General features: G+C 41.0%; 8 protein-coding genes across 8 annotated transcripts; 6 read left to right on the top strand and 2 right to left on the bottom strand.

Moving 5' to 3' along the window:
• The first annotated feature begins 4,137 nt into the window (after positions 1-4,137).
• On the top strand, positions 4,138-10,617 carry LOC135485260 (exonuclease 1-like). Its single transcript, XM_064767108.1, has 14 exons — positions 4,138-4,255; positions 4,610-4,781; positions 5,071-5,190; positions 5,480-5,603; positions 5,808-5,945; positions 6,147-6,356; positions 6,551-6,738; positions 6,966-7,062; positions 7,183-7,384; positions 7,553-7,910; positions 8,087-9,080; positions 9,227-9,290; positions 9,527-9,668; positions 10,033-10,617. The coding sequence occupies exons 2-14, from the start codon at positions 4,621-4,623 to the stop codon at positions 10,160-10,162; spliced, it is 2,928 nt and encodes a 975-aa protein (XP_064623178.1). The 5' UTR covers positions 4,138-4,255; positions 4,610-4,620; the 3' UTR covers positions 10,163-10,617.
• Positions 10,618-11,297: 680 nt separating this feature from the next.
• LOC135484504 (kelch-like protein 7) lies at positions 11,298-15,178 on the bottom strand. Its single transcript, XM_064766034.1, has 2 exons — positions 15,022-15,178; positions 11,298-14,753 (listed from the first exon to the last, which is right to left on the bottom strand). Exon 2 carries the CDS (start codon positions 14,742-14,744, stop codon positions 12,861-12,863), a length of 1,884 nt encoding a protein of 627 aa, XP_064622104.1. The 5' UTR covers positions 14,745-14,753; positions 15,022-15,178; the 3' UTR covers positions 11,298-12,860.
• Positions 15,179-15,244: 66 nt separating this feature from the next.
• Positions 15,245-22,312, top strand: LOC135484503 (protein MEMO1-like). The gene is made up of 9 exons (XM_064766033.1): positions 15,245-15,367; positions 16,258-16,345; positions 17,056-17,124; positions 17,326-17,438; positions 17,582-17,693; positions 17,843-17,991; positions 18,208-18,284; positions 18,453-18,557; positions 18,849-22,312. The coding sequence occupies exons 1-9, from the start codon at positions 15,316-15,318 to the stop codon at positions 18,996-18,998; spliced, it is 915 nt and encodes a 304-aa protein (XP_064622103.1). The 5' UTR covers positions 15,245-15,315; the 3' UTR covers positions 18,999-22,312.
• Positions 22,313-23,792: 1,480 nt separating this feature from the next.
• Positions 23,793-34,913, bottom strand: LOC135484502 (uncharacterized). Its single transcript, XM_064766032.1, has 7 exons — positions 33,937-34,913; positions 30,540-33,518; positions 30,151-30,288; positions 29,229-29,322; positions 28,653-28,774; positions 26,274-28,446; positions 23,793-25,813 (listed from the first exon to the last, which is right to left on the bottom strand). Exons 1-7 carry the CDS (start codon positions 34,831-34,833, stop codon positions 25,743-25,745), a joined length of 6,474 nt encoding a protein of 2,157 aa, XP_064622102.1. The 5' UTR covers positions 34,834-34,913; the 3' UTR covers positions 23,793-25,742.
• Positions 34,914-35,814: 901 nt separating this feature from the next.
• On the top strand, positions 35,815-40,218 carry LOC135485259 (alkylated DNA repair protein alkB homolog 8-like). The gene is made up of 7 exons (XM_064767107.1): positions 35,815-35,956; positions 36,569-36,815; positions 37,082-37,435; positions 37,690-37,992; positions 38,410-38,675; positions 38,819-38,968; positions 39,276-40,218. Exons 1-7 carry the CDS (start codon positions 35,831-35,833, stop codon positions 40,089-40,091), a joined length of 2,262 nt encoding a protein of 753 aa, XP_064623177.1. The 5' UTR covers positions 35,815-35,830; the 3' UTR covers positions 40,092-40,218.
• A 3,487-nt stretch (positions 40,219-43,705) lies between these two features.
• Positions 43,706-200,341, top strand: LOC135484511 (unconventional myosin heavy chain 6-like). Its single transcript, XM_064766069.1, has 40 exons — positions 43,706-43,791; positions 48,176-48,282; positions 73,456-73,521; positions 79,662-79,805; positions 80,227-80,335; positions 83,788-84,362; positions 86,944-87,093; positions 91,481-91,573; positions 94,571-94,645; positions 94,896-94,946; positions 95,632-95,871; positions 96,103-96,242; positions 96,900-97,017; positions 132,714-132,869; positions 137,814-137,925; positions 146,882-146,988; positions 147,474-147,631; positions 147,989-148,193; positions 149,073-149,453; positions 151,266-151,379; positions 151,738-151,962; positions 152,825-152,956; positions 153,079-153,237; positions 153,606-153,676; positions 154,618-154,810; positions 169,955-170,052; positions 183,368-183,455; positions 188,594-188,995; positions 191,532-191,668; positions 192,017-192,207; positions 192,439-192,561; positions 193,093-193,259; positions 193,399-193,475; positions 195,305-195,468; positions 195,627-195,730; positions 196,001-196,203; positions 196,392-196,560; positions 196,808-196,891; positions 197,081-197,200; positions 197,411-200,341. Exons 1-40 carry the CDS (start codon positions 43,752-43,754, stop codon positions 197,693-197,695), a joined length of 6,333 nt encoding a protein of 2,110 aa, XP_064622139.1. The 5' UTR covers positions 43,706-43,751; the 3' UTR covers positions 197,696-200,341.
• Positions 200,342-204,873: 4,532 nt separating this feature from the next.
• LOC135484883 (hyaluronan-mediated motility receptor-like) lies at positions 204,874-206,875 on the top strand. Its single transcript, XM_064766579.1, has 5 exons — positions 204,874-205,035; positions 205,270-205,461; positions 205,821-205,971; positions 206,218-206,558; positions 206,747-206,875. The coding sequence occupies exons 1-5, from the start codon at positions 204,874-204,876 to the stop codon at positions 206,864-206,866; spliced, it is 966 nt and encodes a 321-aa protein (XP_064622649.1). The 3' UTR covers positions 206,867-206,875.
• Positions 206,876-207,389: 514 nt separating this feature from the next.
• On the top strand, positions 207,390-211,273 carry LOC135484500 (uncharacterized). The gene is made up of 4 exons (XM_064766030.1): positions 207,390-207,521; positions 207,838-208,027; positions 208,426-209,435; positions 209,708-211,273. Exons 1-4 carry the CDS (start codon positions 207,450-207,452, stop codon positions 210,035-210,037), a joined length of 1,602 nt encoding a protein of 533 aa, XP_064622100.1. The 5' UTR covers positions 207,390-207,449; the 3' UTR covers positions 210,038-211,273.
• The last annotated feature ends 4,915 nt before the right edge of the window (positions 211,274-216,188 follow it).

The raw sequence follows: 216,188 nt of genomic DNA, 5'->3' as shown, positions 1-216,188 counted from the left end.
TTCCGATCGGGAATTCTAAAGTCGTTCCCAATATAATTCTATTGTGCAAGGGAAAACTTTTCTGCGCCACCCTATCGAGTTTCGTGAGTTTCGTCCCCAATGATTTTGACAGGACCCCAGCTAGCGCCATCTGAGCTAAAAAAGAGGAACTACGCGGTTACTTAAAATTAAAAATTACCCCATCCTTGATCTTGAGGTGGAAAATTTCCCCCTTTTGTGGGGAAACGGGCGACGGGTTCCATGAACCCCTAACATGGTGCTGACGACCGTTGCCGATGACAGCTTATCTTTATTCCAACCTACTTACATACCCTTCTCACGGCATTATTCCTGTGTGGACGTTTCATGTGCATACTATGTAGTATGAATGGCCAACGACAGGGGAGCCAGGAACGGGCTGAGAAACAAGTCGTCACAATTCCGATGGCGTCATATGCAATTTGAATTGCAGCAGACGTCGCGGTTTAACATAAGTTGTGTACCGGTGCTACCGAATACGCTGCATGACACAAGGGCCTTAACATCACAGTAGAAAAGAATCATACTGAATTTGGCTAGATCACAGGGCTCAGCCAGGCCTCTGAATCTGATATCATGATGGGGGGCGGGCGAGGGGGTTGGTCCAGCAGCGGACATTTGTCTTGACTCTTGCTTAGCGCTGCTACAGCTTAAAGTGCTGTGGTACAGTCTAGAAGCAGTGTCATCATTGGCGAAATGGACCAAAGTTTGTGAGGGGCTGAGTTTCGTCCAAAAATAGATCTGTTTACACACTACGGCAATGGCGTATTGCAGGTACAAGTCAACGGGTCATTGATTGTCGGACGTCAGTTCGCCAAGAAAACCAAAGGAATCGAAGGATTCATTGAACTCATCAACACATCATTAGTTTTCAGTGAAGTGCAACTGTATTCCTCGGTAAATCACTTTGGTATATAGAGAGTAAGATTACAATTAACTCACGTTAAAGTTTGAGTTTTGGGGAAGTAGCGTTGTCAGTACGTTGGTTTAGGGGCGCAATAACCTAGCTTATAGCGAGCAATTAGTACACTAAGATTTCAGTGATTAACATAATAGTTGCAAGTATTTGGCATTTTAGACTCATATTTCGTGCTATAATAACTACGTTGTAAACATAATGCTCAAAATTGATTCATGAAAAAGTTGTTAGGGCAATATCAAGCAAGCAGTAATGGGAAAAAGTGTAATTCCATTAACTGAATATTGTTTTTAGACACTATAACATTTTAGGCCTACTTTTCCGTAAACCACGAGAACAATGTATGTGAAAAAAACAACACATATAAGTGAGGCGCCGAGTATACAGTAATTGTAAGGTAAAGAAAAGCTCGGTCTCTAAAGTCTGGAGGTCCGGAGTCCGTAACTGTGACGGTCACGAGAGTGGCTTGTTCTTACGGATAGATCGAGAGGGCGGTTTGGGGTTCCGCCGACGGTGCTCGCATGCATTGGTCGTATCCCCGAAACCTTTACAACGCGAACAAATCTGGTGGCATCCCTGACGGTATAGGAATTGACGGTTAAGTTACAAAAAATCTCGTGGCATCCAATGACGGTATAGGAATTGACGGTTAAGTTACAAAAAATCTCGTGGCATCCAATGACGGTATAGGAATTGACGGTGAAGGATCTCGTGGCATATCGGATGCGCATCCGAAGACGGTAAGGGAATTGACGGTGAAGGATCTCGTGGCATATCGGATGCGCATCCGATGACGGTAAAGAAATTGACGGTAAAGGATCTCGTGGCATATCGGATGCCCATCCGAAGACGGTAAGGGAATTGACGGTGAAGGATCTCGTGGCATATCGGATCCGAAGACGGTAAGGGAGTTGACGGTGAAGGATCTCGTGGCATATCGGATGCGCATCCGAAGACGGTAAGGGAATTGACGGTGAAGGATCTCGTGGCATATAAGATGCGCATCCGATGACGGTAAGGGAATTGACGGTGAAGGATCTCGTGGTATATCGGATGCGCATCCGAAGACGGTAAGGGAATTGACGGTGAAGGATCTCGTGGCATAGATGCGCATCCGATGACGGTAAAGAAATTGACGGTAAAGGATCCCGTGGCATATCGGATGCGCATCCGAAGACGGTGAAGGATCTCGTGGCATATCGGATCCGAAGACGGTAAGGGAATTGACGGTGAAGGATCTCGTGGCATATCGGATGCGCATCCGAAGACGGTAAGGGAATTGACGGTAAAGGATCTCGTGGCATATCGGATGCGCATCCGATGACGGTTTTATATACATATATATATATATATATATCATATAAATTTTAGTTTTACACTATTATGTAAGTGCAAGCTCTAGTGAGCTCACACAACTGTTTGACAGTCCTGGCTCCTCCATCGTGCTGACAACATGATGAGAGAGATGAGACAGTCACAGCCAGGCAAAAAAAGTCTTGGCTGCTCTGCCAAGTTGTCAACATGGTGAGAGAGTTGAGGAAGTCACAGCCAGGCCGAATCAGTCCTGGCTGCTCCTCCGTGTTGACAACATGATGAGAGAGATGAGGTAGTCACAACCAGGCCGAATCAGTCCTGGCTGCTCCACCGTGTTGACAACATGATGCGAGTGATGAGACAGTCACAGCCAGGCCGCATCAATCTTCGCCGCACTGCCAGTTGTTAATAAGGCGAGAGAGATGAGACAGTCAGAGCCAGGCCGAATCAGTTCTGGCTGCTCCACCGTGTTGACAATAATTATGGTGAGAGAGATGAGACAGTCACAGCCAGGCCAAATCAGTCTTGGCTGCTCTGCCAAGTTGTCAACATGGTGAGAGAGATGAGGCAGTCACAGCCAGGCCGAATCAGTCCTGGCTGCTCCACCGTGTTGACAACATGATGAGAGAGATGAGGAAGTCACAGCCAGGCCGAATCAATCCTGGCTGCTCCACCGTGCTGACAACATGATGAGAGAGGTGAGGAAGTCACAGCCAGGGTGAATCAATCCTGGCTGCTCCACCGTACTGACAACATGATGCGAGTGATGAGACAGTCACAGCCAGGCCACATCAATCTTCGCCGCACTGTCTATAGTTGTTAATATGGCGAGAGAGATGAGACAGTCACAGCCAGGCCGAATCAGTTCTGGCTGCTCCACCGTGTTGACAATAATTATGGTGAGAGAGATGAGACAGTCACAGCCAGGCCAAATCAGTCTTGGCTGCTCTGCCAAGTTGTCAACATGGTGAGAGAGATGAGGAAGTCACAGCCAGGCCGAATCAGTCCTGGCTGCTCCACCGTGTTGACAACATGATGAGAGAGATGAGGAAGTCACATAATGCCAGGAGTTTCATCAAACTTTGCAGAAGTGTAGTCCTATATCTTTTCAGTGTCAAAAGTGAATTTGAAAAAGTACATATGATTCTAAATTATTTTATTAGCGTTTTCATGAGACATGTCAGAATTATTTGACACAACATATAATATATCTAGAAAATATCGCGTTCCTATTTCAAAATCGACCGAAATTCTGTTAGTTGATATATATTAGTTTTTATTGTCATCTTGTTATTATTCGGCAATTTTGTGTACCTGGCTCAGAAATTAATTAGGTAATCCCTGTCTAGCAATTAACAAAAAGACCTTACAAAAAAGATCTCAGAGTCTCTATGCTCACCATGGTGAATTCACCGTTCACCATGGTCAGAGTTCCATCACCATGGTAAATATTTTCCTCACCGTCCCAATTCACCATGGTGAAGCGCTGTCAGTTTACCATGGTGAATTGTGGATACCATGGCGAAATTGAGACACATTTTTCGTAAGGGCACCTCGGAAGGGTGTACCTTCCCTCTGGACACTGTACCCCGGAGGTGTCTGGTCTCCATCTCGCGTGAAGGTGGGCTCGCATCTTTGTTAGGGAAATTATTGTACATGTGGAGTTTATCTATGAATTTCAACAAATCTTAATTCATTGTACCGGGGTACTTTCTCAAACCCCAACAACAAAGTCCCAGCATGGAGGTATGGTGCCAAGGAGCGAAACGCCTTCAATTTGGAGCGAAACGACTGGGGGCGAAAAGCTAGGGAGCGAAACCACCGGATACCCAATTAACTGGAAGCGAGGTTATTGCGGGAAATAAGAAACTTTTGTGGAGGAGATTGTCTGAATAAAAATCATGAAATGTGTCACAATCTGATAGTGAAAAATGTATTTAGTGGCGTAAACCAATTTATAATCTTTCTTTCTCACTATTTTTCGAGAAGCTTATTCGACCATTGGTAAGTTATTTCTGTAAAACTGTATTTTTTGGTAGGAAGGTCCACTATTTAGTATTACATGCTAATTGCTAGCCTTATTTATAGACATCACCAAAACTTACACTCCCAAGTTAAGGCCATAGGAATGTAGGCCGAAGGAATGTAGGGGCCTACCCTTGTTGATAAACAAGATGTTCAGAAATCACCATCTGGGCCGGGAGCATGAACAGTTAATGATCAAAGCATGTCACAGAGTGAGCGGCACGCATCATCTGCTGGGCCAGGGAAGCCAGCATCTCTAACGAAACAACATAGGCCTACTAGTACTACATGCATAGTGAACATTTGCAAAACAATTTGCTTCTCTTATTTCAGAAAGTTGAAAGATGGGTATCACAGGTTTGCTGCCCTTCCTGAAGAAGGCTTCTCGCCCCATCAATATGAGGGAATACAAGGGTTGTACTGTGGCGGTCGACACTTACTGTTGGTTGCACAAAGGAGCATTTAGCTGCGCTGGGAAGTTAGCAATGGGGGAGAAGACTGACAGGTAAGAGATGGGCTGGCTTCGACATCTGGAAATAGATGACAAAGTGAAGTGATTATCAAATAATGAATACATGGGCCGGCCAAATCTTAGGCTAAACTTTAGAATCCCCGATCGGAAATGACGTAGTTTGATCGCATTCAACTATAAATCCATTGAACAGTGGTGCTTGGTTAGTCAACCGATGACCTTTTTTTGGGGTGTGATCGGGGATTGTAAACTCGTTCCAAATCTTATAATTTGCCCATCATTAAGTCTGCTTGTTAGAACAAGTTTTATATTTTCCTTCCAGTTATGTATACTACTGTATGAAGTTTGTCAACATGCTGCTGGCTAATGATATCAAACCTGTGATGGTGTTTGATGGGTGTAATTTGCCATCCAAGGCTGGTGTGGAAAAAGACAGAAGAGAGTAAGTTTTGGAAAATTTCAAAAAAAGTTTCGCCAGACCAGGGCTTATCTGGTGTTAGGCAAGGAAAACCTTTGGATTGTCGCAAGAGTCAAAGATGACTCCGTGATGGTTCGTCTAGATGAATGGGTTAGAGAACTGAACATGAATATTAGAAATTTGCAGAATATTTGTTTCAAGTCAAACACTGAAAGTAAAAGAGACATTCAAATTTCATAAAGCTTTTGTGATTATATACTCGCATTGACTGTGCACTACACATTCTTACCATCTGAATCTATCCCTTATCCAGGAGAAGACAACAGTTCAGAAAGAAGGCTGCTCAGTTCTTACGAGAGGGGAAGAAAAAGGAAGCATTTGAATGTTTTCAGAGATGTGTTGACATCACGTCAGAAATGGCATTGGAACTCATGAAGGTAGTGGACTTGGAATACTAACCCTGGCCATCAATACTCAACCTAAGAGTATCTGCCAGCCCTTACCCGATAAATGTTCCACACAACTTTGCCAGTAAAATGAAAATTTCTTGTCTGAAGTTTACTCCTAGCTGTGTATAACTTCATAAAGAGACAAATGTGTCTTTACAGTATGAAATAAAGATCTGATGTTTCCCTTTTCAGGCCTGCCGAGCCAAAGGAGTTGACTGTATTGTAGCCCCCTACGAGGCTGACGCCCAGCTTGCTTACCTCAACAAGATCGGCATAGCAGATATCATCATAACAGAAGATTCTGATCTGCTACTCTTTGGCTGTGAGAGGGTGAGTCATCTACACTGCTTGAGTTGGTCGTAATTTCTGCCCAGTACTCGCTAGTTTTGTTAAAAAGGACAGAGTGAATGCTCTTGCAAATTTCTAGCCATATATCACGATACCAGATTTCTTAACTTTCCGTTTTTGCTGTTTGCTTGTAACCCTTCGGTCGAATGGGTGTTTTAGTTGTTTTACCCGTTCCATCTTCAGGTGGTCTACAAGTTGGACAACATGGGTAACGGCATCATGATTGAGAAAAATAAACTGAGCGTGTCCACCAACATGCGTAACTACAGCTTTGACCGGTTCAGGCACATGTGTATCCTGTCCGGTTGTGACTATCTGCCAAGTTTGCCGGGTATTGGTCTTGGCAAGGCCAGCAAACTCATGAAAGTATCATCAAACCCGGATGTCACTCAGGTAAGTCATGTCAAGTTGACTGGGCTAATTGTGTGTGAAAGGAATTGGCTCAGGTTCTTCGAAATCTTATTTGTTATGTCACTTCAAAAACCACTTGTCTCAAGAATTTGTACTTTTTAAGCTACTCAGTAATTACTACACAAAGGACTGCAATTCAAGCTTTTATTTGACTTCTGTGTGGTATTCTGTTTCAGACCTTGCGCAAAATCCCAACCCTACTAAAGATGAATGTACGAGTGACGGATGACTACGTCGATGGCTTTGTCAAAGCAAATAACACCTTTCTCTACCAGCTTGTGTTTGACCCCCTCAAGAAGAAGGTCATCCCTCTTAATCCTTACCCTGATGGTTTGAGGAAAGAAGAACTCAGTTATGCGGGAACGTATCCTTACTTATGTCTACAAAGAGGGTACTGATACCACCCTTATTGAGGGTACCGATACCACCCTTATTGAGGGTACTGATACCACCCTTATTGAAGCAACGGTGTAATGTTGGTGCATGGCTCTAATTGCTGTGGATATCAGACTATCAATACAATCTTTAGAAGTACTTTCATATCGATTAGTGTTCATCCATCTATTTCACTTCTTCTTTAACCTTGCACAGTTATCTGCCCAATGATCAGGCTTATCAAATGGCCCTGGGTAACCTCGATGTAAAGCACAAGAAAATCCTGGATTACTTCAACCCAGACACATACAAGGTAAGGACAGGCAGAGCAGTAGGCAAGGAACTTGACCTTTATAACCATTACACGTCTTGGCAGATACTCAGGACTTATTGGCTCAAATGATTTATGACCAAATTGTTCCTTTACTTTCAGCCTCCTCCAAAGAAAGCAAAGAATTGGAGTTCCACCACTTCAGATAAGCCCTTGCCACCCCACCGCCTTAGTATCTGGACAAAATCGTACAAACCCCACCAGCACAATATGGCTGTTGACCCTACAGAAGTAGAAAGGTCATCAACAATAGGTCAAGAGGTCAGCATCAAGATGAAGAGTCCTTTGAAGAGAGCTAGAGAAGGTAAGTTGTGAGACCTGGCAATGTTCCTTAAAGAAAACTTGTGATTACGAGGACATTGATGAGAATGTTGGAAAATCTTCCGTTGCGTAAAGTCCTTTCCTGCTGATGGATAGGGACAGTTTCCGATGCCTTGGTTGAATCCATTGATATCCCATATTTCTCCTCCAGCTGTTGTATGCCAAGATGACAAGGAGGACTCCGAGCTTGCCTCCATGTATGAAGGTGCCCCATCTCCAAAGAGGTTAAAGCTGGACAAGGAAGCATGTAACAACAACGACCGACAGGACGACCCTGACCCCTATGCCGGCTTACTCCGCGCGATAGATCAGGAGGATACAGACTACGAGAATCTGATGGAGGTGAATGATGAAGAGGAACAGGAAAATCTTGCACCGGGTTTGATGGTAGAGAAATCACCGGAGAAGTCGAGGAAACTACCGAGGAATATCTTTGCGGTTAAAAAGGATACAAGTAAAGGAAGGTTTATTCTGGATCGGCCGAAGGAAAACGTTGAAGTGAGAAGCAGGTGAGGGCGTTGTTCATTCTTTATCCAACGCTTTTCAATTTACATGTAAATGGCCATATTGGGCATTGTTCAGTCCTAGAGCTTGAACCTGGTGATATACATGTAGTCTAGTAGTTTGATATCATTCCGCGGAAACTTATTGGTAATGCTCATTTATTTCTGGTCTTCTGTTTCAGGTTTTTCTCAGACAAACCTTTGACCAACAGGAAGCCAAAGACATCGTTCCTTGATTGTATGGACTGTCATGAAGTGATTAGTGCAGAGGAAGACTCGAATAAATCTGACAAACATCGTTTGGACGTAACACTGAAAAAATTTGTTTCACCAAAACATGAAAAAGACGTGAAACCTATCTCCCCTGTTCATTGTGATGACACCAAATCTGAGGAAATGCCTGAGATTCCTGTGGGACTTCCCGATTTAGGATCAAGTCCGCAACTGAAGAAGACTGTGACACATGCATTTTCTTGGGAAAAATTCAAAAGTAAATTCTCAAAAGGTTCCAGCATCAGCAAGCAGACGACGGAGAAATCTGGTGTCAACACCGAGTTCAAACCGGTCACTCCCAAAGTGACCACACTGCTTACTAATTTCAAACATCAAACTGATAAGAATTCCAAGGATGAATGTGATAAGAAGTCCAAGGATGAATGTGATCCGTGTTCAGAAAAGGTCTCGGATGTAATCAGTGGTGCTATGCTCAAAAGCCCGGAGCTTTCCCTTCCAAAGACGTCTAAAAAAGGTTCTAAAAGTGACTTGAGGACAATGTTTCAGTCTGTAGCAAAGCCTGTTGACAATTCTGTGGACAGTGACAGTGATTGTTGTGAAATTGACTCTAAGGAGAGCGACTGCAAGGAATATGATTATAAGGAGTATTTGCAGCTGTCGGGAGCAGAGCCGTCACCATTGCCATCACAAACATCATTGCCATCACAAACATCATTGCCATCACAAACATCATTGCCATCACAAACATCATTGCCATCTCAAACATCAGTGGATATCGATCCATCACAGTGCTCTGTCAGTATGTACAGCATTGACGCAGACAGTGTCAATTTCACCCAAAGCTCCATCCTTGAGGAAGAGGAGGATTCGTCAGGCAAAGTTGGGGCTGTAATAGACCTGGATGAAGACAGCAATGATTTAAAGATTGTTTCAGTAACACAGGTACAGTCCTTGTTTGTTGTTTTTTTTGGAAAATCCATGGCCAAGTAAGCTTAGCTCAAATGTCAGTTGATATTTCTGGCCCCAGCTTTCAATCAAGTGAAAGATCAATGTGGAAAGTGTGTACAGCTGTCTCTTTTTGATTCCAGGCTACAAAAGCACCAGCGTCAAAGTTCATGGCCAAGAGACAGACAACTCCTGCTAACTCCCAAGGTAACTATCACTTTCTTAGATAAAATTTGCAGCAAAAGACCAACATTGTAAGGTTCAGCATTTGTCTTGTATGTAAGACGAGTTGTCCTTTCTATGTGGATGGCACAAACTTCCCAAGACTTGGAAAAACATCTTCGCTTTGCAAAAAATGAGTCGAAGGCCCCTACATTGATGATAACACGGGAGGAAAACTTGATCCTACTTTCTCCACTAACTGAGTCTTTAAATCTTTCTAGGGAAATCTAAGCTGATGAAGGGATGTCGGCGTTCGGGTCTATCGAAGTCTAAAGGACGCAGCCAGACGATCAAGAAGAATATTGAGAACGATCATGCACAGAAAAACATCACTAACTTTTTCTCTCAGTTCAAACACAACAAGTAAGTTGTAAATGATATTATTCAAGGAGAGGACCTTGGTTGGCATCATTTACATCTTTTTCTTTGTTATTACCACTGTCTTTATAAACCATCACGTCACTTTATCAAAAGCTCTTGTCTTAGTGTCGAAAGGTATAAGATGACATCTCGTACCCTGACTAAGATGGACACCTGGTTGTGACGAGAGACAATGTCACAATCAAATGGTGAAAGTTGAATTCTGATCCTGGCTGTAATGGGAGAGTAATGTTCAAATCTGGTCACTGATGTGAGAAATCAGCATCCCGCTGACACAAGAGACAAGGCGATGTCGCAATCTGGCTGCAATGAACAGAAATTTATTTCCAAAATGTTTCATCTTCAGGAGTGTTGAGAAGCTTCCAACAGAGAAGATGGTGCTGTCACCGAGCAAGATTAACATTCCTACCTCCATGACACCAGAGATGGAGAAGAGCTGTGATATAGTCAAGGTGCAGAGACGTCTGCTTGTGTGATACATGGATCTGGCAGGCGTTACATTGACTGTGTGTGATTCTGTGACAGTTGGACAGCAATGGACTTATATGATTTTTTCATGCTTGACAGTTTATTGGGGAAGAAGTCTTTGAGTTTTGCATGCCATCAGGCCAATATGAATTCTCTTCGCTGTACATGTAGTGTGCTGTTTCTGCCAAGTGGGCCTATAACTTGACACTTTAGACTGGCAGCTGGGGCAGATCGTACAATTTGTACTTTCCTCTGCAGTACACATTGGACTGTAGTACATTTGAATGAATTTAAGTTGTCATTTTAGTTCAGGCTACAGCCTTCAGCCTTCTCTATTTGTTAGAGATGGAATGAAATGAGTGAATCAAAGTCTTCATGTGTTGTTGATGCTGGATGATTAATATTCTTTTGACTAAAAATGTTTTATCACTTTATCTGACAAGCATTTGCTGTGCATTGCATTTATAAGATATCAATAAAATATATTGTACTTATTCATGTATCAGGTCTGTCATTTCATCTCCTGGACTACAACTACATTGGATCAGAATGTTTGATATATTTTTACATCATTTATAGGCTTGTTGAGGGCTTTGGTCACCATCTGGTGTGCAACTTTGCCACAAGCGAGGTACCTTCAGGCCTTCAAGCCCAGGCAAGCAACTTTGCTATAGCCAATGTTTTGTCCTCTGAGCAATGTTGAAAGAGATCATCCTCCTATGTTACCCTGAACTAGTCGGTGCATTCTGCCTCTGGGGATGGCACCCACATTGTTCAATCATCATCAGACTTGTGATGTACTGATAAATCAAATGGACAAGATGACATAATGTCTTGTCAGATTGTGACTTTGTCCATGGAACAGTGAAACCCGACATCTGGACGATGGGACTATCATTATCAGGAGAACACCTATTCCATCACCAAAACACCCAGTGTGGTGAGACTGTGATGAATTCACGATTGCAGAGAAAAGGCTTAGAATCCATTGACCAGTACAAATAGACACTCGATCAAATCGCTGTCTTCCTCCTGACGATGTTTTGCTTGTCCTCTCTCTTTGGCTTGATACTTCTGAACCTCTTCACAGCCAGACTGACAGGTGAGTTCAAACAGTGAAGAAAAGTAGCCTTTTTTGTCCAATTAAGGTTAGGTGGTACCATTATAGCCTCAGTGTGCATTATTGGGCACAACCAGCTGTCTTCTTCCCTGCTCTAATTGTACTGGGGATATAACTGTACCACCTTGCCTAACATTTTATTCCATCAAACATGAATTTGGGTAGAAAAGTTGCCTACATTGGAAACGGTCACAGGTATGCATCAAATACCAGAAAATGGCTCTTAAAGGTCACCACATTCATAAAAAGTTTCAACATTAATTCACATCAAAAATTAAAACTATGCAAAATCAAAGCTAGGCTGTCCAAAAAGATCATGATATAAAACGCAGCTTTAGTATGAACCGGTGCAAACACAATCTAATTATATTCAAGATTCTTGTGAAGGAAGGAAGCTATATCAAGTTTCAAAAACATGTTGTCTTAAAATGAGTACTGACGCTGATTTTCTGAAACCTAAACAAAAACTTGCACAACAAGTATTATGTTTCTTTTCAAGACGCTATTGCTTAATTACCTGAATTAATATCAGATTAGTTCCACCTGAGATGAGTCTGACCATTTAGAAAAAATGCCAGCATTATTGAAACCGATGTCACAAAACAAAACCACAAAACTATCAATCAGCAATAACTAGACACAAAACGCATCGTCAAATTGTTTCAACAGCACTGCAGGTAGTTTCATAATCTTCAAGGGCATCTAATATATGTGACCCGTCATAGCAAAACCAGGCGCATGTCACTCTGAGCTTGGCAGGTTGAGACGGACTGTCTGTTCATTTCTCTATTGTCTGCCTTTTGTGAAATATGAGCACATCAATTTCTTCCATTATCTCCTGGTGTCACTTTGGCTCATCTTCCGTGCGACATGCGCCTGGTTTTGCTGTGACGGGTCACATATATACGTATGGGTAATTGCTAAAGCACATTTAACATTAGAACCATAAACAGCTTACTAATGACAATCACTAACAAAAATCATCATCAACAGGCAACAGATATGACTTGTAGGCCTAATTGTCAGGCTTTAAAATAGTACACATTGCTTGAATACGAGTACGAAATAAATAAATAAATAATACTGTATATGAACATAATAAATTACCAATTCCAGATCAAATCATTCTTTAATAATTTCAAAAGCACGCATGCCAGAGCTCAACAAGTTTCACTTGCTGACTTATATCACATCTACGGTAAAACATAAAGCAGTGTCAAAACAGTGCCCCCTCTGGCTCCTGTAGGTAATCTGCCGAGAAAGCTAACTTAGTGATTAGGTGGGAACAGAGCAAAAATTGCACAGATATCAGAAAAACTTTTCCTGCACATGCAAAAACATGCATAAGTATTGCAAAGAAGTCTTATGTTTGGATGACTTTGAAACAATGCTCATCAAGGTGGTTTTCTCCATTCTGCAGTTACTCACATGACAGCAAGTACATGGATATTTCTTCACAAAATGACATCATTTTCTGAACTGGAGTGGTGTTTCATGGATGATTGTCACTAATAGTCATCTTCTGTTTTTGTTCGGCAGACTCAGGACTAGAGTACGTTGCACCATTTAGACACTGACAGTCGTTGCTAGGTGTCCACATCGGGCCGGAAAACTTGCGATAGTTTTCTTGTGTGAAGTTTGGCCGCTACACATGCAAAGTCTCTAATGTCACATATATCTCCCTCTAATTTTTTCCATACAGATGATGCTAAGTCTAACTGATACACTACGTTATAACGGAAGATTCTGTAGGCGGAGCGCTGGTGTTCAGTCGTACCGCATGCATAGATAGAACCATTTGAGAAGCACAAACCAACATTGTACATATTGACTGGCAGCTCTGGCCCTTGGCGCCACTGGTTTTGCTCAATGTTGTAGATTTCAACAGAGCTGAGGGCCTCCCGGTTAATTGTGTGGCTTGAATGGGAGTAGATTTGACCCCCTGCAATGAAGATTTCATTATCAACAACACAAGCCCCAAAGTTGAACCTTGGAGTTGGCATACCTGCTAGTGGAGACCATTCAACATTGCTTGGGTCAAACTTGATAACAACATTGTGCGCCCCAACACCAGTCCTACCACCCATGATGTAAATGACCCCATTTAGTGTCACAGTAGTGAGATCGACTAACTTCGTCGGCATCATGCAAACATAGTTCCACCTGTTCATTGCAATATCGTAACTCTCCACTATCTCTGTAGGATGCTGATGAACAGTGAGTCCACCAAAGCAATACAGTTTACCGTTACTGTACGCCAATGAGAAGTTTGATTTTGGAAACAACATTGGTGCCCTTGGGATCCAAGTGTCATGATCATTATCGTACTGGTAGACGTCTCGTCTGACAGTCTCTTCTCCAGTGTCGTACTCGTCTAATGAATCTTCATCTGACAATCCCTCCAAGTAGTTCTCTCGATAAACATAGTTCCCACCAGCCACGAACATGAGATTCTCTGGTGTCACAACACTCGCAGGATCCTCGACATCGTAATGTGCAATATGACTATCTGCATCCTGAAAGTCTGCTATGTAATAAGTCTCTCTCGTCAAAGGATTATAACAGTTTATTGCTGGGCGACTCTGCTCCACACCGCCGATAAGCAACAGACAGAGATCAGGCTTAATCATTCCAGATCTTAACACAACACTGAAAGTTTGGTCTATCAAGCATTTCTCAGGATTTGTCTCAAAGATTTTTGCATTTTCTAAAATTTGTCTGCACTTTGGCGAATTTTGCACCATCTCGTTTTTAGCGATGTGCCCTTGTACAAACTTTGGACTGAGAAGCCCAAACCTAACAAGGGGCAGTAGCTTCTCCATGAACTGCTGCCTGTTTTCTTTGTCATTGTCAACCCATTTGACAAGTGCTTCATACACAGTATCTTCACACTCGACATTGAGTTCATTAGATGAGAGAAACTCCTCCATCTTTTCTGGTGAGAGCGACACGAACTCTTCCCCTTGCATAACTTCTGTAAAATTCTTCTCGATGTATTCTTTAGATTTCAACCTGAGGTCACCACAGTCATGGATCTGAGCAAAGCAGTGTATCCCAATACAATTTGAAATGTCGAATTGAGATTCCATGAACTTTGCACATGCTTCCTGAATTGTGGATATCTGAAATAAGGATGCTGCCCCTAGAAGATTCTGAGCATTGTTTCGTGTAATGTCAACACGTCCAGTGTAAGCATAATTGATGATCAAAGCTAGGGCGTCTGCTTCAACTTCAAAAAGGCAGATCTTCTGCTGGCGACTTTCACTCAAATCTGTCGTAAACATTGCTGTGAAATATGGACTGATCGCTGCCAGAATGTTCTTGTGGGTTGGAAACTCCCGGTCATTGACGCATAATGTGATATCCACCAGAAGGCGCTGGTCGTACATGTCCTTCAATGTTTGTAGCACTGTCGTCTGATGGTCATCACTCTCAAACATCATCGTCTCACATTCATTTCTCTCAGACATCTTGAATACCTGAAAATAGATTGAAAATTTCTTTCATTTTACGTTCCCCTGCAGAAAAAAATCTACAAATAATGATTAATGCATGTCCCTCATGCAACGAAGAACAACATATTGTCTTGTCTCTGGTTGTGATCAGACATTCATTTTCAATTTGAATACCAGTAGCTTTGATGATGTACAGTGAAGTGTGTACATAGTGACAGCTGACATTCTGATTCTGACAGTGACAAGTCAAAACTTGAGAGTTGCACCTTAGTTGAGCTCAAATATCACTTACGCAACAGATTATATGCAAAATCTCTATTGTTGAATGGGATTAGCTCGAAGTACTGCACTGATGTGTATACTAGGAAATTGTCCAAAACTTTAGGGTATTGTAAACTAGGAAATTTTTATTTGTTTTGATATGATATCTGTCAACATGGTCAACTTGGAAGCCATGCTTAGATTTTCCCACAATCCAGTTTCTCCTAGGAGGCATGCGCACTGGGAGCATTACAACTTCCTGTCAAAACATTCTCAAGTTTTGCAACTTCGTTTTGCTTCTAAAGGTCTCAAAATTGGGACGAGTATGTCCAAATATCGCAAGGCATCCCATGCTGGGAGCTGGTACCTGTCCAGCAGTAAGTATTGATCCGATTTATTCGAATTTTCGTTCAGATTTACGGTCATTTTCCAGCTTCAACCAGAGTGTCCGAAATCCCCACTTTTCGAACAAAGCACCTGTTCTACTCATGTGTATGTTTTGTGTACATGCGTGTATTATAATGTACTATGTACATAAAGTCATAGTGGTTTGCATAAAGTCATAGTGGTTTGTTGTTATTCTGAAAGATGATATACTGTGTAGACGCATTTGGCTGGTTTTGGTGCGTCTGTTTCACATAGGCCTATTACATGTGCCAAGTATATAAACATGACATAGCCACTTTTGAACAGCTGATGCACATATTACTATTATTAGGCGTGTCAAAGAGTGTTAAATTAAATAGACCCTTGGAGATTTACTAGGCTTAATCAAAGACCTAATCATTGAAATACATGTACATAGAATGCTTGCAACATGCTGTTGAATTTTCGTTGTTCAAAAGCTGCCCTCAGTGAAGATGTACAGTTGAAAACTTATATGAAAGTGTGACCTTTTGCCCTTACTCAGGCCTTAGGTGGCGAGCTGGTCATCATAGTCACAGTTAATTTTTTTGTGACATTCGGACACTTGATCTTGAAAAGATTATTGAATTCAATCTTTTTCAATCCAGTTGTCTGTGTATTAGAATAATGATTAACAGCTGCATGCAGTTGGTCTGAAGTTTTCGCTGGCATATTTTGGTGGAATCAGTTGCTAAGATATGTGACTAATTAGTACTGTGTTGGGTAGAAACAAAATAACATTTGTCTTTTAAAGAGGTCTTACCACGATACAGACAAAGATTTAACATTAACAATACTAAAGAATGTTTGATGCCTGCTGGGTCATGATTGATGGTGTGATTTGGACCCTTTGTCATTTCAGAATCTGATCTGAAGAAGCAGCTGAATACCTGGCTGGCAAATGCCAGCGTCGATGCTGAGACTTATCCTGCCCGGGCCATCATTGCACCGTAAGTACACACTAAGTACTGTAAGAAATCATTACGCTGCCATGTGAATTTGTGCAACATTTCTTATGCCTCAGTTTCCATTGATTTATTGCTTTGGAACCGAATCATTAGAAATCCAGATCCAGTTACTTACATGTACCCTATTATGCCTTTACCATTCTCCTAGTACTGTAAGTGTCACAATCAAGTCGTGTCAATTCCTAAAATGGCAAAATTAAACATTGCACGAGTGGTGTGAGACTCCATCAGCTAATGAGATTGCCAACTACTCTTGAGATGTGCCTTCTCCAGCATTCATTCGGATGACTAATTAGCTCATTTCCCGTGAATGAGTATGAGTAATGGTAATACGAAGTCATTTGGTCCCTTTATTTATTGGAAATAGTATTGATTGCATCTCCAGGAAACCTGGTTGAGACGTGTAGGGAGGCAGGGAGGACTCAATAGCATGAGAGAAAGTGGTTAATCTGCTCCAGTTATTCTAACACTAGTTGTATTGATGGTGGTTGTATAATCAGATTACGTACATGTAGGTCTCATTTGTGGACACGAGTAATGCTGTGTACATATACAATTTTTTACTCGTTTTGGGGATAAAATGCCCTTGTTTGGTTCAAGATTGGTGCATAGAGTAATGAATCTGTCAATGTTTTCAAACAAATTATCATATACATGTACAACATGTAAAGAATGAGTTTATATCTTTTCAGGCATGCTGGCTATGCATATTGTGGCGAATGTGGAGGTTATGCCTACAGGCAGGTGGATCCTTCAAGAGTGTAAGTTGATGTCATCAATATTTTGGCTTATATCATAATCTAAAAGTGGATCAAAATTGACAGTTTTTACTTTGTCAGTGAACGCATGATGCTAGCCTGGTAACTTGCTACCTGATTTAGTATGATGGGTCACATCTGTCATTAGTATTGTATGTAAGTCTTAACATAATAACGTTGGTGTCTGCATTTTTGTTATTGCAGGAAACGTGTATTTATCCTCGGGCCATCTCATTTTGTCCGGATGGATTACTGCGCACTTTCTTCTGCCGAGGTCTACCAAAACCCCATCATGGATCTGGAAATCGATCAAAAAAGTAAGATATTGTACTGATTCTTAAAAAAGATTATTTCAAAACAAGGCTCTGTGGATATGATTCACATAATGATTGTAGCATCAGATGAATAAAGTGACCCAAGTATGCTGTGGTATATTTTGAATGATTTGTTTCTCTTCCAGTTTATGATGAATTGAAAGCGACTGGCAGGTTTGAGACTATGAAGCTGCATGTTGATGAGGAAGAACACAGTATAGAAATGCATCTTCCGTACATAGCTAAAATTATGGAGAGGTGAGTGAGATTCTTCTTTTGGTTCACTCATAATAAAAACCCAGCTTATTTGCATAGTGATCCGTCCTTGCCAGTGCAGAGGTGTCTGTCACAAGCTCCATGTACCAGGTACATTATACTATTGACTTATTTTCTTTCCCCATTTTCAGGCCCCCAGATCAAAAACAGGTGACCATTGTGCCAGTTCTAGTAGGTGCACTTCCACCAGAGAAGGAGGTCGAATATGGTCAGATATTTGCCAAATATCTAGCTGATCCAGAGAACCTCTTCGTAATCTCATCCGATTTCTGCCACTGGGGTAAGATTCTGAAAAAAGGAGCTTTCGGGTCGTCTGTCCAACTCAGGTTTTCATGTTTTATTATCAAGATATCAGTTTCGAAATTGAGATTCATTCAGCCAGGTAGTCAATTACCTGTTATACAGTCATTCTACGGGTATTGTGCTTCCATCTCGTGTAAATTCAAAAGGATTATATCAACTTATTCTTTTACTATTCAAATTTTCCTATTTTCAGGTAAAAGATTTAGGTACATCCATTATGACAAATCTCATGGTCCTATTCATAAATTCATCCACAAATTGGACAAACAAGTAAGTGATACTTGTGAATATACATTCTCGTTGCTTCATGTGGGATGTTTGCTCAAAAGTTCTTTGGTATTGTCATAACTGCAGTCTCCACAGGGGCCCTTTGGTTTGATTCCAGGTTGGGAGTCATAATGATGATGAGACCAGTCATAATTTATCATTATCTTTTAGGGTATGGACACGATATCAAAATTGGAGCCGCATGCATTTTCTGAATACCTGAAGACTACTCAAAATACTATATGTGGGAGGTATCCGATATGTGTATTACTCAATGTAAGTATAACAATTTTCATGACCACACGACTGGGTGCTTCTCTAAATAATGAGCCATTTGGTACTGCATTATTTTTCAAACAGATCACCCTTTGAGGAAATGCAAGAGTGTCCCTGGCAATTGCATCCCAAGTGGCGATTTCCTCTTTGAGAGCAAGGTAGCATAGAGTCAAGAGACTGTAAAGAAACTGAAACCTTCCAAAAATGCTTGAAAAATCTCCATATTGAGAACATTTTCGATTGTAACTTGACTTACCTGACGATCCTCACGACCTCAACTTCTCTTTCCAGGCAATCAAGTCCTTTCGTTCAAGTATTAATGGAAACGGGTGCAGAATGCAAATGAGATTTATAAAATACGTGCAGTCAGGCCAGTGTACAGACGTTGAAGAACATTCTTCAGTAAGCTATGCAGCTGGGGCCTTTGTTGTCCGGCAGTGATGAAAGGACCAGCTTCATGGAGTTCCTGCATTTGCCAGTTCAACCAGGTAGTGTGGGTTATAGGCGGGTCAGTATTTATGACAACCTTTTTATTTAGGTCACAGTTCAGACATGATGTTGACTAATCAAGGGCTCCCCTTACAAAGCATTCAGGTCTGTGCATTACATGTATGAGGGAGTGAGATCAACAGGGGAATGCGGCCAGACAACTTGATAATGAGAGGATTTTATGTAGTCATGTTTTTGAATAATTTATAGTCCATGTTGTACACAACAAGCTTAAACAATCTGCTGATATCAATGATATTACTAGAAGTGCTAGCCTCCATGGCCTGTCATGGCATCTCATATAGACTTCGTTTGAACTGACAAATGCTTGGAATGAACTACCACGAGTTCATCATTGCCCGTTCCATTGCTTAGTTGGACTTTCCCATCGTCTACATCATTGCTGTGATCTGAAGATCATGTGATCATTCTACTGCGGATCGGAAGAATGGACCTCAAATCGTTAGAGACCATCTTAAAATATACTAATGCCAAGAAAACAGGTTTAGTTTAGAAGGGGAGGAGATGTTGTCCAAAAGGTTTCAATTCATGTTTATGGCATCAATTGATATCAGCTGAAGCTAAAGAATCGTTGTTTTTCGGAAACAAAACTGGTTACAGTATTTTTGGCATCGGGATATTTTGAAGTGGTCCCTTGTGAAGGTTAGGACAGGGCACTTATTGAACAATATCACAAATTTTCTCCACATTATCATGTATGAAAACCTGTTAAGAATATTGAATTAAGCGGCACAGAAAATACTGCTTTTAATGCCTGTTGTATCTACTTGGCAAATTCATATGTTGGCTGGCCTGGTTTGCCAGCTACATGTATAAATAGTTCAGGTACAAACCTCATGGATGATGTCCGGTTTCATTTTGATTTCCTATTCTATAAATCCAAAACATTTCCATGAAGAGTTACAAAAAAGAGATTGCTGAGAAAACATACAGGTCACAAAGGGGGATTTTATTACGAAGCTGGAAACTGCTGTATTTTGGGTTATGACGAAACTATTGTAAGTGTGTTTGCAGAAGTATTTTGGAGAATCGAAATTTGTAGAGGAGATTGCAAAAAAATTGAAAAAGATAGTTTAGTTTGAAAAGGTCAATAAAAAGTAAAAAATGAAGAGATTCAAGGAACTTTTTATGGTGTTTATTCTTCACTAGATCATGGAATAGAAGAGACAGTAAGGTATAAGGGGAAACTATTAGTACTGCACTGGGGATTCAGGTGCCACGGACATTTTGGGGATATGGGATTAACACTTTGATTCCTTGGCATGGTGTTTTTAATTCGGGCAACCAAAACAAAAGAATGTGTTGTGGGTTTATTAAGAATGGTCATGTAGATCTGGTTAGCATTTTCAGCGTTTTCTGATCCAAGTTAGTTATTTATAAACAATTATTAAAACAGTTCAGTATGTTGTTTAAAACGATATAAATTATTGTCAATATGCCTTTGTCCTATAGTTATAAATGATGCATGCATTGTCTCAATTAAAATTTGCCAGCATGTGTACATGTAATCATACAGCAATTGTCATCATGTGGTCAGATTGGTAGTTTCTGTGTTGCAAACTTGATGGAATGCCTCGACAATTTTGGAAGTGTGATACTACTGGAAGTGCGTGGCTCCATACCTAGTACAACCATCAGAACATTACATTTTCCAGGCTCCTATGAACGACACTTACATTGTAATGACAACAAGGTTCTAGCTTCATAATAGCAATAAAGCAAACTTGTAACACAGAAATAAGCCAGTCGTTGAACTCCACCATTAACATGTTTTGAAAACTGTAAGGCATTTTCATATAATGTATTCATATATTTTACATTTCAAATGTAGCAGAATGAGTTTTAATGTCAGTCAATTTGTTAGAATAATATTTGTGTGTTCTCTAATATGTTTTTGTTCTTGAACGATTTATGTTTATTATTATGACTATATGTCGAACAGGAGTTGACCTGAAGATAGAATACTGAGTACAGCAGTCAATGCCCCTTGCAGCCTGGAGGGTCTATTTATAGTACTGAAGCTGACCATTTGAACAATACATTTTTTTAGCAGGGAAGTCATAATGATCAGTTTCCGTTCTGTATCCTATTCCTGGTGTCCAATCATCATGTGACTTCTCTCTTTGTACAACGATCTTTAGAAAGTTGCCGTTAGAACCTTATTCTTTTAAAATTTTAGCCAGGTCAGATGAATTGACACTATGCTAAAAGAGCTTATCTTCAAGTTTCTTTGAACCTTTAACCAACTGTTGTCTGTCCTGTGTTAGTGTTGTTGGAACTTCTGCTGATCAAGGTATTCTCAGATAATGTCGGCAAAGTTTAAAATAGCCGAGTGTTAGAAGCCCAGTTGGATATCCTGATGGTTGTTGCAATGTCCAGGTGGCCCAAGCTCAAGTGGTGATGTTAGCATCCCTCAGAAGTCACCAGTTAGACAGTCGGACAATAGGTGGACTGTCTAACAACACCACTGATAAGCACTAGTGGACAGTGGGTGGGAATCGTCTCAAACCACTTAAGTTGCCAGCCGAGGAAAACAAACTGCCTTACGGGCTAACAACTCGTGCATTTCAGGAACTAGATATTAAATCATACTTTCTCATCATTTGCATTGTCAAGTTGCTCAGATCAAGTTCGTGGAATTGCGTTGGTCCTGAAAATCTGGGCTTGTTAATCTGTCATACGTGTGTTATCAAGCAATGTAACCTGTATTACATATATGATTATTTTGTAATGATTTTACACGTAGTTGTGCTATTTGTACAGACTCTAAGTCTTCAGGCCTGCGATTCCCCGCATGTTTGTAGATGTTGCCAGTTCTGTCCCAGAAATTCTCCGAGTTACACCGAGTGACATGTAGCATCCACAGTTTAAGGAACTGAAGCATCTCATTCTGCGGTGTAAACGCAAGTGCTACGAAACTGCACAGCGGTTCCTAGGTGGGTTGACAGTAGGGCAACAATATTGAGGGAATCACAATGCTGAAAGCAGGGCCCACTAGTTCAAATCAAGCTTGTAACTTACTTAGTTTTAACTTTAACTTGGTGTGAGGTTAACTGAGGAAGATAATGCCAAGTTTCATGTACATGTAGTGTCTTGTTTTTGAACCACTGGGCCCAGGACTTCAGTTATTCCAAATGATCCCCATAAAACTGTTAGCATTCTCAGTCTTCAATTGGTCATGTTCCCTGCTTCTTTCCTTTTCTGTATCATCTTTTGGTATTGAAATAATAAAGAAATGAATTTTATATGCATCTTATACCCCTCTTTGTGGCAGACTCAATCGACAACAGTTGTTAGTCTCTGGGACTCTCCTGACAAGTGGAAGAGGCCGCATAATGCAAGTCACTTGTGTCACAACCATCTGAAAGACAATGTGAAGTGTGACAGACAGGCTGTTCTATTCGATGGAAATCTTGCCCTAGCCTTGTACTACCACTGAAAGTACCTCAAGACTTGTATACCCCCTCCCAATAAACAATCGGTCCAATCCTAAGCTTTGCCTGTAATCATCATTTAACACCATTCCCGAGGGCCATTTTACCACACTCCCCTACATGTACTCGCTGGAGAACATTCATGGCATTCAGCATACTGACAGAAATGAATAAAGGTTGTATCCTAAGTATAAACTTGTCCCAGCTGAAAGCCTAGTTGATTGCGATTGTGACTGTAGATGACTGCTGTGGGAGAGACAAGGCTGTGAATGTCTTCCAGGAAATTGTGAGATGCTAGCTTAGACCAAGTCAGATTATAATGCATGTACTGGAATGACGTCCATGCATGCATGTCAGAGAGAAGTTAGCTCAATCAAAGGAAAAGGGTCAGGGCCTTTGGCAAAAGTCATTTTAAGCTAATTGTGTCAACAAGATGGTCAAAATCAGTGTCTTGATCCTGTCTGAAGTACACAGTCACAAATACTGTCCTGAATCTCTGAAGTAAGTGGTCACAATCAATGTCTTGATTCTGTCTCAAGCTGATTAAAGACACCCGGGGAGTCAGCAGGCTCAGTAAACAAGACAATCACAATCAGCCAGGCCTCAAATATGTCCGCTTTCAGGATCATCCGAGTAACAACACTGTCCCAATTCTGTAGCCAGAACTTATTCATTGTGGACACCGACCCAGTCACAATCAATGTCATGAACTGATGGCTGTAATGTGGTTTCACCCATTTAGTGTCAAGGTCTCCAGTACGTCAGCAAGAACACCCATGAACCCCTTCAGCACTGTGGAATCTTAGTAATATCAACTGTGGATATGTTGATCTAGTCTGCTTTATTTGAGGAAACAGGCCTGGTTGGAGGCGCATTACACACCAGGCCCTCCTTTGCAGTGCACAACTCACACAATCACAGCCGAAGGCACAACCAGCCTTCTCCATTTGTACACAAATGTACTGTACTCCAATGGTACAACCAGTCTTCTCTTATATGTTTGAAGTATCAAAACCAAGAGATACAATGGTGTTGGGGTTCTATTGGGGAGGTAGCATTATTCCTGAAAGTTGGGTAGTCTTAACTAGTGATATTTCTTTCCCACTGGAACTTCTTTCCTTTTGGAAAGTTATCCATAGGGTCAGAATTACTTTCTCATCATGCGGCTCATTTTGAAGGGGACTGAGTTCAAATTAGTTTCTTCTTGTTTTTTGTCTTCGCGTTTTATCTTGTTTACCCTCAGTGGGGGAACAAGTGAGAGAGAACATGAAAGACAACAACCGACATGCATTTTGAAGGCACAACTAAATTTATTCTACGGACAACTACAAGCAGTTTGTTCTAATGTACGGTACATTATAGTGAGCGATTAGAATATATACATGAAATAAAACATTATCTCTCCAAGTGAAGCCTTGTCTCTGTCTTAGGAATCTCCGCTTTTTCTCTCAGGTAGCCGAGCTTGGGTCATTTACCAGGCACTTTCCACAGTCTTTACCTAGGACCAATAAAGTATAAAAATTAATGGAAAGAAATGTCATTTTTCATAGAAAAGACAATCCAAATGCTGTAGCTGGCTCTACTTAAGATCCTGTACAGGAAAAAAGTACTTTAAAACCACCACATTTTCAAATGCATACAATTTGACTTGAAAATTTGTCTACTTGTCCACAATACATGTATAATGCACAGCACAGCACCAATTGCTTTACCATGTACACAAGACGTAAGCCAGCAGATACAATGACAAAGCATTGAAAGCCATAATTAGGTAGTTCTTGATCCACGATTATTCAATATAGAGTCAAAACAACAATGCACTATAACAACAATAGGCATCATAGAACATGGAATTACATGTATACACAAAGGTATTGAAAACACAAAAGTGAATTCCTCAGCTATTGTAGCATTATGCAACCTGGTGACGAAATTAGACATCATTGATAATGGTCAACATTAACAGTGTTGTTTTTAAGCCGATTCATTCAAAGATTAGCAGCCATTATGCTGCATAGATCATTGAAGAATACAGGGTGTCCCAGGGCAAAATGTACATTGATTTGCTGAATGTGGTCATTTGCTGAATGTGATTTGCTGAATTGCAGAACCAAGGACACTTGACTTGCAACACTTATATTTGGGGCACCCTGCATGCTGTAAAACGAATTATGTCTGAATGTGGTCGATTCACATACCTGATATAGCGAACTTGTATCATGGAATATCACTTCCTGAACCAATTTGTGGCCAATTCCTTCAACATCCAGGAAATGTAATGCAATTCCACAACTAGATCATGGAGACAGTTAGCTATACTGGAAACTCACCCAGGAGCCAGTTACCGTCTAAATAAAACATTCCATTTGGACATGCTGGAGGCAGGTGCCCGACTAAACTTATGATGGCTCCTGGCTGAATTTACAGTGAAGTTATATTCATGTCTCAAGGAAATTTCTCTCCAAAGCAAGGGCTAACAATGCCCTTCCACCATCTTGGAGTTAAAAATGTTGCAATACCATTTGTTTGCCACAACTGCTCAAGCATGATCCGACAACCTAGTTGGTTACACATTCATGACGTTCTCTGTATACCGAGTACAAATGAGAAAGCGTTAATCATATTTTACAAAAGTTAGTATGTTCCAGAATTTTCCATTTACATAATCATTCTGTCACAGGCACCAGGTCTTTGGTGCAACCTTATATACACAACACAGAACACAAAGTCGTCCATCATCAAAGCCTTTTGAAGAAACACTGGTTGCACATCAATACCTTGTAAAATCAACGATGCTGACCAAAAGATTTCACTTCAACATATTTTCTTCAAAATGCTTGGTCTTTCATCATATGTGAAAGGCACTAAGACATATAAAAATGCATTTTACACAAAATTCTGTACAACAACTGCCAATCCTATGAGTACCGCCTCAAGTTCAGTCTAGATAAAAACTGGTCTTTAACTCGTGTCCTTTTTGCAATATCATTATTCTCTCCTCCACAGCTTTGACCAGGCAACAGCCTGTACACACACACAAGCATGGTTGAACCGTTCCATGTTATCTAGCATTCATTTCCCCATTGCTCTAGAAGTTCTTATCTCATGTTGCAAGATATCCAAGACAATATCCATAAGAGCATTCTACAATAGATGTCACTACTGTTGTACTATAATCTGCGAAGTCCGGTTTATATTGCAAGTATAGCTAGCTCTGCGTAATTCCTTTGCATCTCCGCATTCAAGTCTCCTCCATATCGTCGTCCTCGCTGCCGATTTCCATGCTGATACCACTCCCTTCGCTTCCCTCATCTGCAAGAAAATCAAACAGAAATACGTTTTAAATATTTTCATAAACTGAGGTGAAAAAAACTCGACAATTGTATTCAAAGCTGAGCACTGTTCCATTTATTCAGCAGTTCATGTCAGTTTCATTGACATGTACTTCACAGAGATTAGGGTCAATTGCAGAATACACAGGTTTGTCAATAAACAGTTGGCTCACCTTCTGAAAACTGCAACTTCCCTAAAATGAATGCGCAGTTAGACAAGGATGTAGTGCACCATAAGTATCCCACAATGATCCTTGGAGAAAAGCTGTGCAACCCACCAATAGCATGTACTATTCTAGGCCATTCATTGGAGTCACAAGATGTTGGGGAGCAAAATAGACAAATTCTTAATGACGAGAGAAGTGGCTCCACATTGTACAAATGAAAAGTTTGTCTGAAAGGCAAGCTGAACTCATCTTCTGATTTCATAGAAAACTTACCATCTCCATTTTCTGGTAGATCACATTTCTCCATACCAGGTGGTCCAAGCTCTGTCCCAGGTGGTCCAGGCTCTGTTCTTGGTGGTCCAGGCTCTGTCCCAGGTGGTCCAGGCTCTGTCCCAGGTGGTCCAGGCTCTGTCCCAGGTGGTCCAGGCTCTGTCCGAGGTGGTCCAGGCTCTGTCCCAGGTGGTCCAGGCTCTGTCCCAGGTGGTCCAGGCTCTGTCCCAGGTGGTCCAGGCTCTATCCCAGGTGGTCCAGGCTCTGTTCTTGGTGATTCCTTACTGGCAGGGCTAGGTTCCTGTGTTCCTGCAGTCACCACTGGTTTTGCTCTTCTTGGAGAGACACGCCTGACAGGCTGGGGTGGCAGACTGATAGTTTCAGTACCAGGAGCCTTTGGTTCAGGTTTAGCCTCCTCCTGAACTGGTAAAGGTATCGTTGTACGCATCATTGCTCGTCGTGTTGCAGCAGCAGGTACACTGGTCTGTTTCAGCTGCACAGTTTGTGGCTGCTGCGCTTCACTCTGTCCTGAATCAGCCACCTTGGATTGAGGAGGAGGTGGAGGGACAGGAATGGCACCCAAATAGAACGCTGGTTGCGAATCCGAGCTGGGGCAATCAGGATCATAGGATGTGGAACCTGTTCCACTTGATGGTGGCAATGAAGGTCCATATGTTGCCCTGTTTTGTTCTTCCTCTTTATTGAACAAGTTGTACACAGTTGTAGCACTTGATGATGCCGTACTCGCAGACGAATGCACATTTGGTTGTGGCATAATCAGAGGTGGCTTACCAAACATTGGCGCAGGAATATCCCCAACATCAAGACCTAACATTTTCATATCGTTCAAAGTGTCTGGATCTGGCCGCTGCTTCGGGCCAATCATATCATCCGGACACGAGTCCTCCATGTTTGACGATTCATCCATGTTGGATACCTGAGACGACTGCGTGGAATCCTCGTCCATAGGTGTAGCATCGTAATTGTCAGCAGAGTGTTTCATTTCCTCTTCCCTCCTGGCCATAACTGCCGACATGACGGCACTGGGAACACTATCTGACTTAGGTACCTTCACCTCACTTTTGGTCTCAGCTTCAACTGACGTCTGCATGACATCCACAGCAGACTCCTCCTCTTTTTTGCCTTCAGAAGCACCAGTCCCAGAAATTTTGGAAACAATTGGTGCCAGCTGTCGCTGAAGCATTTCCATAATTTCCTTCTCCTTCTCTTTTGATTCATCTTTTTTCTCTTCCTCTGCCTCCTTTCCACTAAATGCCTCAGATATCAGTTTTGACGAAAGTTGCGGCTTGCGCTTTTTCCCGATGAAGAACAAATCCTTTGTCACTTTTGTCCCATCAACCTTCTTCAATGAGGCCAACGGTTTCGAAGGCTTAGAAGACGTACTACCCTTACCAGACAACTTGATGGAAATCTTTTTCGGTGGTGCTGGCAGTATGATGTCATCCAATTCATCCGAGTCAGTTGTCATCCTGACATCTTTAACGACACCAGAAAGATCAATATTTGCTGGCTGAACACTTTGAACAATAACTTCCTTATTAATACGCATGGAGTTCTCCTTATTTTGCTTGCTTTCATCCTCAGGCAAAGATTTCGGGCCAGAACGGATAATCACCCGTTTTTCCTTTTCCTCTGTTGAGTCGTTACTTTTATCACGATCCTCCCCTTTGTTTAAAGAACGATATTCCTCCCTTCGACTATGATAAGTTGACTCCCACTCATCACGACTACTCCTGTAAGAACGATCCCGGCGATCATCTCGACGATCGTCACGGCGATCGTCACGGCGGTCATCCCGTCGGTCGTCACGACGGTCATCGCGACGATCTCTGCTATTCTCGCGAGTGTCTCTACTACCGTCACGACGCGAGCTGTCACGCTCATATTTGTAATCCTTGCGTGAGTACTCGCGAGACCTATCGCAATCGTCCAATTCCGTCACCCATCGATCCCGATATTTCTCCCTCTCGATTAGCTCCCTGTTCTTTTCCTCGGCAAGCCGTGACTTCTCATCCCGATCTTTTTGCATCGACTGACTCCTCTTAGCCTCTTCTGCCCTCATTTCTTGTACTTTTTTCATGTTACACTTTTTAAAGCCGGCTTCCTTGTCCAGATTGTAGCACCGCTCATAGAAGGGATGTGCCAGAGTATATTGCTGAAATATACGAAGAATGGTTCAAATGCCTTCTGATACTTATCATCAGAGTTCAGACAAGTTTCTAAAAGTTACTCGGATAATACGGAAGACATTAGCATCTTAATTGCTAACTTTTATTTCAGTGTACGTTAGCACAACATGAAATTAATTCATAAAATTTGGGGGGTATAATTCAAAGTATACTGCACTCAAGGTTTACTCACTACATAGGCTTGGTTATGTTTCTTGGACTTTAGATGAGCCTCCATACACAGTACATCCCCTTCAAAGATCTTGCACAGCGAACAAAAGAATGCAGTCACACAGGGACGCATGAATTCAACACCTGAAAATATTTTGACGAGTGTCATTTGAGGGGCATGAATATGGATTGAAAAATATTTTGACGAGTGTCATTTGAGGGGCATAAAGATGGATTAAATAGGGCACTGTTCAAGTCTGGAACACAATGTACCACTAGATAGGAGATATCGAGCTGCATATAGAGCACCGACACTTTCCATGGGGCTCTGGCGAAACAAGCATAAGATTCACAGGAGAGAAGAAGAAAATAACCATGCAATTCAAATTTTCTAACTCAAATTCATTTTCCTTATCCTAGAATGCTACTGTGTCTTATTGATTAAGCGCAAGCAAACTTTGAATATGGAGGCTTACATGGCGAAGTACCAGCTAGACTAGGTCTTGACCAGGTGATAGGACGTTTTTCTCAAAAACCACTTTAGTGGCTCAAACCATTATGTGCCTTTCTCATCCCTGATCAGTCAATATTTCATTACCTGACATAGGTCTCTGCTCCTTTACTTTGCTTTTGGTTTTTTTAGGCTTCAGAAGTTTTGCTGGAACCCATGGCGCCTCCAATACACCGACTTTCTGCAAATGAACAGAGACCAACACATTTAATAAAGAAAATATTGTAAAGTTTGAAATACGGTTGTAATTTTACGAGCATATTTTATCAAATTTATCAATTTTTAATAAATAATAACCAGCTCCTCTTTACACTTAAATGATTCTGTGTTGAAAAATTGGGCATGGGAAGAGTTTGTTTCAAGTATCAGGGCGTCTTACACATAAATTTGGATACAGCATGCCTAGGCCTTAATGGGAGACACTATTTCATATATAATCTAACCTACTTGACTGCAATGTCTCCCCAATAATGAGGTATTCTAAAAGTAGGCCTATTCTTCTACTACCAGGGGCAAAAGAAGCATTTCTTCAGTTGATGCCCAATAACATCTCTTGCAAACCCATATTCTGTTGCATCCTCAGTGAGACATCGTCTCGTCAACATAATTTCCTAGAATATCTAAGCTACAGGACAGAAAAATCACCCAGTTCAGCCAATATCAAATGTTTGTCTGAAAGTAGCGGACAGTTATCTGGATATGTTCATGGGGATACTGGGACTGGGAGCACACCGTAAGGTGTCCGACTGATGGCATACACTATCAAACATGTTTAGATGACTGTCCGTTTGAAGATGCCTCTTCAGTCCTTCAGAGAGATACTTGATTTGGTGAAGCATGGGAGACAAATACATGTACACAGGGCTTTTTTCTGTCAACTAAATTTAGAAATAAAAAACCTCCCCTTACCAAAGGAGATGTCTGTTTGCAAGTTAATATGGGAAGGTCACAGGGTCACATGACCTTCCCATTCACCGTCCTTGAAAAACAGATCATGACCTTGACTCACCTTCAGGTGACGATCAGTCTGCATATGATGAAAAAGATCTTGTAATTTATTGCCACAGAAGTTGCACATGGAGCACCAATGGAGTCCCTTGTCAAAGTAATCAAACTCTTCCTCGTTGTCAGAGTCACTAGAATCTTCCTGAAAAGATAAAGGAGGCACCATATTAGCCGAGTAAGGAGTTACAAATCAGACATCCTCAGATTGATAATCAACACCTCAGCTGAACACACAGATTCTGAGAGAGTAGCAGGAAATCTCGATTTCAAACAACTGCCATATATGTATTTTAAAACTACACCAACCCTGTGCAGTTATTTTCAGCTAGAATCAGGAGTGAGCTCTATGTCACCATGAGTGCTCACAGAGTGCCTGTAACAATGGTAACTCACCTTGACCTTCAGCTCAACTTTTGATTTTTTATCCAACTTGAACTTGAATTTTTCCCGCTCCTTTTCCTTTTCTTTCACATCTTTTTTAACGATGTCGGGAGGATCGGGATTGGCTCCTGGCACAGTTGGAACAGAGGGACCCTTATAACCACTAGCTTTTAGTGATTTTGTGTTATCTTCAATGATCTTTTTCAGGGCCTTCACCTGGGCGGTGATCTCATCTTGTAGTTGAGTATTCTGAAGCAAAAGGGGGTCCTTATTGCCTCCTCTTTGGCGTGAAACCTTCCTCATCATCTCATTTTGTTGTTTTTGTAACTTTCCTAGCTCCATCTCCAAAGCAGATAGTCGTTTCTGACGTTCCTCTCGCTCGCCGGCTAACTTATCCACATCAGCTTTTGACAACTTGGGTTTGTGTTCCTTCTTCTGTTCCTTCTTCTTTTCCTCTGCTTTGGGTTTCAATGGTGGGAACTCTTCCATCCCAGGAGGCACTGGTTCATCCTCCGTTTGAATCACCCGAAGATTGGAAAATGAATGCTCTTTCTTTTCTTTCTTTGCTTTACCGGTCTCATCTTCTTTATCTGGTACAAAGTCTCCGGGGACATGTGGGAACTCTTCAGCTTCTGGAGCAGGGTAGGAACTATCGTAGCTATAGCCTTGGTAAGCATAGTTCGGATCTTGATAGGGAGCCTGGCTGTATTCATAACCTGGTGCTGGTGGCGGAAATCCAGGAAATGCATGCATCGGAAACCCTGGTGGTGGTGGCCCAGGAGGAGGCGCTGGCGGACCACCGGGGTAAGTGGTCATTGGCGGTGGATAACTGTAGTCGTAGGTGCTGGTTGGTGGCCCACTCAGCGGTGGCATGCCCAGTTGCGGAGGCCCAGACACCGGTGGATAGCCTTGTGGGTAGCCACTTGCAGGATGAGGTGAGCCATAGCTATCTGCGCGTTCACGAGGTGGTGATCTTGACCTTGATCTTCTCGGAGACCGTGACTGAGAATACCGTGAACGATCTGGTGATTGAGAGCGTCTTGTCCGGCGAAGAGGCGATGGTGATCTACGTCTTGCTGGTCGTATGGGCGAAAGTGATCTGCGACTTGGCCTCAAAGGAGATGGAGATCTTCTGTGATTACGATCAGGTGACTGTCTCGATGATCTGTACGGAGATCGCTCATGCCTTGATGGAGACCGTGATCGCTCATGTCTTTGGGGTGACCTTTGTGATGACCTTGTTGACGAGTGCTCCCTTCCATACTCTTTTCGTGACTCAATAACATTTGTTTTGGCATCTCTGATCAGGCTATCAATATCCAATTCATTCTTCACAGGTGCTGGTGTGGTGGTTGACTTTGCAAAAGCTGATCCAATGTCTATAGCGGACAAGCCGCCACTCAAGAATGATGCAGTCTGATTGATGCCAAACTGGCTAGACTGTGGCTTCTGTTTTGATGTTTTGGTCACTTTTTCTCTCTCTTTCTTCTTCATATCTTGAATCTTCTTGGAAAGGTCAAAGTTGAATCCAATTGATTTCAATATGTTTTCAATGGTAGGATCATAGGCTTTCTCTTCTTTTGCTGGCTGTTGTACAACAGGCTCTTGTACCACAGGCTCAGTAACTGGTTCACCTAAATGCAACTTGGTAGAAGTCATTGACTCGGGCATCAGGTTTGACGAGTGGAGTTCTTCTGGCTGATAAGGATCCTGTTGAACGGGTGGTTTATACATATCTGTAGCATTAGTCGTACTAACCATGGATAATGGTGCAGAACTGGTGTTAATACTCCCATGGCCATAGTCGAAACTTTGGTACTGGGAGGAAGGTGCATTGCTTGTCTGCCGTACAGGTAGGTCAGGTTTTCTTGAGACTGGCTCATAGGATTTCTTTCCTACATGTACATCAGCCGACCCATAAAGGAACGCTTCCTCATCTTCTATATCTTCATCATAAACTCCAATGCCTGGTATAAGTGGACCTGCTGGCTGAGCTGGGGGTTTACCAATCGGGAAGAGGGGCTGTGCCTTTTCCATTGGCCTTGCATCCAAGTTTGGAAATGGTGCAGGGGAACTAGTATTCACAGGCAATCCAGACGGAAAGGCGTCGTACACAGCTTCCCTCGTTTCAGGCTTTGGCTCAGACTTCTTCAGGATAGATTTCTTGGGACCTTTAAGAATGGACTTTTTAGGGCCCGATTCAGTTGTAGGTGGTACATGTCCTCCATACAGATCATCATCTAAATCTGGACCACTTTGTCCCTGCACAGGTGGAGGGGTATCACGCTCTGGAGATTTCTGACGTAATTTCTTTGCAGCCTCATTTTGTTCAAGGATGGCATGTATCCTCAAGCGCTCTCTCTCAGCCTTGCTGTATGGATCATTTCCAAAATCAGCTGACATACTCTCATATTTTCGCTTACTGTCTTTCTCCATACTTCCTGAATGACTACGTTGCTCACGGTCATGGTCTCTTTCCTGGCTACGGCGTTTGTACCCTAGGTCACTTGAGTATTTGTCATCTTTATTACTAGGGTATTTATCATTCCGTTCGGCAATGTTTTGTCCGTGACGATCAGATTCTCCTCGCCAATCTGATTCACTCCGCCCATAAGTACTTCGGTCCTCTCTGTAATATCGATCATCCTTCCCACCAGAATACCTCTTATCATAGTCTGTCGATTCCCTCCTCCCCCTATCTGATGCCCTGTAGTCTCTTGTATCAGATTCACGACTCCCTCCTCGAGCAGAGTCCCTGTAGCTTCTTTCAGAGTCTCTCCCTCTATCCTGAGAATGGCGGTCTCGTTCACTGCCTCTGTAGTTACTCTTATCATTTCCATATTCAATTTCGACTGCTGGTGGTGCTGCAGGAGTTGGACCAAGCCGAATTTCCATTGGTTTAAGAGGCGCAGGTTCAAAGCTGTTCTTGAATTTGTCGTTTCCCACGGTTATCCTCAGCGATTCAGCCGACTGGTAAGGAAGGACCTTTTCCTGCAAGAAGAAAATTTAAGTAGAAGAATGCGAGTATGCACAAAAAAAGTTCTGCCGAATACAGGTGTTATTAAAATCTAGTACAGAGACTTTTTTTGACAGATATAACAAACCGTACATATAGCTGTCAGATGACACGATTCTGTCAGATTTGATTAAGAAAATTAATGCTTTTTTCAATGCACAGTATTATGAAATACGAGTGTAATTTAAATTCTTCTGCCTTGTAAATTGCCAATGTTGCATTTATAAAAAAATGTAGTGCATTGAGGAAAGAGGTTTTTGACACCTCACAGAGACTATGTCGCAAAATAAATATTGTGCTAAGCTGTCACACAGAAGCTAACCAAAGAATAAGTTACATTAATTATGGAGAATCTAATGCCAATGAATATCTCTCAATAGAACAACTTTGTACCTCTACTGCTACTGGTGGGGCACTTGGCTTTTCTCCTAAGACTTGACCAAGCCTCTCATGGACTGGTTTCCTGATAACTATGGGGGATTTTGAGCGTGACCGAGAGGACATAGCAGGGGCAGCTAGCTTGGCGTGACTCTCATAACCATGCGATCTTTGTCGATCTGGGTCATCAGGTCGTGCTCTTCCCCATGACTTATCAAGATCATATCCATCACGACTTCTCTCCCGACTTGAACTACTAGCGCTATGGTTGCCATCACGATGATAACCATCACTTGAACTAGTACGGAGGTCTCTTGAACCGAGTCGGGGATCCCTTGAAGACGATGATGCACTTAAGCGAGGATCTCTTGAACTAATGCGGGGGTCTCTACTATTTCCATCTGTAGCATGTGCAGGCACAATAGGAGACCCGCCAAGAGGTGGCAGATCAGGGCGAGCTTCTGCTTCTGCATGTTTATTCTTCACAGTTATTCGAAGGCCCTCGCGACGACTTGCAGCGATTTCATCAATGCTCAGTTTTTTGTCAGACTCATCAGCAAAGATGTCGAGCGCTGGATTTGGTTCTGGCTCTTTTGGCTTATCTCCTTGCAGTGCAGAACTTGCTCCATATTTGTCAATGTAATCTTGAGATGAGGGTCTAGATCTGTCAGAGTAATGTCTGCTGCCCTCATTGTCCCCATGGCCATGGCCATGACCTAAGTTTTCATTGCCGGCAGCACGCTCATGTCTATCACCACCATCCCTTACCCCGTGGCCGTTGTCAAAACCATCCCATGCCCCTGGACCACGGCCTCGAGATCCACCCCTTGGAACAAAGCCCCTGCCGCGCCCCCTTGCTCGACCACGGCCTCTATATGGTGCAGGCCCTCTACTCTGTCCCCTGGAAGACATAAATTATATTTTGAGGGCAATCTTGGTATTGAAAATAAGTGTTTATGCAAGAAAAACTCATCGACTTTTCATTTTCTTGCGAACCCGCAATGGCCTTTAATGCGCATGCGTTTCTATTCTTATTAGGTCTCGTTAGGGAGTTTTCCCCAAATGTACGCGATGATGACGTGCCCCATTAACAGGACGTAACATCTACTTTAAAATGCGTTTCAAAAGTGAATGCACGAGGACAACCCATTTGTGTCGTATATCACTGGAAACGCCCGATTCCCATTATTCTGCAGGGTGTTAAATCGGGCATTTTATTTCTTTAAAAGCGTCGCCGCATTTGCTCCTAGCTCTGTTCAATATTGCCAATTGGGCCGGACAATCACGAAAACCCCCAAATATTATACATTTCTTCCCGAATAATTCGTACAGTGACCATTCTCCCATGAAAGACAGTTGGTAACGCTACACAAAAATCCCCAAAATAACGAGGGTCAACCATTGAACTTTTGAGATATGTTGAATTTTGCACAAATCAGCGAAAAACGCACCAACTGGCACTGGACGGCATTTCAACACGGGGCCGACGCACATCCCAAGTTCAGTGTACACACGTCGGCAACAACAGTAAATGCGTAGTTTCTTGTTAACTGCCTATTGAGTCAGGAGTAGCGCTCTAGGTTTCAGAAACTCCAAAAAAACATGTATTTGCCAAAACAACTGCTGAATCAACACTGAGGACCGCGAAATCAATGGTTTTAGGAACTGGGGGCGAAAAGTTCATGGAGCGAAACGACTGGCTACCGATAGTACAATACTCGGATGAAGATTTTCGGATGCGATAAACTTCAATTTTTAGCTCTCACGTAAATTTTATCAGCAAATAGTACCTGAAATATGGTCGGTATATTTTATTAGTACAAACTTAGCAATAAACAGCTATTTAAAGTACATAACAAGTCGTAAAAGACGTTTTAATAGACGTACATTTAGAGACTAAATATCAAATATGGCTGCGCCCACTGAGTCTGGAAAACTTTCGAAAAGTGATAGAAAAGTGCGAAAAAAACAGTCGAGATCAATACACACCCTTAGAAAACACGAAGGAATAGAAACGGTTAATGTTGCAACAAATGTATGTCAAGTTTCTTAGCAGTGCACCCTGGGCGAATGGAGATATTTACCTTTTGATATGGTCAGGTCTTCTTTGTGTACTATTTACATTACACACGTAGTGACGTACAGTCGAGTCAGTGAGTCGAGCCAGATCCATACATCAGGGACTAAAATAGCTACATCCTATCCTCAATAACACATTGTCACATCCATCCACTCAGGATCAGATTTTGTCACATGGTGGGGCCAAATGAGGCATTTTCACATTCAGTTCGAGACACTCGGACAGTCTCTCAATTATAATTATTTTTATAAGACATTGTCACATCCGTCCTGCTCTTGCTCAGGACATTGTCACATGGTAGAACTAAATAAGACATTTGCACATCTAGTTTGAGACAGTCATCCGGTCCTCAATGAGATGTTGTCACATCCATCCCGCTGTCGCTTGGATATTGTGACATGCTGGGGCTAAAATGAGACATTTTCACTTCAAGGAGGAGACAGTCCTCCTGTCCCAGATGAAACATTTTTCATTTTTATTAATCTTCGGTCTCAATTGCATATGGTCACATCCAGGTTGAACCAACATACTTGTCACCCTCATTCAATTTCATCATTTTCTTTCCAGAACTTGTTTGTTGCTAATGCTGGATTAGGAAATGGTATAACCAGGATTGAAGTCATCAACATATTCAGACCATTTGGAATCTTGGATAATGTTGTGATGATAGCTGATAAGCCATATGCATTTGTCTGTTATAACGAGACAGAATCGGCTGAAAGAGCACATGAAGTAATAAATGGAAGACCCCTTAAATGTCCAGACGAAGTTTCAAGCACTGGATTGAAATTCTATACTGCATATGTTGAGAATAGTATGATCTTTATCTATTTCACATTTTGTTCTTTCTGCAAAGCAGTGAATGCGCTTAGATCAGTTGTATAGGCATACAGAAGACACAGAAGACACCACATATATTGAGTGTCCCGACTCCTGTTGCTGAAAATGATTTGGAATTAAAAAACCCACTGGTGGCTTAAATCTGTATTGATATTTTGGAGATCTCCAAGCTGGGAGGTGAACTCTATTTTCTCACATGATTACTATACCCTTGATTTGATATGGATTCCCATATTTCAGTACCGGTACCTGGCGTGAAACCTGTTACTCGCTGCAATCTTCCACCCGGTCTCGTCCTGATACCAGACTTCATCACCCATGAATATGAGAAACGACTCGTAGAATGTGTGAAATGGGATGAATCTGATCCTGAAAGAGAAGTAGGAGAGCGTGACCAGCGAAGTTTGAAACATCGACGAGTCAAACATTATGGCTATGAATTCATCTACGGCATCAATAATGTTGACCAAGAGAAGCCCCTTCCTGAAGGAATACCATGTGACTGTAATGAGGTTTTGGATAAGATTCTCCAGTTAGGCTGTGTCAGGAAGAGGCCAGACCAGTTGACTGTTAATCAGTATGAACCTGGCCAAGGTAAGATCATCATTTCATGTGCGTTAAATTGGTCTGTTCTCAGACCTGGACCAGTTTACGTGTCTGAATCCTCTTTCACGTTGTGTTTTATTAAGAACTATCGAGCAGGAATGGAAGATGCCAAATGGGTGATTATCTTGTTGCATGCTTTGCAAAGATTCCAAGTCTGGCTACAAGATGTCAATTGATGCGTTATATTCAACAACTTGATTGATCCTGTTTATCATGATCTTCATGATGTTCTCTACTTGCAGGAATCCCACCACATATTGACACCCATTCAGCATTCGACAATGCAATCATTTCTCTCAGCACTGGAGCCCAGGTTGTGATGGATTTCCGCCATCCGGATGGCACCCACCTCCCTGTTGTCCTTCCTCCAAGAAGTCTTCTTGTGATGACGGGAGAATCCCGCTATGTCTGGACTCACGGCATCACCCCCAGGAAGTCAGATGTCGTGGAAACAGAGAATCTGGGGAATGGGTTGACGTTATCTCATCGAGGGATCAGGACATCGTTCACCTTCAGGATCCTGAGGAGGAGACCATGTGACTGTGGTAAGCTTGGATACATGTTAGCTGGCAGTCTGAATGTGTGCAGTGCAAGCTTTCCAAAGTTTTGAGAAATCAGAGCTTTTACAGTGTATACTATCCATCAATGCAATAACAGTATGCAACAGAAATGCACATGTACATGTACATCACAAATTTTATCCTATTGTGAGGGCTATCTGTATGTAGTTAGTATGTTCGGTTGTCAGAAGCCTCCACATGGAAGTGTGGACCGGTACATTATATGCAGTTAGCTTTGCTCTGGGAATTCGAAATGTTGGTGTACTGTAGCTTCATAGATGGGGGAGACTGCCTGCAGATTCAAATGACAATTTGTTTGAATCGTTATAACTGGAGGTGAGAATGAACTTTCTCACTTTTGCCAAAATTGGTTTTACGAGTTTTATATCTTGCGTTTTCAAGATTACCCGAGGCAATGTGACAGTCAAACCAACACAACTGAAGAAGAAAGAAACGTCCTTCCAAAATCCTCCTCTGAGGCAGCAGCCCTAGAAAGCAGACATGTTCATGAGGTGTATGAAGAGATCGCCAGTCATTTTAGTGACACACGACACAGCCCGTGGCCCAAGGTGGCACAGTTCTTAAAGGAGCTACCGAAAGGTTCCATGGTGGTAGACGTTGGCTGCGGAAATGGAAAATATCTTGGAGTCAATTCAGATCTGTTTATAGTGAGTGGTTTCTCTTCTAACTGCCAATTTTCAAAACATTCCTGACTTGCTGACATAGATATCGGCTGGTAATTCCCGCCCCAAAAAAAACGTAACCTTCAACAACGACTGCCATATTGAATGTTATCCTGTCACCATTTCAGATTGGTAATGACCGGAGCGAGAATCTATTGACTGTCTGCCGCGAGAGAGGATTCAATGTGTTCATCTGCGACTGCCTCAGCATCCCATTGCGACCGGGAACATTTGATGCCTGTATCTGCATAGCTGTTATACACCACTTAACAACCAAGGTAAGTCTTGATACCAGATTGATGCACTCACACTCTCATGCGTTTGCATCACCACTATCAAGCTCCACAATGGGCGAGTGATTTAGCGGTCTCAAAACATTGCGGGTCAAGATGAGTTTCAGGATGTTCCATGTGTGGGTTGAGATGTTAAAATACCAATTCAACAAGATAGACATCTCACCCACACAAGTCCAAAAAGCCTATCTTACAGATAGGACTTCTAAGAGGTGGTTGCAGTCTTTGGACCTTGTGTGTCAAGATGGTAGCTTGGCTTCCGTAGATACTGTACATCATACTTTTCTTTCAGGAAAGAAGACTTGCTGCTGTCAGGCAGATCATCGACATCCTCCAAGTTGGTGGGAGGGCCTTGATATATGTCTGGGCTCTCGAACAAGAACTCCATAAAGTCAAGTCGAATTATCTTAAGAAGTCAAAGATGAGAAAGAGTCACGACGTTGGAACATCTGCTTCGGGGATAGATTGCTCCATGAAGGGCTGGGATGGATTTACACAGGGAAGGGATGGAAAGACGCCTGCTTGTATTTCTCCTGTTGGAGATTGTGATATGAACATGAGAGAGTTGTCTTTGACAGACAATGAGGACAAATCGAGGAGTGCTAACTCTTGTACCACAGGAGCTTCTGCTTCAGAGAGTGGCATTTTAGAAAGTGATAGCTCGACTGCTTCAGGTTTTTGTCAAACATTGAAGAATGATGACATCAGTGGTAGAATAAGTGTCATGGAGAAGAGAGCTTGTGATAATACTGTGGACAATGGAGGATGTACCTTCTTCTCTGAAAAATATGTTGAAAATGTCACAATTTCAGAATCTTGTGTGAAACCTATAGAAACTGCTGTTTCAGACTCAAGTGAAATTTCTTCATGCCTTCCAGTTCATGTAAACAGGACACAGTTCAAACATCAGGATATGCTGGTGCCCTGGCATAAGAAACCAAAAGCTGCTGCAGAAAGGGATCAGACTGAGAAGGTCTACCATAGATTCTATCATGTCTTCAGGGAGGGAGAGCTAGAGGAGTTGTGTAGAGAGGTGCCGGGGGTGAGGATTATACATGGTTATTATGATAAAGGCAACTGGTGTGTGATTGTTGAGAAAACGAGCTGATGGTTAGTCCAATTGGTTTGCCTTTGGTGCTGGTTGATATGCTCATTGAAGGCCTCTTTACTTCCTACTCATTGTTGCTCATGTTCACCTATGCTGTGAGTGAATCCTCTGATTCAATAAAGGCAGTGAGGAAATTCTCTGTGTTGTTCCTTCCTTCTAGTGTTTTTCTGTAATGCCTCCATGAAGATGTCGACTGCATGGGCGTGTCTCCTCCATGAGAATATTACTCCATAAGTGTGTCTACTCCACGAGAATGAGATGAGACAATCACAGACAGGCCAAATCAGTATTGACTGCTCTGCCAAGTTGTCTACATGGTGAGAGAGATGAGGCAGTCATAGCCAGGCCGAATCAGTTCTGGCTGCTCCACCGTGTTGACGACATGTTGAATGAGATGAGACAGTCACAGCCAGGCCAAATTAGTCCTGGCTGCTCCATCGTGTTGACAACATGATGAGTGAGATGAGACAGTCACAGCCATGCCAAATCAGTATTGGCTGCTCTACCAAGTTGTCAACATGGTGAGAGAGATGGGACAGTCACAGCCAGGCCGAATCAGTTCTGGCTGCTCCACCGTGTTGACAACATGATGAGAGAGATGAGACAGTCACAACCAGGCCACATCAGTCTCCGCCGCACTGCCTAGTTATTAATATGGTGAGGAGATGAGACAGTCACAGCCAGGCCGAATCAGTCCTGGCTGCCCCACTGTGTTGACAACATGATGAGAGAGATGAAACGGTCATAGCCAGCCCACATCAGTCTTTGCTGCTCTGCCAAGTTGTCTACATGCCGAGAGATATGAGGCAGTCAAAGCCAGGCTGAATCAGTTCTGGCTGCTCCACCATGGTCACTATAATTATGGTGAGAGAGATGAGACAGTCACAGCCAGGCCAAATCAGTCTTGGCTGCTCTGCCAAGTTGTCCACATGGTGAGCGAGATGAGGCAGTTACAGCCAGGCCGAATCAGTTTTGGCTGCTCCACCGTGTTGACATGTTGAGTGAGATGAGACAGTCGCAGCCAGGCCAAATCAGTATTGGCTGCTCCATCGTGTTGACAACATGTTGAGTGAGATAAGACAGCGACAGCCATGCCAAATCAGTATTGGCTGCTCTGCCAAGTTGTCAACATGGTGAGAGAGATGAGGCAGTCACAGCCAGGCCGAATCAGTCCTGGCTGCTCCACCGTGTTGACAACATGATGAGAGAGATGAGGAAGTCACAACCAGGCCGAATCAGTCCTGGCTGCTCCACCGTGCTGACAACATGATGAGAGAGGTGAGGCAGTCACAGCCAGGCCGAATCAGTCCTGGCTGCTCCACCGTGTTGACAACATGATGAGAGAGAAGAGGAAGTCACAACCAGGCCGAATCAGTCCTGGCTGCTCCACCGTGTTGACAACATGATGAGAGTGATGAGACAGTCACAGCCAGGCCGCATCAATCTTCGCCGCACTGCCTAGTTGTTAATATGGCGAGAGAGATGAGACAATCACAGCCAGGCCAAATCAGTCTCGGCTGCTCTGCCAAGTTGTCTACATGGTGAGAGAGATGAGAGACAGTCACAGCCAGGCCAAATCAGTCTTGGCTGCTCTGCCAAGTTGTCTATATGGTGAGAGGGATGAGACAGTCACAGCCAGGCGGCATCAGTCTTCGCCGCACTGCCTAGTTGTTAATATGGTGAGAGAGATGAGACAGTCACAGCCAGGCCAAATTAGTCTTGGCTGCTCTGCCAAGTTGTCAACATGGTGAGAGAGATGAGGAAGTCACAGCCAGGCCGAATCAGTCCTGGCTGCTCCACCGTGTTGACAACATGATGAGAGAGATGAGATAGTCACAGCCACAGTACTTCGATCGTTTCTCCTCCGCACGTGCTAGGACGTGTCTGTCGGAGCTGACAGCTATCTCGATGATTAGGACCTCCTTTTCCTTCTCATAGAAGACGAGCATGTCGGGGTGCCGGTGTTTTATAGCCGGGCCCGTGGGGACTAGCGAGTCCCAGAGCAATCTCAGCTTCTTTCCAGAGTACGAGTGGTCATTGGAACCGGCTTCTCAAGACCACATACCGATGGTATCCATATGTGTCTCCTTGACTGATGTAAACAGTACCGGTACCATTATATAGAGGATGTAGGGGCATGCAATGGCTGTATGGAGGATAGGTCATGCCCCAGACATCAACAATCGGTGATCCTCAATATTGGTCACCATGGCATGCATGCATGCATATCTTAGAATAAATTAACTATGTTGCATATACATGGCTGTATAGCAAAATAGTCAAAATTAGCAAAGATATGCACATGTCACTGTGCTACGAGTATTTGGTCAGCAGGCGTTCGTCTATTACGCGATCACGACTACTTCAAATACGTTGAGCAGAGAAACGAAAGTTTGATACCTAACTAATTTCTGAAAGATCAATATTTTGGTTTTGCTTATGTGCCTTCACTAATATGTTCTTTCGTTTTCATCTAAAAAAATATCAACCTGATAGTGATCTTGATTTTATCGATAGATACCTCTTACACTAATTGATATTCTAATGTAAGAGTTTTTTAAATATATTTGTCATAACAATTTTACATTACCCAAAATATGGGTCATACCAGCAGACCACAGGCCTAGACTACATATAGGCCCCTACTATAAATCAGATACTTGGTCCTGGTCAATTCGACAGTCTACCACTCGGAAGAGATTGTCCCCATGTTTATTAGAAATGCCTTTAGGACCGACTGACTGATGAGACTGTCCATATGATTATTGGAGATGTCTCTTGGACAAATTTCTCTTCGAGTAATTTCTAAATGAGGAGCCAGCAGAATTAGCAGCCAGGACTGATCGGCCTGGCTGTGACCGTCTCATCTCTTTCACCTTGTTGGCAACACGGTGGAGCAGCCAGGACTGATTCGGACTGGCTGTGACTGTCTCATCTCTCCCACCATGCGGCTGTGACCGTCTCATCTCTCTCACCATGTTGGCAACACGGTGGAGCAACAAGGGCTGATTCAGCCTGGCTGTGACTGTCTCATCTCTTCCACCATGCAGCTGTGACCGTCTCATCTCTCTCCCCATGTTGGCAACACGATCGAGCAGCCAGGACTGATTCGGCCTGGCTGTGACTGTCTCATCTCTCTCACCATGTTGGCAATACGGTGGAGCAGCAAGGGCTGATTCAGCCTGGCTTTGACTGTCTCATCTCTCTCACCATGTTGGCAACACGGTGGAGCAGCCAGGACTGATTCGGGCTGGCTGTGACCGTCTCATCTCTCTCACCATGTTGGCAACACGGTGGAGCAGCCAAGACTGATTCGGGCTGGCTGTGACCGTCTCATCTCTCTCACCATGTTGGCAACACGGACTGATCCGGCCTGGCGTGGCCGGCGGGACCTGGTTAGAGTCTGCATTGACCATCAATGCCACTGCATCGAGAGTTTTGGCAAATATCATAATATGATAATGAAACCATCACTGGATGGGAGGTTGAATAGTGTATTTGAGATATCGTCAGAGGGCGTGTGGCGCAATGGGTCAAAGGCCACATTTCACTTTGTGGAATATCGTATAAATGCTTCCTCGCTCATTCAATGGATAGTGGTTTGTCAACATGATCAGATGTAGTGCCCATATTTAGGATTACACTCAAAGTTTGTTCGCTATGGCGAGTGTTTTAGACCGGCCTGTGTTGGTCGTTGAAGGTAGGGAACTTTTGTAATGGTCTTTCTCCCGTCCGGTTACCGGTCAGGTGCACTGTGCTGTACCACACGTGTAGTGAGATCGCGGCGCGCGTGTAACAATGTGGGGCGTTCTAAACCAGTCTCAGCTGGGGTCTACTTGACCGCTCCCAGAATTGTGATTAGGGTCTAGTTATTTCAATATCGGGGCTGTCAAGTGGGGAAAAGCCATAAAGTGAAAAGCTATAGGCCAGCTCCGGTCTATTTTGCTACATTTCGCCCTTTTATATTCATCCATAATCATAATCAATCTTATTCATCTGGTCATTTCCCACAGGTGTGCGAAATCTGATTTATAGGCCACATAATTTGCTACCTTGTTTCCCAATTCCCTTCACCCTCCATGTTCATATATCCCTTGAAGTTTCAAATGTAGGCCTAGGCCCTTGAAATGACAGGGATGGACCCAGGCCTCTGCAGCGACCAACCATGGACCTAATCAGTACTAATAGTGTGGATTGTACATGCCATCTGAATAGAGACATCCGTGTGTCTCTAATGCAACTTGGGGCAGTCTCATCCAGAAGCATGCCATTTATTCCCACTTTCCCTTGGAAGTGTTACTTGGGGTTGCTATACAGCAGTCCAGGTCATATGTCATCCATCCCCACCATCCCTTGTAAGTTAGTGGGCTTAGCTAGTACAGTCCAGGTCATATGTCATCCATCCCCACCACCCCTTGTAAGTTAGAGGGCTTAGCTACTATACAGTCCAGGTCACATGTCATCCATCCCCACCATCCCTTGTAAGTTAGTGGGCTTAGCTACTATACAGTGTAAGTCATATGTCATCCATCCCCACCATCCCTTGTAAGTTAGTGGGCTTAGCTACTATACAGTCCAGGTCACATGTCATCCATCCCCACCATCCCTTGTAAGTTAGTGGGCTTAGCTACTATACAGTCAGGTCACATGTCGTCCATCCCCAACATCCCTTGTAAGTTAGTGGGCTTAGCTAGTACAGTCCAGGTCATATGTCATCCATCCCCACCAGGGCTTTGCTACTATACAGCCCAGGTCACATGTCATCCATCCCCACCATCCCTTGTAAGTAAGTGGGCTTAGCTACTATACAGCCCAGGTCACATGTCGTCCATCCCCACCATCCCTTGTAAGTTACTGGGCTCAGCTAGTACAGTCCAGGTGATATGTCATCCATCCCCACCATCCCTTGTAAGTTAGTGGGCTTAGCTACTATACAGCCCAGGTCACATGTCATCCATCCCCACCATCCCTTGTAAGTTAGTGGGCTTAGCTAGTACAGTCCAGGTCATATGTCATCCATCCCCACCATCCCTTGTAAGTTAGTGGACTTAGCTAGTACAGTCCAGGTCATATGTCATTAATACCCACCATCCCTTGTAAGTTAGTGGGCTTAGCTAGTACACTCCAGGTCATATGTCATCCATCCCCAACATCCCTTGTAAGTTAGTGGGCTTAGCTAGTACAGTCCAGGTCATATGTCATCCATCCCCACCATCCCTTGTAAGTTAGAGGGCTTTGCTACTATACAGTCCAGGTCACATGTCATCCATCCCCACCATCCCTTGTAAGTAAGTGGGCTTAGCTACTATACAGCCCAGGTCACATGTCGTCCATCCCCACCATCCCTTGTAAGTTACTGGGCTTAGCTAGTACAGTCCAGGTCATATGTCATCCATCCCCACCATCCCTTGTGAGTTAGTGGGCTTAGCTACTATACAGTCAGGTCACATGTCATCCATCCCCACCATCCCTTGTAAGTTAGTGGGCTTAGCTACTATACAGCCCAGGTCACATGTCATCCATCCCCACCATCCCTTGTAAGTTAGTGGGCTTAGCTAGTACAGTCCAGGTCATATGTCATCCATCCCCACCATCCCTTGTAAGTTAGTGGGCTTAGCTAGTACAGTCCAGGTCACATGTCATCCATCCCCAACATCCCTTGTAAGTTACTGGGCCTAGCTAGTACAGTCCAGGTCATATGTCATCCATCCCCACCATCCCTTGTAAGTTAGAGGGCTTTGCTACTATACAGTCCAGGTCACATGTCATCCATCCCCACCATCCCTTGTAAGTAAGTGGGCTTAGCTACTATACAGCCCAGGTCACATGTCGTCCATCCCCACCATCCCTTGTAAGTTACTGGGCTTAGCTAGTACAGTCCAGGTCATATGTCATCCATCCCCACCATCCCTTGTGAGTTAGTGGGCTTAGCTACTATACAGTCAGGTCACATGTCATCCATCCCCACCATCCCTTGTAAGTTAGTGGGCTTAGCTACTATACAGCCCAGGTCACATGTCATCCATCCCCACCATCCCTTGTAAGTTAGTGGGCTTAGCTAGTACAGTCTAGGTCATATGTCATCCATCCCCACTATCCCTTGTAAGTTAGTGGGCTTAGCTAGTACAGTCCAGGTCACATGTCATCCATCCCCAACATCCCTTGTAAGTTACTGGGCCTAGCTAGTACAGTCCAGGTCACATGTCATCCATCCCCACCATCCCTTGTAAGTTAGTGGGCTTAGCTAGTGTAACAGTCCATGCCAGGTCATATGTCATCCATCCCACTGTCCCTTGTAAGTTTCTGGGCTTAGCTAGTATAGTCCAGGTCATATGTCATCCATCCCCACCATCCCTTGTAAGTTAGTGGGCGTAGCTAGTGCAACAGTCCATGCCAGGTCATATGTCATCCATCCCACTGTCTCTTGTAAGTTACTGGGCCTAGCTAGTATAGTCCAGGTCATATGTCATCAATACCCACCATTCCTTGTAAGTTAGTGGGCTTAGCTAGTGCAACAGTCCATGCCAGGTCATATGTCATCCATCCCACTGTCTCTTGTAAGTTTCTGGGCCTAGCTAGTACAGTCCAGGTCATATGTCATCCATCCCCACCGTCCCTTGTAAGTTAGTGGGCTTAGCTAGTACAGTCCAGGTCATATGTCATCCATCCCACTGTCCCTTGTAAGTTTCTGGGCCTAGCTAGTACAGTCCAGGTCATATGTCATCCATCCCCCCCATCCCTTGTAAGTTAGTGGGGGCTTAGCTAGTACAGTCCAGGTCATATGTCATCCATCCCACTGCCCCTTGTAAGTTAGTCGGCGTAGCTAGTGCAACAGTCCATGCCAGGTCATATGTCATCCATCCCACTGTCTCTTGTAAGTTTCTGGGCCTAGCTAGTACAGTCCAGGTCATATGTCATCCATCCCCACCATCCCTTGTAAGTTAGTGGGCTTAGCTAGTACAGTCCAGGTCATATGTCATCCATCCCACTGTCCCTTGTAAGTTAGTGGGCTTAGCTAGTGCAACAGTCCATGCCAGGTCATATGTCATCCATCCCACTGTCCCTTGTAAGTTACTGGGCCTAGCTAGTACACTCCAGGTCATATGTCATCCATCCCCACCATCCCTTGTAAGTTAGTGGGCTTAGCTAGTACAGTCCAGGTCATATGTCATCCATCCCCACCATCCCTTGTAAGTTAGTGGGCTTAGCTAGTACAGTCCAGGTCATATGTCATCCATCCCCACCATCCCTTGTAAGTTAGTGGGCTTAGCTAGTACAGTCCAGGTCATATGTCATCCATCCCCACCATCCCTTGTAAGTTAGTGGGCTTAGCTAGTACAGTCCAGGTCATATGTCATCCATCCCCACCATCCCTTGTAAGTTAGTGGGCTTAGCTAGTACAGTCCAGGTCATATGTCATCCATCCCCACCATCCCTTGTAAGTTAGTGGGCTTAGCTAGTACAGTCCAGGTCATATGTCATCCATCCCCACCATCCCTTGTAAGTTAGTGGGCTTAGCTAGTACAGTCCAGGTCATATGTCATCCATCCCCACCATCCCTTGTAAGTTAGTGGGCTTAGCTAGTACAGTCCAGGTCATATGTCATCCATCCCCACCATCCCTTGTAAGTTAGTGGGCTTAGCTAGTACAGTCCAGGTCATATGTCATCCATCCCCACCATCCCTTGTAAGTTAGTGGGCTTAGCTAGTACAGTCCAGGTCATATGTCATCCATCCCCACCATCCCTTGTAAGTTAGTGGGCTTAGCTAGTACAGTCCAGGTCATATGTCATCCATCCCCACCATCCCTTGTAAGTTAGTGGGCTTAGCTAGTACAGTCCAGGTCACATGTCATCCATCCCCACCATCCCTTGTAAGTTGCTGGGCGTGGGCTATGTGCCACAGTCTCCTCATGAAGTCTTATATATATGTGATCGGCAGTGATCCACTATACTCCTTCTCCTGTGAGCTACAGGGGGTATATATTAGCAACCAAATTGGTGTTATTCACCTGATGCTCAGGGTGTTGTTTTGTATTATACAATGTATATATATGCGATATTTATGCGTTATTTATATTTTCAGGTCACGAAGCTGAGGATGGTATACCTGATATGACCGTTATTAGCGACCTCACTGAGGAAGGAATATGCACCAATCTCAAAGTCCGCTATCTGCATGACCAAATTTATGTATCCTTTGAGTCATTTCCAAAAAGTTGTTAAGAACTGCTGCATTGAAAACTTTTAGACATGGTGTTCTGACATAGCTACCAAAGCTGGTGTAGTATAGCTTGCTTGGGAATGTGTCTTTCTTTGAAATAGTCTTATGTAACCTTGGCTCTAGCTGGTATCTGCCCATTCCGCCTTAACCTTATTCGCCTCATCCAATTTTGCCTTCTCCCATTTAGCCTTCTCCTAACTTGCCTTTTCTCAATTCGCCTTCTACGATTTCGCCATCGTCTTATCTCGCCTTTGTTCCAATTGGCCTTCTTCCTAACTCGCCTTACTCTCATTTTGCCTCATCCTAGTTTGCCTTTTCTTATTTCGCCTTTGTCCTATTCTGCCTTGGTTTCATCCTGCCTTATCTCATCTTGCCTTTTCTTGATTGACCTTTGTGTCAATTCGCCTTCTACCCATTTTGCCTTCTCCCGTTTCGCCATATCTCACCTCGCCTTTTATCAATCCGCCTTTGCTTATCTTGCCTTTGTTCTATTTTGCCTTGTTGTCTTGAGAGCTAACTCGTTCTGTGAGAAGGCCTCATAATTCCCCAATGATCAAAGGAATACATCTTCCAGATTGCTGGATTTGAGTAGGCCTATTGACCATAGTCCATAATAAAGAACTTCAGAAGCACTCACACTTTGAATGATCAATAAAATACTTAGCACCCCCATCCCTCCTATATAGTACCAGGTCACAAGTCTTACTTATCAAAGAATGCCAAAACACTATGCCAAAATATTTCCATGAAAGACTTGGAAAACTCTAAGATTTGACAAACATGGGTAAAGATACTAAGTTGGTTTTGGAGATACATGTAAGCTTACATGTAGATGGTTCAGAAGTTATGAAGATTTGAAAATATTGGTAATTAAACAACAGCCTTGGGTAGGGTACCAAAACATAATTCGTGGAAACACTCTTATATGGAAGATTGGCCCCACAAACATGGGTAAAAGAGACAAAAGTCTTTTGTAATATGGTATGTAATGTAATATGACTATAATGGCTGAGAAGTTATCTACACTTGTAATTTTGGCAATGTCCACCGGGTTTTGGTTGGGGGTACCCCCGAATGGACCCTAGAAGCCCTTCAACACTGTTGAAGACACTTTCATATGAAAGATTGACTCAACAAACCTTGGTAAAGACACCAAGTTTGTTGCAAAGTAGGAAGAAGGCGAAATGGGAAGAAGGCGAAATAATACAAAGGCGGGGCGGGTAAAGGCGAGATAGGATGAAGGCGAATAAGGACAAAGGTAAATTAGGACAAGGTGAAATAGGAGAAGGCAGATTAAGACAATGGCAAACTGAGACGAAGGCAAGAATGGATAAGGCAACTTGTGATAAGGCAAGATAAAACAGAGGCAAAATAGCATAAGGCGAAAAATGAAAAGGCGAAAAAAGACAAAGGCGAGATAGAATAAGGCGGATTGGGAAGAGGCAAAATAGGAAAAGGCGAAAATGGAGAAGGCGAAATGTATATTTTTTTAAGGCAAAATGGGAAAAGGCGAAAAAAGACAAGGCGAAATGGGCATGAACCCTCTAGCTAGGCCTATTGATATCTGAGATTGATTGGACTTTGAAATATCAGTGGATTAAATGACAGTATGAGGAATGTATGCTAATGCATTCTGTAGGTAACATTCATTGATGGCTTGATTTACTCAAAAACATCTGTGAAGTCCATCCTAATGGAACAAAATAAAAATTCTTCAACAACATCAACAACATTGGAAAATATCCATTTTTAAGACCTTGTGGTGCATTCTTTGGCGTCTCGCTGCACCGTCTAAGTATTGATCTGCCTTCATAAATCTCCAAGTAATTCCAATGAGGAAAAAATCAATAGAATCATGTGGCGAAGAATTTCACAAAAAGGCACACCGTCATTTCTCAAGAGTCTGGCTGATATTTAAAACTGAAACACCCAGCTAAAAGATATGCTGTTATTTCTCAAGAGTCTGTACCAGTTTTGGTAAAGTTCTACCATAGTGCAATCTAGAGTTTTGTTGAAGTATTTTGAGTTAGGTGAGAAAGAATTTGGCCTTGATCATGTTGATTCGGTTTTGGGGGGTACTGCTACCAACATGACCAAATCAGGCCTGATCCTAGCTTTTGGGTCGGGAGGGGAAAGGGGGTACAACACCTCCTTTGACCTTAGAATTGGCTTTCAACAGACATTAATCGTTTTTTCAGGACAATAGTCTCCTCCTCCAGCAGTGGTGCCATGTGAAGCTTTTGTTACTGAGAAAGGTAGTTTATGACTGAAAAGGCCTAAGAATAATGTCAGGCATCGACTCGTACCTGCCCCAGATAACTTAGATAACTTACTTATCTTTCTGTTTGCTTGGAAATACTAACCTTGGAGAAAGACAAGAGAAAACACATGTACAAAGAATGGTAAACATCTTTATTATATTCTTGGTAAACATTGTAAATCAATTTTAATGATTTTCATTTTGTATTGAATGGTTTTGGGTGCCAAGTCGGTCAAGGAGAATTTTGTGAAAGTCTGAACATATAGACACTGTAGATCAATTGGATCAAGAGCTTTTTAAAGATACTTAAAGAATGTTTGGGGCTTGAAAGTTATGTTTGTTCTGCATTCTGGAGCCAAACTAGATCGATGAATGATCCAACTTCGGCCAGAAACCAGTAGCACCCCACGCTATCAAGTGTACATTTCATTAGGTTTCAATGCGTTTTTCATGAACTCCGCTCAGCAATCAATCACAAGTGATTCAATTTCCTGCTTGGATGTGGATCACTCATTCAGTCGATTACGCCTCGATCGGCTCATGTCCTAAGATCAGGTCATGAATAATTCCTATTATTTTCTTAACGACTTTACGCGCGGTGTTAATTGGTGACAGCCTTTCAGTCATCTCAGCCATATTGCGAAATTCAAAGCTGGTTCAGTAAAACCTGAAGGAGTGGTTTCACTGGAAAAGCAACAGTTGGTATTATAGAAATATGATGATAGTTACACATTCCCTCTTCAAAAGCGAAATAAGAGCTCTTATAATTCTCAGCATTCGCCTAATTTTAGTTTGCATAATGGCTGCATATTACTGCAAAATAGTTAAACAAAATTTTTATAATGACAGTTTTATCAGTTATTTCATAATAGAACACCATGCACATCATGCATACATTTTGAACAGATTGGGATTGGACTAAGCTTGTGATAGTGCAAATATATCCAGTATACATCATTCTAATTTTAAAGATGTGTAGGTGACTGTTGGCCTATTCCAGTATATACATGAGATAATCCCAAATATTGATATCAATTTGAAAAATACAGTAATGATATCACAATTTGATAAAATCTTTTGGTTATGCAATGATATCCAACCCTTTGACAGCAGGTTTTAATGTACCTTGAAAAGTTTGCTAAAAGTTTTGACAGATAGTCAATACCATGTAGCCATTAGTGCATGAAATAGTAACAACACAATGCTGCTTTTAGTATGAACAAGTTTTTCAGGTATCGATTCGTAGATCAAGTATGCCAGTTAGCCAACAGATAAAGGTTGTTACCAGTTTTTTGTTCAAGATAATTTGAAATATTGGCATCCCTTGACCCCTCCTACCACTACCTATGATATCATATTTCAATCAAGATCTACAGAGCCTGCTGAATCATTTGTTTTCTCTTAATGAACTCAATAACCAAAGTAACCCCACTCAGAGATATCAATTTGAATTGGAAAAATATTGACACGTTGATCCCGCGGATCGTGAATTGATGGTGATCTCCTGGCTTCATTCCCCATCTTCTTCAGTAGCAGCATCCATGCTAGGACACTGTACATAACCATATTGTAATTGCTGTCCCATGGGGCTAGTCCTGGCTGTGAGTCAGATCAGTATCTTTGGCAAGGAATAATTGCTTGAACATATTGAAAATGAAGCTGTAACCTCAGTTACTCCCATGTTTGAGGGGAGATCAGTTCCAATTCTGAGAGTGATGGATGTCCATGCTCAGTGCTTGTGGAGACATTATTTGAATGGGATGGAGGTCAGAAATGCAAAATCCTCATTGAAGTTGTCTGCTATGAAGTAGGCCCCAGTCTTCCATCGAAGACTGCTTGTCAAAGGTTTATTTTGATATAAAGCATTGCAACTTTGGTCTTGAGATTTGAAAGTAATGAGTTCACATTTGATTCTTTCCTGTCATCTTTTAGAACTTGGGCTTTCTTCTAATGGTACGAAAATCATTTCCACCAAAGTGAAAGAATATGTTTGTTGTATGTTTGATGTCATCTATTTCTTGCTGGAGCTAAAAACTGAATGGCAGTATAGAGCATTGTCTTGTATTCTTCATGATACAAAAGAACAAGCTGTCGTTGGAAGGGAAATGTGATAAATCGGTAGGTTAATTTCCCAGTTGAAATGACTGTAACAGAGACACAAGAGACAATGACAAAAAAACCGACAAAGAAGCTTGTCATCAGCAACGTAAAAGCCCCAGCAATGCATTCTTGTATTGGCAGGAAACAGACAATTAACAGCGAGTGTCAGTGGAGAAGTAATCTTCTTTGCTCCCGGAGAGAAATGATGAGCAGATTTTATTTGGTATTCATCTTCATTATCTGCAACTGCTGGGAGAATAAGATCATTGGTTTCATCCCTTGGTGTTGCAGAAGAGGTTTACATGAATTGCTAGAAAAACCTTTGAAATTGACTTCAGTTTTTGGAGACATCTTTTAGCCTTTTGTGGCATCCTTAATTTGATACAGTTGATGTGGATTAACGTTGGTAGAGCAAGTTAGTAATTTGGTAATAAAATTTGCGAGAAATCTCCAGGTAATGCTTTTAGTGTAGTGACTCGGCAAGGGAAGCATTAACGCCAAGAGTGTTCATCAGAAAAACGTATCACTGGCCTATTATTGAGTTTGCTATATAGCTAGCGAGTCCCACTAACGATGGCTGTATCAAGCAATTGCTGATTAATCCAAGAGCTGTTATTAATTATAAATCACCTGTGTCCCAGTGGTAGCTAATTACCATTATGCTGGCGTAGACAACATTGATTTTTAATCCTGCCACGGCTTATAAAATTGTCAAGTTTTATTGGCCTTCCCGATTGCAGGTTGTTCTCTGCCGTATTCTGGTTAATTTTGAAGGCTAAAACATATGTGTTAGTCTCAACTAAGGATGAGGCAATTGAAGTAAAGTGGTGTGCAGAAGGTCACAATCACTCTGTCAACACCAAATTTCAAACCCACCTATTTAGACCAGCAACCCCTCTATAATTTCCCCGTATGCTTCTAACACAGACTCCGAGAGCGTCTTTGATTATGGACCTGCTGTATGAGCCACAGTGACTAACACTGGCCAGAGAAAATAATGCTTGTGTTCCAGAAAGAAAATCAATGTTGTCAGAATAATCCTTCCTCGCCGTCCGTAATGGCTCTGATCAGCTTATTTGGTGGCTTTAAAACACAGCCACAGCTGTTGGCTTCCAGTCCTCTGTTGCGTTGCCTTCTTGCAAGAAACTGGCTCGCCATGAGAAGAAGGAACGTCACAGCTCATTGTTGTGAAGTTGGAAATTCATCTGTGCCATTGATTACCTATATCTTTTTCTATAGATCAATGGTTTTGGCAGCCTCAAGATCTTTTCTCTGCTCTGCTTTGGTGATGTGTAACCACACTTTCCACCTCTTTCCCAGCTATCCAAAGACCAAAGACTCCTTACGTATTCTAAGGGACGTTATGTTGTTGTTTTCTCTAGCACAGTTCTTAGCCGCCCCATTCCCCAATGTCCATGTCACCGCCTCTGAACTCCTATACAAAGTCTGCTCCTCTAATATGTATGAGCTTCTCGCCTTGCCTGCAGATACACATAATTACTGTTTGTTACTGATCTGGTTTTGAGAGATTAGTCTCGGACATTGTGGTTCCTTAAGACCATTGGAGAGAAGAGGGTGGTAACCAAAAGATGCTAAGCCTTAGATGACCAGTTGCTTTTTTCTCTCAGTCCATTGAGAACTAGGTCCTTTCTACCATTCTTCAACTTCTGAAGTCCTCCAAAACTAGGTGAAGCACACTGTGAGAGTTCTACCACTTCTACCATGTGCTCGAACTTTCTGTATTCTCTCAAGAAGTATTTGTACTTATCTGCCCTGAATATAACATTGTGTAGATGAGCCTTTCTGTCAATATTTAGCTAGGGTTATAATCTGGACCAAGACAACCGGAGACTTAGTTTAATGTTCTTATTGGCAATCAATATAACAGCTAATGTGTGCCGACATATATTTCCTAATGTTCTACTTTGTCTTGGTCATAATTTTCATCCATGAAAGTCGAGAGAAATGTATCAGGTTTGCAGTAGCATATATAGCCATTGGTTACAAAAAACTTCTCTCATGTGGAGACTAAGTCCTTTCCTAGCTGAACTGGAATGCTACGGAAGTCACTAATCTCTAGGGTTATTGAAGTTGCTCGCAATAAGAACATCTTGTCACAGGGATGTGAAACAAAAGAATTGCTAATCTGCAGGCAAAAGTTCTTGTTTTGTGTAAAGCAATGATTGCATGTCATCATCGACTTGATAGATGGGTACATTGACTACAGAAATGCCTGATGTCAACCTTGAAGTAAAAGGAATGACACTGTTCTGTTTTATGAAAACAGGCCATGATACATTCTTTCATTTGTCTTCCTTTTTTGTATCCATCCCATCGAAACAAATGACTAATTCAATACCATTTGACATCAGCTTGATGATCTGATGACCATGTGGCGAATGCAATTCCGATTTAATCTATTTACTCTAAAAGCGTTCAGGTCTACTAAACCACAGCATATTTCATGAAATTTATCTCTGGTTTAAAATGAACTTCAGTCACGTCGTTAAATCATATTTCATTGATGTTGGCAAATCATAATTTAAAAAAATGATCAGTTCGTTGCTATGCCAACAATCATTACCCTTGGATTTTATCTTGACTTGGCATCAAACGTTTATCTTGAGTCAGAATGATATGTTGGGGGTCGTTTGGGAATAATCATACCATCTTCTGTGATGTCTCAGAACCAGAAAGAAAGGATTGAAAAACAGGTTCTTGTTACCAAGAATCAAATCTAAAATTGATGAGATGGTAATGCCGTTCATCTCCTCTGCTCCTACTATATTTGCTATGATTGCTGAAGTATATCAGGGAGCTATGGACCTCCTGACCCCTGTGATATTGGATAAAGTCATGATCATGATCATGATGATCATGATCATCATGGTGCCGATGACACCAAGTTGTGCGCGTATAATTCGTGGTTACTGTATGTAAAGTAGCCTGGGATCTGCAAATCACTTACGATGTCCCAACATCTTTTTGTCTCTGGCCTGGTCTCTCTAACATCAGGTTTTAGTTCAGTACACTGACAGTATGTTTAATTTGGTCACAGAAATATCATCAGTTGAATCATTGAGGAGCACTGCACCTTCTGATATTCTGGGAAAACCATTATGAAAAGTCGTTCACAAAAACGTCACTGCAGATCATTCATGTAGTCATATCCTCAAGTCAAACCATGGATTGTAACACCTTCATGAATATTTCAGTCACCTTACGAGCGTGAGTAATTCTGGCATACAATCCATCCTTTGGTTTCCTAGGACTTCCTCATGTGGCTGTATTGTGATAGTGGTTTGTCAATATTGTTTACAGTGGAACCTCGGTAAGCGACCACCCCGGTAACGCAACCATCCTGCTATAACGACCAAGAATCGCCGGTCCTGAATGGTTTCCTCAAAACGAAGCGATATCATCAGTCCCAAAAATGTTTGGACCTTGAAAATTTTTCAGAATTTTGAACTTATGAAAAATTTCAACAATTTTGGTGGGAAAACTTAATCATGCATTTTGTCCCTGGATTTTCAACTTCACTAACGCGACCACCCCGGTCATGTGACCATTCAACCTCGTCCCATGAGTGGTCGTGTTACATTTGATTGTTCTTTCATTCACTCATGCCACAGGGTGTTAATTAAAACATCGGCCAATTAGAAATTGTCAGTGGCTAAAATATCAGTGATATCATTTATTAGTCCCATCCTCAAGTTAAAACGTTGATCATAACTTCTTCAGCTTTTGAAGTTGGTAGATGAATTGAACAGACACTCAGTCTCTTGTCAGTAATGAAGTTCGCTGTCTGAGTGCCAAATTTTAAAACCTTCATGAATATTTCACTCACTTGCTTGATCTGAGTGTGGCGCTGTGAGGAATACTGGCATACTGATCCATTCTTTTGTACCTTAGCTGTTCCTCGTGTTGATGCACTGTGATGATGCTTTGTCAATATCATTGGTTGGATTGCTCCTTGTTGTTTTGTTACCTCCCCAGGTCATAGTTGTACCACACATTTCAAGTCAATATCAATTGCAGTGTGTTAATCCATCCTCTTGCAATCACACCACTAATCTCGAGTCAAATGTTGATTGACTATGGTATCCAACCTTATCGATGTTCAGTCTGACACTGTTCCAGAAGCCCAGATCCGTAAGGCAGTAATTGCAATGATTTCCAGCGTACATGGTGGAAGACAGCTCCAGTATTTTCATACAAAACCTGATTTCTCCATTCAAGATCTTTCCATCAGCTCAAACTCTCCCTGTCAGCAAGTTGACGTATATTGATCCTAATGAAATGGTGTCGAATGCGTTAACAAGTGTTGTGAGAGAGCTGTGGCAGTTAACATGTGGGGAAAGTAGCTAGATGGTCTCTTTGATGACAGAGAGTAATATGAATCATCTAAGGTTGGATTCTTCAGGCAACTTGATTGGAAGTTGGCCTGAAGTTACATCATCACATCAAGTTTTCACTGACTCCTTGTAACAGTGAATGTTGCATCGGGTTTATAGTCTGATATCAAATGGTAGAGGTCTTCATCTGACTTCACACTTAAGCCCCTGCCCATCCTGAAACCTGTCAGTGAAGTTCATATGAGTGGCTCATTCAGCCCTGCAACCTGAGCATTTCTGACAAGTTCCCATTATACACCTCGGTGGAGTAAGGCAAGATTCCTACCCAGAACCTCACATCTACTGTTTGGCTCGAACCAGGGACCTCTTGGATGCTGGCCAGAATCCAAGCCACTAGTCCTCATATGCTCCTTATCTATTGTGTCCATCACCATTATCTGTCTATTCCCTGATGAGTTTCTAGTGAGTTTCCAGTCAGGCTTTGTCATATGAGCAACAGCTGAGCTGGCCTACCTTGTTCCTTTCAAAGTACAACAACTGCTCTCATCAGATATACTATAATGAATGTGCTACTTCAGGTGATTTATAACAAAAGATAGCTGTTTCTATTACAAGTCATCTTATACAGATGGAAATGATTTCCATATATCCAATAAAAGTATGGGCATTAACTCAGCCCTCAATCATGTGGGAGAAAATATTATTCAGAGCTCGAATCACCGCAAGGAAGTCTGCCTGTGGACCATGATGGTACCATAATATCAGTTCTGCAGGCTGGTTTCAAGTGTAGCCATCAATATCACCCTTGAAGACCTTATGGTAGAGCACTAGATAACCTTCCCAGCAAAGACTAGCATACATTTTCTCAGCTGGCAAGAATGGTGAATGAACAGTTTGGGATCTTACATGTATTGTAGCATTGCTTTCATTATATTTTCTGATCCACAATGTTCTGATGTTTCACCTGAAGCACCAATTGCCCAAGAGTGTGTAACTCAATCTGCAACAACATGCCAAGTCAATGCAAGGGGAGAATAGTCTCATCCTTCCCAGTCTGGAAAGATGTAATCAGAAACCAGTCCACATAAAAGCTATATTGGTAGCTCTAGATGGTAGAATTTCTCATTCTGGTCAGGAGCAAGTTTGGCAATTCAATTAGATGGCATCAATCGGCCTTCCTATACGACTCGAGACTGCATGGGTAAATGGGGAGATAAACCATGGTGTTCACTGAGACAAACAATAGCGCATTAGCCGCTGTTGGTGAGCAGTACTGTTACCACATCAACCCATTCATGACGGTGACTAAAACTCTATCACAGCGGCAAAACAGTCCAATAAGTCATCCCTGTAGAAACGGGTGATTTTAGGCTCTGTTTGACATTCACCTTTACTAACATAAAAGGTTTTCTTCAGGTGCTAAAGCATTGGTTTAAAATGGCAATTATTAACAATCAACTTGATATTGACGATTTGTCTCAGTGAATTCGAACTGTATAAGAAGTTAAGTCAGATCACTCCAATGCATTTCACATTTGATAGACTGATAACCTTTATCTATGCTGTGATATGACTGTGTGGGCACATGAAAAGCTCTAAGTCCAGAACACCTTATCAATCAGACTTTTTAATCCCCTCAAGTTTATTTTTTAATTGTAAGCTCTTATGTAGATTAGACACCAAAGGCATAAACTTCCCAATAGATATATAGCAACACAATGCACTTGTCATGCTAGGCGGTTAATCCATATAACGCAGCAGTTGACACAGAGTTTAACAGAAAACCATGAAAACACGAAAGCCAGGAGATCTACTTGCACAACCCCTGATTAACTCAGTTAGAAAAAATATCATAAATTGTTCATTACCCGATGGTACGTGTTACCACTTGGGTTATCTGAACTCTGGCATGCGAAGTTCATAACAATATCAGGAAAGATCCCTTGGGTACGAATGCATCATTTGTTGTGGAAACTGCGGGGAGTTTGAGGCTCATGGAATATAGATGGGGTGAATTGATGGCCCAATGATTTCGGCAGGCTGGATTTTAGACGCAGAGGAAATGAGATAACTCTGTCAGTAAAATAGTGGATGAAATTATCATAATTGAAGATGCTCTTCATCTCTCTCTTTCTCATCTGCGCATTCCAAACAGACGACGGCTCTTAGCTCTTGAGGCACAAACCTGCCCAATTTAGAACGGATCCTCAGTCAGAACCCTTCTTGTTTCATCTCGGATGTTGGAATGACAACCCTTCCCAATTCAATTGTTGGTCAATTCCGCCCAGTTAAGCAGGATTGGTCAATTAGAAATTTTGCCAAGCTCACCAGAGTTGGTCAGTTAGAAACCTTGTCCAAGATCAGCAGGATTGGTCAATTAGAAATTTTGCCCAGTTCACCAGAGTTGGTCAGTTAGAAACCTTGTCCAAGATCAGCAGGGTTGGTTAGTTAGAAACCTTGTCCAAGATCAGCAGGGTTTGTCAGTTAGAAAGTTTGCCTAATTCACCAGAGTTTGTCAGTTAGAAACCTTGTCCAAGATCAGCAGGGTTGGTTAGTTAGAAACCTTGTCCAAGATCAGCACGGTTGGTCAGTTAGAAACCTTGCCTAATTCACCAGAGTTTGTCAGTTAGAAACCTTGTCCAAGATCAGCAGGGTTGGTCAGTTAGAAACCTTGTCCAAGATCAGCAGAGTTGGTCAGTTAGAAACCTTGTCCAAGATCAGCAGGGTTGGTCAGTTAGAAACCTTGTCCAAGATCAGCAGGGTTGGTCAGTTAGAAACCTTGTCCAAGATCAGCAGGGTTGGTCAGTTAAAAACCTTGTCCAAGATCAGCAGGGTTGGTCAGTTAGAAACCTTGTCCAAGATCAGCACGGTTGGTCAGTTAGAAACCTTGTCCAAGATCAGCAGAGTTGGTCAGTTAGAAACCTTGTCCAAGATCAGCAGGGTTGGTCAGTTAGAAACCTTGTCCAAGATCAGCAGAGTTGGTCAGTTAGAAACCTTGTCCAAGATCAGCAGGGTTGGTCAGTTAGAAACCTTGTCCAAGATCAGCAGGATTGGTCAATTAGAAATTTTGCCCAGTTCACCAGAGTTGGTCAGTTAGAAACCTTGTCCAAGATCAGCAGGGTTGGTTAGTTTAAGAAACCTTGTCCAAGATCAGCACGGTTGGTCAGTTAGAAACTTTGCCTAATTCACCAGAGTTTGTCAGTTAGAAACCTTGCCCAGGTACCCATAGCGGAACTGGACCACTAATTGAAGTGACTGGATTGTACAACAGTAAGAGGCACAAAGTCCCTGCTGAAATGTGAAATCTTCTATAGAGTACTTGTCGCAAATAGAACCTTTCCAGATCTTGTATCAGGAGCTCAGATGTTATCTCAATGATGCAAGATGACTTATAATGCTCATGTCAGCAGTTTATCAGTGCAGTTGGTACAAAGAGCTTTGATGTAGCTGCGTTGTGATAGGTCTTCCTACTAATGTCACCGGAGAGGTCTTGTCTGTCATCTGTGATCAGCTCGTCGGTAACAAGATTAACAGTGACTCTTGCCTCCAGGTATTCTTTATTAGATGAATCAATCACCAGTGTTTGTAGACACATAAATCTTCTTACGGCTCATTAGTTTGATTTCTGGTTCATGTAGGAGCGTGCTTGAAGCAATCGGTATGTTCCTGTCGCTTGTAGGTGGTCCTAACCATGAACTGAAGGGTCCAGGCAATGTCAGATTTGACATCAGGAACAAGCAAGTGAGGAGCACGATGGTGTTCTGGTTAAGGTGGCTCGTAATTCCAACAGAGCAGGTTCGAGTCCAAACACAGACCTATTGCTTGTGATCTTTACTTTCGATTTTTTCGTCCTTCGACTGGGGTGTTGAACCATACGCACAAAATCGAAGAGAATGAGAGAACACATCTGTGGAAAACTATTGGGAAATTCATCTGTTCATGATTTATGTACATCTGTATTGCCTTTGAACATTGATGATGACATTTGTAACCAGTGCTTTGAAAAGTGACAGAGCAAGCATTGGAAATGGCAGTCAATAAAGTCCTCTGAAGAGCTACTTCTCTCAAGTGAGGGTGAGATTACTTTTGGCCATTTTGCAGGTGTGATGGTTCAATAAATGTACATGCTCTCTGCACTGTTGGTCTTTTAGTTCATCACTTTTAAGTGCATGGTGTTTCGAATGACTGCTTTCCTCATCTATTTATGATAGAGCTTGTTCATACTTTATGTTTTTCTGGCCTGGTGCTGCCAGCTTGTTCCCATTGATCCGGTGAAAAAGCGTCACATATTTGAGCTGTCAGAGGCAGTGGAACATGATTTGTGTGTGGATATTGGACTCCTGAATCCAGACTGACTGGGTTTGTATCGATTGGCTAGCAGTTGCTCCTGGACTGTAGAATGATTGTCAAACAAAACAATATAGTCTGTTGTTGTTGTACAGTGTTTTTTAAAAGTATCAAACTCCTTGCTGATGCTGAAGTAAAAGAAAAGAAGAATCACTGCTGAAACAAGGCTCAAAATCTTGATAAATGCATGTGATACTGCATGTGTTATTCATGCTGCCTTGTAAATCTGATGGCGGAAATGTGATTATTTACTAAAGGATTAGCCTACATATCCAGACATTAGCATGGATAGTTATCTGTCATTGACATTGTTAGTGCTCTCATGATTCTAGTAATCCATCCTTTTAAATGTCATCGCTTGTCTTTCTGAAGAATGAAATTAGATAGTTTTCCTCTACAATCACCATCCAGAATTGCAAATTGCATTGAAAAATGAAAATATGACACAAGAGATTGAGGTGCCCTGGAGACTATAAGCTGATTGACATCCATTGTTGCTTAAAGACCTATCATTGACAGTGGTGAACATCAAAGATGATGCACCAAGAGATGGATGTCAGCTGCTGGGCTGCATCTTGCTGAACCAGTGATGTAAAGTTGTATGCCACTCTTTTGTCATGGGCATATCTTCTTTATTACCAGGAAATCACCACACAGTGTTTGAATAAGTATTATGACAACATGCAGTAGCCTGTTAACCAATAAAGTGACTTGCCATATGAAGGAAACATTTCTGACAGCCCTAAAGGGATGTTGAGCATTGCTCAGCTGCATTTATTTGTCATTAGTGTTAAACCTAGCAGTCATCCTTTTCAGCAAGATGTTCTTGTCATTATGATGAGTAACATGTTGCAACAGTCACTTTGAAAAGGTTTGTTTCTCAGCCTGGAGTTATCAATGATGTTATGTTTAGCTGGTTGCTGTTAGGACTTTCATTTGGGGTATTTCAGCCTTATTTGGCCTGGTCTTGAGCCTGTCAAATGGTTGTTGCAAATTTGCAAGAGCAGAGCTCAGTCTTTACCTGCATCAATGAACAGGCTTACAGCACCTTGATGTTTCTGTGTTGTTTCTCTCTGCTGTTGCCTGTCGCTTCGCCTGACTCAGATACTGGGACACTGTTTTACCCCTGACCTTTCAGTCAAGTTAGTCGGCATGAATGTTACCCTAACTCCTGCCTTCTTATTCTCACTCTGAGGTATCATACTTCATCACCGAGATGGATCTCCGGAAGAGAAAGCCATGGACAATTTCCTCGAATCAGTGAGAACTGATTGGACAGAGGCTCAGTTCTGTTGATTTATGGGAAACCTGATACAAGTTGGGGATTTGTTTCAGGAAATAGTAAAATCACACTATTTTTCCAATTCTTAGTAGTGGCAGGTTCGAAACCATGCTTCACCAAGCAGTAAAAAGTCAGTACTGGCTGCCCTTTTGAGAGTGAAGTGTTCTCAATTCCTTGTATCAAGTGGAGATGTGTCCTCGCAGGCTGCAAAGCAAGCATTTTTTGCCTCGCGGGTTTCATGAATCTCTTGGGCAATCTGGCATAAATCTTTGCTGTTTTGTGCTCAAATCTCAAGAGAGGTGCGATATTCATTAGAAATATCTGGCACCAGAGCCATTCGTTTGGATGGAAAAGAAAACTATGGCGCTGCACAGGAAGTTCTTGGGACCTTGGGGGTTTAGTCTGTGATATGTTTGGTAATCTCAAAGACGCGATTAGAACGTTAAATCCAAAAGAATATTGCAAGAATAAAGACCCTGGTAATGGTTGTCCTTGGAGAATTGAACACAAGCATGCCTTGTTTCATAAAGCTCTTTACCTTAAGTGATGAAAGAGCCCATGAAGTGATGTTGGCTGTTAGGCTAGGAGCTTGGTTGTGTGGTACAAGAGTTGTCTTACTACAAACTTGTCTGTTAGCAATCTTGTTTTCCTGAAAGAAAATAAAAGGAAAAAAACTTGTTTTTTAGTTGACAAAGACTCGTTCTCAGTTGTCAAACATCAGGGTGTTTGTTGTCTTTAGTGCAACACTTTTATAAGAGCCCATTTTGATCATGAATATCACACGTTATTGATGAGGATATCACATGTAATTGATGAGGCAATGCTCTTTCTGTCCTGCTCCATGATGCCCGTATCAGGCTACACCACAAGTGGCCACTTGTTCCTCTCATTGAAGATGCTTCATCATATGCATATTGATCTGAGAGTAATCTGCCTGCCTTGATCTGTGTGAAGGCGATTATTGTGTGAGATGAATATGATAGTGATAGTTGCTGATAATAAGTGGGCTCCTAATGTTAAGTGAAGCTAATAAAAATGTTGAATTTGAGAATGTTTTATCATGTATCATGCAATGCTCGAGAAGAATTACCAGACAATTTCATCACAAGGACACAAGGAATGAGACTCAGGAATCAGATCTTTCTTACATAGAATGATCGCAATTTAAGGTGAGATTGATGTGCTTTGGATAATTGAATGGGAAGAGCAGTTTTGGCAGAATATATCCTTTCAGTCTCAAAAAGTTTTACCCGCCCACAAACCACCTTTTGCTGTTTTGGCTTGGTTTACGGTCTTCACCCCAAGTACACTATTGAAGAACCACTTTGTTATAAATAGGGATTGATTGAGTGAATACATTGCTCATTATCTGAAGCATGATACTCATCAGATGTCTTGCATTGATTCTTGCTATGATGATGGCTCTTTAGATGGCCATCAGTCGATCATCATCACCGTCTTACAGCTTCAGTATTCTGAGTTTCTGAGTCAGTTTGCTGATGTTATGGAAGACCAGAAACTACATTAATAATCGATATGTTCTTTAAATTAGCAGGGGAATTGACTGTTAAGGTTGACACAGTCATATTCACACCATCAACTTTAGCGGATTACTCCATTTCCATTTCAAAGTAGATTGACCACATTGCCTATTTGGGATCTAAAGCCAACAGCATCACCCATAATCTGTGGCTAAGAGTTATCTATCATTGATTCTGGTTCAATCTCCAACACAGTGGTATTAGTCTATCTGTGGATTGGTTATAGTGTCAGAGGTCATTTGTCTGTATTTCAGTCAAATATGTCTTTGGAGATTGCTCTTATGTCGTCTTCAACCGTACTAAAGTGTAACCTCACCACAAAATAATGATGCTTTGATGTCAATCTATTTCGTTCAAGAAGCATATGAAGTCTTCTTATGCATCCTAACTGAGCCAGCTTCAGGGAGAAAACGTATCAACAGTCCTTGAAGTAAGAAAAGTGATAACGTAATCTGACACCCGGATGACTGACATATTGTATCATGTTCTTCAATAAATCAACTATCTAGTGTAACAGGTTTATATCACGTAATCCTCTGCTTCAAAGATTCTGCAATTGCATTGAGTCATGAAAAGCCGAAGGCCTGGGAATGACTGGGAGTCTTCAGGAAGTAGTATTGGCATTGTAGTGCCTGTTGCTTTTGACGGCAACACCTTGAAGGGCTATGAATGACTGAGAGTCTGAACAAAGGACCCAGAACCTAGAATAATGACATTGTTGCTTGAAGAGAAACCTTGCTGAAGAAGGGCTGGACAAATAGAAGCATAAAGCCAACAAATATCAGCTTTGTTTCTTGCTTATCATGTTTACGTGGAATATGTACATTTTTTCCTTTGCTTCAAAGACAATTGCACTGAATCATTGAAGGCTTGAAGCAAAGTCCCAAAAATGACTATGCAATCCTCAGGATAAAGCATCAGAGACTGGCATTGTTTCTGCTGACAAGAATTCAAGCAGAGGGGCTGGGAATAAAGTAGCATCTCAGAATGAAAGCACCAAGAACTATACTGGCATTGCTTGTTAGTGTCAGAAAAGCCCCGAATTCTGCTGAGTCAGCATCCTGTAGGGTACATCATCTATTAAGAAGATTGACTCCTACAGGGAAGTGCTAGACACACATTCGCGGCCAGCTCATCAAGATTCCTGTGTTCCCGATAGCTTGCCTCTTGTGACATTCCACTAATAGTCTATTCATGGCTATGGGTAACACATTTTTGAACACAGTGACAGTTTGACTGTATATCGTTAGGGTCCTGAGGATGTTGCCGTGAAATATGGTCTGTTATGAGTTATGATATAAGTATAAGTAACATGGTATTAGTCAGATCCTCCAGCTATACACAGTTTGCTGAATTCTACCCTAGCTAGCACAGGCCGCTACTGAATTGCACCCTTGGGAAATAGCTTTGCTGGCACGAATATCATGTCCATTAGCTCTCTTTCCTTTCAACCTCCGTTGGCAGAACAGTGAGGCTGATTTTATGCAATGCATTTGCAAGGCCAGTGCAACATTTGACTTGTTGCAACCATGGCACTGTTTTGTGATAATGAAGAAAATTATCTCAAGATTTGCAAAATTACTCTTGACAGGCTAAAAGCAGTGCTTGTGGACACTCTAAAGCAAATGGCACAGCGACAAAATAGGATTAACCTATTGCTCGGATTGTGAACATCTTATACACTAGATTTGAGACGAAGCTGGCTGCAAGCAAAACGTGGGTTCATGGGAATTTTACAATTGGACTGATGATTGACATTGATATTCAGACCGAGTGAGTTGACAACATAAGAAGTCGCTTTGAAGTTCCCCTATTTACATTCATGCTGGAGAAAAGACTGCTATAAGGTTTTGGTCTGTTTGGGATGGTTTTATTAGACTTGCGTTGCTAGAAAGTAAACAGTGTCGACTATAGCTGAGCTAATAAACTCATGGGTGTTTGCATTTATGAACTTATGAGAAACGTACCTCTTCAAAAGGGAATGAGACCATACTGTCAACTGATGACGGTTTCTGCTCTGATTGATAAAGCTACAAGCTTGAAGTCAGTGTGACATTCAACATTGATTGTTGGCATGAGGCTGCTCGGAATTGCGTGTTGTGTCATACTTAACAATGAAATAATGTTTAAGGTTGCTTTGATGATGAATGAGTCTATTGGGATTTGAGAATGTATCAACAAGAAATCTTCCTTGAAGTAGAGTGGCCAACTGGAGATAATCTTTTCCATGCAGTATCTGGCCGCACACCAGAAGTGATTCCACTGGGGTTTGAGAATCTCACCACATCTCGGAGGTGTTAGGCAAGAGAATGAAATATTTCAGCTTCAGATGAGGAGGTGAGAAATCTGCAACTTATCATTTCCATTACGACAAGAGAATAATCTACTTGTCTATACACGGGCCAGAATATGATTCCACTAGGTTTTTATAATCTTACCACACCAGTTTTGATATCCAGACTGGGAAGTCAGACAAGAAAATTAAATATTTTCGCAGATGTAAGAAAATCTCAGCATGTTCAAATGTCTGTGGTATATAGCCACCAGCGACAGCCAATTCTTCTGGGGTTTGAATATCTAACCATGTCAGTATTGATATTCAGACCAGCCCCATTGGACTAGAGAACTAGACATTTGATACTCCCACTGCATATTGATGGTAACTAAACCTTTCTGGATTGACACCAAGCTAACTTTGCCTGAACAAGAAAGACATTGAAAGCTCTACATTCCTGTACAAAATGTATGGAATTGTCTTGGCTGAAATGAACTTGGGATGCCTGAGGGCTCATCATGGCAAATGCCTCACTTGTGAGGATTCAAGACTTTCTATCTTAAAGGCCAGAAGCCCCACGCTCAGATTTACCCGGGTATGGCAATTATCTCAAGGTGTGACGTAGCACAGCAGGCCAGTCCCACTTGTCCTAGTTCTCTGTGCTATGAATACATTACACCTATTACTCACTGAAATAACCTCAGTGTAGAGATCATGTGACTGACTCATCTGTCAGTTGACTAGCCAAATATGGCAGACTCCTCCCTCATCTGTCCATCAACCTGATGTACTAACGGTCATTACAGATAAAAATGTTTTAATATCTCATCAACTATACCAAAGGGAGGGCTGTATTTTGACAGACATGCAGATTAGATATTCATGAGTTTGGTAGACAAGTCTGAAGGAACACCTTGGACTGGTGCCAGAGATATCTGTGAGATTGTTGGAGAAAGTGTCGGAGGTTTGAATGCCCCGGTTATTGGTCACGTGACTGGATGTCAGCCATTAGGAGCTCCTTTTATACCGGCTTCTGGCCTTTAAGCACATTTCGAAGTAAATCTCAAATAATTGCCTGATTGTGTCATTGAGAATTTCTTGGCGTGCAATTCACATGTTCTCACATTTTTCTAACCCTAATGCTTTCATAAGTTCAAAATTTTGAAAATTTTCAGAGTCAAAAAAGTTTTGGCACTGATGATTTTGGTTCATTTTGAGCAGGAAAAAAAGTGAAAAAAATATTTGGACTTAGAAAATTTCATCTTAGGCCAATAGGCCTGGTTCAAGCAACAACTACTCAGTATGTCATAAGAAGAAGACTAAATATTTGACAAACAAGATACACCCATTGATAGTTATGCCTTGATTTACTTCTGTTGAGACACTTGACACATCATAATGAAATTCTTGGCCATGGTAATAATTGCAATAAACATTGGAATCGTGCGTAATTGTACTTCACCTGGATGTCTTGCCTTCTGCATTGCCAGTAGCATTCATGGCCTTTCTTTATACTTCATCAAACGAAACCCCTGCACTAGCACCTCACATCATAAATCTCCATCCAAACACAATACTCTATTGTGCTGGCTAGCCCATTGGACAACAATACTAGCCATTACAGTATAAATCATCATGCTGCAGCTAGCCGATCTCATACCAACACAGGTTACAAACAAAGTGGATTTTCAGCTCTTTCAAGTAAATTTATCAATAGGATATCTGGATGATTTTCATTATCAAATCACTTGAATTATGTCTTCACTTGTTCTCAAAAATGCTCTGAGGAGGCTTAGTGTTAACATATCTCAGCAAGCTGACCATTGAAGCCGACAGTACCAGAAGCCCCAAAGGACATTCTCCTCATAAACCACGTAAGGGATAAGTGACTGTGGCCAGGCAAGGATCGATGCACAAAGCAGTTGCTGCAGGCGTTCAGTTTGAATGTTAACAGAAGTGTTCTCTATGAGCCAGAACCTTTGCCTCAGTTGAGTTCAGTACTGTTAGCTCTTAATTGCTCTTCTTCTTTGTTTGCAGTGACCTTGAGTGACCTTGTAAGAAATTTGTGGTCATTCCAGCTGAAAATGATGATAACATTTAGGAAATCGTCATGTACCGTGTTTTCGGTACGCATCATGATTTTGCCTATTAACAATTCATGAGATCCAACTAACATGATGTCAAGTTGAAAATTAAAAATGTTAATTGGTGTTGAGGTTAATAGCCCATTGAGTGAGGCTGTCATAGCATACACTGGTTATGTTATGAAATGGTGATAGCCACAGGATGGATTAAGTCATGGTATGCCTCTCTCTACTGTACATGAACCTGACTCTCCTTAGGCTATTCCCAATACCGATAGACTTGCATTACTTATTGCAGTCTAAGCCAAGAAACTTCCTTGAAATATCTGTGATTCATGTACCATGGATGGCCGATAAGGACACCATGAGTTTGTAATGATTTATTGAAGAACCGATGATTGAACAATCCACTGAGCATTGTAAATGTTATGAGTGATGAGACCATATTGACTGTCATCATAAAGAGAGAGGACAACATTCAGATCATGATGGCGTCATATGAAAACTGGCAATGACAGTAAGTAGAAGAGGAAATACCACCATTTCTGATCAAGTTAGGGCCAGATAGGGAGCTGAGATGATGAAAAGCTGAAGAGGTTAAATACAGAGTGTTCCTGTTCCGAGGTCTCATGATGTGATTAGTATGCCAACCTCGTAAGCGGCCAGACGAAACGTGCTATACCAGGAACCGCTAATGGTTAAAGTATTCTCTATCAGGTCCACAGTGCATGTAACTCAACCATATGTCTTAGCTCTTCATTAATATCACAGTGCTATGGAATACTCTCTGAGAAACTCAAGCGGTGTTTGCTGATATTCCGACTTTCACACTCAGACGGAAAACCTCAGGCAATGTGCAGTGGTATTGTTTATTTTCAGCTTCTCTGGATCTTATGGTGCCTTCTTCCAATTGCTATGGGGATGGTAAGATATCATAATCGATAACGCAGCTTTAAATGTGTCTGGTGACTTTGCAATAGACAGCTATAATGAATAACAATGATATGAAAATGCCAAGCTTCCAAAGAAGTATTTCCCACTCACCAGTTCTTATATGTATAATGAGAGTTGATGTAAAGATGTGTTGGCCTTTATAGTACGCTGGTAAGCACAGTTATTAACTATTCTGGTTCACTATTTGTAGTTTGGAAGAACTAAGTCAAAGGATTCTGGGTGTCACTCCTGAAAGTCTTCACCATCTCAGACATTGATTTAAAAAGCTCCAACCCTGTCACATATCCAGACATGTTATATCATGATAAAGATCTTAATGAAACTCACTTGACGTAACAATTAATCTCACATCCAGATTAAGCGTCTCACTCCACCCGGAATAAAAGCTGCCCTGGATCAGAAGCTAGACAAGCTGAGCTGGTGGGGCGAGATGAAGAGATAAAGTGTTTTACTGACAGGGCTTTGAAGACTTAAATCTTTCACTGGTGTCTTTCTTGGCAATTTAATCAAGCTTTCAATATTTTGGCATGAAAAGCAATGTTGTCATGACAAAGCATTTAAGACCTTCATGAGGGAATAGTGGGTAGAGTCAATTGCATTTCTTCTTCAAGAAGTCTTATCAGTTTGTCTATCTACGAAGTTCAAAATGAATGGAAATGTGCTCCAATTGACTTGACCAGTAGAAACAGCAGGAAAGGAACCTCTCCTTTGTCTCTGGGGCAGTTCAATCAGAGAATCAGTGATGTCCAGTGCTTCTGTTGACTCAGTTACCTTACTAATCAAATCTTTTGGATTACAGTCGATGATGAATTGGCCAGCATCTTCTTCTTTTTGAAGGATGGCAGAAAAGAGCTAGACGATGCTGTTTGTTGCTTTGGCAGTAAGGTATATTCTCCATGTTACTAGTTTTGTCTGTTGGTACAGCAGGACCCACCTCAAATTGCAACAGACATGAAGTCACTTGTGTTTGTCAGTAATAGATCTAATCAAGAATAGATTCTTTAATCGATACTTGCTTTAATCTATAACATTCTAGAAATCTTCCGAAGTTTTTTGGTTACCGATGGTGAATTTTGGTCGATGATAACTTGAATAGATGTATAAGTGGGCACTGTATATTTCTGTTGCAATAAGTGGAGGATTTTGTAGCCATAAAGCTTCATTGACTAGACTGTGTATGCAGTGTTTACTGATGGGTAAAACCTGACCCTGTGTTTCATGCTTCCGGCATCCAGCAAAGGAAAAAAACCTGCTAGCCAATGATATATTAATAGTTAATGTGTCCGTATATCCCTATTTATCCATGAAACGGCGTATTATAGAAAATATAGAACCATGTGATCTGGGCTCATCAGTGTTACACGTCAATGGCTTTTATTGCTAGCCGGTGCCACAATAAATCACCCTTAGCCCATAGCATTAGCGTTTGACTTGTTGTGATGGTCGTTCCATAACAGGCTGTTATGGGTGTAGAGGAGATAGATGCAATTGTGTTTCTTTCTAGCTTGTACCTTACCAAGTGTTTGCCTTTGTGATACATTGTTCTAAGAGGATTTTCTATCGATGTCATTGTGTTCAATTACTATTTAGAGTTTATATACATATCACAAACAAACTTGCTGCATTCTGGGCAGTCTGATGGAGTGGGACCAAGAACCGTTGCCAAAGCTGATGGAAGTGTCTTGCCTCAACGACCCAGAAGCTTGTAGTCTTTTGGCCATCCGATGATGAAAGTGTGAGAAAAACTGCGAAAGGATTATTTTAACACCAAGACATGTCCTTTTCTTTTCGAGACATCTGATGTAAATGTGGATGACCATAATTGCAAACCTGAGTTATGCATAGTGTTCAGTGGCAATAAGCAGTTTTAACTTTATCATCCCTTGGAGCAGAAAGAAGAAAAAACTACCTCAATAGGAAGACATCATTCATCATCTTTTGGAGAAGTGTCTGACGTAAATCGGGTGACCATTATGGTGTAACCAGAGTTATGCCTGCCGTTCAATCGCAAACTGTTTAAGGATCAAGACATATGGCCATTGCTTTCTTTATAAAGACATTACCTTCTCTTGGGATTTCGTTAAGTCTGGTCTTCGCTGTGGCCAGAATTACCTTGTGTCGTTAATGGGAATGCCTGGGACTTTTTGATGGCAATTTCTTACTTTAGTGATGGGTGAATGTGCCAGGGTGACCAATCGAATTAATCTTTCTGGCTTTGTTGCTGTGGTTCTCAAATATTATGGAAATCTTCCCAAAAGTTGACCATTTGGCTAAAGAAAAAATAATTTCGTATCGTTTGTGTATAAATCTGTTTGATATATTGGAGAGTGTTTTGGTATAGTTAGAAAGTGAAGGTAAAAGAAAAAGAGAAAATTATGGATTAGAGTAGAATGTCTCCCAGCTAATGCTCATTCTATTTTCTTTGGTTAAATAGACTGTGAGCGGGGCCCCCCCCCCCCCCCCCCAGAAATAAATCTTTACAGTACTACTTAAAACTGCCACTTCTTTGCTTTATAACTTGAGTAGTGATCTACTATGTTTCAAATTGCTCTGCTTCGGCCCAGTTTTATGTGTGATTATATATTTAACAAATAAACGATTAAGCTAAACTAATGTTTCAAATTTGTGTTATTTGGGAATGGATTGAAGTCTGTTTCTCTTCAAAACCAATCACTGTTCAGTCGCAAGTATCTCAGATCAATCAATATATCACAGTAGGCTTGTACTGTAAATTGGAGATTCACTCATCCGAAATTGTCATAATTTGACAAGATCTAGTTTCTATCTGCAAGGATTGAAAGTTGCTTTAAGTATGTTATCAAGTTTAAAGGCAATGAATGCAAAATTTTAGATTTGTATTAAGATGTTGTTTAGTTGCCAATTCTAGGCGGTTTACGAAAAAGGTATGTCAGATTTCAAAGGATACTCTGTTGCAAATGTGGTCTGACAGACGCACCTCTCATTGCGTGAAAATGTTGATTACTGTGATTGAGAAATTTGAGTCGAACTCGTAATCTGCTGATGCTCTTTTAGAGCAATAAATTTTTGTTAAGGAACGTGTTCTCAGATTTCACTTTTCTCTAAACATTTCCGTGATGAAAACTTTTAAGAATAGTTCTGAGTAGAAAATGCCTTAAAGCATGCACCATCTCCATTTTCACTATTTTGGGAAAAATGTTTCATGATTTCTTGAGAGTCCGTTGTGAGATGACTGTAAATGGTGATGGTGATTTGTGTAGGAGCAGTCTTGGAAGTTGGAAAACTCGAAAAGCTTGTGTTTTGGTGGCTGGAACATCATGTATATGAACCCTTGACCTCCTTTGCCCCTTCCCCTCTAGAATATATCACACCTTCAAGTGAAGTGGGTTAATTGTAAATCGTTGATATCCCCTCCTCACCAAAGAAAGCAATGCATTTGTCAACAGTAGGACTATTGGCGAATCATCTTGTTGAATACTGCTGATAAAAGTCGACAATTTCTTCCAGATTGCTTGTAGTTGTCGAGTAAGATTGCCTTGACTCACTAAACTTGACAAATCACAAGTGGATTGAGAGAAAATTACATTTATTTGTGAAAACTTGATTACATTTCCAGTGTCTTAGTTGTCTCGGCAAGTATGGATGTGGCAAAAGTACAGCAGTATCTGGATGGAGATAGCTGCAGACGTGGGGTAAAATGGCTGTTATAAAAGTGGTAAATGGGGAGTATTGAAAGGTTCGGCCAGACCAGCACAGAAAAGTGCACACAACCATTTAGGCTTTTGTGTACATTTACTGATGTATCCAACAGCAGTCTTCTAAAGGGTAACTCTTTCAATCTCATATTTTATCCACTAGCTCTCATGTAGATTGACCTCCGAAACAAGCATATTATCTAGATTGATTCTTATTCTGATGTGATCCCGATTTCAAATATCACAAATATATCCTTAACCATTTCTTAGACATACACAGGTGACATACTGGTAGCCACTAATCCATACAAGGACCTGGGACAATACTATGAAACGGTAAGTCTTTCTGCTTGGAATCTATATTGGTCTCTGGGATGGAAGAAGATATTTTATTGTGACTGTAACGGGCCGACATCTCATTACTTGCTGTTGGTAATTGGACAAACATGCTTCTTATTCTAGTGGCATACCTGGGGTACCATGACTTAAGGCAACTCATTCATTAAATCAACATAAAGAGTTTGAATTACAATTTTCTCCTTGATCAATATGATCTTTGGATAGCCTGTAAACCATGTGAAGCAATTGGTGTACATGATATGCCTGTATTGATTGTGATGGCACCAGGCTGAGAAACGATCTACTCATCATTAAGGATTAATATTTAGCAACTCCTTAGTCAGTAATGATGGTTTGCTTATAACAAGTGGTTTGTTATTGTTGGTTAAAAAGCTGCTGTATTTATTGGTACCAACAATAAGAACTTTGTGGTTGGTGCTTGGAAATGCTGTGTTCAGGAACATTGGAAGAGACACGTGTTTCAGCATCCACTTTCGTGGCCTTGTCACAATATCCATCTGCTTTGAATGCTGAGTTGGTGTGACAGGGGATCCAATCCTAGTCACAGAACTTTGCTGAAGAATGATAGGACAAACGCACCAGTAAACAGGAGATCTTAGACATAATTGAAGATATCACAATATGTAGATGTCAGACTTACAAGTAATCAGTTTGTTCCATACTCGACTTACCTATATAAGTCATGTCACTGTTGATAAGAGCCTAGTCTTGATGTTTGCCATACAGAATGTTTTAGCATGGGCTGGGGGAAAGTGGACAAAAACATAAGTGTGAACTCCTGGTACATTCTGCATTTCTAACCACTGTCACAAAATATGAGAATTATCATGAATATTTCACAGAAATCTCCAGTTCCTATCTCTGCTATATCACTGGGGATTACACCACTTAGCCTTATTGCATTATCATGTCAATTTTAAAAGCATTTGTATTAATTACAAACATCACTGAACCCATCCCATTCCAATCTTGGATCACAGGGACAAGACCACGGACCAACCATTCAAACAGGCATCTATCATAGCCAAGGCAATGGGCTTATCATGAATTAGTGATAGTCGTCATGGTCATGGATGTTTAAACTGTGATCACCAAGTAACTTATTTGCTGTCATAGGGGATAACAACCACTCAAGCCTAATTATATTACCGGTCAGCCACACATCTATAATAAATAGTGGGAGTTCTGTTTCTGCCAAATCAGATTATGTAAAACTTTAAGCCACCATCTGATATCTATCGAATGGTGGCTTAAAGTTTAAAAGTCATGGAACATTAGGTCAATGATTTGTCTATAAAAAAAATGGCCAGGGCCATTGTGCTCACCTCATGTGGAGGAAAGATGGATAAAGAGCATGGTCTTGTGTCATGTAGTGTTAGGTTTGATGTAGGTCCAAGCAATTACAATTTCCCCAGAATGGCCAATTTACAGTACATTCGACCTCTGTGACCTTGAAAAGTAGGTCAAATCAAAGAAGACCCGGGTGACACATTGAATGGTTGTTAGAATTAGATGTACCTATGATATAAAATTGGTGCCAATCGGGCAAGTCATTACTAGGAATAATGGCATTTTGAAGAATTTAGGATTTGGCCCCCTCCCTGGAGGCCAAACGGCAAATCAGATCGCACCAAACTTCGGTACCTGAGATCACCTGACCAAGGGGTACATGTGTACTTAATTTGTGATCAATAGTCATTGCAGTTAAGAAACGTGCCATAGTTACGGCCTGACGGCGAATTTACGCCATTTGACCTCTGTGACCTTGACAAGAAGGTCAAATTAAAAACCTGTGTGACATATACTGTATGGTGGTTAGATGTACCCATGATATCAAATTGGTGGCAATCGGGCAAGAAGTTAAGGAATAATCACATTTTTAAGGTTTTTGGATTTTGCCCCCTGGTGGTCAAGTGGTGAATCATATTGGACCAAACTTTGGTCCCTGAGATCACCTGACAAAGGGGTAAATGTGTACCAAATTTGGTATCAATAGTCATTGCAGTTTAGAAACGTGCCATCGTTACATCCTAACGGCTAATTTACACCATTTGACCTCTGTGACCTTGAAAAGGAGGTCAAATCAAAAACCCGGAGGATATATGATGCACCTTTGCTAGAAGTACCTACCATATTTTTTTCAAAATTTCCCGACTACTATTAAGGGAGATATTGCATATTTTCACTTTTAACGTTTGGCCCCCTGGTGGCCAAACCATGAAACGAATCGGACCGAAACTTGGTCTCCCAGGTGTCATTACATAAGGGTACATGTGTACCAAGTTTCAACTCAATAGCTCTAACAGTTACGAAACGTGCCCTGCTAACGGACGACGGACGACGACGGACGACGACGACGACGACGACGACGACGACGATGACGGACGACGGACGCCACGGTATGGGATAAGCTCACCTCTGCTAAGAGGTGAGCTAACTATGCCTCTGCCCAAAGGTTTTAAAGTGAATTCACATGTTCTTAAAGGGTCTCTTTTGTCTCCATGAAAGTGGTGCCTCCTAATGTGCCTGTCCACCACCAGGGATTCCACATTCTTCCAATACTGACAATGGATGTAAAGCATATAACACTGATGTGGCATTGTCACAACCAGTACAACTACCGGCAACTGAGGACATCAGTGCCCAGTGAACATTGCCCCTGAGGACATCGGTGCCCCTCTCTGACTACTAAGTGAACCCGACGCCCAACATCTATCTCACACACCTCTTCACCTCTTTCATCCAATCATCCACCTGGTCGTCAAATTATCTTAAACCTGATCAAACTCATATCTTAATGTTCAAGTCGGCACTCTCAAACCCATTAAATCAACTTAAAAACAGATTGAACATGTAAATGAGTGTTCTGAAGTTTATTTTATCAGACTCTGATAAACCTAAGTGACGACTTGACAGTTTTAGCACCCGTGTGACCCAGCCAACCGAATATGGACCTGAATATCAATAGGTCTCAAGAGAGCATTAGGTTTTAAGGAGATGTATTCAGACCAGTCAGATCGGTTGAATGATTGAAATGTCACAACCTAATTCAAATTCTAAGCACAACTTGTTGATGTAGAGGTGTTGATTTTCATGTCTGCTGCTTTTTGCAATGTTGGAGCCAGGTGTTGGGCAAGTTTTATTCTGACAAGCTGTCACCTTGTCTAAAATCCTGTGTTCTGTAATATGGTAGCAGAGCGAAGTTTTGAAATGTGCTAAATCCCACACAACCACTAAAGCGCTTTCCAAACATCTGAAAGACAAAATCACTGGGTCATACCAAGAACTGAATACATAGACAGATGATTAGTCATTGGAAGGATCCTTCTGTCTGTTGCAGTCCAAAATTGCTGTCATTGATTCCTGTCTGCTTGCAGTAGACAACATCGGACACTCTTATTCTAGTCACGGCTTTCACACATCCAAGAAGACACTTGATTGTAATCTTTCCTCTCCTGGGAAGGTGTATGAATATTAAATTGATTATATTACGCTAGCTGTCAATTTACCCTAACATTTCATATGTGGAACAATAAGGTGGTGTGTCAGATTGTACTGGGTGGCTGCTGTATCACTGGTTTATCAAGTGCTTATTCCTAGGGTGACAACTGTATTGTACGCGCCGGTCACCGATCCAAAGGTTGACTGCGCTCAATGTTGCTTAACTTCCACTCTGGGGCCAACACGCCAACCACTGGGCCATAAAGGAATTCCCTCATGGCCGGCGGGTTAAGCCGTGCCATATACCTGGGGGTACTATACATCATTCCCCCCTTCGGACAGAGATGGATCGTCCGCAATCCAACTTTATAGCGCTTCATGCGTCTCAGTACCGAACTACAAATCCAGAGCTCGCATCGCGTGGGAAGGTCTGCCAAATGTATTGTACGCGCCGGTCACCGATCCAAAGGTTGACCGCGCTCAACGTTGCTTAACTTCCACTCTGGGGCCAACGCGCCAACCACTGGGCCATAAAGGAATTCCCTCATGGCCGGCGGGTTAAGCCGTGCCATATACCTTGGGATACTATACAACAACACTGAGTACACTCAGATTTGTCAGCGAATGTTGTGTTGAGAGCTTAGATCAACCTAAATGATCCAGAAGTTAAGGTATTGGTACACCGATAGGTGGAGCTATCACAATTGTAGGCCAAAACCAAGGCTGCAGTCAAGGTTTTAGGAGACACGACAGCCCAATACTCCTAATACTGCTCTGACTGCAGGTCATAATGTCTTCCGTCATCTCACCATTACTTTGCTGATCATGCTCCCTTGTTGCTTGTAATTCTGACAAGAGGCTGATTAGTAGCTGATTCCTTGTAGAACTGCAATGGCCATGATGTGTCCCATTAGATCATGAACCTAACCCAACTGACAATTATGCCAAGCATGGTGCCCAGTGACTGGACATCCCAGCTTCCTGCAGGAAACTTGCCATCAATCCCAGTGCTTTTCTAATCGCATGTCTTGATGCCTTCTGTCATCTCGCTTGCAAATCAATTAGATTTGTTAGTCAGTCTCGATTTGCTGACCACAGGAAAATCATGTCAGGTTGTCAGGTCATTTAACCTTAGCTCTCATGTTCAAAGATGATCCATGATAGTAAGTCACGAGGGTTTTCAGAGTCAGTTGAACCAATTATGTTGATAATCATTCCTTTGTGCAAGTTTAAACGTAATAACTAGCTGAATTGTCAAGCCAGTCCATCTAGCCTTTGACCATAAAGCTTTCTGGTATCAAACTAATAAACTCGCTGGGTTCCTGCATGCAAATCTATGGGAAATTCATCTGCTGTGACCGCATGTCATCATGCATGTCTTCTTTGATATTGCTTGCAGATCAACTTTTTTGTCAGTCTTGATGTGGTGGTCAGAGGGAAATTATGTCAGGTCGCTGTCATTAAACCTTTGCTTTTATATCCAAAGACGACCTATGCTATGGCGATGATCAGTACCAATTTGTTCTGTGGTGGTTGTTTGGCATTGTGTTGATAAAGAAATCTGTGTTTAAACAAACTCTTTCGGTTGACTAGATTGACATCTTGGGATCCCTGGCAAAACAACCTACACAATAACAATGTGACTGAGTTGTTTTGCCAGGCGCCCATTCAGAAACACTTTCCTTCAACTTAACATATTTACGTACACCTATCAAATATTGCTGAACATTGCACTTGATATTCTGCAACCAGCGAAAAAATGACCATTATTCTCAGTCCTAGCCTGAGGCATATCACCACCAAGCGCTATTTGAAGCTGGTATTCGAGGAAGCTGATGGAATGGAATGCATATGATGACCTGCCACTGACAGGGTTTACCAAGATGACCCTGTCTAGTTAGGAGATAATAGAACTGTCTGTCCATCCTTGTTATGATGGCTAAAAGCATAGTTTCCAAGGACCCATCTGACTGCTGGCACCAATGCCAGTACCAGTGCCATCTGAATGAAATGAACATGATGATCTGCTGCTGACAATTAAGTCATCCAAGACGAGCCCATCAAGTTAAAGGATTAATAGATATATCTGGCCATCCTTGGTGTGATGGCAACCAGCCACATAGCGCTTGATTCCAGTCATGATGTTGGACCAAATCGGATTAGTGTGTTGAGTTAAAATTTATTAATCAGGAGCATGCTCATGGTACTAATCAGTACTAACCTTATTTCGTCCTTGATAAAAATTCTCTGAAATCAGGGAAAATATCTTGATATTCATCGCTTCAGCTGTTTATGTAATTGTGTCTCCATTATGTTGGCTGCTGTGTCTACTGTCAGTCTTCATATAAGACATCCTTGCCAGCATATGAAATCCCTTGAGAGACTGCTTGTCAGTCTGCTGCCAATTGCTTGAAGACTCGATCAGGATCAGATATACACCAATATCTTCTTGCCCGACAAGGCATGGAATAAAGGGATTATTACGCAGACAGATGAGGTTGATCCTGCTGGTTGAAGAAGTAAATTTGTTGCCTGGGTAAAGATAATTAAATACAGATATCGTGGGATTAGATGACCTAAAATGGTGGTCCTGGGCCTTCGTCATTTAATTGACCCTGGCCCATTCTACAAATTACATGTAATTCCATTTATTTCCTATTGCTCTCCTGTTACAGGACACGGTATTTCGCTATCACGGGAAGAAGCTTGGTCAGTTACCTCCACACATCTACGCCATTGCCGAATCTACGTATGCCAATCTGATGAAGGATAAGAAGAACCAGTCTGTCATCATTAGTGGTGAGAGTGGAGCCGGCAAGGTATGTCTTGCATTCAAATGGTCCTTTGATCCTTAGCCAAACTATGGACACTTGGTGTTCTTCTCTGTTTGGCAGTGACTTCAATGTTAGAGTGTGTCATAACCATAGGAGCATTCTATTGAATTTTGAACTTGTGAAAACTCTGAAGGATGAAAAAAAATTTTTTTTTTTTTTTTCCGCTCAAAATGAAGAACCATCATCAGCCCCAAACATTTTTTGGCTTTGAAAAATTTTTCAGAATTTTGAACTTATTAACAGAAATTAAAATCTGAAGGATGAAAAAACTTCTAAATCCACCCCGGCGACCACCTCGGTAACGGTACCATTCAACCTCGGGCCCATGAGTGGTCGTGTTACCGGGGTTCCACTGTATAATCACGGCAGTTGACCTGCACACATTCCTTTTCCCATTCTCTTTCAGACGGAAAGCACCAAATTCATTCTGCAGTACCTTTGTTCTATCACCTACGATGTATCAACATGGATTGAACAACAGATTCTTGAGGCTAATACAATCTTGGAAGCTTTTGGTAAGAAAACCTCGCTCGATCGAGTTGGGGGAATCAAGTTTGAGACACAGTGTCCTTTGGTACCAAGAAAGTCAGATGACCTCTCTGGAAAGACAGGATTTTTGCCATTATTCAACTGTCTGACCTCTCGCTTAGATCCAACGTGAAACTGTGAGGGGAAACTGGTGAAACTATCGGGGAAACTTCAGTTGGGTTTTCACAGACGTTTTTGATGGTGTCCTTGGTATCAGTAGCATCTACCTCTTCATGTTCTCTCAATGTCAAGAAATCTTCTAAATTTTCTCTCTGACACCGAGTGGTTTCAAGTCTGACATTGCTTTTATCACATTGTTCAATCTCTCACAGTCAGTAGTTTTTAATGGAAAGTAATACAGCCATCTACTGTCTTAGACACTGAGGAGTGTTCACATGGAATGGTGTCTTAACATCTTCAGCTGAAGCAGACATTTAAGTGGTTTTTGAAATGCTTCCAATGCTTCTGATGCTTTAGCGGTCATGGAGTACTTGTGGTATTGATACAGCAAGTGCAATTTTCTCACTTGACTGGTATTGAAGATGTTTTAATGACAACTGTGTGGACTCTCTGGTATTCTAGAAAAATGCTGTGATTACTGTTTGAAATGGATCCAGTTGTACAGCACCTTTGGGCATCAAAAGTATTGAAGTCAAAGTAATGTCTGTTTCTGCATCAGTTGGAATTGGCTTCCATTGCCATATTGATATCAATAGGAATTCAGTGGATATCTTAGCACCATGCCTTCGAGCAACAATTCGTATAATGCAGTTGCGATCTGCTTAGGTTAATGATATTGATTGGCTAAATGTGTTTAGGACAATAACACTCCTACCACAGTAACAGGAGATGTATGGATCAGTTAAATTAAGAAAGCTGTTAGGGCAGTCTGATGGAGTGGTCAATGAGGAAGCACTTTCTATTTCTATTTCTAAATGTCTCGATGGATACCGATTCTTAATATGCTTCGATCCGCCCATTAGCGCAGCTAGTAACTAGAAACTTAATACCAGCTGTGCTGCCTGCACTTGCAAGGGATGTCTGGGCCAGTAAATTACCTTACTTGTTGTGCAAATCCTTTGCACTTGTTTGACCACTGTTCAGGATGATTCTGATGAAGGAAATATGAGATAATGTCTTAGTTACAACAAACCTGAGTCAAAAGTGATATGCCAATGCTTGGTAACAAGCTTGAACTGCCCTTACACCATCTAGGTGACAATTGATGAAAAAACAGGAACTATTGATATCTTCACTTACACACCTTGCGGCCACCTGTAACCACCAATACATTATTCCAATATTCATCCACTGACAGCACTGTTATTGCTGATGGCATGATGTGTTATATTGCGTTTATGAAGCCATTCGTTGTCCTTATGACATATCTTTATTCATTGGATGACACTATTACATTATACGACCTCCACATTCTCATATGTGGTCACTTAGGACTGACAGGAGCGATGTTGGCATATTAGGACCATTTAGAGAGATGGGTTCTATGATAAATTGGATGGAAATAATCAGTTTATCAATACAGATTGATATTTCCTAACTTGAAATGGAAGATGTACCCATCTAATTCATCGTTTCATTTAGTACTTCATAACAGGTAGTTAACCCTTTAGGTTGCCAATTTCTTTTGATGTATGTTCAGAGAGAGACAAAGTCTGACATTGAATGCTCCAGTATCTCATCAATATAACAGCAATCAGTTGGCAGGCATTTTGATGCTGAAGATTTAGGTAGGATGATGGAGGTCACTGGAGAACCTGAGGCTAATTGATACATGGCAAGCTTTAGCATTAGCAGGCTATAGGCATCGGTTTGGTTGCTTCCTGTATGATTATAAAGATGACATTTTCTGCCTATTTTGTCAAATCGTTGACTTGCATATTGTGAGCATCAGTGGAATGACCAGGGATATCGATGGTGATGGTGATTAACTGGGCCACTTATGGCTCTGAAACACAGGCTCACATCTCATTTACTTAACAGTGATGGCAGTCAGTGAGTACAGACTATATTGCCCCTTGGGAATGTGGTTCTGTCTGAGCGCTTGTTAGTCACACTTGAGGCTGATGACACCATATACTGGTTTGGTTTATCCCATCAGTTCTGTACATCTACTGGTGATGCCCTTGTCTGTCATCATCTGTCTATTTAATCCTGATCACCAAGTAGCTAGTGCTAGATACAGGTTCCAGATGGCTAGAAGTCTACCCTAGGGCTGCTCAGTCTAGCAGTGTGAGGAGTCCTTTCATCATATCTGCTTTGGTCTTTTCATCCATTGTCCTTAAAGGCTGGTGTGGTCTCGACTTCTTGGTAGCAGATGCTGAGATCATTCCCTCTTCCAGCCTTTGCAAGACTGTCTGTAAGTTCTAAATGAATGGGATTTAAGACCCTGAACTAAAAGCAGTACTCTTGACTTGAGACAATAAAACATGTTCTGGGTTTAAAAGAGACATGTTATTGGCTAAGTGGGTTAACTATCATGGTTCCTAATCTTCATTAGTTCTAAAATATGGAGCACTAAATTGATATTGTACGAGTAATGGTTGCATGTTGAACAATCTATTAAATTAGCCAGGGGGATGAAACTAATGGTGAGAGTGGAGTGATTACACCAGAGAAATCATCATTCAAATGACTTGCAGATTAATAAAATGACTATTTTTGGGGGAAATCAAAACTTTTGAAGGAAATTTAGATGCCGTAATTTTCTCTGATTTGGCAAATTAGTGTTGGGAAGAAGAGTTTATGATTGATGCTCTGAAGGGTTTTCCATGGATTGAGCAGTTTGTAGCGATATGAGATAAATAGATGCTGGGATAGAATGGGATAGAATACGGGATGAGTAGATGGGTGCATGAGGCTATTTATGAAATGCCCTAATGGGTAGGTTGGCCTATTGATAGAAACCATCACAGCCTTTGTACAACATTGAATGCGGCTTAACAGTTTTTGCTTTTAGTGTTCAACATCATTCAACCAGCATAGCAACTTGAAATCATTTTCATTAGCTTTAGTCATCAATAGTCATAAACTCAGCTCTCCTAATAAGAAAATAAGGCTGCTCAGCTGCTGTGGGGCTTGTGTGTGTGTGATAACCATAATATACAGTTTGGAGTTGGAGTTTAATCATTAATTCTCGGCTGTTTATTCATAATTACTGAAGCGATGGTTGATAAACATGACGAATAGTTAAATTTAATGAAGTTGACTTTGGCTTCTCCACCTAATGAGAAATGCGTTACAGCCAACGGGGAAAACTCATCGTAGTCAGGTAAAACCGTTGAGGCAATCCTCCACGGGGCCTTGTTACACATACCATTTACACAGTCACACACACATTCCAATTAAATACGATAGGTACTGTCTTTGCCTGGGGCCATTCTTGAAAAGTAGTTAACTCTTCTCTCTCTGCACTTTCTAGGTAATGCCAAGACTGTACGCAATGACAACTCCAGCCGGTTTGGCAAGTTCGTGCAAGTGTGTTTTGACAAATCAAATCATATTAGCGGATGTGTTGTGCAAGACTACCTCTTGGAACAATCAAGACTTTCCTTCCAATCCGTCAATGAGCGGAACTACCACATCTTCTATTATCTGGTCGCTGGTGCTCAAGTGAACAAAGACCTAGCTAGCCAGTTCATGATTGGTGATCTTGGTGTCTATACTTACCTAAATCAGTCTGGTTGTGTGTCATTAGATGGCGTCAATGATGCCCAGAGATTTGACGAACTCCGCCTTGCCTTAAATATGCTCAATGTGTCAGAACGAATGACAAACGGATTATTCAGTACACTCTCAGCCATTTTGTGGATCGGGAACTTGACATTTGAAGATGTTGATGGTGAGAAGTGTCAGTTGACCCAAAAAGATCGCAAGACAATGAGTAGGATTTCCCGCTTGCTGGGTGTGTCCATGCCAGAGTTGGACAAGTTGGCGATCACAAGGCAGCTGGTAGTGAAAGGTTCGGCCACTGATATTCCTCTCAAAGTCCATGAGGTAAGTGAGAGAGATTAGATTTAACCTGTATGAAAATAAGCTTGAATTAATGAAAATTAACAAGTCATAAGAACCTTTATGAAAGTAAGCTTGAATTATTGAATGAAATTAACAAGTCATAAGAACCTTTATGAAAGTAAGCTTGAATTAATGAATGAAATAAACAAGTCATAAGAATCTGTAAGAAAGTAAGCTTGAATTAATGAATGAATTTAAAATTCTCTACTGTAAATCTCTACTCTGTATTGTATGCTCTTATATGTATATATGTCTGAAAGATCGTCCAATCAGGTGGGTTTTCAGCCCATATCTGATGGCAACAACAGGGTTGGAACTATTTCTGCTGTGTTGAAGCATCTTTTTTTCAGCAATGTGGAATTTTTGCATTTGTTCATTTTTTGAATGCTGAAGTAAGAAAAGCACAATTTCCAAAAAAGCATTTGTTTACGTACAAAATGTGTCCACGTGCAAATCATAGATTATCACAAAAATCAAATGTTTTTTACTTTCTAAAATCACACCTGAATTTACCAAAAAGACAACTAAAATCCTTCATTTCAAACAAATAAATTGTTTCAGATTGATTGAAACGATATATTCACTCACGTCAGATCCACACTGTGCTTTCATTAAAACTTTCTTTATAGTTTAGGTAATTCGATAAATAGGGAGGCTTTAAATTTTCTCCTGAAAGTCAGTAATTCTCAGTGAATAACTGATATTCAGAAGACACTAAATGTTTTTAACCATGATCTTCCTAAAACATCTAAATTAATAATTTTCAGTCACTTACTTCACCAAACTTTCAAAGCAGTTGTTCCCAAAATTGTGGGCCATTCGACAAATTCAGTAATTTTTTTTACTGATTTTGAACAGATTAGCAAAATTTCAAAGTTGCTCCTGAAGATCAGTATTTTTTTTGACTGATTTTGAGGAGATCCAGAGAATCCATAGGTCTTCTTTATGACTAAATATAAAGAGCTTTCACCCAAAGTTTTGCCCCCCCCCCCCGCAAATCTCTTTGATGGGATGACACATTGAATATTGGATTGTGGACAATTTGTAGAAGGAATCTTTCTCTTTCTGTCCTTATTATTCATAAATCTGTAAGATGACCCTTCTTTTGATATAATTGCGAAACACAGTAGGCCTATACAACAACCACACAGTATGCCCCTCCTGAGGTGTGCCTCATAAGAAGATACATTTGTGGAACACTGAACCTAAATATACTAAGTTTCAACACTGAGGCATGTTTAGAGATTTCATGTGATATCTCACCCAATAGCACAGTGCCACAACTAAAGTCAATCCACATACTTAATCTGAGTCTTCAGATTTACATAGATCTGAGCAATAACCTACACATGGTTCATATAGCACTCAGCCAAAATTAAAAACGAGCAGCGGTGACCAAATTTCGTTGGAGCTATATATCAAATATCATGAAAATCGATGCCGGGAAGGCTATTTTCGATTTATGGCGACCCATTCAAGTAAAAGTTCGGGGGATATTGTGGATTCGGGTGTTGTGACCGAGCTTTAAAAAAAGCAACAAAAACATCTACTGTGGTTAATTAAGGTGAGCCTTGATATTTATCTTGTCTGATGCTTAGGCCATGGTGTGTATGGCTGTGCTACACCAATTAGCACTAGCTGGAACACTGAGGCAAAATCAACTGTTATGTCTGCTTTTGTTATCCGGAGCCTGTCTCATGCTCGTGGCATAATAAATTGCATTCTCTGTAATGAAATAGTGAGATCAAGTCTCCAAGATGACTGCCCATGTGGCCCATGTGGCTGGGTACGAGAAAATGGCCATGTATACAAACCTCCGGCCTATAGTGGCATTGTAGCTCTAGCCCACACATGCTCCTCAGAGTCAGAAGGCCTAAAATTGGATCTGACAATTGAATCCAAAGAAATGTACTGCTGCTTTGATCAAAGCTAGCTGCAACCATTTCCAAGGTCACCAGCAATTCATGGCTGAGAATCACAAACAAAACCGTGCCATTGTTAAACTATAGTTAAACACTAACAAGCTTGGGTGCCAAGGGTAAATATACTGTTGAATGAAGTTAAATGAAATGTCCAGGTTGAACTTAGTAGAATAGGAATAGGTTCCAAACATTGTTAGGGCCTCCTCCCTTTACCAACCCCTTCGGCCACAGAAACTAAGTTGATGAAATATCCAGGCTTAACCTAATAGGATAGGAATATGATAGTTAGGACCATCTCCCTTAACCAGCCCCTTAGACTACAGATACTAGAACCTTAGACAAAGAAACAAAAGTGCCAATGTTAAGCTGAGGCTCACAATTAGTTTGCCAAATATGCTCTCAAATTAACAGTTAAATGAAATATCCTGGTTGAACCTAGTAGAATAGGAGTAGGCTCACTAGGACCTCTTATCCTAACCAACCTCTAGGCCTCAGAACCTTAGCTGATTAGGGAACCTTAGACTAGAGAACCCCCTTGTAGAAGAAGAAGTGTGGAGTGGCAACTGTTCTAAATTTTCATATTGTTGAAATTCTTGTTATTACACTTGTATTGACAAACCTCTTTATCATTCCATATCCAGGCTCGTGATAATCGACATGCGATGGCGAAGGCACTGTATTCGCGCATATTCACATGGCTCATCGACCACATCAACAACTGCACGAATCCTGGCAAGGATGCTGAGCGATTCATTGGGGTGCTAGATATATTTGGATTTGAAAACTTTTATGTAAGTATTGAGTCATAAGGTTGGTAAAAAACAAGTCTTACACGTGCTCATACAGAATTTACTAGTTACAGGCCAGTTGAAGCAATTAAAGAAAATGTGCAATTTACCTTTGTAACATGAGAAAATTTGAAGAGAACCACTGTCCTTTAATCAATATTTAGAACGGCTTCCTAAATACCCTAAGCAATTTAAAAACTTTAAGCGACCAGCCTCTCAAGTTCACCAGCTTATCTACATGTACATCTGTACTATCATCTACATTTAAAGGAAAAAGTATGTATCTTCCAATTTCTTCCATTTGTTTTTTACAACACTAAATAGACTTCAGCTGTTTGTTGGTACACATCTTAATTTCTCAATTACATTTCTCGAATTCACACCCTTTCTGTTCTTCAAAATACTCTTCTTCATTATCCACAACATGTCACATATTACATCACCCATTTTCTGTACTTTAAAGTTGTTTTTCCATCATGCCCATTTAGACCACAGAACATGTAAGTTGGGCCGTACAACTGATGCTAGCTTTGGTCATGGGAGCATAAACACTTCTGAAAAACCTGTGAATTGCATCCCAATGCTTTCCTGCAAACTATGGGGCCTCTAGAAGCTACTTTGAGGCTAACTTCGCATGGTCCACTGTCAATATTCTATCAGCTTTGCTTCTACACTTTCGTTACTGCCAACTCCAATACTTAGTAACAAGCATGAGATCCTGCCGCTCACATTTTCTTCTCCTGGTCGTGGTCTTCGTAATAAATTGCACCCATTAACTGTCTTGGGATATTGTTTGCTGTTCAAGACTGCAGATTTGGCCGATAGATCCATTAGGGTGTACTGAGTAAACTTTGAAAGATGTGGTGCACAGCATGAATGAGCTGCAATGCGTAAACCAGAAACTTTGAGGTCGGCAATCTTCCGGATAACCACTTAGTATCTGTCCTGTCTCCCTATGTCATATCTGTATATAATCTTCTGATGTGCTCATGTAAATTGTGAATCCAGATTTGTGCTTATACTCACCTACACTGTTTCTTAATTTAGTTGTATACAGTGTTGCCATGCCCCAATCCGCAATCCCAATTTGAGGTTTTGGTTATGAAAAAAGGAGGAAAAAAGAAACCCTAGAATAAGCAATGATCCAGCTTTCTCTCTTTGTTTGCCTGTCCTTTGACAGATAGAGTATGGAATAAATAGTTATCTTGCTTTACCTCTGTCTCCATTGTCCATAAATCACTGGTGAAAGAAGTCAAAATGGTCCAACACCAAAGCTTCCGCAAATCTTTACTCAGTTAATTTCCTGTGCCATGATTCAGCTTATTTCCACAACGTTGGCACTCGCCAGATATTGTGTCACTTTTTTCAGATTATCAAATGGCCCAGTGCAAATGCTGGAGCTGGTGTAGAATGGGGTGTAAAAAGTCTTGGGGGAATATTGAATGATCTTTAAATCTTTAATCATGATGAGCAACCTTAGTTGCCCAAAGACGTCTTCAATCAGACAACTTTTTAATTGAATGTCACTGATACTGGTGTTGAATAGTGCACAAAATCCATGGAGAATTGTTTATCATGATGACAAGTCTGTAGGTCAATGCCCTATGAGGTCTTTGATCAGACAGTGTATTGTTTGAATCACGAATGTTGGCAACCCTTAGACAGAGACAGTCTCGCTTCTTTGCCTTTCAAATGGCAGCTAGGCTAAACAAACTTTGAACGAGCAGTCCCTGGTAAGATAAAACCAAAGCGACAAGAAGGCAGTGAACGAAATCATACAGTCTGGTTTCTCTTGATTTGAAGAGCAAAGAATACATAGTTAAGTGAGGGTATATTAACTGCTGGCTATAGGTCATTGCCATATTGGTATAGGGGATAGGGTGATGTGAGAATGGCGCATCAAGAGTTTGTTGACTGGTCAATATTTGCTCTCTCACAACGACCGTCTCTGGTGTAATATAACTCCACAAGTAGAAGATTTAGGAGATGAAGTGAGATATTCTGCATAGTGCAAAGGAGTGCAGAACTTGTGACACTTGGCAGTGCTGCTGTGGACTGAGTGTATCTCCAGGTCGGTGTGGGGCATTTCACCAAGAGTCTGTTGACTGGGGCTTGGCCAACAACCGAGGTATCTGACATAGCCGACAACTGTATTGTACGCGCCGGTCACCGATCCGAAGGTTGACCGCGCTTAACGTTGCTTAACTTCCACTCTGGGGCCAACGCGCCAACCACTGGGCCATAAAGGAATTCCCTCATGGCCGGCGGGTTAAGCCGTGCCATATACCTGGGGGTACTATACATCATTCCCCCTTCGGACAGAGATGGATCGTCCGCGATCCTACTTAGCGCTTCATGCGTCTCAGTACCGAACTACAAATCCAGAGCTCGCATCGTGTGGGAAGGTCTGCCAGATGTATTATACGCGCCGGTCACCGATCCAAAGGTTGACTGCGCTCAACGTTGCTTAACTTCCACTCTGGGGCCAACACGCCAACCACTGGGCCATAAAGGAATTCCCTCATGGCCAGCGGGTTAAGCCGTGCCATATACCTGGGGGTACTATACAACAACCACCTCTTGAAAGAAGACCTTAGCAAGCTTGAAAAAAACTATATGTGCTCATCTGCTGATTTCACATTCTGCTGGTGTTAGCTTCTATGGTTGGATGACAAAGGCACTTAGATGGTCCATGTTAGCTTTCTAAGATATAGAATCATAATCTATATCTCTAATCCAATATTTATTTTACTGAGGAGTCAGTACCATCAAGATCTTGAAGATAATTACTCGATGGTTGTATTCTAATTACTCCTCAGTGGGATTTGTTTGAACGTAGTAAGCGTAGTGAAAGATCCTGTGAGTAAGGCTGTTTTAATGTTTATCAAGTGGCCTAGCTAATGGACTGATCGTTAAGTATGATTAGCACCATATATAGCAGGAGTTCATTCATCAGAGTTAGAATGAGTCAACAAAGTGGGAAGGCTCTCTTGGGTACTATCTAACTATCAGATGGCACCTACAAAATGCATAACAATATATCGACTAGAAGGGTTCTTATAAGTAGTGATGTGGCTTGGAGTTGAAACCCATGTCCTCTAAGAGAGCCAGTTACTCTGTTCCTCTGCACCACGGTACTCGATGGAGAATGATCGCGGTAGTCGCTCCCGCCGAAGTCAAGCATTGAACGTCATCTGCATGGTCACAGGTGCTTTTCATCCTCTTTATTAGATAATGAGTTGAAAAATTTATCAAGTTGCAGTTTACAACTTTCAGTCAGTGAAGTTGATTTGTTGTTTAACTCGTTCTGACGTTGGCACCAGTCTATAATTACATTAAGACAATGATTATTCTAGTACAGGGGCTCTCTCTGGATTAGCATTTTGATGGGACACTAATTTGACTACTCTAGGAGTTCAATTCTGCTATGCTTGATGACAAATTCTATTAACTGCTAAATGCTTTGCTTAATGACTCGACATCTTGATGTCCTTTTAAGGACATATTTGCCTTTTCCATTCAACATGACCTTGGTTACTAGTACACCCCTCTATAAGCACAGCATTTGTAAGTCCCAACGATTTTGATTTGGTGTCTCCCCTATCTATGAGTTGTCCAGCAAAAACTGAAAATGAAACAAGATATAGGCTAGTTTATTAATCACAGATAGTTTTTTCACTGATAGTGATTTCGTGATTGGTTTAGTATTGGGTAGATCTAATCTCAGATTTAAACATTTCAAATTAATTTGTACATCGATTTTTAGGACTGACGGAGACCTCGACGAAAAATCACCGTCAAGAACTTGGATGTAATAGTATTGATTTTGAAGTTGATTCCAGACTGACAAATAATTCCAATTTCCTGCTTCCTTGACTAGAAAGATCGACGACATTTGATTTGGTAAATCAATATTCGAAGCAGACATCTTTCACATCACAATTTTTTTCTTGCTCTAAAGGGAGTTGTTGTGCTTACGACCAAGAATCTCCGGTCCCGAATGGTTTCCTCTCTATTCACCATTACAAGGCCCCCGGTAACACGACCACCCCGGTACCCAGACCACACCACTGGATTGGGCAGTCCAAATGTCCAAATTCACCCCTCTAACCCGACCAAAGGGCCTAATTGCCGTGAAAAGACAAATGCTGCCTTGATTTCTGCTAAAAAATTGGTTGCGGCCAATTAGTCATGCTTACAGATGAAATTTTTTTCAAGTCCCAAAATTTTTTTCACTTGATTTTTTTTCTGCTCAAAATGAAGAGAAATTTTTAAGAATTTTGAACTTATGAAAAAATTCAACTCTGAGGGTTCCTCTGGGGTTCCACTGTATTCATAATCTGATGCCAAGATGTTAAAGGTTGTACTTATTATTTCATTTTCATTTCAGGTTAACAGTTTTGAGCAACTATGTATCAACTATACAAATGAGAAGCTCCACCTGTTCTTTAATCAGTATGTCTTTGCCATGGAACAACGTTTGGTAGGTATACTAAAAGGCCGTGAGACACGTTAGGTCAACAGATTACACGATGGGAAGTAGTTCAAGAACGTTGAAACCTGCAGTGAATGATCCTGAATTTGGAAACCCTCTCTAGGCCTATATAATTGGCAGTGTTCCTAAATTCAAAGGGTAGTTGTTTCATGACAGGGACGCTTTTGCTGCATTTTTTGTGGATCAGCATTCAAAGTTACTTGACTGATAAATAATAATAAATTGTTATTTGTAAAGCGCCTGTATCACTTGAAACAAAAGTTCACCGGCGCTGGTGAGCTCTATATTAAAAAGAAGGGTCTTGAGTTCTTTGCGAAAGGTTGAGACATCCGTTGTAGCTCTCAGGGTGGGGGGAAGAGAGTTCCACAGTTGAGGTGCTATAGTGGCAAATGCTCGACCTCCAAATGTTTTCAGTCTATATTTCCTGCAAGTGAGAAGGTCCTGAGATTCAGAGCGAAGGTAACGAGGTGGCACGTTCCCATCAACTGCCAAGCTGTTAGTGCATTTCAAATAGACCATGAAACCCTTTGATAATCTGCAGCTTACTCCATGTGTTAATTCATCCCTTAATATATGCCCCTGTTGACTTCCTCCTATGATAGTCTGTCAACCAAGTTAACCGCACTTCAACTTCAATAAAATGTGAGTATTGGGTAAAAGTACTTAAGGAGATGGACCTTGTTCTGACAAATTCTTTCATTGAGATCGTAGCATTCCATTACGGGTGATGGAATCTGAGAAATGATGATGTGACATAAGAGTTCACTCGAGCAATATCGTGAATTCAATATGTTCCTGTCCTTTATTCTCCCTAGGAGTCTAATGGTTCCAATGAGGGGATTTTAAAAGCTAAAAAACAGGCAGAGAAACATTGGGAACTTATTGTTCATTGGTGTGGAATATCAGTTTCTTTTTGGTGACGTATTTGTGGTATGATGGGGTTCAGGGACCTGTTGATGTGACATTGATAGTGCTGTTCTGAGTTGTATCAACTGAAACTGTGGTAGAGGTGGTGAATTGGTTTCATGTCTTTAACTTCAAGCAAATGACTTGAGGTGTACATTGTTTTCTTGATTTCCAAAGGGGTTAAACAGGACCAGGACCAGGTTGATGCTGAGCTCGTCAGAGAGTTAAGTTAAGGTTTGATAGGCGATACCAGAAACAGATAGCCAGCACTTGCTATCATTCTCTTTCTGGTAATAACACATTTTAGGACACTATTTTGAGAACCTTTTGCAATTGAAAGGTGCTTGTCTAAGGATCTAACATGTACCTGTCTTCTGCACTCTTAATGATGGCAATATTGTGATGTCAACTCGAAAATAGTTAATAATATGAGTAGAGAAATTGCCCTGACTAGCGGTGATTAGAATGCACGATCAGTCCTTAATAGTGCTAGGGGGATGCCAGTAGTGTTATTGGCAATCGAAAACCTGAAGCCAATGCCATAAAAATTCAAATCAATCTCGGATTATTGATAGCATTGGGAACAATGTTTTTCAATCTTGAGTTGGTGGCATTGAAAAAGTTAATTAGTCTTTAATTGAATTCTGCCTTGCTGTGAAAAATCTATCATTTGCATTTGGAAATCTTATAGTGATTGACAATGCTTGTTCCCTAACATTTCTCTAATAATGATGATGATAGTAAGTTTTCTTTATTACTAAAGCTTAGTACTCATTGCCTCCATACCTATCACCATCAGTGTATGAAGGCATTTATGTTCTGGTACAGTATGTGGTTATAGTTAAAAAGTCTGCTGTCACTAAAGCTGAAAGGCTCATTGAGCCAGAGCTGCATTGAGCAAGTGAAAGTCTCACTCCACTTGGAGATGCTCATCCTTGGCCACATTCATGGCAGGCAGGCATTTGTACTCATCTTATGAATGCCAACAGCTTGGTGTCTTCCGATATGACACTAAGATGAAAGAGAAGAGATCCTTCTGAGAATCCGACCTACTTCTTCCTCCAACCATCATGCCACTGATACCCTGTTGTGGTTTCTAGGCAGAACATTCGTGGTAGGCAGGCATTTGTACTCAACTTATGAATGCCAAAAGCTTGGTGTCTTCCGATATGACACTAAGATGAAAGAGCAGTGATCCTTCTGAGAATCCGACCCACTGCTTCCTCCAACCATCATGCCACTGATACCCTGTTGTAGTTTCTAGGCAGAACAAAAAAATCTTGTCATACTCTGTCTGTACTTCTGTATCTGCTAACATTCTTAGTATTAGAATGTAGCATTAAGAAATTGCTTAGCTCAGCATTTCTCATGATTATTACAAGTATTGACATACTCCTTGTGGATCCATCTGAGGCAACCCAGATTGCTCAGTAGTTTTGGCCAATCTCACTGTGGATGGCTTGCCACCACAAAAAGAGACAGGCATGAAATTAACTGACGGATAGCGTGTTTATCTTATTCCCAGACATAGAAGAGTGACCATGACATGTAGAAATCAGAATGTAGAAGTACAGGGGCCATCAGAGACTCCAGGATGTGTTGTTATGGCCAATTCCCCATCTATCTCAGAATTGTTGTAAGCAAACCCATTCCTTCTCTAATTATCACCAACGTGCGGCCTGAAGACCACGAATGAGAAAACTGTCATTGCTAGATTTGCAGCTTATCATGTTGGGATTCGTTCAGTCCGGTCAGGATTCTGTTAGAGTGCTGTTTCTATGGTGACTGTCGGTTAAGGAGCAATGTGATCCGACTCTGGGATGAGGCGACCTGTTGATTCTGTTACATGCTTTGTTAGCAGATAGCAGCACTGTGAAGTCTTTTGCAAGGTTTCAGGGCGACTATTGAGTCATCTGCGTGCTGATTACGATTTGACCAGCATTCTATGTTGTTCACTTGACTGTTAAAAGCATGAATAAAACCTTGGATTGAAAAGACCTGTTCCCCTTCATTTGATTGTTTTTCAGAATTTAGTGAAGTGATTTGATAATTCTAATGTTAATTGTTTATTTCTTTCAGTATGAAGAGGAGGAGATAGAATTTGCTCACATCAACTTTACTGATAATACGCCTTGTGTAGAGCTTGTTGATAAGGTGAGGCTCAGTCAGTTAGTGTGAGGCATCTTGTATATTCTCTTGCCATTTCAATGAAGAAACATAGGGGTTGAATAGAATACACTTATATTCATTTGACAAAGTAGTTTTTGAACGTAGTTGGACAATTCTGGCTGGAAGCAACGCTCCCTCCCTTAGATTGAAAGCTTCCTTATTTCAGGGATAAATAAAGTCCTGAAAGTTAACAGGTTTGCTGCTTGAACTGATTAAATATTCCTTTACTTTCCAGCCTCCCAGATGTATCTTGAAGATATTGGATGAAGAATGCAGGTTTCCACAGGTTACTTCCACTTGTTTATGTCGTCATTGTCCAAGACACTGGTCTTAGTTCATGCACCTTTCTATGTAGTGTGTAGATGAGGCAAAACCAAACAACTTTCTGTTCGACGTTACTCATAACTACTAAAATCACTGTCTTAGAATGTGAAGTCTATTTACTGTTAGTCTGTTGGATCACAATGGGGGAGCCTGTACAAGAGCAGTACCAGCTATTAGTGAGGCAAAATGCTTCCTGTACTGCCCTGTAGAAATTGTCTGTTTGTACACGCCTAAAGAGATGTCCACCCTTCTTCTGATTCCGAGCCTCTGTGTATCTACCACCGTATGTTTAGAACTGATTAGACACATGTTTAGATGCCTTCTCGAGCGATCATCCTGATGTTATCATGTCGATAACTTTACTCTTTGTTATAAAAATGTGTTGACGTCTGCCACTTACCGGTAAACTATAGAACTGGCAACTAAATTAGCTTTAAATCTGTCAAAGTAACATGAAACTCAGGCAAGTGGATTTTGTTCAGAAGGTTTTTCGAGATAAGGTATTGTTATCAATCAACCACTTTCATATCTGAAACACATTTCTAATGAGTGTGATGAATGAGTTGTTTCTCGGTTGAGTTTATTAAATGGGTTGTTAAACTGCTGCTTAATCTAAAATCATTCTGAACGTATATCCTTGTTTCCAGGCCTCTGATCAGACCTACGTAAACAAGCAGCACTCAGAGTTTGAAGATCACCCCTGCTACCTCAAAGGGTCTGACCAGAGGAGGTGGGAGGTTGAATTTACAATCAAACATTATGCAGGGCCAGTGGCTTACTGCGTCTTGGGCTTCCTCGATAAGAACAAAGATTCACCACAGGATGGCTTCACAGAGCTGATGCAGGTGGCGAAGAACCCTTTTGTGCGGGAACTGTCCCGATATCAGGTATGGAAACACTCCTTACTAATGCACTGCTACTCCTTTGGAAGTAACTGTCTTCATCAGTTTCTTTGGACGAATCAAGAATGGACGAGTTTGGATGATGGGGCTATTTGGACTGCTTGGGGTATTTTAGGTTTGGGAGTTATTAAAACGTCTTGTCACGTCATTATTTCGCTTGGTGAAACACTGATTCTGGATTAATCATTTGAATTGTAACTCTTTCTTCCGTTGTAGGATCTGCTGGATAGAAAGTTAAACTCAGTGTGCGGTAAACGCTCATTGCCTCGAGGGTCAAAGGCGAAACCAACTGTTGGAGATACATTCCGTCAACAACTGTCAGCTTTAGTTGACATGCTCGATACTACCAACCCATGGTATGTCAATTATCAAAAACTCATTGTCAGACTTCATGTAGTACTACTATGGTAGATCTCTTATAAGCTTACTCAGGAACTGAAAATCACCCCTAAAAGCTCCATTGATAATTTGGGAGGAAAAACGTGTGGTTCCTGGATGATATTTTGAAAACGCAGAAAAATGAGAGAAAATTCAAAGCACGTCTGCTTGAGTCGAGGTATGACCGTGGACTGACGTAATTCATCAGAGCAGGATCTGTTCACTGCATGGGTTTGTTGTAGAGCTGCCGTCAGTCTCTTGCGGACGTGACGTCGAGGTGGGATGCGACATGGTTGTGACGTCTCTAGGATGTGATGTGTCGTCCCGCCAAAATGTGGTTGTGAAGGGGTGTTGCACGTGGTCGCTGGTTGCCAACCTGCACCCACTGAAAGAAATGCATGGTTTCGGCGTCTTATTGAGCCTCATCTGGTTCCTGGATGATGCAGGATTTCTCTCATCAGTAACTGCCGTTCCGACGAGGGCCAAGTCGGTGTAGTAGTTTTATCATCAGTCAATATAACCACGACCATCTGGGTCAATGTCAGAGCCTCTATCATGCCTTTTGGTTAAAATGGACCTGAACCTAGTCTCTCCAAATAATGGGTGAAACTAAAAATCTCTCTTATGTTCTCTAGGTATGTGAAATGTGTGAAACCAAATGAAGAGAAACGTCCGCAGTGCTTTAGTGATGAACTTGTACTGCTGCAACTCAGATACTCTGGCATGATGGAGGTGATTCGAATCAAAAAAGAGGTAAAAACTGATCTTTCGTCAGCTCTATTATCAATACGTTTCTCCCATGTGCGGATTGGGGCTGCCCTTCCTCAATTGAAATTGCTTTAGGACACTTATTCAGTACGAGATGTTTAGTAACACCAGAATAGATGGCATGATTGTCGATTGCGAGACCATCACAAGTTCACTACTGTATTGATTTCATCAGTTTGATACAGTAGGTGGTATGGCAAGCGTTTCTGAGGGTTTTATAGTACTTGATTCCCTCTGGGCATATCTGATAATCATGAAATAGCATGTCTGTGTTGTTGGCTGACACCTCACTTAGGATCCAATGAGGGTGTCGAACTGCAAAATTGTTTGTAGACACAGTGTTATTCACTCCCGGCTTTTTCATTGGTTTGTGTGTTGTGAAATGTCTCGTATAGCGAGTGCATAATACGTCTCTAAGTTCCATTAACAGAAACCACTTGAAGTCCATTATCTCATTTGGTGCCTAGAAAATCCCTTAATGGCTGGTATGCTGTTGAAGTTTTAATTTATTTTGTATTGTTGGAATCTCTTATTACTTCAGCGATGGTAACAGGATGATTTGATTTGCCATGGTTGCATCCTTAGTGGATTGCGTTTATAAGGAATTTGATTGCGTTGCTTCATTCGAAGGCTCTAGCAGAGTATAGTCAAATTGATGGGAAAAAGACATAAAAAGGTCATCTGAGAAGGAAGATCCATTTTCATGATGGAAATAGATATTATGTATGATGTTAGAGAAGCATTCTTCGTTGGAGAAGGCAGTTTTGTATAATGATTTCTTCAGTGTTTTAACATCTTTGCAGTATCGTCTTCAGTCAGCACAGTTTGCATATCTCTAACTTCATCATCGGCTAGACTATGACCTCACCAGTTATACTAGATAAAAATCAATTCAGACACATGTCGTATCACCATCAAGCCATCAAAGCCAAGCAAAAAGTTCACTCAAACATTTTAAAATGACAATGCCGGGAAAAAACGAGATACAAGGGGGTTGTGGTTGTTGTGAGGTGATAGTGGGGCATCCTGCACTAACATGCCATTCCAAATTCATGGAATATCTTCCACATCCAAGCCTCGAAATCAATACCCGAATCCGACATTACCCCTCTGGAGGTCATTAGCCGATTTGCATCGCTCTGAGAAGCATTCCTCATCATTTTTGACTTGTGACTGTTAACGCTTGAAGCTGAGGTGAATTTCACATGAAACTTCAATGAGACATTAGGTAACAAGCATCCATTTGCATTAGCGGAGGTTGTGAAGAAATCAAGATATTTAGAAAATCATCAATGATCCTGCCAGTTTTTCCAAAGTTTGTTGATCAGTGAGCACCACAAATAACTTGATATTCTGCTACTCTATGGTATGTGTAATTAGAGCAAAGTAATTTTATCCACGAGGGATTAGGGGTGTAGCATTCAATGAATTTCCTATTGCTTGTGATTAAAGAACCAAGATACAAGGCGACTTTTTGGATCAATCCATCAATTAGATTCCAGATCTTGAGAATGTGTTAGCTTGCAGTGTTGCTCGAGGCAGCGAGATATTGAGGTCTTCAGATATCTAGCATTTCTCTGTATGTCTGATGATTCATAATCAAAGGAATCCTGCATTTAAATCCCTAATTATTCCCTTACCTTAGGATTAAACCTCAAGAAAACATTGGTCCTTTCTAATTCTTCGTACATTGCCCCTTGGGTGATCTTTCGATCGAAGATATTGACTTTTCCTTCATTGGTAACACGCCTGCTACACGGTTACAAATGATGGACATCGATCGTGTGTTTCCCCCTCAGGGACAGAATATTATCCAGTGTTGGTCATTGGAAACTGGATTGTCCATTTTACCTCCCGGGCAACTGTTTCCGTGTCAGAAACGATGATCAAGAAGCTGTCCCCTGCTATGCCTGAAACAACCAGACAACACTTTATTGTTCGTTAATTCTGGATGGCGTGATAGATTATATATTTTTTGAAAGTCTCAACATACTTCAATGTTTGGGGTTCTTTAGAAATTTTTTTTTTTAATCTGATGATTTATTGGTCTTAATTTACATACTTCAATGTTTGGGGTTCATTTTTTTTTTTTTTTTTTTTTTTTTTTAATCTGATGATTTATTGGTTTTAATTTACAGGCGAAGGCAGTGTTTTTTTACCAAGTTGCCAATGAAATTTTCTGAGAGTAAATTGCATAAAAACAACAAAAAGGACTGAAGTTAAAAGATAAAGTTTTTCAGCACGTCAATCAAACTTGAAATTATTGTGCCTGTTTCTGTCATCAGCAAACTTCTGACAAGGGATGCAAATTCTGAGTGAATTTGAAATACCATTGCTTTAAATTAATTGGATTAATTTTGATATCACACAGCTACACGAGTTGTGAAAGTTGTCAGATAATTCATATGCTCGGTTACCAAGGATACGGCTAATCAAATTATCATGACCATTTTATAGAGAAAGTGTCAAATCAACAGTTTTTTTAATTGACATGAACTTGAATTCATTTTAGTGAAATCAGCTTCTGAGCACCTTGGTTGTCAATTAGTTGATATTTTAGTGAGGTAGAGCAACATGTGTTACTGCCAAAGCATGGTAAGTTATACCGCAATCCAGTCTCTTGGGCTATGCCTTAAAATGTTGTCTTAATCCGAGTGCTGACCTTAAAAATGTGTCTCGGTGAAAGATGTCGCTAGGTTTGCACTGTTTTATTAGGGAGGTTGAGAACAGCGACTTATCAAATAACCGTATACGTATACGGATAAAACTATGTAGAAAGAGGACGGATTTTGTGAACATTTCTATCCGTATACGTAGGATCCGTGATAAGTCCCTGATCTCAAACTCCCTAATCTGAGTTTCATGTACACTGATCTTAAATGAATTGGTCAGTATGAAACTGTAGACAGAAAATGTTTGTGACCCCAGACTGCTTGCTTTTCCTGTTGCACATGGAAAGGTTTGGTGGTAAGGGGGTCACCATCTGCTGGTGAGGTAAGGATGGTCATGGAGTTCAGCTTCACTTCTGAGCCCTTTCCCACTTCCTTCTGTCAACTGACACTATCCTATCACTGCGTTATTGAAGAGAAAGAGTGCTTGCAGCTCAATTATTCCAATGTGATGAGTGGAGATTGACAAGATAAGTTTGTAATCATGGTTCATAAGATGAGATTGAATACTGATGGACATTAGATTATGCTTCATGGGATCAACCATGGCGATGTTGCCAGATAGTGGTCTGTCGGCTGCTGTGGCTAATCCAATCAGGGGTAAGGGATGTCAGCCTGGATTGATGGATAGTTATGTCAGAGCTCTTCTCTTGTCAGTTGACACTCTACCCTGACTGACTAAAACTTCCATGCTTCTCATGTTTCATGAAAAATGGCCTAAGAAGATCAACCTTTGGGATTCTTGACTAAGACTTTTGACCTGACTTGAATAGCGAGTCATATCTAATTTATTGTAACAGTGAGTACTGCACCAATACTCATTACGTTACATCATGTTGTTTGATTGATGAACAAGCTGGTGATGATTGATGTTAATCTGGGTGACTCAGTGTGGCTTGTTGGTTGTTCCACTTATCTTTCAATCTTGTTCTCGAGGATTGAAGGTTTGTGAGAAAGATGGCTCAAGCTATAATCTTCGCATAATGTACTTTGTAATTGGCGATGGGCATAATATGAAATCAAGTTTGAGATCTGAAGCCCCTCGATGTTGTCTGATGCTGTAATGGACTGCAGGGAGTGTACATGTATAACCAATGCCTATAATCTGTAACTGGAGCGCTCTTACAAACTCTGATGATATGAGGCTACTACTTCATGACCTCGAAATGAGCGAGGAGTCATTATCCATTGATCTTCCCTATCCACTCTCTTATCAATCAATAACAAGAATGGGTCGATGTCATGCTCCAGGCTAGACTTTGTAAATTGTGACTAAATTAAAGGGTACTCAAAATCAGACAACTAATTTGCCAATTACTAGACGGAAATTTATTCCTTACACTGACAACCTTTTAACTTCTGATCTAACTTAAATACAACATATTAGAAGTGAGGCAATTTTAGGATAAACAATAGCACTGCCATTGCCCTTCAGCTTTGTAACTGGTTATCAACCAGTTATTGCATCATTCGTGAGATGATGATGGGTGTCTACAAAAATGCTTGACAAATTACAATCTTTAATGTTTTCATGAAGGCACACCTTCTTTTTAAAGAGTGCTTCTACGATAAGTGAGGTGTTTAGCATTCTTGTGATTTGCACCATGTTATCGTTATCATCGGGGCTGAAGAAGTGATATATCCGATATCGATATTATCATTTCTCTCTGGAGGACACAAGGTCACAACTCTAATTGGCAGATGGATTGCCAGCAAATTGATTGCCCCTCAGTCTGTTCGTACATCTCCGTCTTCTCTTTCTAGTGCTTCTCTTATAGGAACCAGTAATGGCACTGGTGGTCTGTTCTAATTGGCAAACAGATCCGAAAACAGACATATCATTGGCAGAAACACTCTATCATCCTGGTGTCCATATTATCAACTCCTCTTGCCAGGGTGTTCTTGTGTATGCATTGATATCTGGTGGTAGATACACCTGCCAATGGTCAGCCACAATAATTTCCAGCTTTCCCATTCCTTGCTTCTCCTCCAAGAACTTTGCAGTTATGAGCAATGGTGAGAAGTAGTTAGTCTTGTTATTCTATCATTGAGCACGTTTTGCAAACCTTATCAAGAGCTATGATCAAACAACGAAGTACGAAGTATGTAAATGTATTTCATCGACGACAGGTTTGAAGTGTTCTTGATTCCTAGCGCCACTGAGTATGAAAGCTGATTTATGAGTGTCAGCAAATGAATTCAGGCATCCTTGATGACAACTCAGAACGTAATACTTTGTTGTTAGTAAGGGTTGTGAAACCTGCTTATCAGCCTCTTCACTACGTCATTCAACTATTTTCCCTCCTTTCTTCGGTACTGTCAAGGAGAAAACAAGAGGGTTTGGCAATGTCTTGTCGGAGACGTTCTCGGGTTCCCTATCGTGTCTCGTTTCGTATTAGCCCTTTTACTACGCATGCCTTTCGAAAGCAGTGTCCAGTCACGGTGTCATCTATAAATGAAGCAGTGACATATGGTGTCAAGAGCATGTTGATTATCCAGCACTTTGCTGTTGTCATTAAGTGGCTACAAAGAGCAGGCGACATACCCCGATTAATTGATTATCACTAGACTTCTTGGCAGTTTGTCGCTTTCTCTAGTATACATATCTACACATCTTTACAAGACTTTATTGATCTGTTCGTTAAGAGCAGAATAGAATTTGGAATTGTTTGACATGGTTTCCGGAAATGGGGAGTATGATCCCCTTCGCTGATCCTCTACCAACCAGGAGTCAGTTGCCAGTGCATTCACTACTTTTGAGAAGTTTCTGAATTGAAATAACCAAAAAAGGAAAATAAACACCAGTTCTGGTACTTTCAGTAGGTGCTCATCAAGGGACGAATTGTATGTCAGTTGGCTTCGACGATGTGTGTAATGCAATCAGAGAACAACCTTGAGTTTGTCGTGCTCGATCTGAGGATTTAATTCTAGGGATGTTGATGTTGTATGTGATGAATGTCGTGTCATGCAATCAAGGAACAACCTTGAATGTGTCATGCTCGATCTGAGGGGAAATGAGTGAAGATTTTATTCTGAAGATCGCTGTCGACTTCCTCTTATGCAGATGTTGAAGTTAATCAAGAGAAAATGTGATGACATCAATCATGTGATTGTCAGCAACAAAGCCCTTATGATGTCGTACATCATCACTACTTTGATTTGATAATTTTGCAGCTGAGGCAGCTCTAATGATTTCCTATGAACCAATGAGCCTCCTCACTCAACTTTTACTAGTTAGAATTCATAAGGTTGCAGCTGAGGCAGTGCTAATGATTCCCTATGAATTGACCCTCCTACTTTCTGTTTCGATAAAGTTGATCTTAACCAATGAGAATGACATTTTGATAAATGGTGCATAGTTTCAAGGCACAGACACGATTGACTATGTCTGTCAATTTCTTGGTTCATGACCTCGCAACAGAAACTGTCAATACCCGCCGTAGACATTGTCTATAGTCAAGGGCTGGGTCGACCTACTGATTTGATTGGAGATATCCAGGCCATTCTAGCTGTTATGAGATGGAACTAGATTAGACTGTACAAAGATCATTGGGATGGACTTGAACCAGAGGGGGAGGAATTGTAGCAGGGCTCATATAACAGCATTATCTCACCGATGTCTCTGAGCAGTGTGCCCAAAATCAGCTCCAGGTTGGGACTGTAGGTTGGGACTGTTTCTGGCATTTTCCAAGAAAATGGTTCTGTACTACCTCCTCGCGATGAGCTTGTTAGGCTCTAGGGTTTGAAACACACTTAACTCCCAGCTGCTTGTTCTGCCACTTTGTTCGGATTAGTCTTTCAATCTGAAGGTCTTCCTTGGACAAATGTGCACTATATTTGCCATAACATCGCCATCAGGAAATGAAAGAAAGCCCAAGCTGATGTTGAGGTTCACCATTAATGGCAAAAAAGGGATGAGGAATTATTACCTTTGCCATCAGGTAGACAGCAGATCCCTCTTCTCTGATCCTTTGGAATGCTGTGTCTGTGGTTCCATTGTGAGCTCTTCTATGCCTTGGGCTTCTAATATCCGTGCGCAGGAAGGAAGTCCATGGTGGAGGCCATGTTTATCATTAGGGATATTATGAATGGTGCCTGTGGTATCAGTGGACAATGATATCAGCACAATTCTGATGTCCATGATGACAAGTATAGATGATCCATTGATGATGATAAATGACACAAATCTCATCATTCAGTGCAACTTGTCCTTGACATGGTATATCATGTTGACATGAACATTTTGAATTGTAAACAGTATGATATAAAAAGTGTAAGGAATAGTTTTGTCTCTTGATAAATTGATGATGTAATGGATGTAAAGTGACTTTCCTAAGGTCAGTGAGGGTTATTGAAACAAACGAAAATTCGTAGGATCATAAAACTGTACTACGACACTTCACCGTGCTCTGGTGAAATTGGACTGACTTGTCTATCCCTGTGCTATAAAATGGTGCAGCCTGATTAATCAAACAAGTACTCCATGATGCTTATTAGAGAAAAAACCCAACCCAACTATGTTGTTTTTTCTCACCTCGGAGCTATAGCACTAGTTCATACGAAAAAAGCCCACATTTCTCGTTTGATCATTGCCCTGACGTTGCATAAAAAGCGTCCATAACATAGTGTAAATCAATCATTGACGACATTTGATTGTTGCCCTGGTGCTTCCCTTTAGTATTGTTATCTCATTTCACCAATATCATATGGTCACCATCATATCCCAAGGTAACCTTTTTTTCCAGCAGTGCTCTGGATGTAAGGTCGATGACATGATGAGAGGTGATGAGCATATGAGGCATAGCTCTTAGATCATTTCTCTGGTCTTCTTTGCCTGTTGTTTAGAGACTTTAAAACATACATGCGTTGAGTAAGGGTACCGCACTAAGAACATCCGTGTCTAGTGCCTTCATATGCATGCCCACTTGGGCCTGGTAAACAAATGCCCTTGTGGCAGGTCCAAGTAACAGAAGAATGCAGAAGTGTAAAAAGAATGACCAGACACCCAACTTGGGGTGCAGAAGCTGCAATTTTTCCTTATTGACTCATTTCACACTGGTGAGGTTGGTTTGGTTCAGATACCTCAATTGTATATTCTATTTCGCCTAAGAATTGCATTGAGAATTGCATCAAACACTCTCTTACATGAAAACGAGATACGTAAAATGTCATACGGGAGATCAACTCTTCAGAAAGAGGCTGACCATCAGAAATCAGATCTTGCGTGTGCTATGTGTGCCAATTAGTTGCATACTAGAACTTTTCTCATTATCCAGCCGAGTTGGTGTTTGCTTGATCATCAGAACCGAAATAACCCCTAGGGTGCATGGGTGATATATGATTGGCTAAATCACACTGAAAAGTTATATGTTGACTTTGATGATTGTGCTAACCAAGCAGGGCATGTAATTTCTTAATTCCTATAAAAGACAAACATTTGCAAGATGCCGAGGATTATGCACCTAGCAACACTGATATTTTATGTTGCCAATACAGCAGGGAAGTAAGAGTTTTTGCTGGTTAGTCTCCTGGAATCTGGCTGTCACGTCATATATCACGCTCCATCTCCCTGGGTGATCGCCAGTGCCTGACAAAATGACATGATTCCTATGTATCGATCATTGCTATACAAGATAAAGAAGGCATTGAGCTTGGAGAATGGAGAACGAAAGTGACATGTTTTCGTACCATGTCTGCAGAAGACAGGTTCTCACAACATACTTTGCGGTGGTGCTTTATGATCACGTGGCTTTAGCATCGATATGTTTGCGAGTCAAGTCACCAGGATTGGTATAAGTTGCATACTGTTAGTGAGTTTGTTTGCCATGTGAATTTTTTGGTGATATTTCCTTGAATGCATATTTATTCGACAGGACTTGAAGCTATGTTTATCCTTTTGTCTAGTTTAAGTTTTTTTCCATTGCAGGTGGGTTGACCTTTCATCATTTTAGTAAAGTCAGTAGAATGATATCCTGATATCCATGCTTCCTCTTTTCACCGAGTGCCATGCTGAAAAAACACTGATGAGAAGAAAACAAGCTTTTAGAGACCTGTTGAGATGTGATGGTGACAGTTCATACATTACAAGTGTGGTTTCTGTTATAAAAGGCATTAGAAATGTGGTCACCCAGAGCCATAAGAATGCCCATGTACCAGTTTGTTATCAGCTCTTGAACATGCTATGGTTATCTTGCCGTAACAGTTCTTCCGCGTATCATCTCTCTCCCTCTCGAAAATAATGACAATCAGTGCCGAGATGGGAGCAAATAACTAACACCCATCTCTTTAAGTGCTTGCCAAGTGATTGATGAGGCTTGGACTGCTTTCCTGACACCATCAAGTCTTTTTAGGAGGTACCTTTTAGCATATTAGTTTGGGGACTTGTTGAATGACATGATGTGTTATAGTGGTGATGAGGAAAGTAATCCTGTCTTTTTTTCGTGGCCACGTTTCTTTCAAGTGCCGCCCATCGAGTGCACTCGTGATTGCAGCCTTATCACTTTATATTGTAATATAGCCTATATCATAGTGTTGTTTTACCAACTTAATGTCAAGACGACTTTTTTGACTCGTGTTGTACCCTTTGATTTTGTTGACTAATATCTGATTAATTTCACCGAGTTATCTTTCTGAAAGACAATGATGAAAACAGCCTCTTGAACAATTGAGCTATGACTATGACCTTACCCATCCCTTGCTAGTGTAGTTGGGTTAGCCCAATCACTGAATCATCATTACCCCAATCCAGCTGCAGATATATCTCACGACCACTCTGCTTCTTCCAGTCACGTTTTCACCCATGACCCCAGCTCTTGCAGTGCCTGCACAAGACACCTTAATTAGATGGCCCAGCTCATGGAGAATCTGGGTGCTCTGAGCCATCATATCGAATCATTGGTCACAAAATACAGCCATGCGCTACTAGTCATGCTAATTTACCTTACTCCCCTCCAGTGGTGTCGTTGGCAGAAATTCTTACTTCTTTGAAAAAAGGTTTTTTCTAACTTTGTTTTTTTGTAGCTGGCTATCAAGTGCTATTCAGTTGGGATCACGTACTGTCAGCGAGGACATTGACCCTAGATTGTACTCCAGTCATGTACACAACCTAATGAGCAAGTCATGCATATTCTACTTTCCATCAGCTTGGTGTGATTGGCTACAATTTCTTCTCCTTCAAGATGTTTGGACGCGGTCAAACAAATTAGTATATTGCATGTCTACTATCCACCACCATTATCCAACATCCAGGAATGTGACCTCTTGCCTTAAATATGATATGTCACAGAGATAAGTCTGTCCCTGCCATTCTGAATCAGAGTTTCTTTACCTGTGCAGGGAGGGAAGTGTCTGTTACTTCTCAAGGGTATCAGTGCAAGTCCTTTGAGAGCAGTAGTGTTGAATGCTTCTTCTTGTTGCTGGCAAGAATCATGCTATTCATGCTTCATTTTCATACTTCCCCAATGATATCATTTACAATAACGGAGCCAAACTTCTTTGTAAAGGCTTGTTTCCGAGTTGGCTATCGTGTTGCAGGCAGTTGAGCGTGCTTTATTGTCTATATGTATGGTGTAGATGCAAAATATCCATCTACCAAGTATTTTTCTTTGTTGTTGGACATCAAATAACAGATAGTTGAGTCTACATTACGCAGACAGCTATTTTTTGTCGCAATATTGGCTCGTCTGAATGATGTCATTGCCTACGTTCATATTTCATGTGTCTTTATATTAGTTATTTGGACAAAGATCGAACAGGAAACATAGTTCTCATCTTTCGACCTTTTCTGTTGTTTGAAAATATAATGATGTATACTGTCGGCTCTTCTTTAGTTTGTGATAAATCAAAAATGATTTAAACTGTTTGCCGCACTAGTGAAACTGTCAATACAGTTTTGCAAACAGCACATACCATTATAACAGATAGTCAACTCTTGATATCCAGGGTCTCCTCGATAAAAAGTGTATTTAACTTATAACAGCTCGTTGACATGTCTTTTTGTGTACAGTGGCGGACATGAAACAACATGTCGACATTATGTTACGAGCTAACATGGCTTCTAACAACAGGACTCAGATTACGTTACTTTGACGATAAGAGTTGCCTTCCTGACAATGTGTGATATTAGTATCCTATGTTCTGATACTAGCTCATTGCTAATACAATATCCGACTAGAAATCATAGGTGGTCTGTCAGCAGTCAGTATTTAGCATCTACAGAAACGTATCATTTGTGATGCGGAGATTGGTCATAAATCGGATAATAGAAGTTGGGTAATGCTTCCTGACAATTTGTGGAACAATATCCGTCTTTCTGGTAATAGGACTTTGCTGTTACAGGATGTGTCATCAAAGGAAATGAATCTAACATTGTGAAATGAACCCTAATGCTTTGAACACTCGCACCAATCATTCCCTTGATTCTGATTCTGCTTGACTTGACCGTGACTCCGATCAGTGCCGATTCTGAAGCCAGCATGTCAACCTTTAAGGATTACAGACACATCTCAATGAATGGTTCATGAGACCAATGAATCATTTGCACGAATCATTCTCCAGAGCTTGTAGAGCTTTTTCCCTGAACCATGTTTTCTTCTTGAAAAGACTATACAAGATAGTAAAAATGCCACGGTCGTAATCTTTCAATTCTTGACAATTCGTTAACAGAAAATAAAAAGGTATACATTTCGAAATCAAAACTCTTGATTGAAATCCTATGATATATCATGTGGTGGCGACAGTAGTGACAATAGGTTTCTATGGACTAAGTCTATGGTAAGAGTAACGTACAGCTAGGCAAGCTTATATAACCACCTAAGACGAGTAGTGCTTAAAAGGGTGAAACACACAATCACAGTTCCCATTATCAGCGCAACTCTAGGACTTCTAAATGTTCCCCCAGCGACGTCCCGTCCCTCATTGATTTGTTTAGCAGGTCTATCAGAATCAGGTTTCATTGCTTGAGAATAGAAGAGTCTTCATATCAAGATTAGAATAACGGAGATTAGCCATTGGTGGCAATCGGCTGTTTGTCCTGGATCACAAATCATGCATTAATATGATAGATCATGCAGTCAAATGAAACTGACAGGTGAAGCAGGTGGGTGTGATGATACAACAAGGTTTACAGTCAGACAGGAATGACAGAATTAAGACAAATGTGACTCAAATGTATGTAGCACGCAGGTGTTAAGATTCAGATCACAAGGTTACTGCCATGGCTGATTAGACAAAAGGAGTAAGTTGAACAAATGGGGCTTAGAGGCAAGACTTGGATGAGGCAAGCAAAGATTAAAACAGATGTGGCCCCAAAGTTCATTGTATGCACGTCGCATGATGAATGAAATCGCCGCCATATCCTGATGGCAGAGGTCCTTGAAATGTCACACTGTAATTTTAAGATGGTCAGTGAAGTGTAACAGAGATACCCTAGCCTGAAAAAGCCAGTGATATCTGTTGTCGGGCCACGTTGTGGGGACAAGGAGTTCATATTTCCTGTATGTTAGCTCTGCAATGTATACAAGGAGTGCCATTGTTAGAATTATGACCGAATCAGAAATCCACCGGGGGACTATGGACACAACATCAAAATACTTCAACATTCTAGTACATGTACTTCGATCCTTTCAACTCAAATGTAATGCCAATCGCTATTTCGAATACTCTTTTCCAAATCCTTGATTCAGCATGATACATGAAGAAAGAAATATCTTTATCTAGCCTTACTACAATACAGATCTAATTTTGCATTATTAATATCAAGAGAGTTGAAGTGATATAAGAGCTGCTTCAAAATACATCTGCATGTTTACCTACCGTGAACATAACCCAGTACTCTTGAGAACCCGTCGTGCTCAGTTTCTGCTTTTCAAGGGATCATATTTGATACTATATAACCTTGTTTCTAAAACATGTTTTTGCCCTTTCCATGTCGATAAACATCTACGATGGATTTATACGGTTTTGTCATGTTGCTTTGATGTTCCATTTGATGCGTTCTCTAGTCCTGGTCTGAAAAACACAGCTTGTATCAAGGCTGTGACAAACATCCCTTATGTACCACGGCTAGATACTCAAAGTGTACATTCAGTGTTTAGATTCAGTTCATTCTGAAGATAAACGACTCTGGCTGAATTCATAGGGTGAATCTTGCCAGTTTATCATTTTTTGACTTGCATACTTCGCAGGGCATAGAAAAGTAGTCAGGTAGTCTCAGTTGATTGTGTGCAGGGTTCGTTCACCATGCACACTCCCACAAGAAAGAACCTGACAGATCTGAATCATTTGTGTCAAAGTAATAATCAAAACACAAGCTCGAATCTTACAAACCTATGTCATTACTGTCTGCTTGCATTTTAACTGTAAATCAAGGATGCTATCCCATGCAGCCAAGTGTTATCCTGTTGCAGGTGGCACAGCACACCAACTCCTATAAATGGTTCTGTTCTCCATCTCGACACTCACATTGATCTCTTGGATTAGCACTAGCTTGTTCTGCAGCACGCAGCGTCTCGCTAAGGATGTAATCACGTTATTGGCGCAGCTCGGTCTAGTGTAACGAGCGAAACACAAGTCGTGCATTATAAAAATGCTTTATTTTCGGCGCTAATGGATTCACTTCATTCAAGTTCCAATGGATATATAACCGTCGTATTTCGGATATCTCTGATTCTGTCGGATATATTGTGAAAAATGCAGCAGTCTAGAAAGCGTTGGGCAGTGAGTCGGTTGTTTACTCCGGAACCGACAGTTCGTTGTTACTGCCACCTCGTCCTCAATAGATATGTAATTATCAATTACTTTATTCTTGATGTTGTGATTATGGGTTACTTTAGTCATGATGTTTCTTCTTCTTTAAAATTATAGTTTTTCTTGCGGTTTGGTGTCTAAGGAGTGGAAAAGGCAAATCTACTTCATCGAAGATGCAATTCTGGAACGGTTGTGATTTCTTCTAATATATCAATAATCAGTTACCGAGAATATTTTGGTTGGGTTCCTTCAAATGTCCATTTAAAATCACTTAATTGCTTAAAAGTTGTTATTGATGAAGTTTTTAGTATTCTAAACACTGACAATTCAAGTGTTACAGGTGTGAGCCTCAAACCAATGGTTTGTATTTTTTTGGATACTCGTTTTGAAAAAAACTATTGAGCATTGAACAATTTCACTGCTTTGAAGTTTGTACATGTAACATGATATCGATTAAACTAGTTTTTATTTGAAGTGAGTGTATTAAAACGTACAGATTGATAAATGTATTGATCTGTTGAAAAATGGGTTAAGGGGGATACATCCGCAAGGTGACAGCTTTGTTTGTGTCTATGCCTGCCTCTCAGCGCTGTTTTTAACTAGTTGGTAGAAGATGTCCTACAACCAGAAATGGGAACTTAAGTATTCCGGGGTAAAGAAATATGAAGAAGACATGCTGTACACAAACCTTTCAGGATACTTTGGCATTCGATCAAATAAAACCCCAGCAATTTGACACATCATAAAATACAAAATCGTTCCTATGGAAACTAAAATTGAAACAATAAGTAGATGTGGAATAAGATCGTGTAACATTGGAAAAATCTTTGATCACTTTGGAGGGCATGATGGCAAGACGGGATTGCGAAATGGCATCGATTTATAAAGAAAACACGGCAAGACAAAGTAAAATAACTCTTTGTGCTGCATCCCAAACGCAAAGTCGATAGACTGAGCCTTATAGGATGAACCAATAGCCATATTGGGGCAATGTGGGTGAGAGCTTGAAAGAAAACACGAGGGTTACCTGTGTTGAATCCTCGAGCCGTACTTATTTTGAAGGTTGAGAGACTGAACCGTATTATGATGTGTGGGCACATTGTGGACCTGGCTCAATAGAGAAGACATGAGAGAGGATCAAGGAATATCATCAACTTGAAGATAAGAAGCCTAGTGCATTGATCGATCGTGTTGAATATGTGGCATCGAAAAACCTGAAGGCAAGAAAATGTGCCATGGATAATCTGTCAGGCATGTGTTGGATCTGTTTGGCTGGAAGAACTTTCCTATTAAACATGTGGTACATAAATGTATGAACTGCACCATGTGCCATTATATCGAATCGAATCCAGCAGTTACAGGTACTCGGCACTATTTCTTCCCCATCCTGTTCCCGGATCGAATCGTTATCACAGACGAAGTAATGTGGAGATTCATTTTACCAACTATGCTTGACCCAATAAGACCATAAATTCCACAATGCACACTACGCAATATTGTGTATACGCGTAATTAAAGTGAACCGTAACATTCATATCTTGAGGCAGAGAAACAGAGATATCTTTTAATGAGATTTTGTAGCGACTTGGTCTTTTTCGATGGAGACTGCAGGCGACATCCACCAAGGATATTACTTATTGAATATTTCATGGCCAAGATAATGACCCTCTGGTCGATATCAATATTTTACAAGGTATGGATTTATAACTCTGGATGTAGCAGAGATGGAAGGTGTTTGTATGTTTTGCCTGAGATAATGTTGTTCGGTCTTGTGTAAAAGATGCTTCAGGTGACCTTTACGAAATAAATTCCTTTTAAAATATTTCATGGAAAAAAGTAATGACCCTCTGGTCTGTAAGTAGTTTCGAGAAATGATGCTTTTACACCAGCCATGAAGGTCAACCTCAGTCTCCTAGTTTGGCACTGTAAAGCAAACGTAGATTATTCTTTAGAAAGTTTGTTACATTCCTTTCAAACAGAGATTCCAACTAACATTGACTCTGCGTGGCAGACCCATGTCAACATTTCAGCACTTTATCTACAAAATCAGTCTGCAACCTTGCGAGTCCAACTGATGCGATTCATTGCTACCATGATGATATTGATCGAGTGAAGCTTATCACGTTGCCAATCAAATCGCTGATAACTCAGGCGATTAAATAGCTTAGGTGCCAGTTTGTACTAAATGTCTTGATCAATATTGGCGGCACCCATCAACTTGCAATCAGGCAAATGGTGAGATTAACGTTTATCCCCCCTCCGACCTGGGATGGCTTTTACCATTGTTGGTCTCTCACTTATAGGACACACCGTACAGCTTTCTCTTCCAACCACCTTGACCCGACCATACTCTAGACACTCGTACTTTAGACAGTCCTGGCTCGATCACACGTCAATGGTCACAATCTGCAAATCCTTATTTCATTCATATAACCAGTTTAACTCCTCAAGTCATTTTCTACCTTCCAAGTTTCAGTAGTTAGAGTGTTAAACTGCTAGACAGTTACACCAAAGCTATTTACCATTGAAACTTTAGCCGAACAAAAGAATCTTCTTTCCGACGTATCCTTTCAACCACTCATTCGTCTTCCATGACGACACTCTAAAAACCATCAATCTAACATTGGCTTCATTCTGAACCGGCTGTCGTTATCGGAGCCAGAGAAATGGAACTCGCTTCATCTTCAAAGAGTGCTGATCTTTGTGGCAATGCCCTTCTTTAATGTAAATTTGCTATCTACTTCTGTTCCTTCTGCTGGCTTTTAGTCTAAACCTTTGTTTAACAAATTTGTTTGGAGATGTCTAAAATTTTGACTAGCATTCATTTACAGAAGGCTAATAGAAATTTCTTATTCGTACAGTATCAAAACTTGAAAGGACTCTAAGTTAACGAACATTCTACTCTTGGAGGATGTCGAATCAAACTTCCTGTTTAACAAATTTGTTTGGAGATGTCTGAAATTTTGACTAGCATTCATTTACAGAAGGCTAATAGAAATTTCTTATTCATACAGTATTAAAACTTGAAAGGACTCTAAGTTAACGAAAACTCTACTCTTGGAGGTTGTCGATTCAACTTCCTGTTTAGACAAGCTTCAAATTGAAAATGGCTTGATGTCAAAGGCTTTATCTACACTCAAAGATTTTCTTTACACTTTCGTAGTAGACCACTCTTAAGTAATGCACAGTGTCATGTGGATCTCTGTTCGAGGTATTTACCTTGACATTTACATTCAGCAGCTCTGGAAGTGACTTAAGAAGTTGGATGGAAGACTCATAGGTTTTGATGCAGGTGTAGGTACCACTCTGTTCTCGTTGAGACGCTAGAAATGCTCAGGTCTTAGGATTGAACAACTGGACGCAAGGGCCCAACGCGCCGCGTAGCGGCAAAAAAGCGAAGCTGGCGAAACATTTATAACGGGTCACCGTCACTTATTATTGGACTTATAGCGCATTTACGGGGTTGCAACTATTTTGCTTTATAGTGTCACCAGGAAAGAAAAGCATGCGACCTAACGCCGATCTATTTGTATAAAGTGATAATTGGAAGGTATATAGTAGGAAATATCAATAAAATAATCATTCCATGTTGTCTTTTGAGGGCATTTTTGATTGTAAAAAATATATGTGTACGTCACCGTAGTCTCTGCAATGATAATTTTATCAGAGCAGTCTCGCGCAAGTAGAAGTTCTTTACCTACTAGTTCTTCACTTATTAGTCTCAACGTCTGGCGCAAAGCCAGACGTTTTCCATTACGATTTCACTACGATGTTTGACAATAAGGAGCAGTGCGCGAGATATGCTAATGAGCAGACTTCCCTCGCTTGAGTTTCTGAAGAATGTTCCATATCGCGCTAAGCTCATCACTGCTGATTATGACAGGCGTGCAGCGGTAGGTATCTGGTCCCCAACTTCCACCCTAATACGGTACAATAAGTTACCATTTGATGAGAATGGGACAATGCCCTCACTGTGTATGGAGTCATAGGGATAAGAACACATTATTCATTAGTGTTGGTACAAGTGATTTTGCCCAAAAAGCATGCGCATTCAAAAAACAAAATATGCAAGGTATCACGTACATGTAACATGACCATGACGACGTGCAGAAAGTGCACTGGCCAGTGCATACCCTATGGCTATGTATAGTAAACATGGTAAACATGAACAACATCATTATTCATCGGCAGTTCATTTTACTCCGAGCTTTTCCTGAAACATATTGCCATGATGATTAGGCCTACCATGTACCATGACCAATAACGGCACTAGATCATGTAGATGTCAACAAGTTCACATGAACCGTATAATCCCGCATAATCCCGCATAATCCCGCATGGCGCATGTGGGGCATGCGTCTAAACCAAAGCCCCAAAATCACTTGTTTTGGTCTATTTCACTTGTGTTTCCCCTGTCTCCCAGTCCATAATACATTTACAGTTTACAATCCCCGATCATGGCCCAACAAAAGGTCATCGGTTGACTAAAGCCAAGGAACACAACTGTTCAATGGATTTATAGTTGAATGCGATCAAACTACATCTTTTCAATCGTGGATTGTAAATTTAACCCCATGGGCCTAGGGAAGGCCCTATAACAATACTTTCGACACAGTTATTATCTCCGCTGCCTCCACCATGTTACACACAGTGCTCACTGCTGATTCTAAAATGCGCCACCTAGTCAATTGCACTATCGTCATCACCTCATCATACTTCATTGACATTACAGGCACACATTGACATAGACCACTGTTGCAATCAACGACACAGTCGCTATCCAAGTAGCATTATAGAGGTAATTATCATTATCATACCTCATTAGCATGTGAACCAATCGCGTCGCGTCCTTTGCGATCACGGCAAAGCCTCATGGAATAATGTCTTTCAACGTTGAATAATTTTTCATATTCCATGCCTACAACTTCAATTTCTTCATAATCCATGGCTAGAAGTTCAATACTAATATAATATCCAAGATAAAGTTACAAGAAGTAGTCAATAGGGGTCTCTCACCTCTCACTGTATGTCCACACTATTCACGCTTGTACGAGGAATACATTCAATGCTGAATCTAACAACACCCAGTGCCCTTACTCTGTATATTAGTCACTGGAAGATGGCCCATTTCACTCCTTGCTTCTACTTCACCTATAGTCTCATTGCAAACGCCTCAGTTCTATGATATCACATTCACTTTCAGCTGTCATGCAACGCAACAACTGTGCTATCTGTCATCGCACATCAACGAAGAAGTGCAGCCGCCCACATTCCACCTCACGTCTGTCCGACCAGCTGCAATCCTCGAGGACGCCCCACTGTACCACGATTTCACTACGATGTTTGACAAGAAGGAGCAGTGCGCGAGATAGGCTAATGAGCAGACTTCCCTCGCTTGAGTTTCGGAAGAATGTTCCATATCGCGCTAAGCTGACCACTGCTGACCATGACAGGCGTGCATTGGACTGGTACAGGTTGGAACTGAACATTGAATATGCTGGTGGTGACGCTTTCTGATGAGAAGTTGGTCGTGACTGATGCAGTATCCTTGGACTTGTCCACAACATCGTTCAATCATTGCTCTCTGAGCTGCCTTGATTCTGTACCCAAATACTAAGACCAAATGCCTGTTGACTGTGCTTTAAGAGAGACTGGCGCCATGCCTAGAGATATGACTGACCCCTATTGGCAAATTTGTATGACTTTATCTTGCCTACCTAGCTGCTGCCTATAGTCTCCCTTTAACTGCGGAACACTTCAAAGTCGATAAAATGCCATGTTCCACCTTTTAATGTGTTCAGACTGCCATTTTCAAAATAATCAAGTCAGGACACTGCCTTCTAGTCTCATAATAAATTTTGCTTTCCTCAATATATAATAACATTTCTTCTTCTTCAATGCTTTCATCATTCCAAACTTCTCCTCCTCTGACTTTTACAGGGGTACAGTCATGGCAATCAAAACCAAAATACTGAGACCAAATGCCTGTTGACTGTGCTTTAAGAGAGACTGGCGCCATGCCTAGTCTCTCTTAAAGCACAGTCAACAGACACCAACCCCCTCAGACTCAGAAACCACAAACGCCCAACCCTTCCTGCTACCCTAATACTTCTGGTTTACTTATGGTCATGTTGCTTTGCTTTGTTGATACCACAGTGTCCTCTGGAATTCAGAAGACATTTACATTCAGCAGCTCTTGAAGTGACTTAAGATGTTGGACAGAAGACTCATAGGTTTTGATGTAGGTGTAGGTACCGCTCTGTTGTCGTTGAGACGCTGGAAATGCTCAGGTCTTAGGATTGAACAACCGGTTTACTTATGGTCATGTTGCTTTGCTATGTTGATGCCACAGTGTCCTCTGGAATTCAGAAGATATTGGAGAAGAAGCAGTTCAAAGGAATCTGTTGGCGCATAAAAGTCAGTAAGAAAATATGACAATTAGATGTGCCAGCACAGTCCTTTCATTTTCATCCATGGTGACCTTTCTGTCAGCTTGAAGGATGAAAAGCACTATGTGACTTTCTTTGCCATGAACGAGATGCGAGAGAGAATCATTGCTTTGTAGTTTAATCATAGGAAGGTTTTGTATTAGAACTGACAGGGTATTTCTTACAAAGAATGCAGGGAACGTCTTCCACCTGATCTCATTCTTGTGCCAAGGTTTGGAATTATTATGTCTTTGAATGTCATGCTGGCAGATTAAGTTTCAGGGAGCATATTGTTATTTTGATGTCCTTCTTGTGCAAAGGATTGGAAATTATTAAGGCATTTAAATGTCGTAGTTCAGATTTTGATCTTAAATCATGGATTTCATTTCACATTGTTAAAGTTGGCGTTTGCATCAAATTTTCGAATATTAACTTACAAAGTAACCTTTTCTTTGCTTTAACCCTCAAAAGACTACACGTTCAATACATAACGCATGTGTCTTTCCCTTTTCATTCTCATCCAAGACGTCCAAGCAACATCTGATTGGGATAAAATGTTTATTCTGATGAAAGACAAATCAATGTTAATACTATTAGTTCTAATTCTGACATCAGTGGCCAATATCGAACCATCTAGAATTTTAATGGAATGATTAGAAGACATTCTTGATATCACCTTGGAGCACTTGGTGGGTGTCACACATTTGAGCTGTTGACAATAAGGTGCTGAAGCCAGAAGCAGTTAAGGGCTACCTTCTCTAATGGTAATGACAATAGGTAATGTTGCTTCCCCGGGTTGTTTACCTTTCAGAGGTGGGTGTAGGTTTCAAACAAACCTAGCGTTGTAATGAAACATATCATAATATCGCTATAGTTATGAAATATATTGTTATGATCGCTTAGTTATTCTAGGATTTGATGTGACATGAAAGAGTTTCTCCACCTCTGTAGATCCTAATGCAAACATCATTATTAGGTAATGGTTTGTGAGCTCTTTTATCTTCAAATTAATGTGGCATTCTGGATTTAGCCTCAGTTGTTGTGAGTTGCTAGTCTGCAGGCAAATTCTCTGTTTGCTGCAATTTTCAACGAAATAGCTAAATATCAGAAGATTTGCATATGAACGAATCGTACGTAGAAAGCTTTGCCTGCTGGAAGTAAGTTTGTGGGCAGCTTTATAGGATTTTGCCTATTTCAAAGCAACTCAGATGCAACGTTTATCTTCAGGCGTTTGACAAATGATTGCATTAAAGATTCATTTCATCATTCTACTAAATGTTGATATTTATATAATTTCCCTTTGCCCTTTAGTCAGTTCCTGTATTCTCCTGGGATCAAAACATGTTACATTTGATCACAACATTTATGAAATGCTGTTAAGGGATGGAAAATCGATGAGGGTCCAATGGTAAAATTGATTCAGTAACGTTGCTTACGGCTAATGGCAAATTGGTTGGACTGTGTTGTATTCACAGGTTATTTTTAACGAAGTGTGCCTGTCATGAGTTTCTTTATTTTGTGACTTATTTATAAATAGTGATGTTGATTCAATTTAGTTAGCTGCTTTTCGAACTGAATTTGTGTTTGGGTCTGAAAACTGATCCAGTCAGCTTAAAAATCCAGTGAAATACAGACTCAGCTTTTGTTTTCAGTTTGCTTTCAGTCCTCACTTCCATCCAGCCATCCACACACGTACCAACACCCATGCGAGAGAAATGGATATTTTTTACCGTTCAATTAGGTAAAAGGTCTTGTCCATTCCAAGAGCTGTAAAGAATATTTCCCCAAGCGCTGTGGTTGACATTCAGGATAGTTGTACGACCTCAAAATCGTCTTGAGCAGAGTCATGTGTAATGCACAGGAGGTGCTTTACCATTTCAGAGAAGAAGATTCAGCATTTAATTTCTTGCTGGTAATAAGGTCAAGGCAGTTTAGTGCAGGTCAAGGTAGCTGAAGGTCAAGGCATAAACAATCCAAATCTCTAACTGAGATTTCTATTTTTACTTGGAAATGGCAGTTTTTGATGTTGTTGGTTGATTTTCTGTGTTCCCTCATTCCATTCACATCTCTGAAGCACTTCTCAGCAGGGGTAAACGGTTTTTGTTTCAGTGGTAGCCCATCTGCTAACTTCACTATTGTGTTTCTTTGTTCATAACGTATTGAATCTAGCATCCACTTGAGGCTACGTTACAAATTTAATATAATTTCAATAGTGTTTTTGTCTTTAACTTACTCTGATTCAATTATAAACTAACAAAAGGCCCTAGAGACATCTCTTACAACACGGCTCACAGAAGTTATTTCTCTAATTAAATTCTTGGAGTAAATTTGATTGTCATCAGATTGATAGAAGATTGACAGCTTGTCTCATAAACATCAAAGTGCTCTCAATATTTCTCTTTTTAGCCTCGAGATACGAATTTTAAACATCATAAATGAGCAGCATTGATTTGATGACAAGAAGTATCTTTCGAGAAAGTTTTTGAAGATGGGTATTGAAGTATGGCTAGAACTGGGATATGAGCACTAAAGACAGCATTGTTTGCGTCAGTGACTCAAAGCAAGTTTGTTGCTTCGTTTTGGAATTTGATTCGTTCGTACCCCTAGGGCAGGGCTTTGAAATGTTGTGTTTTTGTCTGAGAAAAGAGCCATTGAAGTTTGCCGTTTGTGTCTCAATTTTGCTGAAAGTATTCTGATCCTTTTGTCATATCTTAGGGTTTTTTTCATAAGCTATTGGTGCAATAGAGCTATTGACTTGAGGAATATAACTGAAAGTTTTGCAGAGACTGGAATATTTTTATCTGTATATGACATCCCACGGGCCTACTCGGAAACTGTTCACCAAATTCAACGATTTTGCAAACGTCAGATGCTGCCAAAATCAATTTAAAGATTCCTCAATTGGTTAAGTACTTAATGTGATTAAATTTCTGAAGATTTCACAAGTCTTAACAAGATTCTGGTGTTTGCAAGTGCAAAGTGGCTGGTGGCAAAGTCGTACTGCGAGAGGACTTAGTGCCTGGAAACAATCCTTGGAGACTTAGATTCGATCAAGAACGTAACTTTGCGGCGAAAGAGAAACCTCATTTTAGTTTTCTTATTTCGCTTATGTTGAACATATCTTAGACCAAACACTGACAGCACCAGCCATATTACTTGTCATCACAACAAAAACAAAAAAAAGAAAGTTTCAAGAACCAGTATTTCTAACTTACATATTGTTCAATTACTAACCTTACCTCAACTGAATGAGACAACTTTGCCAATAACCTCCATCTCTGGAAGAACTGTCAAAGTCACCCTTTATTGATCTCGGATATCGTTAACCAGGATTAGTCAGGTGCACCTGATCAGAAAGTCACATACTTTCCAAAGCGAGTGGGCAGATTATTAAATGAGTCGAACGAAAATGTCAAAAGGTTATTTTTTATTCCAGGTTTCTATGGAATTGACATGGTGCAGGGATACATGTCTAAATATTGGATTTTTTTAGACTGGGATTACGTTTTTCTTACCCATAACTCGTCTTCGAGTTGTTTGGCCCTTTTTTTAACATTTCAGAGCTGGATTACAACTTGTTATGGATTTTAGTCCCTGGTAATTTTTTCTTTCACTCATTTTATCTGCCTTGTCTCTCAGGTCCTGTTCCATTGGGAGTTCTTCTTACGAAACTGCCGGAGAAGAGTATTATCAGACATGCGACCAACTACTAATGAGAGGTTATGAGACTATGGAGATATGCACAATACCTAATAATCAATTGGTGTCATGTTGGTTTAATAGATTTAACTCAAACCCTTACATAGAAATTTCAAGTCTAAATGCCAATTACTGAGACACGTATCTAAAAGGGTTCTCTGTCTGCGGTATCTTGTTGAAATTTATTGTATTTTCGGAAGATACTTTCACAGCGAGATAGATTTGTACACTGTGAGGTTTGTTTGGACGAAATCGGAATCGCCATCTGAATGAACAAGTCGTCCACTTCCATTAACAGATAAAACCCCCCTTTCATGTTGGAGCTGATAGAAAAAACTTAGCAACCTTAATGGAATAAGAAATGTCTTGGTATCCTACCTCAATCCCATCAAAATACTTGCCACGACGCCTTCCTGTGGTCGTGATGGTAATCTAAAGGAAGCTAATGGAAGGTAAGGTTGAAGAAAAAACCTAATGGCTTTTCTTGAAGAAAGAAAAGATGGGCTGATTGGTGGGCCAATCATATGCTTTACATTCCATCAAGATAGGTTTCCAAGTTGTGATTTATAAAAGATGGCATTCATCTACTGAGTTATAACAATGGTCGCTTTTGCGTTGTGCTTTACTGGTCAATGTCTCTCTCAAATAACTTTGCAATGAAAGTCACTGCAGGTCATAAGATACCCTGAGGCCATTAGTATCAAGGATCTGCGTGTATGTTGCATCACTTCAACTGCAAGTCTGTACAACAAGGTGGTGCCAAGACTACGATTCCAATGTGTAGTCCTTGGAGTGAGAGTTGGAACTGCTTTTATGGTCCTGTCCTCTTGCAATAGAAATGTTAGACAAACGGAAGACAATCAAATCTCGATCTGGTCAACAGGGTTTGAGGCTGTATAGAATACGCATGACTTTCTTCTAAATGCACAGGCACATCCAAGTCTTTCACACTGATACTGCTGGTGATGTAGCCTGTAACCTTGGCCCCTCCAGGCTTAGCTTTATTGTAAACAGTAACCATGGGAACTCACTCTCTAATGTATCAGTCATATTTCCCCTCAAAAATGACAAGAGTTCACTGTATTTGAGTTATAACAGCTATTAGAATTCCCATGATCATGTCGACGGCAATCTACATCCAATCCTATCCGTCTTGGCTGACAATCCGATTTGAGACATGTTAAGATTGGAAACTGTTTTAAAAGTGTCTGGGAAGGCAGCTCTCTAAAGGAAAAGCTGAGCTTAAAATGTCTTGTTTGGAACGTGCTGAGATTGAAATGTACATTTTGAATGACTTTGAAAAACAGAGCTTAGCACACTTCAGTAATGAAGAATTCTGGAGTCAGAGCCATTGTATTGGAGTCACCAGGTGAGTGGTAATTAATCTGTGACTTTAGGTTGAGCAAACCATTCCTAATTTCTGCTGTTACAGGTGAAATTTTTTTTTCATGAGACCGATACTGATTTCTAGATGGCAGGACAACTGGCATAAACCTGGCCCATCCATGCACGTACAGGGTGCTTTTTGTTAGATGGGAGCCAGTAATTGCCTTTGTTACTTTCTCCTTGTTACTGGAAAATCGTTATTCTACTCAGTTGATTTCTTTTTCATCGGACGTTATAGACCGGTTGGATGCTCTGTGTTTCAATTTAGCATGTCAATCTGGAACGCTGACACAGCTACAGGTTCCTGGTCAAGAAATTAAGTGAACTATGTCTCAGTACTATGTCTGTGGCACAGGGTTAATTCCATCCATTCTGTTTATCTGCAACTTTACAAGACCAATTCTCCAATGAATGAACACCTTACACAGCTAGAATATCAAGTCTCAGGTAGATTCCTGTGACACATGATATTGCCATTATTGGAGACTTAAACAAGAATATTGGCCTGAGACGATATAGGAGTAGCTAATTCCCAGCTGATGATGACAGGGAAATAGACAATAACTAAGCTTGTCCTCTCCAATGGAAGTCTTTGTGTTGCCACTTGCTCAAGGGTCAGTAAACGCGGATGATTGTTTAACCTTTTAACTTGGATTAGTGAAGTCTAGGGAGCAAGTGTTTCTCCAAAGGATTAGTACGAGACAACCCATTACTCTTGATTCTCCTCTTTGAACGCAGCAATTGTCGTTGATCAAAAGAGTCGGAAAGAGGCTGTAAAGTGGTAAGGAATGAATTGGGTGTAGCTGAGAATATAAATGAAGTTGGGTAACTTTTTGTCAACAGGGATGGGGAATATACACTTTGAAGCAGTTCTTTGCTCCAGTTGTTACTGCTGCATTGCAAGTGTGAGGCTCTCTCGTGCTGCTGCTCCCATTCTCAGATTACCCAGGGCTGCCATATTATAATTCTCCCAACATTGAGATTCGCCCGAACTTAAAATATATTGGCTCTTCTATCAAAAGTGGGCAGAAAGGTTTGATAAAAAACAGAACACGAAAAAGCTTCTCTAATGATGGCAACCCGCACTCTCCGCAAGTGTCTTCAGATGGTGTTCCTTTACCTAATGACTCATTAGAAGATGGACTGCTATTGATCCACGGCCACTTCTAAGCAGTCACACCTGCTTGCCTCTGTAGAGGTATTAATGACAAATTGGTATGGTTCAGGAATTGTACGAATTCCCGAGTGTGTGAGGAGGGGATGCATGGGTAATAGTACCAAAATCTGTGGTGATTGCAGTCATTGCAATGGGTTCTATAAGAATATTGACTGCTCAGTTTGAAGCAGTTCCCTGTTGTCTTTTCGCTGATGTAACGGATATTGTGTCACTATTCTATCACGTTAGTTTGGTAAAGAATGAAAGGGCTGATCAAGACATTAAAGATGGACACATTGACCACTAGTGATGACAGATGCATGTAGATACATGTTAACCATGTCAAAAAAAGAAGACATGAATTTCACTTGGGAATGTTATGTGTGGAAACTACTGGTCATGTGAGAAAGTGGCAATGAGAGACAAGTAGTGAATGATGGAATGGATGATTTTAAAGAATCATGAAAGTGACAAACGCAATTCCATCAGTAGTTCTATTTCTCATCATGCAAGCTTCTTGGAGTAATGTCTGTTTTATATCAGCTTCTCGCAACAGATGCTCAAGTCTGATAACCTCCTGAAGAAGAGTTAAAGTCATGACTAGGACATTACGGATGAGCTGAGTGACCATCAGAGTTGTAAAAACAAAGTAGATTGTCATTCCTCTGGGTGTAGATTCCTGGAAGCCTGTGATTCTCATTTGTTTCTCATTCAGAACACGATGAGGGGTGAGAAACACTACCTGTCATCAGAAAAGTGGTGGAAGAAATGTTAGGAATGGTTCACGGTAATGGATGAGATGATCTCTGGGATCTTGGGACCATTCGCGACCAGTGATAATAAGAGAAGGGCGGAAACAACTTTTTCATTACGGTTCTGACAAGACGTTACTGACATTACTGACATTGCTTGCTCAAAATCCAGTAGGCAGACATAAAAAGCACTGTGGCAACATTTCTCTACTTCAATTATTGATGATATATCTGCTGTGGTAACATTAGGATCGTGGCAAAGAAAGAAGTAATATTCTGCAGATATTGGAAACAGATTGGCGTTATTTTCTGATGAAGTTTTTCGTAAGTGGCAACATCCTGACGGAATGTTGTGGCGATTATTTTGATGAAAGTCTCACAGTTGTTTCTTTCGAAGGGTTTATCTAATATGCTTGGTTCACTGAGACATGTCTCTTATCAGTTGTCCTCCAAAACCACATGGTATAGTTAAACCTGTACCATCTTTGAACAAAATCACTCCTATCATAGCAAACGACCATACCAATCTGAACTAGCTGAATATATTGTTCAAACTGGCATACCTTGATGCCGAACTCATCCTCCAACCCCAATCAGCGTGTCCAAATCTGTGTACGAGCTGATAAGGAATGCCACTTGCTTGATGGATTGATGTTGGTAGAATCTAGCAACCATTAGACCCGGCTTTGCCGGCATCTGTCAATAAGTTGTGAATTGATCACCATTAGGGGAGGGTTTGGGGTTCCGCGGCTTGAGACATTGGGGGTGTAAGTCACCAACATTTGTCATGACGGGGACAAATTTTTGATGAGTTTTTTGTGGTTTTATGATGATAACAAATTGGTGTCTGTTGATCATTACACCATTTATGGACGATTTGTCGATATAGTATGAGGAAAACATTGCCCAGGGGAGCAAATAAGGAGGTCTGGTTGACATTGGTTTTCATCGGTGTCAGATAATTGCTTTGTTGATTTAACTTTGTTTGTGATTGGGGATCACGATGATAAATGGTTTATTGTCAGACATGAACCAATGGATATTTGACGAGACACTCACGACATGAGTCATTAGTCAGCCTCTTGATTTGTCTCCAAGTCTCCTAGATGCTCGAGTGCCTAAGCTATTATTTGCTTATTCGGGCGTGTTTACGTGTCTTACACCTGTCAATGAAGGCTATATATTGATTGGGAAAGTGAAGGGGTATCAGCTATCATGCTTTGACATTACCCAGAGGGCATCGATAAGTCTGATGAGTGAGGGTTCCAGGGGACATGGAGATGTCAGTAAAAAAACTGAGTTTCTGGAAGGTAGCTTACCCCGGTTAGTTGGTAGGTAAATCACTTTGCCTGAAGAGACTAGTCTCTTTTTTCTGTGACTCTATCTGTAATTACGCAGCTCTTTTTTCAGACCTAAATGTGATCAAACTTCAATGAGGTCACTGATGTGGGATATTGAGTTTGGATTCATCTGGGAGTACACAGATTTCTCCTAAAATAAAAACATCGCTGACTTTGCCTAAAGCCAAGTTTCCATAATTGGCTGATTTCACATTGCACGAAAGGTCACTGAAGGCATTAGTGTCTTCAAGCTTGGAGCTGATAATAATATTATGCTGTGTACTTGATATTTCTATATCTCTTCTTCATTTATGTCATCAGTCTCATGCATCCAAGGAAGTGTTATACTTGATGTCAACTAGAGTTGGAATGCCTGAGGGGCATGTATCCATCATTAGAATCATAACGACGTAGCGATTTCCAAATGATTTGAATTTCATGAAAATTTAAATCGCCTTTCAAAACGGTTCCATTCAACCTCAAGTGGTTCATTAGTGACTAATTGTCAGCTTGCTGATGGAGAATTTGTGAACTTATAAGGTTGCGAAAAGATTTCTCTTCCTTATGAAGGTCAGAAGCAGTTGTCAGGGTGGAATCTTTCTCAATGCCTCTTTCTGATACCCTTGCTAAGTATGGCATCAGCATGATCATGACAGCCCAGTAGCTTGATCAAAGTAGACATGAAGATGAACGACCCAAGGGATTAGTTGGAGATTTACATGCGAATGATACTTGATACATGTTTGGCAGTATATGAATGAATAAATAACAAGAAAATGAAGAGCAAAATGAAGTTGAATCACGGGGAGTCGAACCTGTGACCACCAGGTCGAAAGTCCAGCATTCTAACCGTTGAACCACCAAGGCTTTCACATCAGATTGGAGATTTTCTACCCCAATATGATTATCTCAGTCGTGCCTGGACTAGTGAAGGCGTTGAGAAATAGTTGTTAAATGAGCATCCTTGTAACTTGACCAGAGTTTGAGCAATTTATTATAAACATAGTAAGTTGATGTCTGTATAGTACCCCCAGGTATATGGCACGGCTTAACCCGCCGGCCATGAGGGAATTCCTTTATGGCCCAGTGGTTGGCACGTTGGCCCCAGAGTGGAAGTTAAGCAACGTTGAGCGCGGTCAACCTTTGGATCGGTGACCGGCGCGTATAATACAATGTCGACGGGAAACAATAACTGTACATAAATGGCCCAAACCATGTACATGTCAGGAGTTTGAGGTCCATTGTGTTAGCTTCTTGCAGCAGATACTCTAGTTGTCTTTGTTGGAAAGGTCATGTGAATGGATAATCCTAGAGCTTATTTCCAGTGTCACAGAAGCACTGTGCTGCATCTGTAGAAAAGTTGTTTTCCTTTTGCGATGCGAGTGTGCATTTCTGCTGATCATATAAGCAGGTTATACGATGACCAGTAATTCCCCGGGATTGTCTCAACTGGCCATTGGTTGAAAATAAGCAATAGCTTTGATCTTCAGTGCACCGAGAGGTCTTGTCTGCATTGAAATATCATAGAATGTAACCACATTTAGATACAGAGTGCAGTAATTAATCTTGGTGTAACATCTTATGCCGTGGTCACACTGGGGTTTTAACACGAATTGAATTCGAATTAAAACGTTGATACGTATTGGGGCGTCACACTCAATTCGGTTCATACCGATCTCAATCCGCTTTAACCAACACGGTTCTTAAACCGAATTGAATGCGAATCAGCAAATCCGAATCAACGAAACCGTATTGAGATTTCAAGTGTGACGCGCTTGATACGAATTAAGGTTTTCGATCGCACTGCGCATGCGCCCGGCGCATGGAAAGTGACCTTTGACCGCGGGAACTAGTGCTCCGAACTAGTTAACTGATGTATTTAAATTCATTAACTCAAATCGTTTTTGTTTTGCCATAGAATAGGGAAAAATCAACTCCCTTGCACGTGACTTGCATTTTCATTTCCTGGCAAGGTATGTTGCCGCCGGTTCGTTGGTCAAAGGTACGCTGGTCAACAACAGCGTTGCGGCGGGGTTTTCCCCGGTTTTGGCCTCGTTTTCGAGGGCGAGGCCGGGATTCTCCGCATTTAGCGACGGTGGTGTTGACTCGCTGAGGACACTCCTCTTTGACCCGAACTTTGGCAATAGACATGGCCGGGAGATGGAAATGGTCAAGCACCTTTCGCGATTTTAACTTGTTAATAATGACTGTGTGATACTGTGATATTATATACTTATATGTTTTGTACTTGTAAATTTTATTCTCCCATATGGGAGGTTAATAAATAATAATAATAATGATAATAGATGGCGCGTCGTTAGTACGCATTAGTGTGGCGCGTTTTAAACCGATTTGAATGCGTATTCGGGCCAGTGTGACGCGACCGTTCTGAAACTGGATTAACCAATTCGTATTCCGAAGAGCGCTCTACGGAATACGGTTTCAATTCGCATCCAGTGTGAACACACCATAAGCGATTAGCAACTCACGTCGTTGAGAAGTAAACAAAAAGCCACATTGCCCATCATGAATGCAGCGAGATTCTCGCGTCTTCATTGATTTCCTGTCTGATTCAATATCTCAAGTATGTGTGGGTGTTAATTGAAAACTGGATTATTACGAGCAAGCCCAAGGTTACCAATTCCCTCCTGACCAGACTGAGGACAAGGTGGCAATTGTGCGATGAATATTATTCTATTAGATGAATGTTGTTGGAAGGAAATGTGTTGGGTGAATTCAGCGTATTGGCAATATGAGTGAAGGAGGAGGGGTTGCTGAAGTAGTTGCCTGACGATGACATAGGGGAGATTAATCTTATTCAGAGGTGTAAGATATCACACTACCAGTGTTTTAGCCTACTTTTTATATTTTCATCACCTGAGTAATGGTACCTTCTCACTTCCTGTATGAAAGTCCGAGCAGATCAGTCAACTAGATTCGGCCTGCTGGACATGTGGACAATAGGGCTCGAAAAGGGTTTCACTCAGAAACTTGCGTATCACTTGATGATGCATCACTTACTTTGATACTGACTGTGGCGCAGCACAGGTATTGTATTGCCAGAAGGAAATTCGGAGCTCTTGTCAATGTGGACAGCTCATATATTGGAGAATTCTCTCAGCGTGCATTCACCAAATGAATGCCAAAAAATTGAACCATCACCTAACATACCAAATAAAGTAATATCATGAAATTGGTATCCGGCGGTGACAATGCATTTATTGTCCTCGAGTAACTTCAGGGTATCGGTGCATTGTCCCAGACCGAGTTCAATAATGGAAGTGAATTCCCAGGGGTAACATCAGAAAGTAATATCAGCAATTCACCAGCGGATTTGATGGACGATGATAAATGGAATAGAATGGAGTCAACATTGGCTAGGGGTGATGGGCTATTTGAGGGTATCAACATGTTGACTTGCTACCCTGCTTGTGTCATTTGATGATGATGTTGTTAGACGAGATGGTGTCAAAGGTTCTTCTAATAGACAAAGCAAATGGTAAGGCTTTTAACATTACAGTGCATCAGTACAGACTATTGATCTGACAGTGTGAGCTGCATGGCAATAAGAAAGCTACATAACTTACGTTAAGTACATTTTGGTGCCAGTACTTAGTCTCTCGTTGTTAAGATCAGGGTTATGGAATATCATTGAGATACCACGACTTGTCTCATTCAGCATCTCTGTTTCATAAAAACTTCATTAATATGTGACAGCATTTCATGTTCTCATGAAATAACATCCTTGACAGGTTCTGAATACAAGACCTAGTATATGGATGGTTTTATGACCAAAATTTGTTGATGCCTAATTTGAATGTAAAGGATTAAGTCTTCAAGGAAGCGTTGACAACTTCAGTTGCACACGTAGGTAGTGTAATGAATTGTAATGAGGAAACTTGGTGGATGTGATAAGCATGCAGGTTGTAGCAACGTCATGAAATGTGTCGTGATTTATTCAGTCGAAATCCGTTGACACCAAGTTGGATAGATGGGATTGGGTCGTCTGAGTTTCTAGTTTGTACGTGACATAATTCATGTGAGGTGGCATGTGTTCTTATGAATATTTTTAACATCTATATTCATTTCATGACAGATAAGTGTGTGGTCAGTGAGGACCAGCAATTGATTCGGAAGGCCACTTCAATAATGAGTGTTATAGACGAGATGTTTGTCTTGGCATCTTATGATGCAAACCCATATCAAAGTCCGAACTTCTGGCGTCTAACTGTTAGATGCTACTTTCGGTCTGTTGAGGGTTAAAAGTGAACCACTTATCAACATTTTATTTGTTTATCGACGTGCCTTTTATCTGCTTCGAGGAAAACCTTTTAGAATGATCACAGACCTGAAGTCTCTACTCCCTTTATGGTCAAATGTACTTCCAAGTTATCAAATAGGTTGACAGTTTGCCCTAGAGGCATTGGTCTATACTCAACTCCTTTCCGAATGGAACATCTTGGTATGCTTAGCTGGGTTTTTTCTTGCAATCTCTTAAATTTTGCCTTTGGTGTTTTCGCTAAATTCTGATTGCTTTTGAGGTGAAATTGGACTTGAAATCATTGGGGAGAAGAAATATCTTCCATGCCGCATGGAAGGGGCTCATGTGATTGGTTAAAGGAAAGCATTTTATCTCGCTTCGCTTTGAGTGCGAAAATAGCTGTAAATTGATATAAGTGCTTTTGAGGTTTTTTTGTTCAAGGAAAAAAACTTTCTTATTCCCTTTCTTTGATTTCCACCTTTTTGATATGCATCTATAAGCGCCATGTCCTAATGTGTTTTTGATGTGTATTACTCTAAATTAGAAGGAACAAGATGTGTCAAATATCCATTTCAGGTGACCTTCACATTCCAAGCGATCTGCTTTAAGGTTCTGATCCAACAGTCTTGAACATTTAAGTCTAACATCTCCAGTCGATAACAAAAGATCTCAATCGCCAGTCGCAGTCACCATCTCAGTATTCCACTCTCCAGCTTTCATCCTAAAAGCTAATCTTCAGCATCAAAAATTTAAACTGTTCAAAAAATTTCAAATGTCTTGCACACAAACGTACCCATCGTTCTGCTCTTCGGTTTCAATCGAACAAGCTCAAAAAGAAAAAGATCTTTCGTGTTACGCGGCTGCTATCTTATTCATTTGCATAATGGATTGTACTGCCTTGGCATGTTCCCGTCGGTAGCTTTTGTTCTTGGTGTTTTCCGTTCATTGTCTGTTGCAGACACCAGACAATTTTTATAGCAGGAGGAAATGTTGTGACTGTTTTGAATGTTATGTGAAATGACAGTCTTCGTTCCTGTGTCCCATGCATCGACGTATAAACAATCACTTTCCGGGTTAAGAAATTCGAACTAACCTTTACCATCCCGACCTTCTCTTAGAAACTTGAATATTTGTGAACATTCTTGATTTGCCTGCCAAGGTGTTAAAAGCAATCTGTTCTAGTATTTTTCCGTATTCTAAAATGGATCCGATCTCTGGCCCTGGACATTATAATGTATATTCTCTCGTTCTACTTGAAGTAATTTATCACAGAACCACTGAGGTGATTCTTCGCAGAAACCATCATGTCAGTGCCATAAACTATATTAAGGATCTCCCGCTGATTTAATAAATACATTCTTTATTCCTGTGAAGATCCAGAGCTGTACCCCGAAGCTTACATTGAACTGCATATTAATAATTGATATGCCAGATTAACCTGATGTTAGTAGACAATGAGCGGATAATGGTGGTAATCTTGTGAAATGATGCCTCCAAGATTCACCTCATTTGGGGCGGGATATAGTCAATTGCGTCTGCTGTATCGTGATTAATGATGTACGAGGCCAGAGGCTATACAAGGGGTTTCTCCTCATAGTTGTCTAGCATATATGTAGTCATCAGCAAAAGACTCGTGAGCAACTATTTACTACAGCTAGTGGTACTGCTTTGCTGAGGTGTAATAAGTTTTATTTGCTACAGGCCTTGGTCACTGTTTCGGAAATGGTCTGTTATCAAAATGCAAGAAAGTTATAACCAAGCTTTTTTCCTCTTCCTCTTGTGGTTGGCTGCATGCCACTGGCACTACTTTTGTTACAATCTTGGCATTGGTCTCAATTGTACAAGGACTCGGATATAATTCCTTATGAGCATTTATGTCTCCTTATATTTCCTCACGGCATGATGTCGGATTTTTTGAAATGTGAATTTGCACACTGCGGCAGTATAATGGCATATTGTGTGTAGTAATATCCTTCCAGGAGTTACTCGATGTATCAACCGGTAATCACGAGAATACCCACTAAGAATGTAGCAGATAAAGAACGGTTGATGCGTTTCAGTGCATTAGGACTGGCATGTGTTCCAATAGATACAGGTAGCATGCTGCGAAAAGTGACAATAGCCTATTGATCCTTATCTTCCATTAGCAGATAGCTCTTATATCGCATCGTGTAAGCGCATGGCCTGACAAGAGCAGGTTAGACTTGTTTGAGAAGTCAGGCACCTTATTATTCAGCTAGACACTTGATTCACTCTATATCTCCTTTCAGCAGTCCCAAAGATGGTTTGCATGCTTACTGACTTACTTATACTTGCTGGCTCCATCTGGAACATAGGTTATCCTCGGTCTTTGTTCACCACCTGTGGTCTTGTGCTGCTGCCTCAATTTACCTCCAGGACAGCTGCAGGGGCTGTGCAGGAAATTTGCTATGGCTTGACCTGTATTACCGGAATTATACCAGTTGGCTCCATCTGGAGCATATGCCATCCACAGCCTTTCTCCACCTCCTTTGGTCTTGTGCTGCTGCCTCAATTTGCCTCCATGGTTTGCATGCTACAGTGGTCTAGTGTCTTGTAAGCACATCGCGTGATAAGACCAAGTACAAAGGAATGGGCTGAAGCTGTGTGACCTGCAGCCAGGAACTGTTTCCTTGAGCTCTCGCTGCTTGTTATATTGTTACTATATGATTTTATTATGTCTACAGTTGCATGATATATCATCTCGTTTGTTCTCAGCCTTCTGCCTTGGACAACTTGTAAGTGATGGTGATGAACTCCAACCCTGCTGCAGGACCACCAGCATTTGAGTGTGCTGCACAGGGTTGTTACTTGCTTCTACTCATGATTACATCGCTGTGGGGAAATTGCTTGATCAAAAACAACATCGGCAATAAATTGTTAGCTTGCACGAGATCTTGCTGAATTGAAAAGACCCATCAAGATTCTATTCATGAAGGAGTGTTACTCTCAGCCAACGAGTGCCACTGTGATGAGATGAAGTAGAGTCGTTGCAACAGTTTATTAATCATTATGTGGCAATATTTCAAACTCGGTGCACTCTTGGCCCAAGTGGGAATGCGATTGGCCTATAATCATTGAAGTATCTGCCGGAAAATGGGAATACATGTATCGTTATACACTCTGTCCTGTCCCTTTTTACAAACTTTGTAAAACCCATCGACCTCTTCTCAAAAATTTCAACAGTTTCTCATACATGTCATAGCCTTGTCTTTACTCTTTTCAGGGCTTCCCAGTACATGTTCCCGCCAGCACATTCCTCACAAACTACCGGTGCCTCATCGATGGCCAGCGGTTACCGGTGGATGAGAAGGAGGCTGTGTCGGCCATCATGTCCTCGCTACATCTGCCAAAGACGGAATGGCAGATTGGCAGAACAAAGGTATGTTTTGATCATTTAGCAGAGCAGACGTCATATATCATATATCATGGTGCGAAGGAAAAAGACAAATTTATCAGATCAACTGTTTGAATTTCTTTTTCCTATGATATTTACTAGGGTTCAATAGATAACCTTGTCTTATGAACACTTTGAAATCATACTAAAGTCAGTGAGCCGAGACCTCGTAATTCAGCCTTCAAGGAATGGAAATGTATACTTGAAAAGAATATATTGTCTGATATAAAGACATTATACACTTTTGCTGATGTAGAATATCGTCTATCGTCTATTGTTGCCATGAGAATATTGCATTGTTTTAACTTCTCAGAAACACCCCTGAAACATCATATGGATGTTTTTAAACGAAATAGTGAAAGTCAATTCATATTGGAAAAATATCAATTATTAATGAAGTGATCCTGGAAATAAGTTTTACTCCGTCATGTAGACAAAAATATTGTACTATTGATCAAATTGTCATTAATTAGCGAGTGAAAAGATTACGTAAATCTCGGTATTGGAAATTTCTTAGTGGGTAGGATATGTTTGGCATTTATTTATTAATATTGTCTGCGTTTTCACTCGGAAAAGTTCAAAGCCATTAACCTGAACTATTCTTCGATGCACTTTAAACCTCAAAACCTTGTTATATCTTGGTAAGGCACGTTCCTGCTATCAGTGTTTGCTTATTGTCACACCATTTACTCTTGATGAAAGAAGGATGTCACTGGGAACTGCCAAGGAAGCTAATGAAGAAAAACACCAAATCCTCGACAATTTCAAACGTTTCTTGATAACGGTAATTTGTCAGGTGTACGTGTTCACCAAGGAATGCATGCACTTCAAATAATCAGTGCCAATTTATATTACAGACAAGGTTTATTTAACCATGGTGGTTTAGAGTTGATTGATTTCGTGACTTCGTTCTGGAGGGATAATTAATTTAAATGCTCCCTTCGTTGTCGATTTCATCAGTATCCACATTTAATGATGCTTCCCAGCATGGGTTGCTCTTTTTGTTCAGATTTCAGTGAAATTACCCAATGCTTATGAATAAATGACAGCGGGGCCCCACTTAAAACATTTTTGATTGAAGATCTTTGATTGTATAAATTAATTTTTTGTTAAATGGAGCACACACTTGCCAGGGAAAATCGTGCGCTACATGTGATATTGTCACGTTTGATTGAACTCAAAAGGTTGGATTTTGACTACTGTCAAAACAATCTGCTTTTACATAAAGTTGCATGTCACAGCGATTCTGCGTCTACCTACCTTCTGTGAACAAATCTCTTAACTCAGATTTGTTTCACACGCACAAAAAAATCGTTGAAGAATGAGGTTCATTTGGAGAGTTCCTTTCTGCAGTCTATTGTCACGCCAGATTCATCCAGTAGCTTTGATGAGGATAATGTGCAGAATGATGTGGTTAACAGTTACGAGGAGAAATCTCGAGATGTCCGTTTGTCAACAAAATGCATTATCTGGCCAAAAAGTGTTTTCAGTCCCAGTTCCAAATGTTTTTCTCGTTTTTTTCCAAGAATAATAGCTAACATACCACCTGACTACAAATTTAAATTAAACATGTTACCAAAGTTTGAAACAGGAAGATGCATGTTTCCTTAGGCAATCTGTGCCTTTTAAAAGAATCAACTCTGCAGGTTTTTTTCTCCCGAGACTAGTTTCCAGCTTCCCTTGAGAGCTATGGGTTGTGTTCCAGTTAATTATCCTCTGTGCTGAGGTGGAAACAGGATGTCTCTTGTGAGAAAACATATAATCCTATTCCAAGCGCAATAATTGGAAATTTCATCCCAAAGTTGGTACAGCGGCTGGTTTTTTGTGGTACTTGCAAAATGTGGATATTCAGTTATGAAAACCAGTTGCGTTTATTTGACGCTACATACTTGTGTTGTAGGCACTTCAGCTTAGAGGTTTGAGGTACGTGTATTCAGATTGCCTCAGTCTGGTCGATGCATCTTCGCTCTGGTTCATTTCGGAAGACTTGTTTCACTCTCGTTCCACGGGTCCAGACCTGAATCGATACCACCTAATGGAGGCTATTTGTGAACAAATCAAGTATATCCTCTGCAAAGTGATCCCATTTACCACCGACCTCGGGGTCTTGCTGCCGGAAATCTCCTATCCTCCTCCAATTTTGCTGCGAATGATTGGTCATCCCTAAGGATATAAAGCATTGACTGACCAATCATTGGTGCAGTTAAATCTAACATGACCAATTCTGGAAGTTTTGGCCAGCATCTTCTTCTTAATGAGGAGACAAATAGGCCAATTTTAGGTCATTATTAGTAATCGTATGTGGTTACGGTCAGCAAATTGTCCAATATGGCAGTGAATTTGATACGGATACTAAGGCTATAATGGAAACAGGAAAAATTAAGATATCTGACCAGGAATACACCATTCTTCCACCATTCCTCGTAAACAGCAGAACAAAATCTCAACACGTCAGGTGTCCATTTTGCCAGATTTGTCACCATTGACAACCAAAAGCATTTGTCTTGCGGTCTCATTTTTTCCACGCAAACGCAGAATCCTAGTCAAAGATTTTTCTCATTTGCCAGAAGTGCGAGAGATGCATGAGTGATAGTTGTGGTTTCTTCTCTACCCATTCATGTGGGATAATTGGAATGTATAGGTGACAGGGGACAAGAGATGGATTGATGATGGTTGTGGTATCCTGTCTTGCTATTAACTGGGCTAGCCTGGGGAATGTATTGGGGACAGTGTATAGTACCCCCAGGTATATGGCACGGCTTAACCCGCCGGCCATGAGGGAATTCCTTTATGGCCCAGTGGTTGGCGCGTTGGCCCCAGAGTGGAAGTTAAGCAACGTTGAGCGCGGTCAACCTTTGGATCGGTGACTGGCGCGTATAATACATCTGGCAGACCTTCCCACGCGATGCGAGCTCTGGATTTGTAGTTCGGTACTGAGACGCATGAAGCGCTAAGTAGGATTGCGGATGATCCATCTCTGTCCGAAGGGGGAATGATGTATAGTACCCCCAGGTATATGGCACGGCTTAACCCGCCGGCCATGAGGGAATTCCTTTATGGCCCAGTGGTTGGCGCGTTGGCCCCAGAGTGGAAGTTAAGCAATGTTGAGCGCGGTCAACCTTTGGATCGGTGACCGGCGCGTATAATACATCTGGCAGACCTTCCCACGCGATGCGAGCTCTGGATTTGTAGTTCGGTACTGAGACGCATGAAGCGCTAAGTAGGATCGCGGACGATCCATCTCTGTCCGAAGGGGGGAATGATGTATAGTACCCCCAGGTATATGGCACGGCTTAACCCGCCGGCCATGAGGGAATTCCTTTATGGCCCAGTGGTTGGCGCGTTGGCCCCAGAGTGGAAGTTAAGCAACGTTGAGCGCGGTCAACCTTTGGATCGGTGACCGGTGCGTATAATACAGACGGCAGATGCATACAAGATGGTTTTGATGCCTCTCTTACCAATGCTTTGGGGTAATCAGAGTCTATGGGAGACATGGGCTTTCTTATATGCAAAGATTGCTGAATTGGTAACTTGTACTTTTATGACTCTGTTTTGGGATGAGATTTTGTAACTGGAGTCTGCCTTGTAGCCTGACACTCCAACAAAAAGATCTATTCAGAGTGGTGAAGGCACTGCCTCCCTGAACTTACAAGTAAAAAACATCCTTTGATATGATAGAATAGTACACGAAGGAGGGAGTGCGGCAAAGCCTTGACAGATATGCTCCTCTCTGCAGAATGCAACAGGAATCGAGCTGACATTTGATACCATTCGTCAGGAATCGAGCTGACATTTGATACCATTCTTCAGGAATTGAGCGGACATTCATACCATTCTTTATGTAATGGTGCTTCCATCTTTCTGGTTTATGGTAAACTGATAAACAGCATCAGTATTGGTCTGCTAGATTCTGTAAGCAGCAAACCTGCCATCTATCGTGATTGTGAATTTAAGAGCAATTCTTGAATATTAGAGACCAAGCATGCCATCTATTCCCTCTTTCTAGAACCATCAAATCACTAATCACATGGTTCTCATTTGTAATCATTGACTAGGGAATTCTTTAGGAAGGATAGAAATAAGGTATCGAGTTCAAAAGCTGTTTAGTTTCAGCGCTCTCTATAATATCCAATACAGGAATATTAAATGTGAATTCATAGAGAGCACTGGCACTAAATGCAGTGTCCATTTGCTTCAGAAACTTTGGCTGACCTCTAGGTATGAGTTACTGATAGTTTATTGGATATATCACTTTCGCAGGATCAGAGCTAACTGTGGCAGTTGATTAGCATTTGATATTCATGTAGTGGAGGTCGTAGACACCGCTGTGACAAATTTCAAAGTTTGTTTTCAGAAAATTGTTGCCGTTATAGGAATTTTGTGTTGGATAACCGTGGCGTTGATTCGATAAGTTTAGTATTGGATATCATGATCTTGAAATGAATATCTGTGTTCAGAGAATTATTTAACATTATGGATTTCATACTTAGTTGGCGATTTTAATTCTTGATCATATTTTGAATAATCATTTTAGTTTAGGATGTTTTAAATCATATCAAATAAACTGGACTTGGCTTTATGCCTCATAGTATGTAACTCTGCGGTGAAATTATTCTGATAGAGTCGTTGTATCTCTAAGGAGTATATTTCACTTGGAATCCTATACCCCAGGGCAGCTGAAAAATAATCAGAAGGAGTTGAAGGTATTCAAATATTCAAATATTATCTTTGCAATAAAACACTTATGTTGTTCCAATTATTTCAAAATTGGGTTTTTCTGTTTTATTATGTGTTGTCGTACAAAATAAAGGGTGGAAGAATAAGTTAGCTTTATCACATTCATTCTTAATGAAGAGAGTTTGTTCTTGATTGAGTCAAACATTCTTGACTCAATTTGTTGTTTCAATTTGTTCCTTCTGACAATTGCAGGTCTTCCTACGCAACAGCGTCTTTGATCCCCTGGAGGATAGGAGAAAACAGTTCCTGAGCAAAAAGGCAGTAAACATACAGAAAAACTGGAAGGGGCATCTATGCAGAAAAGGTAGGTCACATGCCCACATACATTACGAGCGAGAGATATGCAACAAGTCGTTTCCAAATGGTCTGCTTCGTAAGAACACTGCAATAAAATATGGTTTGTGGAACATAACAACTTGGAACATAACAACTTGCCTGCTATGTCACTTCAACATTTTCATCAGGAAGCGTTTCATCACGCCAGTAACAAACATGTCTCCTTAACAACATTTCAATGACCTACAAGGAACGCTGCATGTGTTGCTTTGGCAACAACAATATTGTGTCAACATCTCAGCAGCATACAATTTCTGTACCCCATGTCGTATCGAATGGAAACTACCTCACGAATTACAGTGTTGAACAATTCCAAGATCCTAATTGTCATCATTGGTCTTTTACAAGTCTAGACACTGTTTCTTTGGTAATCTTTACTTATTGTCATGTGCCATAGCAAGTTCATGGCAATCCAACTCGTTACAATGATGCAAACAAGTGTTTCTTTTCGTCAAAAGAAATATCCAGTATGTGCGATGAGCGATACCCATTCCAAACTTGCACATTACTGCGGCTCCCACCGCTAGTGTCAAAACTGTTCATCGATTCCCGATAATTGGCATTACGACAATTATTATATCTAGCTATACTTTGGGACTTTGTAGGGTCAGATGTGATGATTTAGTTACCCTAGTTACTGCAGAAATACAAGCAGGTGATAACTACATGTATATGACTAATGTTCTTTGATGGTCAAGTCTGATGTTAAAGCTATCTGAAGGCTAGGCCATATTTGTCTGCCATTAAGTAAGACCGAAAAGACTGGTTGAAAGTGACTGCTGAAAAACGGACAGGGTCTGTAAAAACTGCAACTTAGAGGTTTTTATGGTCCTATAAACTTATATGTTGGCCACTGCATAATATTAATATATATATCAATTTTCGGTAAATGTTCGTTAAGAAAGTAATATCATTTTATCCCCTTTGATACTCGTGACTTGAAACAGTCGCCCTGCTCATCTAATGAACGAATCGATCAGATAGCGCTCCTTCTGTACTCTTAAGATATTTATTTAGACCGGGAGGAGCTGTAGTAGTAGACAGCCAAGGAGGTTGCTTGCTCCCGTTTGCTTAAATGGGAAGACATGCTTAGCAGTGTTTGGGTGTGCAGGATGTGGCTGCATATAGAGATAGCGCTCCTTCTGTACTCTTAAGATATCTATTTAGACCGGGAGGAGCTGTAGTAGTAGACAGCCAAGGAGGTTGCTTGCTCCCGTTTGCTTAAATGGGAAGACATGCTTAGCAGTGTTTGGGTGTGCAGGATGTGGCTGCATATAGAGATAGCGCTCCTTCTGTACTCTTAAGATATCTATTTAGACCGGGAGGAGCTGTAGTAGTAGACAGCCAAGGAGGTTGCTTGCTCCCGTTTGCTTAAATGGGAAGACATGCTTAGCAGTGTTTGGGTGTGCAGGATGTGGCTGCATATAGAGATAGCTGATATCTGAGTCCTCAAGATCATTGTGACTGATATTCAAGACATGCACATTGCACTTCAAATTTCTACCAATGAATCACTGTATAGTTGTGTCATGAGTCCTCCATCTAGTCTCATAAATCATACAGCTTTCATTCTGGTGTGATATGTATAACGAAACAGGCAGTTGCCAGGTCTCGATTACTTTTCTGATTGCTCAAGCGATAATTGTTTTGCATGCCCAACTAAGGCTTCGTCGTCTTTGTGGTTTTTAAGAAAACATATTGTGATATTGTGGTTGTTGCAAACGCTGGGCCTGTTTTGTGACAGGACAAAATGGTGACAACGAAAAGATGTAGACTAGTAAGGAGAAGATCCAATGTGGGCATTTAATTTCTAAAAGAAAGCAAGAGTCAAGGTAATGTCTGTAGTTGGGTCTCAATGGCCTTAAAACCTGTGTTTGTATATATGTTATATTCGGGAGTTGAAGTGCACCGAGATTTCGAATCCACGGTGGTATGAAATTAATTACAAGCTATAGGTGATTTAGGATTCGCTACCCGAGAACATCCGTCATTAAATTATTGATAACAAATTAACAATTCCTGCAATCGGATTTCTGATTACCCGTCTAAGTCTGCTAAATTGCATCCGTGATTGATGTTCTGAATGAAATGATGAGATCTAGGAATGATTCCGAGGAAAGTTATCTATCATTTGTCAATCAATGTTAACAGAACTTCTTGTGATTCAAAACATTGATTGGAATAAAAGTTGGATTCCTCAAAATCAGTAAATCTGAGTTCAAGCAGAGTGCTCATTTTGGTTCACAGGAAATGCAATTGTTGGTGTAATAGAGTGGAACCCCGGTCGGCGACTCTGAAAGATGAAAATAATTCTAGGTCCAAAGATATTTTTCACTTGATTTTGTGTCTTCTCGAAATCGCGAAACAACATCAGCCCCAAAATATTTTTGACTTTGAACATTTTTCAGAATTTTGAACTTTATGAATTTCTAAGTCCAAATATTTTTTTCACATGTTTTTTTCTGCTCAAACCAGTAAGAAATTGGAGAGCCTTTGAAGTACCAGACGAAAACTATGTCAATTTGCAGACACAGAGACCCAAGATGGGGGACCAGGGTAATCACCTCAACAATTCTCAAAGGAATCGATTTCCAAAACCGGACGACCAGAACTGACCTTATTGGTGACCCAGACATATGAATACTTTGAGGTATTCAGATGTCTAATGCACAAAGGCTGGCCTCGGGATACATAACTGATGAATTGCTCAGCTTAATTTATCATCAGTTTAACAGTATTGGCTGTGATAGTGTACTACACCTTCAAACTGAGAGGGACAATGTGCAGAAGGGTCAAATTGGTCATCTTAGACATTTAGTCTATAGTTTGTCGTATTGATATAGCTCACTATGAGGGAGAACTTGGGTGTGGGCTTTATGTGACCAGAAGCATAATGTGCCTATTCGCCTCTTTTCTGTCCTTCAGTAGTTGAACCACAGAGGTTTTTCATGTTATATAATAGCCAGGCTATGGCGATATGAACCTTGTGTAAAATAGAGTGACATTTTCATTTCACACAAGCTTCAGATCACCATGATGTTGAATTCGTTGAGATTGTTTTGTGTGGTTGCCACTTTGATGGAGGACCTGCCAGCAATAAATTATCCAAATGTATGCTGTATAAAAGACTTCTTGTTGCCTTTGATTTAACAAACCAATTATATCACCCATTGCACTAAGTAAGGTCTCATTTACTAGAGAGTTTGATTAATTTCCAATCAAAACGAACAACCTAAGTAGTACTGCTCCCAATATTCAGTGGCTGTATGCCATTTCTCGATTCGTAACATCGTTATCTCATAAATGGGCTTGATCTAATATAACTGGGTGTGGTACTAATACATCCTATCAATCAGATCATGTCTTTTGTTACAGAGAAGCAGCTAAATACTCAAGTCGTTTGTAGTTGGGCTTTTAGGGAAATTGTGTCTTAAACGCAGAAACGATTAGTGGGTTGGGAAGAGTTTAATAACAACTCTTGCAGAGGCAAGGTAATGTTTTATTTAGCTGATTGAGATCTCGGCATGTGTGTGAGGAGATAACAAACTGGTGAATGAGAAGTTATACGTTTCAATCCCATCTGATCCTCCTTGTTAAAGTGGTGCTCTTTGGTAGTCTTTAGTTGCAACTACCCTGAAAAAATACGTTTTATTCTTCTGGCTTGTCGTTGCACCTGAAAAATGCTTAACAAAAGGTTTGATCATAATCGAGAGGAAGATGACTTTTTAGCCCCCCCCCCTTGGTGGAGTGGTTAAAATCAGGGCATTCTGTCCAATGCAACCTAGGTTAGGTTTGATTCCTGCATCTGAGGTCATGTTTTGTCAGCTCAGTAAAGAGGACAGTGCAAGAAAAAAACCAGGGACCTCTGAGGTACGAGATGTGAACTACAACTTAACCAAGCAAACCTACAGGTACGTACCTTAACCAGAGCAGTGTAGTGACCTTTCAATACTCTGCCGCAGGCTAAAAACTGCTCTAATGCTAATAAGAGAGATTCACTAGTTCGGGAGACAATCGCATCACATGCTCTGAGCCATAATTATATTTCAAATTAGTGGCAAGAATCATGATGTATTGCCTGTCTCATGAAAAACCAAAACTTGTGGCAAGAGTAGGGGGGTATGATTTCGCATTGCATTGTCCATAATCACCAATAGTATGCGTTTCTATGACATTGGACCATGCTCCCATCTTAATTCATGAATTATCGTTGATAACTCTTGATGTTATTTGTCCTTTCAAGAAGTGTCCCCAACTGCACATTTAGTTCCCTCTACGAATAAGCTGTCAAAGTGCATATTATTTGTGAGTGTGATCTCATCTTCTGACACTCTGTCATAGATTGACACACAAATCTAGCACTTGCCTCTGCAAAAATCAAACACGGCTCACTAGCTATCTGTGGGGATATGATCTCAAACAAGAGTCTCATTTCCCAATTTCGGTTTCCAATGACATCCTGATGCAAAAAAGCACATCGGCATATTGGAGAGAAATTTTCGATTTGCGGAATCTTACGTCTCACATAGACTTCTCCAATAATGGTTTGGAAATGGTCAATGCCAAGTGGAGATATGAGATGTTTTTGTAAATCTCCAATATATTAGTACTATTGGCAATGCAAGGAGAGAGTGACATTCGTTGTGTCATCAGCTATTTGAGAATTAGCCTTCTCCTTGTGAAGACAGATTAACACACTCTGTCTTATTGTCTTCGGTTTGTCAGTAGTCTGATACTTTGGTATGGGGATCTGACAGTTGTTGGCCTAAGGGAACTACAGGGCCTGATGAGCATCTTTACCACTGTAAATGATATTTGTGTTTAATTCGTGGCCATACTGTCTTCATTTTAAGAAATATTGAGACAAATCAGGACAAAAGCCAAGAAGGACATTAAAGTTTCGCCTTGAGAGCTAGTGCCAGAAAACGCTCTGTGGTGAAGAATGTTTATGGTTGTTTCAGTTGCTGCAGTGCTTCTTTCCAAACCAAAATGGCATGATGAATGCTGATGAAAGATAACTGCATGCTAAAATGATTGAGAATTGCTTGCTAAAGTATATCACTAAAGCCCTGAACCAAGAAACACATTCGCTCATACGACCACAAGTCATGTCACATGCACAAGGTACACACATTACAACAATCCTGAACAGGATAGTAAATAGATTGATGATGAACTATTGATTGGACCATACACAATAAATTAGTCATATATTGAATCCTCAGTTTCATTTTGCATGCTGTTGATTCTGTCAGTGCTGGCTATTCAGGTTGCGATGTGATGCGTCCAATATTGAATAGAAACCTCATTGTTTGCAATGTTTATGCCATGGAAAAGCATCAGATTGATGGTCTCACTCGGGACATTAATGAACTTCAATACTCTTTGGTTAGCAAATAGGTCGAGAAGATTTGATGTTGAACAGGTATAATGGTGTATAAGTCGAAACAAATGCATTGGATCTGTAATTTTAAACTCGGTATCGGAAGACGTTACGGTTTCATTTTGATTATCATGGGGTTTCAGCTAAGCCAATTGTAGTAAATGCTCATGTGAAATGTGAATCTGTTAAGTCAGTGAGTCATCTTGGATGCTCTCGTTATCTGAGTGTGGCCAATGATACTGTGGTACCTGCAAAAAGTAACGTGAATGCATTCAACTTGACAGACAGAAGATAACTATATCTTGACAGGCTTGACGATTTCAGGATTATTATCATCGGTTTTCTGCTCCTCACTATGTAACATTACAGTCGAGGTTCGCTGCTTTTTGCCTACCTGCCTGACTGGCTGGATAAAGAGGTGATTGCTTTGACAAAACCTCGAAGGAATGCATTTAGCTAACACTCCTTATGCAGATAAAAGCTGTTAGGCAGTTAGCTTTTAGTTGAGGTTGATAAACGAATGGGCGAGTCGAGGAAAGTGACATGAGGTTGGAAGTACTGTACTTGATGACAGTGATGTGTTTAAAGGGAACTGGAACCGCCGAGCGATTTATTCAACTTTTCGACTTTCACTGCCCGAGAAAGTCAAACTTCCAACTTCCTATTCGAGTTCAGATTTGTAGCTCCGCCCCCAGTGCCCGAGCATGCGCAGTTCAATTTGTTATTATTGAGAATCATGTGAGAATCACGTGAGTCATGCGATCTTTCATTCATGAGTTTTCGTAGTAAATTCCATAGTAGTGACGTCACTCAATGATTGACAGCTAGGCGCCATGTTTCATTCATGCCTCGTTCTGATCACCCGATACGCGGGAAATGAAAGCGAGGTCATACGAACTGGCTTGGCGGTTTCAGTTCCCTTTAAATCAGACCATGCCATGTTCTTCGGTTCTCTGGATCCAAATGGAAAATTGATATCAATTCCTAGATTTCCATTCATGTGTACAGTTTCCAATTAATCCCATTGATTCTCAGGAAATTGCAATTAGTTGTGACCAATGTGGTTGTTTTCTGTTTCCTTTTCATCTGTCAGGCTATTGTCAGCAGCAAATGCAGTTTTCGCCAAACTAGGTTTGTGACAGTTATGAGATAAAGGTTTATCCCAACATTGTATGATTTTGTCAGATGCAAATGTAATGCTTTATGTGTCACCTGGTAGCAATGTAATCTGCTGTGCCACTGTGGGATGCTTGTTATTGGGAAAGCAGAGATAAGTGATATAGTATTTGTCAGGGTGAGGTTTGTTGAGTGCATACCCACTTCACAGTGGTTGGAAATTATTCATCGTTTTCTTTCATAAACTGTTGCAGTTGGTAAGTTTCCTTGGATGCCTGTTCACAGAAATTCTCATCCTCAATGAGCGGTGCTGGTGATCAACTGTCTGCATGTGACACACATGGATCAAGGTTAATCAAATGACATCTAATGAAGTTACTAAGCTCGTGTGTGTGATTGCTTTAAATCATCATATATTCACTATTAACCAGTGCATTTCCCTTGATTACGTTACTATGAAAGAGGTGTTTGGTCTGGCCGAGAGGAAGAGGATCAACTAATTTAGTAAGAATTGGTTATCACCTAGGGCTATCATCATAATCATTCCAAGCAGCAGCAACCGAAGTATTTAGCTGAGAAGAGAATATAGGTGATTAGACAGGTATGATAATCTAAGCCTGCAGCATGAGTCAGTTGGCTGAACCTTCCTCCCCAATCAATGACAATCAGGCAGTATTGGTCACAAGGGAAATATGTCAGCCACAGAAATCCCTGCTCGAGACCCCCAATAAGATCAGAAGACGTCTAAGGCCGATGGGCCTAAAATAGAAAGTTCAGTTGCAAATTATAGCAGACAGAGTTTCCAAACCAACCGGACCTTATCGGATTGATTGTGGAGACATCATTGTCATCTATATACGTCTGCAAATAAGCTGTTCTGATTTATCGGACATCTAAGATTGGACACTTGGACAATGACCGCAGACTGGTAATCCCTGGATAAGATAAGAAGATGGAATTGAGTACATCCGCCTGCCTGAATCCGGCTTCAGGTTGCATGGGTTTGTCATCGTTATAAAGTTTAGGAGAGTCTTATGAGGATGTACTGAAATCATGCTTGTTTGTTAGCTCTAACTTGTATCTTCGTGGATATTTTCACCTCACGTCGGTCACCATTCAAGAAGATCTAAGTCATTTCAACACTTTCATCGAAACGTTTCTTAATAGCAGACAAATATCGAAGGTTGTGAAAGAACCGAAGTGGGATAGGGGACTGTACCATTTGATAAATTGTCACTTGAGTTCACACTTTATACAACTACATCTATTTCTGTTTGGACAAAAGCTTTTTTTGTTGTTTTTTGTTGTTTTTTTTGTAATTTAAAAAAAAAAAAAAAGAAAAAAAAAAGAAGCTGTTTGTCACATTATTTGAAAATTCAGCGTCTTTATCGTACATATACACAGGTCCTGGCCATTAAAATCGAATGACATGGAGATGACGGTGTCCACAATATAATGTCTTGACGTAAGCTGTTTCGATTTATTGGCCACCTGAGACAGGACACTTAGGCAATCAGGGCTGGCTGGTAATCCTAGGATTAGATGGACTTTAGGTTGGACAGCTTCGGGTATCATGGCTGTAGCATGCTACATAATACCTAAGATTCTTGCGATCAGTCAACTTTTGGGCGTAGCTTGTGACAGCTATTGCGGAGGTCGTTCCACATTCCGAAAGGTGATTGAAATGTTTTCATTGTTGCAGACCTAAGTCTAATTGATCGTGTAATAGTTGATTATACTCTGCCCCACAAACACCATGATTGAGTACATGGGAGACCAACGGTTCTCTTGCCTCCTCATTAAGGACCAACAAAGCTACAAAGCTTTGATCTTTACGTTGAAAATAACGCCCAGCACCTCATGGGATCGTTGGATGACATTTGCCGTGTTTCTTATGATCACAGGATTTAAACCAAAGGGAAAGATTGATCAAATTAAATACTGGTACGAGGAATTAGCTTGTCTGATGCAGTCAGATTTCCAGCTCCATCAAAAGCAGCAATTTATCAGATGGGTTGTAGCTGCATTTCCTTTTGTATAGCCTTTGAATTCCAGTTTCGTAACCATAAAGAAGTTTCAGTGTATATTTTGATCTGAACGTTTTGGTGTACCATCTCCTTTCTTTGAAAAGGCAAATGCCTGGTATATTGAGAAAAACCTTCAAATGGTAAAGTTTCCAGTAAAGGAAAATCATCTGCTTGGTTTTTCTAGACGAATTAGGAAGTTGTTTGACGTCATGTATTCTTTGAGGAATAAATGCACTGAAGTGATTTGCTCATTCGTGTTGCAGTGTTGTACATTGTATGATTGGAAGTGATAGTCTAGCGTGATGGGAAATAGAATCCTTTGTTTCGCAGGGAATTTTCCTCATCCTGTTAAACAGTCGTTCCATTACCATAATGATTTCATGTGTGTGTCTTTGTAGCCTTTCGACGAAAGCAATGGGCGGCGCTGGTGATTCAGACCAAGTTCAGGGGTACGCGACAAAACCTTGCCTTTCTCAGGGAGAAGAGAGCTGTGATCACTATTCAGGTAGGCAGCAAGTTATAGGCATCATTAGGAATCATTTTCAAAGTATCTACTAACATGTTACCAAATCAAAGATGTTGGATTGTGGATGCACATGTGTCCTTTGACGGGAGTTCCGAATAGGTAGGTTTCCATGTAGGCAGGCTCATTTGTATTTGGTTTCAAGATCAATTTTCATGCTGATGCCTCAATCCGTGAAGGAAGTATAGATGGAAGAGGATATCCTCAACCAATGAGCCGAGATGAATGTTGGAAAAACTTCTTCCAAGACTGTTTTGAATAGTGCCATTAACTGTTACCTTGGTAACTACATCAACAGTGAATTGAATATGTTTGTAGACGCCTAGCATAGGCTTTATGTTATGGCAGAGATATCCTAGGCGATGATGATGTTACTCAAGTTTCAATATCAGTGTTAAGGAGTATTCTTGGATGTTACGTGTTTCATCATATTCCGCTTTTAAATGTACTCACTGACATACTTCCAGTCCTATCTGCGTGGTATGTTTGCACGTGAAGTTGCTAACGAACTTCGTCGTCAAAAGAAAATGGAAGAAGAGAAAAAACGGCAGGAAAAATTGGAACAGGATCGACTGGTGCGGGAAAAGGAGGCAGCACATGCGCTCTCGAATGATCACTCTTTAGCGTAAGTAATATATGTGATGCAATCTGATATCATCCTTGGTGAGAAGTACCCATTGGGATGGTGTTCTGCTGAGGCCTTATCCTCATAAAATCGGGAATCCTTTAGAATGGTTACAGTAATTTGTCATCATATGCAGTGACTGGAGTCATTTCCCATATAGTTGGCTTTATTTTATTCAACAAACATGACTTTAAGATCGAAATAAACCCCATGCACATATCTGCGTGTACTAGCGGCGATCTCCGATTACCTTGTGAGAATGGGGATGGATAGGAGTTGGCTTATACTGGGTTATATTCTTCTAAATTCAAACTGATATGAGTACCTTCTATTATTGTAATTTGTTTTCTTCTTCAGAGATTCCCAGCGTACCCTAGAAAGTCTCACTCAAATGATAGAAACCAATCTTGCTCAACACGATGTAACTCCGACCAACTCCCAGGCGATGGATCTGGACGAAATCTTTAACTTCCTTCAGCCAGCGGAAGAACAGACACAGCAGATGAAGGAGGATTATCTTCGACAGATTAGCAGCGAGTTTGACAATGCTCTCAAGGATTCAGTAAGTTTTTTAAGATGATGTGGATATCTCCTGAAGTTACTTTGTAAAGTAGAGGGGCCATGTGGTCTAGTGATTAAGGTTGACATCCTTGACATCCATCTTTACGATACCCAATACAAAACAGACAACATATTTCTGGCATTTAGCAAAGTCACTTTAATAGTTGCCATACTATTTGAAAAAGATATGCTTCCCAAATTTCTTGCACCTGGTTCCATAGCAGGGCGAGTTAGATACCACTTCTGATCCATGTTAGAAGCATGAGCTGGTGATATGTATGCTCCCTTTGTGGCTGAAGACTGGGCCACCAGTCCTTGATAAAATAAGCAAGCTGTCTTCATCCTAGAACTTACTGATATCTGCTGGTGATTAATCTGTGACAATATTGATATCGATCCCACCGTTCGTTCTCATCAAGCCTGTTCACTCCTGCTCCAGTAGTTGTCCCTGGTTTTATCTAGGCGTGACAGCTGCAGTGTGAACACATGGCATCATGTGTTATGGTCTGCTCCTGTAATAGATCAACTGTTGTTATTTAGTATTTGATTGTTAAGGATGGAGGTACTGCTACTAATATGTCAACAAGTAATAAAAAATATTGGCTGAATTCTTCAGTATTTAGGTCATAAGTTTTCTGTTGGTTTGCTGTGGAAACACCATCTTCTTACCAATTTGTACTTTTTACTGAGGTTAGTGTATTTCATTGAGGTAAGCATACGTCCTGTTTAAACTGGCCCAACTTCAAAGGGTGTGTAATAGTACCTTCAGAGAAATCCGCCTCAATCTGTTATCCAGAACTTCTGGTCCAGTCCAAGGGCCATTCATATTCATGATAGACTTTATTCTCATTCTTAAACATTTTTTTTCATTTTCCTTCAGGATTTCGAATCGAGTGAAACAGTGAAGTCGCCAAAGAAAGCCATGAAAAAGTTAGCACCAATAGCTGTGGTCACAATGAATGGCGACATCACAGAAAACCACACCGCTGAAACTTCAAGTACTGAGCACGATAATGAGATCGAAAACAACAATGACGCTGGACTTGAAAGTCGCGATATGCGACGCAAACAGCGTGTGGAGAAAAAGTTACAAGAAATGGAACAGTGGGAGCAGGAAGTGGTCGAGAAACGGGAAAGGACAGAGTCAGACACAAAGGATTATGATATGTTGGACTTTGCTGAGAGATATTTTAACGTCCATTTGAAAGATCCAGGGGGTACGGTAATGAAGACTTTGACGAGGAGAAGAAAATCATTAGGGGTATGTATAGAGGGCATTTTTTTAACTCGTTTGAAGTTTATAATGAGAAGTGAGTTGATAAATGTAGAGGCATATGTAAGATGTTAACGATTTTGTCATTTTATTAATTTTACCCGTAGTTTCCCTCACATTAAAACCTAACGAATGTACCCCCATTTTTCGTAAATCATAGTAGAAAATTGTAGGTAGTCTTTGATATTTCCTCAAGATGTCTCCCATGTAATCCAGCAAGTGCAGCTTCTAGTTCCATCAGTATGCTATCCCAATTAGATGACACTCCGTAATGCTGTATTATACTTTATCGAAATGTTATCATGTTTAGTCTAGTTCGTACCCTCCTCCATTCTAGTCAATCGTCCCAATTATTTTGAAATTGATAATGTGACGTACCATTACATTAGGAGATATTCGATATCATTTTCTGTTCGTCATTCCTAAGTGTTCCCATCACTTTGGATTATTGTCCTAGCTTGACTGTGTTGCTGCACATACAACTATGAGGTTATGAAACTTTTGTGTGATATTATGGCTGTTGCATCTTGTTGTTGTTCTGAATACCCCCTCCGTCAGAGAAATGCCTACAAGTAGTAGTGGCCCTCCTTGGGGCTCTGGGGTATCTTCAGATCGCAGAAATGATTGAGAAATACGAAGTACTTCTTAGGAATTTGAAGCAAAGGAAAAGAATCGTACATTCATAGGTGTTGTGCGAAAAATTTGTACAACTTGGTCAGAGCCGAAAACCTCTCCATCCCCAGAGCCAGAAATCAGAGGAACAATATTACTATGTGGTCATTCTCTGTCACCATCTTTTTGTTATATTTGATGTTTGTACATTTTCAGATGCGTAATGACTCGGTATGTAAATAGGTGGCGCTGTTTAAATGGAGATTCATATCCATCTTGTTTCCATTTCCAACCTCTGACATTCTATTCTCTGAATTACCTTCTCTGATACTCTTGGGTGGAGAACCTGTACTCTCTATGATATGGATCGTAAGGTGCAGGGTGTGGTTCCTGGTGATGGGCTAAGACTCCTTGACGTTTGGCCAATCGTAACATAGAACTATGTTGCTGCATCAAAGCACATTACTTGTTAATGAGGTGAAATTAAGCCCTCTGAGCCGATCTTGGTGGCCAGCTGGTATAAAGGTACTACAAACCGTTCCAAGCAGTCCCTTGAACCCGTTATTCTGGGCTAGATTTTTATCATGGTGTTGGTGGTTAGTTTGTGGTGATAGGCTGACTTGTAATTAAAGTACAGTGATTGCACAGGCAGTTTGATAGCATAGTTAGAGCCTACACAAGCACTAATTGACTGATCCATTGGATATGTTTTCATTGCCTGTGAAAATGGACCCTGGTATAACATCTATCATGCTCTCAACTTATTTTACCACACTTAGCAATTCCTTTATAGCATGCAGCAACTTTAAATGTAATTTGCTTTCTTCACATTCGACCCTTTAATTTGTAATGACAACTTTTGTTTTATCTAATAGGAATGAATTTACGACATATGTCTTTATGTTTGATGAAGCCCTCAATCAGTCATCCTCTTGCAGAGGGTTTTCAACGTTTCAAGCCGTTCATGCGATTTTTCTTGGGGTTTGGAATTGACTCTTACTTATCTGGCAAAGGTCTGGTAAAAGTTGTCTCTGTACACGTAATGTGTTGAATCAATTCTTAATTGGAATAGTTGCAAAGGGAACTGACGCATCATTTAGTGATAGTTGTATCAGTTCTCCCAAGAAAGCTGTAGGCTGAGACCTGGTGTATCTCCAACAAGACTTATACCTGATTCTATTCCCTCAGGAACTGGTGTCAAAGGCCGACCTCATCAAGTACTGCAAAGGTGGTGCTATCTACACTTCTCACATCCATCTCCATGATCCAGAGAACGTCAATATTGCGTGCAATATTTTCAAGGTTTGTGACTGTATTCAATTCAAATCCATCTACTGAGATAAAGGCAAGACTTCCAGTACAATGTGGATTGTGGACAATGTGTAGTAGCTGCTGCTGATCAGAGATGGCCTTGCAACAGGTCGAGTGACAGTATTGATATTTAGCACATTTTCCTATCCCCGACCCTTCAGTCATTTGACCATTTTTTGGATAGAAGAAATGACCGTACCCAATCTGTAGGTGTAAAAGTAACGTTTGATTGACCTTTGTGTTTTTTGGGAAAGATACAGATGATCCTTATATCCAGACTTGAAATGCAGATCCTTCTTATGGAAGGAAGGTAAAGATCATATCGACAGCTCTTTTCCGCTTTTTTCAGGATTTGTGTAAGTACATCAGAGGAGAAGTAAAGACCGACTTCATCAACTTGACTGTGCAGAGTATTGTGGCTTATGGAATCGAGCGGCCAGAATTGAGAGATGAGATTTACTGTCAGATCATCCGACAGACAAACGATAATCCGAGTAAAGATGGCCTCATTAAGGCGTGGCATGTCATGTGTCTTTGTTCTGTTTCATTTTCTCCAAGCAAGACCTTAGCCAAGGTTTGTAATTATGCTGTTTTAGTTAAGAAATAGATGAAATACATTTTGCTGGAATATACGGCAGCTGGGAAAGGACATCGAAAAAAAAAAATTCTCGGCGGGACGACTTATTATCTCAGGGGGACGACTTTAGTAAGTCGGGGGACGACTTACGAAAAAAAAAAAAAAAAAAAAAAATTTCATTTTCATTATGTCGGGGGGACGACTTATTAAGTTGGGGGAACGACTTATTTTCTCTGGGGGACAACTTATTAAGTCGGGGGGGACGACTTATGAAAGTGAGGGCGAGGCCTGGCTGTGACTGTCTCATCTCTCTCACTATAATTATTGTCAACTACATTGTAAACATAATGCTCAAAATTGATTCATGAAAAAGGCAGTAAGGCAATATTATTATTAAGGCCTCGCCCTTGCTTTCATAAGTCGTCCCCCCCGACTTCATAAGTCGTCCCCCCCGACTTAATGAAAATGAATTTTTTTTTTTTTTTTTTTCATAAGTCGTCCCCCCCGACTTACTAAGTCGTCTCCCCGAGATAATAAGTAGTCCCCCCGACATAATAAGTCGTTCCTTTTTTTCGATGTCCTTTCCCAGCCACCGTAGGAATAAGGGCTAGACTTATAATTGAGAATTTTCCCTTGTAAGAAGAGTGATTTCAACAAATTGAGATTTGTGTAGGAGTTCGAGTACATTGGATGTGAAAGTAGTCTATTTGAACTATCCTCCATCCTTTTCTTCGGGCGCTGTTCTTGGGATGCAGTGTATACCACTTCAGTTTGCATCATTATGGTTTATGTACACAGAAGTTTTCCTTTGTAATGTTTTTCGTAATACTGTTTTAAGCCTGGTTTGATTATGTTTCAGTACCTCATGGGATACCTCAAAAAGAACACAGAAGACGAAGTGATAGGCAAATATGCCAGTTTCTGTGTGACACACCTCAAGGTGACCCGGGTCATGCCCAGGAGAATGCATCCATCCACCATGGAGATAAATGTAAGTGGCCAAGTCCTCATTCCTAAAACTGCAATACTGCATCGAAATCTGCTTCTTTGAAGCCCCTACTGAGCAAGGTTGTCATTCTATTGAAGACATGAAAGACATTTCAACATTTTCAGGCTATCAGGAATCTATCACCAATAGTTTGTCGAATATACTTCTTGGATGGTAAAACCAAGGCTTTGGGCTTCCAACCCTGCGATACTGTGACAGAAGTGTTAGATAGAATGGCTGAGAAGATCGGACTGCAAAGTCTGGAAGGATGGGCGCTCTATGAGGTAGGTGCATAGTACAATGAAGAAGATACACTCTTATTGTTTAATGCTTGCTGGGCATGTCAATGTGGATCATAAGTGTGTGGAAATCTAATCGTTAGATAATAGGTTAAAGAGATACACCTTGGCTAACCTTGTAAGGTGTTCTCAGTAGCATGGCCATAGTTTTTGAAATGGCCAACACTACAAATTCTTCCTAGTCACCAGAAGACAGGATATGATGTGCTTTCTGGGTCTCTGGGAGGAAAATGTGATATCAAATTCTGGGTTTACTCTTCCTCAGATTGAGTAGAGTTTCTGGATCAACATGCAGATTACATTGCGTTCTTTGAAATTTTTTGCTACATCTATCCATTTTCCGTCTTTCGCAGGTGACGCCAGATCGGGAACGGTATTTGCGAGGATTTGAATTTCTTGCTGATGTTATGTCTCAGTGGGAACTGTAAGTGAACTTGATGTTCTTCATATGAATAGGGAAAAGGAATAGAAAGGATAGTTTTGATATGTTTGGCCTCGGCATTCCTGGTACAAAGTAGAATTAGATAAATTGTTTTGGCCCAGCGAAATATCTGAGGACAATTTCCATCAGTTGTTTGATCTGCAGCATGCAGTTTGTTTTCCATGAAACTAAATCGATATTTTGTTTCCAACAGTGTTTTTTTCATTTCGAGGCAAACAGCCTTGTTTACAGATAGATTAACTTCGAGTTTGTTTATTTTTAGTGGCTGCAGAATTGTCTCGAAGCCATCACCAGTATTTTTTCATCCATTTTCTCCATGGGAAAGACTATGCTTGTCAAAGATTAATCGACTGTTTATACTGCTCAACCAAACTCTTCAATTAAGATGATGCTTGATGCACACTTCATGAAATGAATGAATTATTCTCAGCAGACTTCAAGAAATCATTTGAACCAAGGCATCTCATCTCATTACCACCATATCAATCGCAAAATGTCTTCGCTGCAAAAAAATCAAAGTTTTGAAAACTGAAAATTGATTCCCAACAGATAATCTTTTGATATGGAATTGATTTTTCGGCTCTTGAAGGTCAAAGGTCTGATTGGAGAAGAAATTTCATGGAATTAATATTAGGTTTGGGTTGTGGTTATGACAGCTACAGAATGGATGGTAAACTTTAAATTCGTTGTGTGGGTTTTTCTTGGTATTTCAAACGATTGTGCTGCTCGGTAGGGTTGAGGTTGAACGAGAAAGATTAGAGAGTGCGTCCGAGCTGTTAATAGGTGCAAGTAAGGTTGTCGGACACATTGATACCTTTGTCGATGCCTTGGTCGGTGATGTGATTTGGTGGAATATCTATTCAAAGTACCAAGGTATGCCGATTGTTGTTTTCAAAATATCTATAGTTTCTTCTCTTCTCCAGTGAAAACCGCTCATCTACCCAGCTCACCAAATATCAGACAGTCTCGAAGAAGAGTGGTTATGACCACGCACTAGGGGGAGGTGATGCTAAATTTTTCTTCCGTAAGCGTGTATTCAAGCATATAAAGGATGTCTGTAATGACCCAGTGGAATATCACTTACTTTATTCACAAGCTGTACAGAGTGTAGTTTTGGTAAGTGAATTCATTTATTCCATTTGTCTCTGTGTTTTTTTCTGCTAAACCCTACCCCTAACCTTGAAAAATTTCGAAGTCCAAATTTTTTTTTCACCTTTTATTTTTCTGCTCAGAATGAACCAAAATCATCAGTCCCAAAACTTTTTTGACTGTGAAAATTTTTCAAAATTTTGAACTTATGAAAGATTTTCTAAGAAAATTTTTTCTAAGTCCAAATATTTTTTTCATTTTTTTTCTTCTCAAAATGAACCAAAATCGTCAGTCCCAAAACTTTTTTTCTTTGAAAATTTTTCAGAATTTTATTTTGTTAAGCCTACCCCTTACCTTGAAAAAATTTCGTCTCCATTATCGTCTCCATTAGAAAAAACGTCATACCGATTCGAGCTTGCCAAAAATATTACAACATCAAGCTACTGGTCGGGTAGGCTTTTTTTTAATATTCATACATCTGTGTCACCATTCTTAAAACATAAGACAGTGTCTAAAGCAACTCTTTGATATGTGTTGTGTATTTCTTGTGATATATAGAGGTTGAATAACATTGCCGTCATCAGATTCTGACAGGTGAGATCAAGAATTGATAAATCTTCATTAATTCATGCTAAGATCTTTACACACGATGCATGTGGCAAGCTCATCAGATATGCGCAAAAGTCGGGAGTGGAGACATATTACATTGTATTAGGAAATGGGTTGATACGGCAGCTTAGTGGTCACAAGAGTTTCGGCCACTGAAATGTTTTCTTTTTCTGCTGTGTTGATACAAGTTTGGCTTGTTCGAGACATCTTTTCGTCCTTCATCATCTAAGTGATGCATGCAGGTTGTATGTACACAGGTAATTATCATTTACTCCCACTCTTCTTGATAGCATGAAAGGCCATGGATTTCTACCAAAGACAATCCGGTTCCTCTCACTTTCCTCTTTCATCCCCGAATGCTTAATAAACTGGAAATGTCTATAACGGTTCCAAAATTGGCTGCCAAATCAGAATCACTGATCAGGAATCATTGATTGAGACTAATCGATATTGGGTGAGACTAGTCACAGCTCACGCATGTGATTACGGCCTCCAGTTTCATCTCGTCTAGTCTATAAATAGGCGTCAGTAGTACGCCTCACAAAACATCCACATTCCATTGATGTGGGATGGAATCTGTTCGATAACTCTTGACAAACTAAATCGGAACCAATTGAACAATTCAAAAGGGATGTTGATATGCAGTCTTCAGGCAGGACATTTCCTTTGAGTGATATTGGTTCAACTTGCATCAAATTTTGACTGAAACCAGTTGAACTTGCATCGATATCAGGAATAAAACGTTGTTCACTAAAATGTAACTTAGATCAAAGGAAGCAATACCTACCCAATGTAAAAATGCAACTCCTCGTCCCCATCACCTTTCATACTTTGATGTCTGGATCCTGTGTTGGTATAATTATGTCTCTTTGACTCGAACGACCTCCTTCTTTGATGCAAGTAACCAGGGTAATATTCATCAAGATAGCGCGACTAATTATAGCAATCATTTCTTAGGGTAGTCGCCTACAGAGCACTCCATGGTCATGTTCGCAAAATCATGATCATGTGTGTAAATAAGAGTTAGGTGGACTTCCTGATAGAATTTCGGTGAAAGGACTAATTGGTGGTGAAATGATTTGACACACTTTAGATCTATACTCTTGATTGGGGGGACATTGTTTACAAAAAGCTGATCATGCTAATTCACTGCCTGAAAATACATATTGATGTATCTGTCTTGTTGTGCTGAATGCCGGGAGATGCTGGTATCATAAATAGGCTTTGTGAATGCATATAGTCTTGAAGCTCATTGATATTGAAAGCCTCTTCATATCATAGCTATAGCCATTGGGTGATATGAATAAAGACTAGCAAATGCTTTTATCTAAAACGCCATGTACATTTACACTAGGCCTTTCTGTACAAAACTGAAGTAAAAGCATTTGCTAATCTTTATTCATATCACCCATTGTCTGAGGCTGTCTTTAAAGTGCAATGTTGTCACAAGACAGTCAGCAAAGAACAGCTACATCTGTATGTCTCATACAGACGCATCTTCGGAAGCCAAACTAGGGCTGCTGTTTATTGGTGACTAACACTTGTTTATGAATACCCATTGTTCCTTATATTCTGTGTTAAAGGGAACTGAAACCGCCAAGCCAGTTCGTATGACCTCGTTTTCATTTCCCGCGTATCGGGTGATCAGAACGAGGCATGAATGAAACATGGCGCCTAGCTGTCAATCATTGAGTGACGTCACTACTATGGAATTTACTACGAAAACTCATGAATGAAAGATCGCATGACTCACGTAATTCTCACATGATTCTCAATAATAACAAATTGAACTGCGCATGCTCGGGCACTGGGGGCGGAGCTACAAATCTGAACTCGAATAGGAAGTTGGAAGTTTGACTTTCTCGGGCGGTGAAAGTCGAAAAGTTGAATAAATCGCTCGGTGGTTCCAGTTCCCTTTAAACAGCTCTGTCTGTTGATGTGCCTGATCCTCCCTTTGGTGTACATGTACTTATCCTTCTTTAAAAATGCTGTGGTTAAACATGTATTAGTGAAGAGGTCGGTCCTTTTCCATTTGGTTTTTTGTAATTGCACTTTACTCTTACTAGGTGATGACTAGTTAACAGAAATTCCCTCTTACTATTCCTAAGTCTTTAGATTCAGACTTGAAAATGAGGGTTAATTTTTATTCCAAGAAGGTCTTTTTTATTCCATCCAGAATGCTAATTCGTCACATTGCCTTTAATTGCTAAATGGTGTTCACGATATCATGTTTACCCCTTATCCAGAGTGCAATGAATTTAAACATCAGATGGATAGAGCATATCAAGTTGTCTCATTCTCAAAGTGTTCTAGCAATGGGATCTTTACTTCTCACCAACATGACCAATCAAAAATTATTATTCTCATGTTGGATAGTTTATTAGTCTTATATCATAACAGCCTTAAGTATCACGAGAACTTTTCATAACTTATCTCAATAACGGTTTCCGGACACCTTCTTAAAATTCGCTCATTTCCAAAAAGACCTCAAGTATTGATTCAATTCAATGCGGGCATTTTTTATTAAAAAAATTGATTAGAATTAACTGAACTGAAAAATAGGGATATCAAAAATATTTTTTAGCCTTCAGGTACCAGAACAGACTAGCAGACTGTCGTTATTTAAGTAAGAGAATAATATTGCTTACTCCCGCCGCTCTGAACCTACCAATCTGTAAATGGTGCTTTTGACATCATTTACTGCTTCCAACCATAACATATAAAAGACCAATTCCTTGGTATTGGTGAAGTGTTTTAACATCAAGGATATAATTGTAAACCTTGTTCTTGGTGAATAAAATTGTCTGTGTATTCTTTCACAAATGCATGTGCACATGTAGAATCAGTTCAGCCAAGTTAGTCGAACGAAATCGACAAGGAGCTATACAGAAGTTTTAATGTAAGGAGACTAAGAATTTTCGTACAATCATTGTAGATTGTACATTAGTCTTTGATTCTGTGGGATTGAGGTTTAAGTGGTGAACATCTCTGATGATTTTATTTCAACCAAAGGATAGCTATTTGCAGATCTCATTTTGAACTCATTTTCATCAACTTATTTGATGTGTTATTAATAGATTTCATTTCCCAATAAAATCAGGTATATCAGATTATAGCACTCTCTTGTGCATATTGGTAGTTTGCTTGTTTGATGTTAGGCTTTAAATCTAAATGGTAAAACTGATAGGGTTTAATGCCTTGCCATAGGACACATAAGAGTAGGCTGTATGCCTGCTCCCAGATACTGCGCTGAAAGAAGAGTTGACTCGCTTGCCACAGGACACATAAGAGTAGGCTGTATGCCTGCTCCCAGATACTGCGCTGAAAGAAGAGTTGACTCGCTTGCCACAGGACACATAAGAGTAGGCTGTATGCCTGCTCCCAGATACTGCGCTGAAAGAAGAGTTGACTCGCTTGCCACAGGACACATAAGAGTAGGATGTATGCCTGCTCCCAGATACTGCGCTGAAAGAAGAGTTGACTCGCTTGCCATAGGACTCATAAGAGTAGGCTGTATGCCTGCTCCCTGATACTGCGCTGAAAGAAGAGCTGACTCGCTTGCCATAGGACACATAAGAGTAGGCTGTATGCCTGCTCCCGGCCAGATACTGCGCTGAAAGAAGAGCTGACTCGCTTGCCATCGGACACATAAGAGTAGGCTGTATGCCTGCTCCCTGATACTGCGCTGAAAGAAGAGTTGACTCGCTTGCCATAGGACACATAAGAGTAGGCTGTATGCCTGCTCCCAGATACTGAGCTGAAAGAAGAGTTGACTCGCTTGCCATAGGACACATAAGAGTAGGCTGTATGCCTGCTCCCGGCCAGATACTGAGCTGAAAGAAGAGTTGACTCGCTTGCCATAGGACTCATAAGAGTAGGCTGTATGCCTGCTCCCGGCCAGATACTGCGCTGAAAGAAGAGTTGACTCGCTTGCCATAGGACACATAAGAGTAGGCTGTATGCCTGCTCCCAGGTACTGTGCTGAAAGAAGAGCTGACTCGCTTGCCATAGGACTCATAAGAGTAGGCTGTATGCCTGCTCCCGGCCAGATACTGCGCTGAAAGAAGAGTTGACTCGCTTGCCATAGGACACATAAGAGTAGGCTGTATGCCTGCTCCCAGATACTGTGCTGAAAGAAGAGCTGACTCGCTTGCCATAGGACACATAAGAGTAAGCTGTATGCCTGCTCCCAGATACTGTGCTGAAAGAAGAGCTGACTCGCTTGCCATAGGACACATAAGAGTAGGCTGTATGCCTGCTCCCAGATACTGTGCTGAAAGAAGAGCTGACTCGCTTGCCATAGGACTCATAAGAGTAGGCTGTATGCCTGCTCCCAGATACTGAGCTGAAAGAAGAGTTGACTCGCTTGCCATAGGACTCATAAGAGTAGGCTGCCTGCCTGCTCCCAGATACTACGCTGAAAGAAGAGTTGACTCGCTTGCCATAGGACTCATAAGAGTAGGCTGTATGCCTGCTCCCAGATACTGCGCTGAAAGAAGAGTTGACTCGCTTGCCATAGGACTCATAAGAGTAGGCTGTATGCCTGCTACCAGATACTGCACTGAAAGAAGAGTTGACTCGCTTGCCATAGGACACATAAGAGTAGGCTGTATGCCTGCTCCCAGATACTGAGCTGAAAGAAGAGTTGACTCGCTTGCCATAGGACTCATAAGAGTAGGCTGTATGCCTGCTCCCGGCCAGATACTGTACTGAAAGAAGAGTTGACTCGCTTGCCATGGGACTCATAAGAGTAGGCTGTATGCCTGCTCCCGGCCAGATACTACGCTGAAAGAAGAGTTGACTCGCTTGCCATAGGACTCATAAGAGTAGGCTGTATGCCTGCTCCCGGCCAGATACTGCGCTGAAAGAAGAGTTGACTCGCTTGCCATAGGACACATAAGAGTAGGCTGTATGCCTGCTCCCAGGTACTGTGCTGAAAGAAGAGCTGACTCGCTTGCCATAGGACACATAAGAGTAAGCTGTATGCCTGCTCCCAGATACTGTGCTGAAAGAAGAGCTGACTCGCTTGCCATAGGACTCATAAGAGTAGGCTGTATGCCTGCTCCCGGCCAGATACTGCGCTGAAAGAAGAGTTGACTCGCTTGCCATAGGACACATAAGAGTAGGCTGTATGCCTGCTCCCAGATACTGTGCTGAAAGAAGAGCTGACTCGCTTGCCATAGGACACATAAGAGTAAGCTGTATGCCTGCTCCCAGATACTGTGCTGAAAGAAGAGCTGACTCGCTTGCCATAGGACACATAAGAGTAGGCTGTATGCCTGCTCCCAGATACTGTGCTGAAAGAAGAGCTGACTCGCTTGCCATAGGACTCATAAGAGTAGGCTGTATGCCTGCTCCCAGATACTGAGCTGAAAGAAGAGTTGACTCGCTTGCCATAGGACTCATAAGAGTAGGCTGCCTGCCTGCTCCCAGATACTACGCTGAAAGAAGAGTTGACTCGCTTGCCATAGGACTCATAAGAGTAGGCTGTATGCCTGCTCCCAGATACTGCGCTGAAAGAAGAGTTGACTCGCTTGCCATAGGACTCATAAGAGTAGGCTGTATGCCTGCTACCAGATACTGCACTGAAAGAAGAGTTGACTCGCTTGCCATAGGACACATAAGAGTAGGCTGTATGCCTGCTCCCAGATACTGAGCTGAAAGAAGAGTTGACTCGCTTGCCATAGGACTCATAAGAGTAGGCTGTATGCCTGCTCCCGGCCAGATACTGTACTGAAAGAAGAGTTGACTCGCTTGCCATGGGACTCATAAGAGTAGGCTGTATGCCTGCTCCCGGCCAGATACTACGCTGAAAGAAGAGTTGACTCGCTTGCCATAGGACTCATAAGAGTAGGCTGCTACCAGATACTGCGCTGAAAGAAGAGTTGACTCGCTTGCCATAGGACATAAAGGGAACAGTAAAATGATGATATAAAGAAAAAGAAGTTGTTGCTATCCTTGGCCATGGCTGCTTGGTTTGATGAAGGCTATCCTAACTCCTCTTTCTCAAATGCCAGGTGCACTCTTACTTTTTGTTCCACCCTCCTGTATACACCCCCAATGTGAGTTCAAATGACCACATAAAGCTACGAAATGAAACACTACAAATAAACCTCTTATATCACAAAATGTGTTTTCACAGTTTCATCGCATCGTGGCAGGATCATCGCTTGTCAAAGCTTGGCGATGCTTGAATCAATAGCATACACTACATATGTGGGAAGCTTCGGCACTGCGGCAACATCATCTGATGGCCTCTGTCTGTCACATGGTGAACCAACCGTAATCCTGTTTGTGGCGTTACATCCGTGTCATTATGGTTTGTCGTGGACCGATGTTAGATGTCCTCGTTACCTGAATGATTGGATGCTATTATTGTCGGCTTGTCACGTTTCTATGGTTTGTGACAAATCTGTGCGTCGTGTTCGAATTAATGGAATATACAATGTAACGAGTAGGTTAGAGATACCAAAATCAAGGTAGGTTTTCCTGACATCTTCTTCTCGCATCGTTTTCGCTACGATTAGAACCAAGGAAAGTTGTTTATGGCGCCCTGTTTTGTAGCAATTTGTTTGTTGCATGCTGATACCAAACTGGTTTAGGGTTGGCTGTACCTTGAACCAGTGGCGAGCCAGTTGTTCTGTCTGGTAGTTCTGTTTGGTAGTTCTGTTTGGTAGTTCAGTTTGGTAGTTCTGTTTGGTAGTTCTGTTTGGTAGTTCTGTTTGGTAGTTCTGTTTGGTAGTTCTGTTTGGTAGTTCTGTTTGGTAGTTCTGTTTGGTAGTTCTGTTTGGTAGTTCTGTTTGGTAGTTCTGTTTGGTACTTCTGTTTGGTAGTTCTGTTTGGTAGTTCTGTTTGGTAGATACCAATATTTAGGTCGATTGGTTCCTATCCCTGTCGTGTGTTCTGATAGCTGACCAACCTTTTTAGCTCACCTCTTAGCAGAGGTGAGCTTATCCCATACCGTGGCGTCCGTCGTCCGTCGTCGTCGTCGTCGTCGTCTTCGTCGTCGTCGTCGTCGTCGTCGTCGTCGTCGTCGTCGTCCGTCGTCCGTTAGCAGGGCACGTTTCGTAACTGTTAAAGCTATTGAGTTGAAACTTGGTACACATGTATCCTTATGTAATGACACCTGGGAGACCAAGTTTCGGTCCGATTCGTTTCATGGTTTGGCCACCAGGGGGCCAAACGTTAAAAGTGAAAATATGCAATATCTCCCTTAATAGTAGTCGGGAAATTTTGAAAAAAATATGGTAGGTACTTCTAGCAAAGGTGCATCATATATCCTCCGGGATTTTGATTTGACCTCCTTTTCAAGGTCACAGAGGTCAAATGGTGTAAATTAGCCGTTAGGATGTAATGATGGCACGTTTCTAAACTGCAATGACTATTGATACCAAATTTGGTACACATTTACCCCTTAGTCAGGTGATCTCAGGGACCGAAGTTTGGTCCAATATGATTCACCACTTGACCACCAGGGGGCAAAATCCAAAAACCTTAAAAATGTGATTATTCCTTAACTTCCTGCCCGATTGCCACCAATTTGATATCATGGGTACATCTAACCACCATACAGTATATGTCACACAGGTTTTTAATTTGACCTTCTTGTCAAGGTCACAGAGGTCAAATGGCGTAAATTGGCCGTCAGGCCGTAACTATGGCACGTTTCTTAACTGCAATGACTATTGATCACAAATTAAGTACACATGTACCCCTTGGTCAGGTGATCTCAGGTACCGAAGTTTGGTGCGATCTGATTTGCCGTTTGGCCTCCAGGGAGGGGGCCAAATCCTAAATTCTTCAAAATGCCATTATTCCTAGTAATGACTTGCCCGATTGGCACCAATTTTATATCATAGGTACATCTAATTCTAACAACCATTCAATGTGTCACCTGGGTCTTCTTTGATTTGACCTACTTTTCAAGGTCACAGAGGTCGAATGTACTGTAAATTGGCCATTTTGGGGAAATTGTAATTGCTTGGACCTACATCAAACCTAACACTACATGACACAAGACCATGCTCTTTATCCATCTTTCCTCCACATGAGGTGAGCACAATGGCCCTGGCCATTTCATTGCAGTTCTGTCTGCTTCAAAGACATCCTCCTGTGCTCTTTTTGGTTAGAGATACAAAAATCAGGGTACAGGCTTACCTGTTCGAATCCCCTTGTGTTTTGTTTGCTTAAGAGAAACGAAGTTCTAGTTTTGAGTCTACTTTTCTATACCGTACCTGCATTTCATTTCTATCTTCTGAAAAGCCCCTCCCCGCCCCCTCTCCCACCCCAACTCAATGATATCGTTGCAATGCTACCAGGCTGTTCTATTTTTAGAGAACCTATCTCGCTGTCCTACACTTAAAATGTTCTGAGCAGCCACCCCTTGGGCTCTACATTACCGTGGATGATAAATAAATATTTAGCCTTATTTACCCTTGCTTCTAGTACTGTGAGCAGGTTATGAGTAGCTGCCAATCTAATTTACTCCAACCTACCAATGGTGTGATTTGATTTGTCCAACAAATTCGTGCAAGTGTGGAGACACGGATTCTTGAGATCATTGCTATTTGTTCAGATTTGCTGAATTTGCCAATTACTTCATCCAGGAAAATATAGTGTTGGCATCAGATATTTGATAAAATCTACTTTGTGAGAAAAGATCGACAAAAAAGTAGCTTTGTCTGTGTAAAAAATTGGTATGTTGACAGGGCCCAGGAGTCAGTTTTTGCCATTCCTAAATGAATGAGCATGACGAGTTTCTCCTTGGATTAAGATTCATGAAAATTATTCCTCCTAAAAAATGCTGTATGTTGTACACGATATCATTGTGATGACTCTCGTTGAAAAATTAGTCAGTCGCTTCTATTACCTGCTGCCATGATGCATCATATAAGCAGGTTTCTGAATGTGTCATGTACATTGTTGTCATGCATACATGGTGATATGCTATCATCTTTGATATTCCAAGCTTCATTTGCCCTTTCATATTTTTAATCATAATGCATTCTCAGTCGCCAACACACCTACATGGAATACCTGTTTCACAATAAACCCATGGCAAGGTGTATTCACTGAAAAGGTTGTTCGTAAAAAAATATTGGATATGTCTTGGAGCCATTCGTAAGAAATCTTTGACATATGATTAGTGGAAGTTACTGAAGTATGGTCGGACACTCCATGGTACATTTTCAGTTGTGCCTTGGAGAAAACAAAGCACTTTGATGGTACTATACAGTCATGTCAGTCGTTCAACTGGTATGATTTAGCTTTGAGGGATAAGTAAGAATCTTTTGTTCTTCAAGGCCAATCAGGAATACTTGAAAAAGTTTCTTGAGATGAATTTTAGAAATATCAGATTTTTTTGTCTGAATTTTCCATCTAACATGGCAATTTTCACCTTGACCTCGGCCAATGGCTCAAAGCTATCCCATTCCATCCTACAACTATCCTGTGAAAAATTAATAGGCTTTTCCACGATTTCTGCCACCACGACGACTGTCATCCATGGCCAGGCTGATCTTAAGTGACACTTATCCACTCTGCATCAATATGTATTCATCGGTCCTCACAAATCCTATTGCATTCTTCTGTTACAGCGCTGTTCCAATAACGCAGATGCCTGACAAACTCTATGCATCAGTAAACACGTAATGTAAACATCAATTGTCAAACATATGATACAGGTTGTGCCAGAAAAATGGATATTGAAAAGGCGTGGTCCAATGTTGCTGTTCTCTTTTGTGTAGTCTGCAGTATGTCTATCCGTGATGTGGCTAATTCTTCTTTGATGTTTTGGATTAAGGAATTGAACCCGAGGCGGAGGACCTTGGTTGAGTTACCAAGACACTCGAGGGTGGAGCTAAAATACAGTCCAAACCCGAGCCGACAGGCGAGGGTTTGGACGAAATTTTAGCTCCACCCGAGAGTGTCTTGGTAACTCAACCAAGGTCCGAAGCCGAGGGTTCAATTTCTATTCTAAAATACCTCAAACTTAAAAAGATAGGCCACGAAATAACTTGAATATGTGCGAATTTGGCAAATTCCATCCATCGCCTGCCCGGAGCGCCGGTAGCGCCGTTGTTTACATTATGTTACGGCAGCCCGTATAGGAAGTCCGGATCGGCTCGCTCAAGTGACGCTAAAATCCGCGCAAATGGGCTATTTGGAGCGTTTTTCTCAGCAAATATGTGTAGTGCTCATTAAAAAACTTAGGGTGGTTGATGCTTCCTTGGCTGATTTGTGTTTGAAGCAGTGTTTTGAGAGCCTCAAACTTCTGAAGTGAGCTGTGTGCATGGTTCCACATTTTAGTGCAACCAGAGGGAACTTTGGTAGAGCATCTTGGTTGCGTGTCCAAAACACTCCACTCTCAGAACGAGGCTTATGCATTTTCCATTTAAAAGTTGACTTTACGGTACCAAGGTATTTTAGAATAACCTATAAAGCAACCAGAGAAATGTTACTAAGATAATTTTACTTCATACATTCAAACTTATCTCAAAATAGTTTCAATGGGATACTTAATAGGTGATTGTCTGATCCGCTGAGTTTGTCTTATTTAAAAAAAATAAAGATCAAACTAGTTGCTTTTTCAGAGCAATAATAGCAATACGATAGTGTGTAGGAGGGGTAATCATCATTACGGTTTCATATTCTCTCCCACCGTGGTTGGGTATGTGTCCCATCTCTTTGATCTTGTCAAATTCTCCCCACCTCTTTATTACCCAACAGATAAAGCAAGAAATCTCAACGCACGGCAAATCGCAGAATTTTACCAATTTTCTGCTGGTGAACTTTTCGAGAAATCTCGCGATATCAATAGAATTCTCATGGTACTGGCACTCTGAGTAGGCAGCTCAATTTCAAGACTTCAACAACATTGATTATCTTGCGAGTTTAGAATCATTTCTTGCTGTGTTGTTGTGGGCATGGGGGGCGCTATAGAGTCTTTGAGTTGGAAATAAATCATTAGCTCTTGTAAGGAGAAGTTTGATATTGGGTGTATTTGGTATGTTGACACAAGACTTCAGTACTGATCATAAGCATTTTAGGTACTTTAGTATGTAGACTTGAAATTTCAATATTCCAGCAGTCTGAGGTGAGATTGGTTAGTAGTATTGAATCAAGACCCCAGACAGGTCTAACAACTCTCATCATTGAAGGAGTTTGTTTGTATTGTGATGTATCTGTGTGGATTTTTATATTCATTACTCAGTCTCGGACCTTGCAGCATATAAGGAATTGGTATCTGTGTGATTTAGTGTGCCAATATTTCATCCCAGTCTTTGAACAACTAAATCAGTTTCCTCACATGAAGTGGCACAGTGTCATGAGTGCAGTCGTGAAGATATTTGTTGGTGATGACATAGACTGGAGCAGGGCAATGACATGAAGAGGATATCAGCTTTCGACGCAGAGTACAGCTTTCTACCAAGTACCCTAAAGGTGTCCAATCAGCTTGGCCTGTCAAAGTGGTCTGAGTGGCGTATTGGTATGACTATGTTTACATGGCATCTCTAATCTCTCTGCAGATTGTACTTCAACGTTGTTCTTTGAGAATATCTGCTTGAAAAACGTGTGGGGCTAATGCAAACACATTTTTCTGGCTGGGCTATTCTACATGGCAACTGTTCTCATTTCAGCAGAAAACTCCAAACTCTAATATCGATGATGTTTCTATTCTAGTGTATTTGTTGTCTCGGTACTGTATGACGTTGAAGCCACAAGAGACTGGCATTGTTTTTCTGTATCCTTCGTTGCTTGGATATACATTGTCTGGGCCTTTTTTTAGTTGTTATCACTGGTACCGTTCTACGAAATATACTGATATGGTGGACACAAGAGCGTTTGATGGATGACTTGTGCTGGCAATATATGTAGCTTCTGTGCAATCTTGCATTATTCTATCAACCAATTTACCTGAATATGTTAATATAGGCCACTGTAGCAGGATCAATAAGACTCCCTCAGCAGAAACTCAAAGGCCAAGATATTATCAAATTGATTATTATCGATCTGAGCATGCATACACTAATTAATGTCAGTTCATATGAATACAATAATTGGAGGTTTTCTCATTAATTGAGTTATTTGGATAAAGGTTGGGAGTAAAACCGTGTGTTGAGGCAATTGGCATTATCATGAATGCATAAATGGTGAGTTTGGAGTTGTTGGGGGTGAGATGGTGTGCAAACTGATGATATGATTGTGATGGACGAAGGTAAATATTAGGTGAGAAATGAACCCCAAAAGGCAACCTCCTGACAATGGGTTAAGACTACCATTTGTGAATCTGACCTTTCAAGTGATGCTCAACTTTTGCACGACTCTGCCCAGCCGTTCATGATTGGAGGCAATTGGCAATAATCATGCATGCATACTGATGATATGAGATTTTGTGATGGACACAAATCGATATGAGCGGTGGGATGATGAGGCGAGGGCTGATAGAACCCGGTCAATAAATCAATCTTGGTTTCAAGTGTTTGACTACACTCATTATATAAGTTCATTGCCAGAATGTCTCCGGTTTTCCATCCTATTTTCGAAAGTATCTGAGATTAGTCTGTCTTGTTATCTGATGGTGTGTCTTCAGTTAATATGCCTTCGCTTATTTGATGGGTTTATGTGGGGGTTTACCCCTAAGCTTTCAAACAGTGCTGGCTGTTTTTATTGATTTAAAGATGTCGTGGAAAGAGATTTGCAGCAATTTAGCTGAGATTCTTTTTGTGGATATCTGCCGGCACACTATTGAAAAGGCCCTGTCCGGCATCTCGCATTTTACCTTGGTTTCTAATAGTACCAAAAAGACTTGAATGTCCTCATATCACAGTCTTTCTCTAAAATCACTATTGGATGAACCAAAGTGTGACCTTGATGGTCTCTATACTCTATTTGCAAAATCATCTTTGAAGGACACATGACATGAACCAGAAATCAATCCCCACCTGTAGATGAACCCTCTGAATCATTATCTTCTGATATTGGTGAATCCAAGCCATCATGACCATGAACTATGCACAGCAAAAGCTCTCAATTCATACCACATCTTCTGGACTCCTAATCCTCCGTCAACGCGATCAGAAACAGCTGATTCATAATGTGATGATGGGGGATCTGTTTATGGGTGAAGCCAAAGGGTCGCAGGGTTCAGCCTGGTGTAATTTGCCAAGCTTGTCGATTGACAAATGATGTTTTCCGTTTGATAGACACATAAAGCACTGACAGTATGGACAGTTTCCAATACAGTGGGTGAGGTGGGCTTGGAAGGTTGATGTGTGTTGTACAGTTGAGATTGTAGTTCGAAGTCCACTCTTTTGTTCACATACGTTTCCTATACATTGTTGATTTCAGTGCTTATTGGTCGATGAGCATCGTTTCGGCAGCCTCGCAGAAAAAATATGAAATTGTTGATAATATGTACAAGCAATAAATCTGAAAAAGGGAATGCTTGCTTCCTATATGAGATATTGAAACTAGGCTCTTGCTTAGTGAATGAAATAGGTTACTGGTGCGCTATAGTTGTGATTAGGATCCCTGCAGCAAGAACAAAACAACTTTCTGACCATATATTCATGAAACTATTCGTTTGGTGCATCCGCATCTAATGCCGCCCCCAGATATATTTATCAAATGTATTGGAGCCTACCTATTTATAGCAGCCCCCTGTTTTCTCCAGTTTAGCAGTATTGACCGACAGCTAGCTGTGATCAATAACTCCATGAAAGAGTTACTTGAGCTTCTATATAATGCTGCATGTGTCAGGAGCTTGCACAGTATAATTATCAATGTGATTATTTGGTTATTAAAGGACTACGCCAACCAGTAAATTGTTTTTGTCTGTGCCGCAAGTAAATTGAGAAAAACATTGCCACTCTAGAGTAACCAGACCTGTCAGTATGATGAAAAATTTACTGTGGATTCGATCGGATATCATCGGGGGTTTTTCGATGTGTGAACTGTCCTAAATATCTAATTTGCCCTATTCGAAGCTCAAACACTTGACGGTGAGGAAGAGGAACATAAAGAGCTGGATTTCAATTCCCTGGAGCGTAGAATTTATGCTTTATTAGGAATACTCAGGCAAAACGTAATTTGTGTATATTGTGTGTGATTGACTGAGGCTGGTTGAAAACTTTGTGGTTCTGAAATTAACTGACGATTGGTTCCAGTGTTAGTGATTATAAGAGGAGTACCTACTTCATCATAATGATTGTCGTCCTCTTCTTTGAAGAACATGCCAATATTCAATATTTGCAATTTTAGTATTTCTACGTTCTCGCTAATAATGGACATGAGAAATAGCTGTAACTTGACCTCGTCGCCTCCAGTCCGATACCTCAGTTTGACAAATCTATCTTATTTGATGAGCTGCTTGTCTGAATCTACACTGGATTCTCCTCTCATTGATCATTCCATTCAAATAACACAGCTGGTCTTGCCTGAAATGTTGAGATGGGGGCTCCCGTGTGTACACCGGCATCAAGTTTCAGCAATGTCCCACTTGATAAGGAAGATTATGACGACAAACTTCAAATGATCTGTTGTTTCTATTTTTCTTTCCAGCTTGATGAATATGCAGTGCCTGAAAAACTAGCAGTACAGTTGGCAGGTCTTCAGGCTCAGGTTGTCCTCGGCAACTATGAAGAAGGGAAAGAAGACAGGTACGTTTTTTGGCCATAATTCGACATTGATTACGAAATCAACGAAAATGAAACGCTCGCAAAACTTTTGCCAATTACAGTTACCCTGCTGAGGTTTGAAGAACAAAATCAATTTATGCTGACAACAGTCAACACCTTTCGAGTTTCACTGAATTTGAAAGGTGTACTGTATAAACCAAACCTACAGCCAGAGGATAAAGAAAGATACTTATGGAAAGGTTATATTTGCTCAATGCGTGGGAACAATATAAAGATAGTGTGTAGGCCTGTGTGAGATATCCAGGCTTTCTCTTCCATCATGCTGGGATCATATGACCAATATTTATGAAAAAGCATGCAAGGATGACACAGAGTACAAAGATGATAAAGGAAAAATGAAAAATCTAAGGAAAACTTGAATCATAAGATGCTAGGCAAAGTGAAAAGTTGTTTGCTATTTGAGACAGCAGAGTGTTGATGAACCTTTTTTACCAAAAAAGTGCTTATCTTCACAAGCAGTTCTATAACTGACAAACGAATGTTATGATACCTTTGTACCTCATTGTTGGTGCTGTTTCCATATGAATTTCAGCGTTCATTATAGTGTATTGCTTTGTGTCCAAGGTTCCTACTGCCAGAAGGTTCTCATTTTGTCTCCATTGCATTGTTCTCACTGGCTCTATTTCAAGTTATCCTGTATTGGGTATCCAAGGCAACAAAGCCAACAACTCAGACAGGGTATCAGACCCTTTAAACCCAGTTTCCAGTTTACACCTGTCAAAAACTACCACACCTGGCCCTGCCCTTGAAGGATTGGTGATGACAAAGGATTTTCATTCAGAAGACCAAAACTGACTACTCAATTGACAAAGAATGATTTCAATGTGGATCAATTTTTTGATATCCTTGAGGTTCCAATGAGGCGGTCTGTTTTCATCGAAGCCATAAAGCGTGACCTTGACCTTGACATGTTGACTTTTGAAGGGTAAAGGTGAATCAGTCGACAAATTCTTACAATATGGATCAGTTAAGTGCTTGGGTTGACTCTCGACCAACCCGATATCTCGCCATTGTCCCCAGGCTCTCTAAGAACGTCTTTGTCGATGATCGATAGGATTCCTACTGGATACAGCGATATACCATTGTTTCCGTCAATATGTTTGACCAGTTGCTGTAAGCATAGCTGCTCGAGATGTCATACGAAACCTCATGGTACTCAGGAGTTTTGTGGAGAAGTGATCATATTTCCTCCCTGTAGCGTCAACTGGAATATTCTCCCATGTCAGGCAATTACTGTTTTCAAACAAGCTGTAAGCTTACTCATTATAATGAAAAAAATTACTTCCAGTTGTAAAGTTCTTGATTATCTGCATCCTTTTTGTACTTGCTATTGTTATGAAACTGTGTTTTGGCAATACTAATCGTTGATGTCGTAGGAAGTGTATTACCTATTGTTATCAACCTTGTTGATGATATTTGAAAGCAGATTCTCAAGTCCTTTCTTGGCCTTTTGATATAATGGTAAAAATTCTTTGTCTGTATCTGATATCATAGATGTTGTCTTTTCAAATGTCATGATTCAGTCATCTTTTGCTGTCACAAAGAAAAATTCATATTCTTACCATGCTCCATGCATGACTCCTCAATGGTGCCTCCTGTGAAAATTACTTTTTTATCTCTTCTTGGCAAGTAAGTTGTGAAACACACTTTATGACTGGTGAAAAGTGAACCCTTGAGAAGGGATGACCTTACAGCTTGATGTTAAAACGTGCCTCATTATGATAGCAATGCCCATGATATACACAGGTGTATATGAACAGTCATTTCATCCCTCCAATGCCCTATCTTATGAAGCGTTGGCGACTGTCGTCACATCGATCCAGTGTTTTTTTCTGCAGGCAGCATTTTATTCTTTCTTTGATGTGAATGATGAGAGTATTTACCATATGTCTCATTGCACGTTTCTCCTTTTGAGAGTATTTCGAGAGTACCATAGGTGTCATTGCCCGTGTGTCCTTATGAGAGTACTAGTCAACTAACCAGTACACACCTGATTTCTGCCTCAAACGTTTCTCAACTTTAGTAAGGACTAACCATGTCTCATTGCCTGTGTGTCCTTATGAGAGTATTAGTCAACTAACCAGTACACGCCTGATTTCTGCCTCAAACGTTTCTCAACTTTAGTAAGGACTAACCATGTCTCATTGCCTGTGTGTCCTTATGAGAGTATTAGTCAACTAACCAGTACACACCTGATTTCTGCCTCAAACATTTCTCAACTTTAGTAAGGACTAACCATGTCTCATTGCCTGTGTGTCCTTATGAGAGTATTAGTCAACTAACCAGTACACGCCTGATTTCTGCCTCAAACGTTTCTCAACTTTAGTAAGGACTAACCATGTCTCATTGCCTGTGTGTCCTTATGAGAGTATTAGTCAACTAACCAGTACACGCCTGATTTCTGTCTCAAACATTTCTCAACTTTAGTAAGGGCTAACCATGTCTCATTGCCTGTGTGTCCTTATGAGAGTATTAGTCAACTAACCAGTACACGCCTGATTTCTGCCTCAAACGTTTCTCAACTTTAGTAAGGACTAACCATGTCTCATTGCCTGTGTGTCCTTATGAGAGTATTAGTCAACTAACCAGTACACACCTGATTTCTGCCTCAAACATTTCTCAACTTTAGTAAGGACTAACCATGTCTCATTGCCTGTGTGTCCTTATGAGAGTATTAGTCAACTAACCAGTACACGCCTGATTTCTGCCTCAAACGTTTCTCAACTTTAGTAAGGACTAACCATGTCTCATTGCCTGTGTGTCCTTATGAGAGTATTAGTCAACTAACCAGTACACGCCTGATTTCTGTCTCAAACATTTCTCAACTTTAGTAAGGGCTAACCATGTCTCATTGCCTGTGTGTCCTTATGAGAGTATTAGTCAACTAACCAGTACACGCCTGATTTCTGCCTCAAACATTTCTCAACTTTAGTAAGGACTAACCATGTCTCATTGCCTGTGTGTCCTTATGAGAGTATTAGTCAACTAACCAGTACACGCCTGATTTCTGCCTCAAACATTTCTCAACTTTAGTAAGGACTTACCATGTCTCATTGCCTGTGTGTCCTTATGAGAGTATTAGTCAACTAACCAGTACACGCCTGATTTCTGCCTCAAACGTTTCTCAACTTTAGTAAGGACTAACCATGTCTCATTGCCTGTGTGTCCTTATGAGAGTATTAGTCAACTAACCAGTACACACCTGATTTCTGCCTCAAACATTTCTCAACTTTAGTAAGGACTAACCATGTCTCATTGCCTGTGTGTCCTTATGAGAGTATTAGTCAACTAACCAGTACACGCCTGATTTCTGCCTCAAACATTTCTCAACTTTAGTAAGGGCTAACCATGTCTCATTGCCTGTGTGTCCTTATGAGAGTATTAGTCAACTAACCAGTACACGCCTGATTTCTGCCTCAAACGTTTCTCAACTTTAGTAAGGGCTAACCATGTCTCATTGCCTGTGTGTCCTTATGAGAGTATTAGTCAACTAACCAGTACACGCCTGATTTCTGCCTCAAACGTTTCTCAACTTTAGTAAGGGCTAACCATGTCTCATTGCCTGTGTGTCCTTATGAGAGTATTAGTCAACTAACCAGTACACGCCTGATTTCTGCCTCAAACGTTTCTCAACTTTAGTAAGGACTAACCATGTCTCATTGCCTGTGTGTCCTTATGAGAGTATTAGTCAACTAACCAGTACACGCCTGATTTCTGCCTCAAACGTTTCTCAACTTTAGTAAGGACTAACCATGTCTCATTGCCTGTGTGTCCTTATGAGAGTATTAGTCAACTAACCAGTACACGCCTGATTTCTGCCTCAAACGTTTCTCAACTTTAGTAAGGACTAACCATGTCTCATTGCCTGTGTGTCCTTATGAGAGTATTAGTCAACTAACCAGTACACGCCTGATTTCTGCCTCAAACATTTCTCAACTTTAGTAAGGACTAACCATGTCTCATTGCCTGTGTGTCCTTATGAGAGTATTAGTCAACTAACCAGTACACACCTGATTTCTGCCTCAAACATTTCTCAACTTTAGTAAGGGCTAACCATGTCTCATTGCCTGTGTGTCCTTATGAGAGTATTAGTCAACTAACCAGTACACACCTGATTTCTGCCTCAAACATTTCTCAACTTTAGTAAGGACTAACCATGTCTCATTGCCTGTGTGTCCTTATGAGAGTATTAGTCAACTAACCAGTACACACCTGATTTCTGTCTCAAACATTTCTCAACTTTAGTAAGGACTAACCATGTCTCATTGCCCGTGTGTCCTTATGAGAGTATTAGTCAACTAACCAGTACACGCCTGATTTCTGCCTCAAACATTTCTCAACTTTAGTAAGGACTAACCATGTCTCATTGCCTGTGTGTCCTTATGAGAGTATTAGTCAACTAACCAGTACACGCCTGATTTCTGTCTCAAACATTTCTCAACTTTAGTAAGGGCTAACCATGTCTCATTGCCTGTGTGTCCTTATGAGAGTATTAGTCAACTAACCAGTACACGCCTGATTTCTGCCTCAAACATTTCTCAACTTTAGTAAGGACTAACCATGTCTCATTGCCTGTGTGTCCTTATGAGAGTATTAGTCAACTAACCAGTACACACCTGATTTCTGCCTCAAACATTTCTCAACTTTAGTAAGGACTAACCATGTCTCATTGCCTGTGTGTCCTTATGAGAGTATTAGTCAACTAACCAGTACACGCCTGATTTCTGCCTCAAACATTTCTCAACTTTAGTAAGGACTAACCATGTCTCATTGCCTGTGTGTCCTTATGAGAGTATTAGTCAACTAACCAGTACACGCCTGATTTCTGCCTCAAACATTTCTCAACTTTAGTAAGGACTAACCATGTCTCATTGCCTGTGTGTCCTTATGAGAGTATTAGTCAACTAACCAGTACACACCTGATTTCTGCCTCAAACATTTCTCAACTTTAGTAAGGACTAACCATGTCTCATTGCCTGTGTGTCCTTATGAGAGTATTAGTCAACTAACCAGTACACGCCTGATTTCTGCCTCAAACATTTCTCAACTTTAGTAAGGACTTACCATGTCTCATTGCCTGTGTGTCCTTATGAGAGTATTAGTCAACTAACCAGTACACACCTGATTTCTGCCTCAAACATTTCTCAACTTTAGTAAGGACTAACCATGTCTCATTGCCTGTGTGTCCTTATGAGAGTATTAGTCAACTAACCAGTACACGCCTGATTTCTGCCTCAAACATTTCTCAACTTTAGTAAGGACTAACCATGTCTCATTGCCTGTGTGTCCTTATGAGAGTATTAGTCAACTAACCAGTACACGCCTGATTTCTGCCTCAAACGTTTCTCAACTTTAGTAAGGACTAACCATGTCTCATTGCCTGTGTGTCCTTATGAGAGTATTAGTCAACTAACCAGTACACGCCTGATTTCTGCCTCAAACATTTCTCAACTTTAGTAAGGGCTAACCATGTCTCATTGCCTGTGTGTCCTTATGAGAGTATTAGTCAACTAACCAGTACACGCCTGATTTCTGCCTCAAACGTTTCTCAACTTTAGTAAGGACTAACCATGTCTCATTGCCTGTGTGTCCTTATGAGAGTATTAGTCAACTAACCAGTACACGCCTGATTTCTGCCTCAAACATTTCTCAACTTTAGTAAGGACTAACCATGTCTCATTGCCTGTGTGTCCTTATGAGAGTATTAGTCAACTAACCAGTACACACCTGATTTCTGCCTCAAACATTTCTCAACTTTAGTAAGGACTAACCATGTCTCATTGCCTGTGTGTCCTTATGAGAGTATTAGTCAACTAACCAGTACACGCCTGATTTCTGCCTCAAACATTTCTCAACTTTAGTAAGGGCTAACCATGTCTCATTGCCTGTGTGTCCTTATGAGAGTATTAGTCAACTAACCAGTACACGCCTGATTTCTGCCTCAAACATTTCTCAACTTTAGTAAGGACTAACCATGTCTCATTGCCTGTGTGTCCTTATGAGAGTATTAGTCAACTAACCAGTACACGCCTGATTTCTGCCTCAAACGTTTCTCAACTTTAGTAAGGACTAACCATGTCTCATTGCCTGTGTGTCCTTATGAGAGTATTAGTCAACTAACCAGTACACGCCTGATTTCTGCCTCAAACATTTCTCAACTTTAGTAAGGGCTAACCATGTCTCATTGCCTGTGTGTCCTTATGAGAGTATTAGTCAACTAACCAGTACACGCCTGATTTCTGCCTCAAACGTTTCTCAACTTTAGTAAGGACTAACCATGTCTCATTGCCTGTGTGTCCTTATGAGAGTATTAGTCAACTAACCAGTACACGCCTGATTTCTGTCTCAAACATTTCTCAACTTTAGTAAGGGCTAACCATGTCTCATTGCCTGTGTGTCCTTATGAGAGTATTAGTCAACTAACCAGTACACGCCTGATTTCTGCCTCAAACGTTTCTCAACTTTAGTAAGGGCTAACCATGTCTCATTGCCTGTGTGTCCTTATGAGAGTATTAGTCAACTAACCAGTACACGCCTGATTTCTGCCTCAAACGTTTCTCAACTTTAGTAAGGGCTAACCATGTCTCATTGCCTGTGTGTCCTTATGAGAGTATTAGTCAACTAACCAGTACACGCCTGATTTCTGCCTCAAACGTTTCTCAACTTTAGTAAGGGCTAACCATGTCTCATTGCCTGTGTGTCCTTATGAGAGTATTAGTCAACTAACCAGTACACGCCTGATTTCTGCCTCAAACGTTTCTCAACTTTAGTAAGGACTAACCATGTCTCATTGCCTGTGTGTCCTTATGAGAGTATTAGTCAACTAACCAGTACACGCCTGATTTCTGCCTCAAACGTTTCTCAACTTTAGTAAGGACTAACCATGTCTCATTGCCCGTGTGTCCTTATGAGAGTATTAGTCAACTAACCAGTACACGCCTGATTTCTGCCTCAAACGTTTCTCAACTTTAGTAAGGGCTAACCATGTCTCATTGCCTGTGTGTCCTTATGAGAGTATTAGTCAACTAACCAGTACACGCCTGATTTCTGCCTCAAACATTTCTCAACTTTAGTAAGGACTAACCATGTCTCATTGCCTGTGTGTCCTTATGAGAGTATTAGTCAACTAACCAGTACACGCCTGATTTCTGCCTCAAACGTTTCTCAACTTTAGTAAGGACTAACCATGTCTCATTGCCTGTGTGTCCTTATGAGAGTATTAGTCAACTAACCAGTACACGCCTGATTTCTGCCTCAAACATTTCTCAACTTTAGTAAGGACTAACCATGTCTCATTGCCTGTGTGTCCTTATGAGAGTATTAGTCAACTAACCAGTACACGCCTGATTTCTGCCTCAAACATTTCTCAACTTTAGTAAGGACTAACCATGTCTCATTGCCTGTGTGTCCTTATGAGAGTATTAGTCAACTAACCAGTACACGCCTGATTTCTGCCTCAAACATTTCTCAACTTTAGTAAGGACTTACCATGTCTCATTGCCTGTGTGTCCTTATGAGAGTATTAGTCAACTAACCAGTACACGCCTGATTTCTGCCTCAAACGTTTCTCAACTTTAGTAAGGACTAACCATGTCTCATTGCCTGTGTGTCCTTATGAGAGTATTAGTCAACTAACCAGTACACGCCTGATTTCTGCCTCAAACGTTTCTCAACTTTAGTAAGGACTAACCATGTCTCATTGCCTGTGTGTCCTTATGAGAGTATTAGTCAACTAACCAGTACACGCCTGATTTCTGCCTCAAACGTTTCTCAACTTTAGTAAGGACTAACCATGTCTCATTGCCTGTGTGTCCTTATGAGAGTATTAGTCAACTAACCAGTACACGCCTGATTTCTGCCTCAAACATTTCTCAACTTTAGTAAGGACTAACCATGTCTCATTGCCTGTGTGTCCTTATGAGAGTATTAGTCAACTAACCAGTACACGCCTGATTTCTGCCTCAAACGTTTCTCAACTTTAGTAAGGGCTAACCATGTCTCATTGCCTGTGTGTCCTTATGAGAGTATTAGTCAACTAACCAGTACACGCCTGATTTCTGCCTCAAACGTTTCTCAACTTTAGTAAGGGCTAACCATGTCTCATTGCCTGTGTGTCCTTATGAGAGTATTAGTCAACTAACCAGTACACGCCTGATTTCTGCCTCAAACATTTCTCAACTTTAGTAAGGGCTAACCATGTCTCATTGCCTGTGTGTCCTTATGAGAGTATTAGTCAACTAACCAGTACACGCCTGATTTCTGTCTCAAACATTTCTCAACTTTAGTAAGGGCTAACCATGTCTCATTGCCTGTGTGTCCTTATGAGAGTATTAGTCAACTAACCAGTACACGCCTGATTTCTGCCTCAAACGTTTCTCAACTTTAGTAAGGGCTAACCATGTCTCATTGCCTGTGTGTCCTTATGAGAGTATTAGTCAACTAACCAGTACACGCCTGATTTCTGCCTCAAACATTTCTCAACTTTAGTAAGGGCTAACCATGTCTCATTGCCTGTGTGTCCTTATGAGAGTATTAGTCAACTAACCAGTACACACCTGATTTCTGCCTCAAACATTTCTCAACTTTAGTAAGGGCTAACCATGTCTCATTGCCTGTGTGTCCTTATGAGAGTATTAGTCAACTAACCAGTACACGCCTGATTTCTGCCTCAAACGTTTCTCAACTTTAGTAAGGGCTAACCATGTCTCATTGCCTGTGTGTCCTTATGAGAGTATTAGTCAACTAACCAGTACACGCCTGATTTCTGCCTCAAACGTTTCTCAACTTTAGTAAGGACTAACCATGTCTCATTGCCTGTGTGTCCTTATGAGAGTATTAGTCAACTAACCAGTACACGCCTGATTTCTGCCTCAAACGTTTCTCAACTTTAGTAAGGACTAACCATGTCTCATTGCCTGTGTGTCCTTATGAGAGTATTAGTCAACTAACCAGTACACGCCTGATTTCTGCCTCAAACATTTCTCAACTTTAGTAAGGACTAACCATGTCTCATTGCCTGTGTGTCCTTATGAGAGTATTAGTCAACTAACCAGTACACGCCTGATTTCTGCCTCAAACGTTTCTCAACTTTAGTAAGGGCTAACCATGTCTCATTGCCTGTGTGTCCTTATGAGAGTATTAGTCAACTAACCAGTACACGCCTGATTTCTGCCTCAAACATTTCTCAACTTTAGTAAGGACTAACCATGTCTCATTGCCTGTGTGTCCTTATGAGAGTATTAGTCAACTAACCAGTACACGCCTGATTTCTGCCTCAAACATTTCTCAACTTTAGTAAGGGCTAACCATGTCTCGTTGCCTGTGTGTGCTTGCCTAGTTTAGCATTGATAACATCCTAATAGGATATTTCTCCAATAAAATGCAGCATCTGAGTTGCCGACCTCAATACTTTACCTAAGGATGGCATTCTAAGATCTGTAATATTCTGGTATCAAGTTGTCACTATTGCTGCAAGCGAGTCGATGGGCATCAAGTGTCCATTCTCAAGATATCCTAGGAGGGATGGCCAACTGAATACATGCAATAAGCTAGTTTTTCATGTCGATTGCAAATAATTGGTTTCTTATGTTACTGATGAAGCACCCAATAGATAGAGAAGAGAGAACATCCATTCATTAGATCTTTGTATAAAAAACGTATCCAGTCCCAGTTAGAATTGTCAAAGTAGCGCAGCAGATTAATTTTGAACAAATAAGTGCAGCGCCTCTCGCCTCAGATGCTCGATTCTCAGTTAGGCCACTTCTTCATGTGATTAGAGAGTTCTTGATGCTCAGATCTCAACGCAGTATTTTTTCGTCAAAAATTGTCCTGTGGTAGAAAAAGCTGGCTAGAATTACTGTGCTGTACCCATCGACATATTGACATGATGAATAACAAGCAAGAAATTCGTTTAGGTCCAACACACTAATTAAGTTTTGGTCGATGCCTACTGACTATGAATGAAGTGATAAAAATCAAGTGTTGGACCGGAATACGCAAGTGGGGAATTCTGTTGCTTCAAAGCGTCAATGAGATTGAGGGCAATTGGCAAAAGTTCTACTTGTTTTGTTTCTGTCATCGAATAACTGATTGCCAGTGGCACATACGTGTGTTGCAGATGGGGATTTTCGTGTGTAATGAATAAAGTGAAGAGGTAGGCACTGGATTAGGAGGTTATGTTATCCTTGACAGGTCCTTCAGAAACTGTCTGAATGAATAATTATTCCCCGAATGTTGAGTAGACTCGGGCCCCACGCCCCCACCTCTACATGCATATATAAAGTAGATGCTACAAGCAGCTAGTATTCGCACACCCATGGTTAAACCCAAAATGTTGGTCGATATATATGATAATGCCATATGTCATTTCCCACCAGATATGTCATTTTGTCTCTAAAGTGGCTACCACCAACAGATCCATTCCGAGGAGTCACAAAAGATCTGATGATGCTTTCCCAATATGTACTGTTTTTCATTTGGATGAAAAAAATGCCTCAAAAACTTTGGTTTTTGCACTTCGTATGTGAATGTGAATGTGGATGTGGAATGTGGAATGTGGAATGTGGAATTGGGTGATACTGATACCTTTATACCAGGGTGGAGCAATATATTGTTGTCATTTGGAAACAGTTTGGGTTATTCTGCTCGATGACAGATATTTTCAGCCGAGTTCTTCTTTTAGGTGCAGTGGTCCTTAGTATTGTTAGGTGAAGTTTATCAAGATGACCTTTTGAAAATGCTTTTTGAGAAAGGATGTTGATTTTAAGATATGAGGGATGAAACATTTGTCCCACTTCATATGACAGGGACAGACCTTCAAACTTACTGCACCATCTGTCTGTTCTGTCATTTGATGAAACAGTCGTAGCCTAAAGGTTTTCACAGCGGTGTTTTCTGATAGACTTGTGAACAGGAGGATTCCCAACGGAAAATAACGTTTATCAGTGTGCCCTTGGGGGCTGACATTGAGATGTGCAGGTGATGTTTTGTTTCTATAGTTAAACAAGTTGGAAGAAACATGTCAGAGATGTCACTTTATGTTATGAATCATTGCAACTTTGGCTTCCATACTGATCAAGAGGGGAGGCATTAAAGAAATCAAAAGTGTAGATGGCGCTGACATTGCAGTTGGGGACTCACTATCTATATATTGTTGGAACGGAGGCCAAAACCTTCTTTCATTTACCTGCTACACGCATGGTATATTACATGCACACGTAAGCTGAATTTCCAACAATGTGTCATCTATTCTTAGAAAAAGCACAAAATGCTCTTGGGAAGTAACATCAAAGAAAGATCATGTATATCTTTTTCATCCAAATGGACATTCTGTGGTGGGTATTGCATTTATAGAGTCAAATCAGGTTGGTCCGGCTCAGCTGTGCTTTCAATGTATAATGGTGTATATCAATGCACTGAAGGTCTGGTTAATCTTTGGTAGAAATAACTACAGAAGATCTCACACATTGCATACTTCAAAGAGGCCAATTTGTTTCTCTCGTCTGATAAGAAAATAGATCCCCCCTCTTCGTATTCTTCCTTTTTGCCATCGTACTATGTATCTTGGGTTTTATTTTCTACAATCAACATGATAACTAGTTTGTATGATATTATTCTTGCTACTGTATGTTTCTTTTGTAGATGGATATATTGCATATTTTACTATACACACCATGGGTGATATGAATAAAGTCTAGCAATTGCTTTTACTTCAGTTTTGTACAGAAAGGCCCAGTGTAAATGTACATGAAGTTTTAGATAAAAGCATTTGCTAGTCTTTATTCATATCACCCAATGACTCAATAAAAGAGCATTGGCCTGGTTTGGAGAGAATCCCAAGAGAAGCTTCCTTTCTTCACTTGTTCTGTGCACGCAGTCATAAAGTATATCTTCCTCTCTAAAAATGTACTAGGTTGTCAAACTTTTCCATCACACATCGTCTGGAAGGTGGCGGTGCAGTATTTCTCAGTTTGACACCAAACAAACTTCTTTGAGCTACTTTACAAATAGACCAAATGGCTCATCCATCATCTAGTTTTCGAGTGACCCTCAAATAAACAAGCCAGTGTCGTATCCTGGTAAGTATCACCAGCACCCATCCAATCAGTTGGTCAAACAGACGTTTCTTAACAAGCTGTCAATCGATTGAATGACAGAGACTAATTCATCACTGACCAACAAGCTTGATCGATCTCAGCAGAATGACGCTAACCTGCCGTGGCATTAAGAAAATATAACGATTGGCAACCTTCAGAACGAAGATGTTTACCAAATGACTGGCTGGCAGCTCTCGGGAAAGTAAAATAACTTGATGAACAGACTTATAAAGACGTCTGTGGTGTTGGTGACTACATATTCAAATGAGTCCGATTTATCTTTGGTAAATCGAATGCATGTTCGCATACGTTTCCTGCAGTCAAACTTAAGACATGACTCCTGATGTTGCTACCTGTCAACCAGAACAAATGTGTCTAGATTGTATATCCTTTTCCTGCCTTTAGATTGTCACCTAAAGCTCAAACTAGACTAAAACTTGTGATGGTCATGATGATAACATTTCCAACACGACTAATGATGTGCTGTCCATGTACTGGCTCCTTGCTATTCTTCCCCTCAGCGGTGCACATTCCCTGGATCAATAGTCCCTCAAGGCCATAATGATTGAGTTGGTATTCTACCAAACCAAGGTGTCCAAGAGAGGCGGTTCATATCTATTGGTGCTTGATTAACCTCTGATTATTGTGCTTTGATCTAAAGTCTTGTTCAATAGCCATGCAAAGTAATGGCTAGGGGTTTTGACAGGATGTGCGGTCCTGATGAATTGACTGGTTATTACGGTTTAGAATTCACCGCTGAAGACGCATCAGGGTTTCTGACAGTCTGATCTCTATTTGAAGTGCATTCGACTGCTATCTTCTGTCTCCTGGTCTTGAATTTTGATAGCCACTCATCCCTTGGGGTGCTTAAATGACTGTGAAATAAGCTCAGGGCTTTCATCTGCTGGATTGTCGCTGTCTCTTTTGAATTCGCCGATTCTAACAAGAAAGTCCGGGTGTTAGATCAAGATAGATCTGACTGATATCATTAGAAGAGAGTCATCTTTCAGCGTAGTCAGTGTGTCCCCAACAATGATGGAAGGGAAAGCCTAAGAAACTGCCAAAGATGAAATTGACTATTCATTCTTGGAGTTGCTCATGTTGAATACAGCTCAGATTTTGAACCACTTTGGTCATCCCTGATGCTGACTTCCTAACCAGTTGTTGCTTTCTCTTCGCAGGTATGAAGACAGTGACCAGTATCTATGCAAGCGAATCATAAGTAGTGGTAAAAAGAACTGGAGTAAGGAGATAGAACAAGCACATCAGGTAAGGGTCACACATCTTGTCATCATATCTGCTCTGAACAAGATCTTGGATGGGGTGTCGCAAAACGTTGTCAAAAAGTTCACCAAAATCACGGTGGAGTAAGTAGTGAGAATTAGTCAAGAACCAATTTGACTTGGATACCTTTTCTTTTTAAAAAATGGATGAATTTTAGGTTTCAGCTTAATGTCGTTTCCAATAGTCACATGCCAATATGAGCAGCAGCATAAAAGTTGCATTAGTCAGTGACGCCTGTTCAGCGTCACTTCATAAATGTGTAACCTGCAAGAGATGAGATTTTGAAAAATCTCCATTATCAAATTTCCTTACCATTAGCCTGAGAAATAATCACGTTTAAATATTGATTACAAGAATAATCTCAAAGGTGTTATCTTGTCCTTGAGTGGCTAGGTTTGGCTTTCTGGAAGAACCTAACGAATACCTTAAGGGTGGTATCAATTAAGTTTTTAACCATCTGCCTATTGTTCTGAAGAAATTCCGCAACCCTGATATGAATTGCTTGTCAGGTACACGTTTATTGATGACACATCAATATATCAGGTTTTCATATTCTGATGGATTGTCAGACAGACAAAGCAAGAAATGCTTTAGGCTTGGCAGCTACGGAAAAAGTTATAAGTGTTATCTATTTTGGGAGGCTTTTTTATGAACTTTTGTTATCCTCCAGTATAGTCAACACATTTTCATAATGGCCATTCATGTTCCTCTTCCCTCACCATATACTTGAGGTGTAGGCTTTTTGTCTTTGATCTATTTTCGCTAGAGGATGTCTTGGGTCATATGAGATTTTTCAAGCATTACATGAGGAACATCTTTGCTAAGGCAATCAATGTGTGAATGGCAGTTGATTTCGTTCTTGCCTAGATGTGTATGATCTTTGCCGAGAGTTGAGGCGATGACCACCCACTGGTTTACTTTTTAAAATCACTCTTTAGGTAAAAATCTGGAGATGACAATTTGAACAAAAGTTTTTTAACCCTCTTGAGTTACCTGCCTTTGAAATGTTCGAGCGTGGACTTGTCGACACAAACTGACAGAATTGAGCTGTTTGATGGGATATTGTAACTCCGAACCAGACAGATAACCACAGCAGGATTATAATGACAAGATCAAGGTGACAGTGGATTGCAGCGTGTGGAATAATCTCCATGGCATTACTTGTCAATCGATGTCCAAGGTCTCTGCTGTGAGAACATCCCAATAGAGTCTCCCACTTGCACCTCATTCACACAGTATCAGTCATGAGAAGTGTAGCTACCAGTTAAATGAAAATATCTTCATCATACAGTGGAGAGGACATGCCAAAGGAAAGGCCCAGCTTTGGCAGCATTGAAACAGTGTGAGTAAGGGAGCTAATAGCTGTTCAGCTTACTGAGATGAAGACCTGAGAATTGTCTTTGTAGGTAATGATGGGCAGCGTGGTTAGTGTGATGCTCATTAGATGAACAGTGCCCGGGTTTCTGGCCTTTGGCAAGTCACTGTATTTCCATTGTCACGTCTGAGCAAAATCGTCTTCAAGTTGGAGTGTGACGGATTCCCTCATCTTTGTTGGCCATAGAAGGTTGTCGCAAGAGCAGTAATCCCAACTGGTCTTGAGGCTCTCAGCAAATGCATGCATATTGTGTGATCAAACAGGAGGGAAGACTTGACAGCGCTTGCTAAACATCTCTGCATGCTCATTAAATCGACCAGTTTCCCCTGGCAGTTGGAGTAGTGGATAACAAGAAAAGAAGGAACGATTTACTAATTGCTTTTGATCTCATGTCAATCTGCTGATGCCGTAAATTGTTCTTTAATTTACTGTGAAAAGCCATGACGAGTGTTTCTGGTAAATTGTTTGAATAAGAAAAAATATTGTAATTAGAAATTGCTTCCTAGGAGGTATGACATGAATGGTTTTGGCATGGTACTGATAACTTCTTTCACTGTGTTTTGCTTGATAGCTCGCTACCCCTTTCATTATTCTCGGCAAGTTGCTGAGGGATTACTGAAGGAAATGTGTTCAGAGCTTTCTCAGTGAAAGATGGTGAGAGCTTGAATAATGTGTCCATGATGATTCTTATCAGGTTGAGGTTGCTGCTGGTACAATACCGTTGCACCAAAAGGTGTTGTGGGATGGCATGGAACTGGAGCAACTTTAAAGACTCAAAGAATTCTGCCATGTGAGGCTTTGATGGTAGGCGGTTCCACAAATTTACAGGACATGTGTCAAACCAGATAGATGTTGTATCAATTATCACTAAATTTCCTCCCCCATGAGGAACATATCCATCAGCATCATATTACTACATGATGGTCTACCAAAATCCTCATTTGTAGGCAGAAATAGTTTATGCTGCCAAGCATGAGAGATTTATCACCAGCCTCTTCCATCAACAGATAATTGGGATGAGAAAGGTTTGACAGAGTCTGATAGAGTAGAGTGTAGCGTACTTTAATGATACAACCCTATATAACTGATCGCAACCGAGAGATGGGATGAAATTGATTGGGTAAGAAGATCAGTATTTGCTATAATCGGCTAGCTACTGTTTCGGCCGTCTAAGTAAGACTTGTCTTAAAAGCTGCTTATCGGGATTCTTTCCTCGGCGCTTGCGATATGGTTCCAACATGAACATACTGTACCTCGCAGACCGCGTTTCTTTGGGGTTGGGGTGGGTGGTTGTTTAAGGTTGTTGCTGTAATAGAATACTCAGGACATTTCTAATGTGTCCATAGAATTGCTGAATTAATTTTGATAGCAATGTATTGCCTATTTGTATCGTCAGCAGTTAAGCGAACGACATTAATCATGAAACCAATTTCTGAATAGCAGTTGTATAGATTTCCAACATGCAACACAGTTTATATCGGAAATGTCTGTTTGTGCTATTAAATATTCAGTGTAATATCGTAAGTATTGACTAACATCATTGTGGTGTCCATTTTAACTCTTGCTAATATTTCAGTATGATTTGATGGTCTGTGACAATGTTGATTGTCAACTGCATTGTCCTGCTGCTGATAGTTGACTGTCATATTTTTTAGCTCTATAGTAAGTAAAGTAAAGTTTGTTTATTATAGTGTCACCCCTAATGAAAGGGCCAGCCAGCTTTTTGGCTTATGAGACACTCTTCACTTCCAAACTCCTATCTCTAATGCCAGGCGCCTGGCGAGAAGGCAGTTTGTACCCTGTATTTAACTAGCTGGCGGCTAACCAACCGGCCGCATCGGAAAGAGGTTACCAGCGGGCCTCGAACCTTCGACCTTCCGTTCCAGGGCGGGCGCCTTAACCACTAGGCCATCGAGATCGGTTCTATATATCCTCTAAGTGGTGACTACAGCTGCATTTGGCTTTGGATAACCCATATCTTCAACGTCACTGTGAAGTGCAATATCCAGCAACATCCAGCACACACTCAAGGAAGTCATCATTAACTCTACTGATTAATTAGCTAATACAGTTGATGTTCGTCAGTTATAGGAAAATGTCCCTGGAGCCTGGACCAGGTATTCAGTGGTTCTTCTCCTAATTACTCAATATTTGGCCATGTATCCATTAGCTGTATTACCTGGATGTTAGATGTCCATCATGAGGCCAAATAAACGAATTACCTGTTTTATCACAGAAGCTTGACGAATTTGATGTTTGGATGCCATCATCATAGCCTCCAAAAACCACATGGATTTAATGTTATGTTTCACTACTCAACTTTGAATATTTGATGGAAAACATTGCCCTTAAACACTGCCACAAGTTATCAAGGTTAGGACTGAACTTGATTGGGATAAGATTGAATACTTGACTTGCCAAACTCAGCTCGACGCCGAACTGCAGCGCCACTCGCGGACAAAGATAGAACAACTCGACATTTTTTTCACCGGTTTTCTTGCTGCACATGCGTACCAGCGTCATCTTTTGTTGATTTCCGCTGGTACGCATGCGCAGCGAGAAAACCGGTGAAAAAAATGTCGAGTTGTTCTATCTTTGTCCGCGAGTGGCGCTGCAGTTCGGCGTCGAGCTGAGTTTGGCAAGTCAAGTATTGAACTTCCCCCAATAAATAAGTGTATGCCATAAAATGTATGATGTCAATAATCAGATTCATTTTCCATGTGGCCTGACTCGTTAATTGATCAATATTGGCCAATGAATACTCCATTCGGTATTAGGTGCATTGCCCTGTCCATAGCTACATCTTTGATCAGTAATGGATTTTATAATCAAAAGATGCAACCGCCTCATCGCTGGGAGATAACCAAGCCACCATGTCTGATGGACTTGCTGACCAGTTGTTTTTTTTGGGTTGCTCATCCTGCCTGTTGACATGTGTGGGTTGCAGCTGGGGGGTTCGACCCCTCACAGGGGTTTTGGTTTGAATCCCTGTCTGGTATTTGCATGCAGTGTCCTCGAGCTCAGAATTAGCAATGTGTACATTTCAGGCGGAAATTACATTTCTCTTGCCACCCTTTGAACTTTTCTTGAGAGAGAAAAAATGCGAAAGTGTGCCCTTGGGTTAAGCAAGTGAGTTCGGCAAATCTATCATTTTGGGAGATACTCCAGACGATGTTGATTTATTATCATTATCATTTATTCTCATCTCTGGAAATATTTTCTATTGATCTATTTTTGCTCCAAATCCAATTGCCAGTGAAAATATATGATATAATGTGATCTGATGGTGGAGTGGAATTTATGAATAATTGTGGAGGACCAAAAAGCTTGGTTGAATAAAGCAGTTAAATGTTGAACAATTTTTGATTGTCTTCTTTCGTCTTTTGAAGCACAATTTCCCATATTCTATTACTAATGTGTGTCAGGGACAGAAACGACTCTGGTATCTCGATCTTTCAAAACTGAATGCTAGCTCTCATCAAGATCCTACTGGTTACTTCACATTTCGATTTTGCTGGCGGTATTGGCAGTGGCTGCTATTCAGGCGATGTACAGGGCTCGGCTCGGTTCCCTATAATTTGGAAGAATATCTTAAGAAGTTTTATCACGTCAATGATTGCATTAATGGTACGTCTTCTTATCGCTGCTCTTTTGTACATGTAGAGCACAGCTTTCTGGTAGCTTGTTTGTTGTGTGAAATTCCCTCTCTAGTGTTTCATTTCCGGCCACCTTGTCTTTCTCATTACAGCATTATGGTAGCGGTAAATCAGAGCTAGAGGCCAAGGTGTGGTACCTTACATGTGTAAAGCAGTTCCCTCTCTATGGTTGCACTATGTTCCCAGCCGTTTACAAAGGCCAATGGTCACATGGCCCTGATGTCCTCATCGCGATAAACATGGATGGTGTAAAATTCATCCGGCCAAAGGACAAGCTGATAATCCAGGACTGCCGCTATCAGGATATAGAGTCCATTTCGATAGATTCTATCGACAATTATGTGACGTTTGAGGTGAAAAATAGCGCGGAAGGATTACATCGCTCATACATGTTTGAGAGTGTGTGCAAGGATGATATAGGAAGTTTGATAGCCAGCTATTGGCCATCATTAGCAGGCTGGCTTAGACACGGCACAGAACCTTATCCAAAGCAGGTAAGTCGAATTCACTTAAAATTAGCAATTCTGAGTTGTTCTCCCTAGTTCATCCTTGCAGATTTTTGTTAAAGACACATCATGCCTTTTACTCTATAGTAGTGGTGAATCAGTAGGCCTTCTCCGCATTTGTACTCTCTAAATGATGTCAATTCACTGGGTTGGTCGAACTGAGAAACTACTGCTGTTCAGGATTAGCATTCCTTGTTTTGTCAGGATTTTTGTGTCGTTGCTGCAAGCAACTCCCCGGGCATTTATCAGGACTTACGGTATTTACAAACATTTCATGTTATCATCTTGTGACAAACCCTATTTGCTTTGTTCAGAGACAGAAATCAGTGAGAGAAAAACTAGTCAAAAGTACGAAATCGAACTTGTTCAAGAGCGGATCACTTCCGTTTTCGCCTGCGGTGGTAAGACAACCTCTCGATGTATTTGGGGTGTTAGTTACGTCTGTTACGTTGGGAGTTTTTCCAGTCCAATACACTGACAAAATCATCATCTGTAGCTAAGCAGCACAACACCGCATACCACACTTGTTACTTGTTTTTGATATTATGTAAATACTGTTGATACTTGGTGATGTAAGCAACATTTTTTTGAATATTTTGAAGTAGAGCCTGTTTACTTCTAGCAGGATTTTCAATTTCACCAGGCCCCATCTTCGAGGCTCTGCGAAAAACCAAGATTGCACCAGGTTTGGTTTCGATGAATAGGGCGGGTTGGCCATTTGGAATGTCGGGGCAAGCCAGGTCATCCTTTTTAGTGTTGCTTCATAATGATACTCATTTTCCTGAGTATCTACAGTATATAGAACACGTTTCAAGGGTTATGTAGTTTATATTTCATTGTCAATAATGTTAGTTAAGGAATTGATAGAGAACTTGGGGTATTGGGGTGGCGGTCCCACAATAAAATATCGGCAAAAACCAAGATGCCGAGGTGAAATTTTGACTGTGTGTGTAGTGAGACAATCAATACTGACAGTGAAGTAAGATTTTGTGCTGTGGCCAAAAAATGTGAAGTGTATTTCACTGAGCAAGCGACACTACAATACCACCAAGATGTTTTGGAATATTCCTTCAACATTATTGATGATTTGTTAAAATCTTTTTCTTCAGTCAGTTTCCAACCAATAGTATAATATAGCACCAGCTTACATTTTGTCTCTTCACAACATTATGGTTCTAACCATACCATATTTAATTCATTAATATTGGTTAAACGTTTTATTTCTCTGGAATGTATTTATAAGTGATGATATTGATTATTAAGTTCAGCTATGACGACCAGGATCGCCGGTCCCGAATGGTTTCCTCTCCAATTACCATTGCAAGGCTCCGATAAAACGATCACCCCGGTACCCAGACCACGACCACTGGATTGGGTGGTCCCAATGACCAAGTTCACCCCTCTAACCCGACCAAAAGGGCCTAATTGCTGTGTGAAGACAAATACTGCCATGATTTCTGTTAAGAAATTGATTGCGTCAAATTTGTCATGCTACAGATGAAAAAAAATTTTCAAGTCCAAAATATTTTTTCACTTGTTTTTTTTTCGGCTCAAAATGATGAAACATCATCAGTCTGAAAATTTTTTTGGATTTGAAAATTTTTCAGAATTTTGAACTTATGAAAAAATTCAACTCTGATAAATAAATTTCTAAGTCCAGAAAAATATTTTTTTCACTTGTTCTTTTCTGCTCAAAATGAAGAAACATCATCAGTCCGAAAAAATTTTTGGCTTTGAAAATTTTTCAGAATTTTGAACTTATGAATAAGTTCAACAATTTTTGCGGGAAAACCTAATCATGCATTTTGTCTCCGGATTTTCAACTTCACTAATGCGACCACCCGTATCGCGACCATTCAACCTCGGTCCCATGAGTGGTCGTGTTACCGGGGTTCACTGTATATCAAAAAGTGATGTACGTCGAAACTTAAATCAAGGCTGTGATGCTCTTTTCCCTTGAATTTCCAGTTCACCAAAGAGGTCCAGGTCAAAGCAAACTAACTTGTTAAATCAGAATTTAAAATTAAAAGGATATCTACACAGCAAGACATTCATTTTCTTTCAAACCATTCTGATGAATAAATGACGTTTTAAAAACATTCACTCACAGCGTTTGAAGGTTCTAGTGAAGTGATGAATCCGTGTTGGAAATGCCCCTACTTGTGGTCTGTGTCAGTATCGGGCTAAGATATGCAATTGTTTGTGCTTGCTTTTTGTCAGGAATGCAAGATCAAAATCTTGGCTGAAAAACATACGTTAAACACTCTGTTCAGTGTTTGATAGTGTCACCAGAGGATAGTGGTTGTGCTGATCTGTTCAGTGTGGTACAAAATTATGTCTGGTCTTTACAATTACAATATACTGCATTCTTGCATTTGTTATCACACTTGTGTCACAAATGAGCCCTGCATTAAGGAATGTAGCATGGAATCTACTAGATCTTGTGTGTTTAAAGTTACCTATGGATATAAGGTTAACCCAGTTTGAAATCCAACATTTGATATTTTCATAATGTGACTTTCAGCCAATGAAGGTGACCGAAGACGACAGGCTCAAACTGTTTGATGATGTCCTATCATGTCGGCGGATCCTAATGGAGTCTAATCTACTGCAGAAGCCTTCCCATGAAGGAGTCGGATTTTTCAAAAACACACTCAGGAGGTACCTAGACAAATCGCAATTCTAACTTTCTCAAGAACAATGAAGTACTTGTGTCTTTGCTGAAGTCTGATGTTAGAATGAGATCAAACTTTTGGTCTTTTACGAGATGCCTCATCATCTCAAAATTTGCCATTGCGGTGAGAGCATCTGAACAATTCTTTTCTGCTTAGGACTTAAACAAGTGTATCGTGGGAATAGTAGTCATGGCCACTTGCATCTTCCCACCTCCATCTTCCATGGAACCATCGGTAGGTCCGAGCACACTGACCTGATAACTTATCTGGAACATTTGATAATAAAATGAACTGTCATTCTACAAACACTACCAATATGTTTCTTTTGTTTCAGATTAAGTAGAAGTAGACTAGAAAAGTTAAAGGAGAGTGATGACCCAGAGAACGACTTCAAGGTCAGCTACTGGTCTTACACCAAGACTCCAATGAAGCAGGCTATTGCAATCTTCAAAGACCCAGAGTTGGAGGATATAGCTGTCAAGATGTTCAACTCAACGCTTATCTATGCAGGATTAGACCACTCTGGTAGGTGGACAGCTCAGTCAATATGGAGAGGGAGGGGAATAAACAAGCCCTTTTTGTATTCTGCTTTGTAGTATATCATTTACGGGTGTTGAGATAGCTGAACTTTGTTTTGGACAGGTTAAGGTAGGTAGCTTCCTCTCAACACCGAAATACTCCCACCACAGCACCTACTGGATGGTAGCATCACAATCCAGTGACTCAGAGTTATTAACTTTGATTTCTACTTTTCAGCTAACCTGCAGGGCGATGATCACCTGGGTGTTATTCAAGTCTTGCTGACCAAGTGTCAGGAATCTGAGGAACTATGCAACGAATTCTATCTCCAGCTCATAAAGCAAACCACTGATCATCCTGGTATGTATAGGACGATGTAGGAGTGTGGTGTATGGGCAGAGTTTGGCAGGAAAGTGTGAGAGCACTCACCGGATCGCCACAGTACACTTCCTGGACAGGCGATTTCTTTTACTTGGACTGCCGCGATGGGCTGATCATTGGTCGAGTTCAAGTGAGCGCCTTGTGGTTGCTCCTTGAAACATCTGATTGATTTCTGTGGAGACTGGGGTAATAATATGATATCCCAAAGCGCTAAGAGCGAGAACTATAGTGTCACGGAATTGCGCTATATAAAAGACTCATTATTATTATATTATCATTTCTGTCGTAACATAGGACAATCTAGGACAAGCATCGAATTGTGCTGGGATTTGATGAAAAAATGCTTTCCTTAAATGGGATGTCTAAACAGATACCTCAATCTCTCAGTACCTTGTCATGCATCTTGTGACAGATTAGGTTGACTAGGCTAAGAGCGTAACCAGCAGTAACCGCGCAGACAGGGCTAATGTGAGATTTGCCTCTCAGTACTCCAGACTTTTTCCACTTCAGATCCCAACAGCCGAGTGAATGTTCGTAACTGGCAGCTGTTGGCCATGTCCACTTCAACAGTATTGCCCTGCGACCAGAACATTATTAGCTACCTCCAAGCCCACCTACGTAAATGTGCTGTGGATAGAAACACCGACGAAGGCAGGTTTGCTGTCTTTTGTCAAAAGGTATGTTTCCTTATCCAATTGTCTCCAAAACATTTTTCCTAGTAAAATTTAACTTATTTGGAATAAATTATATGATTCGAAAAAGTTTGCGTTCCTTCTGTTTTGTGTGTTTGCTAATGGTTGCAAACTTTATTTTCAGTGCCTGAGTCGAAGTCTTGAAAGACAGGTTCGAAAATACCCGCCATCATATAGTGAGATCTCCTGGGTCATACAAAGGTGAGCAAAATGTTTGATATTATAACTATCAGTCTTTTTGTATGGCCACTTGAATACTGGGATTCTAAGCTCTTTCGGCAGACATACCTGAAGAGGAGGTTGGCATGACGTGATGATCTGGAACACTATTAGACTCTTATAGCGCAGTGGAAGAGAGAGTCGGCCTCATGATCAGGAGGTCATGGGTTCGACTCCCGGCCGAGTCACTCCTTGGTTCCCCGACTGGTTAAGTTCAAGTGAGCACCTTCTGGTTGCTCCTTGAAACCCCTGATTGATTTCTGTGGAGACCAGGGTAATAATATGATATCCCACAGCGCTTTAACAGTTACGTTACTGAGGAGCGCTATATAAATGCGTCACATTATTATATTATTATTATACACCTGATCTTTATGCGAGTGTATTTGAGAAACAATCCAAAGGCCAGCTATGGGAGGACGTATCTCCTGCTGCTCGTAGGTTTTCCTTAAGGAAAATCCCATCTCGTTGAAAGAAATGCTAAGCTCACAAGAAAACAGGAAAATGGGTCTGACTGGTTGTCAACTGCTCAACTTGCCGCCTGTCATCTGGCTGTCGGGATGACATTGCTTGTTGAAATCTACCCACTCAACCATACAAGGGGAGTTTATTGATTATGGTGAATGCTGGAGGGATTGTCAGAAATCAATGTTGGCTTCACATTGTAATAACCTTTGAGAATATTGACCATCTAACCCACATAGTTTAAGATCTGGAATGTTTAGAGGAAAATATTTTAACTTGGGCTATAAAGGTGGCGATGTTGTTAGTGTATTCAGCTTTTAATACTATTGACAATATGTGACCCGCCATGACAAAACAGGTCGCATGTCGCTCTGAGCTTGACAGGTTGAGACAGACTGGTTGTTCATTTCTCCATTGTCTGCCTTTTGTAAAATCGGAGCATATCAATTTCTTCTATTATGTCCTGGTGTCATTATAGGCTCATCTTCTGTGCGACATGCGACTCATTTTGTCGTGGTGGGTCACATATTGAGTAGGCACTATTTCATATCTCATCGCTTGATAATTGAATTTGCTGTTAAATTCTCAAGGACCTGATCTAAAATGTCTTACAAGCACATACATCCCAATGAGTTTGTGGTGTTTAATGTCTTGTTTCCTCCAAGTGCAGAAGGTGTTGGCCTCATGATGACCACTAGCGTAGCTACAAGGGTCCGCATAATTTGATTTGATTAGCTACTCGCGATTATCTCTAGGTCAGTAAACAGTGATATATGTGCGTCCAAATTACACCCGATGAATATAAGGTCTGGGTTCCTACAACACTGGTCATAAAATGGACCAGTTGTTGGACATGTGTTCCCCCTCTTTGAATAATGAAGATGAATACAGTTTTGTTCCACGAGTATCAGAAGAAATAAATCTGTCCAATCTCTGTGTTGCCATAGTCCCCATGCTCTCCTTTTCCCAATAGTCAGGTACATTGATTGACTCAAATTACTGTGCAACTGAAGTAGTGAGTGTGGACAAAAACCCTGGGGTTGGGAAACTGGTGGAGGTATGTGCCGATGCTTTATTGGTTATCATCAACCCTTAAGGTACCTGTGAGTACGCTTCTATGACTTGGCAATTTGACATGTCTCTGGTGGGATATTGCATCGGAAATCAAAGTTTAGGTTACCAATTCACCTGCAAAATAGTGCAATGTGTTTCACTCTGTGACCTTGTAGACATGTACCTAACCTAGACTCGAGTCAGCGGCTCCCTGTGCTTAAACATTCCTCGGCTATTCAAGCTACTTGTGGTTAACTTGGTTGAGAACGCCCTCTTTTGACGTTCCATTTCAGAAAGCAAATCCATGAGAAAATCCATTTCCTCGATGGGCAACATCGCCTGTTGGAGTTTGATTCTGTTACTACTGCTGAAGAGGTGGTGAAATTGGTTAAGCAAAAGATTGGCATGAGATTGGATGCAAGGGGCTGGTCTATATATGAAGTGTTCGGACAGTTAGGTAAGTCGCTGACATTTCCTAAGCATGACTGTTGCCTGTATATTGTATTTGATGATGTTTTGGCCAGACAAGCCAATTGGATGAAATATACAGATCTTACTGCATGAAACTTAATCAGAAAATGTGATCTGAGAGCTGATTTTGCTTCTTCGTTTCAGAGAGAAACATGATGCCTGACGATAGTCTAGCTGATGCAATGTATAAATGGGAGAAGTGGGCAAGGACAAACAAGTCACAAAAAGAACTCAAGTTTACTTTTAAGGTAACCATCAATTCACCCTACCAAGTATTGATTTCAAATGATCAACTTTTGATTATACAAACTCTTTGTACATTTCTCAAATAGATTGGCAGCCTACATTTTGAATACATTTCAATTGTAATGAAACTGGAGGATTGCCTGAAATGCATGGCAAATTCGCAAACCAGTCCTGTGATCAGTTCATGTATTAAAAAGTCTGAAACCCAGTGATAGAAATAGTTCAACTATAGGTAAGTTAATTGTATTCTATTTCATTATTTCACTCTTCAGAAACGTTTGTTTGTGGACCCTTTCGTTAATCACCAGGACCAGGTCGAGATAGAACTGATCCACCACCAGTCTGTTATTGACCTCTTTGAGGAAAAGATACCCCTCACCCCTCAGGATGCAGTCCATCTATGTGCGCTCAGGTCCCAGTCCGAGTTCGGTGATGCCCTGCTAGATGGTGGCAAGTCAAGTTTAGAGGACTACAAGTAAGTCTTATCTATGCTTTCTTAATTGTTCTACTTCTATTCCACATTGGCAAGAAAAACTAAGGCAGGGGGTATACCAAGGCAGGGTCATTAACACTATATATTCCGAGTTTGGTATGAAGTTTTGGTTGTGTTTTCTCAATGAGTGAAACGTGTTGTGGAAATTATGACCTTATTCCTGCTTTCAGTACGGTGACACGAATCCTACCACGTAACATCCGCGAGAGTGTGCGAGAGGATGATATCTCTGCTATGCATAAAGCGCTGAGTGGTATGGATGCAACTCAGGCTAACATAGCTTTCATGGAGGTGCTGAAAAACTGGCCACTATATGGGGCTACCATGTTTGAGGTTTCTGTGAGTATATAGCTCTAACTTTATGCTGGCTGGGATACAAGGCCCTTTGGCAAAACAAATTAAAAAGTCAGCTTAACTTTAATCATTTTGTGCAACGGTAACCGGTTTTTGTTGGGAAATTTTCTTTGAAGTGCCGATACACAAGATGGAGAACTTGTCATACAATCTGGTTAACTCGGTGACAGGAGTGTGAGGTGTTGGGCTTATAGGGAGAGAGCTTTACTGAAACAAGTATTTGTATTTTCAGCAAACGCATGCCTCGAACCTACCCAAGACATTGTGGTTTGCTGTTAATCAGCACGGGTTTCATCTGCTGGAGGTCAAAGGATCAGTAAGTTTTGACTCAATTTAAGCTCGCTTCGTGTCGTTAAGAATTCCCGATCTTTGATTTAAAGTGATAGATGATTCCATCTCCATTTCCAATGTAAGCTATTAGCACACTGTTACATCTTTGGACTTAATGTCAAACTGTCCAAGTTCACCATGCTGGCCTCATCTCATGCTGTTTCTATCATTTCAGAAAATTCTTGCCTCTTTCAACTACGGGGATATCTTTAGCTATAGTCCTTCACTAAAAAGCCTGATGGTCATTATAGGCAGTGTGACGAAGGGATCTAAGTTCATCTTCAATACAACACAGGTAAGAATTAGCATACCTATGTGAACAGTCTATGATACCAATATCATGGCTTTTTGTCTCACCTCTGGGAAGCTAATACGATACCATGGCACATCTTAGCGTCGCTCGGTTTGCACTGAAAATCCATCCAAAAATGATGTATTGTTATAATTGATATCTAGACATGTCTAAGCATATTCGATCATAATTTGGCATCCTTCCTTTTTTCAGGCTTCTCAAATTGCTCACCTGATGAAAGACTACACGCTAGAGTTGGCACATAATCAACGTCAGCGAGACAATCTCCTGTCTGTTCCTGGCGAAGATGACCTTTTCCGTCGCCAGCATCGTGGTGGCACAGGAAGTCGCAAAAGTCGTAGTCGCAGTCCATCCAGAGAAAGGATCGAGCGCACACCGCTGCAAATTTCACGTGATAGGCTGCAGAGCCGGTCACGAACTCCTTCCCCTGCGGCTGGAAAACGCCACGGCAGCCTACCTAGCTCAACACATTTATAGCAATGACTTTTGTGATTCTGTCTTATTTTAACATTGTCCTGATTTTGTGATCTGCTGGCTGCTACCTGGTTGTTCGTTCTTCTCGTTCTACTGAATGGACTGAATTGTAAACATTTGAACAATCCACTGTAAACCCCTTCACTTTTGCAAGGGGGTACTGCAGCGAACTTAGAGGCTTGGAAGTGTTTATCTGGATGGTTTTGTCATTGCTTACACAACCCTTTCGTAATAACCTTCCCACCATTGACCCTGAATCTGGGTGTCATCAGCCACAGACACTTGTTGGTACAAGGTTATAGCTTTTAGCAAAATGCTCATGGTTGTGTATGAATGTGATTTCATCCTGTCTGTCAACAATGAAAAGGATTGGCGTTAAATAAAGTTTCGGCCAGCTTTTAGAATTTGTGGTTATGGTAGGACTTGAGGACCAATGTATAGAGTTGCCATCTTCATTGAATTTTGATAATTAAACCACTAAGTAATTGTTACTGTTGGAATGATTCAAAATGATGACCTGTGAGTTGATGATAAAGAGGCATAATTGTTGGAAGGGTGAATTTAATTGAGAGCTTTTTCATCAGGTGCTGTCACCCAAGAACTTTTGGCGATTGACAAATTCCTTTTACAACATGGTTATTCCCAATGGATTCAGAGCAATTGCTCTTATATACTCTGCAAAGGACATTCTAAAAAAACAAGACTTTTACTATTTTTGGTTATAATTCCACTGTAAATAGCATGAAGCCCAGATGAAGCGCAAGGTATCTGTGATTTATTTAAATTTATGCAATGATTAGGTTCTTAAGTCTTGTTACAGATTGAGGTATAGGTAATGTAAACCATGAAATAGTCGCTATTGCCTATGAACATAAAAAGCTAGAAAATTTGAACTACAATGCATTAACCATTTGATTTCATCAATAAATCCAATATTTAATGGACCGACACTCAAAACTGAGCACATTTGCCAACTTTAAGCTCCATGAACTCTTGGTTTGCTGTGCACTGTAGTAGGAATTGGAACAGAAATTGTGGCTGGAATAGCTACGATTGGTTGCTGGGAAAGGTAATTTAATGGTACATGGCTCACCTTGATCTGGTTCATTTAAGAGATGTTTTGAATTGGTCTAGAAAGATTTAATTTCCACCAGAGATAGCTAAAATATTGATTTCACCTGGTTTCAATTTATCTTGTTAATGTTAAAGTTTTAAAAGTAATTCTAAAAAGTGCCATTCTTTCGTATTACATGATTACGTTTTGAGAAATATCCATTTTTCTTTGGAGCCTTTGGCTTGCTAAAGCTTGGTAAGTTTACAACATGGTTCCATGGGAAACTCTATTCCGACTGCACATTTTCACAAATTGTAAATTTTTCAAGTTCATACAATCATATATTGTATACTCTGCCCACTATAAGGAAACAGACCTCCACATAAGCATTTTTCATTGCATTGGAACTTGATTTCTCCAGGTATAGGATACATTGAAAATAAGAAAGAAAAATGTTCATTCTTTTCAATGTAATCAACAACGTAAACTAAGAGAAATTGTTTCCTTGTGTGGTATACTACATCAGGATTTGGCCACGCATTGTAGATTAAGGATTGGGAGATATAGGAGAACCTTTCGGCTCAATCATTGACCACATCATATTCACATAGCAATTCATATCAGTGAGAATTAATAAAGTGTCAATTTGATTTGGAAGAAGCATGGATAAAATGTCATGTCGTCACATAATGCATTGCATAATGAGAAAGCTTTTCATCTTGCCACTATAGATAATCATGATGACTTCATAATATTTGTGGATGTTTTGAGTACTGCTCATGACTTGATTTCTGAACACCATAACGAGTTGATTAGTGAAGAGTACTGGTCCCAAAATGATATTGTGAGTGCAGTGGCAGAGTGTAAGGGTATCTCAGCGTCACTCTATCTTCTGAACTGGCCTGAAATGCCCAAGTGAAGCGCTGTGTCGATGCTCCATGGTTTCTAGAGGAGGTTTTCTGGATTAGGCTGCAGAAGAAGTATAAGCACATTGAGAATGTTATACCATTATAGAGTGCTTTGTATATAAAAAAGGTGAATGAATTTTTGGTGGCCTGATGAATTTAATTAGTGCTTAGTCACACCATGCGGCATTTTGATACATGTAGTGTCACAGTATGATTTCTAGAATGAACATGTATGTAGTGTACTACTGATGCAGGCATCATTAATAGAACTGCCCTGTTTTGTTGAATCTAGGATATAAGGGCTTTTTCATTAATTGGATGTTTTTTGAACACCTGATGATAATAGCTTTCTCCATAGCTACACTAATAAGCATTCACTTTCATTCTTAATGGAGCGGGGGTCAAATTAGGATTTTATAGCACCGAACACCTTTCAGTGACGGAATAAACTACTATCTCAGTATTAGATTGTCACTATCTCCAAAAATAACATTACTTTGTACTATCATAAATGTGACCCACTCTACCAAAACTAGGCGCTTGTCGCATCTGAACTTGACAGGTTGATACGGACTTGTTGTTCATTTCCCTATTGTAGACCTTTTGTGAAATGTGACCAAATCAGTTTGTAATAGATTTCACAAAAGGTCTACAATAGGGAAATGAACAACAAGTCCGTATCAACCTGTCGAGTTCAGAAGCGACAAGCGCCTAGTTTTGGTAGAGCGAGTCACAAATTGTCATATTAATAATCCTGCGGGAGTCAAATACCACTTCTTCTTTATGATATTGCATAATGTACAGCCTGATACTTAGCGGGACCCACCATTTATCATGCATATGCTCACATAACTTGTTCCTGTAACTGTTCTCATTTACCAATGTATGTTCCATGAGGGAAACAGGGTCCTTCTGAAAATGACTTCATACTACAAAATACTGTAAATATTTTTATTCCCTCCCACGAATGAGAGACTAAAATGAGAGGTACTAAAGAAGCATGGGGATTATAGTACCAACACAAGTAACAAAGTTTACCAGACCTCCCTAGACTTAAGATGATTAGTCTCAGTATCAAGTAACTTTACAAGAGTCTATTTCTCTTACTCAGTGTAAATGCTATATTAGCTATCAAAATGGTCATCTTGGGGTCTTTCACATTTCGTATTGTGTATGTTCCCGCAAACTGCTAGGACGAGAAGAATATGAAAATGTCTCGTTTTCATTCGTGTTTATTGCTCAAACAGTATGCCCAAGAAACATTTCAATTGTTAGTCAATAGCTATTGAGTTGCTGTTTGTTGCTCAGTTGGAGCATGATATATCAGAGCGATTGTTACAGGAGTCCAAGTTCTTTGAATAATTGCTGATGCCTGGTAATATTCTTCTCCTGTCAGCTCAGGGACATCTTGGTGGAGCAATGTAGAGAAACCCAGCTGACAGAGCAAAATATAGTTAACTCTGGTGCTCTGCAATGGTACAACCGAGCAAAACCGTAATTGACTCAAACCACATTGATGGCTGTTCTCGACCTTGACCAGTGCACTGCCAGTTGAGATTGAATCCAACTGATGTGACTGGCTGCAATAGATGATTTTATTCGGAGGACTTGGATATTTCTGCCACGTACTCGGAAGAGATATTTCATATTTAAGACAATATGAAAAAAGTTAATGTGGCGAAAAACCATCATTGGCTTTACATTGATTTTTCAGATTTTATACGTTTTCTGAACTAGTTTATGTATATTCTTGATTTAGGTATAACACTGTGATCTTTTATAAGTGGTCTGTTAATTAGACTATTGCTTAAATTTTAATCGGAGTTTACATAATAGGTTACTTTTATTCCTTTCTTTTGACCGATTGTTGAGTGTTATAAGCATGTTGGAATGTCGAAACCCTTTAACGATGGAATAGTTAAAGGGCATCATTGAAATATTATGTATTTGCAAGCAATTCGCTATTTTGTTTCACTTTTGCTCTTTCTTTGTCTGATCAATTAACAAATTTGAAAAAAATTGTGGGGTAAAAAGACATTTTTCGGCTGAGTTCTAGGCCTAAGTTTTGGCAGTGGGTGGTTGTTTAGTAACCCATATAAGGATAAAAGGATGCTACTCCCACAAGGATTCTGCTAGTATTGATCAATCAACCCCGTCAGCCAACAACTTCTTGGTGGTGGACACATGTATGGTGATTATTGTGTATGTGTGATTGCAGTGAGAATATGTTTACGGTGATTTGAATGACTGTCTGTCAGGGTGATAGCGAGTTTAGAGGAGTATGTCTGTGCAGATCTAATGAGCATGTCAGGAAATTCTTTTGGAAGAAATAACAATTAGAATGAATGTATTTCAGGTTGTTGGTGTGCATGGCAGAGTTTTGAGACAAAATATTTATGTCCCCAAATCCCTTTGAGATATTCATTGACATTTCAGAAATTGAGCGTAAAAATTTTGAAGAATGTGTGGTTGAAAACTGTGTGTTTGATATTGAATCATTCCAGGGTCACAAAACGGAGGAGTTATCTTCTTGCAGCTGCTCATAGCATTCCATACTAGTTTAGAGCTGTTGAACATATCAGTTAGGTTCATGACGAAAACATAAAAAACACAATGACTTTCCGAGTAGAAAAAATTTTGGCTAATTCTGACATCCTTCCCTTTGTTGTAAGGTTGTCATGGATTTTCTGATGATTGATTGCGCTATAGATTATTTAGACTTCTAGGCCTAGTTGTTCAAAAGCATCAAATTCACAGTACAGTTACATTAAGTATCCTTAAAGACGGGGGTTGTATTTATATACATGTATATATCGATAGGCGTTCGTCCTTAAAGGGTTTCACTGGACATGTTCAGTCATGTATTAGCGTTAGCTATTCTAAGACGATACAATGTCGACGCAATTAAGCCTGTTAATGGGCGCCTTGCTGTTCAAAAGGCCCATTTTACTTGCAGTAGGCATGTGTGACAGACCCTGCTCAACTCGCTTATAAGCATCGACACAGTATCTCACAGACACCATGTTACTTCAGTCTATTAATACTAGCCAAACATTTTATGCTCAATTTGACTCACGTCATGTAATTACACATGTACATTATCAGAACTTTTAATAAAAATCATGGAATTCATATTAAAATTGCTTTATTACTAATTCATATCTATCGTAGATGATATAGGTAATTTCGTTTACTTGCTGAAACTTTATAGTGGATGTGACGTGCTCTCACTGGAGCCATTTGGAAGACACCATAGTGGATGTGACGTGCTTTCACTGGAGCCATTTGGAAGACACCATAGTGGATGTGACGTGCTTTCACTGGAGCCATTTGGAAGACACCATAGTGGATGTGACGTGCTCTCACTGGAGCCATCTGGAAGACACCATAGTGGATGTGACCTGCTTTCACTGGAGCCATTTGGAAGACACCATAGTGGATGTGACCTGCTCTCACTGGAGCCATTTGGAAGACACCATAGTGGATGTGACGTGCTTTCACTGGAGCCATTTGGAAGACACCATAGTGGATGTGACGTGCTTTCACTGGAGCCATTTGGAAGACACCATAGTGGATGTGACGTGCTCTCACTGGAGCCATTTGGAAGACATCATAGTGGATGTGACGTGCTTTCACTGGAGCCATTTGGAAGACACCATAGTGGATGTGACGTGCTCTCACTGGAGCCATTTGGAAGACACCATAGTGGATGTGACGTGCTCTCACTGGAGCCATTTGGAAGACACCATAGTGGATGTGACGTGCTCTCACTGGAGCCATTTGGAAGACACCATAGTGGATGTGACCTGCTCTCACTGGAGCCATTTGGAAGACACCATAGTGGATGTGACGTGCTCTCACTGGAGCCATTTGGAAGACACCGTAGTGGATGTGACGTGCTCTCACTGGAGCCATTTGGAAGACACCGTAGTGGATGTGACGTGCTCTCACTGGAGCCATTTGGAAGACACCGTAGTGGATGTGACGTGCTCTCACTGGAGCCATTTGGAAGACACCATAGTGGATGTGACGTGCTTTCACTGGAGCCATTTGGAAGACACCATAGTGGATGTGACGTGCTCTCACTGGAGCCATTTGGAAGACTCCATAGTGGATGTGACGTGCTCTCACTGGAGCCATTTGGAAGACACCATTGCTATGCTGTCTTTGGTCCTGCAATACCAAAGATAACAAGAACAGTGGTCTTCTACCACGAACAGGGGAGATACGACGAGGACAAGCATGTCACAATCAACTACGAGAATATTGGAGACCGTAGGTAACCTCCTCCTTCTCCTTCTTGGTCCTCTTCTTGTTCATCATCATTTACTCGGGGACAACTTGTGTGCGAGATGGTGTGGGATTCAGGTTGCAAAAAAACACAAGTGTAGGCATGTGGAGTCTGGAGTCGCGATGTGTCTAAGTTCCAAGGAGGCGTCATTTACACCACTGACTGAGTTCACTTTCAAAGCAGTATTCCCAATCGCATTCATCTTTCATCATTTCCATTGGTCGCGACATAAAACACATTAATGATTTATTCTCCTCCAGTACAAGTGAATTATTTATGCCTTGTATCGATATGGAGTGTAATATATTTGGTTATGGTTTGTTTGAATTCCATAAACCGTGATATTTATGTCTAAGGCATAGGCCTAAGAATGCTGCTGCTGATTTTGCACAAGTCCGCAACTTATACTGTCTTTGGTTGCCAAGAGTGGGGAAGCGTAGCCAAAGGTCCATACTTCCTAATGACCATGTATATTTGAGCGTGTCGACCAACAGACTTATGCTACAAACTAACAGTATATACCTTTGTTTGTCACAGACCATATATGAATCAATAATTAGATTGATGTAAATGTATTGCTTCCTTGGGTGAAATAATCAAAACTATTAGAAAGGTTTATTATTATGGCTAATCGGTCAATGTAATAGTCAGTTCGATATTGCGGTACAGCAGTCTTTGCTTTTGACCGACCTACATAATTATTGGTTATCCATATTCACACTTTCAGCAGGACTGTAACATACTTCTGATCCTTTCTATGTCAGGGACCGTCAATGCACAAATTAGACAAAACAATTACATTTTCTATCATAGGATGGATTTGATTTGTTTGAAAGATTAATATTGCTGTATTTGCCAAATATTGGGAATAGCACTTGGTGAATGGAAAGTTAACTGTTGAATTTGAAAGCGACATTGTTCCATAATCATGTCAGACTCAGACTCCCCAGCAGAGGACTTGGTCAACAACAAGAATGCGGACGTCATGAGACGGGCGTTGCTGAAGAAGATGTCGGAAAGGATGGAATCCTTACCAGAAGGGGATTGTTTGGGGACAGACGACAGTGACGTGGAGGAAAACGCAAAACTGGTAAGAATTGATATATACTTTGCTAGCGCATAAACAACGACAGGTTTTGTCAAAAGCCGCTTTTGGTGAAGCAGGTCAGGTCATGGACTTACGATCACCGATGAGCCTGGCGAACTGACTGTGGCTTGAGGCATAATGCGAGAATTCGGCAGGATCTCAGACCTGGTTTAAGCCAATTCGTATAACGTGAAGCTGGCGTGTATCCACCATGATTTGATTTTCTTCTAATTGCAGAATCGAACAAGCGATTCCTTCAAAATAGCAGACGACGGTTTGGTTGAGACGCTCAAGAATGAATTGGCTGTTGCAAAGGCGTTCATCGAACATCTCCGGAAACAGAAAGTCCGACAACGAAAGCGTATGCGCAGCGTTGAGATGCAGCTTAACGAATTTGATGATTACCGGGTGCACCTCAAAACAGATCTGGTAGGTGAAGATAACGTTTAAAGAAACCCGGCATCATTCTCAGCATTGAACATTAAGCCAAATGTAAAAGCGATGGTGTATCAGACAGGCTGTGACTTACTGTCACAGCCGTCGTAGATCAGCAAAACGTTTTTAGCTTTCTCCTCTGCGATTATGGAGTCTTATTTTCATGAAACGAGGGGTTGATCCCTTTGATTGTAAGGTAATGAAGAAAATGACATTGTGGTTTGGATCAAATCGTCAGGGAGTCGTGACACATTCTTTGGGGAGAGTGGTGGACACTAGCATCACGACTTCGTCTTTTGCAAGTTTGTTATTGGGAGCCTGGGATCAATTTTGCAAGTTGTGTCTATTCTAAGGTATCGATGAACGAAACCATCAACAAACACAAAGAAACGATAAGAGACTTGGAGAAGCAGCTGACCAAGAAGACGAATAGTGAATGTAGCCTGATGGACGAGATAGAGTTGTTGAAGCTGGAGATAGCGTGTCTCAAGGATAACAAAAAGGGTAAGCCTGGCCTGAAGCCATAAGCGCCATTTACCACTTTGTTAAGGGAGACCTACAGTCGTAGTGCCTAATCAGAGATGCACGATCCTTCATCACTGGGGGCATCCGTTGTTGTAAAATTCAAATGTTGGCATTGTCGGTTAGGTTCATGATACCTATCCTGCAACTCTTCTTGTCGAGTTTCGTCATTGACGTCTTATGGAAAAACTGTGGAATTCTTGCTTTTAATTCTCTCTGTAACTGCAGGGTTGGATGATCATTGCAAGGAGCAAGAAAACAAGCAACGAATATTACAGACTCAGCTCCACAATTACTCGGATCGCTGCGAGTTTCTTGAACGGGAAAATGATGACTTGAAATCGAGAGTTTATACTGCTGAAAATGATAACGCCATTTTGAAATCGCGTGTCCAGGACATGGAAGGGAGCATTCTCGAATTTTCCATGAGTCGTCAACAATTGTTGCAGCAACAGCTGATGGCTTTGAAGCAGACGATTCGAGACGTCGAGGCTCAGAAAGGAACTTTAGAACAACAATTGAAACTGAAGAAGAAGGAGCCGACGACAGAGTCGGAACCATTTTATAAGGTAATGGTTGGATATAGCATGACATGGAAACCAACAGCGTTTGATGTTTTTGATTCATTTAGTTAGGCCTACCTCCTGGTAAAGGACTTCAGGTCAAAACACGAAAACTGGACTTGTTGATCAGCCACATTTGAATTACATATAAGCCCTGTGGTGTATCTTTGATTGCTTCTACCTCTTTTCTTCAGGACAAGTGCCAGATGATGGATAAAGATTTCGTCTGCCTGAAACAGCAGATCAAGGCTTTAGTCGAACAGAACATACAGCTGCAAGAGAAAATAGACAGACAGGCACGAAAGATATACTGACAGAACCCTTTCGCGCAGCATTCGTGGAATAACGAAGTTGTAATAAAACAGTCCCTTCAGTTTCGAGAGATTGATTCTACAGTAGGCCAACGTTGTTGGAGTTTATTGGACAGTTTTCCTAACGTAACGGTGTTTCAATCCGCACACTATTTTCAATCTCGGGCTTTCTAAGTCGTCGAGGCGTAGGCCTACGTACGTCGTCCAACGTGAATAACATGACTTTGAGTCAACATTAAAGTTTGTATCACGCTTATTACTGTGGTTTGAGTTGTTTTCCGAATATAATATATTACGTAAATAATGATAATTTGTTCTTTATTTAGTGTTATGTCAGTGCTTAACCAGGAGACAATGATCAGTGGCCTACTGATCTTTTCATACATAACAATGCTTCCTTTAATGCTTCTGATATCATATATAAATCTACACACAGTTGAGTAATATCACATCCTACTCGTGAGGTTGATTCTTATGATTGTTTATAAATACCAGACAATTTATGCCATTTCCAGGCATATACAGTTTGACCTCAGTTAATTGGAGTGATTGTCGTCTGCTTTAACTCTTCTGGAAACTATTGGAAATGTTCAAGCACAAGATGAGGACAATATTAGCAGTGTTCGTTCTGTGTGCGCTGTATTCGGTTAGTGCAAATGTAAGTATGCTAGTAACCTTTGTTTTAAGACATTGAAACAGTGTCCCCGTCACTGTCCTCAAGAGTTGAAACCGCCGAAAGGTCAGAGTCTTGTCGATATTCTAATATCACCATGACTATATAGCTTTCGGCATTCACCGTATTCCACTTTCACTGTACATTTAGACGCTATATAATGTCATACCACATGAGTGGTAGTAAAAATGGGAGCATAACCTTTATGTAGTTGCGAACATCTTTTGCTTCTAGACCTACTGGGCACATCTTATCATATTCATTCTATCCTAAACCTGAGTTTTTCTTGATTATCATCCAGCCTGTTCGAGATGACAGTTGCAGTGGTGTGCCCATCACTCTCCCAGAAGTCAAACTGCTCAACATCACCCGTTTTGTCATCGGTCGGCCCGGTCAAGTCCATCTCAGGCTGAAGTCATCATATCCGTTAGCATTCCTTTGGTTCAAGAACATTTTGAAGGAACAGCAGTCATACCCAGCCATCATCATCGGTATGTAGGTCATATGAGTGTGAACTGAATGAAGAGTGTAAATTTGTGCAGTGTTACTGAATTCCCATTTCTCAGTGTCTGTCGTTCTTTGGGAAACGCGAGAGTAGAATGACTTCTACGTTTGTCATATGACTTATGCCTTCGAACATGTACCAGAAACCCGAGATATAGGGTACAACCAAATACGTCGCATCCAGGAGATTGTACACTGATTGGGGCTGTGGTGCTTGGTGTGACGTTAAAGCTTGCGATCATAGCAAATTAAGGTTTCATGCTCAACATCACCAATACCTTTTTGGAATATTGCATCGGTCCAACACACTTAAATAAGTCATATTGGACTGACTGGCACAGGAACCAATGTTTTAACTCACTCCTCTTTCACTTGTTCTATTCAGATGATGACCACTTCAGTACTTCCTGGAGCCGTCCGACCTCTGGCGAGTACGACACAGTCCTGACTGTCAAGGCCGTAACAGCAGACGACACCAAGTTCAACCGGTTCACACTCGAAATGACCATCCACCATCCATGTGCAAGTATCAAGATGATGATGCTACTAGGTTCGGACAACATTTTGAAGCAAAACTTAGAAAGCCCGGTGAGGATCGATGCGATATCTAAACAAATGGTCAAGAAGAACATCGGGGATTCGCTACGTTTGCAGTTGAAGGCGACTTTCACTGCAAAGTCTAACGAACGTTTGTTTGGGTCTCCTATCTCCGTCTCTAAATGGTATAGTACAGTATCAAGGAATGGTATCTATGACCGCTTGAACCTGTACGTACACGAAAACGGCAAGGAACTTCCCCTGAATGCAAAAAACGTTATAAATGATGTTAAAAAGATTAATGAGGGTACCTTCGAAGCGCACAGCAAAATGGTACTGAATCCCTTGCTCCAGAGCGACCAAGGTTTCTTCCAGTGTCGGTTAACGTATGACTTAGCGAGAGATGTCTTCATTCACTTGTACGCCATGACGGAGTTCCGCTACAGTGACAGGTTGATGCCAGCGGTAGCAGTCCGTCCATGCTCGGGCTTGCCAAACAAGAAAGAGGACTTGGAGACCGAGCATGGCGTGGTCCAGGTTCCGATCAGAGCCGGAATGGAGAACTGCATCGAATGCTTTGCCCACGCTGTCCCAGATTTCATGATGGTCTTTGCAAAAATCAATCCAGATTTTAGATCTGGGATCCAATTTATGCAACCTATTGCAAAGTTTGACTATGGTTCTTTGAAGAGGTACGTCTATCCTTTGGCTGCTGTGGAGGATGAGATCCGGCATTATGTCTGCTCTGCTGGAAGGAAAGATGGCGTTACCGCTGTACCGATGAGGGTTGTTCCTTACACACCTGTCAAACTTACTGAAGTGTCGCCGAATGAACTTAACCTTGTCGACACAAATAAAGTAAGTGTGATGAGTCTAATAGGCTGAAGTAGATGATGCATTGTCTGATTCTTCGAGCAAGGCCGCTTAGAAAGCGCAGAAGCGATATACATGTATGCATCTTTACATACTAGCTGAATCCAGGATCGTTATACACGCACTGAGTATTGCAATCTTGCAATATTGCTCCTGCCATGTCCGTCCTTGGAGATAATCAAACATTTTAGTTTGATTTTAGAGTAACCAACTTGAGGTTGTCTTTCTGACAGGAAATGTTCTTCTCTGCCTTTCAGGTAATCTTCACTTGTCGGGCCACTGGTACTCCATCCCCTTCTATCACCTTCTACAAGTCACCAAAGAACAGCATTCTGCCAGACGGCGCGAGCCCTGAAGACAGAGGATGGGCAAAGGTGGCTGCTGGAGGCACGATAGAGGTCATGACCTCCCACGACCTTGAGACAAAGGTCACTACTGGCATCATGGCGGTGGAAGATGTTAGTGACGATACGGACAGAGGACGATTCGACTATACTTGTGTCGCAAAAAATGATTATAGCATGAAAGCTGGAACTGTATTTGTTGATTCATTCTCCCGGCAGTTGTCACCCCCGGATTCAGATTGATTTACGACACATCAACAACTCAGGGGGGATGGGGTGTAAGGAGGTGACAATCTGACAACACCTCTGTACAGTGGTGCTGTATTTTAACGCTCTCATTTGTCACCGCCTTAACTTTGGGTCAGATGTCGTTTCCCTGTGAGTCAGTTGAAATGCTTTAACGTGATGTTGACAGTAAAAATGAAAACTGAGACTTTGAGACATCCTGCTTTAATGGTAAAAATTGTGTATATTGAAACAGACGATACCCGACCCTTCGTCTACTTGCAATCGAGCTACCAGAACAATCCTAATTGTTGCTATATCTTCATTTCCCAGTGTTACCTTAGCTTCTTCCAAACATCTCTATCCTCAAGTTGAAGTTTTACCACACACCAACGCTGGTTAGAGAAACGTCATGGATGACCGACAGACGACAGCCGGCGCGGTCGGCAGCCTGACTCTCTGGCCCGACTGGTATGCAGACTATCCACCTAAACCTTCAAACTTACCCTTTGATGTCAGCAATAAGCATATCCGAGAGCATTTTTAGCGATCTTAACTAATTTTCTAGCAAGCGGTGGCGTTTTTACGTCGGACCCAGGGCGTCGGTAATTGGTTGAACAGATGAAGTTGTTAATCAATGTATATAGATGAACATTCTCAAGTCAGGCTCGGCATGTAGATCACGTGAGCAATGCACAGGTTTACTGACGTTAGAAGGAGAGCTACTGTTGCAAAGAATGCCTCCAATGTCAATATATTGTGTATGATCAGCTTGTAGCGTCTATATTATCCTAGGAGATCCCGTTACACACCAGGTGGTGGTAATCCATACCCCGGCCGCCTTTTCTTAAACCGCGGGTTGCCTCTTCACAAGAATTGGACCGAACATCTCGAAGATTGCGAATTCGCTTAGTTCCCAAGACAGCCAGCGTTGCTCAGTGCATGGAAATGTATATGCTTGTAGGATTAGTATTTGAAGCTATCGTACGTCACCTGACAAACATTTGAATTTAAGAAAACCATGACCAAAATTGATAAAGCTTATTATGCTTGTCATCCATATTTCAATACTAGAGCTTGGCTGAACCACACAAATGCACTACTGATAGAACCTGGAGTCAACCTATCTTGAAGATGCTACCAATGTAACCTGTAACCTGCAGTAAATGATGTAAATAAGCTTCTTTCGTCGAAACAATTGCTGTAGAAAAAAATCACCTAGCAAAATCTTGCCTAAATTATATATTTGCTGAAGATATTGTTCCATGTCAAATTCGATTTCTGAATTTCTTTTTCATAAAAGCAAGGCAAAAGGCCACTTTGGTAAATAGGTTTATTCGAGCGGACGAATGAATCATGTGACCCTGGCAACAAGCATGGTCGTCTGCAATCATTCTATTACGTTGGAAGCATTTGAAGACTTCATCTTCACATAGTAGTGCAGCCAAGCTCACCTCATGGAGCGTCAAGAATGCTCAAAGCAAAGCACAATCGCAATTTGTGCATTCTTTACCTGCACCATTTGATGGAATATATGTAAGGTATTCATAGATCTGTTACACTCTTACTCTTTTTCATAAACTATAACGTATCAGGTTAAGGGCAAAGGATGGGAGCTGACTAGGGTGATGGCACTAGCAACGTTTAAAGCTGCATGGCTGAAGGGCAGTCTGCCTTAATTTTCAACACATTAATTGTCAAGAACTTGTTTCTCATAGTCAGTCTTATCATGTTGCTTTCTCAACCAAGGTCAAGGTCAAAATGCTGCTCTCCACATGGTCAAGGTCAGACTGTTTCTTTCTCCAAATATGGTAAGAGGGCAAGATGATGCTTTCTAAACGCACCGTAAGCTAAGCAATGGTCACGGTTCCTTTACCATTATCCCTTTAAAATACAGTTTCTTAAAACAATAACCTCGTTCCCATCATGACCAGACTGGTGTTTATCTTTCCCGGTGTTAAACGCTGGCAGCTCAAGAAGAGCATCACAGGATAAACACAACAGCCACGCCAGATTCTCCGGGAATTCACAGATATTCCAAGCAGTTGCCCTTCGAGGACCCGAGAAGTGCCGACTGATGACGAACGTGTGAACCGGGAAAGCAAAAGCGGTAGCAGATTTCAGTATTCTTTACCGACGGTGCGGGCTCCGTGGCGATCTGTCCAGGTAACTGCGCGAATTTCAGCGTAAGCCTGCATGTTAAACTCATCATACAGGAGGTTTGACATTTATCATTTCTATTGGATTACCATGACCATCGACCTTTTGATGTTCCTTCCTTCTTTCGAGAATTACTGTTATCAATGAGTTTTTGTGTGCTTCAGTGACAGGAATATACGGGACCAACTTTCAGCGCCATACTTGAGACTGTGTCCTGAACATCATTCGGAAGTTAAAGGTCTTGTGAGAAAACCGTCAAGTTTCATTGCAATTACCATCTCATCCGTTTTGGGTTTTTTTGGAAGTATTAATTGACCCATAGATGTTCGTGTTCCCTCTCGGAATACGAGGTTCTTTCAGCGCTTGCTCAGCATCAGTCTGGAACTCACTGCCTTTGTGAGAAAACTGGCGCTTTGTATTTGATATTACCATTCGTCTTTGTGCGCCTTTTGGGAGGTAGCTCTAAAGAAGTTGTGCTGAGCATCATTTGAGGAAATAATTTGAATTACCGTCAACTTGTCATTGTTTGTTTTGTCCCTTGGGAATAACAGATCCAGTTTAAGCCTTTGTCTTGCTTGGGAAGCCAGGGAGTACTCGTTGCACGACTCAAAACGAGCAATACTTAGACTTGTTCGCCTCGAAATGGTCGTCGTACCACACACCACCGTTGGATGTACATGCACGGGAACGATTCTTAAAACGTGTCAATTGGAACCCCTCGTCATTTCGACAAAGTGTACTGTTAAGCATAGTTAATGTTGCCATCTTCCTGGATCAGTGAAACTTTGGCGGGCTATTTACCATTCATTCATTGATGATGTGAGAGAGTTTGGTAGATGTTGTAGCCAGAACAAGTCAAATTTTAATTCTGACAATAGAACATGGCTGCTAATATTCCCGCCTACGTATGCAAACCACCGAGTCCGTGCCCTCGAGGACAAGCTATCAGTCGAAATGGACAACATTCCTCGAGGCTGTCACCAGCAATTGACAGTCACGACTACCACTTTCACCTCCACGAAGCTGAGAAGGGAAGGGATAAAGGAGTTCCGATGAGAAGCAGGCAGCTCCCTGCCTCGTTTTTTAGGGAACCAAATGTCCCCAAGATGGGCCACTTGCCAGTGTGTGACCCACGGGGAGTATGTGGTCTCGGTTACTGTACGCAGTGCCACGTCATGAACGCAAAGAACGCCGGACTTTTTAATCCGTTGTTCATAAACCGGACGTTGTCAGAAATCCGACCGCCATACCATATAGACTTGTATCAAGGCTTCCCGGGAAAGCTTTCTCCAGAACAGGAAATTTACGCCAACCAGGCGCGTGGCTACGCATACATTCCAGCCCCGGACGCCCACGGGGTGGCAGCGTTGACACTGTCTAGTATCAGTTCAAATGCTGGACAGCAGGACTTCCGGGCTAACCTGCCACCCGTCAGCGGATATCCGCCAATGTCGGAGGCGCAGCAATCACAGGCAAGCAGACGGTCGATATGGCGGCCGATTCCATTCAAAACAGTATCCTCTTATCCTTCAAGATACCATCCTTTTGGGGACGTCCGTTAGCAGTACTGAGGTCTTCTTTTTAATGCAAAAAATAGTGCCCTTCCGAAGAAAAACTATTTCCCCAAAATGCGTATACTTGAATGTATGTATGATGCTAGTCTTTCTGATTATCAAGTTTTGAAACATCCTTTTGCAAAGTTGTTTTCTAAAGTCTTCGTGAAATAAATTGGTTCGCCCGCTTTTTTAGATTTTCGTCGCAAGGGTACGATTGGTAGCTATAGACAGTCATTGGTGATGGTATAACACGTCTGTCTTTGAAATATTTATTATATTTTTGTACATGTATATCCTTTTGTAAATGTGTTCTATTTTTGTGAGTGTACGGATGCTGCATGATCCGTTTTTTATAACGAGTGAATCTGTATATTTCCACCTTTGATGTTGGTTGATGTGGCTGAGTAAAAAAAAAAGTATTCGATCTTCGACAAAATTTGATGTATTGTAACACACTCTTGTCTATAATGCCAGAAAGTTCTGCCATCGCCAAGGAAATCTGCTTGTCATATCACTCTATGGAATTACCATGTTAGCAATGTCTTGCAGTCAGTGATGAAAATTGCATTATTTTTTACACTGTTCGGGAACTTTCAAAGGCGGTCTGTTGCAGTGTCCAACGACTTTCAATTTTGAAAGAGACGTCAAAATATCTCCTGGCGAGTTATCTGTGGGATGCATTGAAGAGGCCATCTCCAGGAATTTTGTAATTTCAGGGTAAAGTTATGGAATGGGCTGAGCTCAGCTGGACTGATGTTTTGAAGACTTCATCCTCCCGTGAAAGTGCTTCATCTGACCCTGACGTTTCTTTGCTTGTTATTTTTTTAAATTACAAGCAATTGATTTTAATTGCACTGATACAACCATTTTAATTATCAAATTAGGTCCCAGGGAGGATATATTCTTCTTGGTAGATGGTGATTTCTTGCATGTCTGTGATATGGGTAAGAAATCTGGGTGTTTAGGCACGAGGCTGGTTTACCTGGCTACTTAGAGGTTGTGTTCGAAACTTGTGTTCGTTTGCAGTTTGTTTTTGACGGTGTGCAGCAGGTGTGGCAAAGCCGTGTTGAAGGTCGCATTACTGTTTACAAACCTTCAAAATAGTTTATTAAGAGAAAATTGAAGTATTCTAGAGCAGACATCCGATGCAAAAGCCTCAAAACCTCTATCTGGAAAGCAATGTTCCTTCGTTACTGAAATCACTGTTGTTACTTCCGGAAAGCACTGTTACTTCTGGACAGTACTGTTGTTATTTCTGGAACGGAAAACACACTCGACATGCAACAAATTTCTTTCTTCACTAGATTTCCCATTTCAACATCCGATTTGAAACGGGCAAACGGGCGTCAAAAATATGCAAGAGACTGGCCGACTCCTGCAGAAAATCTGCTGGTATTATGAATACATGTATATACACGCATTTCTCCCAATATCATATTCCCAAAATATATCTACATGTATAAAGTGTGCATGGAGTTTGTACATTCGTACTTACACTTCCAAGGCTTGATTCGTGAAAAGAAATAAACATTTGTACGTTGAGTGTTTTAATACGAAGTGATTTTATGTTGTTTCTTTCTGTTCAGAGGCCAATCAGTATTCCCTACGAGGAATAGATCAGCCAGCGGTCCTTGATATTAGTATGAGACCCCGACACACCTGTGAGTGGTTGAAACCTCGCCTCGTATCATCAATAGCTGGGTGTTTTCATGACCCTGCAAGTAATGGAAATAGTTAAGTGCGAAATGGAAAGTCGCTCTACAAGGTTGCAGCGAGCCCGGAGAGCGGGACAGGATCCTCTTCTTTCGGAATGTAAGGTCGACGATGAAATAGAGAATCGGATATTTATGTTGTTAAAGCCCAGATGCGCGTCGTGGTCTTCGAATAGGCTGGCTCTACAAAAATATTCCAAGGAATTCCAGGACAGTTCACCGCATTTTTGTTACAAGTGATTTTTTAAAAGCTGGCGCCTGTCCTCCATTTTCTGAACGCCGCCATATCATATCTCAGGGTCAGGAGGGGACAACTTGAGCAATAACTTAAAGGATGACTTGGTTAAATGTTCGCATTCTATATCATGGGGAAACGCCCAACGCCGTATTTAAAACCAACGTTTCGCTTTTATTAAAGCTTCTCTAGATCAGTATGTACCGGTAACTTTTATAGTCGATGATTAACCAACGAAATGAAAAGGTAATCAGTTGGTACCAAATTTCCCGAAGTCACCCGCTCGACGAAACTCAGGAACACGAAATCTTGATTCTTCAGTGCTGCAGTATTCGTTGATTGAACTGACTCCCGTCTCGTCGTCATTGTGACGTGGTCATCGGAGATTTATGACGCCCCATGCAGGTTTCCCCGTTAGCGGCCCAGCTCGTGGACCGTGAATGTAATACGTTACTTATCCGTCTCTGCCCAATTATCTATGTAATAAAATGAATACCGTTACATCC

This window comes from Lineus longissimus, chromosome 3 (assembly GCF_910592395.1).
Source record: "Lineus longissimus chromosome 3, tnLinLong1.2, whole genome shotgun sequence".
Classification (NCBI taxonomy): domain Eukaryota; kingdom Metazoa; phylum Nemertea; class Pilidiophora; order Heteronemertea; family Lineidae; genus Lineus; species Lineus longissimus.
The sequence above is the reverse complement of the archived record's forward strand: the minus strand, read 5'-3'. Positions and strand labels throughout refer to the sequence as shown.

What these genes read in the sequence shown, in the direction of transcription:
- LOC135485260 (XM_064767108.1), top strand. Translation starts at nt 4,621, where the DNA reads ATGGGTATCACAGGTTTGCTGCCCTTCCTGAAGAAGGCTTCTCGCCCC. An exon ending in TGGCATTGGAACTCATGAAG is followed by an intron (nt 5,604 to 5,807) that starts GTAGTGGACTTG and finishes TTCCCTTTTCAG; the next exon opens with GCCTGCCGAGCCAAAGGAGT. An exon ending in TCTCAGTTCAAACACAACAA is followed by an intron (nt 9,669 to 10,032) that starts GTAAGTTGTAAA and finishes TTTCATCTTCAG; the next exon opens with GAGTGTTGAGAAGCTTCCAA.
- LOC135484504 (XM_064766034.1), bottom strand. Translation starts at nt 14,744, where the DNA reads ATGTCTGAGAGAAATGAATGTGAGACGATGATGTTTGAGAGTGATGAC.
- LOC135484503 (XM_064766033.1), top strand. Translation starts at nt 15,316, where the DNA reads ATGTCCAAATATCGCAAGGCATCCCATGCTGGGAGCTGGTACCTGTCC. An exon ending in CAGGTGGATCCTTCAAGAGT is followed by an intron (nt 17,125 to 17,325) that starts GTAAGTTGATGT and finishes TTGTTATTGCAG; the next exon opens with GAAACGTGTATTTATCCTCG. An exon ending in ATAGCTAAAATTATGGAGAG is followed by an intron (nt 17,694 to 17,842) that starts GTGAGTGAGATT and finishes CCCCATTTTCAG; the next exon opens with GCCCCCAGATCAAAAACAGG.
- LOC135484502 (XM_064766032.1), bottom strand. Translation starts at nt 34,833, where the DNA reads ATGTCTTCCAGGGGACAGAGTAGAGGGCCTGCACCATATAGAGGCCGT. An exon ending in CCCCACCAGTAGCAGTAGAG is followed by an intron (nt 33,519 to 33,936) that starts GTACAAAGTTGT and finishes TTCTTCTTGCAG; the next exon opens with GAAAAGGTCCTTCCTTACCA. An exon ending in TCTACCAGAAAATGGAGATG is followed by an intron (nt 25,814 to 26,273) that starts GTAAGTTTTCTA and finishes ATTTTCTTGCAG; the next exon opens with ATGAGGGAAGCGAAGGGAGT.
- LOC135485259 (XM_064767107.1), top strand. Translation starts at nt 35,831, where the DNA reads ATGGCTGCGCCCACTGAGTCTGGAAAACTTTCGAAAAGTGATAGAAAA. An exon ending in CGGTTAATGTTGCAACAAAT is followed by an intron (nt 35,957 to 36,568) that starts GTATGTCAAGTT and finishes TTTTCTTTCCAG; the next exon opens with AACTTGTTTGTTGCTAATGC. An exon ending in TACACCACTTAACAACCAAG is followed by an intron (nt 38,969 to 39,275) that starts GTAAGTCTTGAT and finishes CTTTTCTTTCAG; the next exon opens with GAAAGAAGACTTGCTGCTGT.
- LOC135484511 (XM_064766069.1), top strand. Translation starts at nt 43,752, where the DNA reads ATGGCGAGTGTTTTAGACCGGCCTGTGTTGGTCGTTGAAG. An exon ending in GTGAGAGTGGAGCCGGCAAG is followed by an intron (nt 79,806 to 80,226) that starts GTATGTCTTGCA and finishes ATTCTCTTTCAG; the next exon opens with ACGGAAAGCACCAAATTCAT. An exon ending in TGCTGGAGGTCAAAGGATCA is followed by an intron (nt 196,892 to 197,080) that starts GTAAGTTTTGAC and finishes CTATCATTTCAG; the next exon opens with AAAATTCTTGCCTCTTTCAA.
- LOC135484883 (XM_064766579.1), top strand. Translation starts at nt 204,874, where the DNA reads ATGTCAGACTCAGACTCCCCAGCAGAGGACTTGGTCAACAACAAGAAT. An exon ending in TGGAGGAAAACGCAAAACTG is followed by an intron (nt 205,036 to 205,269) that starts GTAAGAATTGAT and finishes TTCTAATTGCAG; the next exon opens with AATCGAACAAGCGATTCCTT. An exon ending in AGTCGGAACCATTTTATAAG is followed by an intron (nt 206,559 to 206,746) that starts GTAATGGTTGGA and finishes TCTTTTCTTCAG; the next exon opens with GACAAGTGCCAGATGATGGA.
- LOC135484500 (XM_064766030.1), top strand. Translation starts at nt 207,450, where the DNA reads ATGTTCAAGCACAAGATGAGGACAATATTAGCAGTGTTCGTTCTGTGT. An exon ending in TGTATTCGGTTAGTGCAAAT is followed by an intron (nt 207,522 to 207,837) that starts GTAAGTATGCTA and finishes ATTATCATCCAG; the next exon opens with CCTGTTCGAGATGACAGTTG. An exon ending in ATACCCAGCCATCATCATCG is followed by an intron (nt 208,028 to 208,425) that starts GTATGTAGGTCA and finishes TGTTCTATTCAG; the next exon opens with ATGATGACCACTTCAGTACT.